At 42.3% G+C, this 244910-nt stretch overlaps 1 protein-coding gene and 1 long non-coding RNA gene across 7 annotated transcripts; one reads left to right on the forward strand and one right to left on the reverse strand.

Moving 5' to 3' along the window:
- The first annotated feature begins 4768 nt into the window (after positions 1 to 4768).
- LOC134222377 (uncharacterized) lies at positions 4769 to 5322 on the forward strand. Its single transcript, XR_009982417.1, has 3 exons — positions 4769 to 4944; positions 5016 to 5154; positions 5215 to 5322. It is a non-coding gene; the product is annotated as an uncharacterized LOC134222377 (long non-coding RNA).
- A 2911-nt stretch (positions 5323 to 8233) lies between these two features.
- Positions 8234 to 232832, reverse strand: LOC134202216 (serine/threonine-protein phosphatase 2A 56 kDa regulatory subunit epsilon isoform). Of its 6 annotated transcripts, XM_062677293.1 has the most exons (9): positions 192954 to 193069; positions 109731 to 109758; positions 108445 to 109188; positions 67119 to 67318; positions 66215 to 66409; positions 65944 to 66134; positions 30036 to 30369; positions 29730 to 29959; positions 8234 to 18620 (listed from the first exon to the last, which is right to left on the reverse strand). In XM_062677293.1, the coding sequence occupies exons 3-9, from the start codon at positions 108581 to 108583 to the stop codon at positions 18266 to 18268; spliced, it is 1644 nt and encodes a 547-aa protein (XP_062533277.1). In that variant the 5' UTR covers positions 108584 to 109188; positions 109731 to 109758; positions 192954 to 193069; the 3' UTR covers positions 8234 to 18265. The 6 variants fall into 6 exon arrangements, with proteins under 6 accessions (XP_062533277.1, XP_062533273.1, XP_062533255.1 ...); XM_062677289.1 differs by lacking the exons at positions 109731 to 109758; positions 192954 to 193069 and adding an exon at positions 232732 to 232832; XM_062677271.1 differs by lacking the exons at positions 109731 to 109758; positions 192954 to 193069 and adding an exon at positions 232440 to 232811.
- Between the last annotated feature and the right edge of the window lie 12078 nt (positions 232833 to 244910).

Raw genomic sequence — 244910 nt, forward strand, 5'->3', positions numbered from 1 at the left:
CTTCTAATTTTTTTTCTTCTGCTATATAAATGAAAAGCGAAAATGAAAGATATAACACGATATTGACGACTACAACGATCGCCTCGATTTCGAATTTTTATTTAAGAATTGAGAATCTAAATATAAGTATACATGTATGAGGTTTTGATAAACAATTTCGTCGGAGAAGTTGTCTCAGGGTTTGATGGTAAGCCGATCAGACCCATCCGGATCAGAATGCCGAAGGAAATCATCTTTACCGCGTCCAAATAATACGAGATTTGATGGTAAGCCTGGAGCCGGATCAGAATGCCGGAGGAAAACATCTTTACCATGTCAAAATAATACGGGATGAGCAGTTGAGGTTCCGGTTAAAGTAGGAAAGTTTCCCTCAATTATCCGGCGAAATCTCGCTGCAAACAATTTTAAAAGCACTATTTCAGAATGTACAGTTCTCGTAAATAAATAGTACATACCTTATAAAAATCCTGTGTGCCTTGGGAAATCAGAGGATTTGAGAAAAATATTAATGTCCAGCATTGAATTTCTGACTATGGTTGTGATGAATATTTTTGACAGAACAAACAAAACAATCTGAGTGAGTTCTCTGCTTATGATCCAGTGACGTGAAATTCACGTAAATTTTATACTTTATTTAGGTGAATTTTACTGAAATTGATTTAATAATTATGTCACATCACTTACGTTTTACGGGTATCAGGTAAAATGAGTGGTGTGAGTGAAGCTTAAAGGTTACGTGCATTTTCACGTAACGTTAACGGGTTGATTATTTTGAGTGTATAATAAAACATAATTGTTAATATTATTATTTTAATTATTGTTCAAAAATTTGAAAAATTTATGTCATTCATTAATTTATTCATTCATTCATCATTCATCTATTTACCTCACTTTGAAATTTTTAAAATGTTAAACTATAGTGAGGTAATAATTTCTATTGAAAAACCGACAATTTTAAACTAATATCATTTTTTACGCTTTTTCTGTCTAGTCTTTTGAAGTCTAGGAGTTCATTCAGAATCATCACATTTAACTCAACATTATTTTCTTTTCATAATTCTAAGTTACATTTTGTTGATAACGTTTCTCAAATCGTTAATTTGAATAATTCAGTCCCTAGTCTCTGATATGTATATGAACCATATCACGTGTCATAAGTTTTCTCTTCATACTGGGTGCAGTAAATCAATGCCTTGTTTGCGCGCGCTTCTAACCCTTCTAACCATGCGTAGTTGACATTTTAATACAAGCGAGCCCATTCATCTATATTGGTTCCCGAAATGCGAGAGAAACAAAAACAAGAGAGTAAAAAAATACAGAGCACGGTGCTACAAACAAACCGAGTGCACATGTAGCAGTATGCTGGCGGGAAAACCCGTCGCAAGTAAAACATCCGCTCCGTGCAAGACACACACGCTTAAAGTCAAGTACACATCGCATGAATAGTTTTCACACATTACGGCGACGCCTTGGCCAACTCTCACTATGAGTGAAAATTTTGTGTTAAACACGAGCAGTCGCTGTGTAATGTCTCACATGTGCATGATATGTGTAAGTGAGTTTGCCTCGAGCTGTCAAAGTCCCTTCGGGTCGCTATGATGGCGAACGAGTGCAGAATGTGAAGCAAGAAATCGTACTTTTTCGGAGGTTTTTCTTTTTGCTTTGATGGCGAAACAAAAAAATGTGCGAATACAAGCATCGCACTTTGTTTTGTTGATCGAAACGATTGGAGAAGCCTCTGAATAAGTATGGAAAAGTTGGCTTACTTTACCATCAATTTGGAAACATACAATTGAGGTTAGGTTCGATTTTCGACTGCTCTCTCGCTGTGTAAAATGAACTCACCTAAAATCATCGGCTATCGGTTACACAAAAATGAGTAACATCGTAATTACTCATAATATGAGTTGTTCCAGGAGAGGCCCGTTTTGTGTGAACGGAACACAAAAATATGTAAGTCATTTTAAGCGTGCAGCACCCAGCTCGGTTCGTTTGACCCACACGGTTCGCTCGCTAGAATCGGTCGCGACTGATCCGGATCGAGATCCGTGTCGCACGGATCTGAGCTAGTGGCGCAGCTCTCGCTTCCATGTCACAGCAATTTCGAGCTGCACGCTTAAAGTCAAGTACACATCGCATGAATAGTTTTCACACATTACGGCGACGCCTTGGCCAACTCTCACTATGAGTGAAAATTTTGTGTGAAACACGAGCAGTCGCTGTGTAATGTCTCACATGTGCATGATATGTGTAAGTGAGTTTGCCTCGAGCTGTCAAAGTCCCTTCGGGTCGCTATGATGGCGAACGAGTGCAGAATGTGAAGCAAGAAATCGTACTTTTTCGGAGGTTTTTCTTTTTGCTTTGATGGCGAAACAAAAAAAATGTGCGAATACAAGCATCGCACTTTGTTTTGTTGATCGAAACGATTGGAGAAGCCTCTGAATAAGTATGGAAAAGTTGGCTTACTTTACCATCAATTTGGAAACATACAATTGAGGTTAGGTTCGATTTTCGACTGCTCTCTCGCTGTGTAAAATGAACTCACCTAAAATCATCGGCTATCGGTTACACAAAAATGAGTAACATCGTAATTACTCATAATATGAGTTGTTCCAGGAGAGGCCCGTTTTGTGTGAACGGAACACAAAAATATGTAAGTCATTTTAAGCGTGTGGACGACGACATGAGCGGAACTGAGAGTTGTTCGGATCTTCGGATCTTTTGCTTAGTACGGTTCGTTCGCTACCGCACTACTAGGTATCTTTTGTGTGTCCGTTCGTAGCGCCGAGTATGTGGGTATGGGTTAAGAAATAGGCGGCAAGCTAGATTATTTTTGCTTGTGTGTTTCTTATTCCTCTCTGCAGCAGAAATGATTTCTGTTGCTTGGCTAGATGGTTCTGTCGCTTGGCTTGATGGTGCTTGAGGTGCAAATAATAAACGATCAGCACGTGCGCGGTACTGGAATGGAATGCTCATACAAGCTCGCTTGTGTTGTGTACCGCGAGCGTGGTATTTTCGTTTGTGCTGTACAAAATACAACAGCGCGCGTACTCGAGTGCGTACGCTCGAGGGAGTTTCTCTAGGCGCGTGTTTGACAATGATTTCATCAATTTAAAGTGAGCTGCTGAGCTGGGCTTCTTTAAAAAAGATCCATGGCTCATCAGCTCAATGTAAGGAAGCGAATCTTTGGAACAGCTCCTGAGCGGAGCGCCCATCTCTAGTTGCTACTCCGTGATCGACCAAAATAATCGCAATTGCACAGGGAACCAATGTATGGAAGCATGAGATTTACTCTCCAACCTCAATGTGCGGTCGATAAAGGCCCTGATCACGTCCTTATGGTCTATCGGGGATGGGAAGGAATTGATGATGTAATCACTCTCCCACTGCAGGCCGAGAACACATCTGTTCTCACCACGAGTTCATGCGGAATTTCATTGGAATTTGGGGGTAAGGTTTTTATGACATAGGTTCGTCTTGGTTAACGGATTGCCAATGTGGAACGAAAGGGTGGTGTATGAGTAATTCTCGCTGAGACCGGGCCACTATTTGCACGAGGTCCTTAAAAATGCCTAAATTTATATTCATTCGAAAGCTTTCGGCGAGTATATTAAGGATCCGAGTTGAATTCTTCAGAAATATGAACCCCTCGTTATTTATACACGAAATCATTTTAATGGAGCCCTCGATTTTTGTCAATTTTTGACTCACCAAAACTGTCATAACTCCAACATTTCTCAACCGATCATAGAGATCAGGGCAGCCATATTCACGGACAGAAAACTGTTAACATTGAACCAAAAAATATGATTGTTGTTTTCAAGTCGCAAAATTTTATAGAAAATACTACAAAATTTATTGTTTTAACAAGATTTGTTATGATAATATCAATAACGAAATATTATTATTTCAACAATACTTCAACAAATGAGCTTTTTGAAAAAGCTCGATCGGTTTCAATCCAAACATTAAAAAGAAACCTCAGTAGGTTTTGATGACAAAAAATAATATTAAATATGTTTCTTGAAGTCACAGCAATCTTTATTTACGTTCCCGATGCAAAAGCTGCTCGATAGTTGTAATATACTTTATGTCGAACGGTTGTACGTTGCCGAGCATAAAGGTTCCCCCAAACACACGCGTCGCGATTCTATCGCTTGGCGACTACGATTCAGTCGCCGTCGGTATGGAAGCGTAAACGGAACATTCCTGCAGCGATCCAACGATAGAATTGCGGCTACTAGATGTCGCCGTCGCGGCGATGAAATCGCGTAGGTGTGGGGCAGCCTTAATGATTAGTCATCTGTTATTGAGAGTAACATCGTTTTATCTTAAAGCACCATTATATTCCGTAAATGGACAGTTAGTAATACAAGGTCTACTATCAAAAAATAGCGAATGTTATAATTTCTTATATTTCTGTAAAAGAGCCTACCAAAATCTATATAAGAACTAGGCATATGCGAAATTCCAATATTACACAAATATTTGTATAAAACCATACAATTCTCCGACCATTCATTGCAATACCTGTATAAAAAGCTTACATTTTTTGTATAAGTATATGTCTAGTTCTTATAGAGATTTTATTAGATATTCAGAATTATAAGAAAATCTAACGTCCACTGGTTGGGGACATAATTTTATATTCGTACCAGGACATTACCGTCCGTCCTGCCTCTGAAGTCCGGGATCGTACCCAAATTTAATCATTCACTTTGATATTTAATGGTTTCGATTTGTAGCCACGTATCTGATTATATATTATATTATACATATGAAACATTTTTGCTGCCTAAAAAGAAATAAGCATTTTGAAATGTTCTGCCAGTTTTTCTTGTAAACAATTTGCGATACATTGAAGTTCCAAAACTTCTGTTCTCGCATATTTTCATAAAGAATCTGCACCGAGGATTGTGAGTAACAATGTTGCGGTCCAACAAGGTAGGTTTTGCGAGTTATTGTCCGTTTTTGAAATACTGGTTTAATCTGCTTTCGACTACTATTTTTTACAGCGGCTGATAGTTTCCCGAATATACGACGGATTTAAAAAAGAATGATAGTTTCTGCAACATGCGAGCAAAACTTCCTAACTTTTGGAAGTCTGGAGGGTCATATCATTAGTATGCATAGTTAACAAATAGAAATATTTAGGTAAGTAAATTATATACAACTAATTTCATAATTTTAATATTAAAAATAATTCTGTTTCAGATTGACAATTACGTTCTCTGCTTCGTTGGAATGCAGTTTCCGCCTAAAATGTTACTGAAATCCAGTTAAAAATAATTGTTTTAAATAAAAAACGAATAAAAATAAAAACATTGTTTTAAATTCAATGAAAATTTTCAAAAAGAAAAGCCATTCAAAACAAAAATAATGATTTTTGAAATAAACATCGATCTCTTGTTGAATCAACAATACTATTGTAATCAATCGAAGCTTTCAAAAAAGCTTTTTAAAGCTCAAGCTTTTCAAGCTTCCATACAAACAAGAATATTGGATTGTTGAAACAACAATAATTCTTATTACCGCCAAAACAATGCGAAATTCTTTTTGAATTTATGTCAACAATTATTGTTTTTAAAATAGTTTTTTCTGCGTGTTGAATTAGGTCGCAATCTTGGATTTCTTTTTGAAAACTATTTTTCCGCCTGGTTGGCAACCACCGATTTTGAATATTAATACATCGAAGGAAAGCTTAGTTTATATTGTGCATTGTGTCCAAAAATCTCAGGTGCATGTTTTTTCTATCAAAAGTTATGTACGATTTACCAATACCAAAATTCTTAAATTATTTAATACAATAACTTACTCATATCTAAATTGGACGCCAGAGATACGATCTTTTTCGCTCATATCGGACCGCTAGAACTAGTCAAGATGTAGGTAGAGGATAGAAGATGGAAACGGCATGAAAGCCCAGAGAACATGAAAAATATATGGAAAGATACAAATAAGAAGAAATGGAACGGACATGGGATTGAACCCACGACCTTCTGCGTAAAAGGCAGAAGTGGTAGCCAAGCCCGTTTACACATTTGATTTGGATGATCATAATAGGTACTAAATGGTTTTTATTTTGAACTTTTTTACAACAGGCAATACAAAAATAGTGACTTTAGTGACTATTTTCCGAAAAATAGTGACTTTAGTGACTTTTTAAGGCAAATAGTGACTTTTTAGTGACCAGACTCAAAATAGTGACCAAGTCACTAAAAAGTGACTCGCTACCAGGCCTGCATATTGCCTTCGACGTAGGGACGTTCCGATACTTCCGATATATGGAAATATCGATATTTTGGTTTCGATATTCGATATTTTTGTATCGATATTTAGCTTTCAATACATCGATCATATCGATATTTTTGCTTTCGATATCAATATATTGTATCAGAGAGTAGTAACACAAAAATAACAATTGTATTGTATTTTGTGAAGAAAAAATACCTCTTTCAAAATGGATCTGAAATGCGGTATTTTTACTGATTTAGAGGATTTTTCTCGGTAGATCGGATGGAGTAAGGTATGCGCTGTCATCACAAATAGTTTTGGCAACTCGGTGTGTTCTCATGATAAATTAGATAAGTTAACTTTAGAAACTAGGAAGAGATTTGTGGAAATGGGAGTTAAAAGTATTGGAAAACATATGAAAATTTACTTATGCCCCGAAGGAATTAAAGAGAATTTTCTGAAAATATTTCTAGGGGTTTCCTGATGACAATTTTGAATTTTTTTTTTCTGATGGAACTTTTTGCGATAATTTTGAAGAATGCCTGTGAAAATCGAGGAGAATTTCCTGAAGAAATCCAAGAGAATTCCATGTAAAACAAAAAGATAATTTCTCGTGAAAGTTTAAGAAAATTTCCTTTTTAGTTAAGAATATTTTAATGGATTTTCTTGTGAAAATTCTGAATTTTATTTAAGAATTAAATTTAAACTTTAAAAAACTTCCTTGGAAATTCTGAAGAGAGAATTTAATATTGTCAAAAATCAGAATAACCCGAGGAGAAATATAGAAAAAAATTCAACAAATTTCTCGAAACTTCAGTTGATTTTTTCTAGCGAACGGAAAATAGTGAGGTCAGTGAGGTGCCGTAAACGCCGTCTCTACCGGGTAAAACTACGACGTACGGCGCCGCCGATGATTGTTGGACTGGCACACTCTAGAAGCAGATTCGATTAAGTAAGTCATTAAGTTAAAAGTCATTTCTAATAATTATTGTAAATTGGTAATACGGTAATAAGATAGTAAATGAATAAATACATCAAATATATTTTAAATATTTCCATTTTTGAAATATCATTTGACTTTCCGATCGATATTTTCATTCCAATATATCGGTGATATCGATACTTTGATTCGATTATCGTATCGAATCAAATATCGTTATTTCGAAGTATCGGAACGTCCCTACTTCGACGGAACAAGAATTGCATTCAGACAGGTTCATCGGTGATTGGTAAGGACCTCTCGGTGCCGTGTTCTGTACGAAAAGCATGTTGACGCTTATTAAGTCGTCCTCTCAAAGAACTAGAGTCATCCGCCGATTAATGATCCGCTCGAGGATTACAACATTTGTGTTGCTCAGGAAGGCTTCGGAATCTGAACGACGATAGCCGACTGCAAGCCATCGTAGTTTTGCGTATAAGATTCATGTACACAAAACCGTAAAAAACGATTCATGGAAAATTAATTCATCATGGAAAATTATTTTTTCGCGGTTTTTACGAGTTGCCTGACCATTTGAAAAATACCGCGTAAAAAGCGACTCCGGTGTGTGGTTTCTTTGTAAACATAACGCGATTCCTTTGGGAGTCCATATACCGCTAGCCCTCTAACGCACCTGTTTTCAAGATCAGTAGTTTTTTGTTTGTTTTTTGTAACTTTATGTTCTTTCAAAATTACTGTGAGATTTCTTATACGGATTGACTTTTACCAATGGATTCATTTCGAATAGTTTTATGCGTTAAATCACACGTCACATTATTTTTCTCATTTGTTTCATATAATTTTATTCCTTATATAGTTTTTTTTTGTTTTTAATAATTATATATAATATTATTTCATTACTTTTTAAACACTTTAGTTTTACTAACATTTTATTTTTCATTATTATTTTGTTTTCTTTTTAGTATTTCCTCATTCGTGTTTCTTTTTCTTTCTCTCGGAACAAATTATTTCTTCCCGCATTTATTCATATGCTGGATTTTTGCAAGAAGTGTGTGTGTGTTTTTCTTTGATCCGTTTCTCGTTTCTTCACATCCTCCATTGTTTCATCGGTATTGTTTTCAATCAGTTTTGCTGTATCATGATCTACGCCTGTCACAACTTCTCTGATCTACACTTTTTCTTCTTTCGCGAACGTTTCGCGAATGCTCTGTGAGTTTCCCGTTTTAGGTATGCGTATGTATGTATGTGTGTGTGGGTGTTTGTATTTGAAGTTATTCATCATTCATATTTCATTCTTTCGGCTGTTTATCTGTTTTGCTTGTTTATTCTATCCTGTCGGGCGTGATTGAGATACGACATAATACAAAATAATAGTAATTCATCATTTCAATCTGCTTTCTTTCTGATTCTTACTGTCGGTTTCGCACAGTCGCGTCCGTCACAAGTCGGGTTCCTTATTTCTTACTTTATTGTTTTTTTTTTTGCTACAACATACGCGTATTCTTCTCCTTCTCTCCACAAATGGGTTTTACTATACAGATTTCAATTTGTTTTCTAGCGCTTGATTTCTGTGCTCTTTCCTCATGTCACACACCATTTGTTTCCTATTGTTTGCAATTATTCGATAAGAGGGTTTAAATTTATACAACAACGTTGGATATTTTCCACTTTTTTTTTCTGACTTGACTTCCACTAATTATTTATCTGTATTTTTAAATGATCTTGGGTTCCTAAGGAGTTCGCACATTGCTTCTCACACTTTCGTTTTTCGCATTCATTCTCTTCCGCGTGTCCGATCTGCACTCGTTCTAGTAGGTCGATATTGGTAATCGAAATAAAATTATGTCAACGATAATTCTCGGAATAGGGTCAAGTAGCGAAACAATAGAATCGAGTGGATGTGGCGCATGTAACCGATTGGGAGTTTGAGCAATTGGAAATTGCATTGCACGTTCACTAAGATCTGATTTCCATTGTTTTTTTTTTATTTCTCGGGACGGGATGACAAAACAGGGTAGCGTTTTCAAAAGTCTTGTATTAGTTTTCCAGTTGCGTACATGTGTGTCTGAGGCTTGACTTCATCCATTCTTCTGATTCATTGTTGCTTTTCGGCTTTGACTTCGACTAGGGTTGCTTGTGGATGTGCCCGTTTAGTACTACCATTTGACTGAGTGTGAATGAATGTTTGAGTTTGTTTCGGTATCTGAGTTATTCGATTTTTATTGTTTGGGATACATCGCATGCCTTTTGTATGTTTCCTATTTGTTTTGCATTATTTGTTTGGTTGTCGCATGCTCTAGGTTAGTTTCCTTTCAACTCTTTGTATTTTTTTTTGCACAATTTTCTCAATTTTTTTAAGTAGGCTAAACCTGCTTTGTTACTTACTTGCAGGACTCTTTTTTTTCTCTAGATAGTTTGAAGCACAGTTCACTGTTTAATTGTATTAGCAATAGTTGCGGCTGCCTAAGTTCTTCCACAGGTGATTTATAGCGTGTTTTCTTTGTTAAATTTTTGTTCACACTAACACAAAGTGTTTGTTTTTATTTTCGCCTAAGGTTTTTTTTTGTTCGCCTAACACTAAAAAACATAGCGCTTCTGCAAATGCGCTCGGTCGCACACATACTCACTCTCATGTTTTACCCTTAACTGTTTTGGTGGACGCACGCACTCACACACACATTACCGCAGCAACAAAGTATGATTGTGTCTGTTTGTGTGTATGAAACAATCATTCGTTAGATTTACATCGTCCGTACAACACCACCCGCACACTGATTTGATACATTTACATGTCTAAGTATTTATACTTGATGTATGATTTATATAGAACAAAGCAGGCGTGCGCGTTTAAATTAAAATAAAGAGTTTTCTCATTTTTTTGTATATGTTTGATCCTAGTTTTTCTCTTTATAATGGAACAATTATTAATTTTACTTTTTCGCGATTACACACACTTACGGTGGATAATCGAAAACGTATTGTGTTGGTATGTGTGTGTGTGTATGAAAGTGAATGTTGGTGAGCGATTGTGTGTATAGTAATATTTTAATGATATTTTCCGCCATCGAAAAAACAATTCCAAGAACACTACAATCACTTGTTTTTTTGCCATTGTTTTATTCCTAAATGTCTTACTCGCCCATGCCCGCAGCAGTCATTCATGCACCACCGCACTCACTCTTCTTCTTTTACTACCACCCTAGTTTATCATGTGTGTGTGTATTTGTGAATAGCAATGATAATAGTAATAATAATGATAATCATAATTTTAATATAACTACAACAAATACAACTTTTTTTTTCTTCTACCATCGCCTCAGCGTGACATGTAAGGGTATGTGCTTGTGGGATTTCTAATCGAAACAAAAAAAACTGCGAAAAACATTTTTTTATGACTGTGTAGTACTGTTACGTGGGTGTGTTCGTGTGTACTTTTGTGAATGCTACTGGCAATGCACTGTTCTCATTCGCTCGCGCACCCTCTTTTGTTTTGCTCTCACACAAAACGCGCTGTATGTGAGTGTGTGTATGTGTGATTGTGTAAATTTCTATTAAGTTACAATTACTATTCCACGCGATTATTTTAAATGTGTTTGAATGTACGTCCAACTCATATTTCGTCCACAATAAACTCTAGACATTTTTTCGCATTTATTGAGTTTTTTTTTGTTTTTCCTATTACAATGAAGAACTGTTGTTTTCCTTTTGTTTGCTGTTTGGAGGATTCGGATTATTTATTTTGTTTTCCTGTTTACCGAAGATTCTAATGTATTTATCAATTTGTTTGTATCTACGTGTGTGCAAATGGTCAGCTGTAAGATAGAATAGCGTTAGCTGGGAGCACTGGCGGAGCCAGAGGAAGGGCACTACTCGTCGCAAGTACGATTTAGTTCTCAAAGGCAACGTTCTTGCATCAAGTGGTGCCCCATCAAATAGCAGTGGCTCGCTCCACCAGTGGCAGTGAGATGAGACACTATAAAAAAATATTCAAAAGATATATCGAATTGATTGATATCTGATGGAAGGAGTTCGCCTTTAAGCACGGTCGCAGGTCTTAAATGATGAATAACAAAACTCGCCTAAAATAATTCCGTCTTCTCGCCTAACATGTAATAAGTAGTGACTTTTGAAATTCTGATGATGGAATGATCATATTCAAATTGGGTGATCGGGATGATCGAGAGATTAGCAGGACGAACTATGAAGCAATTATCATTAAGAGATATCAATTGGGCTTATTCTACGAGTCGAGTGACATGAGGTGAGTCGATTTTAGCAATTCTCACGTGAGGTGACCATGTTATTCAAATGGGGCTTTACGACTCTTCTCACGTCATTCGAGCAATCTCACGTCACTCCACTCGTAGAATAAGCCCAAATATCATCATATGAATGATGTGTGATTGTATCACCACATCATGTAATGTTTTCTCCTGTGACAAAAAAAACTCGATCACATTGCCCTTCGGAATTTAGAAATTTTCTTTTTCAATAGTCTTAGCTCGTCATTCTCCTTTTTTTGGCAATATTGCTTCTTATTTTTAGTGTTTTAATTTAAAGATTCGTCTGTTTGCTTAGCCCCAATGCTGGCTTGATGGCGGTCCAGGCTTTTAATATACATAGTTTAAGGGTGGGATAAGTTGTCGCATTTTCTCCTTTTTAAAAGAACGAGTAACAACGCACCAACCATACAGAAAAAAAAAAGTTTCTCTTAAGTTTCATGCACTTTTTGTTCATGTTTTGCAAATTTAAAATCCGTCTGCTGGATTGGATTTACGTTTCAATCAAATATGAAGATAATCTAATGTTCAGTCAAAACACTTCTAACCTTCAAAAGCTTGTCAATATCAATGGTTTATTATAAATTTTTTCTCCACATTATCCATTGATCTATATAATTGCTTGACACCCACGAGATTAATCAAAAAGGCGCTGACCTCTTAACGACTGTTCAGCACGTGTGCAGTCCTGGAACGCTCATGCAGGATCGCTTGCTCGTGTTCGAGTGATTCTTTCTTCAATTATCAACTCCACGTGAACATATTGGATGTAACGACTACGCAGTCTATCTCACGTCCTTAGATGGGATCTTCGAGCATCAATAGCATATGTGACATTTTTTGGTGGAAATGATATCTTTCTATGTTCTGTTCTGAATCTTCGTCTAAAAATACGTGCTTTGGATGATTATACGATGCCAATGTATCCTTTTTTGATTACAAAAAACAGTTTTTTTTTCGAAACACTTTACAAGCTAGCGGACAAATGTATAAGAAGAAGAAGATATAGGCGCATACTTCCATTAGACTGCAAAGTGTACGTATTATCATCACGATTGTGGATGATTCTTGCAAGAGTGTTGCAATCAATAAGGATGTTCCGTCTGCATACTAGACTTTCAAAGCCATGCCTGCAGCCATAGTTGGTACGAATCAGGAAGTTCACGTCGTACTGACTTTTGCGTGGAGTAAAAAGAAACATATGAACTGTAGTGCAGAGGTAGTCGAAGGAAAATTGAGTCGAATGGCCATTTGGTCGAAATTTAGTTTTCGGTAATTCATTACCGAGTTACGGTTGGAAGAGAAATTCAAGGCAGAACTAATTACTTGTTGTGTGAAAATTAAGCGAAAGATAGTATTTTTAGTGTGCAATTAACTTTTGACGAAGTGTTCAATGGACCAAATGTCCCTTTGACTAAACATTTTTTTTAGGCGAAATATTCGACCAAACGAGTTAACGTCCTTTCGACCAAACGTCATTAGACGAAATTTCATTGGACAAAATGTTTCAAAGCTAATTCATTAATGGTTGACCGAAAGCTTAATTTCGACCAAATGGGCATTCGAGCTAATGTCTATTCGTCGTAATGTCCTTTCGACCACATGCCATTCGACGACGCATCATCCGATTAAATGTATTTCGACCAAACGACACAGTCCGTATACGACCTAGAGAAAGGTATTTCGTTTGGGTTTTGGGACATTTCGTCGAATGACGTTAGGTCGAGTCACATTTCGTCAAAGTACGTTTGGTCGGAGGGAAATTTGGTCTAATGTGAATTTCAGCATAGCTTTTCATATTCTTTTCATAGATGCTTATTCTTTCCCCTAATATTTAAGCAATGAGTAACAAGTTTTGTAAATCGCATCCAAACATAATTCTTTAATTGTTAGCCGAAAACTTAATTTCGACCTAATGCCCCTTCGACGCCATGTCCTTTCGACCAATAGATCTATGATATAGATTCGTCCGCTTGATGCCTGGTTAGAAGAATGCTGCCCAACTTGCAGTTATTGCGAAGATACGACTATTGACAACCCTTAAAGGTTGAGAAAACTTTCTTCCCATGGTAGCTGTAGAGCACAGAGCTCATCAAATTTTGCTCCATCCAACTTTTATCGAATTGTTTCAATAACAAAAAGCTATATTTAGCCCCTCTTTATGGATTCATCAAAATTATATTGTGTGGAAATAGTGAAACTATTGAAAACAAACAAGAACTTATTATTTCGAACTTATCGTTTCCACACATTTCAGCTATACCAAATAACATTTGTTTTAGTATTTTTCCAAAGGTAATACTTTCCTATTGATATATTAAAAAATGGGTAAAAATTTTGTCTGTACATAGTAGAGTGGGGCGCAGTTGTATGGAAAAACGCAAACTTCGTCCGATCAAGTGAGATCAAGGTTTTTCTTAATCGTTTTGGGACCCCAATCAACTGTGCAAAATATGGGCTCGATTGGTTGCGACCTCGCATGCCGCATCGCGTTTTAAATTTACATGAAGATTAGTATGGGAAAACGTACTTTTGTACATTTTTTTTATTAGCGGCTTCAATTTATCATCAATCACGTGACTCAATACGTTAGCATATAGTCTGGAAGATGCCGAAAGACTTTGCCGAAGAAGGTACGTAGCTGGAAGGCCTACAAAAAATGTTATTACGTTTAGAAAATTTATTGTTCAAACCATATGCAAGAAATCAATGTTTCTGCCAGCACTACCGGACGACCTATGGATATCGAAGGGCAAAATCCATCTTCCTTCTTGTCGGATTTTTTTCTTTGTGAAATGATTCTGGATAGCCCCCATTAGCTCTAAAGCCCTATAAGATCAATTATTTTGAAATAACACTCAGTTAAATTATTGGTCTACGTAGTTCAGCAGTGCTGGCAGAATAAACGATTTTTTGCATATGGTTTGAACACTCAATCTTCGAAGCGCTATAACTTTTTTCGTGGACGTTCCAGCAACGTGCCTTCTTCAGCAAAGTTTTTCGGCATCCCTTAGGTTATACTTTAACGCAATGTGCCACTTGGTTTACGATGAACTGAAACCTCTACTAGAAGAAATGCAAAAATATACGTTCTCCAATACTAATTTCTATACAAACTTCAAACGCGATGCGGAAAGCGAGGAAGCAACCAATCGGTCCAAAATTCTGCACAATTTTTCAGGACCCAGAATGGCTTTAAAAAACCTTTGATTTGAAAAAATGACCATGACGCCCCACTCTAGTACATAGTCTAAGTCAGTCCAATATGAAGAAAAAATCAATCCGTTCTAAAAAGAGTACACCGAAGTCATCATAAGAATTGTTCTTGGTCTTGCAGCTGTTTTTCATCTAATAAACTTTCAAAGCCAGCCAAAGGGAAGCAAGTAAACCGCAATAAACAATCAAGCAAGATTGTGGTTGTTACAAATGTAAATCAGGATTAAAATTGGTTCGCCAAAAACGGATTCTGATGTTCAGATTGCAACATCGGGTAACAGAGAGAAGGTGACTGTTACAATCGTTTTTCAAATCTGTCTATCAACGTCCTGGTCTCAGACCTACTCGGCAAATTTGGGCAATGGGACGTACCATTTTTATTCTTCTTCAAGGTGGTTCCCCGGGTAGAGGTGAATAACAAACAAATAACATAATAATAACAAATTTTGCTATGATATCAGATTTAGTTATTCCTATGTTATTTATTAATAACATAAAATAGCATCCCAACAACAAATTTTGTTATAATAGTAAAATTAGTTATTTATATGTTATTATAAGAAGGAGCAGAACAACAAATAAAGAACAAATTTTGCAATCATAGCAAAGTTTGTTATTCATTTATCATTTGCATTTTCAACATATCAATAATAACTGATAACTGAATAACTGATTTTGATATTTTCTTTTCTTCAAATATTTTGCTATTGGTTTGTTATTATAATAGCAAAATCAGTTATTTATGAGTTATTTTCTAGAACAATGTCTGTTATTATTTTTGCTATTTTAGCAACTATATCAAACAAACTAATATCAAATTTTGCTATTCAGTTATTCATATATTAATAGTAAAATTTGATATTATTTTGCTGTTTTCTTCTACCCGGGTCATGTTAACCTCCCGGGACTTGCACCGTTGTAAAAAGTACAACACCTTCACAAATAGCACGCTTAGGGCCGATGCCCACGTAGCGTTATTCCAACGCCACGTGCACGCAGCGTTTAAATAGTGCATCGGCGTGGCGACGCTGCGTTACCGCTTTTTCCCAATGCACACTTGCGTCGTTTTTCCGCCGCGTGCACTCTGCTTCGAAAATACGCTACGTGGGCATCGAGCCTTATCGATCCCAAGAACGGCGAGACTCCGTGAATGATCCAGGATCATGCGAGTCCCGGAAGGTTGAACAAAAAACAAACAAGTTTCTAATCTTTGTACGACGACACAGGTGACCTTGACGCTAAAGGACGATGTGTAAACCAAAGCGTCCGACACATCTTTAACCCGGCATTATACACACGATTAAACATTAACTTCTCTCTCGAACTGTTTCGTTCGCCAGTGCCATATGGAGCAAGAAAGCATTCTTCACTAGGCGCTTTGAAACTGTTTTATCATGGAGCTGACTTATTCGTGGGAATGTTTAGTGCTGAAATATTTGTTTTCACCTTCATTGCTTAATTCGTCTAAGCCCTGACTAAGGATTAAAAACACTTCACAGTAAAACGAGTTTCAGTGCAAAAATCTGGGCCAGCACGGCAAGGAACTATCGAAAGATCGTGGTCTGCAGCAGTTTTTCGCTCGAAGAAATCTCTGTGAGGCGCAAGGCGACAGCGATTCTGTCGCCGTTAGTATGGAAGCGTAAATAGAACATTTCCTGCAGCGACCCAACGATAGAATCGCGGCGACCAGTTGTTGCCGTCGCGGCGATGTAATCGATTAGGTCTGGGGGAGCCTTTATTCTGATTTTGCTCGCGCATCGCAAAAATCCGAACAGAGGCAGAGTTTTAAAAAGAATTGCCTTTCCTCAAGCAACACAATTATTCTATTCTGTTTTGGTTGGATTTGGCATCTTGAGATTGCGGAAAAAGGTACCTACGCTGCAAACAACTTACAGGTGGTATCCAAGGACATGCACCCTCCGAACACGCCTGAGCTTCGCCAAATGGAAAAAAAATGGACAATCGTTGACCGGAACCTCCAAAAGTCACGAAACACAGATTTCAAGGTAAACTGGCGTTCTTGCAGAGAGGAAAGTGAGACCAAGTAGACTGTGTGAAACTTTATGAAAGACCCAGCAATTCGCATTCGCTAAAAAAAAGCTCCAGTGAGTGAAGCCCTTTTTATTTATTATTTATCTGCCAACATAGGATTTTGAAGCATCTTCCCTTGCCAGTATTGTCCTGCTTGTACAGTGCATAATAATTCGCCAATCAGGAGTTGAACATAGAATTTGTTCCGGCTGTAGTAGTGATTCACAATTGAGCCACAAGCCATTCAGGGTTCCGGTGTTCAGTTTTGAAATTAACTGGGGCATATGCTTCCTGTGCCTTCATGTACATATATCCCATATTGGATAATAATATCCATTTAAGTTTCAAATCGCACTTTCAAAAATAAAAAATCTAATAAATTGAAATGATTTGGAATTACAATAAAAATTATCTGAATCGATCCTCATAAGTGAAACGTGTTTTTACTCGTGCTATGTAGAACAATCAAAAGTACTCGAGTGTGCAACAAAAATCATGCTTAGAACGCCAGTGATCGTACTACAAGTGCCATATATGCTCTCATATGTGTGTATGTGTAATTTGTTCCAGTTTGTGTACCTTGGCCAATAGACAACTTTACTATTTATTATGGCTGCCATTTTACCTCTCAGTTCTCACGCTACCGTTGTACAAACCACCTTTTATTGTTATCATGTATTTTTTTTTTGGTAAAAAGAAGAACCTAAACGAGTTTGCGTCCATTCTATCGTTATTTGTGGTGACACTCTAGGGAGGTGTTTTTTTTTTGTTTATTAGAATTCGAAAGCAAAACTTCCATTCAATTGCTACAACATTGTTGACACTTCGGTTTCCAGTTGAGTATAATGCGTCGCCTTTGGTTCATATAATTGCTTTTACACGTGCTTCGAAAGGATCTCCATCGTTTTGTGTTGATCACCTCGTTTTTTTTTCAGTTTTGTGTGTATTAGATGTGTGTCCCTTGTTTTCTAAATGTCCATCCGCATAGTTAAATAAATTGAAAAACACTCACTTTCTCTCGTCTCTTCAAGCCATGTAACATACTTTTTCGGCTTGTTTGTATCGTCCTGTCAAAAAGGATGGCTTCGAACAGTTCGAACTTTTATTTGTAAAATTTTAGTTGTTGTTTGTCCACATTTTGTTGCCTTGCATTCGACAATATTTTCCTTTATTACAAACTATCAAACATTCTTGATTTTTTTTCCTTCACACTGTATAGGGTTCGTAAGTGTTGCGAGTTTTAACGATCAACAGAAAGGCGAAAACCGATTTTTGAGTGCGCTTGTCCGTGTGAGAATGTATTCGTGTGCATGATAAATGTGTAGTAGAGTGTAATGGTGGTGTGCGCATGAAAGAAAGAAGGCGGAGCGTAATGAGATGGGAAGCTTCTCGGCTTTTGTTTTTGGTTGGTAGAAGGAAGTAAGACACACCCTTTGGAGGGGTGAAGCAGGGCGGAGCATAGCCAGGGGCATGATGGTATGTGTGTGTATGTGTGTATATTTTCTGTGTTTCATTGTTGTGGTTAGGGAAGGGGAGGGTTTTAAAAGTAATATTATTCAGTACATCACTTGCTTAGCGGCGCTGCAGCGGTATTGTTGGTGGCGGCATTGGGAGTCGTAACGGAGGTTGACGTAGGCTGGTGACTGGTAAGCGAGCCTGGGGGCGGTGGTTGCGACGCGGCTCCCCCGGCACCGCCCAAATTGCTAGCGGATGTAACAGACGACGGCGACGAGGACGACGATGTGGATGTGGCGGAAGATAGCGCGTTGGGATTCAGCTGAGACCCGGAGCTGGTCGTTAGGGAGGAACCGCCGGGTCCGTCTGCTATCACGCCGCCGGCACCATCTGGTCGGCGGGCAACCTCGAGCTCGTTCAATCGCTTCCACAGTTCTTCCCGTTCTCGCTCCCGTTTCTTCTCTCTGGTGTTGGTTTTTTGTTTTGGTGAAGCGTGACATGAAAGAGAATGTAAAGGAAATGTAAAATTAGTTAGAGTTGAGGACCAGTTAGCAAGCGTCGTTTTGCTTACGGAACAGTGTGTGGCCTTATAATGTATGGGAGCTAATGTCTTTGTCAAGTTTCTTTCTGATTTACGATGTTCGGATATGAGTTTCATGCTATCTCGATGGGGTTTCGAAATGGTGAGTTGATATTCAGCTAAGGAACATCCAACATAGCTTCCTAACAAGTTTCAACACTCACGTTTCTACGGACCATCAGTTAAGAGTTGCGTACTGGTGGTTTAGGCTGGGCACTGTTGTCAGCTAGAGTAAGAGGGTATGACCTGAGGGTGTGCCTAGATTGTGGTGGAGTTTGACAGTGCACTCTGTTAAACTTCCAAAAAAAGCTACACGTAAGTATCCGCAAGCCAGCCTTACCGAGCCTTGCAGCCATGACCGATCGGCAGCCCCATCACGGTGGATAGGAACCTTAGAGCAGGGCTGCCCAACGTATGGCTCGCGGGCCGAATACGGCCCTTGGCTCCGTTTTGTTTGGCCCACGGCGTATAAGAAAAAAAAATACTTCATAACCGGCCCGGAAGCATTTCTCTCTTGCTCGAGAAGCTTTATAAATAAATACTGTAGGTTAATACTAATAAAAAAATAAATTTGGGCAACCACAGAGTCGAATAATGCAACACGGGCCAGTTTTGCTGTTAATGAGATTTTGGCAATACGGATAAAACGTTTCCAGGGAGGAGAACTTGTTAGGGAATGCATATCGGCTGTTGGTGATATCGTGTGCTCTAAAGAAAAAGCCTCCTTTAGTAGCATTAGTTTCTCCAGGGATTGAATCCTAAAGAGAATGAATAAGTCTCTCACTTTTTTTGCTTTTGTCCTCACTGACAGGCTAAGGCCAAAATAGGCCCACCTCGCCTTCAGTCTCTCACTTATCATCTCTGTATACTAGGGTGGCTCAAAAATCACTTTTTCAAATTTTTTGATGGGCCGCCCTCTTATTCGGTTCTATTTGATGCCCTTATGCTCTGGACAAAATTTCAGCCAAATCGGTAAACGTTTGGGCGGTGCTAAACTCGTTATATGCAAAAATGTATGCAGAAACATCCAAAAACAGTGTTCGATCAAGAATTATGATACTCATTCAGTTCTTGTAGAATTAAATGCAGAATGTAATGCTGAAAACCGCGGGAAGATTAGAGTTTATTACGCAAAGATATTAGCATTTTACTGTAGTGTTGTAGGGGTGAATTTATTTCTTTTCATTTCAAACACATAACCACATAACCTAAACATAATTATAGAATTTGCAGAGGTAAGCGATATTTCTCGGCTACTTATTCAAAAGGACGTATGTGATTTTGTAAACAAAGATTTAAACGTCGATTTGTCCAATCGGATGGCACTCCCACGCAAACCAACACCACCAACAGGTAGCCGAAGGCTTCCCCTGTCTGTCTGTGGTGATGGTTCGCGTGGGAGTGCTATCAGATTGGACAAGTCTACGTTTGAATCTTTGTTTACAAAATCACATACGTCCTTTTGAATAAGTACCCGAGATTTCATGTGCAACTAGGCGGGGATTTTCCGAACCTGCATGTTCCCTCCTTGGATGATGAAGCTACATGAAGCCTATAACTACCGTTTTTCGGTAGCGTTAGTATAAAATTTCAATTCCAGATTTCAACTTCCAAGGGTGAACTACTTTTTGCTTGATTTAACAGCGGAAATAGCAGCAATTTTTGAAAAAGGAACTAGTTTCATCATTTTCTACAAATCTAATAAATTTTATTCAAAACTAGTCGACCCGGCAGACGTTGTCCTGCGTAGTAGGCGAAAATGCGCGTTGTGGACTGCCTATGCGAAAATCCCATACGAATCTTTACTTTAGTTTTTTACAACCTACTCAACTTTACTTGTGATTTTCACATGAGGAAATATTGTATAAACCCGTCGGAAACTATAACGAATGTAACTGCTGAAGGAATGAAGAAAATCCATCCAGCCGTTTTCGAGTTATGCGGATACGAACACAGACCATTTCATTTTTATTATATAGATTTGTCAGTAACTCCAACAGTGTTTTCCCGAAGCGCAATGGCCGAATGACAGCATTTTCTGTCTAATGATAAAAACATCATTCTGCATTAAATGCAGTTCAACGCATCAAGTGCATCAACAACGCCAAGATGTCTCCTGTTTACTAGCTTATTTTGCATTCATTAAAAAAAACAATTTTGCAATATATTTCAAACCATGTAGTGGTGATGATGATGATGATGGTCCCGCCACATACCCCTACAAAGGTTTGAGCTGGACGAGTTATCTTTAAGATAATTAAATAAGATCAATGTAATCGGTTTTGCAAACAAACGATCCGATTGTATATACAGATATAAAATCCAAAATAAAATTCCATACTGTACAGCAAAAATAAATTGGTAAAATGAACTAAAGAACTACACCTAGAATTTTTGTAATCAACAGTAGTGATACATGGAGCTCATCAAAAGCTAAACTTGTGAAACCTCTCGCACAGATTTCAAAAGCTCCGCCAAACATCGCGTTCTTTTCACAAACCAATATCGCAATCTAAAACTCACATGTATCTGAACATGGATCATTAGGTTCGACAACCAAACATCAAAACTTGTGTAACCGCTCCGTCGATAACAAAAGTTTCGGAACAACCGCGAGTAAAAAATAATCTACCAGAAGGCTTACTACTTACTTACTGGTTACCTTATGTCATGTAGCTTTCACTGAAATTTCACGTAACCAGTACGTAGAAATCACGTAAAGTTCACCTGATCAAACACGTAACTACTTTCAAACTTCATGTCATTAGTACTGGAAAATCCAGTCAGATTCACCTGATAGATCACGTAACTCAACGAGGTAATGTGAAACTCTTAGGGTATATGGCTCAAACCTTAGCATATTATGCTGTGGTTGAGCATATTTATTGTTGTACATCAGCATACACCAGCATACAAAAAAAAAAAAAAAACGATAATTGCCCACAATTTCTTATTTAAGCCTTCAAAAGTGTCGAGCGAAATGGATAAAACTTTGGCTAATTTTCCCAATATTGGCTTTATTAGTGGATGCTGTTTTCAGCCCACTTGGAATAAGCGGCTGCTGATTTCAAACATACAGGAACATACGAAAGATAAAGATGGGTTGCTATTCGGTTGGTTGCAATTTTACTTACGTTGAACAAAGGCAGCATGCAAACAAAAGCAGAAAATCAAAATACCGGCTCTCGTGGAGCGATGCTCTCGAGAGATTTTTGTTCCCAAAACGTAAACAATGCATTAGGTGGGAATGCCGCAAAAAAACGCACCAACGGAGAAATTCAATTGTAAACTTTATTTTTAGACAATTACTTGCTTATTATTTTGCATGAACAGCTAGAACTCTGCCTCCTTTCTGATATTATTACGTCCAGATACATAATTACAATGATTGGATGCTTATTTTCGACCCGGCATACATTGATGTTTTTAGTTTAGTAAGCGCGTCTAACACCACTCCTCTCTATATCGATCAGCTGTTGTGAATCCTCTCAACACTCTCACGTGTTGCAACTTCCCGAGTAAAACAAAAACGCTTTTCCCATGCCATATTTCAAATCAAATACTTTTTGCAAGCGAATTATCTGAATTATAATGAAATAATTAGACTAAAAAAAACTATCCGCATGAAACGATCTTTAAAGCTCTTCGAATAGAATAAGTGATCCTGGCCTATTATATCATCGGATTATTATATGAGCAAAATGTCAATATATTCGAGTTATTTTCGTCGGGTTATCGTTAGGAATGTTTTGATTTTCGATTTTCTCCTGCTGCTATGAATCAAAATCGCATGCCGCTATTCGGCAACGGGTGCCCCCAACATTGTCCAAAAAAGTTTTGGTTAATCGTGTCGCTATGCTAATGGAAATAGTGAAATAAATACGTTAGCTAACATAGTGTTATTGTTATCCGTTCATCTGATGTGCGAAAATAGGTAAGTTCATTCAGAAAATTCCTTTATTGGGCAGAATAAAAAAATCTTGAACTGCCTGCCTGCTTAAGTCGATCAAACATGGCTGCTAAAAAACCATATCAAAGTGATTTTCCACGCAAGTTTATTGCGTTTATCAGCAGAAAAAGTGCAGGAATCTAGTGTAGTGTAACTAAAATGTGCTCGATACACTTTTCTAAAGCAGCGATGATAAATATTTCCCAGCAAAACGATATGTCATCGCTAAATGATTGATTTATGTGCGTGATGAGCCAACATTTTATCCTATGCCAACATTACCTCCGGTAACCCTATGTGAAAAGTATGGTGGATGAGAACCACATTTGTTTTCAGGTAAATATGACGTGAAGATTTTTTAGAGTGTAGTTTTTCTTATGAGCGAAAACGACCAGTAATCTTGAAGTATTGACGCTAATCATTAAAACAATCAACTTTATCATCGCGGGGGAACTCAATCATCACCAATTCCAAATGATGTTGACAGAAATGGAAGCAGAATACATAGATTTACTGGATTATTAGGAAGTTCGACTGAGCCGTGGTACCATGCTTGAGAGGTTTTTTTCATCGCCGCACTGTTTTTACAAGATAAAGGAAAACTAACGCTCGAGCTGAATGATCCTGAATGAGTGAGTGACTTAGCTTTCTAGTAGATATCATCAAATATTCTCAATTACTTGAAGCTGTCATGAAGGATCAACACATCAAACTTATTATGCAACATAAAGCTTTTGAAACAAAATAAACACTTTGGCACAGTTCCTGGTAACAGTTCCTGGTAAAAGTGAAACCTTCAACTGAAATTTTCTGGCCTCATTTTCGAGAAAACGGTAACGAAATTTTTATATTTTCAACACCGTTTACTGATGAGAATAATGTAATTGAAATGTTACAAATGGAGATGACCATCAATGCAACGATGAGTTTAAATCTGAATTTATAATAGAAGATATGTTTCTTCTCATAAGATATTTTCGCTTTTAGGAAGCACATATCTTTACGAACAGCTTTTTTCAATTTCGGTCACCGATAACGAAATCAATAATCGTCGAGTATTGCAGAGTAGCCACAATTCCATTTTTCCCATTAAATTTATAACCTACAGACAGACAAAAACAAAAAAAACATCTATCTTTGAACTCAATAAAATCGCGTTTAGTTTTTTTTCTGGAAACATGAAAAAAATAACATTACTTTGAAACCATGTAAAAAATGATGTACCGTTTTGGCTCAAATCCCGAACATGGCTCATATTCCGAACACAGGTACAAAGGATTAAGATTACCAACGAATTCATTATCCTATGGCAAAAATTACACGAATGCATTTAAAAGCGAGTCCCAACTAACATTTAATGTCAATGTAAATGTTATTTCAACTCGTCTATACGACTTCAAGCTGAATATGTGTGCTATACATATGATCAAGAACTTCTATTCAATGCTTTTACCAGCAAATCTGGCGAATCTATTCAGCTGTTTTTGACGTGTCTGCACAACTACTTAACAGCATGTTACACAGTTTTTTCTCAATCTTTACTAAACCATTTAGTAATATAATTCGCTTCAATGGCGCTTATTCAAATTTGTTAATTCGGTTAAATAAGTATTATCCAGCCACTGAATTCAATTTGATTAAATATTATTTGAGGGAGAGTAAATTTCGGGAGTTTATTCAATGTTTTTTTTTTTGTGAAAACTGAAATATCAATTTTGTTGCTACCTAGATTCGAACTCCTGATCTCCTGATTCAATGGCCGCTGCTCTGTCATCACCGTCACTTTGACATATGTAAATAACAAAATTTTCTTTGTGGATGTGCTTCTTCGCATACCCTATAGGTTGTTTTACTAACGCTATTTTCATATCCATACTGTATAAACGTTAGAAAGAGGCCTACATGTTGCTTTCAGCACATAAGCTTAAAAATTATGCTTTCAGCATTATTTCAACCATTATTCAAACATCTATCAGCATGTTCTGTTGGCTAACTTTTATCCATCATCAATCGCTGAAATTGTTTTTAGGCAACATTTTCTCGACCTGTATAGATGCTACTTTGCTGCTAATCGTTTAACAGTAGCCGTCAACAGAAATATCACTTCTAAATGGCTTGTTTTCTTACGCTATCTGCTAGCATTAATGACAGCGCTTTGTCAGTTGCTATAAGAGCAGGTGAATATCTTGGTAGCTGCATTACAGAAATCAATAGCTCATACACAGCTCCGGCAACAAAACTCAAATGTAAACATAGCGGTTTTGACGTTCCATACTGATATGCTATTAAAAGAAGCAGTAATAGGTTTACTTAAACGTTGTGTAATCTTCAAAGGTACAGAAGTTGCCTAAAAGCTTCGTTAGTTCATTTATAGCGCCATTACGCTATATTGTTAGTGCAATAACAACAGCAAAAACGTTTTCATTGTGAATGCTACTCACCGTAATATGGGAAGTTGCTAACAAGCAACTCAGTTACATACATGAGCTCTTAACCGATAAGCTTTGTTGCTAATTCAGACAGAGCTGTTTTATGACTATATGAAAGCTGCATAAACGATAAAAGATTAACTATATTCGGCACACTGACTAGCTGATTGATATTTGGGTAATAGTCGAGTTGAAGTTTAAGGGATTATTTGCGGAGGCTTTTCTTTTATTCAGCATTGGCTGCTTTTATTCAAATATTATACAGCCAAAGGCTAGAAGTTGAAGCTTTTAGCACCAAAAATGTTAGTTGGGGTGTTCGGAATATGAGTCATGTTCGGAATTTGAGCCAAAGCGATAAGTACCGATTTTTTTGTTTTTGGCCCGCCAGCAGATGTGCCGCGTCGCGCGCTTCTAGTGTTTCGTGACGCCTCTTCACTTTCGGAAATACTTTCCGAATACACTATTCGCGCTTCCTAGTGAGCTGCCGGGAAACGTTTCCAAAGAGAGACTTTTGGAGTTCCTCAGTGCGTTCGGGGAAGTGATCTCGTTGCGAGAATTAACGTGGGGTGATGATTTCGAGCTCGGTGGCATCCCGCTCGATATATGGTCGGCTCGTATGCTGATCCAGCGAAAGAATGACTCGTGAGTCACGATCGATGGACAGCAAGCGTACACTACAAGGGCCAATTCTTGCATACAGAACAAGAAACTGCTGGTTCAAAAGAGCTACGCGAACGTGACGAAATAAACTGAGCCACGAAAAGCGCCGTGCCGGAGAAGACGAACGGTGCGAAACCTCCAATCGTCAAACTTGTCGAACAACGCTCCATCGCTCTGCTTTCTCCATGCTTTCCCGAGCAACGAAGGCTGGTGAGTCTGATCGATCCGTTTGGCTAAAAAAAAACAGCAAAGCAGCTAGCTGCGGGCTCCGCGTGAACGGTGTACCATTGTTGCAAACACAAGAAGAATGCAGCTCATCGTCGTCGTCGATGCGGAAGAACCCACAGAGCTCCGAAGTGGCCTTGGTGGCTTTTGTCAGAAACATTTTCGTGTGACTCCGGATGGACAAATGGGTAAAACGTATCATTGGTACTAAGGACCCTATCTTGTGGTCCTTGGTCTATTACCCAACTGCTAACCCTACCTCCTAGTGGTGCTGGCCGTGATACGGAAGATCGGGTAACCAACCCCGGTGGGAGTTATGGTAGCATGCTAACAGAAAAGGCGGAGGCAAGGGTTGCTCCTTTTCGGGGGTGTGAATCTGATCGAGAGTCTGTTCTTCATGTTAGGAGCGGCTCACAACAGCGTCTGTTCTCCATGTCAGGGGTGTTGATCATCGTCCGAGAGCCAGCGAGGTACTCTAAGCAAAATTGTGCAGGTTTGTTGGAAGGGATCAATGGTGCGAACGTTTAGAGGTAATCATACCATCTACCACAGCTGCGACAACACACACGAGCTGGAAACACCTTTCATAGTGATGGTCGACATGCAAAGGCGCGTGATCGGATTGTGGTCAATCAATTAGCAGAGGTTCCCAAACTGTGGGTCGCGACCCACAGGGGGGTCGTTTTGGCCGCTCATTGGTGATGGTTAAAAAGCGGCCAAAACTATCCGTCATCAACAACGTTCGGAACCGACGGCCGCCGCGATACGACCTAGAGCGACTGAAGCAACGTGATGTCGCCACTGCATACACGCAGCGTTGCCGGAAGAGGGTGAGCCCGATGGGGCCCCTCTTGAGGACTGCTGGAATACAGTTAAGGGCCGATGCCCACGTAGCGTTTTTTCAAGCTGCGAGCACGCCGCGCCCGCGCAAGGTACCCCTCAACAAATGTAGTCGTGCATACGTATTATAAAGGGTGATACGGTCAAAATTTGGTCAATATCAACTTGACGTATTTCTTTCAAGTTTGCATTTAAAAAACCTGAACACCCCTCATTTTGAAGGTGTGTGTGTGTAGAATGTTGCTCCTGTTTTGATTTTGGAATTCTCGCTTAACTTTTCAAAAGGACCTAAGTAACATTTTTTTCACGAATTAATTTGAATAGCGCAGTCAACAGAACACCATGAGAGCTTTTGATTGCAGTTCTCAAATTAATTCACGAAAAAAATGTCACTTAGGCCCTTTTGAAAAGTTGAACGAGAATTCACTCTTCAGTTGTCGAAATGCCGTCCAAGCAAGAAGAGCAGCGTATCAAAATTTTGCTCGCGTATCGCGAAAATCCGAGCTACTCGCACGCAAAGTGGGCAAAATTGCTAAAAGTTGCCAAATCAACCGTTACGAATGTAATTAAAGTGTTTGGGGAACGTTTGTCGACAGCCAGGAAGTCTGGATCGGGGGGAAATCGAAAACCGCAAGCCGCTGAGACGACAAAGAGAGTTGCCGGTTGTTTCAAGCGAAACCCTAACATCTCTCTTCGAGATGCCGCAAATAAGCTGGGTGTATCATCTACAACCGTGCATCGAGCCAAAAAACGAGCCGGACTATCGACTTACAAGAAGGTAGTGACTCCAAATCGCGATGATAAACAAAATACGACGGCCAAAGCGCGATCCCGGAGGCTGTACACGACGATGCTGACGAAGTTTGACTGCGTGGTAATGGACGACGAAACCTACGTCAAAGCCGACTACAAGCAGCTTCCGGGACAGGATTTTTTTACGGCAAAAGGAATGGGAAAGGTAGCAGATATTCTCAAGCACATGAAACTGTCAAAGTTCACAAAGAAATATCTGGTTTGGCAAGCCATCTGTACCTGTGGCTTGAAAAGCAGCATTTTCATAGCTTCCGGGACTGTCAACCAAGAAATTTACGTGAAAGAGTGTTTGAATAAACGTCTGCTGCTTTTCCTGAAGAATCACGGTTGTTCCGTACTGTTTTGGCCGGATTTGGCATCTTGCCATTACGGTAAAAAGGCCATGCAGTGGTACGCCGCCAACAACGTGCAGGTGGTTCCCAAGGGCAAGAACCCTCCCAACACGCCAGAGCTCCGCCCAATTGTACTGTATTGGGCTATTGTCAAGCGAAACCTAAAGAAGACCAAAAAACTGCTAAGGACGAGCAGCAGTTCAAGGCAAACTGGCTTTCTACGGCGAAGAAGTTGGACAAGGTGGCTGTACAAAATCTGATGGCAGGGGTCAAGCGTAAGGCCCGGCAATTCGGATTTGGAAAAGCGGAAGCTTAACTGAATATTTTTCCAGAATTTTATACTAATTGAACTTGAAAAGAAATTTAATTTGATTTTTTAAATAAACGATTTCACCGATTTACACGCGTTTTCCCTTGACCAAATTTTGACCGTATCACCCTTTACGTGTGCATTACTCCATTTGATTCTGGGTACCTTGCGTGGACGCGGCGTGCACGCAGCTTATAAAACCATTACGTGGTAGACCTGTGCGCCGTTTGAAAATTTGTCGGCGGCGGCGTGATAGATTATTTTCGGCCAGAAGCGGCGTCACGCCGTTGGTAATCGGCGGCACCGGCGCGGCGGCGTGAGCTTATTTCAAGCAATAAAAAATTTCTGAAATTTTTCTACAAATTCCTCCGTTAATTCCACGAACAAGTGCTCTGAAAGCTGCTACAGGAATTCCTCCGGAAGTTCCTCCAGGAATTTCTCCGAAAGTTCCTCCAGAAATTTCTCCGGAAGTTCCTTCAGGAAATTCTCCGGAAGTTCCTACAAGAATTTTGCCGGTAATTCCATAAAAAAAATGAGGAATTCCTCCGGAAGGAAGCAAGATTGGAGGAGCAGTTCCTTGGAGTGTCAAGAGACAGGCATCCGTCGCCTTATAATCATGTGAGTCAGAATATATGGCGCTCTCGGACAAATAATTGGCAAGCAGGAGATTACAGGTGTGACAACCAATCCGTTATCTGTATCGCACAAAATGTTGAATTCAATCCTCGGACCAAACACATATCTATCCGATACCATTTCGTGAAGGACGTAATAAATCATGGCGATTTCAATACATATCTGCATTAGAGCATCCGAATTAGAGCAGACGAATCAACAAAGCCCTTGATAAAACTTTAGTATACAGAATTTAAGAAAATGATAGGTATCGTAGGTTAAGGAGTGTTGAGTTGTGTAAATCACAGTAATCTACAATTGTTCATTGTTCTTAGCAACTAGAGTTTGTTACCACTGTGTCAATAGTCTATGAAAAAGTTATTCATTCCATGTTTAGACTTCGTTCACTAAAGACGTATTTTACTTTCCACTACAAATGAAATACCTTCTACAAACAAAGGACGAGGACTGAATCAAGAAGTCCAAGTAGATCTTCTTCCGACGCAAAATCAAATAATCCATTTAGCTAAATGATACAAAACTAGTCCGTGAAAACCAATTCAGTACATAGTACTAGTGTGAACTCAATGAATACGTGCCCTATTTGTGTCTCACCAACTCCGAGCTAGATTTGCCAGGATTTGCCCATCTGTATGATTTTCCAGTCCTCGAAAGATATTTACTTCAATTTAATGAAATCCGAATGGGTGTATCTTATTCAACTACTGTAACAGTAACTACGACATTTCTGACATCACTTACACATAATTTTAAATTATTGCTATTCCAGTTTCTAACTAAAATCCATCAGTTTACTCACTTCTGTCGCTCCGCTTTGTAGCTGGCGGTTAGCTCGTCGAACAGTTTGGAGTTCATCTCCATGAACGTTTTCAGCACATTGTAGACGAGGGCCACGATCGTCTGGTTCCAGTGCTCTTTGCTAATCCGGTACAACGCCGGGAACATAATCGGCATAATGACGGCATTGTTGTCCTCAATCAGCGACATCGCGTACTCATTGTTCCAGAAGTAGAGCGCTCGCTCGGCGACCTAAAAAAGAAGACGATACAATATGACAGCCGAATGGGGCTTCTTCCCTGTTTTTCCTCTCGCTCCCGAAACTTACCTGAAAGTGCGGACTCGAGACGCACTTGGAGATCTGCCGGAACAGTGGTTCCTGGATTTTGACGAACTGTGGCGGCTCGATCACGTCCAGGATTTCCTCGATCTCGCCGAGGAACATCACCTCCTTTTGGGAGCAGGTCTTTGGCCAGAACTTGAGCAGCCCGCGCACCACCGGTTCCGTCAGCGAGGCGTCCTTCTCCAGGAACTGCACTACACAGTACGCGAGCTGGGCGTGGTACAGCGATAACACCTTCACCTTGTGTAGCGGTAGCAGCACCTTCACCAGGAATTGCTTGTGTTCCGCTTTCAACGGCAGGGCGAAGCCGTTGATTATACTAGAGAGGGGGAAAAACAAAGAAAAAGGTAAAGCGTTAGTAATCAATTATTGGACATGATGTTTAATCCTTTTCTTCCAGCGTAACTATCCATTTCGTAACTATCGAATTGTTTCAACGACAAAAAATCTTATTTTGTTCCATTTACTTATACCTATTATCATTTTTTTTTTTGCCAAATTGTAAAACTATTGAAAACAAGCATGTAACTATTGGTTTACAATTGAAAACTTTTTTTCGTTTTCACTAATTTCGGTAATGCCAAATAATTTTTGTTCTACAATTTTAATCAAAAGCAATTCCTTCCCATCGAAATCTGGAAAAAGTCGTGCGAAGGAAAGGGATAACGAGATGTATAAAGCTTGAAAGTGGGCACATGAATGTATGCCTAAAAAAACTGATATCCAGTTTGTTACCTCCATTGCACTAATCCATGTACAGAATCATAAATGCAAGGCGAAGTTTTTTGTTATCAGGCATCGGTTAGCATCAGAAGTGGACTCGTTAGAAATAGAAGTACAAGTTTTGATTGGACGCACAGCAGGATAGATGCAAAAAAAAAAAGTATAAATTAATTAGCACATTTTCTGCTATTACTACATTGTGTAGAACTTCACCCTCAACTCAAGTCTAATCGGCCATAATTAGGATACCGGAGCAATGGTAACGGCCGGCGGATCGGCTACGATTATGATGGCAAACAATGTTGCTGTATCGAGTTGAATGTGGAACCCAAGCATAATTGGTAATTGACATCGGATCAAGTTTAGATTCGAGCCCAGTAATAGATCGAATTGTGTCAGGTGAACAATAGACAATGGAATAGGAGGAGATGGGGGGAAATATCATTCGAATGCTAAACACAAAGCGTTTATTATTTCGCATGGATGGTACAATTTGGTTCAACTCAACGCCCGTTGGTCAGCAGACAATGAAAGGTTTAGCGTAGCGCAGGCAACGCCGGCTGACCTTGTCAGTCACACCTGTATGTAAGAGTGTGAAGTTGTCTGGCAATTAGCATGCGATAGGTCAGGTTGCACAGTTAGCGGTGATGATGTGATAAATACATTTTTTCGGTACTTGACTAAATAAAGACATCATCTGCTTACTTCCCAAAGAAGGGTATCTTTCGATGCATACTTTTTCAAAAATGTCTTTGGTTTTCAAAGGCAGATATTATGAGGGGGATGACAACAAAATTGTACAAATAAAACCCAGACCAAGCCCAAACTTAACGAATTTGTCAAAGCATGTGTTGGAAATTCATTATTTTACGCTTAAATTCCATTGTGTTACACCTTTGAATTGTTATATATTTTTTCTATGTGGGTGACATAATTTTAAAAAAATTGTATTGATGGTATAACCTGCTATAATCAAATCAAATCTGTTCTTTCTGGCGATTCGAGAACAAACCAGTTGTTAAGACAAGAACACAAGTGTTGAAACATTTCAATCATCAAGCTCAAGGACGAATTGTCCTTCTTTCACCGTGTAGGGAAGGAGAAGACTGTCATCGAGAGAAAAAGTAGAATTACGGATATTTCACACTGTTCAGAACTCCACGTGAGAAGCAAGTTCGGCGGACTGTATAACCTCAAAACGTTTTTAACGCGGAATAAAAAACACGAACGTCTGCTTTGACGAACATTCAATTTATTACTCAAACCGGATACGGAAATTACACAAAAATTCAAATTCAAAATATCCACTGAACTGAAATTGTTTGCTTCATGGGCAAAACAAAATAAATAAAATGCATTTTTACACTGGAAGGAAAATTCTCGACTTTTACTTTTAACATACTCCCCCCTTGGGCTCGACCCAACTTATACTTTCTCGTCACATACGTCATTGTCGGTAATTGGTAGTACAGCAATCTGCGTAGTAGGTCTGCAATACTCTCCACTCTTTGTTCGTACCGTCACAACACGGATCACTCCATCTTGTCCTGGATGAATGTTGACAATTCTTCCAAGTCGCCAACACTGCGGAGGAGTGTGCTCTTCCTTAAGCACTATCATCATTCCATTTCGGATGGGTGAGGGCGTCTTATTCCACTTGCTTCGCTTTTGTAAATCTGTCAAATAGTCGTTGCTCCACCTTCTCCAGAATGACTGCTTCCGCTTTTGAATCAATTGGTATCGAGATAGTGCATGTTCCTTCACGTTATCGTACATAGGATCAGCGACGGCTGTTAGTTCACGGCCGATTAAGGAATGACCAGGGGTCAATGCTTGGTAGTCATGCGGATCTTCAGATTGCTCACACAACGGACGGGAGTTCAAAATAGATTCAATTTGAATCAATAGCGTATTCATTTCCTCATATGTAAGGTACGTTTCATTAAGCGTGCGATAGAGATGGTGTTTTGCGCTTCTAACCCCGGCCTCCCATAATCCTCCTTGATGAGGCGCTTTGGGAGGGTTGAAGCTCCACGTTATGCCCCTTACTTGGCAGAAGTCACTCAGCTTTCTCTGCAACAATTGTGAAGTCAACATCTTAAATAGCTCCTTTAGCTGTCGATTTGCGCCAATAAAGTTTTTCCCATTATCGGAGAACAATTCGGCTACCTGTCCTCGTCTTCCCACAAAACGTTGTAGCGCAGCAAGAAAAGAATCTGTAGTCATTGACGTCACAAGCTCGATATGTATCGCCTTTGTAGACATACAAACAAATAAGGCAATGTATCCCTTGATTGGTGCTTTCATTCGTCCTTGTTTAAGCAGCACAGGTCCAGCATAATCGACTCCGGTTCTTATGAACGGATCAGCAACTGTCACTCTTGACCTTGGTAAATCACCCATGAATTGAATAGTTTCCGCAGGCTCCACTCGAAAGCATCTCACGCAACGTCTCAATACTCTACGTATCGCTCGTTTACCCCTTTCTGGCCAGACTTGTCGCCGCATGACTGCTAATAATCCATTCTGTCCTAGATGCAAATGTTCACGATGCAAAGTTTCAACAAGCATTTCCGTCAGATGATGTTTCTCAGGAATTATCATGGGATGTTTTTGTTCATACGGTAGGTCGGAGTACTGTAAACGTCCACCTACTCTTAGCACTCGGTCGTCGTCCAATCTGGGATGCAAGTTGAGAAGTCTTCCAGACACAGGTTTTCCATTCTCTATGGATTTGATCGCACTACGGTATTCAACAGCCTGGACCACCTTGATTATTGTCTTCATCGCATCTCGAAACTCCAATCTTCCCAGTTGTCCAGTGCGACGGTTTTCCATTTTAAGCCTACAATTTTTGACGAATCTTATCACATAGGCAACAACTCTTTCTAGCTTTTGGAAATTACTAAATTGAATTTTGGAAATTACAAAACACGATTTTCTTCAACAGCGAATTCAACCACTGCTTCTGCAGAACTAGCCAGAGATGTTCTCAACTCTGCTGTGGCACAAAGCAACGGAAAATTTTCACCTTCCACGGATTGCAGAAATGAAGGACCTCTCCACCACAATTCACATTCAGCTAACTTCGATGGGTACACTCCGCGAGATATTAAATCAGACGGATTCACAGTTGTCGGCACATATTTCCACACGAACTTCTTCGTTAGTTCCCGAATTTGTGATACTCGATTTCGAACAAAAACTGGTGTTTCAGCCTTCATATGATCAATCCACGTAAGCACGATTTGTGAATCTGACCATAACACTACACGATCCACTTCAATATCAATGGCCTTCAATACCTGCGACACTTGCTCCGACAATAATTTCGCTGCACATAATTCTAAACGTGGTACAGTCAACTCTGCTGGGCTTGACTCATCCGATGGTTGGCGTTTGGTTTCCTTGATCGGGGCGACTCGAGACTTTCCACACAATAAGTGAACTTCACATGTTCCATCCTCTCTGATGCTTTTCAAATAGACACAACTTCCGTAAGCCTTCATGGAGGCATCAGAGAAGCCGTGTATTTCAAAACGGCAAATTCCTCCGACGGTTACAAGTCTCGGAATCTTCATTTTACCAACGTCAGGAAGTTCATTTTTCACTTTATTCCACACATCCAATTGCTCTTGTGACAATCCGTCATCCCAGTCCAAACCGCTTCGCCACAAATCTTGCATAACCATTTTTGCAATCACAATAACGGGGGCGAGCAGTCCCAGCGGATCGAAAAGGCGAGCAATTTCTGACATTACTTGTCTCTTCGTAACTTTATTACCAGTGTCTTCGGCTCCGGTTCACTCGACTGGTTATCAACTGCCCAAAATCGCTTCAGAATGTGATTCAAGTCCATGTCCATTTCTCGAAAGGTAGCTTCTTGGAAAGAACGCACTGTGCACACTGTGACGGTTGCATCCACTGGTCCTGACACAAGCCACCCAAGAACACTTTCTTGCAACACCGGGAGATGAACGGACATTCTTATCTTATCGGATAACAATAGATCAAAGAATGCTTCTGCTCCGACCAACATGTCTATCCGCGACGGCTCGAAAAATGTCGGATCTGCCAACTGTAATTTTGATGGAATTGGCCAATTTTTCACGTTCAATCTCGTCACAGGCAGTGCACTGGTTACTTTGGGAACCACCAAATAATCCAAACAAAATTCGCTGTCAGACACTCTAGACTTCACTTTGCACTGCACTTTGAATTTCACCAGAGTCTTCATCCCATTCACGCCGGTGACAGGAACATTCACAAAGTTCTTTTTCAGTTGGAGAAGGTCTGCCAACCGTTGGGACACGAAATTTGTCATGGCCCCAGAGTCTAACAAGACACGGCATTTATGCTGTTCACCGTTCATGTCAAACACATAAACTATTGCAGTGGCCAACAACACATGTTTATGTGATGTAATGGTGTTGTTTGAAAGTGAACAATTGGCCACCGTCACATCAGCTTCGGGTTTCGCAGTTGCATTCATCGTAGAATCGGTTTCTTCACCTTTCCGCAAGGTCGGTTTCTTATTGTCCAGAGACGTCTGCTCTTCCTGATGTAGCATCATATGATGTCGTCGGGAACACTTTGGGCACTTTGCATTTGTTTTACAGTTCGAAGTGCGATGTCCTTTTTTTAGGCATGAATAGCACAGGCCTAGTTGTTTGGCTTTTTCGTATCGTTCATTCACTGCCAATGTTTTAAATGCGCTGCATTTTTCCACTCCATGCGCATCACTGCATATCGGGCATTCGTCAGATTTCTGGATCGTCACCGTGTGCGCCTTCGTTGCGACTATCTGAGTAGTGCGGAAAGGTTGGCCTTTGCTCTTCTGAGTCGACTTGTAAGATTCACAACGTTCCAAAACATGTTGTTGATTCCGCAGGACAGCAATCATATCCTTGTAAATAGGAAGCTTACCTCGTTTCACGTTCGACTCCCATATTTTTCGTGTATCCTGGTCCAGTTTCGTAGAGATTAGTGTGATCACTATGGCTTCTGATAGTTTGTCCATTTTCAGTTGATGGAATTCCAACGAACCAATACATTTTTCAACTTCGTCGACCAAACTCTTTAGCTGCTGATACGATTCGTTCGTCATCGCTTTCAGATTCAACAGCTTCATTATAGTGTCGCTTATTAAAGCAGGGAGATTTTCAAATTGCTCTGTCAAGCTCTTCCACGCACCTTCGTAATCGTTGTCCCTTATGATTTGCGGATCAATGGCTCCTTGTGCCTTACCGATTAATGCCTTGTCCAAATAATGCAATTTGGTTGCAGCAGAATCTCCCGTGCATTTGTCCGCGATATCACGGAACATCTGTTTGAATTTGAACCAATGGTCGTATCTACCATCGAAGCTAGGTAAAGCGGCTTGTTGTAGCACGATCGTTGGTGACAGCTTTAAAAACTGGTTTCCACTACTTCCACTAGATTGTGCCGAAGTTCCTGGCCCACCGGCTACGGACAACTGGTTTTGTTTCACCGTATTTTCGTGAGCGTCGATCATCTGGCACAGTGATATCCTGCTGAATTCATAGAGTTCCTCAAATTCTATGAATTTTGGTTCAAATTCATCTTTTCTAGACGGATCAGCAAGATATATTTTGTTTTGAAAATCATTATATTCTTCATAAGCTGAATCTACCGTCTTCATGTACAACCTAAGCGCATGTATGTTGAAGCGTTGATAATCATGATCAGCAGTTTCAATCGCATTCCGTATTGTGTTGATCTTCCCTCTCGTAGTTTCGCAGCATCGGCTGAGAGCTTCAATGTTGGCCGCCATTTTGTTTTCAAGCTGTGCTGCTTCCTGCTGGCTTTTCTGATGGCTGATCGACGGCACTGTTGTATTCGGCGGCGGGGTCGAATAAACTCCGTTTCCTGGGAATTTCAGCTGTTTACGGTTACCGGATCGTAGCACCATTTGCATAATGGTTTGCTACGGCGTATTACTAATTATTCACTACAGCACTTTAGATTGTTCTTTTCTTCTCGTTTCGGTCTTCTCACTCTTCAAGGTGAAAATCACTATTCAGGATTTTTCGGAGCCTGGGTGGTTCCACGTACTCCCAACTATCACTTTTCTACTGGGCCGCAGCGCAGTAAGAAATCAAATCACTTTCAACCAAAAAATGGTCGAATCAAAGTTTCGAATTTTCAAATTTAGAATCATTTCCATTTACGAACAGGAACCATTCTCGCGACGCTCCCGACCCGTAATCGATCTTCGTGCTTGCTTCTCTTATTCGGACATATCCGGCTCGAAGGACCAAATTGTTCAGAACTCCACCAGAGAAGCAAGTTCGGCGGACTGTATAACCTCAAAACGTTTTTAACGCGGAATAAAAAACACGAACGTCTGCTTTGACGAACATTCAATTTATTACTCAAACCGGATACGGAAATTACACAAAAATTCAAATTCAAAATATCCACTGAACTGAAATTGTTTGCTTCATGGGCAAAACAAAATAAATAAAATGCATGTTTACACTGGAAGGAAAATTCTCGACTTTTACTTTTAACACACACGGTGTAGTATAATCAAGTAGGGCCTTTTTCTTGGTACTTTGCATTAATTAAGGTATCCCCTATTTTTTTCTTGTGAAAATAAGCGCTATTTTGTTATTCCGTGTAAGTTTTCAATTCAAATTAAGTTCATACATCAAGCTTCTTACAAGACTTTTAAAAATTTAAAGGCTTCCGAGCCTCTTGAAAAGATGCCTTTGAGCCGTTTGGTCTGAGCCGAAAGAAAGAGGCTTGTGAGCTTCTTGAAAGAAGGCTTCCGAGCCTCTTGGAAGGAGACTGCTGAGCCCTTGAGAGGAGCTCCCAAGCCTCCTAAAAAGAGACTTTCGCGCCTCTTATAAGGAAGCTCAGAAGCATCTGGAAAGGAGGTTTCGAGCCTCTTGAAAAAAGGATCCGAGTCTCTTGGAACGAGGCCAACCTGAACCAATTCAAATAAGGCTCCCGAACCTCTTGAAAGGAGGCTCCTATGCCATTGAAGTAAGGCCTTTTGTGAGGAGGCTCCCTAGTTTCATGAAAGCAGACTTTTGAGCCTCTTAGAAGGAGGCTTCCGAGCCTCTTGGAAGGAGGCTTCCGAGCCTCTTGAAAGGAGGCTTCCGAGCCTCTTGAAAGGAGGCTTCCGAGCCTCTTGGAACGAGGCTTTCGAGCCTCTTGGAAGGAGGCTTCCGAGCCTCTTGGAAGGAGGCTTCCGAGCCTCTTGGAAGGAGGCTTCCGAGGATCTTGGAAAGAGGCTTCCGAGCCTCTTGGAAGGAGGCTTCCGAGCCTCTTGGAAGGAGGCTACCGAGCCTCTTGGAAGGAGGCTACCGAGCCTCTTGGAAGGAGGCTTCTGAGGCCTCTTGGAAGGAGGCTCTGAGCCTCTTGGAAGGAGGCTTCCGAGCCTCTTGGAAGGAGGCTTCCGTGCCTCTTGGAAGGAGGCCTCCGAGCCTCGTGGAAGGAGGCGTCCGAGCCACTTGGAAGGGGGCTTCCGAGCCTCTTGGAAGGAGGCTTCCGAGCCTCTTGGAAGGAGGCTTCCGAGCCTCTTGGAAGGAGGCTTCCGAGCCTCTTGGAAGGGGGCTTTCGAGCCTCTTGGAAGGAGGCTTTCGAGCCTCTTGGAAGGAGGCTTCCGAGCCTCTTGGAAGGAGGCTTCCGAGCCTCTTGGAAGGAGGCTTCCGAGCCTCTTGGAAGGAGGCTTCCGAGCCTCTTGGAAGGAGGCTTCTGAGCCTCTTGGAAGGAGGCTTCTGAGCCTCTTGGAAGGAGGCTTCTGAGCCTCTTGGAAGGAGGCTTCTGAGCCTCTTGGAAGGAGGCTTCTGAGCCTCTTGGAAGGAGGCTTCCTGAGCCCTCTTGGAAGGAGGCTTCCTGAGCCTCTTGGAAGGAGGCTTCCGAGCCTCTTGGAAGGAGGCTTCCGAGCCTCTTGGAAGGAGGCTTCTGAGCCTCTTGGAAGGAGGCCTGAGCCTCTTGGAAGGAGGCTTCCTGAGCCTCTTGGAAGGAGGCTTCTGAGCCTCTTGGAAGGAGGCTCTGAGCCTCTTGGAAGGAGGCTTCTGAGCCTCTTGGAAGGAGGCTCTGAGCCTCTTGGAAGGAGGCTTCTGAGCCTCTTGGAAGGAAGCTTTCAGGCCTCTTGGAAGGAGGCTTCCGAGCCTCTTGAAGGAGGCTTCCTGAGCCTCTTCTAAGGAGGCTTCTGAGCCTCTTGGAAGGAGGCTTCTGAGCCTCTTGGAAGGAGGCTTTCGAGCCTCTTGGAAGGAGGCTTCCTGAGCCTCTTGAAGGAGGCTTCCGAGCCTCTTGGAAGGAGGCCTGAGCCTCTTGGAAGGAGGCTTCCTGAGCCTCTTGGAAGGAGGCTCTGAGCCTCTTGGAAGGAGGCTTCCGAGCCTCTTGGAAGGAGGCCTGAGCCTCTTGGAAGGAGGCTTCCGAGCCTCTTGGAAGGAGGCTTCCGAGCCTCTTGGAAGGAGGCTTCCGAGCCTCTTGGAAGGAGGCTTCCGAGCCTCTTGGAAGGAGGCTTCCGAGCCTCTTTTAAATCGTTCGCCAACATGGGGTCATGAAGTCACACCACAAGAACTTTGAAGCGGAAAGAAACCGATTTTATCGCATTTTAGGGGCCGTACACTAATTACGTGCTAAAATGCTTTTTCTGGGTTTTTCAATCCCCTCCCCCATGAAAGATTTTTCCCATGCAAATCATTTTTTATTTATATGGAGCGTAAGAAAATGGCACGCAACGCCGAACTGAAACAAGTGATAGTTAAGCACACAAAACAAATTACACAGTTGTCCGAATGAATTGCATTCTCAACACTCAATAATTTGACACCATTTACTATTTACTAGACTCGTGCGCCGAATTAAATTTTATAGGCGGCGGCGTGGAATTCCTCCGGAAGTTTCCCTCGGAATTACTCCGAAAGTTCCTCCATGAATTATTCTGCAAGTTCCTCCGGTAATTACTCCGGAAGTTGCTCCAGGAATTAATCCGTAAACTTATCAAGGAAGTCCTCCGAAATCTATTTCAGAAATTCTTTCAAAAGTTACTCCGGAAGTTCCCGAATCCCTCCGGGAGTTCCTTCACGTATATCTCCAAGAATTTCTGGAAGTTCCGCCAAGAACTTTTTCGGCATATACTCCCGGAATTCCCTCCGAAAATTCCTACCGGTATTTCACCGCAAGTTACTTCGGGATTTCTACCAGAATTCTACTAGAAGTTGTTCCAGGAATTATTCCGAAAGTTCCTCTCGAAATTCTCTCAGACATTCCTCGGGGATCCAATCCGCAAAGTTTACTAGGATTTATGCCATATTTTTCGACGTAAATGCTTCCAGAAAATCTTTCGAATATTCCTCCAGAAATATCTCCAAGAATTCCGCCGAACATGAATTTAAAAGTACTCCAGAAATTCTACTCTACATGAAAATTTCTTCAAGAGAAATCTTCGAGAAATTCCTATGGAAATTCATTTGTGAATCCCTCCAGAAAATTCCGACTCTGGAATGTCTTACAGTCAGGAATTCTTCCAAAAACTCCAGGAAATTATTCTGGAAATTATTTAAGTTTTCGCCAAAAATTCTCCTGACATTTTTTGCCCATGTTTCCTTGATTTTTTTTATGATATTCAAGAAAACCCTATAGGATATTTTTCTGGAAATATCTTAAAGAATTTCCTCAGAATATCCTTCAGAAATCACCCCGGAAATTATTCTAGAAACTGTCATGTTTTTTTGCTTTTTAGTCTCCTCAAGAATTCATCCAGGAATTCTCCCAAAAAATCATCCAGGATTTCACCGGAAATTACATTAAGAATTCTTGGTGAAAGCTCCTCAGCAAATTTCTTCAAAAATTCCTTCAAAAATTCGTTTCAAAACGCTCCTGGAAATTTTTCCTTCAGAAAATATTTCTGAAGGAATTTTCATAATAAAATCATAAGAAGTTCCTGAGAGATTTCCTAGCAATTTCTGGGGCATTTCTTGGAGAAATTCCTGAATAAATTCGTGAAGAAATTTCTGGTTTCCTGTAGGAATTTTTGGATAAATATCTGAAGAAATTTCCGATGAAACTTTCGAGTGGATTTTCCAATAATCGTCATGGAGGAACTTCAGGAGAAATTTTCGAATAAATTCCTTGTTTCAATGCCTACTATCTACCTTCTCTAAAAAGACGCTGCGACGAAGGATCGACACATTTTAATCCTCCCGAGCCCAAAGAACTATTTTGGCTATGCTAATCTCGAATCCATTCGAGTGTTGAAAATAGTCGATTTTTGCGTAACGTAATTCATGGATCTTCTATTGTAAAATGTTATTATCTTCATACCTTGTCAATGCCAATGATTTGTTCATATCTTTCAATATGATAACTGACACTGGTAGTGACTTCAATACTGATTTAAAAAACCAAGAATTAGGTATATCTTTTTGGATTATTAGTAAACCAATAGTGATTAACGCCTTCATAACAATGCCATTTCGCAAGCCACGAAGCTGTATTACTTCTAACGTAATTTGACAGCATCTCGTGGCGACAGTAAACCTTCAAGCCTTGACGTCTGAATAATTAGAAGCTTCTGTCAGTTGCCGCTTACGCTTACGCTGTGTTCCTATCATCCTCATGTGTGAAAACTCTCCACGCCACCTTCACAAACACGAATCGATTTCTGTCGAGTAGCCCGTCAGTGAGTTCCATCGTCCCACCCACATCATCCAGACACAGTACCTCCGAAAATAGCGGAAGAAAAACAGCAAAATTCGCCTCAGGCACGAAGCAGTGGGTTCATGCGAGCATTTCGCCCCTTGGAGAACGACGAAACTACGCTCTCCCGTCTTGATGCTCGGTACTCAGTCTCTAGCTCAACCCGACGGAGTCCACAGTATGGAGTGCGCATGGTCAAGATTTTACATACCCATATCGACAGAAGGAACATCACAAACGCATCGTCGTTCCGTCCATGGACGGTCGGACGGGTTGGGTTTGGAACGGATGGGGAAGGCACATTGATTCACCTTCCGATAGGGAAGATTTAATTCATAAAATAAATAGACCCACCACGATGCCGACGACGACGACGTTGACGATGGAAGACGGGTCGTCGATTCAACCACCAATTGGATCCCCCATTTTCAGGACGGCTAATCTCCGCTACCGTGATCTGCCCCAACATCGGATGGCAGGTTTTCTGTGAATGGAGACATGTCAAGGTAATCATTCAAGAGTTACTGTAGCTAAAATTTGATCGAAGTCATTACCGAAGTCAGATGTTATCTGTTGCCAGAATGTTGTCAACTTACGGTAAATCTCGCTCAGCCAAAACCCACCGACCCGGATACACTGGTGCCACCGCTAGATTATACGCAGGTGAGTCATTCATATTACCGATGAATACAATTCTGATAGCTATTGATTTTGATAAGAAATTGGCTTCGGAATTTGAAACGTCCGGACGTGAATGTCGAACGAGGACAAATTTCGAACGTAGAAGCACTGCGATGAAGAAGCTGGCAGCGGTAATGATTGAGGCATAAGAATGGTTTTCTACAATGTTTTCAGTAAGAAATTGTTTGCTTGGTCTGAGAAGGACTTCCCTGAGAATAAGCTGACGAATGTAGAAAGAGAGCCAACGTGAAGCTGGTATCACGTGCACCATTAGGGACTGGTTGAAAGTTATTGAATGCCGGGTTGGCTACAATGTCAGCACAATTGTAATCAAATGAACATCATTTTCAAATGCAGAAGAATACGATATGCATTTTATATGGTTTGCTAAGGATGTAACAAGTTGGAAAGGATCAATAACAAAACAGTAGTAATAAAGCGGGCTAAAGATTAGATTTTATCGTTATCTTTTTTCGCTTGAAACAATAAATTATGTCACTGATGATTAAAACGCCATTTAGCTTATAGAAAAAATCAGTGAGACATATACTATTTCGCATCGTAACATATTCGACAGACGATTATTAGTGCCTTGTTGTAATAAGGGCAAATGCTAGTTCTCCCATAATCGTTAATAAACAAGTGAGACCAAAACAAAATTCTAGAAGCAATCCCTACCGATATGCTATGATAATGTTTTTTTTCTCTTTTAACTGTGTAAAACTAATTAGAATATGCAATTTTCATATGTTTCTAATTTATATCTGATCAATTAGGAAAAGATTCCTAAACTTCCATAGATCGATCGATTCTATCGTATGGGACTTCGAAGTCAATGAACAGATAAGAATAATCCTCCCTTTAATATTAGACTATAAGATAAGATTATTTCTTATGCCGTCTGTGGCGGTGGAAGGTGAGACAATGAATCTTTCACTTGGGTCCAATGGCACAAGATTTGGCGAAGTGGCTTGGAAGTGGCGTTCAGCAGCAATTCAAATGATCGTTCAAGAGAGATAGATATGCCAAGCAGCACCTTGCCTTAACTTCTTCGGTAGAAATGTTGGTGAATACTCAGCGCAGCGCTATATGCGGTGCTTAGTGATAGCACCCAATTTAGTGTTATAATAGATTTTTTGCAATTCCTGATCATAATATCTGGTTTACAGTTTGTCTTTGAGTGATAAAACGGCTTACTTTTCCATACCAACGAAATGGGTGCTTTAATGAACATTATGCAACTCAATTGGGTTGCATAATATTCATTATAACACTCATTTGGGGGCTATAATGAAACACCAACATCAGAACAGTAGTTACATGACTACATTTTGCTGAATTAACTTCGGTAAGTGCTCAAATAGTGTATTCTATGCGCCCCGTAATAAATTAAATAGTTTGGTGGATACGACATCAAAAATTTCCAAAGTCAAGTACATCTATCGTTTCACGGCTTATCGAACTATGCAATGTGGCTCATTGGCAAGAATGATCATGTGGAGTAAACTAGACTGTACAATTTTGGTACAGATTTATTTAATTAAAGTCCATTTTCGTCATTGCAAAAAATAGCGTGTGCAACTCGTTGCAAAACTCGATTTTTTCAGCACTCGTAGTATTTATCCATCTCGGCAAGCCTCGTTGGATAAACGTACAACTCGTGCTGAAAAAATCATCTTTTTGCAACTATTATTAACTATTATTATGCAACTTATTTGAGTTGCATAATGTTAATTAAAGCACCCATTTCATTGGTATATAAAAGTAGGCCGTTTTATCTATATATAAAATTTATATATATAATCTTCTATAAAAAAAAGCTGCATGTATCCGAAAGCAGATTCCGCCAAAGCAACCATTATTATTATTATAATCAGACTAAGGCCGGAGTGGCCTGTGCTGCACATAAAAGTCCAAAGCAACCATGTGCCGCTCAAAGGCCACAAACAAGCCCAAGTCCTGCTGTTAGGTGGAACACTAAACAGCCCACAATCAGGATGGCCAGTGAATATAGGATTTCTCCCGATGAAATTGTTAGGGTAAGAGAGGTATTTTGGACCACCAGTTCGACGATATTTTGGACCACTGAGTGCAAATTCCTCTTGGTGGTCCATAATAAGAGCCCCTGTTCAAAATACATCCTTAACCCTAGTTTGCGCTAAAATGCCAGTGCTCAGAATATGAGTCATGTTTCACTTTTAGCGAACTGTTGCAGCATAATTTGTATATGTATGAACAATTGAACTGCACAAATAAAATGCAGAAGAGTGGTTAAATTTCTTTCATAAGCAAAGGCGTTACAAATCAATCAAGCCGTTATTTATTGTTCACACTCACACATTCATGATTATCACATGTTCTATGAGTTGATTCAAAAGTATAAGATTGCTAATGTCGTTCCTGTTCGCGTGACTAACATCTAGGTTACTTCGACCTGCAGCCAAAGTACCGGTACAAGTGTTAAACCTATGAAACGAAACATGCACTACAACATGAAGCATAAAGTATTGAAGCCTATTGAAGCGTGTTGAAGCATAATTTGGCAAAACAAATTAAATGACTACAGCGCCACTAGCGTTCTAGACCTTATGCTTCTACTGTTCTATATGAAGAACGTAAAATTCTGGTTTTGACCCTTCCTTCGGAAGTGTCTATAATTTCACTTTGTATGCGTTACGCAGGCGTGTTACGCATTAATCTATTAATAAATCTCTTAAATTATGAAATCAAATGCATGGTATTTGAAACAAATTCACTTTAGTATTGAAAATATAATTATAACAAATGGTTTGATATGAAAATAGGCTTATTATTTTGAATTGTTTCAAAGAAACAATTGATTTTAATTGAGGAACAGATAGAAGTATGTACCAAAGAATCTTCTCAGAAAAGCAAAAACGTAAAAATTGAAAGGAATTTCAAAAATTTCTTCGATGGAAGCTAGATAGGAAATGTTAGCATGTTTTGAGACATTAATAGATCACTTTAATGCTTGTATGTGTACGTATGTGTGTACTGCCATATAAATCTCACTCATTTTTAAGGTATTAAACAAGATTAGTTTTACAAAATTAGGCCTCCAAAAGGCAGAATACATGCTATTTTTGAACGCTATTGAGTTTCGTTCCGATCAATGACTGATTTAATTAGTTCCGGATTAATTAATATCGAGGTCTCTGGAAATTACCAGTACAATATATGCTACCAGCGTTACGATAGTTACTAATCATGTCACAATAGCTATTCAATCGGACGAGCGCCTGATAAATATGCAGCAGGACGTACAGTGCGTTATCAATTAGTTGTGTTGTCACTCAACCCATAGCATCCGCCTTTGGGTAGGCAATAATTTTGCCACTTAACACGATCAATCGCAGTGGGAATCTGAGCAGTTTTATCTCGTTTTAAATACTAGAGTCTGGAAATATTTCCTAATGACTAAGGAAGGGTCAAAATCTCACTGTAGGTGGATTAATCTGGGTTTTTTCTTTTATTTGAGATACTTTCAACCCAGGACTGTCTCATCTCTGTAGAAGTGAGCAACGATCCAGGATCCACAAGCAAGCCATGATTACCAAACTGTTACTATGCATAGCAAATAAATAATTGTTTTTTTCATTCACTATCTGAACATCTTACAAGACAGACGTGTTCTTATTCGATCTATGGCTATATTCCTACAGGTTATGGGTCTGCTAGAGCGTTTTTTACCTAAAAACAGGGTTTCAACTTTTCGTTTTCGAGACCAAAGCAAGCGTTTCTCGGGCCAAGGGAGAATCCTTTTTCGTTGTTTAAGTTGAGGATCATCTTTCACCCATCAATCTTTCTCTACAATTAGCCTTGGACGATAAACATAAACATAAACGAAAACCTTGCCTATTAGATGAAAATCCTTTTTCGTTTCATCACTTTTACCCACTCACTCACTTTTCGCGAGAATTATCGCAGAACAATTGCAAAATTGTATGGCCGCGCCGGGATTCGAACCCAGAATAGTAACAATAATAGCCGTAGGGATGCGCTTACTCTAGCCACATCACCACGCTATCTGTATGAATTAAGTTATTTGTTCTACACTAGGATAGGATGTGCCAAGTAGTCATTAAAAATCGTACCGATTTTCTGTCACAATCGTACCGGTTGCTGATTGGTTGAAAATGACAATCGATTACTTCGATTAATGGCGGCGCGTTTTTCGAAGGGCAGCATGTTGTAAGTTTGACCGTGTTGCAAGTTTGTAAAGTTGAAATTAGGCAAAACTCGTAAATGTTTGAGTTTCAGTTTTTTGGGCCAAAATTAGTTTATATTGAACTGCAAACGCCATATAAATTTATCTAAAGGGTTGTAAAGGTTTAAAACTGTTGATTTTAAACATTACCACTCCTTCTCTGTCATTTTGGATCTCAAAGTCATATTTTCGTTAGCAAAAACTTCTCTCTGTTAGTCTTTCGTTTCTGTTACATAAATAATGGATTGATAGGAAAGAAAAACTTCAAGTTTTGATACATGATATTTGGAAGATTTTGTAGAAAATTAATTTGGATGCACTGGCGACCACCTCGTCAGAGCAACCGACTAAAAAACAACAAGGCAGTCTCAATTGAGTTGTCACATCCTATCCCAGGTTCTACATAAGCTACTACCATTTGCATTGAAGATGCCACGAAAAGACTCGAATATGAAAGAAAAAGAGCAAACCAACGTTTGGCGGCAATCGAAGTGGGCTGTTTTTCTTTCCCGAAAAGTGATTTCTCCCCCAAATTTTTCGTGAGGGAGCAACCTTTGCTCCTGAGATTAAGTGAGCGATACGAACCCTGACTAAAAAGTTTTGAAACAAATGAAAGTTTGTCTGATCAAGATTCTGTCGCAATTGGATTTGCCAGAAGAGATCGAACTGGAGAAATTCGGAATCGGAAGGAAATTATGGAAAACTGCAGTTTACAAGTAAAGAGCCTTCTGATGCGAGATGAATTATGGAAATATGTTGTCGGGATTAGCCCGTCAATGATGCTTGGAAGAATGGAAAGTAGAAGGAAGAAGGTAGAAGGAAGAAAGAATAAAAAAGTTAGATAATGGAAAAAGAGAAAAGAAGGAATGAAGAAGGAAGAAGGAAGGGTGAAGAAAGAAGAAGAAGGAAGTAGGAAGAATTACCACTCGTAAACTGAGGTAATTTTTTTTTAACTATTCGTCCAAACGGCATTCGGCTGAACGTAGCGACCGATGCCGCTCAAAATAGTGACTTTAGTGACCAAAGCTGGCAAAAAAAACAGATCAAATAGTGACTTTCAGTTGCAGAAAAAGTGACCAAATAGTGACTTTCAGTTTCAGTTGCAAGTTTTATGAGACGAAATCAAGCGTTTTTGGGTCGAATGAGAATTTTGTTTCGTAATTATTGGCGGAAACCGAGCCTGCGACGAAGAAACAAAAATTTAAAAGATTCAGGTACAACGACCCTGGGATTGAACGCTAGACATCCTGGATAATTTTTGGACTTTTAAATATTTTTTCCTCAAAATACGCAGATTTTCCAAGTTGCTGTATTCATGAACGATGGATTGCGATAGCACATGCAATATCTATAAATTGGGGAGACTTGATTCCCTCGCTATGATATCTACTCATTATATATTTTTTTTAGAGCAAGCCCTTCGTTACATCTGTCAAATCTTGCAAATCCGCCTGAGAACAATTTATGTTTTCTTGATTTTTTTCGCCTTTGAAAAAATCTGAATCGGCAGGTCTCTTGCATGACTGTATACCAATTTATAAATTGTCACGTGAAACACCTTCGATTAGCTACTGGTGAAATGTCAATAAAAGGAGCGAGTTAACAGGCTGGCAAAGTTTCAGAGCGATAATTTTTCCAAGATCCGTGTTTTCATTTCCACCAAGAACAAAGCATCATGAAAATACTTACTTTTTGCGACAAAAAGTGTCTTTAGTGACTTAAGTTTGAAAAAAGAGACTTTTTAGTGACTTGCCCAAAAAAAGTAACCAAGTCACTAAAAAGTTACCCGCTACCAGGCCTGCAAACGACCTGACACCTTATTTTTTGTACAGTAGGACGGTCAACTTGATCTGCAATTTTTTCACACCACTTCTCCATATAAGATGGTTTTCTGATTGTTTTGCACCATTTCTTAAGTTTCCCTCTGATAATTGCATAATATTTTTCATTGCGACGAAAATTTAGGCATTCTGGTGGGTCACTATTTTTTTTTTTTTTTTTCAATAACGTCATTATCATTCGGTTCATACAATTCCATTACATCTCGTCTGTAATGACAGTTTGTTAAGTCAGGCCAAAACAACACCGGACAGTCGTGTGATTGAATGAATGGCAAAAAATCGCTTCTGAAGACACTCCTCCTTGTACATTTGCCCATTTATGGTCGCTCCAGTGATGAAAACTTTAGTTTTCTTTCCACAACTGCAGATGCTTCGACATACCATCAATTTATGGGCAGTCTTGCCTGCATAGACATATTTGAATTTTCCTGAGGCATTACTCTTCCGTTTGGCAAGGTAAAACTTATGTCCCGGGAATTGAAAGTCCATTTTAATATTAATTTCATCGCCCATCAAAATACATGAATTGTATTTCGTCAGTACTTTCTCGTACAGCATTCTTGCGCGATGTTTGGCAACCAGGTTCTGTTTCAGGGTCCTATTGGGATGCTTACTGACATAATACGACTTGAAACCTTCACACCGGCAGATTACTTGAGCTTGTACGGCGCAGTGAACCTTTTCGCCATTTGCGTAACTAGCCCGAAAACCTAGGGAGGGCTATACTGCCGTTCTACGCATAATTGTCCCATGTTACCTTTGATGAAAAAATTCAAACTCGAGTCAATTTGTCCCACCAATTTAAGAATCGATTCGATCTTCAAATTTATCAAATATTTTTGGGATGTTATGAGCGTAGGCAACACTTTTCCAGGACATAAAACGAATCCCTACTTATTTAAACGGTTTCCAGCCTCTATTATCATCAGACAACAACTTATTTTTTTCAGTGGGACAAATTGACTCGAGTTTGAGATTTTTCATCAAGGGTAACATGGGACAATTATGCGTAGAAGGGCAGTATAGCCCCTTCATCTATTTTCTCTATATTGAGCTTCTTTGTTAAAATTCTCAGACATTTTTCCACCTCAATAAGCTATCTTAGTGGTAATGTGATAAATAAAATACGGTCCAACCACCTAAAGGCAAGTGTGGATCAATCATTATTCATTACTAGTTTTTTTTGTGGACGCAGTAGCGCCCGTGGCAAGTGTTTTTTTTTAAATCAAAATTTTCAACGTCTGTTGTCTGTGATTTTTTTCATCAAATGCTGTCTTTGGTTGTCTAAGGTAGTCACTGGTTTTGTTTTCTGCATCTGATAGTAAAAAAGAATTAAAGTGTCAAATATTTTATTTTTTGTGAGAATTTCCCCGCGTGCTGCGTCTGGTTGGCTAGTCACCGGACAGACAAACAAGGCTATTATATATAGTATATTTATTCAGACTAAGGCCGAAGTAGCCTGTGCGGTATATAAGAGTCTTCTCCATTCGGCTCGGTCCATGGCTAGACGTCGCCAACCACGCAGTCTACGGAGGGTCCGGAGGGTCCGCAAGTCATCTTCCACCTGATCGATCCACTTTGCCCGCTGCGCACCTCGCCTTCTTGTGCCCGTCGGATCGTTGTCGAGAACCATTTTCACCGGGTTACTGTCCGACATTCTGACTACGTGCCCGGCCCACCGCAGTCGTCCGATTTAAGCGGTGTGAACGATGGATGGTTCTCCCAGCAGCTGATGCAACTCGTGGTTCATTCGCCTCCTCACCGTACCGTCCGCCATCTGCATAGATGGTACGCAGCACTTTCCTTTCGAAAACTCCAAGTGCGCGTTGGTCCTCCACGAGCATCGTCCAGGTCTCGTGTCCGTAGAGGACTACCGGTCTAATGAGCGTTTTGTAGATTGCCAGTTTGGTACGGCGGCGAACTCTATTCGATCGGAGCGTCTTGCGGAGTCCAAAGTACGTACGATTTCTAGCCACTATGCGTCTCCGAATTTCTCTGCTAGTATCATTTTCGGCAGTCACCAGTGAGCCCAAGTACACACATTCTTCTACCACCTCGATTTCGTCACCACCGATGCAAATTCGCGGTGGGTGGCTCACATTGCCTTCTCTTGAACCTCTTCCTATCACTTTGTCTTCGACGTGTTAATGACTAGTCCGATCCGCTTAGCTTCCCTCTTCAGTTTGATGTAGGCTTCCTCCATCTTCTCAAAGTTACGTGCCATAATATCTATGTCGTCGGCGAAGCCAAATAGCTGGACGGACTTATTGAAAATTGTACCACTCGTGTTAATCCCTGCTCTTCGTATTACCCCTTCCAAAACGATGTTGAATAGCAGACACGAAAGACCATCACCTTGCCGTAACCCTCAGCGCGTTTCGAAAGGACTCGAGAATGCCCCTGAAACTCGAACTACGCACATCACCCGATCCATCGTCGCTTTGATCAACCGTGTCAGTTTATCCGGAAATCCGTGTTCGTGCATTAGCTGCCATAGCTGGTCTCAATCGATTGTATCATATGCGGCTTTGAAGTCGATGAATAAATGATGTGTGGGCACGTTGTATTCGCGACATTTCTGCAGTACTTGGCGAATGGCGAACACCTGGTCTGTGGTGGAGCGTTCGCCCATAAAACCCGCATGGTACTGCCCTACGAACTCCCTTGCAATTGGTGCTAGTCGACGGCATATCATACTCATCCATATTATCTTTTCTCAAGCACGTGCTTTCTGTTGTAGCCCACAGTGTCGAAGTGTGTTTGTTTACCAGCCGATTGATAGCTATTGCTATTGCAAAATTAATAGCTATTGCAATTGCGTCTAAGTGTAGTAGCGCTCGGTGTATGGTCGAAAGTAGATTAGTAGAAAATGATCATAGTAGCCTGAGCACGCAGAAAGTAGAAAGGAGAGCAGATATACTCGGGCAAGGACCGGGAACAGTTGTGAAAATAAAGAGCTGTATATTCGTGTGAAGTATATGAGTTTTGTGTAGTTCATTGTGATCAAATGACACCGTCTTGAAGTTCACAAGCGTTACATTCGGCTTGGCACACTGTGACGGATCGCCGTCATATTCTTATCGATAGGCAGTAGAAATTTTTCCATATTTCATGAATATTCTATCTATTTCGGAAAAAACCAAGTGTTACATTCCGCCAGGGATTCCGACGGGAATCCACAAAGGATTTTGATGAGAATCCTTTAGTGATTCCGACGGGAAGCTCCAGATATTTCAACGGGAATTCTCCAAGCACACCGAAGGGAGCCTCCAGGAATTCTGAATGCTAACCACCAGGGATTCCGACAAGAATGTTCTAGTGAGTCGGAAGGGATTGCTCAGGGATTCCAAATTCTACCGGGATGTCGACGGGAATCTTCCAGGGATTCCAACGGGAATGTTCACGGGGATTTTCCAGAGAATCCAACGGAATCTAGAATTCTCCATGAATTCCTACAGGAATACTCCGGAAATTCCGACGAAAATTTTCCAGAGATTCCGTCGGAAATCCTCCACAAATTCCAACATGAATGTACAGGAATTTCGTAGGCACTATTTCAGGGATGTAGAAGCAAATCGTCGAAGCAATTTTTACGAGGGATCCCGAAGGAAATCGTCGAATGACCCCGAATTAATCCTCCAGGGATTCCGTAAAGTATCCTCCAGCGATTCCGAAGGGAATCCTTTAGGAATGTCGAAGCAAATCTTCGAGGGATTCTGAAACACATCGTCAAGGAACTTCGAAGCAAATCTCCGAACGATTCCGAACCAAATCTTCGAATGCTTCTGATGAGAATCCTTCTCGGATGCTGATGGGAAATGTAGAGATTGTCATGCTGCCTGGCAAGCGGAAGTCTGCCGGACTGTCACTCCAGTCCGTGATGGTTGACCACATGTCTTTGACTGCTGGCAAAGTACCAAGTACCACGATTGCTTTGATTGATATTTTGGTTGCTCTCCGTTGTTGTTAATATCAAGCTTACTTTGATGCTTTCAAATCAATTAGATCACGGCATACAAAAACAAGGTACTATCGACACGTATGTAAACATCAACTTTCGTTGTAAACAATTGACGTCACTGCTATCGCTGCTCGGAACGAAGCAAGCCAACGCTCTACGGTACAATTTGGCCTTCTTTTTCACTCGTTCATAGTGCGATAGCAATCACGTCATTTTTTAACTGTCATTTTCTTAACAAGCCTACCTTGATTCTGTATACCGTGCAATTAGATATTGCCTGTTCATAATTAACAGTAGATGCATAAGTATTAGATTTCTAATGTCGCTCTTGTTCGCATGACTAACATCTAGGTCACTTTGATCTGGCAGCCAAAGTACCGGTACTACAAGTGTCAAACTAATGTTGGTAATGAAACAAAACATGCACTACAATATTATACATAACAAACCGACAAGTTAGGCTTGTGGAAGCATATTTTGGCAACATACTTTTAATGACTACAGCGCCACTAGCGTTCTAGTACTTATGTTTCTAGTGAATTAACACACGCAATTTCACAGCCACACAGGAATCTTTTTCAGAAATGAAAAACAAGCTCGTTTGTCTTCCATTCATTTGATTATGACAGGGTGAACATGGGTAATAACTCTTTTTCCTTCAATTTATTTAATAATTCATTATGCTATATGTTGAAAGTTGATACACGCAAAAATAGCTTCGTGAACTAACAAGTTCACGGTGTATTTTTTCGGGAACAACAGTCACGTTTTCTGGAACGTTCTGAAAAACGTGACTGGTGTTCCCGAATCCATGAATTAAATCACGGTATATTTTTGCTGATTCACAAATTCAGGAACGCTTTTTTGCGTATATCACTGTCAAGTAACTTTTCAAATCATAGGGGGGGAGCTATTTTTTCTAGGGAGGGCTAAGCGTCAAATGTAATGAATCCAAACAAATCCAACAACTGGTGCGCGAGGGACTTGCAACCGGTATTTCTATACGAGACTGCTGTATCCATGAAGTGTGTGAATGTTGTCTTGAAGGAAAAATGACACGACTACCTTTCCCGAAACATTCTCACTCACAGTCCACGAAGATAGCAGATTTGGTCCAAATAGACGTATGCGGGCCGATGAATACAGTATCGCCTAGAGGAGCACGGTATTTTATGGTGGTGATTGATGGCTACAGTGTATTGTTAGAAACGAAAATCAGAAGCTTTCGAACGAATTCATGATTATGCTGAAATGGTTCATACCAAATTTGGAAGATATCCTGCTGCTATGCGATCGGATTAAGGAGGAGAATACAAACCCAAACAGCTAACAGATTTTATCGAGCCAAAGGAATAACACCCCAGTTAACGACGGCTTATACGCCGCAACGAAACGGTGTTACTGAGCGGAAACATAGAGCATTGCAAGATGCATGTTGCTGGATGCAGGTTTGGGATACCGCTATTGGGTCGAAGCAATGAATACAGCAACCGATTCACAGAATTTGACAACTAGCTGATCTGATGAGCTGACATCACATGAATTATGGTATGGACAAAAACCTGATCTTCCGCGTTTACACTTGTCACATAGAGGCGATCGAAACTAGAACCTAAATCCACGAAGATGACGTTTGTGGGCTATTCGGATAACCATTAAGCATATTGACTCATCAACCCATCAAGCGACAAGATAGTTTTCAGTCGAGATGTGCGTTTATTGAAGAATGAAAACATCAGCAAGCATCAGATGAAGCATAACACTGTGATTGAAACTGAGTATGAATCTGGTGAAAAACCCCTAACTTCATCATCCGAGGAGATAGTGACACCCGTACAAAGGTCTCAACGAAGTAATCTAGGAGTACAATCGGCCAGATTTACTGAAACATCCAACATGGCGAAAAACCAGAAGCACGATTCTGAGTCAAGAAGCTATGACCAAGCTATCAGTGGTGCAGAGAGCGTTCAATGCAATGCGGCGATTGAGGAGCGGACGTCACTTAACAAAATAACAATAGGATCAAAATGGATTTTCAAACTTAAAGAAGATGAGCATGGTAACGTTGTACGCTACAAAGCCCGATTAGTAGCGCAAGGGTTCGCGAAAAAATATGGAACCGATTATGATGAAGTATTTGCCCCTGCAGTGAAGCAGATGACGTTTCGAGTATTGTCGTCGGTAGCAAGACTGCATTAGTGCATATCTCGGGTACTTATTCAAAAGGACGTATGTGATTTTGTAAACAAAGATTCAAACGTCGATTTGTCAAAATCTGATGGCACTCCCACGCAAACCAACACCACCAACAGGAAGCCGAAGGCTTCCCCTAACTGTCTGTGATGATGGTTTGCGTTGGAGTGCTATCAGATTGGATCAATCGACGTTTGAATCTTTGTTTACAAAATCACATACACCCGGTTCTTTTTTTACACGGGTGGGTTTTAGTTGATTACGATTTTCAGCGTTGATGAAACTATAAATTAACCCCATGAAAAAAATCACAAAAAATCAAAGAAAATTCAGGTGGTATTTCGAAACCTGTGAAAAATTAGGTTGACCGGGAAATTAAAGAATAGCAACCGTGTAAAAAAAATATTGGGTGTACGTCCTTTTGAATAAGTCCCCGAGATATATGCACGGAATACTGGAAGAAGACATTTACATGCGATCACCGGCGGGATCCAACGTCACGAATTGTAATCTTGTGTGTCATCTACGTCGGGGTTTGTACGGTCTGAACCTGAAGCATTCCGCACGCGTTTCGAATAGGATCAAAGAGATAAACTGATCAAGCAGATGGGATTCGAGCAATCAAATAATGATTCTTACTTGTATGTCCGGAAGACAGCATGCAAAATTTGAGCCATCATTTCGAAGTAACGTCTTTAGGTGATATGTATAAAGCATTTCTTGGGCATCGAGATACAGAGAACCAGCCATGGAGTATATTTGAAGCAGATAGCATTCCTCAAGATGCTTTCAGAACGTTTTGAAATGCAAGATGCTAAACCGTCCAAAATTCCTCTGAGTTCCGGCCACATCCTAACAAAGGAGAAAAATGAAGACAAGTTGCCAAACAACAAACAGTATGCTAGACTGATCTGATCAGAGGATTGTTGTTTGTAGCCGTTAACACACGTCCGGATATAGCGGTCGGCGTGTCTATTCTGGGACGAAAAACAAGTAAGCCTTCTCAAGCGGACTGGGTGGAAGCCAAGAGAATTCTACGTTATCTCATAAATACATTGGACAACGAGCTAGTGCTAGGTCTGGACAATTCGCAGTTGCATGTCTACGTTGATGCGGACTGGGCAGGAGATTCAAGCGACAGAAAATGTATCTCAGGATTAATATTTCGTTTCACCGGAGGATTAATAAGTTGGGGCGCAAACTTGAAAACTTGTGTCACTGAGTAGTGGAGAAGCCGAGTATGTGGCACTTACCGAATGTTGTCAAGAGTTTCGGTAGGTTCAATGCATACTAGAAGAATTCTTTGTGAAGATTCGAATGCAGGTAGTTATATACGAAGATAATCAAGGTTGTATCAAACAGTCTATTTCACCAACCATGGGACGTAGATCCAGATACATTGAAACCAAATACCATTATGTCCGGGAGTTACAGCAAAATGGAGAAATTGAACTTCGTTATTGCCCCACAGAAGAAATGGTGGCAGATATGATGACGAAGCCACTCCTAGCCATCAAGCTGAAACATTTCCGTGACACCTTTGAGAGGTCGTTCTCTGCATCTTCCTCAAGTAGGTGTCAAACTAACCATCCTTCCCCTTCATCAGCATTTGCAAGGACGTGGCCAGTACAGATTTCGACTATTGTAAAGTGCATTGCTTCCATCTAAGAGATACTGATTAGTCCCAAATCAATATCTGTGGTAACGGATGAATTTGATGCTACTCTCATGCAATAGCTTGGCTTGTATCACCTATGAATTTGTGCGAATTGCTCAATGCTAATTCTAATGGTAATGCTAATACCCAAGATTGTTGTTGAAAACGAACGTTTGCAATTTTTTTAAATACCTTTGGTAATGTTGCAAATTGGACGAGCAAAGGCGTAGGATTGCCAATCCGGAGATGGCGTGTTCGATTCTCGGTTCGGTCTAGAATGTTTTCGGGTGGGAAACATTCTCGACTCCCTGGGCATAAGTTTATCCATTGTACTTGCCACACCAGATACATACAGCAGGGGCAGCAGGGACTTTGTCCAAGGGCTTGACGACCCCTCCCCATGGCCACTGCGAGTTAGACCGGGACCATCGTCCCTAACCCCTAATCCCAAGGCGTCAAGCGACCCGTGCCGAGAGGATGCATGGCCAGGGGGGTGAAATAATAAGCTAGGCCTTTAACGGAGCCTGTGGGGTACCTGGGCACCCCCCACAGTAATTGTCCCTTACCGCGTCATGCTGGGCTCTGGCGTGGTGGACCTCTTTTCCCGAGCAACTCGTGGGATCAAAATGGAAAACCAAAACAATTCTTCAACTAGTGGTAGTAGTGTAGGCGACAACCCCTTCGCAAGAGGTGGGTTGTTCAGGTCTCCGCCTAGGAGGCCAGAGGCAATAGTCGGCAGCTCAGTGCGCAGCGTCAGCGTGGGTCACTTAACCTTCCTCTCGGCTAAAAAAACGCCGGTAGAGGTTACTGACGGCCCATGGCTTGTGGAGGCGATGAACCGCAAACGCGATGGGCTTTCGGCCTTCGAGGTGGCGACGGAACAGCTGGACGCCATCATCGACTTTGCGTCATCGAAGCATAATATCAGTAAGGACCTCAAGAGGAGCTTGCTGAAACTTCGAAAGTCGGTTACGGCAGGCTGAGAGCTCTCAGCCGCACCAGACCAGGGAAATAGAGGGGGATGACGCCTCCTGGACCCTGGTCAAGAACAAGAGGAAACCGAAGACGTCAAGGGCCGAAAAGAAGGCCCAGGCGAATGAGGGTAGCAAGAAGTCTAGGGCAGGCGCCAATCGCTCCAGGGGCGATGCCCTAGTCATCAAAACGGACGAGGCTAAGTACTCGGACGTCTTGAAGGCGATGAGGAGTGACGTCAAGCTCGGTGAACTCGGCGCCGACGTACGTCGAATAAGACGTACCCGGATGGGCGAGATGATCCTCGAGCTAAAGCGGGGCGTCTCGCAAAAGGGCGCCGCCTACAAGAAGTTGGCGGAGGAAGTCCTAGGCGAGACGGTTAAGGTGAGGGCACTCACGACGGAGGTGAATCTAAGGGTTAAAGACCTGGACGAGATCACCGAAGTCGAAGAGCTCGTCACGGCACTGCGGCGACAGTGCGAAGTGGAGGCGTCCACCGCAGCCGTTCGGCTACGGAAAGGTCCGGCAGGGACACAGGTAGCATTGGTTCGGCTACCTGCAGCGGACGCCTCCAAGGTAGTCAAGTTAGGGAGCGTCAAGGTGGGGTGGTCGGTATGCCTTGTGGGCATATATGAGCAACCCGAAGTTTGCTTCAAGTGCCTGGAACCGGGGCACAAGCAATGGGACTGCAAAGGCCCTGACAGAAGCAAGCTCTGTCGACGCTGCGGATTGGAGGGACATAAGGCACAATGCTGCACGAACCCTCCCAACTGTTTGATCTGTTCCAGCAAAGCTGCGAACAGCAAGCACCCCATGGGGGGTTCGAAGTGCCCTGCGTTTAAGCGTGCTGCAAAATCACAGTGCAGGTAACGCAGCTAAACCTGAACCACTGTGATGCAGCCCAGCAACTGCTGTGTCAGACAGTTGCTGAATGGGGGACGGATATCGCCATCATAGCAGATCCTTACCGGGTACCCGCCAGGAACGGTAATTGGGTCACCGATGGGTCTAAAATGGCGACGATACCCGAGCAGAGGAAAATAGCTCATTAATATCATATCTTGATAAGATAGCAAAATGAGATATGGACATGATTGATATAAGAGATAAAAGATCAGGCGACAATATCAATATTTTGCACTAAAATATCATGAGAAAATCATGTTATGTTATTTGTAAGAAGTGATCAATATCAAGTGCTATTGGCTTGTTCTTATCCATAGCATATTTTGATATTTAAATGATATTTCGGTGCAAATTTTTGATATTGTTGCCTGTTATTTTATCTCTTATATCAATCAAGTCCATATCATGTTATGCTGTTCATGGCTTCTGCCCGGGTATGGACAACGGGGAAATACCCAGTCCAAGAGTTGGTGTCTTCGACACACGAGGGCTTCGTCATTGCCAAAATCAACGGGGTCTTCTTCTGCAGCTGCTATGCGCCTCCTCGATGGTCGATCGAGCTATTCGGTCGAATGCTAGATTGTTTGACGGCTAACTTGATGGGGCGTAGGCCGGTGGTGATAGCGGGGGACTTCAACGATTGGGCCGTGGAATGGGAATCGGCTCCACGAATCAACGGGGGCAGATCCTGCTGGAATCACTGGCAATGTTGGATGCCCTAGCAGCACAATTTACGTTGATTTGGTTGCAATAACTCATATATGACCAAATTTGGTCATATATGAGTATCATTAACTGATTTACAACATGTGTGTTGCTCGGGTGTGGACTTGGCTAATGTCGGTACCAAAAGTACCTACAGCTGGAACGGCGCCGAGTCGATTATCGACGTTACGTTACGCCCTGGCCAAACGAGTAGTTCGAACTGGAGGGTAGATGATGGCTACACTCACAGCGACCACCTGGCGGTTCGCTACAGTATCGACTATACGACCAGCATTCAGCGGACGGAAGAAGGGGCGAGGCCTAGTCCTCGTATGTGGAAGACATCATACTTCGACGACGAGGTGTTTAAGGAAGCGCTCCGCCGCGAGCACAATACTCTCGGTCTGAGCGGCGAGCAGCTGGTAACAGTACTCTCGCGTGCATGCGATGCCACCATGCCTAGGAAAGTCCACCCTAGGAATGGGAGACCACCGGCTTACTGGTGGACTCAAGCAATTGCGAACCTGCGCCGCGCCTGCCTACGGGCAAGGAGGCGGATGCAGCGAGCACGCACAGAAGAGGAGCGTGTTGAACGACGGGTGGCGTTCGTGGCTGCTAGAGCCGCTCTGAAGACTGAGATTAGATCAAGCAAAAAAGCCTGCTTCGAGGGCCTGTGTCAAAGTGCCAACGCGAATCCATGGGGTGACGCCTATAGGGTCGTAATGGCCAAGACACGTGGGGCGATGGCCCCTACAGAGCGGTCTCCAGAGATGCTGGAGAGGATCATCGCGGGGCTCTTCCCACGTCACGACCCAAGTCCCTGGCCTCCCTTTGTGGAGCTGCCACGGGCCAGGGTGGCCGACGAGGGTGTAGGTAAGGCGCCAGGACCGGATGGTATTCCGAACCTGGCCATCAAAGCGGCCATTGCCGAGGCTCCCGAGATGTTCAGATCTGTTATGCAGAGATGCCTGGACGAGGGAGTCTTCCCTGAAGCATGGAAAAGGCAGAGCTTGGTCCTATTGCCAAAAGCGGGAAAACCACCGGGGGATCCGTCGGCATATAGACCAATATGCCTGCTTGATACGGCGGGGAAGGTGCTCGAGAAGATCATCCTCAACAGGTTGTTGATACGCACGGAGGGTGCGAATGGTCTATCGAGTAACCAGTTTGGCTTCCGAAAGGGTAAGTCGACCGTAGACGCTATCTTGTCGGTTACCAAATCCGCGGAGATAGCTATCCAGCGTAAGAGGAGGGGAGTTCGCTACTGTGCAGTAGTGACTCTCGACGTGAGGAATGCTTTCAATAGCGCCAGTTGGGCAGGTATTGCAGGTGCGCTCCTGCATCTTGGAATTCCCGAGGATCTGTACAAGGTTCTCGGAAGCTACTTCCAGAATCGAGTACTGGTATACGACACCGAGGCGAGGCGGAAGTGCGTTGACATAACCTCAGGGGTTCCGCAAGGTTCCATACTGGGTCCGGTGTTATGGAACGTCATGTACGACGGTATCTTGAGGTTGAAGTTCCCGGTGGGCGTGGCAATCGTTGGCTTCGCTGACGATATTACGCTGGAGGTCTACGGCGAATCGATCGAAGAGGTGGAATTGACTGCAGCCCACTCGATCGCAATTGTGGAGGAGTGGATGAGTTCCAGGAAGTTAGAACTGGCTCACCACAAGACTGAGGTGGTTGTTGTTAACAACCGAAAGTCGGAGCAACAAGCGGTGATAAGGGCAGGCAACTGCACGGTCACCTCTGAACGCTTCATCAAACTCTTGGGGGTAATGATCGACGATAAGCTCTCCTTTGGTAGCCACGTCAATTACGCCTGCAAGCGTGCCTCCACAGCTATAGCGGCATTGTCCCGGATGATGTCCAATAGCTCTGCGGTTTATGCCAGCAAGCGCAAGCTTCTGGCTAGCGTTGCTCTGTCCATACTGAGGAATGGGGGGCCAGCTTGGGGCGCGGCCCTGCGTATTAACTGCTACAGAACGAAGTTAGAAAGTACGTATAGGCTCATGTGCCTAAGAGTTGCGAGCGCGTACCGTACCGTGTCGCACGATGCACTTTGCGTCATCACCGGTATGATGCCTATTGACATCGTTATCGGTGAAGACATAGAGTGCTTCGAAATGCGCGGCACGAGAGGCATCCGTAGGACTGTCAGGTTGGCCTCAATGGTCAAATGGCAGCGTGCGTGGGACAGTTCCACTAAGGGTAGATGGACACATAGGTTGATACCGGAGATAGGTACGTGGGTCAAGAGGCGCCATGGGGAAATCACTTTCCACCTGACCCAGGTCCTTACAGGCCATGGTTGCTTCAGACAGTACCTACACCGGTTCGGACACTCGGCCTCGCCCGAGTGTCCGGTGTGCGTAGGTTTAGAGGAAACGGCGGAACACGTGATGTTCGTGTGCCCGCGTTTTCGCACAATGCGTGACCACATGCTTGCCACATGTGGTCTGGACACTACTCCGGACAACCTAGTCCGGAGGATGTGTAAAGATGAAGTTGGCTGGAACGCCGTTTTATCGGCTATCGTCCAAATCGTCTCGGAGCTACACAGAAGGTGGCGCGTGGACTCGAGGAATGGCTAGTTCAGGCGCAAATAAGAGGTGGTCCAAGGGTTCGGCGTCGGCTTTTTTTTATCGAACAAGTGGCCGCGTGAAGAACAACATGGTATCGTCGCTTTCGCGGCGTCGGTCAACCGGGCGGGTTCCGAGCCCGAGGACGGAAAGGGGTCCTAGTCAAGGCTGGGGCAGGCGTAGGCACCGCGTCGGCAAGTCCCTCTGTGTGCTGGCGAATAGGCCCTATCGCAGAAAGGTCAATTTGGGGTGCACGCGGCATCATCATTCTTGATACCAGTCGTGCAGAGGGAAGCAGGCGTGAAGTCGACCCTGCCCACCTTCCGAGGACATAGGGCGTGGTAAGGCCACCTGGAAAGCCGGCAATGCGCTGGCACGATACCATGGTGTTCATCTAAAAAAAGCGAGTCACGATGTTCGATGCTGCAAGGACACGCAGCTAACCTCGAGGGTGCGTTGTGCATTGGCCCCCCTTTGAAGCATTACTTTCTGGTTGTACCGAAGGGACGATGGGCTTGGCGGCAATGGAAACGGTTTAGCTGGTCGGGGATGCAGTCCTGCCTCCCTCATTGGAGGTGGCCCCTAACCCAGCACTTCCTGGTCAACCCAGGATGTCTGTTGAGCAGATTCCCCCTCCATTGTTTAGGAAGAAAAAAAAAACACCAGATACATACTCATGCAATGACGGGCATAGAAAAGCTTTCAATTAATAACTGAGGAAATGCTAATAGAATACTAAGTTGAAAAGCAGTTCCAGTTGGAATGTAGAGTCATTGAAGAAAAAAGAGTAGGCTCTAAAATAGAACGCATAGTCTACTAATTTTATCATGATGTTTGAGACTGTTGCGTTATTTTTTCAAATAAGGTATAAGTAGACTCTTAAATTCCGATTTTCCTGGTTTATTGGTCACTCTGCACGATACAAACGAACACGGAAAAAAACTCGATTTCCGGTAGAAAAAGCGACAGCACCAATATCGAGACCGTGGAGAGACAGAGCAACTGCACTACGCTAATAACGCACAAAAGTTCTATGAGAAGCTGAACCGTGGTTCATGTAAGGGCCACGTGCCACAGCCTGATATTTGTAAGCACATGAACGGGAAGCTTCTCATGGGTGGGTGTGAGGTGATACAAAGGCGATGTAGTAGACAACGGTGGTCGTATGGTAATTAGCCTGGGAGCAAGCGCACAGGACATACGTTTTCCGGCATATGATACAAACGACCGGGATCAGCTATGGCAGATAATACATGAATACGGATTTCCGGATAAACTGATACGGTTGATCAAGACGACGATGGATCGGGCAATGTGCGTAGTTCGAGTTCCAGGGGCAATCTCGAGTCCCTTTGAAACGCGCAGAGGGTTACGGCAAGGTGATGGTCTTTCGTGCCTGCTATTCAATATCGCTTTGGAGTGAGTAATATGAAAGGGCAGGGATTGACACTAGTGGTTCAATTTTCACGAAGTCCGTTCAGCTATTTGGTTTCGCCGACGACATTGATATTATGGCACGTAGCTTTGAGTGGATGGAGAAATCTAGGTGATTGAAGAATTCGTGTACTTGGGCTCACTGGTGACCGCCGAAAACGATACCAGCAGAGAAATTCGGAGACGCGTCATGGCAGGAAATTGTACGTACTTTGGACGTTCCGATCAAACAGAATTGACTATCTACTAGCCACAAAAACCTCATTGAATCGGTAATCCTTCAAATGGAACTTAAATGATGCTCGTGGAGGACTAACACGCGCTTGGAGTTTTCGTAAGGAAAGTGTTGGGTACTATGTACGGTGGGATGTAGATGGTGGACGGTACTTGGAGAAGGTGAATGAACCACAAGTTGCAACAACTTGTTGGGAGAACCGTTCATCGTTCACAACGAGAAAATCGGACCACTGACCACTGCCGGACAAATAGCCAGAATGTCGGACAGTAACCCGGTGAAAATGGTTCTCGACAACAATCCGATGATGGCGAGACGCACGGCGAGCAAGGCTGATCGGCAGATAGAAGACGATTTGCGTACGATTCGTAAAAGGCGGGGTTGGCGACGTGCAGCCATGGATCGAGCTGATTGAAGACAATTTGTATGTACTGCACAGAACACACGAAGCAATTCCAGATAAAATGTCAATCGGTACTTTTCAAAGTTCCACAAATTAGTGTAGGAATTTATAAAGATTGTCCAGAAGTTACTCTAATGTTATCGAATTGTTTTTTTGTGAAGCCTGTGCAAAGAAAACATAAAAAACGAACTACGAATTTGAATTTGCCTTTGCGGAGAATTTAATTTTTATACGAAACACAAAATCCTAAGTGTTATGAATTCCAAATTATCTAATCCAATATACAAAAGCGCTGCTAGGCGGGTGAACCCCAGATAGATATGGTCGCCAATAGCATGATTTTACCATCTCGAATAACGTTGTAGAAGACGGCTTGTTTAAAGTTTTAAAAATTATCACTTATTTTGAAACCATAATCAGCATAAACAACAACGCGGCGCTGATGAGCACCATCCACGCAATTTGCATGAAAATTGCATCTTGCTGCAATGATTTCAGCTCTAGAAATGTTATTTTTGGTCCGATTATTGATGTTGATACCTCCATCTTACATACATCTTTAAGGACGGGTAATTTCTGTAAATTCAAGTGTTTTGCAATGACTAGAAGATCTTCTTCTTATTGGCATTACATCTTCCACTGGAACATTGCCGCCTAGCAGCTTAGTATTCAGTAATCACTTCCACATTTATGAACTGCGAGGTTTCTAAGCCAAGTTACCATTTTTGCTTGTATCATGAGACTAACACGATGATACTTTTGTGTCCAGGAAAGTCGAGACAATTTCCAACCCGAAAATTTCCCAGACCTTCGGGAATTGAACCCAGCCACCTTCGGCATGCTCTTGCTTTGTAGCCGTGCGTTTGGCTACTGGACTGCAAGATAGAGAATTGAAAATAGCGTTTTTTAAGTGAAACATATTAATTTCGGGTGGAGGAGTGTTTAGCTCATTCATAAATAAATACGAGCCAGGCATTTTTATTTATTCTGTACTTTCTACCCTGATAGCATTTTTTTTATAAATACCTTTACAGGAATTTAACAAAATGTTTTTACACGGCACGCATTGAACAACATCCGAAAAGCTTCGTGACGGCAACGACCGTCATTACGGCATGTACTCGACACTGTTAAATGTTTTCTTAAAAACAACACCAACGTTCTTAGGAATCGATTATCCAGGCGTTTTGTTTACGAAACAGTTTGTGCCAGAATCGCATTTCATCCCGGGGCAGCCGATAAGGAGGTGTGTGGCTGTGTCAATACTCATCCGTATGGGAATGCGAAAGCTTCCAAGACAGAAGGATTCCTCTTGTTGATATTCTCCCCGCTCACATATTCGCTAATTCTATCAGACTATCAGACGATACTAGTGCAATATTGGCACAATGTAAACAGGAACTGTCTTCACTAATAAAAATCGTAGGGCTAACTAACAGAAGATAATAATGAGTATTATTTCTACTTATAAAAGTGATTATCACCAATACTCACGATGTAATTCCATCTTTCATGGGTTCATGCAAGTCTTCCTGTTATTTTACAGCAAGGACGAAATATCAAAACGAAAAAATTTCAAAAGGAAATGAATCCGTCTTAAGTCCAATCTTAATACCTATCTTCATAGTATTAAATTTATTAAAATGGATTCTTCTGGAAAATTTCCGCACTCCAGCTTGGCATCGTCGTCACCGAAGCCCTCTTCTATGTGTCGACGACAACGAAGACCACGATGACGACTAACGAGAGTAGAGGGTGTTTATTTTGGCCCGAACGCAACAACAAGAAAAAGTGACATTCCCATCGTCCTTGCAGAGCAATGACAACGAGAAAATCCAACAAGCTGCAGGGAAGGTAGAGACGAAGTGAGAGTTTGGTTTTCATTTTCTTGCGCCTTTCCACATCAGTTCAGTCGTACTCTGCGACGACGAAGACGTTGGTTATCAGCACGACAATACGAATGCATCAACCAGCTAGCTAGCTGTTGGCAAAGGGGCAGAGTTATTGTCGTTAAAGTGGATTTAAAAAAAATTGCCATCAAAGAACGGTTACATAAGTTCGGGAAAGCGTGTTTTTTTATTTGCTCAATGTGGCAAATGGCTCTAAACATAATACTAAAAATGTTAGATTTTTTTCAATTCGTTTAAATTTTAACTGTATTGACAATACTTGTCTTGGTCGTCGCTTCCTTGTTAATGATGAACTAACAACCGTCGCCTACGCCCCCTCTGGGTGCAGTATCTTCCATAGCAAAAAAAAGCATACAAGAATAGCACCATCAAACATTCAAGTTTTGTTTCTTCCTTTTTCGGACGTGAAGGAGCGCTACGAAAACGCTAAATAGCTCAATGTTAAATAAGCATGGATAAAGATGATTTAATACTTTAGCGGAGCGGAGCACATTCTCCACTCTCGGAGACGCGACCTTTGAAGTCGATGCTTATGGCTCTATTTATTTAATCATTTAGCAAACGAGGAAACGACTGCGCCGTCGTCAGTGCCCTCGTTGCTTACGGAAGAATCGATATTTTTGGTTGGCCTAGCGTGAAACAGTTATTGATGCCACACGTCAAATCGAGAAAAGGGGTCCCCCTATCATCCGCCGGTAATCTTTTCCGTAGACGCGCGGTTGGATAATTCAATTTGATCGATTGATATTTTCAACTTTACAACGGCTTGCGGCACTTACCTTCCCAGAATCTCAAGCAGTTCACCGACTCCGTTGAAGTGCTCCGTTTCGTATATAAAACGTAGAAATATATTATTTATCTGCTTACGAATAAAAGCACGTAATCCTAAAAATTTGCCATATATACGGTGCAATACGGTTTTCAAAAAATCACGCTCCCTTGGGTCTTCAGAATCGAACAGTTCCAGTAACTGAAATAAAGAGAGAAATAAAAAAAGAAATGTAAACACCAGAAGCATATGATACCGGGCTATTTTCCGAAAATACTAACCTGGAGCACAAACTTCTGGTCGATCACCTTTTTGCCGAAGGTCGCCTGGAAGTCAGCCGATTCTAGGAAGCGTAGGAACACCTCGTACACAAGCTGAAGATGGGGCCAGGACGCCTCCAGTGTCGGGTCGTCCTCTTCCGGATCGAAATCCGGGTTTTCACTGGGCGGGAGCGTTCGAAAAAGGTTCACAGATATCTAGAGAAAAAAAAGAAAGTGTAAATGCGAGAAGAGAGGAACAATTATGATTGATTTGCGCTTTGGGTTTGTTTGTTTCAAACTACGTATTCCTTCAATGTATTGCCTTCAGAACTAACTTGTATTTAGATTGAATTTCGACTGGATTACATTGCATTTGAACTTATTAAGAGTGAATTTGACTAGATAAGCATTTGATTTATGTTCTGTATCGGATTAAGTGAATGTGGAATTACATTTCGATTGGAATTAGATCGATTTTTCAAAAGAAAGATTGAATGTGGATTGCATGCGAAATTAATTTGCATTAGATTTGACAAGACATTGTCATTATAATATTCTGTACGATATTTACGTCTTCGACTTCTGTTTGAATTTCGTCTAAGACTCCTGTCGGGTCTTCGTCACCCATTATGGAAACTACTAATTTCACCGCAAAACTACCCGATTGTATTAATTCAATAAAGTATAGAGACTAACTGATGCGTTCAGAGGAAAGTGCATCAGAGTAAAACAAAATTTAAAGACAAAGCTAGACAAAGAAAGTTTCAAAACAAAAGCACTACTGCAATGTTATAAATAAATGTAGTTACTTCCCGTGTTGCACAGCTAAGCAATTTTCCCCCCGAATGACAACCCAGGAAAAACGTATCTGTCAAGACGCAACGGAAAAATATCCAGTCTCCACCTCCCCCAAAAGTGTACCTACCATTTTGATAATTTCTGGATAGACGTTCTCCGTCAGCACACCGCGGCCATGTGTGATGTACGCCGACAGGTCGTTCAACGCCGCCCGCTTGATTTCCTTGCCCTTGAGATCCGACAGCGGGTCCATGAAGTCGAACGAAACACAACATTGCCGCAGCTTCCGGATGAACAGCTCCTCCTGCTCTAAACTGGAACAGTCCACTGTGGAAGAGAGAGGGCGGGAGAAACAAGGGGAAATCATTAGTCATCGGTTTCGAGAGCGTCGTCGTCGTCGGATCGTGTCACTGAAGAACGGATCGAGAGATCATGATGGGTGAAGTGTGAAATAGTGTGCGCAAAAGTGCGCTCGTTAGGTCCGGCGCATAAATATTGGGATTGGAAATTCCCGACTGCGACGCTGTTCACGCTAAAAATGAACTACTCAAAATTGAGTCGAATCCGACTCATTTTCATTAAAAACGGGACAACTCAAAATTTGAGTAAAAGATACTACTTCAATAAAATGATTGCACTTAAACTAGGAGTCTGTTTGTCGTAAAATGCACTTAGATAGTTAGATAAACTTGATTCGCATCTGTCGTATTAAAAATTGATGGAAGGCCAAGTTTAACTTTCGCGAAATCATCATTTTATTGAAGTAGTATCTTTTACTCAAATTTTGAGTTGTCCCGTTTTTAATGAAAATGAGTCGGATTCGACTCAATTTTGAGTAGTTCATTTTTAGCGTGTTTACCTTATTTACAGATTTTATGAATGCTAAGGTGACTCAACCTAATGTAAGAAAAGTGGCATGGTAGAATTTTCAATTCATTTCTGTTTGTAGCACCTATAGAATACGTTTTTACGCACGACATTGGTCCTTTCATTTTTTTCTTTTTCATTTCTTTAACTGTTGCCTGGGTCTTGTTGCCTCGTTCGTAATCTCTATAACTGTGTGGCAGCAATAAATTTTAATTTCTCTTCGTACACATTTCGTGCGGAAGCAACGCAAAAATACGTCAACTCATCTGTTATGCTTGGGATTAAGATTATTGCCGATGCGTTTTACTCATTTGTGATCACAGCAAGTTGCATGCGTACTACGGTTTTCATTCAAGGTTGCATAAGTGAAAAACAGTTTGTGGACTATTCGTTACTAGTGACGTGACGCTCTTTACTGAGACGAAAAGTAGGCAACTCCAGCCTAAATAAAAAAGACTCTACAGGGGTTAGATAGAATGATCGGACTGGCAAAATTATATCAAAATTCAAATGACCAAAACTTCGTGAAGATATGTTGTCAAAACGCTATTTTAGGTCGTTTGTGTTTTTTTACAAAAGTAGAATATTGGTAGATTGAATACATGTTGTCAGAATCAGTTTACATGAGAAATGAGTAATAAAAAGTACATGAAGTGTGTAGCAAGAAGTGAGGAATGAGACATTTTACACATCTCATAAGAAATAAGACGTGAGAAATAGGAAGTGAATAGCAAAAAGTGAGAAGTGATAAGTAAGAATTGAGAAGTGAAAAGTGAGAAGTAATAACTGTGAGCGAGAAGAGGAAAGTGAGAAGCGAACAGTGAAAAATGAAAAGTGAAAAGAAAGAAGTGAGTAGTGAGAAGTAAGAAGTGAGAACTAAGAAGTGAGAAGTGAAAAGTAAGAAGTGAGAAGTGATAAATTTGAAGTGAGAAGTGACAAATTCGAAGTGAGAAGTGAGAAATGAAAAGTGAACAAAGGAGCATGAGCATGATGACCGTACAATTCGTAGTTGCTACTCCGTGATTGATCAGAACAAGCAAAATTGCACAGAGAACCAACAGATGAAGCCGGGACTAGCTTGTCATCCTCAATGTGCGTGCTCGTTTCGAGAGTTCAAAATTTTGAAGAATCAATAACGGCACCGGCCACGTCGTTACGGTCATCTGGGAGAGGAAAGAATGTGAGTGTGACATCCGTTGTTACTAGAGACCGAGTATACCTCTGCATCTCCACGGTTGTCACGGGAAGGAATTTTGTTAGTGATTAGGGATTAGAGTACCGAAACCGGTATTACCGACCAATTTTGAGTACCGAAAATACTGGTATTGAAGACGGTAAATACCAGTATTTTCGGTATTGCAAATTTTGCCGTCAGTATAAAAAATCTCGAATAGTTCGCACCTACGTATGTCAGCCTGTCATATAACTGCCTTTTTTTTTATAGAGGGATGAAGGCAAATCTGCATACAGACACCTGAAATTATCACTCAGGGAGTGGGGTTGACGCGGTTGGCAGAAGGCCAGACCGCCGGACCCACTAAACCCACCCAAGCAACAGAAGGTTACTTGAGTTACCCTCTCTTCTAATGCACAATTCCCCCGGGACTACCTTTCAGTATTACTTCTGTGGGGGAAAGCAGTACTAAAAGTACTCCTCCCAAAACGACACCTTTCACAGTGCCTCTCTTCGATGTTTTGTCATACGTCTGAGCCCTTTGGCTCCCTTATTGGTGCCAGCAAGCACACAAAAGCGTGGGCCCTTAAGCCCTTTACTTTTTTTTTCCTTGTGCCATTCAGCAACGCATCTACTTTCCGTTTTTATTTTTAGAGCCATTTAGCTCTCAACGTGCTCGCAAGCTACTCAGATAGTCCCCCGGCGGCGGATCTACCCTACTCCGACGGGGAGTCCCCCGGCGGCGGAAGCTCCCCCGATACCGACGACCCGCATTCGTGGATGGCTGTTACATTACCAACACTACACATTCACCTGGTATGCATGTTCATAGATCCGCTCAAGTCCTACGCACATTCTCACTTCAACGGGTGACCGGACGAGTGCCGAGGTCAGGCCAAAGATTCCGGGTGGAGATAGCTTCCGGTTCAGTGGTGCCCCGACGACCCGAAGCAGGTGCATTCACGCGGCACGATCTACTCAACTGGTCCCCGGCGGTGGACCTAGCCTACTCCGATTAACCGATTTCCCATGAACTGCGCCTTTCAGCTTCTTGCTTAACCGATGAGCCATTCAGCTCTCACCTTGGTCGCGGACTACTCGGATAGTCCCCGGCGGTGGATCAATCCTACTCCGACAGGGAGTTCCCCGACGTCGGAAGCTCTCCCGTAACCGACGACCCGGCTCAACAGGTAATTGGACGAGTGCCGATGTCGATCCAAAGATTCCGTGTGGAGATTATGTGGTTCAATGGTGTCCTGATGACCCGAAGCCGTTGCATTCGCACGCCACGGTCTACTCAGCTGATCCCCGGCGGTGGACCTAGCCTACTCCGATAACCGAGTTTCATTTGCCTTGAGCCATTCAGCTCTCACCTTATTCATTGAGCCATTTAGCTCCCGCCTCGGTCGCGATCGCGAACGACTCGGATAGTCCCCGACGGCGGATCTAACCTACTCCGACGAGAAGTTCCCCGAAAGCGGGAGCTCCTCCGAACCCGGCCGTTTCGCCACGTTCTGCGGCTACGCGCTCGCCGCAAGCTGAATACAGTTGCGACGCTGTCGTTCCCATCCATTATCGACATATATATTCACGACTTCCACGACTCATGGTCCGCTATCCGTAACGGCTGCCTGCTGCTGCTCTATGCGCCAACTTCGTTGCAGGATGTCGGCTATCCTGGACGTCGCTCTTGCAACCGCTCTCCACTGTTCTGGGTTCTGGCACGTTTTTATGACGATGTTATCGGTGTTGGTGTCCGTTCCGCATGCCCCCAACATCGCACTCCTCTCCGTTTCGAACCGAGGACATGTGAACAGGATGTGTTCAGCCGTTTCTGTCACGTCTGGGCATTGCGGACAGGTGGGAGAAGCCGCGTGACCAAACTTGTGTAGGTACCACTTGAAGCATCCATGGCCTGTTAAGAACTGGGTCAAGCCAAAGTTTAGCTCCCCATGAGGTCTGCTAATCCATGCCGACACACTTGGGACTAAGCGATGGGTCCACCTTCCCTTGGGCGAGTTGTCCCACAGTCTCTGCCATTTGGCTACCGTTGCTGCCTTTATATTCCTTCGAGCGTTATCGGTGCCCCTGAGGGCGTAGCACTCCTCGTCTTCCTCTACCACCAGTTTGATAGGCATCATGCCCGCGAGTACACATGCCGCTTCGCGAGATACGGTGCGATATGCGCTGATAACTCTCAGGCACATTAGCCTATGAGTACTCTCCAGCTTCCGCACGTTGCAGTTTACGCTCAACGCTGACACCCAAGCTGGTCCTCCGTATCGTAGTATTGAAACCGCCACGCTTGCCAGCAGCTTGCGCTTGCTGGAGCACACCCTAGAGTTGTTCGCCATCATCCTGGATAGTGCCGCTATCGCCGTCGACGCGCGCTGGCAGGCGTAGTCGACATGACTTTTAAAGCTCAACTTATCGTCGAGCATCACCCCCAATTGTTCCAGAGATCTCTTGGAGGTGATGTCGCAGCCGCCGACTCTAATTGTCGCCTCCTGAACCGATTTCCGATTGTTAACGACTAGCATCTCCGTTTTATGATGCGCCAACTGTAGCTTCTTGCTGCGCAACCATTCCTCCACTAGGCTGGTCGAATAGGCTGCAGTCAATTCGACCTCTTCGACGGATTCTCCGTACACGGTCATGGTTACGTCATCGGCGAATCCCACTAACTTGACTCCTGGCGGGAGCTTCAACCGCAGCACGCCATCGTACATCACGTTCCACAGCAATGGACCCAAAATTGATCCCTGTGGGACACCTGCCGTGATGGGGGCGGTAGCCAAGCCTTCGTCTGTCTCGTAGATCAATAATCGATTCTGAAAGTAGCTTCCCAGAATCTTATACAGCCCTACCGGTACTCCCAGCCGAAGCAACGAGTTCGCGATCTCCATCCAGCACGCACTGTTGAATGCATTCCGCACGTCGAGTGTTATTACTGCGCAGTAACGTATACCGCGCCGCTTGCATTCGATGGCGACCTTTGCAGTGTCAACCACCGATTTAATGGCACCCAGAGTAGACCTTCCTCTCCGAAAGCCGAATTGCTCGCTCGATAATCCTCCTACCTCCTCGACGTACGGCGACAGTCTGTTCAGGATCAACTTCTCCAGTAGCTTCCCTACCGTGTCTATAAGACAGATTGGTCTGTACGCTGAGGGGTCTCCTGGTGGCTTGCCAGGTTTCGGTAACAGGACCAAACGCTGTCTCTTCCTTATATCCGGGAATGTCCTCTCGTCCAGACACTTCTGCATGGCCAACCTAAACATGTTCGGGTTAGTCGTTATGGCTGCCTTCAATGCCATATTCGGGATCCCGTCCGGACCAGGTGCTTTACTCGGGTCGAGGGACTTTGCCACCGTCAATATCTCTTCTACCGTCACCCTCTCCAGCGCTTCATCATTTGCTACCCTCGCTGCTGGCGGCCAGTGGGTTGGGCCGTGGTGCGGGAATAGTGCCTCGATTATAGTCTTCAGCCTCGTTGGACATCGCTCGGGCGGAGCCAGTGCTCCTCTTGTTTTGGCCATCACCACCCGATAGGCGTCTCCCCATGGGTTCGAGCCGGATCGGCGTAAGCCAGGAAGGAATCAACTGGTCCTACTCCCATCTGGTTGGTTAAGCCAGACGGCTGGATTGGGACGGCGTGCCCCAAGGCCTGCCACGGTTTTACGGGACGGAAGGCAGCTGTGGCATTAGCCCACCCGCCATTTCAAGACGGTGTCACCCGGCTTTACTCAAGGAGTGGAATGACACAACTGTCAGCCCTAGATTCGTTGTATATCTCGATTTCCGCTCGTGTCCGTTGACGTTGCCGTTGTCGATGCCACTGGGTTGGGCTAGTGTGCTTTGAGCGGCGCACGGTCGCTTTGATAGGACCTGCTTACGGATACATGCAGCTTTTTGTAGAAGTTTAACAGAGCCCACTGTCAAACCCTACCACATCCTAGGCAGGTCCCCTAACTCGCAGTGGGGAGGGGTCGTCAAGCCCTTGGACATAGTCCCTGCTGCCCATATAACTGCCTGTAATCGCATATCTGTCCCATATTAATAGGGAATCCAGCAAAGATGGGTAAAATATACGGTTACATACAGTAAAGACTCGCCGTGCTGATACCAAGATACGCTGGAATAATTTGTTATTAACGCACAAACTTTTTTATGAGTTGAAGGGGCCCATTCAAAAAATTAGGAGCGATTCGAAGCTTCAATTCATATTCATCGTCATTGATGACCATTTATTGGTGGTAGGTGAAATAATGCAAGCTCTCGAACCTGTTCAGGCTGAAGTGGGATTACTCTGCCGTGAGTTCTGCCCTCTATATGAAACTGATGTGGCGCTCCAATTTATGTTTGAGCAATTATAAAATCGAGCCACAGACATTTTCAACTTTTTCGATGCTCTCAAAGTACTAAGTTGAGATTTTTTTTTTGCTTTTTTGAATGATCCGCCGCAAAGCAATTGATCATTGATTAAGCAAGCGCACGAGATCTTGAAGCGTCTAATCATTCCTGATGCGATCGTTGAAACTGAGACAACGACCGACAACAACAACCACACCTGAAGACCGCTACGAAAAAGATGCCTCTATATATGTTTTTTCTGGTTTATCGGTTAAAGTAAAGAACAACTCTTGAAGACATTTTTCGCTAATACCGGTATTTTATCGAAGTGAAGTGAGAAGGGAAAGATGAAAAGTGAAAAATGAAAAGTGAAAAATAAGAAGTGAGAAGAAAGAAATGCAGTTAAAAGCAGGCTTGACAAAACTCCTCACCTTCGCTAGAGTCAAATAAAATCATCATCATCATCAAAATGCTGCCTTCGCATCCTCACAATTGAGTGGAAGCGTAAAAAAGCAGAAGTACAAAAAAAACAGAGTGAGGAAAAGCAAAATAAAAGCACATATGAGTGAGGCGTCGGGCGAAAGAGCACTCATTGAGCCTCCGGAGCGACGCTTTGTATGTGAGAAAAATCTTGGAGGCTGCTTTGAGTGTGAGTGTAAGTAAGTGGTGCACCTAAAGGAAAAGATGAACAGATGGACTCGCTCTTGTTTTGCGACGCACAAGCTCGGGTTTAATGATGCACAATGTTGTGAGTTTTGATGCTTATTTTTGCTCCTCAAAAAAAAACTCTTGCTCTTGCTTATTTTCTACTCGACGAGGAGTTTTTGCAAGCCTGGTTAAAAGTAAGAAGAGATGAGATGTGGCAAATTCGAAGTGAGAATTGTGAAGTGAGATGAAATGAAAAGCGAGAAAAGAAAAGCAAAAAGTGGAAAGTAAATTGTGAAAAATGAGAAGTGAGAAGTAATAAGTATAAAGTGAGAAGTGAGGAAGGGAAGGGAAAAGTTTGAGAAGTGAGAAGTGAAAGGTAAAATGTGATAATAGAAAAGTGAGAAGTGAGAAGATAGAAATTCGAAGTGAGAAGTGAAAAGTTAGAAGAGTTAAGTCAGAAGTGACTGATGCGAAGTGAAGTGCACAGTGAGTCGTGAGAAGTGAAAAGTGAGAAGAATGAAGTGAGAACTGAGAAGCAATAGGATCAAGGAATGGTAAGTGAAAAATGAGGAGAAATTAGAAATCCTTTTCATCATTTTTTCTCCTTCACACTTAGTTTTTATTTCTGCAGCTCGGCAAAAATCCGCACAGCCGTGCGTCAGCAAAATAAAAAAACTCATATTCCGGCAAAAATGATGTTTGTTTGCTGTTTTTCGGCAAATTATTTGTTGATTTTCAGCAAATTTGACAGAAATCTCGGCGAAAAACAAGTTTGCTGGGGCACGGCTGTGCGAATCTCGGTAAAAGTTTACCATTTTGCAGAGATCCCGGTAAACAATTTTAAGTGTGTTCCTTCCTGCTTTCCTTGAGAAGTTAAAAATGAAAAATTTGTGAAGTGAGAACTGCGAAGTGAAAAGTGAGAAGTGAAAGGTGAAAAGTGAGAAGTGAGAAGTGCTGACTTAGAACATCTTGTTTCTCACTTCTTAATTCTTACTTTTCACTATCCATTTCGAACATCTCACTCCTTACTTCACTTGATAAGGAAATCAATTTTAACTGTTCGGCCAAATGGCATTCTGTCAAATGACCATATACCATGTTTTTACATGTTATGAAAAATGTTTGATATTTTGAATAAAAAAAAATAAACATGTCCTCTATCTCGATACCTCTCTAACTCGGAGAGTTTACTTTAATATTGTGATATGTCGGCCGACAAACTAACCTGAGATTGGACCGTTTCCGTGAAATCTGTGAAATCGGTTCTAATCAAAGTAGCCATAGTTATGCTTTGATACATAAATTCTCCCGTCGCACCCTAACAGAACCAAAGGAATCGGTTGATATTTTACAAAGTTATGGTTATTTGAATTTTGATAAAATTTTGCCTGTCCCGATCATTTTATTCAACCCCTGTGGCTAAGATGTTTACAGTCTTAAATGGCAACAAAGTCACAAGAACGACATTTGAGTTCGATTTTCATCAAATTTGGGTTGCATTTGAAAAAAATGTGGATTAAATTAGGATAGAGTTTGGATTGGATTCCAATTGCACTTTGGGTATGGATTAAATGTTGAATTGATTTGCATTGGATAAGTACTGGATTTTTATTGGACTGCTATTGGATTTACAGTTGGCATAAATTGGATTTGAATTGAATTCGAATTAGTTTTGGTTGTATATTGGATTTGAATTAGATTTGGACTGAATTTGAATCAGATTTGGATTTCATTTGGATCTGGTTTGATTTTAATCGGATTTAGATTTTATAGGGCATAGATTTGGATTGGATTAGGACTGAAATCGGATTTGATTTCGAATGGGTTTGATTTGAATTGGAATCGGATTGGATTTGAATTGGAATAGAATTATATTTGGATTGATATTGAATTTGTATTGTATTTGAAATGGATTTGAATTGAGTTTGGAGTGGATTCGGATTCAATTTGGATTGGAACCGCATTTGATTAGAATTAGATGTGGATTGGATTTAGCTTGGATCTGGATTGTATTTGGATTGAATTTGGATTGGATTTGGATTTGAATCGGATTGGATTGGGTTAAAATCGGATTGGATTTGAATTTTAATCTAATTCGATTTGGCTTAGATGTAGATTGGATTCGGGTTGGATAAGATTTGAATTGGATAAAGATTGGATTGTATACGGATTTGATTTGAACTAGGATTAGATTTTTGTGTGATTTGGATTTGATTTCGATTGGAACCGGATTCTGTTTGGATTGAATTGGATTTGGATAGCATTTGAATTCGGATTGTATTTGAATTGGAATTGGGTTGCATTAGGATTGTTTTTTGCCTTTCTCGTACAACTAAGTTGTACCGAAAGGCTATCATTCCACTCCAAATTCGAGCTTTTGATAGAAGTCCCGGAGACCCATAGTGTTATATACCATTCGACTCAGCTCGATGAACTGAACAAATGTCTGTCTGTCCGTGTGTGTGTGTGTGTGTGTGTGTGTGTGTGTGTGTGTGTGTGTGTGTGTGTGTGTGTGTGTGTGTGTGTGTGTGTGTGTGTGTGTGTGTGTGTATGTGTGTGCGTGTGTGTGTGTACAAAATGCCATAAAAAAATTTAGCCAAATTTTCACATAGAAACTCTTAACCGATTTTCTTGCAACAAGTTGCATCCGCCAGAGACTAAAACGCTGTTGATCACTATTGAATTTCATAATAATTGCAAATTGCAAAAAATAGATAATATTAAAATAGTGATGAGACATAGTCACATAGAACAATAATGTGTTATGAAAAATGCCTTGCATCTATGAATATTTTTAAAGTTTATCCATGGCTTGCTCCCATTAAGAGTTTCATCGTACTATAAAGATGCTCGTGTTGCACGCATTTAGGCGTAAGTATGCTCTTCGTTCGGTTTCATAGTACTATGAAATTGTCCGAAAGTCAAAATTCGAATATAGGAAATTCGAGAAACTTTTGACAGAGCCGTCTGTCGTCTACTAGTGTAAATTTTCTATCATAACATTAGACGGTGTAACTGTTTTGCCTTTCTTGTACATCATCGAGGTGTAAGAGTAAAGGCTACATTTATTACCTTTTTGCGCGAGAAATGTGCAAGAAAGGTTTTTTTACTGGATTTGGATTCAATTTAGATTGGATTCCGAAGGGATTTAGATTGGATTGGATTCAGATTGAACATGGATTGAATTTGTATTGGATATGGATTGATTTTAGAGTGATTGGATTTGAATTGGATTTAGATTGAATGTGAATTGGATTTTAATTGGATTTGAATTGTTCATTGATTTAGCTTACATCTAAACAGATAACACTCAATCAACAATTTGACGCCACAATTACCGGTTTGAGGTCGCATCTTTCCATCCTCGATTGCGCTTCATGCTCGCCGAATAGTCCACCTCGCTCGCTGCGCAATATGAATTGTATTTGGATTAAAATTGGATTTGAACCAGAATGGATTTGAATTTGAATCGGATTGGATTTGAATTAGAGTTTAATTGGATTTGAATTCGATTTGGAATGTATTTGTATTGAATTTCTATTAGAATCGAATTGGATTTCGAATGGAATTTTGATTGCATTAGGATTGGAATCGGAATCGGATTGGATTTTGATTGAATTTAAATTGGAATTTGATTGGAATATTTTTGGATTGCATTTGAATTGGTTTCGGATTGGATTCAGATTGAATTTAGATTGGACATGGATTGGATCGGATTTGATGTTGCTTGAATTGGATTTGGATTAGATGTTTGAATTGATTCAGGATTGGATGCGGATTTACTTTAAATTGGATTTGATTTGAATTCAACTTGGAATTGATTCAGATTGGGATCGGATTGTGTTTGGATTGGATTGGATTTGGATTTAAATTGGAATTGGATTCGGATTCGGATTTGATTTTAATTGGATAATAATTGTTGAACTTGGATTGGAATCAGATTGTGCTTTGATTGGATTGGATTGGATTTGGATTGAATTTGAAGTAGGTTTGAATTGCATTTGAATTGGAAGTGAATTGGAATTGTATTGGAGTTGGATTCGATTTAGATTAGATTTGGATGGGATTGAGATTGGATTTGGATTCGATTTAGATGGGATCGGATGTGGATGACATTTAAATTGGATGATTTGGATATGATTTGAATTGGATTTTAATTGAATTGGCATTGGATTTGGATATGGATTGGATTTGGACTGGATTGGATTTGAATTCGATTTAGATTTGATTTGAATCAGGTTTGGATGCTATTTGGATTTGAATCGGATTAAGATTGGATTGAATTGGACTTGAAGTGGATGTGGATTATTATTTGATATAAGTTGGATTTGTTATGGATTTTCATTGGTTTTGACCTGGTTTTGTATTGGATGGGTGGAAATTTGATTGATTTTAGATTACATTTAGAATTAGGTTTGGAAAGAATTAAGATTAAATTGGATTAGTTTTGATCCAAATTATGTTTGGATTAGATTTGTATTTAATTTGGATTGGATTTGATGTGATTTGGATTGGATTAGATTTTAATTGTATTTGATTTGGGTTGCATTTGGATTTAAATTGTATTGGATTTATATGGATTGAATTGGCATTGGATTTTAAATCGATTTAGTAGAGATTGGATTTTGAATTAATGAATCCAAATCGGATTGGGTTTGGATCGAACTGTAATTTGGATTGGATTTGAACAAACTTTGAATTGGATATGAGTTGGATTAGTTTTGGATTTTTTATTGGGTTGGAATTTGTTTAGGATTGGAATTGCGTTGAATTTTGATAAAATTTGTGTTGAATTTAATTGAACTTGAATTTGAATTGGAATAGGATTGTATTTGGAGTCAATCTTGTTTCAAATTGAATTTAAATAGGAATTTGATCTAATTTGGGTGTGGATAGGATTTACATTAGATTTAGATCATATTTGATATTGAAACTTAGAACCGATTATCGTATCAAATCAACGACTCAATAATTGGAACTTCAGACAATTGAACAGCCTGTTCCAAAAATTATAAGCACACTAATAAATAGTCGGCAAATTGCACTGCATGTAATGTTTCATACAAATTTCGAGAAAATATTAGGCTCTGTTTTAGGTAAAAAAAATTGGCATTATTATTGGAAAAAAACCTACTTAAGAAAGATGCAGAGAACCTCTGGTGCCACGGAAGGTTTTGGAATTGTTAGTGTGGAAGTAGGAATCGTTTTGGTAGAACGTGTAACACAGAAAGAAAGGGACGGGCCTGGAATGGAACCCATGACCTCCTGCCTCTAAGGTAAAAGCGATAGCTTTTCGCCCAGAAGTTGCAAATATGTTGCGATAGTCAGAAAACCCCGAAAAAAATGTAGAGCTGCATCTTGATAAATAGAAATAAATTAATACCATCGTGGCTTAAAAAATCAAATGACTTTGGTGTTTGGTATATCTTGGTGTTTATTCAGAATCCTTATCATAAATAAAAACCCATTAAAAAGCAAAAAAGTATGTTACAGTAATTTTTTTTCCAAGTTCGTTTATTTGGTAGGCTCAGGCGTGTGTAACACTTTACGGAGCCATATTTCTTTGTGATATATACAATCAATGTCATTTTTTCCAGTTAGTAAGAGAGGGATAGGAGCCAGCGTACTCGTGGTGACTCGAGGTTAGTTTACAATATTAAAGGATGGACGAGGCTTAGGATTCGGAATCAAGGAATTTCGGCTGCTGATCCGGGCATTTGGCGTAAGGGACGATGTGGCGTGTCGTCGTGCTCGAGGATTGGTTCTACTGGGAGCGTCTTCCGGATGGCCTGAGTAACGGAGATCTACGGAACATAGAGACAGAGACCGTACAAAAAAAAACTTTGACAGAAGAAGAAAAAAAAATTAGATTTTGATGTCAGAATCATAAATGAAACTATAAATGGCCTGCATATAGACCGCATCACGATCCCCCAAAACACCTCGAATTTCCCTGAAGGGTTGTTTACCTCGGGCCACTAGGGTATCCAATAGTCGCTCTCTGGAGGCGTCATTTTCCGAGCAGAACCAAACTACGTGATCGATGTCATCATAACCGGCTCCGCACCTACATAAGTTGCTATCGACAAGGTTTATTCTGTACAGATGTGCGTTTAGTGAATAGTGATTGGACATTAGTCTCGACATCACGCGAATGAAGCCTCGACTTAAGTCCTCACCTCTGAACCACGCTCGCCCAGAAACTTTTGGAACTATGGAAAATAGCCACCGTCCGAGTTCATTGTGTGTCCAATTCCTTTGCCAACTTTGAAGAGTACTCTGACGGACTAATGGGAAAAACTCGTTACTCGAGAATTGTCTATCATAAACCTCACCTTCCTGTGCGCCCACCTTTGCCAGCGAGTCTGCCTTCTCATTGCCGTAGATTGAGCAGTGAGATGGGACCCAAACAAAGGTAATCTTGAATGATCTTTCGACCAAAATACGCATCTGCTCTCTTATGTTTGTAAGAAAGTAAGATGCGTGCTTAACAGGTTTCATCGACCGGAGTGCCTCGATAGAACTAAGACTATCCGAGAAGATGAAATAATGGTCTACGGGCTGATTGGAAATTATCCCCAAAGCGAAGTTAATTGCTGCCAGCTCAGCAACATAAACCGAACACGGTTCCTGAAGTTTTCGGAAGGTGGTTGAAGTTACATTGAAAACACCGAAGCCAGTGGATCCGTTAATGCGAGAACCATCAGTGAAATATCTGCTGTTGCAATTGACATGTTCATATTCTTCAGAAAAATGGAGGAATAGAAATATTTCGAAGATGATCTGGTATTCCTTGAATAGCATGTTTCATGGACAGATCGTATTCAATTGAGGAACTGTCGTTGGTGAAGTGAACTCGAGGTGGATTATAACACGGAAGACAAAGATCTGAAGAAATGTAGTTGAGATAGACTCTAAGGAATCTTGAACGACAAGTTAGTTCAAGCATATTATCGAAGTTATCTAGAACAAGTGTGTTACTTGTTCCACATTTGATGAGTATTCTAAGCGAGAGCTCCCAGTAACGGTGCTTTAAAGGAGTGACTCCAGCAAGCACCTCCAGGCTCATGTTATGCGTTGAATGCATGCAGCCAAGGGCAATACGCAAACAACGATACTGAATTCGTTCCAATTTGATCAGGTGGCAATCAGCTGCTGAGAGGAAGCAGAAGGAGCCATACTCTAAAACAGAGAGAATAGTCGTTCTAGTCGAATGCACACCCGTCCCTAATAAAAGTGACAAAACTAGTTCCTCGAGGCAAAAACATAGCAGATCTTTCGTTTGTGTCTTTTAAAATAACAGTTTGTAAAACATTTTCAAACGTTATCAGCGACGCATGGTATTGGCCGGAAGGGGTTACTGTACGCCCTTTTGATTTGAATCAAAAAAATGGATCCTTCGTTCGTCTTCCGAACAACTCTTAAACAGCAAAATCTTCACCGAAAAGAATCAGCTCTCCTCACCAGGATGCACAACATATAGCACTTTGGAAGCCCCGGAGCCTCCCATTGCAGTCGAGACCTTCCAGCCAGCGCTCATCAGTCATCCTGGTCCTGCGTATGGGTCCGGTATAAGGGGCTTCCAGCCTGTGCAATCAGGCAAGTATTACTCGATTATGAACACTGCCCGCTCTGAAGACATTTCCTCCCGCAGCTCCAATATCACCGATTTGGCTCCAATTTCCCACCACCCAGGACGCATGACAGAAAGCACTTTGGAAGCCCTAGAGACCCCATCACAGTCGCGACAATGCAGCCAACGTACATCAGCCGTCCTGGTCCTGTGTTTGGGTCAGGCAGAAGTGGCTTCCAGCTCGCGTTACCAGGCAAGTACGATCTAATCAAGGACACCGCTCGCTCTGAAGACATTCCCTCAACAGCTCAACAACCGGGACGCCTGGTAATAAGCTCTTTGGAAGTTCCGGAACCTCCCATCACAGTCCTGACCATCCAGCCAGCGTTCAACAGTCGTCCTGGTCCTGTGAATGGGTCAGGTGGTAGGGCTTCCACCCTGCAGAATCTGGCAAGTACGATTTGAATGAGAACACAGCCCACCCTGAAAACATATCCCTACCCAGCAGCACTTGCATCTCCAACTCAACACGTCGCAACACCACCGAAGCTCGTCATCCACGGCGCGCAATCACCTCCCATGAAAATAATGCAACAACTTCCGCAAACGTTTTGCTGTACTACCAAAACGTTGGTGGAATCAACAGTTCACTTGCCGATTATAAGTTGGCAGTCAGCGATGGGTGTTACGACATTTATGCTTTTTCCGAAACTTGGCTCAACGAGAAAACCACATCGAATTTGTTATTTGATGCATCATACTCCGTGTACAGACAAGATCGCTCGCCGTCAAATAGCCGTAAACTCACCGGGGGCGGCGTCCTGCTAGCTGTTCGTTCAAGCTTTAAGTCCCGTAAGCTGGATCCTCCATCCGGCTTAGAAGTTGAGCAAATATGGGTCGCTATTTCTACTATCGATGCCACGCTTTACCTCTGTGTTGTTTACTTTCCGCCTGATAGAGTCAACGACGATAACTTAATTGAAAAATATCTCAACTCTCTGTACTGGATCATTTCGCAGCTGACACCAAGAGATAACATCGTTGATTTCAATTTTAGTTCGGTTTCCTGGAAACGAAATTTTTATGGTTCCCTTTTCCGGTTTCCTCTCGATCCTTTATCAGTCAAAGAGCACGAGAGTTACTTGATGCATTCAGTACTGCTGGCCTCGGACAAATGATGGACATCGAAAACGAGAACAATCGCATTCTCGATCTATGCTTCGTTAGCAATGAACTTTGTACAGATTGCACAGTTCAACAAGCCCCATCGCCGCTTGTTAAAATCAACAGACATCATGCTCCTGCCATAATAAGTTTTAATATTAGCCCTTGTCAGCATTTTCGAGACTCTTCTGAAAGCATTTTGTTTGATTTCAATAAGGCCGATTTCGTTGGCATGAATGATTTTTTATCACACGTCGACTGGGATGGCATATTTCAAGACTGTGACTGTAATTTGGCAGCATCGACTCTGTCCGGAATTATGCTCTATGCTGTTGATCAGTTTGTTCCTAAAACTAATCGGCCAGCTCCAGCCAAACCAGCTTGGTCTAATCGTTTTCTCAAAAACTCAAAGGCTCAAAGCAGACAGCTTTAAGACAACACAACAAACATCGAACAGAGTCCACAAGATCGCGATATATTGAAGCTAATACTGAATACAAGAAATATAACGATTATTTGTATAATGCTCATCAGGATGATCTGCAACGTCGCTTTAAAGCCAACCCAAAAAGTTTTTGGCGTTACGTCAACGACCAACGGAAAGAGTCCGGATTGCCTCCGACGATGACTAACGGTTTGATAGAAGCCAACTCTACCGAAAGTATTGCAGACATGTTTCGTCTACAATTTAGCAACGTTTTCAACAATGAGCAGCTCAATTCACAAGATATTACTACTGCTACAGCGAACGTTCCCTGTTTACAGAATTCCGAGCAATCGATTACTATCACCGAAGATATGGTAACTGCAGCTGGCAAGGAACTGAAATCGTCTACTGGATGTGGACCCGACAATATTCCTTCACTGGTTCTGAAGCGTTGCATTGTTTCTCTTGCATCACCGCTAACAAAAGTTTTCAATCTGTCATTGACCACAGGAGTTTTCCCAGACTGCTGGAAGCATTCGTATGTTTTTCCAGTATTCAAAAAAGGCTGTAAGCGAACTGTCTCTAATTATCGTGGTATAGCCGCGTTGAGTGCCACCTCGAAGCTGCTGGAGCTAATCGTACTTCATAAGCTAGTTCAGTGCTACGCGAATCATATTTCACCAGAACAGCATGGATTTATGCCTAAGCGCTCAACAACTACCAATTTGACTTGCTTCACCTCGTATTTGATACGCCAAATTGAAATAGGTCATCAGGTTGACGTCATCTACACGGATTTATCAGCGGCGTTTGATAAAATGAATCATGAAATTGCAGTTGCAAAGTTTGACAAACTTGGCATGAATGGTAACATGCTTATTTGGCTTCGCTCGTATCTAACCGGCCGCAGCATGTCTGTTAAAATCGGAGACCACGTTTCTTTACCGTTTTTAGTTGGGTCCGGTGTTCCTCAAGGCAGCCACCTCGGTCCATTCTTATTCCTGCTATACATGAATGATGTGCATCTTGTTTTGAAGTGTCTAAAGCTGTCATATGCCGATGATCTGAAGCTATATTTTGCGATAAAAGAGCCTGATGACGCTGCCTTTCTGCAACTACAACTGGAAACCTTTGCCGAATGGTGTCACAATAATCGAATGTCATTGAACGTCTCCAAATGTTCGATTATTTCGTTCGGACGCAAACACTCGCCCTACCATTTCGACTATGCAATTGGAGGGATACCGCTGAAGCGTGAATCAACAGTGAAAGACTTGGGAATACTCATCGATTCTAAATTAACCTTCAAGGACCACGCTTCGTATATTGTATCAAAAGCTTCATCGCAGCTAGGATTCTTGTTCCGTTTTGGAAAGCAGTTCAACGACGTATACTGTCTGAAGGCACTATATTGCTCCATTGTGCGTCCTATTTTGGAGTATTCGTCTGCCGTTTGCTCCCCATATTACCAGAATGAAATTCAACGAATCGAAGCTCTACAAAGGAAATTCATCCGCTTTGCACTGCGTCGCCTCAGGTGGAGGGACCCGCTTAATCTACCCAGTTATCCTAGTCGATGTAAGCTGATTAAACTGGATCTGCTTGAAGCGAGGCGGAACGTGGTAAAGTCTGTTTTATCGGCGATTTGTTACAAAATCATATAGATTGTTCATCTCTGCTAAGTGCGTTGAACATAAACTCCCGTTGTCGCAATCTTCGCATGCACTCATTTTTAGTATTCCCACCGCAAGAACCAACTATGGGTTACATGAACCGTTGCGTAGTATGTGCCGCTTGTTCAATACATGTTATTTTGTGTTCGATTTTAACGTGTCTAGGGAAACAAATAAGTGTAGTTTTAAACGTATTTTATGTTAGATTTATATATAGTGTAGTTCTGAAGTCATTGGGGTATAATTTTATCTGTTGGCCTAAATAAATAAATAAATAAATATAGAGTTTGATGAGGTCTTCCGGGTGAGCACCCCACCATGTTCCGGAGATAGAACGTAGAAAATTGATCCTTTTCCGGCATTTTTGTATCAAATACTCAATGTGGAGTTTCCAGGTACATTTGGAATCAAACACGACCCCAAGGTATTTAGAAGATAAAGATTGGTTGATGTCATCATTCAACAGCTTTAGTTTCAGTTGAGCGGGGTACCGCTTCTTAATAAACACAACCAACTGAGTTTTTTGCGGTGAAAACTCGATCCCTAAATGTCTGGCCCAAACAGTCAGATTATCCAGGGTACTTTGCAATGGTCCTTGCAAGACAGCTGAACATGGACCTCTTAGAGAGACCACGGCATCATCTGCAAGTTGTCTCAGCGTGCATTGTCCTTCCAAACAATTGTCAATATCTTTGACATAGAAATTATAAAGCAAGGGACTTAAACATGAACCTTGGGGAAGGCCCATGTAACTAGTTCTGGAAGTTGTCAGAGTGCCGAGTGTGAAGTTCATTTGTTTTTCTGACAACAAATTGTACAAGAAATTATTCAAAATAACGGGTAATCCATTACTGTGCAGATTGTCTGACAGTACTTCTATGGAAACTGAATCAAAAGCGCCCTTAATCTCCAAGAATACTGAAGCCAATTGCTCCTTGTGCGCAAAGGCCAGTTGTATATCTGAAGAAAGCAACGCTAGACAATCGTTTGTTCCTTTCCCTTTTCTAAATCCAAACTGAGTATTTGAAAGCAATGCATTTTCTTCGACCCAATGGTCGACTCTTGAAAGGATCATTTTCTCCAATAATTTTCTCATGCATGATAGCATGGCAATCGGTCGGTATGAATTGTGATTAGACGCTGGTTTCCCAGGCTTTTGAATAGCTATTACTTTGACCTGTCGCCATTCAGGTGGCACAATGTTGTACTCCATGAAACAGTTGTACAGGTCAAGTAATCGTCTTTTGCGATATCTGGGAGGTTTTAAGAAGATTGAATTTGATGTTATCGCATCCCGGAGCAGAGTTATTCGATGAAAGAAGAGACATAGAAAGTTCCAGCATTGTGAATGGTCCACCCAATGAACCGGGATCAGTGACTGATTCTCGAAATAGCGGTTCTGCTGGTACGGAATCTGGGCAGACCTTTTTGCGAAGTTGAATATCCATCGATTGGAGTATTCTTCACTCTCATTGGTGGAAATGCGGTTCCGCATGTTGCGAGCCGTTTTCCAAAGTGTTGTCATTGAGGTTTCTCGTGATAGTCCCTCGACAAAACGTCGCCAGTAGCTACGTTTTTTTGCCTTGAGAAGATTTTTGAGTTTTCTTTCGAGCCTCAAATACTCTTCAAAAAGCTCTGACCTTCCATGTTTACGGAAGGCCTTGAAGGCATCAGATTTCTCAGAATACAACTTAGTACATTCATCATCCCATCCAGGAGTGGCTGGTCTTCTGATGACAGATGTACTTGGAACGCGTCGTTTCTGAGCTTCTAGTGCGCTTTTTTGAATCAACTCAGTAAGGAATCGATATTCATCCAAAGGGGGAAGAGTATCAGTTGATTCAATACCAATTTTTACCGCCGATGCAAATTTTTGCCAGTCAATGTTCTTCGTGAGATCGAAAGGAACATTAACTGGCTCAGATTGTTGATAGCCACTCTTAATTGTGGTGACTATCGGCATATGGTCACTACCATGGGGATCTTGAATTACCTTCCACGTGCAATCTAATGATAGTGAATTTGAACATAAAGACAGATCAATACGGCTTTGTTGACCATTTGGTCCTATTCGAGTTACTTCACCAGTCAGTGTTCAAAATATTCAAATTGAAATCGTCACACAAATCATAGAAAATAGGCGCTCTATAATCGTCATACGTTTCGCCCCATCCAATACCATGTGCGTTCATATCACCCAATATCAATACTGGAGATGATAGGAGGGAGACTGCGCTCCAAAAATGTCGACGATTAATAGAGGCATTTGCAGGAATGTACACTGAAGCTATGCAAAGATCTTTATTCTTTACATTTATTTGGCAAGCGACGATCTCTAGGCCATTAACAGTCGGAATGGGAATTCTGTAGAAGGAGTAGCACTTTTTGATCCCCAAAAGAACGCCACCATAATGATCATCCCGATCTTGGCGAATAATATTAAAATTGTGGAAGTTGATTTCATCTTCAGAAGAAAGTCATGTTTCACAGAGTGCAAATATATCGCAATCGGAATTGCGAATCAAAAACTTGAACACGTCTAATTTATTTTTCAGACTATGACAGTTCCACTGCAGCACAGTGATTGTATCTTGCATGGCCGTATTATCCATCGAAAGATACAATTTCTGCAAGAAGGGGCCATGAAACAGTCAATTGCTTCAGATAACTTTCTACTGTTGGTATAAAGAGGTCAATGAGTGGCCTCAATGAATTCGGAATATTGAACAAATTCAAAAAACGGTCCACGAGGTCCTTAAAGGAGATCAATCCTCGCTTGGACGGAATACTTTTTCTGGAAGTGCGAATAGCATTTTTTCTTTCATTGATTCTCCTAACCGGATGCTTCTTGGAAACATCGGTTTTTGGCAATGGCGGGAAAGTTTTGCTGCAACTAGGATCTAAAGGAGCAGTGAAGACAGCTTGGATTTTAAATAATCCCCCATTACCTTCAGATTTTGGCAAGCTTTTATGGATGACTTTTGTTCTCTTACGGCGCGATCACGGGGAAGACTGTTGCTTCCTCTTTTCGGGCACGTGTACCTCCGAAGAATCATCCATATCAGCTACGTCGGAGTCCAATTCATCAGTGGCAATAGAATCGTAGTAATCACTTACTCGAACGGCAGCTGAAATAGCAGCCGTGGCGGTGGTTGTGGCGGATGTGTCTTGCGACTTAACCATTTCCGCATACGACTGCTTGGAGCGCTGTACCAACGAGCGCTTCACTTTTTGGGTGCGCTTTTTGTACACCGGGCATTCTTGCAAACCATGGGGAGGATCCATGCCACAATAAGCGCACTTTGTAGCTTGTTGTTGACAGGACTCCTCCCTATGCTTTTCAAAACATTTGCCATAACGGGGCTTGTTGTCGCAAAACTCGGCAGTGTGCCCCAACTGTTTGCAGTTGGTACAATTGAACACCCTCGGCACAAAAAGACGCACCGGAAATAACATATTTTCAATATCTACATATTTTGGGAGAATCGAACCGGCGAACGTCACCCGAAGCGAACCTGACTTAGAATACACTCTTTTACCATCTACCATGGTAGCTGAATGCAACTCCTTGCAATCCAGAATATCCACAGTAGACTCCATTGCATTCTTTAAGCGGCCTTTTCCGCAAGTACATCCTTGCAAGTCAGGCTCGCTGCGTTGATCACACCTTCGATTTCGACCTCCCGCGTGGGAACATAAACCAAATATTCAACATTGTAGGCCTTGTCTTTAGCGATTTCGTTTGCATCCTTGTATGTAGGTGCGGTTATGCGTAGTTTGTTCCGATTTACCTGATGGAAATCAGTTTTCGGAAAACGACGCGTCAAATCTCGCTTAATGCCGAGAAAATCTAGGCTTTTCACTTTCTGCCGAAAGTAAACAACCCAAGGCCCAGGAGAAGATGCATGGTAGAATCGTGTGCGACCACCATCTTTGGGAGGCCCACTGCCCTCCGCAGTCTCCGCCTCCATTATCACCTCGCAAGGTGTTGGAAGTATAGTTATTACAAGCTAAGAACTAATAACTATTAACTAATTAGAAAAAAACTAATAAAAAAACTAATTCAAACTATTCTAATCAGACCCACTCTGTGGGAGAACAATACAACAATCTTTGCCACTTATCTGCGGCTGCTGCTGTAGGTAGCAGCAGTAACAATAGCCTGCTTCACTGGCGTCGCCAGAAGCAGCTACTTCCACTCGCCGACAGTGATCGCCTTGGATCCGTAGGTAGGATACGCACCACACAATAGCACTCGCACTACCGAACACAATCCGCGATGAGACACAGCACACACGTCTGGCTCGTTCGAACTATCGGCACGGAATGATGTTACAGTAATGTCCCGGTTATATCACCCCTGGTGAACATTTGGGCTATTTTCAATTTTGAAAAAACCCAGATTAATCCACCTACAGTGAGATTATGACCCTTCCTTAATTAAGAGGAAATATTATCAGAGTCCAGTATTTAAAACGAGATAAAACTACTCAACCTCCCACGTCGATTGAAAGTGTAAATGACAAAAATAATTGCCTACCAAAAGGCGGATTCCATGGGTTGAGTGACGACAAAACGAATAATTCCGCACTGTACGTCAGGTTGCCTATCTATCAGGCGCTCGTCGGATTGAATATGTATTGTAACATGTGGTAACATGGTTGGTTAGAAACTATCGTAACGCTGGCAGCATGTATATTCGTAATTTCCAGAGACCTTGATATTAATTAATCCAGAACTAATTTAATCAGTCATTGATCTGAACGAAACTCAATAGCGTTCAATAATAATATATATTTTGCCTTATGGCTGCCTAATTTTGTAAAACTAATGATGTTTAATACCTTAAAAATGAGCGAGATTTATATGGTAGTAAATTTTGGAATTTGCACACATACGCACACATACATGCATATAAGTGGTCTATTAGAATCTCAAAACATGCTCACATTTGTTATCTAGCTTCCACTAAAGAAATTTTTGAAATCCCTTCAAATTTTTACGTTTTTGCTTTTCTGAGAAGGTTTTGTGGTACATGCTACTATCTGTTCCTCAATTAAAACCAATTGTTTCTTTGAAACAAATCCGAAAAATAAGCATATTTTCATATCATATCACTTGTTGCAATTATATTTTCAATATTAAAGTGAATTTGTTTCAATTGCCATACATTTTATTTCATAATTCAAGAGGTTTATTGATAGATTAATACATAACACGTCTGCGTAACGCATGCAAAGTGAAATTATAGACACTTCCGAAGGAAGGGTCAAAAATATAACAAGAGATCTTCTTCTTCTTCTTCTTCTTATTGGCATTACATCCCCACACTGGGACAGAGCCGCCTCGCAGCTTAGTGTTCACTAAGCACTTCCACAGTTATTAACTGCGAGGTTTCCAAGCCAGGTTACCATTTTTGCATTCGTATATCATGAGGCTAGCACGATGATACTTTTATGCCCAAGGAGAAAATTTCCAATCCGAAAATTGCCTAGACCGGGACCGGGAATCGAACCCACCCACCCTCAGCATGGTCTTGCTTTGTAGCCGCGCGTCTTACCGCACGGCCAGGGGCGTCTCGTGGACTTTAGTTACACCTGTTCTACCATGCTGATAAAAAAAATATTCATCAACCTGAGTGGTTTCGAATGAAAGTTGTGCATTTAATCTAATATTACAACCTTTTCTTGTACAACTTAACCAAATATTAGAAAGAAAAAAACAATCTAAATAGAAAGGATTTACAAAACAATAAATAGCTTATTAATCTCTTTTGCAGGGCTGTTACAAACTAGTCGAATTCCAATCCGCGAAATCCGCGACTAGCAAATTGAAAACCGCGACTGTAAAAACAAATCCGCGACAAACAAAAATATGGTTTCTTACTTATAATTACACGTTTTATAATTTTAAATTTTTCAATATTTTTGCTTTTAATCTATTGGCATATTCGTCAATAGAAAACAAAAACAAAGAACATTCAGGCAAGCAGCTTTCATTGCCAAACTACTGCTATCGGAGTGCCCGATTTGCTAGGTAAGATTCAACTTTATGCGCCTGCTAGAACACTTCGACCTAGAGCTTTGCTGTTTGAATCAGCACAAAACACCAACTATGCTGCTAACAGCTGCTTCTTCGCCATGATTCGCCGTTTTAACGAAGGTTACACTGTATTTGATTTTGACATCAGCTCATTCGAATTTCGGCAACGTCTGTTAAGATTTTATAACAACTGATCCTGTTTAGCTTTAAGTTTTCATGTAGACAACACAGTCAGATGAAATATAATACAAATAAATAAATAAATTTATGTGATATCTAAAACTGCATAGTTAACGCATAGTCATGAGCCACAGAAAATATATGTGCAGCGTTGAACTATGCCCGGAAGTAATTAAATGTTTAATGTTGCCGGGAAACCCCCCATATGAATCGATGTTGTATCATTGTATTTCTTTATAAGTAAGTTGTGCAGATGGCAGTCTGTTGTCATAGGTAAATACCAGTTAGATGCATGGCTATATTTGAATTATACTTTTTAGTACGCTATATAGTATTCTTCTAATCTCTACTATCGTTTTACAAGGGCTTGGACGCATCAATAATCCGTCAAGCTATTTATTGATCAGTCATTGCATTGTGTACTTCCATAAATCCGCGAGTTAGGAAATGATATAAGACCATTTTTTTTTAAAGCAAGCGATTCTCTACAGAACTCTGCAGAGGTCCTAGCAAAGCCTGACGAATCTGATTTAAAAGCACTCAGGCAAAATGAAACCAGAGGTGGACAGGAACGGTTCTAAGGCCTGCGAGTTTTTAAGAACTTGGATAATATTCACGATTTGAAAAATGATGTCATTATCACTACGTATAAGGTAATGGATCGGTATTGCTAAGCTTATACAACACGGCAGTCTCGACACGTTGTTCATTTCACGGAAGAGCGCCAAGCGAAGATAACATGCAGTTGACATCCCAGAAGAGGCCATAGGCTTCATAGTAGGCCGCGTACACGATGCCGTTTTGCCATCTATAGTGAGCATTACAACGTCGTATATCGTGGTATATCCTATCCATCGTAGGATTCGTTTGGAGCAGTGGTGCTCAGCATTTTGGGCGTTTTTCCCATTTATTTGCTTGTTACACAATGAAAAAGAGCTTTCTTCTAACAAGTTAGTACTTGGACGAAAGCTTTCAAATATATCTATCAGCTGAAGGTATTAAAACAAATATTGGTATTGAAATCACTCCGTACGACTTGATCAAAGTAAAATTACACTGCGGCCCGCGGGCCGCACCTTGATCGTTTCGTACGGAGTGAATTTAACACCAATATCCAGTTTATTACCATCAGCAGAAAGATATATTTGATTGAAAGCTTTAGACCAAGTGCCAATTTGTATGGTCAAAACTTATTTTTATTGTGTGAGAAGCAAATTGAGGAAAAAAAACGCCCAAAGTGCTGAGCACCACGGGCTTCGAGTCTCAAGGCTCGAGTTCAGTCAGACAGTTTGCTGCAACTGAGTAATCACGAACGAACTCTCAATGGATATAAGAACAGCGAGGAATTTTGTAGCGAAGGTAATGGAACAAAAACTAGCCTACCAAAAAGCTATTGGAATGCATTATAGTACAAAGGATGAATACTGAATGGTTTGAATGAGATGCCTGCAATAGTCATTGAGCATGGTACAAAACTAGACGCAACAGATGGTCGGGTAATTAAAAAAAACCTCGACGTTCGTTCTGAACATGGCCCCAACCATTGAAAGGCAATCTGATCCTTTCTGCTTGAGCTTGAGCTTGATTGACTGCTCGTAGTTGCTACTCCATTATGACCAGATCAGCTGTTCTTGCACAGGGAACCAACAGATGTTTGCTTGGGACTAGCACACATCTTCAATGTACAAGTACTGGTGATCTCATTTGTTAGGTAATACTGGCGCCTGCCACGTCAGAATGCAAGTCAATGTAGGGAAGGGGGAGGAAATGATGATGCAATCACTCGCCCACTGCAAGCCGAATATACCTCTGCACTTGCCACTAGTTCATGCGGAATTTGTTGGAATTTCTGGGTTAGGTTGGAGAGGCAGAGGTCCGTCTTGGTTAACGAACTGCCAATGTGATAGATAGGAGAAGGTAACTGATGGAATTTCTAATTGGATGAAGGAAACTAGCTCTATAAGTTCATTTCCAATTCTAGCAGATTAACTGTTAGAATACTCAATCTGAAGGTATAGGAATAGTAATGGAATCGTTATGGAAGTCCATTTCCAGTTCTAGCGATTGCTAGAACATGAGAAATAAAGAGAAAGATACAAAGTAGGAGAATGGAACGGGCCTGGGATTGAACCCACGACCTCCTGCGTATGAGGCAGAAGCAGTAGCCATATGACTACCAAGCCCGCTTAATTGAAAGGCAATCTGATCCTTTCTCGCAAAAAGAAAGGTCGAACAATCCACAAGGATTTTCTATTTGGGAGCTAATATTGGCGAAAATGGTCAAAATGTGGCATTCCCAACCTAGACATCAATCTTTCAGCTTCAGCAGCAAGTTAACATACCACCGGAGAACAGATATACAGAACCATATTTGCACCACCCTTAGGAAAAAAAGCTATACAAAGCGGCAGGAGCTCCACAATTCCAGTCCTCAGGGAGAAGCCGGAGCCGTCAGACCCTATCATCGCAATTTTTGTCTAGTTTATTGGTGTTCTTGTGTTTTTTTTTTCTACCAAATTTTATCCTTACAATCATTTTAATGTGACGGTCCGTCTGGTCTTCCTCTTAATTAAAATTGCTAAATCCTTCTAATTCCTTTCCGCATTGGCGTTGAACCCAAAATTATAAATTTCAAAACACCTAAATAAAGACAGCTTCGATCAGCTATCAGTTTCGTCCCGGCAGTTGCATTTGTGAATATTACTGCGTTTGATCCGACTTTATCGTCGACCTCTATGCAGCGCAAGTAATCATAATTGTAATACCGCAATTTGCAGCACAAAAGTTCTAAGCAATAAAATAAATAGCTCTCGGCATTTCGGTAATCCAGAAAAGAATATGATCGATCTGACAATTCGACAGACTTTCTATGTGTCCACTTAATTAAACCAACATCCATACGACTATTAAAAGATTATTCAAATACCATGTGTTTGGATCTCGACGGGTTGCCTATTTTGCAAACGCCCACATAAATGGCATGTTGAATTAATCCTAAAATTAAATTGAGGGAAATCGCGATTTTCGCGAGAGTGTAATTAAAAATCCGCGATTTTCGCGACAATATTTGACGGAACCGCGATTTTCGCAACTGGAAGGGTAAATCCGCGACAAATCCGCGAAATTCGCGAAAAACGCGAAAATCGCGAAATCCGCGACTGTTGTAACAGCCCTGCTTTTGTTACAAAAATGTTTTAAATTTAGATACTATTTTAAACTCTCGCAAATTATCTAAAATCTAACTTGGTAATAGTTGGCAATAACTGGATATTGCTCAGAATAGAGATCTTTCAAATCGGCTCATTCCACCATTCGGGGTACACGGGTCCCATCACCGCTAATATTTAAACTCTCACATATTTTGTTGCTATGAAAGAAATGTTATTAACCATTATTAGTACATATAATAATTATAGTACATAATTATTATATACAGTCGACTCTCTACATCTCGATGTTCTATATCTCGATATCTCTCCCTATGTCGATGATTTCCTCAGTCCCTTCAATCTACATACATTAAACTTTTCTTATACTGTGTTTTAAGTGTAATATTAGAAAATAAAATTTCGAATTAAAATATTGTGTTTATTATACAATAGAAGAAAAGTCCAACCCCGTACTGCTTACCGTTTTTAATTAAATTGCTTTTAGAATTTTTGAGAAGAGTTTTAAAAACTTCTTCGTATGGTTTCCCGTGGAGATTTTTTCGATTATCATCTTTTTGCTTCTTCTTCTTCATGCAACATCAAAGCGCCAATCATCGGAGTATGAACGAAAGTGTGCGCGGTGCGCCTTTCGGCAAAGCACAGCCCGACACTACGATCGAGTCTAACCGAAGGTGCGTCGCGTCGTTGATTGTTCTCACAGCGCGTCGAACGGGTTTGACTCCTGCGCGCATAGCAGAACTTGCATCTAAACGTGCTTGCTTCGCATGCGAAAGAGAATGATGTGAAGAAACGGAGAAAGCTGGCAACGCTCACGCTGGTTCTCTGCGCGCAGAGAACGAGTGAGCATACCAAGGAGGAAATTATTTCAAATCATTTGTCATGGCGCAAAACTTTAAATTTGACTTTTGGCAGCGCTGCTGTTGGTTCTTCATTATGGATCGTACGACTGGCAAAAGCTTTCTATGTGATGGGGTGTGGTGTGTCGGAGAAATACACATTTAGCTGCAATTTGACTGTATGCCAAGCATGTGGCGTGAACTTGATCTGCCTACGAAATATTTTGTTTCTTTAGATGTTTAGATGTTAAAATCATTGGAAATATTACGTGAAACTTTGTTTAAAAAAATTTCTGAGTAAATTATTTGCCCTAACAATTAATTGCCAAGGCCCAAGACATTAATTTCCTACTTCTGACCTAAAAATGGTTACCTGTTCCATGAACAGGTAGAACGTATGGACGAGTCGCCTCTGCGCACGGCTAAGGAGGGCCCCGATAACAAGAGATATAAACGCCGAAAACCATCGCAACAACCTCTATACTGAAGCTTTTGGTGTGCTCTATACAAGTCATGTGAACATTGCGATTCGTCCCGTTCACGTTTTGACCATGTTAAAGTGATTTTCGAGCTTTAAGGTACATAAAAACACTGTTTCCCCTAAAAGTCGTTGTTCTACAAAATCCTTGAATGTATTACAAATCATTGCTTATTTGTTGTTATTATTAATATTTTTTCCCTGGACATTTGAATAATTTAATTGCCAATTTGCGACTTACCGTTAAATTCTTAAAAATCAGAAGCTGAACATTTGTCATAAATTTGCACGTTGGGATTTTTTCAAACAAGTTATTCGAACAAAATATAAATAAAATCATATGATATTTGCAAACGACTTTCAAAATTGGTTTTTTTTTCACCATATGTCTGTATGCTTTTACCATTTAGTGCGTCGTAGTAACAAGAGAAATCAAATCTTCTTTGTTCGAACAATTTGTTTGAAGAAATCCTAACATGCAAATTTGTGAAAGTTGTTCAGTTTCTAATTTTTAAGAATTTAACGGTAAATCGCACATTGGTAATTATATTACTCAAATATCCAGGGAAAAAAGAGGAATAATAATTTAATAAATAAGTAATAAATTGTCATCAATTCAGGATTTTTTTAGAACAACGACTTCTAGGGGAAACAGTGTTTATATGCACTTAAAAGCTCGAAAATCACTTTAACATGGTCAAAACGTGAACGGAACAAATCGCAATGTTCACAAGACTTATAGAGCACACCAAAAGCTTCAGTATAGAGGTTGTTGCGATAGTTTTCGGCGTTTATATCTCTTGTTAGATTTTTTTTCAAAATTGAAAATAGCCCAAAAACACTAAATCGACTTGAGCCACCTCGAAAATTATATATAATTGAAAACGAGGTCTCGACATTTATTTTATGTTTTTTCAGAATACCTCACAGTGAATTTTGAATGACTTTAATTCTCTTTTGATTGCAATATTTTGAGTTTTTGTATCTGTTATGCTAAGTATAGTAATTAGTATAATAACCAGATAATCATATGCAATGGATTTAGTGTGAATCTTGATGACAAATTTGAAGAAACTTTTTGGAGCTGTGTTGTGCAAACATTTCAAAACCGTGAAAAATAAAAAAAAATGCAAAATCTTTAAAAAAAGCAATTTGTGCTTATAATTTCTGGAAGTCTATAATCATCATTTTTACCCAGTTTACGTATCAAGTCCAACAATTGAAATTGTTGAACAAGTAGTAAAAGGCTATGGAACCGACACCGCCATTCGCTACCGAATACGATTTTTGTTTACATTCCCTAGGGAACTGACACTTGCGGTATAATGTCAAAAGCTTAACATATTGTTGTCTGCTGATGAGTTAAACGCCTCCACCCTACGAACGAACTGGGGCTTCTCCGTGGGAGGCACAGCAAATCGCTGCCATTTGCCGATTTGAACCTTCAACCTGAACTTGATGATTTGTTTGGCTTTCCCTTGTCTCTATTCCATTATCGTCACGAACTAAAAGCGATGCCGATTTGCATTATTTATTAGCCGAGTAGCAACACAACCGACCGGACGGCAATTGCAAATGCATAAACACCAAGAATCGAATAAAGAATAATCAGTCGGGAAGTGTATCCCCCCTGTCACTGCTTTTGTCTGTCTGCGTGAAGGTTTAAACTGAAGCCCGGTTTGTTATTGTTTTTTGCTGTACTTTAAATAGCGATCATTTGTGTATGTGGGTCTTGCTGCTGCATGTCTTACAAACAGCAGCTCCAACTAACTGCACTCTGCAGTCATCGTTGTCGTGCTCTTTGTTGTCGACCGACATCCATCGCACTGTGGAGTGCTCCCCGATGTTTACACGAGCCAGACAATAACGAAGAACGGTCGGGGCTGAATTGCATTGGTTGTTCCATTTTTTTAAATAATCCAGCGACAACGAAAGAGGCGCTAATGCGCCGACAAATGATACAATGATTAACGGACGAGGTTGACGGACCCAGGAGTAGCAGAGGTGGCAGCCGATGATTGCTGTTTACATGGCATCTGATACGGAGCATACCGCCTGCTGCAATCGCGAAGCAATAATAAAACAAAACAGTCTGATGGTCACCCGACGCGATGCAATGGAGCTGGAAGCAAAACTCGCAATGCTGCTTGCTGCACTAGAGGGATAGTGGCGCCGCGACTGGTTGGGCTGTGTCTAACCTTCAGATGAAAAAGAGCAGCCGGTGAAGGTCAAGATTGTTATGAGGGCCTCAATTGTGCAATTTGGTTTGAAGTTCGGCACGGTTATAGATATGAGCACGAACGTTAGAAATTGGAGGCTAAAAAAATTGCAACCACGAAACAGAGGGTGAGTCATAATCGCAACCATGTAGGACACGTAGGATTTATTATTCAAGTCAGTTGCCGTAATGGGATCGGGCAAGGGTTTACATTAACTTCTCAATTTTAACATAACTATGACTTTTTGTCTTTCTCGTATAACAAAGTTGTACCGAAAGACTATCATTTCACTACAAAAACGAGCTTTCTATAGAAGCTTCGGAGACCCATAGTGTTATATATCAATCAACTCACTCAGGTTAAGAAGTTTCCCTTCAAAATGCTCGGAAGCCTCACTTCGAGAGGCTCGGAAGCCTCCTTTGAAGTGGCCTTCTTTCTTTTTCCTTATTCCTTCTTCCTTCTTTCTCATTTATTCTTCCTTTTTCCTTCTTTGTTATTCCTTCTTCTTTGTTCCTTCTTTCTTCTTCCTTTTCCTTGTTGTTTCTTCCTCCTTCCTTTTTCCTTCTTCTTTCTCCCCTTTTCCTTCTACCTTCTTTCTTCTATCTTTCGTTTTTTTTACGTTCTTTCTCTCGTCTTCTTTTTTCCTTCTCTCTTCTTTCTTCCTTCTTTCTCTTCTTCTTCCTTATTCCTCTTTCCTTCTTCCTTCTTTCCTTCTTCCTCTACCTTCTTCCTTCTTCCGCCGTCCTTCTTCCGTCGTTCTTCTTCCTTCTCACCTCTTCCTTACTTCTTTTTTCCCTTTTTTCTTCTTTCGTTCTACTTCTTCCTCACTTCGCACTACTCACTTCTCACTCACCAGTTCTCATTCGGCCTAATGGCTTTCGAGCCTCTAGAACAGCAGTTCTCAACCTGGGGTACATGTACCCCTGGGGGTACCTTCGTTGGCCCTAGGGGGTACATCGGACAAGAATGCGTAATGGCGCTTCTCGCAAGCACAAGCAGCTCGAAGTCACCTTTCAAGAGACTCGGAAGTTTCTATTCAAGATGTTCGGAAGCCTCTTTTTAAGTGGCTAGAAAGTCGCCTTCCAAGAGGTTAAGAAGTTTGCCTTCAAAATGCTCGGAAGCCTCACTTCAAGAGGCTCGGAAGCCTCCTTTGAAGTGGCCTTCTTTCTTTTTCCTTATTCCTTCTTCCTTCTATCTCATTTATTCTTCCTTCTTCCTTTTTCCTTCTTTGTTATTCCTTCTTCTTTGTTCCTTCTTTCTTCTTCCTTTTCCTTCTTGTTTTTTCCTCCTTCCTTTTTCCTTCTTCTTTCTCCCCTTTTCCTTCTACCTTCTTTCTTCTATCTTTCGTTTTTTTTACGTTCTTTCTCTCGTCTTCTTTTTTCCTTCTTCTTTCTTCCTTCTCTCTTCTTTCTTCCTTCTTCCTCTTATTCTTCCTTATTCCTCTTTCCTTCTTCCTTCTTTCTTCTTCCCTCTACCTTCTTCCTTCTTCCGCCGTCCTGCTTCCTTCTCACCTCTTCCTTACTTCTTTTTTCCCTTTTTTCTTCTTCCGTTCTACTTCTTCCTCACTTCGCACTACTCACTTCTCACTCACCAGTTCTCATTCGGCCTAATGGCTTTCGAGCCTCTAGAACAGCAGTTCTCAACCTGGGGTACATGTACCCCTGGGGGTACCTTCGTTGGCCCCAAGGATGTTATCGATCATTTAGTAATTTGCGTTCGATCATTTAGTAGTTTGTCAATAAATTATTCCAGAAGCTGAATTTCAAAATGTGTTGTATGGTGGACTTCTAGTGCGAAGGTTTTTCTACAACTCTGCCGAATGGTTCGTTGTTTGAATTCCACTAGTAACGGAGTTATAGCTATAGTTTCAGTAACTTAGACTAAATGATAACAAAATTCCAATCATTTAGTTAAAGTTACTACAACTAGTGCTATAACTCCGTCACTAGTGGAATTCAAACAACGAACCATTCGGCAGAGTTGTAGAAAATCCTTCCCACTAGAAGTCCACCATACAACACGTTTTGAAATTCAGCTTCTGGAATAATTTATTGACAAACTACTAAATGATCGAACGCAAATTACTAAATGATCGATAACATCCTTGGTTGGCCCTAGGGGGTACATCGGACAAGAATGCGTAATGGTGCTTCTCGCAAGCACAAGCAGCTCGAAGTCACCTTTCAAGAGACTCGGAAGTTTCTATTCAAGATGTTCGGAAGCCTCTTTTTAAGTGGCTAGAAAGTCGCCTTCCAAGAGGTTAAGAAGTTTCCCTTCAAAATGCTCGGAAGCCTCACTTCAAGAGGCTCAGAAGCCTCCTTTGAAGTGGCCTTCTTTCTTTTTCCTTATTCCTTCTTCCTTCTTTCTCATTTATTCTTCCTTCTTCCTTTTTCCTTCTTTGTTATTCCTTCTTTTTTGTTCCTTCTTTCTTCTTCCTTTTCCTTGTTGTTTCTTCCTCCTTCCTTTTTCCTTCTTCTTTCTCCCCTTTTCCTTCTACCTTCTTTCTTCTATCTTTCATTTTTTTACGTTCTTTCTCTCGTCTTCTTTTTTCCTTCTTCTTTCTTCCTTCTTCCTTCTCTCTTCTTTCTTCCTTCTTCCTCTTCTTCTTCCTTATTCCTCTTTCCTTCTTCCTTCTTTCTTCTTCCCTCTACCTTCTTCCTTCTTCCGCCGTCCTTCTTCCGTCGTCCTTCTTCCTTCTCACCTCTTCCTTACTTCTTTTTTCCCTTTTTTCTTCTTCCGTTCTACTTCTTCCTCACTTCGCACTACTCACTTCTCACTCATCAGTTCTCATTCGGCCTAATGGCCTTCGATCTAATGACCTTCGGCCCAATGACCTAGCATCGGCAACTCTGGTGCAAGATTCATTCTTTTTTCAGTTTCAGTTTCTTGTCTATTTCGACCTTCTATCCCAATTGACCTTTTGATCTTATTGTTTATTTCGACTTTTTGTCCCGTTCGATGTTTTGTCATTTTGGCTTCTTGTCCCTTAGACCTTTTGTCTTTCGACTTTTTGTTTTTCGACCTTTTGTCATTTCGACATTTTGTACCTAACCCATTGGAGCCTATCCAAGCCTATTGAAAGCCTTCCGAGCCTCTTTCAAGGAGACTCCCGGGCCTTTTGAAAGGAAGCTTCCAAACCTCTTGAAAGTAGGCTTTCGAGCCTCTTGAAGGGAGAATTCCAAGCCTCTTGAAAGGCGGCTTTCTAGCCAATTAAAAAGGCGTCTGATCCTCTTGGAAGTACGCTTCCAAACCTCATAAAAGATGAATTCCGAGCCTCTTCAAGGAAGATTTTAAGCATCTTAAAAGTAGGCTCACGAGCCTCTTGAAAGGAGAAATCCGGGACTCTTTGAAGAAGCCTTCCGAGTCTTCTGAAAGGAGTTTTACGAGCCTCTTGAAAGTAGGCTTCCACTCTTGAGGCAACTTTCGAGTCACTTAAAAGGAAGCTTCTGAGTATTTCGAAAGGATGCGTCAGAGCCTCTTGTAAGTTGGTTTCCACGCCTCTTGAAACGAGGCTTCCGAGTCTCTCGGAAGGCGGCTTTCGAGCCGTTCCTTCGAACCATTTAAAAGAGGCATTCCAAAAACACGCTTCTGAGCCTCTTAAAAGAAAGCTTTCGAGCCTCTAGAACAGCAGTTCTCAACCTGGGGTACATGTACCCCTGGGGGTACCTTCGTTGGCCCTAGGGGGTACATCGGACAAGAATGCGTAATGGCGGCTGTATTACAATTCAAATCAAAACTTATTTATAAAGTTTTGATAATTGTGCTTTTTTTTTAATTTCAAAGCTATGTTTTGTACATAATATGCATGGCGATTAGTAAACAAAAGCATATTGAATCCTGCCCTCCAAAACCAGCACAGTATATGAAGGCCTTTGCGCCACAAAATCAATAGGACAAAACGTTGAATGAGCAAATTAAAAAAAAAAACTTGAGTGCAATCTACCTATTCGAAACAACATATTGCATAATATGATAACAACATGCTCCTGACTTAAATCTAGAGTCTGAAGGTACAAAAGCCTCATTTGAGAGGCACGGAGGCTTTTTTTCGAAAAACTCAGTTGCTTCGTTGCGAGAGATTTGGAAGCATCCTTTTACGCTTCTCGCAAACTTCAACACAAGCAGCTCGAAGTCACCTTTCAAGAGATTCGGAAGTTTCTATTCAAGATGTTCGGAAGCCTCTTTATAAGTGGCTAGAAAGTCGTCTTCCAAGAGGTTAAGAAGTTTCCCTTCAAAATGCTCGGAAGTCTCACTTCAAGAGGCTCGGAAGCCTCCTTTCAAGTGGCTCGAAAGGCTCATTTCTTCCTTTTTCCTTCTTCTTTCTTCCGTTTTTCGTTCTTTCTCTCGTCTCCTTTTTTCTTTCTTCTTTCTTCCTTCTCTCTTTTTCCTACTTCCTTCTTATTTCTTCCTTCTTACTCTTCTTCTTCCTTTTTCCTTCTTATTCCTTCCCTCTACCTTATTCCTTCTTTTTTCTTCCTTCTTCCTTCTTCCATCGTCCTTCTTCCTTCTCACCTCTTCCTTACTTCTTTTTTCCCTTTTTTTTCCGTTCTACTTCTTCCTCACTTCGTACTACTCACTTCTCACTCACCAGTTCTCATTCGGCATAATGGCCTTCGATCTAAAGACCTTCGGCCCAATGACCCAGCATCGGCAACTCTGGTGCAAGATTCATTCTTTTTTCAGTTTCAGTTTCTTGTCTATTTCGAGAGACTCGGAAGTTTCTATTCAAGATGTTCGGAAGCCTCTTTTTAAGTGGCTAGAAAGTCGCCTTCCAAGAGGTTAAGAAGTTTCCCTTCAAAATGCTCGGAAGCCTCACTTCAAGAGGCTCGGAAGCCTCCTTTCAAGTGGCTCGAAAGGCTCATTTCAAGCGGGTCAAAAGGCTGCTTTCAAGAGGTTCGGAAGCTTCCTTTTAGGAAGCTCGGAATTCTTCTTTCAAGGGGCTTGGAAGCGTACTTTCAAAATGCTCAGGATCCTCCTTTCAAGTGGCTCAAAAGCTGCCTTTAAAAAGGCTCTGAAGCCTCAGGAGGCTCGGGAGCATCCCTTTAAGATACTTGGAAGCTTCCTCTCAAAACGAGCGGTGCCTACTTTCAAGAGGCTCGGAAGGGTCCTTTCCAGAGGCTCGTAAGTCTCCTTCCAAGAGGCTCTTGAGTCTCCTTTCAAGGGGTTTGAAAACTTCCCTTCGACAGACTTGGAATTCTTTTTTCAAGAGTTTTGGAAGCATACTTTCAAGAGGCTCAGAAGCATCGTTTTAAGATGCTCAGAAGCCTCCTTTTAAGAGGATTAATAGCCTTCCCTCAAGAGGATCGAAAGCTTCACTTCAAGAGGCACGAAATTCTTCTTCCAAGAGGCTTGGAAGCGTACTTTTATATGATTGGAAGCCACCCTTCAAGAGGCTCGAAAGGCGCCTTTCAAGAAATGAAAGCTTCCGTTCTAGAGGCTCGTAAGCTTCCCTTCATGAGGCACGAAAATCTTCTTCCAAGGGGCTCATAAGCCTGCTTGTAAGTGGCTCGAAAGTTGCTTTCAAGAGGCACTGCAGTCTCTCTTCAAGAGGATCGAAAGCCTCATATGAAGAGCCTCTGAAGTCCCTTTTAAAGAGCTCGAGAGCCGCATTTCAAGAGGCTCGGAAGTCTTCTTTCAAGTGGCTCGGAAGCCTCCTTTCAAGAGGCTCGGAAACCTCCTTTCAAGATGCTCGAAAGCCTCCTTTCAAGGGCTCGGAAGCCTCCTTTCAAGAGGCTCGGAAGCCTCCTTTCAAGAGGCTCGGAAGCCTCCTTTCAAGGGGCTCGGAAGCCTCGTTTCAACAGGCTCGGAAGCCTCCTTTCAAGAGGCTCGGAAACCTGCTTTCAAGGGCTCGGAAGCCTCCTTTCAAAAGGCTCGGAAGCCTCCTTTCAAGAGGCTCGGAAGCCTACTTTCAAGAGGCTCGGAAGCCTACTTTCAAGAGGCTCGGAAGCCTACTTTCAAGAGGCTCGGAAGCCTCCTTTCAAGAAGCTCGGAAGCCTCCTTTCAAGAGGCTCGGAAGCCTCCTTTCAAGACGCTTGGAAGCCTCCTTTCAAGAGGCTCGGAAGCCTCCTTTCAAGAGGCTCGGAAGCCTCCTTTCAAGAGGCTCGGAAGCCTCCTTTCAAGAGGCTCGGAAGCCTCCTTTCAAGAGACTCGGAAGCCACCTTTCAAGAGACTCGGAAGCCTCCTTTCAAGAGGCTCGGAAGCCTGCTTTCAAGAGGCTTGGAAGCCTGCTTTCAAGAGGCTCGGAAGCCTCCTTTCAAGAGGCTCGGAAGCCTGCTTTCAAGAGGCTCTGAAGCCTCCTTTCAAGAGGCTCGGAAGCCTCCTTTCAAGAGGCTCGGAAGCCTCCTTTCAAGAGGCCGGGAAGCTTCCGTGGGAGAGGTTCGGAGTTATTTTTCAAAAAAGCATGGAAGCATACTTTCAAAAAGCTCAGAAGCCTCAATTTAAGTGGCTCGAAAACCACCTTTCAAGATGCTCAAGAAGTCTTCTTGTAATAGGCTTGAAAGCCTCCCTTCAAGATGCTCGGAAGCCTCCAATAGTCAAAAAAGTTTTGCAGGAATCTTGATGTATACATTTACTTTGAATTGTTTCAGTCAACTTCATAGAGAGTCATATATCCAGTTAGTTTTCAGGTCCGTTTTTCATATATCTTATCTACGCCTTTTTCATTTATAGCAAAACAAATTAAGGGTACCTCAATTAATGCAAAAGTTCGAAGGGGTACCTCTCAAGAAAAAGGTTGAGAACCGCTGCTCTAGAAGGAAGGTTTTTAACTTTCATGCCCCTTTGAAAAGATGCTTCCGGGCCACTTGAAAGGATGCTTCTGAGCAGCTTGAAAGGAGGCATCCGCACTTCTTGAAAGAAGTCCTCAGATCCTCTCGAAAGGAATTCTCCGAGCCTCTTGAAAGGAGATTTTTGAGGTGCTTTATAAAGGATTATTGCATCTTGCACCAGAAGCAACAATTACGGTTCTAGCTTTTCGAACAGTTGGTTTATTGCCGTTTAAATCGTTGAGGAGAAATCGATTGATACAGTTACGTCCCTATGGTGCTTAGCGCAAGAAATGTGCAACCCAAGCAACCAAACAGATTGCTATTCAGCTTCTAAAGTGAACGTCAAAGTTCACAAAAAGTTCGGTGAGAGTCCTGTATAGCATGCCATTCAGCTGAACGAAGAACTTCAAGTGTACTTTACAAAATAAAATGAAAACCACAAGATGATGTACTGTTAGAATTATTTTCAATTTTTTCAATGAATATTCACTAGAACGTATATGCTGTTCTTTTTTTAGAATATGAGACTCCATGTGACGATGCGCCTACCACAAGTCCACAAGACCAACGATCACAAAAAAATGACCAAATAGTGACTTTTGTATGGAGTTTTTAACCTTGTATAGAGCTACGAGTTACATTAGCATTATTTATATATAATATAATAATTCGGTATAATTCGTAGATTGCAAACTAGTGTTTTTTTTTGAAATCCTTATCTAGATTGCTATAAGAAATCAAGAAAAGGCAAAAATAACAAAGGCATGTAAATTATACTTGTGACACATATATGATACCAATATCACTGTACAGCATAAAATCATATGTCTGTCACCCAGAATCACGCTGGTATCACGATAGCACGATGATTTCCGTACCCTGCCCTTCGACCGTTGTATTGTACGAAACAGAACATAATTTGTTGTTTTGAAATGTCAAATACGCTGTTTGGCATATGAAATGAAAACAAACATTTGCAAGCTGACTGATTCGTTTTTCTGCAATTCCGGATGATATTTTTCACAACATTAGCAAATAATTATTCGTAAGCCCGAGTTTGCTACAATTACGCTCTGAAGATGTCTTCCTATTGATTTTGCCAGTTCTTGGGTTGTTTCCGAGAAGATCTACCGTCACTTTGAGTTCTGTATCGTGTGATTTCGAACATTTTGTGCAAGTATCCCATGGGTTTTAATTGGAATGAGGTCTGGGGATTGCGAAGGATGCGGGATCTTTGATTAGCATCTACTGTTTTAGATGGGAAGAATGTTTTGTACCGTTGTTTTGGACAAATTTGAAATTGGATCTATGACCCAATTGAACGGTGCTGGCTTTATCCTTCATAATGTCCAAATGAATTGAACGAAATCACTGAAATCACTTCAAACCATAGAATAGAGTGATAAACGTCCGCAGAAATAATTGCTCTGCGGAATATTTGCTAGAACTCGCATATTTCTGCTAAAATACCTGTACGAAAAATTGGAAAAAGATGCTCTCATATCGATGAATGAACTGCTGACGCGAATCCACAATTTATTCAAAAAATGTGGGTAAATATTGTGTAATACTCATAAGAACTATGTATAGTAACAGTTTATGATTTCTATACATTTTGATGAAAAATATAGTTTTGGAAAGCGGTAGAATCAGTTTCAAAACAAGCTGTCAAATAGATACAACGGTGGAAAGAAAAGATGTGTGTCATCTTGTCACTGTACGCGTACAGCGTGATACGAAAATCATTGTGCGGAAATCATATGTCTGTCGATAGTATTACTGCTACTGGTCACGCCCATCTTCACCGTAAGGAGGAAGAAGGTGAAAGCAAGAGGCCAGCGACGTGACACTCTCATAAGTACCACGGAGTTGGATATTGAGGATGGTATTCGTTGGATCAGCCAGAAGCTAGCAATGTGGCCATGGTACCTCTTTTTAGGTAACACACCACGAGAAGGTATCTATCCGGCGTCACGAGAAACGGGTAGTGTGTTACATGTTGTTACCCGAAATTATGTTGATAATTACACCCAATACTTTTTCACACGGTTGGTATTCTTTAATTTCTCGGGTAACCATTTTCCGAAAAATAGTGACTTTAGTGACTTTTGGGTGCAAATAGTGACATTTTAGTGACTTGACTCAAAATAGTGACCAAGTCACTAAAAAGTGACTCGCTACCAGGCGTGATTGGATGCTTTGAACAGTTTGACATTTCACTTTGTTTTGTTTTTGTAACAGTGTGCCTGTTCTCAAGTTCTCACAAAGTATTATTCAGAGCTTTTTTTGGTACTTTTAAAGTGAAATAAAGTACATCAAAAATTGTTTTGTGAACTTTTGTACTGACAACAAGTTCGGTTTGTGCTATCGTGAAACACGATATTAGAGGTTCGGAACAAGTTCCAAAGTAGCGTGCTGTAAACTTTATTGTTCAGAATAACATTGATTTTTCAAGCTGATTAGAAGATCGATTATCACTTAAACCGATTTTTTTGTTAGAAGTTCGGAACAATAATTTTAGTAGCATGACGTGAACTTGAACAGATGAACTTTCAAGATCATTAAAAGTATTAATTGAGAGTTAAGTTCGTTTTATGAGCAATGGAGCTATATTCGAAGTTCGAACCAAATGTGAACTTCTTAGTTCAATCCTCAAGTGTAATCTGAACTTTTGGTTTTGGTTCCTGCTTTAATGAAGAAATAAAAAGTTAAACTGAAAGAACTAACTAAATAAATCTAAATTGATGAAGAAGAAAGGAATAAAAATTATAAGCTTCATCCAACCCGAGAACTGTCTTTCATAAAATTATTCGTTATATTCGGCCAACCGGCTTATTTGGTCGAATAGCCATACATAGCACTACGGTCCATGATACAGATTTACGCGAAAAGATGCATTTTACGCCGTTACTATTTTTTTGGAAAAAAATGTTCTACCAAGATGTTCGGAATATTAAGGCCATCATTATGGTGCCTTAAAAAATAGGGTGGCCCATTATATATAAAAAAAAACAAAAATAAATATTTTATTCTACGGAATATTGATATGTAATGTTCTACAAAGTTGAAGCGCAGCTTATTCCAACAAATTTTGCAAAAAAAAACTTTTTCTGTAGCTCTGAAGTAGGCTGATTTAGAGCAATCTACCAATCGACTCAGCTCGTCGATTTGAGGTGATGTATGTATGTGTGTGTGTGTGTACAAAAAAAATGTGAGACACACTTTTTTGTACATAGCCTCATCCGATTTGCATGCAACAGGTTGCATATGACTCGGAATCCTTCCTACTTTTTCGCTATTGGTATCGGCTTTTGCGTTCTGGAGTTATTCTCCGATTATTTCACTTTGAAAAAAAAATCAAAATGAAAAAAATAGGGACTGCAATGCATTCAAATAAATGCAAATAACTGTGAATTGATGGAAATAACTCATTCTACCTTCCTAAAGTGTAATTTTGACTTTTCTGATGTGCTTTTCTCGTTACATTTTATAATACACGAGGAAGGCACCATGCAAAAATGCAACAACAAAACATATAGTTTTGGCGTAAAATGCGTCTTTCTGCATAAAACTGTATCCTGGACCATAGTGCATAGACGTCTCAACAAACCGAATTATCTTTCATCCAACATCCGTCGACGATTTATTTGGTTTCAACTTCATTTGGTATTATTTTACTTTGGCTTCTTGAAACTCACAATGCGTTGCTGATAATCGAGCGAAGTAAAATATTAGTGAATTATGCAAGATCAAAGATAAACTTCAAACAAAATGTAACAGTAAAACATCCATACTTCGACAAAGAGTAAAATGAACTTATTTCATAAGTTTAAAATTTTATGATTTGTTCATTAAAATCTCCAGGGAAAGTTCACTACTCACCTTTTAGCGACGGCAGCTGCTGCAACTCAACATCCTGTGAACTTCGGTACCGCGATGAACCCTGAGATTTTTTGCCTTTCTTTTTGAGCGAACGTTTGGCGAACGGATCGATTCGGTCGACGAATGTTCCGGACGACATTGTCACGCTGCTGCTGTGTTGTGTTGTGTTTGTTTACTCTGTTGGTGGTGGTTGTTGTTGTTGTTGTTGCTATTTGTTGCCCGGTAGTGGCGATATAGGGATAGATACACCAGTAGTCGCCGTCTGCTGCTGTTGTTCCTGCTATATCTAGCTGATGTTTTGCTGTTGCACTAACAGTAACAAGCGACTGCTGTTCGGGCAGGTCAACTCATACACACTCATGCATACTCGCCAAACGTCGCACCGATCACCGATGGGGAACAAGCACACGCGCACTCACACTAAGCTCCACGATTGCGTGGTTTTTTGTATTTTCTTTTGTGCTAACTTTTGCTTCCTTTAAAGATAATGCAATATTTTTTACCTCTTTGATATTTTCTTTGTAATATACAATATGATAATACTTGGTAGATGCTTTTTTTCTTTCTTCGCACTCGTTTATCACTTTTACTTCTTTTTAAATTATTGTGAATGATGATTTTTGCACTAACACTAGTTTGCTGCCTTCTCTTCCCTAGACACTATAGAAACTATTTTATCGATACCATGCACTTTTCCAGTATTTTCTTTCCTTTCAATGCATCTTCTTCTACGTTTCACGCATGCTGAAAAGAAACACAAAAATAATGATACCCCGTCGATTTCACCAAAACACTGAGTTGCAAAACCCTTCAAAATCGCACTCGTTTCCTCGTCGAAAGGAGGTTGCCTCCGCCCACTTGAACCGCGCTCTCGTCAAAGCCCGCTGCTGTCAAAGCATTTCATTTTACTCCATCACCGCCAAAAAACGATGAAAATGTAAACACGACGTCAGAATATGTACGCGCGCGCGTGCGAAATTATTCACTCAACAATCAAAATATAAATACCCATAAATAGGTGCACACTCTCGCGAACCGGTACCGTTCGGTTTCGGGGCTTTCTGCGATCGAAAGCAACGAAAACTTCTTAATTCACGAGAAAATCCCCGCAAGCGCATCAATTTTCGATGCGTTGATCGCGTCGCCGCCTCCTATTTTTGCCTCCGTTTGGTGATGATAGTGGAGCGCATTCAGGAAATCACAACGATCGCGATCGACGCGTGTTCATCACAAAACGAGGTGGAGCAGCGCGCATCATCGATGGGCTCTCGATCGGTCAAGCTCACAGCACTAGCGAGGAGATGGAGCGGCCAGCTGAAACGAAAATAGAGAAGAGAGAAGATTGTTGTAAATTACATTGTGATGATGCCTTGCGAGATAAATTGGTTGGTTGGTTGGTTGCTAATTGAATGCTGGTGGTTTCTGTTGGTACATTGATTGGGGCGATTCGGTGTCAAGCGGTGGCGAGCGCAGTACCAGTGAGTGGTGTGCGGGGAAAACTGGAGCAGTTCGAGTAGTAGTCTGGCGAACTGAGCTGCGTGACGCAAAAACGGCCGCGATCGGTTTGGGTCGTTCGACGACGACAACGATCTGGTAATTGATGCTGGTCAGCTGTTGATGGATTTGCGGTGGTTGGACGCGTGGGATGGGATGTCGAGTTGCGTTTGACATCTAGGTGTGTTTTGTCATCCCGTATGGCATAATGGTTTCTACGTCGGCCAGAGAAGTGTGTTAGTGATGAATAATAGAAGGTAGATTATGTGATTTTATATGAATACAAATGATGCATTCAAATATAAATAACACTACTACTAGAAATCAGGAGTACAGTCCCTTCCCGATTTTGGCAACACGACCGGATTTTAATGTTGCCAAAATGGGGATGTTGCCAAAAACGGGAAAAAAATTTCATACAAAATTTCAATTTTTTTTTGTTTGCATGATTGAAGCTAAATTCTTAGAATATGTACTACAAAGTATGTAGAGTGTATTTAAGTGATGCAAGTGCATCATAATTGACAATTTTGCGATATTATTCATAACTCGGAGATTATAGTTCAAACAAAATTTAAACAAACTCGAGAATGGTAATCAAACGATATAGTAACTAGCCAATTTCATAGTAATAAATAATATTTGAAATTAACACAAGCGTCGGCCACGTCCTTACTAAAAATTGTGGTGATAAAAATAACGTTTCTATTGTAGTCCATTGAAGTGCTGCCTTCAATCTGACATCTCATATAAATTTTAGTCCACCAAAAATGTTTTTTTATCATAATTCACTATGTAAATCAAATAGCGATCCGACGGATACAAGATGACTAAATGTGCTACAAATTTCGAATTCTTATATAATGGATTTTGAAGGAGGCCAACTTTCTTGTGGTCGGTGTGATTAAGAGTAAAGTTCTGTGTACAATTTTTGTTGACATTATGGAAAAAATGAACGCAAGGTATAAGACATTCCATTGTTTTAGAAAATGGTAACGGAAATCTGCATTCTGCACATTAATCAAGCGTATCCAATGTAGTGTGAGTATGGGTTAACTACATTCGACTCACTCAAACCAAATCCCTTTGCACTAGTCGGTCTCCTAGCTCTCAAGCCAGGAATATTTCAGGCGGCAATAATTGATCCATGAGCACAACGTGCAACTCGAACTACGAGTGACAGTGTGGTCAATTGGAAGCTGAAAGGCCATTTGCGGCATGACACTCGATAGCAGTCAAGCTACGGATAAACTGGTGCTCGCTGCAGGTCATCGCACTTCAGTTCTCCACGCACTACTTTCATTAGTATAACTTTGAAAAGATGGAAGAATCCTACATCAGACTGAAGAGGGTAGCAAAGCAGGTCGGACTGGTCATTAACACGTTGAAGATGAAGTAGGCTCAAGAGAAAAAACCGCCATTCACCACGAGCTTGTATCAATGGCGACAAAACCAAGGTGATTGAAGAATTCATGTACTTGGGCTCACTTGACCTCCGATAACAATACCAGCAGACAAATTCGGAGACGTAACGTTGCAGAAAAGCGTACGTACTTTGGACTCCAAAAAAACACAAAAAAACACTCGAATAGAGTTCACTGTCGTACCGAACAGACTCCCTCATTAAACCGGTGAAAGTAGTCCTCCTTGGACACGAGATCTGGACGATACTTGAGGAGGACCAACGCGCACTTAGAGTAAAAATGGTTCTCTTCAACGATCCGACAGACACAATAAGACGAGGTGTGGAGCGATCAAGGTGGATTGATCAGGTGGATGACGATTTACGGATCCTTACGTAGACTGCGTGACTGGTAACGTACAGCAGTGGACGGAGACAACTGTTATGCACCGCAGAGACCACTACGGCCTTAGGCTGAATAAAACCACATGTGACACATCACTCGCCTATCGAAGCAGCTAGAATTACACCAGTGATCTCATGGGAGGTACTCCACTTCTGATCTATGGTTGATCTATTCCAATCGTAGCACCCATAGCCAATGAGTGAACTGCCTCGCTCAGATGGATGCCAAACAACGAGTAGGGGCGATCGTTGCTGTGATAAACAATGAGCAACGCCGTCTAACAAGAGAAGCCGTTGCGAGGTATCCATGTAAGCTACGATTTTTGCATTAATTTGCTCTTATACCATGAAACCAAACTATCAAACCACATCATGCGTTCTGCTTTATTCGCTCTTTTTACAAGGTGATAAGATAGTCGAGAGAAAGTATCAACGCCTCACATTCAGTGTGCTAGAATTCCAGACTCATAGAGGTCTTCATCTTTAGAATGATTGAATGGCTTCTACTATCAGCGCACCGTAACGACGCTCATTGTTGTGTTACCAAGTGATTCGCTTCACTCAATAGGTTTCCATTGGTGATCGTTGAAGATCATTAAACGGTGAATCATCGGACGTCCAACTTCAAAGATCTTAGGAACCTCATAACTTGCCCGCGCAGAGCATCAAGATGGTTTAGATTAACCCGATTTTTTCTCATGATCTGATTTTTTCAATGCCTTCTCGGGAGCCTTACGGTTACATGTTACCACACTCTTACCATTACTGTTGAACTGTTGGCAAACATGCTGAATTCAAAAGGCTCGTTATGCAATTGACACATCATGAAACTGGAAAAGCCAACAGTGTTCTGATATTAATCGCTAGACAAATTCGCGTCAATTTTAAACAATAAGACGCTTTGAAATAAAATTGTTGCTTATTATCTATACGGGGATGCAGCAGAAAGACGGAAAAATGATAAAATGACAGTTTCTCGACTGGTATCAGAAAAGAGGCACATAATGACCAAAACTACTTGATGGCTATATAGCGCATTTAGAAAATCGAATGTGCTAATCACTAGCAATTAAACCTACTGGGGCTTGCTTGCTCCTGGATCACTCATGCAGCATCGGTTGCATTATGATGTAAACAGCCGGCTTCGCTTAATAGGTGTTGTACTATGTACAGTCAGCTTTTCGACGACAAAATTAGTTAGAATACCAAAAAATACGACATCCTACGGTGGGCTGGTTAGATTAGGGTAGTGTGAATAGGGACATGGAAAACGTGAATAAAACGAGCAGAAAAGTTTCAATGGAAATTGTTTGCAATGAGCGGTAATACGAGTGGTGGTTCATTATTTCAGTGAAGTGCCCGCTATTCGTCCAGAGCCCATAATACGCATATAAACCTTAATGACATTCACTTCTGGTTTTGTTTAACCTGTTACATATTAATAAAAAGGTTTTAGCTCTAAAAAGTAATAACAAAATATTTTCGAGGTTGTTGCCAAAATCGGGAAGAAAATGTTGCCAAAAACGGGTGTTGCCAAAATCGGGGGTAGACAAAAACGGGTGTTGCCAAAATCGGGATGGGACTGTATTCAATCTAAAGCGATTGATGGATTCAGCACGTTAATTTATATTACATATTGACAAGCGGTTTTGATGATCAATCTATTTGAAACTGGGTCAAAACAAGTTGCTTTGATTTGATACTCGAAAAATCCACTTTTACGAATTTAATTTCGTTCTCGATCATCTTCATCAACATATCCGGAGACCTTTCAAAGGTACACCATTATGGATCCTGACCATTCCCAAGGGTATTCTCTTTCGTACATAGTTCCTCACAGCAGCAGAGTCCGTCCGTCGGTTCATCGGATCAATCCGAGGTTGTTCCTTCTGTACAAATAATGGAACTGTCGCTAATGTTGCTGAAGCTGCCATGGATGTCCCTCGGCCGATATCCTCGGCTTCCGAGCCTCTTGAAAGGAGGATTCCGAGCCTCTTGAAAGGAGGCTTCCGAGCCTCTTGAAAGGAGGCTTCCGAGCCTCTTGAAAGGAGGCTTCCGAGCCTCTTGAAAGGAGGCTTCCGAGCCTCTTGAAAGGAGGCTTCCGAGCCTCTTGAAAGGAGGCTTCCGAGCCTCTTGAAAGGAGGCTTCCCAGCCTCTTGAAAGGAGGCTTCCAGGCCTCTTGAAAGGAGGCTTCCAGGCCTCTTGAAAGGAGGCTTCCGAGTCTCTTGAAAGGGGGCTTCAAAGCCTTTTGAAATAAGGCTTCCAAAATTCTTGAAAGGAGGGTTCTGAGCCTCTTGAAAGGAGGCTTCCGAGCCTCTTGAAAGGAGGCTTCCGAGCCTCTTGAAAGGAGGCTTCCGAGCCTCTTGAAAGGAGGCTCCCGGGCCTCTTGAAGAGAGTCGTCCGCGCCGCTTGCCGGGAGGCTTCCAAGCCTCTTGAAAGGAGGCTTCCGAGCCTCTTGAACGGAGGCTTCCAGGCCTCTTGAAAGGAGGCTTCCGAGCCTCTTGAAAGGAGGCTTCCAGGCCTCTTGAAGGAGGCTTCGAGCCTCTTGAAGGAGGCTTGAGCCTCTTGAAGGAGGCTGGAGCCTCTTGAGGAGGCTTCGAGCCTCTTGAAAGGAGGCTTCTGAGCCTCTTGAAAGGAGGCTCTGAGGCCTCTTGAAAGGAGGCTTCCGAGCCTCTTGAAAGGAGGCTTCCGGAGCCTCTTGAAAGGAGGCTTCCGAGCCTCTTGAAAGGAGGCTTCCAGAGCCTCTTGAAATGAGGCTTCTGAGTCTCTCTTGAAAGGGGCTTCAAAGCCTTTTGAAGGGGGCTTCAAAGCCTTTTGAAATAAGGCTTCCAAAATTCTTGAAAGGAGGGTCTGAGCCTCTTGAAGGGCTTCCAGGCCTCTTGAAGGAGGCTTCGAGCCTCTTGAAGGAGGATTCAGAGCCTCTTGAAAGGAGGCTTCCAGGCCTCTTGAAAGGAGGCTTGAGCCTCTTGAAAGGAGGCTTCAGGCCTCTCGAAAGGAGGCTTCCAGGCCTCTTGAAAGGAGGCTTCGGGCCTCTTGAAAGAGGCTTCCGAGCCTCTTGAAAGAGCCTTCCTAGCCTATGGAAAGGAGGCTTCCGTGCCTCCCGAATTGAGGCTTCCGAGCCTCCCGCACGGAGGCTTCCGAGCCTCTTGAAAGGAGGCTTCCAGGCCTCTTGAAAGGAGGCTTCCGAGCCTCTTGAAAGGAGGCTTCCGGGCCTCTTGAAAGGAGGCTTCTGAGCCTCTTGAAGGAGGCTTCCGAGCCTCTTGAAAGGAGGCCTGAGCCTCTTGAAAGGAGGCTTCCGAGCCTCTTGAAAGGAGGCTTCCGAGCCTCTTGAAGGGGGGCTCCCCATCCTCTTGAAGTGAGGCTTCCGAGCATCTTGAAAGAGGCTTCCGAGCCTCTTGAAAGAGGCTTCCTAGCCTCTTGAAAGGAGGCTTCAAAGCCTTTTGAAATAAGGCTTCCAAAATTCTTGAAAGGAGGGTTCTGAGCCTCTTGAAAGGAGGCTTCCGAGCCTCTTGAAAGGAGGCTTCTGAGCCGCTTGAAAGAAGTTCCGAGCCTCTTGAGAGGAGGCTTCCGAGCCTCTTGAAAGGAGCCTTTCATGCCTCTTAAGAGGAGGCTTCCAAGCCTCTGAAAAGTAGGCTTTCGAGCCTTTTGAAAAGATGCTTCCGAGCCTCTTGAAAGGAGGCTGAGCCTCTTGAAAGGAGGCTTCTGAGCCTCTTGAAAGGAGGCTTCCAGGCCTCTTGAAAGGGAGGCTTCTGAGCCTCTTGAAAGGAGGCTTCTGAGCCTCTTGAAAGGAGGCTTCCAGGCCTCTTGAAAGGAGGCTCTGAGCCTCTTGAAAGGAGGCTTCCTGAGCCTCTTGAAAGGAGGCTCTGAGTCTCTTGAAAGGGGCTTCAAAGCCTTTTGAAATAAGGCTTCCAAAATTCTTGAAAGGAGGGTTCTGAGCCTCTTGAAAGGAGGCTTCGAGCCTCTTGAAAGGAGGCTTCCGAGCCTCTTGAAAGGAGGCTTCCTGAGCCTCTTGAAGGAGGCTTCTGAGCCTCTTGAAAGGAGGCTTCTGAGCCTCTTGAAAGGAGGCTTCCGAGCCTCTTGAAAGGAGGCTTGAGCCTCTTGAAAGGAGGCTTCCGAGGCCTCTTGAAGGAGGCTTCCAGGCCTCTTGAAGGAGGCTTCCGAGGCCTCTTGAAAGGAGGCTTCTGGAGCCTCTTGAAAGGTGGTTTCTGAGCCTCTTGAAAGGAGGCTTCCGAGCCTCTTGAAGGAGGCTTCCGAGCCTCTTGAAAGGAGGCTTCCGAGCCTCTCGAAAGGAGGCTTCCGAGCCTCTTGAAAGGAGGCTTCCGAGCCTTTTGAAAAGAGGCTTCCGAGCCTCTTGAAAGGAGGCTTCCGAGCCTCTTGAAAGGAGGCTTCCGAGCCTCTTGAAATGAGGCTTCCGAGTCTCTTGAAAGGGGGCTTCAAAGCCTTTTGAAAGGGGGCTTCAAAGCCTTTTGAAATAAGGCTTCCAAAATTCTTGAAAGGAGGGTCTGAGCCTCTTGAAAGGAGGCTTCCGAGCCTCTTGAAAGGAGGCTTCCGAGCCTCTTGAAAGGAGGCTTCCGAGCCTCTTGAAAGGAGGATTCCGAGCCTCTTGAAAGGAGGCTTCCGAGCCTCTTGAAAGGAGGCTTCCGAGCCTCTCGAAAGGAGGCTTCCGAGCCCCTTGAAAGGAGGCTTCCGAGCCTCTTGAAAGGAGGCTGAGGCCTCTTGAAAGGAGGCTTCAGGCCTCTTGAAAGAAGGCTTCCGAGCCTCTTGAAAGAAGGCTTCTAAGGCCTCTTGAAAGGAGGCTTCCGAGCCTCTTGAAAGGAGGCTTCCGAGCCTCTTGAAAGGAGGCTTCCGAGCCTCTTGAAAGGAGGCTTCCGAGCCTCTTGAAAGGAGGCTTCCGAGCCTCTTGAAAGGAGGCTTCCGAGCCTCTTGAAAGGAGGCTTCCTAGCCTCTTGAAAGGGGGCTTCAAAGCCTTTTGAAATAAGGCTTCCAAAATTCTTGAAAGGAGGGTTCTGAGCCTCTTGAAAGGAGGCTTCCGAGCCTCTTGAAAGGAGGCTTCTGAGCCGCTTGAAAGGAGGCTTCCGAGCCTCTTGAAAGGAGGCTTCCGAGCCTCTTGAAAGGAGGCTTCCGAGCCTCTTGAAAGGAGGCTTCCGAGTCTCTTGAAAGGAGGTTTCCGAGCCTCTTGAAAGGAGGCTTCCGAGCCTCTTGAAAGGAGGCTTCCGAGCCTCTTGAAAGGAGGCTGAGCCTCTTGAAAGGAGGCTTCCAGGCCTCTTGAAAGGAGGCTTCCAGGCCTCTTGAAGGAGGCTTCAGGCCTCTTGAAAGGAGGCTGAGCCTCTTGAAAGGAGGCTTCCTGAGCCTCTTGAAAGGAGGCTTGAGGCCTCTTGAAGGAGGCCTGAGCCTCTTGAAAGGAGGCTTCCAGAGCCTCTTGAAGGAGGCTTCCGAGGCCTCTTGAAAGGAGGCTTCCTGAGCCTCTTGAAAGGAGGCTTGAGCCTCTTGAAAGGAGGCTTCCAGGCCTCTTGAAAGGAGGCTTCTGAGCCTCTTGGAAGGGAGGCTTGAGCCTCTTGGAAGGAGGCTTCCAGGCCTCTTGGAAGGAGGCTTCGAGGCCTCTTGGAAGGAGGCCTGAGCCTCTTGGAAGGAGGCTCCCGAGCCTCTTGGAAGGAGGCTTCCGAGCCTCTTGGAAGGAGGCTTCCGAGCCTCTTGAAAGGAGGCTTCTAAGCCTCTTGAAAGGCAGCTTCCGAGCCTCTTGAAAGGAGGCTTCTAAGCCTCTTGAAAGGCAGCTTCCGACCCTCTTGAAACAAGACTACCAAAATTATTGAAAGGAGGATTCTGAGCCTCTTGAAAGGAGACTTCCGAACTTCTTGAAAGAAGGCTTCCGAGCCTTCCAAGCCTCTCGAAAGGAGGCTTCTAAGCCTCTTGAAGGAAGGCTTCCGACCCTCTTGAAAGGAGGCTTCCGAACCTCTTAAAAGGAGGATTCCGAGGCTCTTGAAAGGAGGATTTCGAGGCTCTTGAAAGGAGGATTCCGAGGCTCTTGAAAGGAGGCTTTCGAGCCTCTTGAAAGAAGGCTTCAAAGCCTTTTGAAAGAAGGCTTCCGTGCCTCTTGAAAGGAGGCTTCCGAGCCTCTTGAAAGGAGGCTTCCGAGCCTCTTGAAAGGAGGCTTCCGAGCCTCTTGAAAGGAGGCTCCCGAGCCTCTTGAAAGGAGGCTCCCGAGCCTCTCGAAAGGAGGCAACCGAGCCTCTTGAAAGGAGGCAACCGAGCCTCTTGAAAGGAGGCTTCGGAGCCTCTTGAAGGAGGCTTCCGAGCCTCTTGAAAGGAGGCTTCCGAGCCTCTTGAAAGGAGGCTTCCGAGCCTCTTGAAAGGAGGCTTCCGAGCCTCTAGAAAGGAGGCGTCCGGGGCTCCTGAAGGGCGGCTTCCGGGCCTTTTGATAGGAGGCTTCCGAGCCTCTTGAAAGGAAGCTTCCGAGCCTCTTGAAAGGAGGCTTCCTGAGCCTCTTGAAAGGAGGCTTCCAGGCCTCTTGAAAGGAGGCTTCCAGGCCTCTTGAAAGGAGGCTTGAGCCTCTTGAAAGGAGGCTTCCAGGCCTCTTGAAGGAGGCTCTGAGCCTCTTGAAAAAGGCTTCCGAGCCTCTTGAAAGGAGGCTTCCGAGCCTCTTGAAAGGAGGCTTCCGAGCCTCTTGAAAGGAGGCTTCCGAGCCTCTTGGAAGGAGGCTTCCGAGCCTCTTGAAAGGAGGCTTCCGAGCCTATTGAAAGGAGGCTTCCGAGCCGCTTGGAAGGAGGCTTCCGAGCTGCTTGGAAGGAGGCTTCCGAGCCTCTTGAAAGGAGGCTTCTAAGCCTCTTGAAAGGCAGCTTCCGAGCCTCTTGAAAGGAGGTTTCTAAGCCTCTTGAAAGGCAGCTTCCGACCCTCTTGAAACAAGACTACCAAAATTATTGAAAGGAGGATTCTGAGCCTCTTGAAAGGAGACTTCCGAACTTCTTGAAAGAAGGCTTCCGAGCCTTACAAGCCTCTCGAAAGGAGGCTTCCGAGCCTCTTGAAAGGAGGCTTCTAAGCCTCTCGAAAGGAGGCTTCTAAGCCTCTCGAAAGGAGGCTTCCGAGCCTCTTGAAAGGAGGCTTCTAAGCCTCTTGAAGGAAGGCTTCCGACCCTCTTGAAAGGAGGCTTCCGACCCTCTTGAAAGGAGGCTTCCGACCCTCTTGAAAGGAGGCTTCCGAACCTCTTAAAAGGAGGATTCCGAGGCTCTTGAAAGGAGGATTCCGAGGCTCTTGAAAGGAGGATTCCGAGACTCTTGAAAGGAGGCTTCCGAACCTCTTAAAAGGAGGATTCCGAGCCTCTTGAAAGGAGGCTTCCGAGCCTCTTGAAAGGAGGCTTCCGAGCCTCTTGAAAGGAGGCTTCCGAGCCTCTTGAAAAAAGGCTTCCGAGCCTCTTGAAAGGAGGCTTCCGAGCCTCTTGAAAGGAGGCTTCCGAGCCTCTTGAAAAAAGGCTTCTGAGCCTCTTGAAAGGAGGCTTCCAGGCCTCTTGAAAGGAGGCTTCCAGGCCTCTTGAAAGGAGGCTTTCGAGCCTCTTGAAAGGAGGCTTCCAGAACCTCTTGAAAGGAGGCTTCCAGGCCTCTTGAAAGGAGGCTTCCGAGCCTCTTGAAAGGAGGCTGAGCCTCTTGAAAGGAGGCTTCCAGCTCTTGAAGGAGGCTCGGAGCCTCTTGAAAGGAGGCTTCCGAGCCTCTTGAAAGGAGGCTTCCGAGCCTCTTGAAAGGAGGCTCCCGAGCCTCTTGAAAGGAGGCTTCCGAGCCTCTTGAAAGGAGGCTTCCGAGCCTCTTGAAAGGAGGCTTCCGAGCCTCTTGAAAAGAGGCTTCCGAGCCTCTTGAAAGGAGGCTTCCGAGTCTTTTGAAAGGAGGCTTCCGAGTCTCTTGAAAGGAGGCTTCCGAGCCTCTTGAAGAAAGGTTTCCAAGCTTCTTGATAGGAGGCTTCCAAGCCTTTTGATAGGAGGCTTCCAAGCCGTTTGATAGGAGGCTTCCAAGCCTCTTGAAAGCAGGCTTCCGAGCCTCTTGAAAGGAGGCCTCCAAAATTCTTGAAAGGAGGCTTCCGAGCCTCGTGTGCCATTTTGTACGTCATGTACATTAGCAATGCATCAGTATTCAGCATAGCATAGTTATGGTGCTTCAATTTTAATCTCTATTCAAATTGCTATCAGAAATCAAGATAGTTGTAGTCCCTAATTCCAATCTAGAAAAAAAATTACATAATCATTACGATTACTACTCCTTGTCACGCCCATATTCACTGTAATTTAAGAGGTAAAGGAAGTGTTGGCATGGTACTTACTTAACGAGAGGATCCCGACTCAGCCACACCCTCCTAAGTATACCGGAGTTGGATATTGAGGAAGGTATTCGTTGGGTCAGGATTAACCTGTAGCCGACAATATTGCCATGGTGCATCTTACACTCTAACATAACACGAGATGGTGTCTACCCAGCGTTACGGGTAGCAATAAATCAGTATCCAGCTGCTTCAAAAACTGGTAACTTTAGTCCAAGATGGCCAGGAACTGCCAACAAGGAAACCGGACGGAACGGTATTGACAAATAATTTACACCCAGATGAATATATTTATCCGATTACAGTACCGTCAACCGCTTCAACGAGCTTTCCTTGGAAATTCGAACGATGTTCTAGAAGGAAATGCAAACGGGAGGAAATGTAGTGGGGAATGTCAAAACGTTGAATACAACGCAAAGTGACACTTTTAACTCAAAGAGGGTCACGAAATTTGGCTCATTAACAATGTGACAGACAAGTTGGTAACGATTGTAGTAAAACATTTGCATTCTCCCTACATGGTTTGCACATTAGCAACAGCCGCCACATGTACACAGCTACGTGAAATAGCAATCCGCGCCCGGTGAGCACGCGTCCTCTATCACGACTAATTAATTATGTAAAACAGCCACCCGGCTCGGGAGTAAAGGTGCTCTTTTTATTTCACGTGTCGTCGCTCGTCGCGCCGTGCTCTGGTTGGTAATTTTTCGCGATGCGAACAGTTTTCCTTCGCGAGGACCTGGAGCGAAATGTCATTGTTCGAATAATCAACCCTCCCCGTTACGGCATTGTACGTTTGACAAATGGGACTGCACTTGTTAGCCCTGACCAACCCTACCAAAAGGCTTGGTGCGTTGTCAGAAAGCGTTTCCAGCTTCGTTTGCACTACTTTACATGATGTTGTTGTTGTTGTTGTTGTCGGAAAGTTGGAAACAATTACCTGAACCCCGAGGTTTGAGCATCGAACAAAAACATACAATCGCACACAAGGCTTGAGCTTGACTAACCGGTGGATACTGCGGTTCAAACGATTTGTTGTTGCGATATTTTTTCTCCATAAAACACACTTTGATGTGCGGTACGTAATTGAACACAAGTGCAAACAGATTCATGTGCAAGAAAAACAAAACCAATTGATCCATCGCTCAGCTGAGTAATTAAACCGAGACACCACACCAGGATTTGTTGATTGATTGGGCGCTCGAAGGCAGAAACACGAACAGCCTGCCGTGCTGCTCAATGCCATTTACTGGCCAAGTGACCATCAGACACGACTTGATTGTTTGGATCCGGGGCTTATCTACTCTATTGTGGCTGCCGCCGGAACAGGATTATGGCTTCTGTGTTTGCAAAACGAAGTTATTTACGGGGCGGATTGCAACAAACTGTTGAAATTTGGTTGGGTTCAAAATGTTTGGCCAGTAGAAGGAATCTCGACTATTCTGAATATGTAACCTCTTATGAGCTCGCAAACGAAAATGTAATTCCAGTAAGAACAACAGAACAAATAGCAGGATTTGTCACCAGTTTGCAGGCATTCTTCTCCATTTTTATTCCAGACCTGGTACAAATTATAATGTTGGAAACTTATAATCTCCTCTTGTGACCAGGCGGATCTTCCGTGATATTTTAATTACATTTTCCGACGCGTACAGGTTGAAGTACACAGAGATGGCGGCGAAGCACTTTCACCTGATTGCAGAGATAAACAAAGCTTTCCATTTGCCTAATTGGTCGTTAATTTACCTGGTTAAGCGTTTGTCAACAAACGTTTCAAGTGGCAGCCGCCACACAAACACAAACAATCAATTTAAAATTCGAACCGCGATGCACGATTTACAACTGCCAATTTTCCACATTCAATTTCATCTATTATTAGCAGTGAAATAATGTTCAACATTTGCATATATTCGTAAACAAACGCATACGCCTTATTATTCGCCCAGCACAGTGCGCTCTAATGCGGCAGCTTTGCTCCAGTTTTCTTCCACACGCGCGCTGAATTGAATTGCACGCTTTGTGAGAAGCGAATCGAATGAAGATTTCACATCATTGCTCCTGCCCCACAATTAAAATCGATTCTAGATTGAGCGGCCTCTCGCCTCGCCGGGAAGGCCACTGATCCGCCCTCCGGAACATGGCACTACTTATCGACGGGAGTTAGACAAGACAATTCTACCCATCGCCAACGTTCGATTGCATTGTAATGATGCTTGTGAATATACGCTTCTCGTTAGATGATATCTGCTCGTAAGTACCACCAATCATTGCTCTGGAATCACAAAATGGGCAGGAACCGAAACGGCAGACAAGCAGCTGGTGTGGGGTGAGTGACATGAATTGTTATCATACCACAGGAACTTATTTTCTTTTTATCTTGAGAGGAATGAATGATCCGCAAGTATGATACAATGCACAAGAGCCCACTTCAAATGGCGTTGTCATCGTCGTTGGCGCTGTCCAACAAGCAGATAACGATCGCAACTTTGTGCATGGATAGATAAGGGGGACATCGTACTAGGCGTTTGGCAACACAACGCAGGATTTGATTTGATGTAAATACTGTTGGAATGAAAGGCTTTTGTTTTGCACGTTGGAATCAGATTCAATTTTAAATCTCATATCAATGCAATCCAAATCCGAAGCAAATCCAAAACCAAACCACATTATTTATGATCAAACTACAATTTCAAAAATAGTCCAATTTAAATCCAGCCGAAATAAATTTAAATCTAATCCAGTTCCATTCCAGTTCGAACCAAGCTTTACTGCAATCCAAACCCAAACTGAACCCAAATCAAAACGATTTTTTTTTCATAAAAAATGCAATCTAAAATGCAATTTTAATGAATAAAATACAGACCTATATAGTGAATTCTTCCTTACTTGATATTGAAGGGATCGATTGAAGGGTTGAGTTGGGGAGGTATTGAGATACGGAACACATTTAAATATATTTGGCCAAATGCCGTTTGGCCGAATAGTTGAAATGTGTTTCCTTATTAAGTGAAGTGAGAAGTGAGTTGTTTGAAGTGAATAGAGAGCAGCAAGAACTGAGAAGTGAGAAATGAGATGTTCGAAATGAGTACAGAGTAGTGAGAAATGAATACTGGGAACCGGAAGTGAGTACTGAAAGTGAGAAATGAGAAGTAAGTGTTGAGACGTGAGTAGTGGGATGTGATAATTGTGATGTGAGAGGTACGATGTGAGTAGTGAGACAAATGGAAGCAAGGGGTGAGATAATAATTGAGAAGTGAGAAGCGAGATGTTGAGTTATGAGTAGTGCCATTTCGTTCGAGATGCTGCGGAGAGCAGGCAGCGGTCCCACCATCATCGGCATCGGCGGAATTCCTGCCGGAAGTTTTATTCCCACCGATGGTGTGGGTCGTGCGGTCGTCGTCGTCATCAGTAGCGCTCAGATTAAATTTTCTTGTCTGAAGTACTAACGATTGGCTACCATCAGTGAAAAGAGCTTTCAAGCCACAACTTGAGGCGAGACGAATTTTGATCAAAGTACAAATTAATCGCTTGGTGATGGCAGATAGTTTTCGTCTGTGGCAGAGTCACGAGCGCGCGTCAGAGAGAGATACGCTGCAGAAAATTATTCCCATGAATAGCAGCCGTAGCAGTCAAGTGAAATTTCCTCTCAAGATTATAGTTTTAATAGGTAGTCTGCTACTTGTTTCAGGTTTTACTTCAATCCATGCAAATACATTTTTGCAGCTTCTCCTTCTGACACGCGCTCATGATTTTAATACCGACGGCAACATTCTGCTGTTGCCAAGCGATTATAATTTGCACTTTAAACAAAATTTGTCTCGGCTAAACCTTCGCTTCCACAAAATTGTGATTCTAAGAATCGATTTATTTTCAATACCTACCCAATCACAAACTGGCTGCCACTGATGTCATCCATGCAAATAAATATTTATAGCATCTCCCTCCGACGCGCTTCTTCCTCGTGACGGAAACTTTCTGGCGTCAAAATGCAGTTAATTTGCACTTTAAAAAAAATCTTCACACAACAACCTTCCCTTGTATAAAATGATGATCCCGAATAGAACCAGTTTGTTGGTCTTGCAACAATGAACAGAACCATGCATAAAATCTTCCTCCGAAGAACTCATTCCCTCGGAAAATCTTTTCTTCCGGAAACTCCATCCAGGTATTCCTTCAAAAATTCTAGGAATTTCAAAAAAAAATAAAGGAATTTCTGAACAAATTCGTAAAGAAATAAAGAATTCCTGAAGGATTCCTCCGAAAATTCTCCAAGAAATTCCTTTAAGGTCTTAGGGCAGGGTTTTTTGTTACAAAAGCATGTGGTAGCACTCTCTGAGGGGGAAAATTGCCCAATTCAGCCCGCCAGAATGACGCTGTCAGTGTCGCCCAAATTATTTCATCATTATGCAGTTTACAATTGCTTCAGAATTTGCCGTAAACAGAGATCAAAAGAAATTGGCAACATTTGTGAAGAAATTTATCACTCATACAGTGGTTCGGCGAGAGAACAACTGCAGCGCCGACCAATCACGCAATGAGGAGATCAAAATAAACAAACTTCTGGTTTTGGAAAATGAAAAACATGAGCCGTTTCTAGAACAACATTAGGAAATATCGTGAGAGAACTTCTGAACAAGTTTTCTTCATAAGCTTTGAAAAAAAAATTGGGTAATAACACCACTGGTGTAAATAAGACAAATAATACAAATAAGACAAATAAGACAAATGAGATAAGTTCCTCCAGAAATCCCTCCAGAGGTTCCTCCAGAAATCCCTCCAGAGGTTCCTTCGGATGTTCCTCCAGGAACTCCTACGGAAGTTTCTCCAGGAACTCCTCCGGAAGTTCCTCCAGGAGTTCTTCCAAGAAGTTCTTCCAGGAGTTCTTCCAGGAAGTTCCTCCGGAAGTTCCTCCAGGAAGTTCCTCCGGAAGTTCCTCCAGGAAGTTCCTCCGGAAGTTCCTCTAGGAAGTTCCTCCGGAAGTTCCTCCAGGAAGTTCCTCCGGAAGTTCCTCCAGGAAGTTCCTCCGGAAGTTCCTCCAGGAAGTTCCTCCGGAAGTTCCTCCAGGAAGTTCCTCCGGAAGTTCCTCCAGGAAGTTCCTCCGGAAGTTCCTCCAGGAAGTTCCTCCGGAAGTTCCTCCAGGAAGTTCCTCCGGAAGTTCCTCCAGGAAGTTCCTCCGGAAGTTCCTCCAGGAAGTTCCTCCGGAAGTTCCTCCAGGAAGTTCCTCCAGGAAGTTCCTCCGGAAGTTCCTCCGGAAGTTCCTCCAGGAAGTTCCTCCGGAAGTTCCTCCGGAAGTTCCTCCGGAAGTTCCTCCAGGAAGTTCCTCCAGGAAGTTCCTCCAGGAAGTTCCTCCGGAAGTTCCTCCAGGAAGTTCCTCCGAAAGTTCCTCCAGGAAGTTCCTCCGGAAGTTCCTCCAGGAAGTTCCTCCGGAAGTTCCTCCAGGAAGTTCCTCCGGAAGTTCCTCCAGGAAGTTCCTCCGGAAGTTCCTCCAGGAAGTTCCTCCAGGAAGTTCCTCCGGAAGTTCCTCCAGGAAGTTCCTCCGGAAGTTCCTCCGGAAGTTCCTCCAGGAAGTTCCTCCGGAAGTTCCTCCAGGAAGTTCCTCCGGAAGTTCCTCCAGGAAGTTCCTCCGGAAGTTCCTCCAGGAAGTTCCTCCAGGAAGTTCCTCCGGAAGTTCTTCCAGGAAGTTCCTCCGGAAGTTCCTCCAGGAAGTTCCTCCGGAAGTTCCTCCGGAAGTTCCTCCAGGAAGTTCCTCCGGAAGTTCCTCCAGGAAGTTCCTCCGGAAGTTCCTCCAGGAAGTTCCTCCGGAAGTTCCTCCGGAAGTTCCTCCAGGAAGTTCCTCCGGAAGTTCCTCCAGGAAGTTCCTCCAGGAAGTTCCTCCGGAAGTTCCTCCAGGAAGTTCCTCCGGAAGTTCCTCCAGGAAGTTCCTCCGGAAGTTCCTCCAGGAAGTTCCTCCGGAAGTTCCTCCAGGAAGTTCCTCCGGAAGTTCCTCCAGGAAGTTCCTCCGGAAGTTCCTCCAGGAAGTTCCTCCGGAAGTTCCTCCAGGAAGTTCCTCCGGAAGTTCCTCCAGGAAGTTCCTCCGGAAGTTCCTCCAGGAAGTTCCTCCGGAAGTTCCTCCAGGAAGTTCCTCCGGAAGTTCCTCCAGGAAGTTCCTCCGGAAGTTCCTCCGGAAGTTCCTCCGGAAGTTCCTCCAGGAAGTTCCTCCAGGAAGTTCCTCCAGGAAGTTCCTCCAGGAATTTCCTCCAGGAAGTTCCTCCGGAAGTACCTCCAGAAAGATCCTCCGGAAGTTCCTCCAGAAAGTTCCTCCGGAAGTTCCTCCAGAAAGTTCCTCCGGAAGTTCCTCCAGGAAGTTCCTCCGGAAGTTCCACCAGGAAGTTCCTCCGGAAGTTCCTTCAGGAAGTTCCTCCGGAAGTTCCTCCAGAAAGTTCCTCCGGAAGTTCCTCCAGGAAGTTCCTCCGGAAGTTCCTCCAGGAAGTTCCTCCGGAAGTTCCACCAGGAAGTTCCTCCGGAAGTTTCTTCAGGAAGTTCCTCCGGAAGTTCCTCCAGAAAGTTCCTCCGGAAGTTCCTCCAGGAAGTTCCTCCGGAAGTTCCTCCAGGAAGATCCTCCGGAAGTTCCTCCAGGAAGATCCTTCAGGAAGTTTCTCCGGAAGTTCTTCCAGGAAGTTTTACCGGAAGTTCCTCCGGAGGTTCCTCTAGGAAGTTCCTCCGGAAGTTCCTCTAGGAAGTTCATCTAAGAAGTTCCTCTAGGAAGTTCCTCCGGGAATTCCTCAAGAAGTTCCTCCGGGAATTCCTCCGGGATATTCTCCGGAAGTTCCTCCGGGAATTCCTCCGGAAGTTCCTCCGAGAATTTCTCCAGGAAGTTCCTCCGAGAATTCTTCCGGAAGTTCCTCCGGGAATTCCTCCAAAAGTTCCTCCGGAAGTTCCTCCAAGAAGTTATCCTGGAAGTTCCTTCAGGAAGTTCCTCCAGAAAGTTCCTCCGGAAGTTCCTCCAGGAAATTACTCTGGAAGTTCCTCCTTAAGTTCCTCCAGGAAGTTCCTCCTTAAGTTCCTCCAGGAAGTTCCTCCGGAAGTTCCTCCAGGAAGTTCCTCCGGAAGTTCCTCAAGGAAGTTCCTCCTTAAGTTCCTCCAGAAAGTTCCTCCGGAAGTTCCTCCAGGAAGTTCCTCCGGAAGTTCCTCCAGGAAGTTCCTCCAGGAAGTTCCTCCAGAAAGTTCCTCCGGAAGTTCCTCCTTAAGTTCCTCCTTAAGTTCCTCCAGGAAGTTCCTCCGGAAGTTCCTCCAGGAAGTTCCTCCAAGAAATTCCTCCGGAAGTTCCTCCAGGAAATTCCTCCGGAAATTCCTCCAGGAAGTTCCTCCGGAAGTTCCTCCAGGAAGTTCCTCCAGGAAGTTCCTCCGGAAGTTCCTCCAGGAAGTTCCTCCGGAAGTTCCTCCAGGAAGTTCCTCCGGAAGTTCCTCCAGGAAGTTCCTCCGGAAGTTCCTCCAGGAAGTTCCTCCGGAAGTTCCTCCAGGAAGTTCCTCCGGAAGTTCCTCCAGGACGTTCCTCCAGGAAGTTCCTCCGGAAGTTCCTCCGGAAGTTCCTCCAGGAAGTTCCTCCAGGAAGTTCCTCCAGGAAGTTCCTCCAGGAAGTACCTCCAGGAAGTTCCTCCAGGTAGTACCTCCAGGAAGTTCCTCCAGGAAGTTCCTCCAGGAAGTTCCTCCGGAAGTTCCTTCAGGAAGTTCCTCCTGAAGTTCCTTCAGGAAGTTCCTCCGGAAGTTCCTCCAGGAAGTTCCTCCGGAAGTTCCTCCAGGAAGTTCCTCCGGAAGTTCCTCCAGGAAGTTCCTCCGGAAGTTCCTCCAGGAAGTTCCTCCGGAAGTTCCTCCAGGAAGTTCCTCCGGAAGTTCCTCCAGGAAGTTCCTCCGGAAGTTCCTCCAGAAAGTACTTCCAGGAAGTCTCTCCGGAAGTTCCTCCAGAGAATTCCTCCGGAAGTTCCTCCAGAAAGTTATTCCAGGAAGTTCCTCCCGGAAGTTCCTTCAGGAAGTTCCTCCAGAAAGTTCCTCCGGAAGTTCCTCCAGGAAGTTCCTCCGGAAGTTCCTCCAGGAAGTTACTCTGGAAGTTCCTCCTTAAGTTCCTCCGGAAGTTCCTCCTTAAGTTCCTCCAGGAAGTTCCTCCGGAAGTTCCTCCAGGAAGTTCCTCCTTAAGTTCCTCCAGAAAGTTCCTCCGGAAGTTCCTCCAGGAAGTTCCTCCAGAAAGTTCCTCCTTAAGTTCCTCCAGGAAGTTCCTCCGGAAGTTCCTCCGGAAGTTCCTCCAGGAAGTTCCTCCAGGAAATTCCTCCGGAAGTTCCTCCAGGAAGTTCCTCCGGAAGTTCCTCCAGGAAGTTCCTCCGGAAGTTCCTCCAGGAAGTTCCTCCAGGAAGTTCCTCGGAAGTTCCTCCAGGAAGTTCCTCGGAAGTTCCTCGGAAGTTCCTCCAGGAAGTTCCTCGGAAGTTCCTCCAGGAAGTTCCTCCGGAAGTTCCTCCAGGAAGTTCCTCCAGGAAGTTCCTCCAGGAAGTTCCTCCAGGAAGTTCCTCCAGGAAGTTCCTCCAGGAAGTTCCTCCAGGAAGTTCCTCCGGAAGTTCCTCCAGGAAGTTCCTCCGGAAGTTCCTCCAGGAAGTTCCTCCAGGAAGTTCCTCCGGAAGTTCCTCCAGGAAGTTCCTCCAGGAAGTTCCTCCGGAAGTTCCTCCAGGAAGTTCCTCCAGGAAGTTCCTCCAGGAAGTTCCTCCAGGAAGTTCCTCCAGGAAGTTCCTCCAGGAAGTTCCTCCGGAAGTTCCTCCAGGAAGTTCCTCCAGGAAGTTCCTCCAGGAAGTTCCTCCAGGAAGTTCCTCCAGGAAGTTCCTCCAGGAAGTTCCTCCAGGAAGTTCCTCCGGAAGTTCCTCCAGGAAGTTCCTCCAGGAAGTTCCTCCGGGAATTCCTCCGGAAGTTCCTCCGGAAATTCTTCCGGAAGTTCCTCCGGGAGTTCCTCCAGGAAGTTCTCCGGAAGTTCCTCCAGGAAGTTCCTCCAGGAAGTTCCTCCAGGCAGTTCCTCCGGAAGTTCCTCCAGGAAGTTCCTCCAGGAAGTTCCTCCGGAAGTTCCTCCAGGAAGTTCCTCCGGAAGTTCCTCCAGGAAGTTCCTCCGGAAGTTCCTCCAGGAAGTTCCTCCGGAAGTTCCTCCAGGAAGTTCCTCCGGAAGTTCCTCCAGGAAGTTCCTCCGGAAGTTCCTCCAGGAAGTTCTCCGGAAGTTCCTCCAGGAAGTTCCTCCAGGAAGTTCCTCCAGGAAGTTTCTCCACGAAGTTCCTCCAGAAAGTTCCTCCAGGAAGTTTCTCCAGGAAGTTCTTCCAGAAGTTCCTCCTGGAAGTTCCCCCGGAAGTTCCATCTGGAAGTTCCTCCGGAAGTTCATCCAAGAAGTTACTCCGGAAGTTCATCCAGGAAATTCTTCCAGAAATTCCTCCAGGAAGATCCTCCGGAAGTTCCTCCAGAAAGTTTATCCGGAAGTTCCTCCAGGAAGATTCTCCAGAAAGTTCCTCCAGGAAGTTCCTCCCAGAAGTTCATCCAGAAAGTTCCTCCAGGAAGTTTCTCCAGAAAGTGCATCCAGAATTACTACAGGAAGTTCCTCCAGGAAGTTTCACCAGAAGTTCTTCGAGAAATTTTTGCGGAAGTTTCTCCAGGGATTCCTCCGGAAGATCCTCCCGGAATTATTTGTCTTATTTATTATTTATCTCATCCCATTCCAAAATTTGATTTCGATTTATATATTTGGTATCTTCATGTTAACAAATACCTAGAATCACGCTTTTTCTAGTGTCACACTAGATACAAAGTTAACGGACTTTCCAACGCTCTCAGTGATCCTTTACTGCCGTACGCCACAAGAAAGTATGCTGTGGGCTCCTCTCCCGAAATGATAATTTTTGTATGGAATTTGAAAAACTTAGTTGAAGTAAAAAGACTTTCCTTCAAAATTTAATGCGGTCACATATACTTTTTATTACATCAAAATGATCGTTGGACAATTTCAAAACTTTTGTCAGTTGGGTTTTGCAAAATTCATTCTTTGTAAGTTTATTGAATATTTGCTTCAGAAATTCCTTTAGGAATTTGACTGAATTTTCGAGCGAAAAGAATCCTGAATTTCTGAAGGGTATGGGTATTAAAATTGGAATGCCTGTTTTTCAGCTTAGTATTCGATTCGCATTCCCACAGTTTTAAATTGTAAGCTTGTTTTTAATTGTAAACAAGTTCCTTTGTTTGATAATCAGAAAAGAATCGGATGAATTTCTGAATTTCAAAATGGAAATACGTCCTAAAATTCCTCAGAATTGGCAAAGGGAAATACGTCTGGAATACACATTTTACCACTGAATCTTAATCCTTTATTTTCTGTTGCTTTATTAACGTGGCACTTAGTGCCAAGCACTAATTCTCCACACAAGCACAACATAGCAGAAAGAATAACCTAACAATGTATTCATTCGATAACCAAAGAGTAATAAATGTCACATCGAATCAAATGTTAGCATTGCATGATTGAAAATTCTTGGTGCACAGTACAACTTTTTCCATTACACAAAAACCCATATCCCTTCCTCGTTGTTGACAGCGCCGACTTCGAAAAAGTGCACCAGTAACACGTAACTGATTTCGATAGGTCCGTCTTACTTTTTGAAGGAAACTTATTTGTTTCTTTGCCAGGAGGAAATAAATTCAATACATAGGTAATAATGATGCATTTTCTTCCACAGCAAGGATACAGACTAGTATAGCCTTACTAAAAACCTAGTTTTTATTTGCACAGAAACAGCAAAAGAAAGCAATCACCGGGCGATCTAGCGACGAGAAGAAAACTGAGCACTTAGAAATGGAACATTGCCTGCGCAAGGAGAAGAAAACTGATGGGGAACAAAACGGTAAACTATTTCCAACTTTAATTACCGGAAATTAAGAGCAACAGAAATTTCCGTTTGCCGGTGCTGCGCGCATTGCCTTGGAAGAGTTGCTGCTGGTCGGGTGCAACAACTCACCGTACACCCACACCCACGACACAGATGGGACGAACGACGCTAGAGTCCGAACACTCTTTCTGTTTGTTAACTGTTTTCCATTAATTATTTGTACACAGGAATTGTTTGTGTTGCATAAATTTGTGCTGCCCAGACAATGTGGAACCATTGGGTTGCTGGATGGATTCGTGGGAACTTCAATCGGGGTGGATTCTCTATCCAAATGAATTTTACTCGGGCTTATGATAGTTAAAGGAGCTTTTTGAACACGGCATTCATTTCTGAATACAACCCTAATGGTGTATGCTTAGGTTATAATCCTGAAAAGACTAAATAAGTGAAAAAAAATGCAACGAAATGATTATCATGATGTGTAGACTGAGAAACCCTGTGCTAATAGAGTTGCATCTTGACTAGGTTACGATGGTTCATCCAAGCGAAATGAAAATCAGGAACGCATTCTACCATGTGCAACAGTGGTTTCTGTATCCACTGTGCAAATTGCAATTATGCATACACACCGGAAAAGGATGGAAAACCGTTGATGCTGTTTTGGTTTGCAGCAGGGTTGACCAAAAATATTCCATGACTTATCTCTACTCACTTCAGGTTTCAGAATTTAAACTGCTTTTCAGATGATGACCTAACCAAAATGGAATACAGCGTTGCAAACAGAAATAGAGACAGATCTAGAAGATTTTTTTAATTGAAAATTTTAAACTACAGCAGCCAAAATGACAGCAACGAGAAGAACTGAACATAAACTGAGAGAACAATTGCATCACTTGATTCGGTTTCCTGGATCCCCAGATCTTTTCACAAAACTCCCAGATAATAGCATCCCAGTAGTAATTATCTCGGATCATGTTAAGAGTAGTCCAAGGCGAACAGTGGGGGCACGGATGAAAAAATTATGCACTATACAAGCTACCATCCGGAGTCCATGGCGCTGCTTCCGCCGTGCCAAGCATATCTGAAAGAAATACTCCAACAGGAAAAAGTACCATTTTGGCATATGCAACCGTCGTCGTCGTTCGTCTGTCGTACAGAACCATATTGCTGTTCCTTCTTGGGGGGAAACTCAAGCTGTTCACTAAGAAGGAATGCAGCAGCAATCAACGCCAAAATCGGGACGAGGGAACCCCGAGTTGACTGGCGGTGCCACCAAGGAGACTATAATAACTTGTGTGCCGCCGGAAGACGAAAGCATGTGCTGCTGCCCTCTTTCTCTCTCTATCTCGGTTTCTTTTGCAGCTCTTCTTACAAAGCTGGAATTTGAACCAGCAGCGGAAGTCGAGTATGCAACATGTACTTTTGCCCGAGTTGGTACAGTCGCAGAAGCACTCTGCTGCTGCCACCGCTTCTGGCGCATCCCGAGGCAAGCTGAAAGGATGAGGATATTTAAATTTTAAATTCACTGTGTCGACATTTAGTCTGATTAAATTATAATAGATAAAGGGTGGATTCAAAAGGGGAACCGTGTGGATACGCTTCCGGGAACGAGACACACGGTTATTTACAGTGCTGATAAGAGCCAAGATAAGGCTACCGAGAGTTAGCATCAAAATGTTGGGAATGCAAATGATAATTAACTTTATTTGAAATGTTGCATTACAATTTGTGTGGCAAGAGTTGGAAGTGCATGGTTCCAACTAAAACTTACATCACTTAATCACTTGAGTAGAACTTCAAAAAAGGAATGAAAACGCACACAAATACTTGCCCAATAAAGCGTGTGCTAAGTTGTTGGATAGATTCCCTTTATTACCATCAATTCATATCTACTTGCGGTCATTTGAATGCATTCAATTTAGATTTTTTTCCAAAGGGGGAACCTTTGGGACAAAACAAAGTTTTTTTTTTCAATACCTCCGGAACGCGATGACCGATCGGGCCAATAGGAAGCAACTAAACCGCATTCACATTCGGAGGATGTGTAAAGATGAAGTTGGCTGGAACGCCGTTTTATCGGCTGTCGCCCAAATCGTCTCGAAGCTACACAGAAGGTGGCGCGTGGATGGCTAGTTCAGGCGCAAATAAGAGGTGGTCCAAGGGATCGGAGTCGGCTTCATGGGTCATACTGGTGGTCATGCTCTGTGGTCGAACTCGATCCTTTTATCGAACAAGTGGCGAAGAACAACATGGTATCGTAGCTTTCGCGGCGTCGGTCAACAGGGCGGGTTCCGAGCCCGAGGACGGAAAGGGGTACTCGTCAAGGCTGGGGCAGGCGTAGGCACCGCGTCGGAAAGTCCCTCTGTGTGTTGGCGAATAGGCCCTATCGCAAAGAAGTCAATTTGGGGTGTTCTGGCACGATACCATACTTCTAAAAAAAGTGAGTCACGATGTTCGGTGCTGCAAGGACACGCAGCTAACGTCAAGGGTGCGTTGTGCACTGGCCCCCCTTTGAAGCATTACTTTCTGGTTGTACCGAAGGGACTATGGGCTTGGCGGCAATGGAAACGGTTTAGCGGGTCGGGGATGCAGTCCTGCCTCCCTCGGTGATCCCTAACCCCGCACTTCCTGGTCAACCCAGGATGTCTGTTGAGCAGATTCCCCCTCCCTCCATTGATTAGGAAGAAAAAAAAAACACACACACACACACACATTTGGAGCAGTATAACCGGATGCTGGACTCACTCACGGAGAAGCTGATCGGCCGAAAACCAGTGATCATCGGAGGCGATTTCAATGCTTGGGCAGTGGATTGGTGAAGCAGACTGACTAACGCCAGAGGTTACAGTTTTCTGGAGGCGCTGGCTAAGCTGGAAGTAAAATTGGGCAACGAAGGTACCGTTAGTACATTCCGCAGAGATGGCAGGGAGTCCATCATCGATGTCACGTTCTGCAGTCCGTCGATGGCGAGGAACTGGAGAGTTTGTGAAGAATATACCCATAGCGATCACCAGGCGATCCGATATAGTGTTGGAACGCGAACGCCGACGGTACGACGGGAGATAAGGTCTAGTTGGCGAAGATGGAAGACGAAGGACTTCGATAAGGATCTTTTTATCGAAGCACTTCGAGCGGACAGCGACGCTACCAACCTTGACGCAAACTAGCTAACGGAAACGCTGGCGAGGGCTTGCGATGCGACGATGCCGAGGAAATTGGAGCCAACGAATAGCCGGCGGCCAAGTTACTGGTGGAACGAAAATCTTGCCAACCTTCGCGCTGCCTGTCTCAGAGCTAGGAGATACGTTCAGAGGGCACGGTCTGAAATGGTCAGAGAGGAGCGGAAGATAGTTTTCCGTGAAGCTAGAGCGGCTTTCAAACGGGCGATCCAAATCAGCAAGTCTAACTGCTTCAAGGAATTGTACCGGGAAGCTGACGCTGATCCTTGGGGTAATGTTTATCGAGTTGTGACAAAGAAGATCAGGGGTCCAGCGACGCCAGCCGAAATGTGTCCGCAGCATGGTTCTACGACGTGGCCGCGTACGCCGTACGAAGATGAAGACCTAGTAACCGCTGCAGGTATGCAAGTCACCAATGACGAGCTATTATCAGTGGCGAAAGGTTCGAAGATGAAAAAAGCTCCGGGTCCAGATGGAATTCCAAACATGGCTCTAAAAACTGCGATTCTGGCGTTTCCAGATTTGTTCAAGATGGTGCTGCAGAAATGCCTAGCAGATGGTAACTTTCCGGATTGGTGGAAGATACAGAAACTAGTGCTGCTGCCGAAACTAGGGAAACCGCCGGGGAATCTAGCATCGTATAGGCCCATATGTCTGCTGGATACACTGGGGAAGCTTCTGGAAAGAGTTATCCTTAATAGGCTTACACAGTTCACGGAGGGTGAGACTGGCTTATCGGAAAAACAGTTCGGATTCCGCAAAGGCAGATCGACTGTGGATGCAATCAGGACAGTCATTGAAGATCCAGAGAGGGCGTCCAAGAAGAAGAGGAGCGGCAATCGGTTCTGCGCGGTAGTGACGATTGACGTCAAAAACGCGTTCAACAGTGCCAGCTGGGAGGCCATCGCCGCAGCGCTGCATGGAATGCGAATCCCCGACTTCCTGTGTAAGATCCTTAGGAGCTACTTCCTGAACCGGATTCTGGTTTACGACACGAACTCGGGGAAGAAGTCGATCAAGGTTACGGTTCCACAAGGGTCCATACTAGGCCCGACGTTATTGAATGTGATGTACGACGGGGTGCTGATGCTGAAGTTGCCCAAAGGTGTAAATATTTACGGATTCGCGGATGATGTCGTCCTAACGATAACCGGTAAGTCACTGGAGGAGGTGGAAATAATGGTGGCGGAAGCGACCGACGCAGTAGAAACCTGGATGAATTGAGTCAAGCTGCAGCTGGCTCATCACAAAACGGAAGTTATGATGGTCAGCAACTGCAAAGTAATCCAGCGGATGCAGATTACCATCGGAGGGCACAACATCCCGTCGGTGCGGACTCTGAGACATCTAGGTGTGATGATTGATGACCGGTTGAACTTCAACACCCACGTGGACGATTCCTGTGAAAAGGCGGCTCAAATGATCAGTGCGTTAGCAAGGATCATGCCGAACGTCGGCGGTCCGAAAGGCAGCAGTAGGCGTCTTCTTGCGTTAATATCATCCTCGATACTAAGGTACGGAGTTCCAGCCTGGGGAGCTGCGCTCAACACGAAACGTAACCGGAGAAAGCTGAATAGCGTGTTTCGTCTAATGGCCATTCGAGTCGCGAGTGCGTACCGAACTATTTCGTCGGAGGCAGTTTGCGTTATCGCAGGGATGATTCAAGTCTGCATAACCCTAGCAGAGGTCATCGAGTGCTACCAACGGAGGGATACCAGGAATGTGAGGAAGGCGGTGAGACTGGACTCTATGGTGAAGTGGCAGCAGGAGTGGGACAATGCGGATAATGGAAGGTGGACCCATCGGCTCATCCCCAGTGTGTCGACGTGGGTGAACAGGGAGCATGGTGAGGTGAACTTTTACTTCACACAGTTCCTTTCCGGACATGGCTGTTTCCGTCACTATCTGCATCGGTGTGGCCATGCGTCATCGCCATTCTGCCCGGCGTGAATCAACGTAGAGGAGACTCCAGAGCACGTGATATTCGACTGCCCGAGGTTTGCGGAGGCACGTAGAAGAATGCCTGCCATAAGGGCGGACAACATCCGGACCGACCTCGGCACTCGAAACTCAAACCTGCTGAAGAAAGAAGAAGGAAGTGCTTCGGGTATGTAGGGCACCGCCAGTGCGGACGTCAACCACCACCGGAACTGTCGGACCACCTCTGCAACCCGAAGACGAAGTCAGCGCAATGCGCGAAAGCGTCCCCTGCGATAGCCGCCGGTAGTTGGGGCACCATCAGTGCGGAAGTTTCCTTCACCGGAACTGGTGGACCACCCTCGACGCCGGTGGAAGTCAGGAGGATTCGAGTGAGGAAGTTTGTGGCACAACCGCCGAGGGATCGAGACAACGTAGCAGTGGATCTCAGCAAGCCAGTCGGCGAACTAGCCTAAATAAGCTAGGGGCCGGAATTTTAAAAGAAGTGCATGAGCACAGCCCACCACCCCTCCTCCCTTCAAGGTAGTCGCAGCATCCCGTGGTCCCGGGGGGATCGAGTCAAGGAGGATAAGGGACCCGGTTTATCTGGGAGGCACATTTTTAGCAGGTCGGGAGGAGCCCATCCCTGTTCGCCTTCGAGCATAGTGTGGATGCTCGAGGTGTCTGTCGCGCAGATTTTTGATGGCCTTTAACCCTGGTAAAAAAAACACACATACACACACACACACACACACACACACACACACACACAGGGACTTTGTCCAAGGGCTTGACGACCCCTCCCCATGGCCACTGTGAGTTAGACCGGGATCATCGTCCCTAACCCCTAATCCCAAGGCGTCAAGCGACCCGTGCCGAGGGGATGCATGGCCAGGGGGCTGAAATAATAAGCTAGGCCTTTAACGGAGCCTGTGGGGTACCAGGGCACCCTCCACAGTAATTGTCCCTTACCGCGTCATGCTGGGCTCTGGCGTGGTGGACCTCTTTTCCCGAGCAACTCGTGGGACCAAAATGGAAAACCAAATCAATCCTTCAATTAGTGGTAATAGTGTAGGCGACAACCCCTTCGCAAGAGGTGGGTTGTTCAGGTCTCGGCTTAGGAGGCCAGAGGAATAGCCGGCAGCTCAGTGCGCAGCGCCAGCGTGGGTCACTCAACCTTCCTCTCGGCTAGAAAAACGCCGGTAGGGGTTATTGACGGCCCATGGCTTGTGGAGGCGATGAGCCGCAAAGGCGATGGGCTTTCGGCCTTCGAGGTGGCGACGGAACAGCTGGACGCCATCATCGACTTTGCGTCATCGAAGCATAATATCAGCAAGGACCTCAAGAGGAGCTTGCTGAAACTTCGAAAGTCGATGCTGGACGCCAAGCTGGAGAGGGCGGTCCGGACGGCCAAGTGTAAACCCGTGAAATCGGTGGAGCCGAGGCCTACCCAGACTGAGGCCCAAGGATTCGCGGACTCGGGCAAGGTCGAATCGACCGAAGGCGTTCCAGCAAAGACGGTGGTGCCAAAGTCTACCCAGACTGAGGCTCAAGTATTTGCGGGTACGTCGGGGGTGACTACTCCAACGGAGCAGACACAAAAACGGGGGAGACAGTCTCCAGGGGATGAGCTCCTGGGGCCGCTCCAAAACGCGGAGGGTTACTACCCCGAACAAGGGTAGTGGGGCTGGAAGCTGAACCCCGGTCAGGTACCTCCAAAACTGGGGATGAAGGACCTGGAAAGGTCCGTCCACTCAGGAAAGACGGTGGTAAGGGTTACGGCAGGCTGAAAGTTCTCAGCCGCACCAGACCAGGGAATAGAGGGGATGACGCCTCCTGGACCCTGGTCAAGAACAAGAGGAAACCGAAGACGTCAAGGGCCGAAAAGAAGGCCCAGGCGAACGAGGGTAGCAAGAAGTTTAGGGTAGGCGCCAATCGCTCCAGGGGCGATGCCCTAGTCATCACGGCGGACGAGGCTAAGTACTCGGATGTTTTGAAGGCGATGAGGAGTGACGTCAAGCTCGGTGAACTCGGCGCCGACGTACGTCGAATAAGACGTACCCGGATGGGCGAGATGATACTCGAGCTGAAGCGGGGCGTCTCGCAAAAGGGCGCCGCCTACAAGAAGTTGGCGGAGGAGGTCCTAGGCGAGACGGTCAAGGTGAGGGCACTCACGACGGAAGTGAATTTAAGGGTTAAAGACCTGGACGAGATCACTGAAGTCGAAGAGCTCGTCACGGCACTGCGGCGACAGTGTGAAGTGGAGACGCCCACCGCAGCCGTTCGGCTACGGAAAGGTCCGGCATGGACGCAGGTAGCATTGGTTCGGCTATCTGCAGCGGACGCCTCCAAGGTAGTCAAGTTAGGGAGCGTCAAGGTGGGATGGTCGGTATGCCCTGTGCGCATATACGAGCAACCCGAAGTTTGCTTCAAGTGCCTGGAACCGGGGCACAAGCAATGGGACTACAAAGGCCTTGACAGAAGCAATCTCTGCCGACGCTGCGGATTGAAGGGACATAAGGCAAAATGCTGCACGAACCCTCCCAATTGTTTGATTTGTTCCAGCAAAGCTGTGAACAGCAAGCACCCCATGGGGGGTTCGATGTGCCCGGCGTTTAAGCGTGCTGCAAAATCAAAGTGCAGGTAACGCAGCTGGCTTGCTCGGCCTCGCCCGAGTGTTTGGTGTGCGCAGGTTTAGAGGAAACGGCGGAACACGTGTTGTTCGTGTGCTCACGTTTTCGCGCAATGCGTGACCACATGCTTGCCACATGTGGTCTGGACACTACCCCGGACAACCTAGTTCGGAGGATGTGTAAAAATGAAGTTGGCTGGAACGCCGTTTTATCGGCTATCGTCCAAATCGTCTCGGAGCTACACAGAAGGTGGCGCGTGGACTCAAGGATGGCTAGTTCAGGCGCAAATAAGAGGTGGTCCAAGGGATCGGAGTCGGCTTCATGGGTCATACCGGTGGTCATGCTCTGTGGTCGAACTCGATCCTTTTATCGAACAAGTGGCTGCGCCAAGAACAACATGGTATCGTCGCTTTCGCGGCGTCGGTCAACCGGGCGGGTTCCGAGCCCGAGGACGGAAAGGGGTCCTGGTCAAGGCTAGGGCAGGCGTAGGCACCGCGTTGGCAAGTCCCTCTGTGTGCTGGCGAATAGGCCCTATCGCAGAAAGGTCAATTTGGGGTGCATGCGGCATCATCATTCTTGATACCAGTCGTGCAGAGGGAAGTAGGCGCGAAGTCGACCCTACCCACCTTCCGAGGACATAGGGCGTGGTAAGGCCACCTGGAAAGCCGGCAACGCGCTGGCACGATACCATGGTGTTCTTCTAAAAAAGCGAGTCATTTCTGGTTGTACCGAAGGGACTATGGGCTTGGCGGCAATGGAAACGGTTTAGCGGGTCGGGGATGTAGTCCTGCCTCCCTCGTTTACTGTTGGAGGTGCTCCCTAACCCCGCACTTCCTGGAAAACCCAGGATGTCTGTTGAGCAGATTCCCCCTCCATTGCTTAGGAAGAAAAAAAAAGACATCACCTCAATTTGTTGCACTGAGTTGATCGGTATATAACACTATGGGTTTCCGTTCCTTCTATAAAAAGTTTGTGGAGCGAACATGTAGCCTTTACGTATACTTTGTTTACGAGAAAGGCAAAAATTGTTCAATTTTCCAAAGAAAATTCATCCAAAATTCCAAAATTTATTCAATTTTCTAGAGGAAATTCATTCGATTATCCGAAGGAAGATCATGTGTACTTGTATACTTAAATTGAATGTATACTTAAATTGATATGAAACTATTTCTGTTGTCCTTGTACGAACAAAATATCACAAGTAAGTCGAAAAGCCGCTTGGTGCGGTTTGGCTGAACCCCGACCATTTATCCGAATCGCTAAGGGAAATTCATTAAAATTTTCAAAGAAATTCCAGAAAATATTCTGAATTTATGAAAGAAACTCATCCGAACAGCCAAGAATTTTTAAAGGACACTCATCTCGATTTCCAAATAAAACTTATCCAACAAAAATTTGTTCAAATTAAAAAGAAAATGAAATATTAAAAGAACTGTCAAAGAAAACTCATCCATACTTTAAAACGAAATTTATTCGAACTTACAAAGAAAACTCAACCGAACTTTTGGTTTTTGTGATTTATGCTAGCACACTTACACTCGTTAACTAAGATATAAAAAAATACCATTTGACTGGTTTCGAGCGCGATGTTTCTCATCAGGACTAAGTCCAACTCATTCGAACTTTCAAATGTAACTCATCAAAATTATCAACGCAAAATCATACGATTGTCCAAAAGAAGTTCTTACGAATTACTGGAAGAAATTTATCTAATATTCCAAAGGAAATTTATCTTGGTCACATAATGAGATTCATCCATATTTACAAAAGAAATTCATCCGAATTTCCAAAAGAAAGTCGTCCGGACGTATACGAGAAAGGCAGAAAGGAAATTCATTCAAATTTCCAAAGTAAATTCATCAAAACTTCCAAAGACAAATAATTTGAATTTCAAATAAAAATCATCCGAATTTCGGAAAGGAATTCATCTGAAAAAAACTTTCATCGAATTTTAAAAAAATCGATCTACAATCCAAAAAAAAATCATCCAAATTTTCATCTGACTTTTCACAGTAAATTTGTTCAAATTTCCAGAGAAAATTTACTTGAATTTCCATTGAAATTTCCGAACTTTCACAGGAAAATAATCTAAACATCTAAAAGAAATTTATCCAAGTGAAATTCATTCCAATTACAAAAAAAATATCCGAAATTTTTAAAAGATATTCATCCGAATTTTCGAAGGAAATTCATCAGAACTTTCAAAGAAAATTCATTCGAATTTAAAAAAAAAACTTAACTTCCTAAACTTATCCACATTTCCTAAAAATAGCCATCCGAATTTTCTCGGAAAATTCATACGGATTTTCCAAAGATATTCATTCAAATTTGTTACCGTTACGTAACTATTGCTAATTTAAATAATAAAAATATAAAAAAAAGTGTTAAATTTGTTAGTTTGTTAATTGTAATATCTATTCTAAATGTTAGTAAAATTATTAGTTAAAATTGTTACGTTAATATTGTTGATATAATTAATTTAAAAATCACTCATAAGCTAAAAAAAGAACAAAATTTGTTAAACACAATACATTTACACTGAACACAACTAGACGTTACATATGAAAATAATGAGCCAAAGGGAATAAAAAGTATTGCCACACTGGATACGACGACTACGGTATAAGAAAGGAAAAGGGAATAGGAGGTATGAGCTACTGGGTTGCATTTAGCTAAAGTCTTTTCTGATCTAGAGCGCCAAGTGAGAAGGTAGAAAAGTTTTTAAAAGTTATCCGTTACCCACCAAGCACAGTCTAAAGCTTATAGCTCAAGTATCATCCCATATCGGGGATTTTACCTATTATTTGGAATCAGGTATGCTATAAATTGAGGCCGAAATTAGCAATCAAACCCCAGTAGCCAATTTCATACCTAACCCCTAACCCTACTACCAGGACCCGTTAACGTTCGCCTGAGAAGTACTGGTGAGACCGCTCCCCCCCGGAAGGCCTTTTATAATCGTGGATCACCCGAAAGTCCAGGGAGAGACTCCGAGGACATTGTTGGGACCGCACCGTCGATTCCGTCCAGACAATCGACGTCAAAAGGGAACAATCGGGTAATTCACCCGTTTTCGTCGCCTGTAGGGCATTCTGAGCTGCCGTCGAATTATCCATTAGATCAGTGGCCCGTTCCCCTAATAAACTGCTCCGGGATCCCGAAGAGCTCCAGCATCGGCCGGCCGCAACTACACGCCACACAGACACACACACACAACCGTAAGTCGAAAAGAATATATATAAAAAAGAACAAGAACGTGTTTTACTTGTGTCCTTGACCAGCCCTGTAAGCCGACCCTAAGAATCCCATGCCCTGGGCCAGGTCCTTCCGACCCGCTCAGTAAGAAATTTTCACAGAAAATATATCACAATTTCTAAAAGAAACTCATCCAAATTTTCAAAGAAAATTCATTCGAATTATTAAAAATTTCAGTAGGAAATTAATTCCAATTTTCAAAGAGGGTATTCCATCCGAAATTCAACGAAAAATTCATTCAAACAAAACTCAAACGAAATTCATTCGAATCATCAAAGGAAATGTCAGAATTTTTGTTTGTTTGACAGTGTAAGAGAATATCCTTATTCCATTTTTTTTTATTTCCAAACCAAATTCGACCGGCTACGGGAATCCATGGGGTCTCCAGTAGCCTCATAAGCAAAGGCGTAGGATTGCCAATCCGGAGATGGCGAGTTCGATTCTCGGTCCGGTGTAGGATGTTTTCGGGTGGGAAACTTTCTCGTCTCCATGGGTATAGGGATCCTATACTTGCCACACAAGATACATACTCATGCAATGGCGGGTAAAGAAAAGCTTTCAATTAATAACTGAGGAAATGCTGATAGAACTAAGTTGAAAAGCATTCCAAGTTCTAGTTGGATTTTAGAGGAATTGAAGAAAATGAAGAAGAAGAACGGGAATCCATGCAATTTTCCAACAGAAAAACATCCGAATTTCCAAGAGAAAATAATTTGAATTTCTAAGAGAAATTCATAAGGGGAACATTCATCCGAATTTCGAGGTTTCAAGGAAAATGTATCCAAATTTTGAAGGGAAATTTTTGCATAATTCTTAGGAAAAAGTCATCCGAATTTTTAAGGGAAATTTATCCGATTACAATTGAGACATCAGGTAACGAAAGAATATCTATTTTTGCGAGACAAACATACGAATAAATTAGTTACTAAGTGGACAAACAGACTTAATGTTTCACTAACTTTCGAAACAAAATGCCCGTAAATATTTCCATAATCTTGTGGTTGCACTTTTTGTGTGAAAATGTTCAACAGCTTACTGAAACTGAAACGGTTCCTAAATTAGTGTAATCGTGTAATCACTGATTAAGGAGAGTTATTATGCATTTTTCTATATTTTATGGAAGAAAATTGTTGTGTGCAATCTATAGCCTGCGAAATGTTGAAGGAAGATGGCTTATGGTAAAGGCGTAAGTGCTTCAGTAATTGCTTCAGCAGGAGAAGCAAGGCTAAGAATGTAGCAAAAATGTCGAACATACCCGATATAATGGTTGTGAATAGTGATCCAACTGATACCAGAAGATCATTTTATCCAAACTCCAGAACAGTTTAAGGAACCTAGCCTAGCGGTAAGATGCGCGGCTCTAAAGCAAGACCATGCTGAGGGTGACTGGGCTCGATTCCCGGTGCCGGTCTAGGCAATTTTCGTTTGGAAATTATCTCGACTTCCCTGGACATAAAAGTATCATCGTGTTAGCCTCATGATATACGAATGTAAAAATGGTAACTTGGCTTAAAAAACTGCAGAAGTGCTGAATGAACACTAAGCAGCGAAACGGCAATGTCCCTCCAGAGGGGGGTGTAATACCAATAATAATAATAATAATGGAGTTACGCTCAAGAAGAATACTACCCATGCGATTCCCGAGGAGGGAGCCCCTACTGGAGCTGGTCATGGAACGGGGGACAGAGCGAGCGGCCAGCGGCTAGAGGAAGGAGAGGTGCAACAGCGACCCTCTAGTCATCGGGCTCAGCCCGTGCCGACAAGGCAAAACAGAAACGGCAGCAGAAGAAATCACCAAGGCAATGCTGCACCTGCTGATGTTGCTGTGGTTGATCGACGTCAATCACTCACGTTAGCGGGCCGCCGACGGCAACGGATCATGTGGACAAGGGAGATGAATCAGTACGTGATCCGTTGCTAATACGTTTGCACCAGGATGGAGACGGATATGTCCGGCAGACCGGCGATGCTGGAGATGTTCAATGAGAGGTTACCTCGGTTTGCACCCCAGCTTGACCAGAACAAGTTGTACACACGCCAGAGAGCTATTATGTCACATAATATGCTGACTCCAGATAACGTAGAGTACATCAAGCGGGAAGTGCAGAGGGAATTGGGAGAGGAGGAGGAGGCAAGATCGAGCGATACGTCGAGAAGGAGTTCTGTTGGGTTGGATGCATCAATCGCAAGTAACCGTCGCGATTCGATTGCACCCGCCGCTCCAGGACCAACAGTGGAATTGCAACGACAGCAATTGAAGGACGAACTAGCTAATCATATGGGCACAGCAGTTACACAGTTCCGTGGGACAGACCCCATGTCCCGACACCGGATACCCAAGTTGCAGTACTCCTATCGGTTGACGAGTACAGTAAGCATCCTTAACCAGGATATTCTGCCACAGTACTTGGAAACTGTGGAGAACCTTGAGGAGCTGCAACTTATCGTGTATTCGGCTGCAGTGGCTGTTGTTAGAACGTTGGGATTGCGAACGCGCCCACAAGGTGAGAGTGATAGACGCACACGCCCCAAAGCACAAAAACCCGCGTGGATGCGACGTCTGGAGACCCGCATCGCCACACTGCGGTCAAAGGTTGGTCGATTAACACAGTACAAGTAGGGGAATCGATCAACCAGGCTAGTTCGGAATGTTGCTGAAATTGTGAAACCCAGAGAACTCCGTGACGTGATCTCTCCGAGGCGAACATAACTGATCCTCGACACCCATGTACAGCGGTTGAGTGCTCTTGCTAAACGATTGCGATGTTATGGAGAATGTTCGAAGAGGAAGAAGCAAAATCGAATGTTCAACATCAACGGAAGGGAGTTCTACAACCACATCCGAAACGATAAAACCGACTTCGGCGAGGGCCTTCCGGAGATTGGAGAAGTCACGCAGTTTTGGTCCAGTCTATGGGAGAACCCCGTCATACACAACGGCGATGGGGTGTGGATGGCAGAAGAAGAGCAATATTGTGGTGGAATTGGAGACATGACCGCTATCAACGTGGAATCTATGACAAAAGGTCGAAAGCCATAAGGTCGAAAGGACAAAAGGTCGAAAGACAAAAGGTCGAAAGGACAAAAGGTCGAAAAGACAAAACGTCGAAAGGGACAGAAGGCCGAAAAGACAAAACGTCAAAAGAACAAAACGTCGAAAGGACAAAAGGTCGAAAGGTACAAAATGTCGAAAAGGACAAGAGGTCGTAAAAGACAAAAGGTCGAAAGGGACAAAAGGTCGAAAAGGACAAAACATCGAAAGTGATAAAATTTCGACCAAGAACATGTTGATAACAAGTTGGGTGTTTGTGCTATGCATTTAATTTCAAGCAGAAATAATAACACACTCATCTCATTAATCAAAGTTGAAGAATGAGCCATTTTCAAAGAAGGAGAAATTACTATTTACTTACTTGTTGATTTTGGAAATGAATAAAACTTGTATTGCGTGGAACAAAGTTGTCCTATACAGTTGGTAAAAAATTGCGCTTTTTTCACTATTTTTAACAATTAAATAAAATGCATTTAATGAGTGCAAATAATAGATGAATATCAAGGTTTTCTGAATGTCACTTCGATCTGTCAAAATAGGGCATTGATGTATTTAATGTGCGGCGTGCGCCGCTTTGACAGATCGATATGATATCAAGAAAACCCAAACATCCATCTATCAGTTGAACTCACTGAATGAATTTTAATTAATTGTTAAACATTGTGTAATTTTGATCTTATTAATCTTTTGTTTCTTTCTTCCTTTTCCCCTTTCGGCCTTTTGTCCTTTTGACCTTTTGTCCTTTCGACCTTTTGTCCCGTTCGACTTTTTGTCTTTCGACCTTTTGTCTCTTTCGACCTTTTGTCCCTTTCGACCTTTTGTCCCTTTCGACCTTTTGTCCTTTTCGACTATTTGTCCCTTCGACCTTTTGTCTTTCGACGTTCTGTCTTTCGACTTTTTGTCCTTTCGACCTTATGACTTTCGACCTTTTGTCCCTAACCCATCAACGTGACCGCCCAAGACATACGTGAGGCTACCCGGTGAGGCTGCAAGGATCAGGTCATCATTGATGCAGTCGTTGTTGGGCAGGCCACCCACAATCTAATCTAATCTAATCTAATCTAATCTCATACTTGCGTAGCCTATACTTGAGAGCATCCTGGAAAATGACGGTTTCTATATTCCGTCATTTTTCTTTTCTTACGGCCAGGCCAACTACGCAGTATGTGCCGCAGAAATGATTCCGGAATATAAGCAACTTTGGAATAATTGAGTATCCGAAGTACTCTCATATCCCGGAATCGAGGGGAAAGGAAGAAAGCGTGGACCTCCCGTACCAAACGCTTTCATATAATGATGGTATATATACATAAATTATTAAGATTTTCGTTGGGAGCAAGGCTGTAGAAAAGTTATAGAGTGCTCCTTTCAGTTGATGATGTCTTATAGTCGTGTGGTCCAGAATTTCGCTTGCTGTAATCGAGAAATTAAATTTTAAAATAATATACTTCAAAAAGGTAGATAAATATTATAAAAAGGACATCTTTCAAGGAAGTTGAATAATATGCATTTATTATGATTATGTAAGCAAGTGTTGTTACCACTTGAGCTCCTTCGTAGATGAATCGGGTACATACATACGCCGTCGAGCAACACCCGTTACTTACTCTTACGCACGCACTCTCACTTACTCACTAACACCCACACATGCAAACGCATAGACTAAGTAAACCATACATGCACACATCTGTTTTAAGGTTTGTGGTATAATCATTTTGTTTTATTAATTTTGCCCATGTATTTCATTAGCTTCAAACTTTATTTCATTCGTATTCCGTTAATTATGATGCGTCACATTGGGACTCCTCGCTATCGGAGGCCTCCGGAAAATCAAACAGCTTATACACTTCTTTGCGTAATGCGGTTTTGTTTTGTACCAGCTCTTCGTAATCCTGCCTGCTCTTCCCAAACGATGCTAAATCCTTATCTAAAGATTGGTGCCAAGTATCACAGGGTCTGCACTTTCGTTTTGGACCATCAAATTCGCAATTGAAAGCCACATGTAGGAGATGATTTTCCTTTCTTCGCATGATATGGCATGATATGGCCATATGGCGACATTATTCTGTGAATCCGAATTTTTTTGATGATAGTGCGATTCAGTAGTAATGTTCTGGTGGATGTGCTCTTCTTATGCGCTGAGGCCTCCAACCATTCCCTTACTATTTTCCTCTCGAAACGGCGGAGCGATTTTCGATTTTGTGATGTCAGAGACATTGCGTTGAGTCCAAACGATACTGTTGGAATAATCACCCATAAATCTTTCTGACTATATCCCAAGGTGGCTTATTTTTTTGGAGAAATGGTAGAATGACCTTACTCACTCTCGTTGCCTTCAAGCACCTTTGTCGAATGGTTTCGGATTGTTGGGCAGGCCACCCACAAGCAAAGAAACTTGAGCATGGCGTATATCGACTATAAAAAGGCATACGACTCAGTACCTCACTCGTACCTTCTTAAGATACTGCAGTTGTATAAGATAGACGGTAACGTCATATAATATCGCCAGGCTAATGCAGCACGCTAAGGGGATGTGGAGTACATCCCTACAAATTACCGATGGAGAAAAGGTGTTACGGTCCAGGACTCTCAGCATCAGGAGGGGCATCTTCCAAGGCGATACCTTTAGTCCTCTATGGTTTTTCCTTGCCATGAACCCTCTTAGCAGGGCACTCAACCAACACAACCATGGCTATCATTTGAAGAGTGGGGAGAGGAGTACAAACATTACCCACACCTTATTTATGGACGACTTGAAGCTGTTTGCGGAATCTGTGGAGAAGCTGCACCAATTTCTGCGGCTTGTAACGGTATTCAGCAACGACATCCGGATGGAGTTTGGTATCGATAAACGTCGATCCATACATCTACACCGGGGTAACCTGGTGGATGCCGACAGTTTCCGCGTCAACGAACAGGATCAGATTCGAAACATGGTTGAAGGCGAAACGTACAAGTTCCTAGGTTTCCTGCAACTGAAAGGAATTCGCCATACGACGATCAAGAAAGAGCTGCAGGAAAAGTTCTTGCATCGTGTCAACGGTATTTTGAAGAGCCTCTTGTCGGCCGGCACCAAGGTGAAGGCGATAAACATGTTTGCTGTGCCCTTGTTGACATACAGTTTCGGGGTGGTGAAGTGGACCAAGACTGACTTGGAGGCGTTAGAACGAGCAGTACGAGTGGCGTTCACTAAGCATCGCATGCGCCATCCAAAATCGTCCATTGAGAGAGTCACCCTGCCACGTACAGTAGGAGGAAGAGGCGTCACCGATATACAAACACTGTGTGTTTCCCAGATCCAGCAGTTGCGAAGATACTTCGTGGAAAGCCAGAACCGCCACGAAATCTATCGCGCTGTGTGTGAAGCTGACAACGGGTTCAGTGCACTGCATCTGGCGCAGGAGGACTATCAGCTGAATTGCGACATCAAATCTGTCGACGAGATGATCGTATCGTGGAAGCAGGAGTTGCATGAGACTGGAGCAACAACTGGAGCTGGAATATATCGACAATGCGGTGTCGAATACGTGGCTGGTGCGGAGTGAACTCTTCTCGGAAACAGAAGGATTCATGGTAGCCATCCAGGACCGGGTAATTGCGACGAAGAACTATCGGCACTATATATTGCACGAAAACGTGGAGGACCGCTGCAGGAAGTGCAATTCAGTAGGAGAGACGATCGAACATATCGTGTCCGGGTGTTCAGCCTTAGCTGATTCAGCCTATCTCGGTCGTCATAACGAAGTAGCCAAGATTGTGCACCAACAGCTTGCTTTAAAGCACAACTTGGTTAACCAGTTTGTCGCCTACTACAAATATGTGCCTGTCCCGGTTCTGGAAAATAGTTTCGTGAAGCTGTACTGGGATCGCGAGATCATAACGGATGTCCTCATTCGTGCCAATCGGCCCGATATTGTGGTCTACGACAAAAGGATGAACCGGGTAACCCTCATCGACATTGCTGTACTGCTAGACCATAATGTCCAAAGAACATTCTCCACCAAGATAACGAAGTACCACGACTTGGCGGAGGAGTTGAAGCAGATGTGGCACCTGGAGGACGTGCGTATAATTCCGATTGTTATCTCAGCAACCGGAATCGTTCCGAAATCTCTTCTGAGATCCTTAGGAGAGCTGGAACTATCTCATAAGCTCCATAGCATCCAAAAGACAGTGGTTCTTAGAACTTGCAGCATCGTAAGAAGATTCCTGAACCACCATAACTAATACATCCGGTGCAAACGATTATTATAGGATTTTAGGATAGGATAGGAAACTCTATAATAATAATAATAATAATAATAATAATAATAATAATAATAAATAGGTGGGAGCTCAGGTGAAATACCCTGGGCGTCCATGAAAAACCACCATTTCGAGTAGGTGGGAGCTGAAGGCCCAATTCCTAAGCACCAATGAAAAACCACCCTCGGGCGAGCACTGGCGCTTGAACCTAGCTATTTAGCACTGTAAAGAATTAAATAACTTTACAGAACCCGTAGCTTCCGGGAATGAAAGCACACCCAAATATGGAGTTACGCTCAAGAACAATACCACCCATGCGATTGCCCGAGGAGGGAGCCCCTACTGGAGCTGGTCCTGGAACGGGGGACAGAGCGAGCGGCCAGCGGCTAGAGGAAGGAGAGGTGCAACAGCGACCCTCTAGTCATCGGGCTCAGCCCGTGCCGACAAGGCAAAACAGAAACGGCAGCAGAAGAAATCACCAAGGCAATGCTGCACCTGCTGATGTTGCTGTGGTTGATCGACGTCAATCACTCACGTTAGCGGGCCGCCGACGGCAACGGATCATGTGGACAACTACGTTTGCACCAGGATGGAGACGGATATGTCCGGCAGACCGGCGATGCTGGAGATGTTCAATGAGAGGTTCCCTCGGTTTGCACCCCAGCTTGACCAGAACAAGTTGTACACACGCCAGAGAGCTATTATGTCACATAATATGCTGACTCCAGAAGACGTAGAGTACATCAAGCGGACAGTGCAGCGGGAACTAACGAGGAAGAGGAAGCAAGATAGAGCGATACGTCGAGAAGGAGCTCTGTTGGGTTGAATGCATCAATCGCAAGTAACCGTCGCGATTCGATTGCACCCGCCGCTCCAGGACCAACAGTGGAATTGCAACGACAGCAATTAAAGGACGAACTAGCTAATCATATGGGCACAGCAGTTACACAGTTCCGTGGGACAGACCCCATGTCCCGACACCGGATACCCAAGTTGCAGTACTCCTATCGGTTGACGAGTACAGTAAGCATCCTTAACCAGGATATTTTGCCACAGTACTTGGAAACCGTGGAGAACCTTGAGGAGCTGCAATTTATCGTGTATTCGGCTGCAGTGGCTGTTGTAAGAACGTTGGGATTGCGAACGCGCCCACAAGGTGAGAGTGATGGACGCGCACGCCCCAAAGCACGAAAACCCGCGTGGATGCGACGTCTGGAGACCCGCATCGCCACACTGCGGTCAAAGGTTGGTCGATTAACACAGTACAAGAAGGGGAATCGATCAACCAGGCTAGTTCGGAATGTTGCTGAGATTGTGAAACCCACAGAACTCCGTGATCTCACCGAGGCGAACATAACTGAGATCCTCGACACCCATGTACAGCGGTTGAGTGCTCTTGCTAAGCGACTGCGACGTTATGGAGAATGTTCGAAGAGGAAGGAGCAAAATCGAATGTTCAACATCAACGAAAGGGAGTTCTACAACCACATCCGAAACGACAAAGCCGACTTTGGCGAGGGCCTTCCGGAGATTGGAGAAGTCACGCAGTTTTGGTCCAATCTATGGGAGAACCCCGTCATACACAACGGCGACGGGGTGTGGATGGCAGAAGAAGAGCAATATTGTGGTGGAATTGGAGACATGACCGCTATCAACGTGACCGCCCAAGACATACGTGAGGCTACTCGGTATACCAGGAATTGGGCTGCACCAGGACCCGATTTTGTGCATAATTTCTGGTATAAAAACTCACAACGGTCCATGGGCGGATGGCGGAATGCTTCAACACGGTACTAGATAACCCCAGGCAGCTACCGGAACTCATCACTAGGGGTGTCACTTATCTTCTGCCGAAGGATCGGAACACTTTGAACCCAGCCAAGTACAGACCAATAACGTGCCTTTCGAGTCTGTACAAAGTGCTGTCATCGGTAATAATAGCGAGGAGGGTGCAGAACCATTGCGACGTCAACAACCTGATGACCGAGGAACAAAAGGTTGTCGACGTAACACACGAGGCTGCAAGGATCAGGTCATCATTGGTGCAGTCGTTGTTGGGCAGGCCACCCACAAGCAAAGAAACCTGAGCATGGCGTATATCGACTATAAAAGGCATACGACTCAGTACCTCACTCGTACCTTCTTAAGGTACTGCAGTTGTATAAGATAGACGGTAACGTCATCAGGCTAATGCAGCACGCTATGGGGATGTGGAGCACATCCCTACACATTACCGACGGAGAAAAGGTGTTACGGTCCAGGACTCTCAGCATCAGGAGGGGCATATTCCAAGGCGATACCTTTAGTCCTCTATGGTTTTGCCTTGCCATGAACCCTCTTAGCAGAGCACTCAACCAACACAACTATGGCTATCATTTGAAGAGTGGGGAAAGGAGTACAAACATTACCCACACCTTCTTTATGGACGACTTGAAGCTGTTTGCGGAATCTGTGGAGAAGCTGCATCAATTTCTGCGGCTTGTAACGGTATTCAGCAACGACATCCGGATGGAGTTTGGTATCGATAAATGTCGATCCATACATCTACACCAGGGTCACCTGGTGGATGCCGACAGTTTCCGCGTCAACGAACAGGAGGAGATTCGAAACATGGTTGAAGGCGAAACGTACAAGTTCCTAGGTTTCCTGCAACTGAAAGGAATTCGCCATACGACGATCAAGAAAGAGCTGCAGGAAAAGTTCTTGCATCGTGTCAACGGTATTTTGAAGAGCCTCTTGTCGGCCGGCAACAAGGTGAAGGCGATAAACACGTTTGCTGTGCCCTTGTTGACATACAGTTTCGGGGTGGTGAAGTGGACCAAGACTGACTTGGAGGCGTTAGAACGAGCAGTACGAGTGGCGTTCACTAAGCATCGCATGCGTCATCCAAAATCGTCCATTGAGAGAGTCACCCTGCCACGTACAGTAGGAGGAAGAGGCGTCACCGATATACAAACACTATGTGTTTCTCAGATCCAGCAGTTGCGAAGATACTTCGTGGAAAGCCAGAACCGCCACGAAATCTATCGCGCTGTGTGTGAAGCTGACCACGGATTCAGTGCCCTGCATCTGGCGCAGGAGGACTATCAGCTGAATTGCGACATCAAATCTGTCGACGAGATGATCGCATCGTGGAAGCAGAAGGAGTTACATGGGACGCACCCCCATCAACTGGAGCTGGAATATATCGACAAAGCGGCGTCGAATACGTGGCTGGTGCGGGGTGAACTCTTCTCGGAAACAGAAGGATTCATGGTAGCCATCCAGGACCGGGTAATTGCGACGAAGAACTATCGGCACTATATATTGCACGAAAACGTGGAGGACCGCTGCAGGAAGTGCAATTCAGTAGGAGAGACGATCGAACATATCGTGTCCGGGTGTTCAGCCTTAGCTGATTCAGCCTATCTCGGTCGTCATAACGAAGTAGCCAAGATTGTGCACCAACAGCTTGCTTTAAAGCACAACTTGGTTAACCAGTTTGTCGCCTACTACAAATATGTGCCTGTCCCGGTTCTGGAAAATAGTTTCGTGAAGCTGTACTGGGATCGCGAGATCATAACGGATGTCCTCATTCGTGCCAATCGGCCCGATATTGTGGTCTACGACAAAAGGATGAAGCGGGTAACCCTCATCGACATTGCTGTACCGCTAGACCATAATGTCCAAACAACATTCTCCAACAAGATAACAAAGTACCACGACTTGGCGGAGGAGTTGAAGCAGATGTGGCACCTGGAGGACGTGCGTATAATTCCGGTTGTTATCTCAGCTACCGGAATCGTCCCGAAATCTCTTCTGAGATCCTTAGGAGAGCTGGAACTATCTCATAACCTCCATAGCATCCAAAAGACAGTGGTTCTTGGAACTTGCAGCATCGTAAGAAGATTCCTGAACCACCATAACTAATACATCCGGTGCAAACGTTTATTATAGGATTTTAAGTCAACCGGCGAATGAGATCCACAGAGCCTAATCCCCTTTGGCATTCAGATTGCCCGGGGTAGGTGAAAATTCCCAGCACGCTTGCTGAGGAAGTGCCAAAACTCTATAATAATAATAATAAGAACGTCTGATTTGGATATACCTGAGTAGAAAATCATACACGTGGGGTCTAGGGTGTTGTATTGACATGACTGGCTCCAGTCAGATTCGTATTGAGCGCAGTTGATCTGGTAAACTAATTGATTTGAATTCCAGAACAATTTGGATGACCTAGAACATCTGGTTCGGATAGAACTGAGTTGCAAAATATACGCGGAGGGTTATGTATGACATGACTGGTTGCTGTCAGCTTTGTGTTCGGGCGTAGTTGACCTGGTACACCTATTGATCCAAACTCCAGAACAGTTTGGAGAACCTGGAACATCTGATTTGGATCTAACCGAGCTGCAAATTATTCACGTGAGCAATAGGAACTATCATGGACATGGCGGGTTGACACAGGTTTCCGTAGTTTTGAGCTTCAAAATTTGCATATCAACTCTCATCTTTATAGAAACCACTTGGGAGTCACCAATACCAGAATAGTGTTATAAGACTGTTTTAAAACCTGTAAATGTTGCTCATACTGAAGCATATCATGTAAATCAAAATTTACTGTTGAATATCGACAAATAATGTGCTATTGAAAATCACCAACGTACATATAACAAATCAAATATTTGAGCCTGAAATGCACCAATTTTGAACTGTAAATTTGGAGCTACGTCATTTAACTGAAGCGCATAATATATAGACTACAGAGTACGTTAACATACCCACTAATCTGGTCTGCCCCATACTTCGCTTAAATAAACCATGTGACACTCTTACATGTTTTCGATCCATTCAATGAGTAGTGACATCCCCAATATCCACGTGAAAAGAAACCTGTGCGTTCCTCTGTTACAACTCCCATGACGATGGCTGTAGTTATTCTCCGAGAACATCCGTACGTCGTTGCAGATGACTATCTGGTCGAAAAATTGATACGACCGACACCTTTAGGATTAATGGTGCAGAACGCCTTTTTCTACAGGGCATTCACCCGCTCAAAATGTCCAGAACTGGACTTCTCAGTGGTACCATTCCGCGTTCACACATGTCGGTGTCTTTTGAAGAATAGAGCACGATAGGAGAATATTGTTGAAATCATTTCTTTTTCGTGATAGATGGAGCAAACTAATTGGTAGAGTGATATTTCCATTGTGAAAACCTGTTAAATGTGAGCATAAGCTACCGATTAAGCCGCACCCTAATTGATAGGAAGAAAAACGCAACCGAAAATAATGAACGAACGGTTAATACCCTCCCCACTGTGGATGCTTTCAAATACGAGTAAAATACAAACCTGCCCCTAATTGAGCTTGCTTTAAAAAAAGGCACGTGACTTTTGTCGACGCACCGTCCGGTTTCCGGTCCAAAAATCCCACCACGAACCGTGACGACGACGACGACGACGACGACGATGGGGCGGTCTTTGGTCGATGAATCGGCTAAATGCCAGCGAAGGTTTTCTGCTGGTCGTGGTTTTTCGGGATTGTAAATAATCCAATTGAAGAAGACTGAACTGAAGAGAGAGAGAGAAGGAAAAAGTAGCGGTAACGCGCGACTCAACGGCTCGGCAGGTTGGCTTGATCTTAGCTTTGAATGAAAACCTAACAAGACTGGGACAAATTTCGCGAGTAAGCCAAGCTTAGTACAGATTTAGCAGCACCCATATTGCGACATTGTCCGCGGCATTTTTGGCATAAACAAATGCTTTGAAAAAAGCCTACGAACTGAACATTTTTTCCCGATTGTTTTCAAACGGACGGAAAAAAGAATGAGAAATATTCCTTTGAAGTGCACTATTTTTAGTAAGCGCTGTAGCAACTCGAACATCTATGGTTTCAGATCGACAGTGAAATGGTTTAGCACCATAGCAATCTGTAAGTATCTTTCATTGTTTCTGATGCCATTTTGAAACGTTACACGAGAATTCAACCTAAACACTGTGTAAATATTCGACGTGACATTCTTACGTGCCGCGATGGTGGCGGAAGACCCGGGCGCCCTGCGCTGCCACGGCCCGTGACGTTAGAAAGGCCATTCAATCATGTTCCACTGGTGGTATGTAATAAATCTTCCCTCGCAGTGTACTGCCATCGGTGCGGCGCGGCCGCATCGTATCGTGTAGTCGTGCACGTGACATTGAAACCCCGCCGACCGAAATACAGTACGGCGAAGACAGTGCGAAAAGGTGCAGAAAATCTCTCAAGTCGAGTGGCGTATGTGCCTTTGCATCTACTAAACTAAAGCATGTCGTCATCCATGGTGTCCCTCACGAAGTCAACGCGCGCACAGGACAGGAGGAAAGTAGCAAAGTGGGTAGGCAGCTAGCTCGATTGCAGTCAAGCATCACCGTAGGAGGTGGTGCACGATGCCGATTTTCTGAACTCCTCAAACAGTCGAGTCGAACAGATGCTTGTTGGCTGTTCTCTAGTGTCGCTGTCGCTGCGTAGTGGAGAAGATGCACAAGAATGGCGATCGTAACTAACGCCTCCGAATTCCAGAATTTTAAACAAGCATTTTAAAAAAAAAAAAAAATGTTATTCGAGTTCTCCTAATCCGTAATCGGTCGGTGTAAACAATAATTTGTACAACTAGTTGCAAAAAGATATGTTTTTCAATACGGTGTGTACGTTTATCCAATTAAGCTTACCGATGATCATTAATATTTAAAAAAAACATACTCTCAGCGAACTGCACTATCGGAATTTTCGACTAATTATTTCTACAAAAGCCCTTCTTAACCATCGGTGGGCATGCGGTCTACATATGGAGTCTCGATTTCGACGACCGTGGTTCAAACCAAGTCTGCCGCACTTTATCTTTTTCTTAAATTGATATATTTTTTTATGAGGCAACATGCTAAAATCCAGACCAAGAGGATTGATCCTCTTATAATCAGTTGAATTTCAAATATACATCCGATTCTATTTTTACGCAGTTTATTTACACGGTTTTTAAAACTCGATTTTTTATTCTCCGCTTCTTGCATAGCTGTTTTATGTTCCAGCATTACATTATCTACTTCGAAAATCCACTTGAATATGATTTCAACCACTTTCTTGGTACCCATTTCCCACTAGGCATGTTTGACATAATTTTTCTGAATCAGATCAACCTACATACGGCGCGGCGGCGACAGCGTCACCAGCGCGCGGACGTGTGGGTTTCGGCATTGGGTGTGGCAAATAGTTTGCATCGATCGTGCAGTTACCACACGGTAGTGTTGTTGTCGCCGCGACGATGCGATGATGATGGTCGTTCATTTGGTTAACCTGCCGCTCGCTAACTTGATGGTGGTGATGGCACTCCCAAAACGCATTTGGAAGCGCGAGAGGTGACCAACCAAACAGAGTCGATTATTTTTGGGTGTAAATCAAATTATTTTTAAATGTTGTATGCCCCGCTAGCGAGTCATGCTTGGCGTTACCCGCCAGCCATTGCCACCACCACGCCATTGCTCGACGTGTTCGTATTCCGAAGGGAACACATCTCCACGCTTGGCTTGAGACAGGCAACAATCGGGGTGCAGGTTTCACATTGGCCCCCTTTTTAGGCCAGCTACTAGAATGTTCCGGCGAAGTGAAGTAATTGACGCCAAATTGTGGCTTACTGATTTTTCATATTTGCCATCAGTTGAAAATTTTGCCATTCACATCAACAGGCCAGTTCGAAGCAGATTATGACGAAACAGTAGCAGTGAGTGTATCTTTATGTGGCGGTTTTCTATTTGTTTCTGGTTCGAAGACCAAGCATCATCATCACCCGCCACCTGTGGTTTCTTACGTTAGCGTTCACTGCCGCCGGTGGAGGTCAAATTAGGCGAAAATATTTATGCTATGCTGGGGCGATGTGAATCACCACGAACGCGTTTGAATTTTATAATTTCTAATTACTTTTATCCCGGGTAAGTTTGAAAAGCTCACCTGAATAGAAATGAACCATTCACCGAATCGATATATTATATAAATTATTCTGTTTCTTTTAGTGAATTTGTGGAATGATAATTATTATTAACAGCACTTTTATGATTAAATGATATAGATGAAAAATGTTAAACTATTTATTATTAATTTTTGATCATACACCGTAATCTGAGCTGCAAATCCAGTCAGTCCCTTGTAACTAAGCAGACACGAACAAACGTTCAATGGAAATAAGAACAGTGAGGTACTTTAAAGCACAGGTAATGGAACAGAAATGTTAGGAACTGAACAAAACTACCCAACCAAGAAATTATTATAATTATTGATTGCACAGAGGACGGGGTACCAAATGGACCTCTCTATCACTTAACCAATGAAAAGGGCAGAGTTGACAATAGCGAGCGTACCTATGTGCGATCAGTTATCAGTTCCGTCCTGGCAGATGCAGGGGATATCACTGTGTTTTTAAAGATTTTTGTGGTCGATGGTCGACCTTCTTTGCAGCAGATAAGGTTTTGTACCCTTAATCGTAATTACAACTTTGAGAATTTTCGCCACAAAAGTTCTATGAAAAAATCTTGCAATGATGCCTTTCTCATTCCCTCGAAAGTGTTGAGAAGCATATAGGAAAAGTCTAAAATCATACTAATAGGTGGATAGGTATTATTTTTTACATTTGGTTATATTCAATGTTAAATTTCCTACCGAACGCAGCTTATTTCTAGCAAATCTGATGAGCATAAGTGCTAAAAAGTGATTTTTCCTATACAGGTTTTAAAATTAGTTTTTTGCCCATAACTTTTGAACGATTAGGCCGATTTTCAATAGGAAACAATGAGACAAAACTAAATTCCCTTCGAATGTAACTTATCGCGAGCAAATCGCTTAGGGTCAAGTATCCGAAAAATGAAAGAGTTTGTTGCACGATTTTGCGTATTAAAAACCCAATTTAATGCCCCTTGTGATGATACTGCCTTTCTCGCATTTAGCCAAGACATTAGACACCAACCTTGTAAGATTCATTACACCCTTTTCATTATATGGTCATTATATGGCAATGGTCGATTGTTATCACATTCAATAGTAATCAACTAGGATTTGCTTCCTCGATTTGCCTCGAAGCAACTTATTTCGAGAAAATCGGTTAAGCATTACTATAAGAAAAGTAGGCTAATGTTTGTGCACACACAAAAATGAAGGGACATGATAGCCTTTCGGAATAATTTCGTTGTACGAGAAAGACAATAATTATATTTTGGCCATAACTTCTGAGCCCATAATATAGCCCAGTCAATTGTCAATAGGAAACAATGGAAACAACAGGATTCCGCGTCGATTATAACTTGCTGCGAGCGAATCAGTTAAGGATAAGATAAGCTGGGGGCTGCGGACTGACGATTCTGATTTTCAAGATACTTTGCTTGAAACCCGCAAATTTTCTCTCAGTTTTTAATGTACAATATGTTTATCTTGGCATAAATAATTGTACCGATTGTAAAATAAGTTCATACCGTTCCCTTACATTGAATCCCTCGATAGATTTGAAACTGCACCAGAAAAATGAGGTTTGTTAGAAATAAACTACAATTAGTATGAGTTGACTTACACGTGTACTCTCTCGGCTGCGGACAGAATGCTCACAAACACTCTCGAAGCGATGGATATGTTTAGACAGCTTAATACTTTTCGTGATTCGAAAATTCTCCACTGGTCCACTGGGTGTTGTGTCCTATCCGTTGTCTCATGCTAGGTGTTAAGTGTTCAGTCTGTACGACCTCTGGTCGAAGACGGTGTTGCTGTCTTTACTATGGGTTTAAGTTAAGGAAACATAAGCTATTTGGGACAATATTTGAAATAATTGCGATTTTAGCGACGGAAAGAGAAATCCGCGACAGAACCGTGAAATTCGCGACTGTTGTAACAGCCCTGTATTCGTTTTTGTGCGGTCAGTGAGCTAATTAATCCTTGCGCGATCAATCGTGTTTCGTTCTGGACGTAAAACATTTTAGAGATCCGAGTGATTTTGATGTGTTTTGGGCGATCGCCTAATTAGTTAGTACGCGATCGATCGTGTTTCGTATAACAGAAGGCGCATTTTATTGTGCTTTGAACAGCATTGTTCTGCTTTGTGCGGCCCAGGGGGAGAAGGCGGAGCACTGGATCCCTACCCCGACATGTGCGACATCTGAATTTGGTTCTTAAATGTAAACAACAGTGTTAATTCTCTACCATCTTTTTGTTATGGCGAGGCAATTTTTATGCACACTTTTGTTTTCGATATTTGATCAAAATCAAACACTCAATCATGCAGCAATATAACGATGTTGTATGCTTGAGATACCTGCTTGATTATAGAAACTCGAAAAAGAATTTATTTGCAGTAACTAACCGAATATAAATGACACATTCCAGCGTAACGCGACACCATGAGGAGCCGACTTTCAGCGAGAAATTAGGTCTGCATTCGAAAATTAGCCTCGGGGACATATGATTAAACAGGTGTAAAATTATCCTCACTAAATTTCCTTTCTGATAGAATATTCATTTTGAGATTTTTCGCTTTGAATATGATAAATATGCGCTGCATTTCGTAACGCGACACCATCGCTGAATTGCACTTTTTCGCATTTTGAAATGCAAGTGCGTTTTTCAGCTCTGGTATACGGTTTGGAGTCTCGATTTATTCTAAGCATTTCTCGTATACATCAACAGAAATGAGGCTGTGATATAAAATCGCAGGAAAAAACGGAAATTATAATAAAAATAACTGAATTGATATGAACACCGCCGCGTTACGCTGATTGACAAACAGTCTCCTGCAAATGGTGTCGCGTTACGCAAACGTGTTTATCGTTGATAGAATACGTAATTTCAGCCGATTTCGATGCGACATGTTTTATTCGACACAGAATATTATCACATTATCTATCGTTGAATGTAGTTCGAGTTGGTGGTTACGATCTGGAGTTTCAGTTAGAGTTTGAGGAACTAACCGGCACAAATACAGAACTGAATCAATTCCATTCGTATCACATATTCAGTTTTAGAAACAAATTAAATGGTAATGGGTTTTCCTATTTTTATATTAGTCACACCCAAGTTCAAGTATGACCCGGATCGGTTTTTAAGTACGTGGTCAGACGATCGATCCCCCTAGAAGTGAGTTGTTTTACACTGAAAAGTTCTATTTTGCCTTTTTTCTACGTTAACCATTTTGAAAGGTGATGATGGCCCAAGAAGCTCAGCAACGTTGAAAAGGAATATTTCTGTCGTTTTTTATTCTACGTTTCTACTGGAACGTTGTCTGTTTTCAACTTTCTATTTATTTCCGAAAAGATTGGAATACGTCTCATGTTTCAACCCATGTTTATCACAAGAACGTATGCGTCGTGCCCTGAGTGCACTACTTTTAACAACATTTTCAATCTTTACGCTATCATCAACACTACTCAGAAAATAAATACTCAATTTTGAAAATAGTGTTTATATCTTGGTGTAAAATAATTGTCTTATTATTCTATATTCATTCAGGTTAAAGCGAAGTTCATTAGGATGCCTAACATAATATGTCTTTAGTACGAACCAGCCCAATGCTGGTTCATCTCGATTAACATAAAATGGAATTTTTTTTCAATTTATCACTCAGCAACTCACTGTTAACCTTTTTGATATGCCCTTATTCTTGCATTGGTTTGGTGAAGTTTTTTGCCTGACGATATTCATTATATTTTCGACTACCGGTGACCAACACTCTTAAATTATTTCACCGATATTGACTGTGAAAATCTCTGTTCTTAAGTTCTTAAGATGAAATATCGACTAAATTGACGTAGGTTCACGTATGTTCTTCTTTGAGCGGTGACGTACTCGGCTGTGACGATCTTAATCAAAGAATAAAAAATGCCGAGCTAGTGAGAGCGAACGAAAGGAAAATTAACTAAAATATTAAAAATCATCAAATTAAATGGAGAAAAGAAAACACGAGTCTTTCGGTTCCTCAGAGCTAAAAATATATTTAAAAATTAAGATAAAACTTGTATTAAAAAAACATAACTGCGGCTCCGTAACGCTTCACGTCAGATGAGTCTTTCAAATAAACGAACCATTGAAAAAAATATAATCATACTTGGCATCCACAAACAAGTTTGACGGTTCGTGACATGGTAGAAGGAAACCGTGTTCGTCAGAAAACTGTTAGTTACGTTTACTCATATGAGTGGCATGGTGATATTGCGTGGAAAAGAGAGAGGATTAAAAAAGCCTCACATTTTATTCGAAAAAAAAAACTCAGTTTCACGTGACTTATTACCGGACGACCCCAAAGGGGTCACCAAACACCAAACATTTGTAATTTCCCACCACTCCGTAACATTTTTGTATGGTAACCTATTTTTTGTAGTGTGGAGAGTTACCAAATGACACACCCCTTTACACCCCCAATTTTGTTACGCTATTCATGTACAAGCCCTAAATTAGTTTAAAGAAACCATTGTGATACTGTACCAATAAACCGAAAGCATTTTATCCCTTATTACAGAAGCACATGGGCTGCAAAATGGTGGGTTGACATCAAGGAAGGAGCGCCCAACAGAGCTCTGGTCCCCACAAGTCCCTATCTCACGCTTCCACGGGTCGTCCGATGACAAAAGACCGCCAGCTAAGGGTTGTGTACTTAGCTGGTAGTGCAGCCTGGGCACTGTTGTCCTTCTGACATCAGCTAGAGTGAGAAGGTACGCCTCGAGCGTCTGTTCACCAGGAGGTGCGGCTCAAACAGCGTCTGCCTGGTACCCAGCGGCTGATTAACGAAATGCTGTATCGCGTCAGCTATACCTAAGGTGGCAGCCCCATCATCGCGATGTAGGTAACGCGACCCCGGTAAGGTAGCTTACTGAAGCCTCTCATATACCACGAAAAATGGAGATAGAAGAAAAAGAGAACGTTATTTTTGGCAACCGACCCGGCAACGAAATAAGGACTATGATTGGAAACTCGGTACCTGGAATGTCAGGACCTTAAATGAACCTGGACGAGTGAGCCTTCTGGCTCGTGAACTGCAGAATGTTGGAGTGAACGTGGCTGCTATTCAAGAAGTCCGATGGCCTAGATCCGGAGAACGTGAATTCCGAGCCGTGGACCACACGACCAATACTGCATTCAAGTATAACATCTATCACAGCGGCGGTGAAAAAGCAGAGCATGGAGTTGGTTTCGTAGTGATGGGCAAGCAGATGAAGCGAGTGATGCGGTGGAAACCCATTAGCGAACGAATCTGTGTGTTGAGGATACGGGGCAAATTCTTCAATTACAGCCTAATCAACGTGTACGCACCGACAAACGATAAATCCGACGACGTGAAGGACACGTTTTATGAATGTCTTGATAAAGCCTATGGAGAGTGCCCAAAGCATGACGTGAAAATTGTTATCGGAGACGCTAACGCTCAGGTCGGTAGAGAGGACTTTTTCCGTCCCATAATCGGTAGGGAGAGCCTTCACTCCGCTACCAATGACAACGGCCTACGGCTAGTAAATTTTGCTGCTGCCAGAGGGATGGCCATCAGTAGCACCTACTTTGCACGAAAGAAATAAAGAATATCCGAAAGCACACCTGGAGACACCCAAATGGTGAAACTTGCAACCAGATAGACCATGTTCTGGTGGATGTGTGCCATTTCTCGGATGTTATCGATGTGCGGACATTCAGAGGTCCGAACATTGACTCTGATCATTACCTCGTTGTCAGTAAAATTCGATCACGGTTGTCAACTGTATCGAACGAAAGATCACAGCGAACGATGCGTTACAATATCCAGCGATTGTCGGCGGAAGGAGTATCGGCTGAGTACCGCCAGAAGCTCGACGAACGGATAAGTGCAATCAACGTTAGCGACAACATCAACGATCTATGGCAGTCGATCCATGGAGCGGTGAGCACAACAGCACGAGAAGTGGTAGGCACTGCACAGAGGCGACCCAGGACGGTTCGATGTGGAGTGTCAGAGAGTGACAAACGAGAAGAACGTTGCCAGAAGCCGGATGTTGGTGTCGGGTACCCGATCGAATAGAGATCGGTACAAGGAAGCAAGAGCATCCGAAAAACGAACCCACCGCAGGAAGAAAAAAGAGTACGAAGAACAAGTTATTAGTGAGGCACAGGAAAAAATGGAGCTGAACGATATGCGGAGGTTTTATGAGTCTGTTAATGGCGTGCGGAGAAAGACAGCGCCATCTCCCGTCATGTGCAACGACCAACAAGGGAATAACAAGGGACAAATAAAACTGAAGTGGCTGCCAGGTGGAAGCAACACTTCGAGACTTTGTTGAATGGAGGAAGTGACGGTGCATCAGAGAACAGAATAAATATTAGCGACGATGGACAAGCTGTGGAATCACCTACACTAGATGAGGTTAAAAAAGCTGTCAAAGAGCTGAAAAACAATAAGGCTGCGGGGAAGGACCAGCTCCAGGACCAGGACCAGGGCTGCGAAATGGTGAGTTGACATCCGGCAAAGGGGCGCCTAACATAGCTCTGGTCCTCACAAGTTCCAATACTCACGCTTCCACGGGTCTTCCGATGACAATTGACCGCCAGCTAAGGGTTGCGTACAGCCTGCGTACAGTGCAGCCTGGGCACTGTTGTCCTTCTGACATCAGCTAGAGTGAGAGGGTGCGTACTGTGGGGTCTGCCTAGGATGTGGTGGGGTTCGACAGTGGGCTCTGTTGAACTTCTATAAAAAGCTGCATGTGTCCCCAAGCAGGCCCTATCAAAGCGACCGTGTGCCGCTCAAAGCGCACTAGCCTAGTCCTGGTGTTGGGTGGGACTTTAAACAAATTTGACCCGACTGATCGAGCGTCTGTCCACCAAGGAGGTGCGGCTCCAACAGCGTCTGTTCTGGCATCCAGCGGCTGAGTATGAAATGCTATTCCCCGGAAGCTATACCTAAGATGGCAGCCCCATCCCGGTGGATAGGGAACCTTGGGCCAACAACCTACTGTTCCCGAAACATCAATTTGTTCGAGAATCCGATAATGAAAGAATACGGACTGATTTTACGGCGACGACTCTTAGCGCGAAACAACGGACACGAATAGGAACATGGAACGTTTTAACCCTAGCCCAGCAGGGTAATTGGCACAACTTGCCAATGAGGCACGCCGCACGAAGCTTGAGATCCTGGGACTGAGTGAAGTCCGTTGGCCAAACTTTAGAGAACACAGAATCCCATATGGAATAATTCTGCTATACTCTGGTTTACGAGGTGAAAACGCTCCCGGCATTGCGGAGTTGGTTCCCTACTAAGCGCCCAGCAGACTCTGCGCTAATAAAGTGGGAACCTATAAGTGAAAGGATAATCGTTGCCAGATTTAGAACACGGGTCCGAAACCTTACTATAATCCAATGTTATGCGCCAACCGATGCTGCCGATCTGCAAGACAAAGAGAACTTCTACAGTCAACTCAATGCCGTCGTAGATAGAATTCCGAAGGGTGATATCAAGATCTGTTTGGGCGACTTCAATGCGAAGATCGGATCCGACAACTCGAACCATGAGCGCATTATGGGACGCCATGGTCTCGGAGAAATGAGCGAAAACGGAGAGCTGTTCGCAGAATTTTGTGGTAATAACGACATGGTGATCGGGGATCGCTCTTCCCTCATCGACCGGTTCACAAGGTCACGTGGGTCTCCCGTGACGGCTTTACAGAAAATCAAATCGACCACATCTGCATCAGCCGAAAATGGAAACGGAGCCTTCTTGATGTACGGAATAAACGTAGTGCCGATATCGCGTCTGATCATCACCTCCTCATCGGCGAAATACGCCTGCGCATTGCGCGGATTCGTCGGCAGGAGGAAAGAGTTGGACGACGATTCAACACACGCCGACTGGAAGATGCCACGGTGAAACGGTCCTTCGTTGAAGAACTGGAGACGCGTGCTGCAGATATTCCGGAAGGTGGCAGCGTGGAAGACCAATGGACCGCCATCAAGAATGCCTTCATCGCCACCAGCGAGAACAATCTGGGCGAACTACGCACCCAGAGAAAACAATGGATCACCGATGAGACCTGGAGGAAGATAGAGGAGCGAAGAGAAGCCAAAGCCGCGATAGAGCGATCGAAAACCAGAGGAGCCAAAGTCTTAGCCCGTCAACGATACACGGCTCTTGAGAAGGAAGTAAAACGCTCATGTCGACGGGACAAGCGAGCGTGGGCAGACTCTCTGGCCGACGAAGGAGAGAGAGCCGCCGCAACCGGGGACATTCGCCTCCTCTACGATATCTCACGACGCTTAAGCGGGCGAAGATGAATGCAACGATGCCTGTGAAAGACGCGAATGATCAGTTATTGACCGACCCAACTGACCAGCTGAAACGCTGGTTCGAGCACTTCGAACAACTTTTTCAAGCGCCAACCAGGCCATCACCACCTCGGCATGATCTGCCTAGGATCCGACGTATAACACGTGTCAATACCGAAGCTCCATCACTGCTAGAGATTCAAACAGCCATCCAAAGCATGAAATCGAATAAAGCCCCAGGGGTCGACCGCATATCAGCCGAGATGCTCAAAGCTGACCCCATGACATCCGCTCAACTACTGCATCGTTTATTTCGTAATATCTGGGACACCGCAACTTTCCCGGTCGACTGGATGCAAGGTATCTTAGTGAAGGTGCCCAAAAAGGGTGACCTGACTGTATGCGATAACTGGCGAGGCATTATGTTGCTGTGTACCGTTCTCAAAGTTCTGTGCAAAATTATCCTAGCCCGGATTCAGGAGAAGATCGATGCGACTCTCCGGCGGCAGCAAGCCGGATTCCGTGCCGGAAGATCCTGTGTAGACCATATTGTCACGCTCCGTATCATTTTGGAGCAGGTCAACGAGTTCCAAGAGTCCCTTTACTTGGTATTCATTGACTACGAAAAAGCTTTCGACCGTCTCAATCACGAGAATATGTGGGGCGCCCTGAGACGCAAGGGGGTTCCTGAGAAAATCATCGGCCTCATCGAAGCACAGTACGAGGCCTTTTCGTGTAGAGTGCTGCACAATGGGGTCCTGTCCGACCCTATCCGGGTCGTAGCTGGTGTGAGGCAAGGATGTATTCTATCACCGTTACTGTTCCTCATCGTAATCGATGAGATTCTGGTAGATGCGATTGACCGTGAACCAAACCGCGGGCTGTTATGGCAGCCTATAACCATGGAGCACCTAAACGACTTCGAATTGGCGGATGACGTTGCACTCCTCGCGCAACGGCGCTCTGATATGCAGAGTAAGCTCAACGACCTTGCCGATCGCTCCTCCTCGGCAGGTTTAGTCATCAACGTCAACAAAACCAAATCGTTGGATGTAAACACGGTGACTCCTTCCAGTTTCACAGTAGCCGGGCAACCAGTGGAGAATGTTGAAAGCTTCCAATATCTTGGTAGCCAAATGGCGTCAGACGGCGGTACCAAGATCGACATAGGCGCACGGATCAAGAAAGCAAGGGCTGCCTTTGCGAGTTTAAGAAATATCTGGAAAACAGGCAGATAAGTGAACGCACCAAAATACGAATTTTCAACTCTAACGTGAAATCTGTGCTGTTATACGCTAGCGAAACATGGTGTGTATCAGTGGAGAACACTCAACGGCTGCAGGTGTTCATTAACAGATGCCTGCGGTATATAATTCGGGCCTGGTGGCCTCACAACTGGATCTCAAACAACGAGCTCCATCGTCGTTGTCACCAGAGGCCGATAACAACAGAAATTCGGGATCGGAAGTGGGGCTGGGTCGGCCACACTCTACGTAGGGGCGGAAACGAAATCTGTAAGCAAGCATTAGACTGGAACCCAGCGGGACATCGCAGCAGAGGCAGACCCAGAGGCTCATGACGGCGAAGCCTCAATAAAGAAATAAAAGAAGTCGACCGAAATCTAACCTGGCAACAGGTTAAAGCGATAGCCGGGCATCGCTCAGGATGGAGATCTTTCAAGTCGGCCCTTTGCACCACCGGAGGTGTACAGGATCCATAAGTAAGTAAGTAAGAAGGACCAGCTCCCGGCTGAACTTCTCAAACATGGCAGTGAGCAGCTTTACGAAGTTCTGCACCATATTATGTCGAACATATGGGACGAGGGACGAGGAAATGCCTGCTAGCTGGTTGGACGGCCTCATTTGCCCTCTCTTTAAGAAAGGGCACCGACTGGAGTGCGCCAATTACCGAGGAATAACCCTCCTTAATTCGGCGTACAAAATTATGTCCCGTATTCTGTTCAACAGATTGAGACCGCTTGAAGAGTCCTTCGTCGGCGAATACCAAGCAGGTTTTCGTGAGGGCCAGGGTTCATAATGCTCACTCAATCTCAGGAGCACATGATTTTCCCTCACGAAAGTTTTCGGGGAGAAATCGCTTTTCGGGAAAGAAAAACAGCCTGGAGAGTGATAACAATTTTTCGCTCACTTTGATTGCCGCTAAACGTTGGTTTGCTCTTTTTCTTTCATATTCGAGTCTTTTCGTGGCATCATCAATGCTAATGGTAGTAGCTTATGTGGAACAAATAACCTAACGCTTTCATACAGATAGCGTGGTGGTGTGGCTAAAGTAAGCGCATCCCCACAGCTATTATTGCTACTATTCTGGGTTCGAATCCCGGCGCAGCCATACAATTTTGTAATTATTCTGCAATAATTCTCGCGAAAAGTGAGTGAGAAGTGAAAGTAATGAAACGAAAAAGGATTTTCATCTAATAGGAAAGATTTTCGTTCATCTTCCAATGCTAATTCTAGAGAAAAGATTGATGGGTGAAAGATGATCCTCAACGTAAACAACGAAACAAGATTTTCCCTTGGCCCGAAAAACGCTTGCTTTGGTATCATTGAAACGAAAAGTCGAAACCCTGGTGAGGGCCGATCAACGACGGATCAAATGTTTACCCTGAGACAAATCCTTGATAAATTCCGGGAGTACAACTTGCAGACACATCATCTGTTTATTGATTTCAAGGCGGCGTACGATTCAGTGAAACGGAATGAATTATGGCAAATTATGCTTGAACATGGTTTGGTGACCCTAAAAAAACTGATTAATTTCCAATATTGCGCCTTTCGAATCACTAACAATGACTCTTTACGCTACAGATGCAGAAACTACAATTTTCGATGTTTCAAACAGATTGCTGCAACTTATGTATGATAATATTCAGTCATCATCCTTCGATTGTGCTGCTTGGGTCGCTACTGACGCCATCGTTTGGTCCGCACTCCGTGCCCCTCACCATGAATTCTCGAGCAGATATGACGCGCGAGCGCGAAACACGGATGAGAGAGAGAGAGAGAAATAAAATGATGGGCCAAAGAACTCACAACTTATATCATTCTGAGGTCCGTGTTGTTGGGAATGCATGGAAGGGATAATCGTTGATTCTGATTTTTTTACTGGGTATAACAAGAATTGAAATTTTCAAAAGTTCTTGTAAATAGTCTTGATTTTCAATAAATCTAAAATATATCGAAAGATAGAGGCGCTATTAACGTTCAAAATCTTACATGATTTCGTGACGGTCCCCAAATTTAGATTCTGACCCAGACGTTGTCCAACTAAAATTTTGAGTGTTCCCTTTCATGACGGAAAATGTGTTAAATATCCGTGAGGATAAAAGTAGAGGCAGCGATACAATTTTACTCAGTCACTGAGTAGATCAAAGTTAGAGTGTAGATACCATTGAATAACTAATGAATGACCGTTACTATTCGTATTGAACAGTTTCGCATATTAGAACGCATACTCGAAAACAAATATTGTTAGGAGAAATATGATTACTATTCTTGTTTTCCGTCTCATAGCTCCCATATTCCAAAGCCGAAAGAATGAAAAATTATGTGATCTTTTATTTTTTTTGCCTAGCTAGATAGTTATAACATACCGCTGTGAAGAAAATCCAGATCGTAGTGCTGCGTTAGTGGTTATCAAATTGTTATCTTACCTGTAAAAGGGAAAAAGAGAAGAATAGATTAAAATTCGCACTGATGTGAGTATTGTCGTTGATTTCGATTCCGATCATACATACACGGAACAAATCGCCCTGTAAACCACTATTGTAACTGGCACACCAATTATGATTTATAATACGACGTTTGAGGATGAATTTAATTCAAGATATGGAGGTTGCAGCAGCACTACAAAGAGCACCTGAATGGCGATGTAGCAGACAAGGGTGGTATGGTGATGAACCTTGGAAGTACACGCGTACAGGACATACATTTTCCAGACTCAGGTTTCCATGAAATTCAAAAGAAGGAGAACAACAACTACGAACAGAGCTAGTAAACACGGTGGCGAGGCACTAATGATTAGGGCGCTGCATTGGGTAATTACCAAGATTTGGAAGGCGGAAGTTCTGTCGAAGAAATGGATGGAAGATGTCGAAGTACGAGAGGATAGCTTCTCCGCGGCAGTCACCCAAGAATCACATTTCTGGCTTGGTTACAGCAACCCAGGCTTCGGAATTCTCACTTATATGAATAAAAACCTAGGATCAATCCCTTTAGTGGAGTGCGATTTTTCATGTTCCCCTGTGAGGAAGTATTCTCACACAACATTTTTATCCGGATAGAATGACGGATGATAAGTTCGTGAGCGCCGGCTCGCCGGATAATTTAATTTTGATCCACAAAATTTCCCCTCTCGTCGCTTCTCCAGATAAATTTTACAAGCATATTCACAAAAATTAAAGAGAGTAATTTGGGTGAGTAAAGAGAAAAACTGCTGTATTGAAACTTCTACTCATCGTGGCGCATCGCCACATTCAACCAGTTTGGAGAGGCAAAGTAAGCAGCATTTTATTTTCGCGAAACATGGGAGGAGGAATTACACCCACCACCGCTTGTGCTGGGGTTTATCGCACTGTAATTTATCTGGATAAAATGGATGGTGCAGCGATCTGTTGTCGCGTGAGTGAGTGAGAAAGCAACCCGATTCGGACAGTGATCATTCGGCTTATAAACCCCCACCCCTTCTCTCCAGGTTAGTACCTAATCGATGATAGTGCCCTCCCCCATACATTATACACCTCCTTCTCCTTTATTCCTCACTACAAAAAGTTTACCCCACCCCGTTTATCACCCCTCCCCCTACCCCTTGAAGGTCGCACCTACATCTGTCGAACGAACCGAATTTAAGTTCTTCTTCGGATTTTGCTGTTTTCAATTTGATTGTGATTTTTTGGTCGCTTTGTTCGGAAAAGAAGAAAGACCCCTTCTGGGTCTAAAGGATGTCAGCAAATTCTAGTAATTCGTAGTAGTCAGGGTCGTAAGAGAATCAATTGTAATCGCCCGGGCTCGATTATGCCTACCTATATGGGCTTACCCCGGAGAGCTGATGGTGCTTCGGTTTCGGTGAACCGTCGGAAACCCAAGCCTCGCTAAGGCTTTCTGGATTGAAAAGTCGGTCAAGTAATTCCTGGACAAGGACAGCCCTATTGTTCTTACCGTCGGAACGACCTTAAGACTGGAATACATCCACTTCGGTGTTTTGCCCTACCCATCCGTACTACCTATTTCAGTTGCAATGCTTCAACTATTGGGCCTTTGATGATACCATTGCAATACCATTTCAAAGTCAACCATGACATATAAGGGAACTGCTACCGATAGCTGATGATAGGAAATGCTATATGAAGAAGTTCTGCAGAGAATGTAACAGTAAGCAACACGGAATTGGTCACCGTTCCTACCCCTTTTATTAGGATGAAAACGAAGTGCAGAGAATCAATACCGATTACAATTGTAGAGTAGCTTAACCAACCTATTCTCCGACCCGAAAAATCCCAATAGTGCCCCAAAAGCCAAGCATTTGACAATACTACTGGCTCCCTTGAGTCAACGCCTAATTCGGGTAGTCGTGGTGCCTTAGGACCAGGAGCCAGATACTCCAACCGGAACCTTTGGGTCGACTTCAACACCCGATGAAAGTCGCAGATGAAGAAGTAAAGTGTGATGCCATGGATAGTCGGAACCCAGGCATCCCTGGGATACCTGAAACGAATTAATAGACCTAACAGAATCTATGCATCACGGGCTGTGTCCCCAGATATCGTTGCGTGCAAAGGCGTAGAATTGCCAATCCGAAGACGGCGAGTTCGATTCTCGGTCCGGTCTAGGTCTAGGTAAGAAACATTCTTTACTCCCTGGGCATAGTGGATCCATTGTACTTGCCACACAAGATATGTACATACTAATGCATTGGCGGGCATAGAAAGCATTCAATTAATAACTGTGTAAATGATAATGGAACACTAAGTTGAAAAGCAGGCTAAGTTCCGGTTAGAATGTAGAGCCATAGAAAAAGTAGAAGAAGAAGTACCAGAAGTACCACGGGCAGACTACTCCTAGTTAAGCTGCGTACTCGCTAGTTAAGCTGGCATAGATGCCACCTAAACTCGACCCCTACAGGCACTTCCGCCGATAGCAGCACATAAAGGCCAGTCAGATTTTCGTGGAATCTTTTGACTCTGCTGACCTAGTCCAGCTCAATAACCTTCTTCAACGGCCATTTCCTGTCGGTATGATTCTCCTGTCAATGCTTGTCATTCCATTCTCCCCTTACTCAAGTGGGAGTCCGACCTTTTTCAAAGCAACAATTTTCCAATAATGGTCACTGCCCGTGTCTTCCATCCTAACAACTCCCGGAGCCCTATGACCATCACCTTCAAAGCACTCTGCAGAACAGCATTCTGTCAACACTATCCGAATTCGCCCAGGAAGTCTTGATAGCTGCTTGATCGTCTATTAGATAAACCAGCCGACGTAAAGCTCTGCGTTGGTTATCAGACGAAACGCGTCGGGTGGCGCCTCCGATTCATTAGCAGACTTCCTGCCAGTCATCTAATGAAGACGCACTTTTATTGAAGCGTAATCCGCTGCATGTGCCGTCCTTCAATAGGATTTTGCATGACCGACTGTAAATGCGTACACGCTCACGTTTGTCGTTGGAGACATCAACTATCAGAACCGTTCATAAAGTTGGGAAACATCTCAACTGCAATCGTAAAAAATGCCGGGCGTCTGCAGCGCCAATCTTCGTCCGCTAAAGTCGACTGCCGTACCTGGGATAACTTAATCAAAACGCTTTCTAAGCCTCACATGACCAGCAACAGGAGTATTTGGCTACGGGTTGAGCAAGCAATTATAAACAGAAGGCTTCTGTACGTTCTCTTCCAACAGCTCCGTTTGAATCGCTTCCGGTCTCCTCCTTTGGCGAGTGTGGATCCACATGCACTTCGTAGCTTAGTTGGTTAAAGCACCAGTCTAGCGTACTGTAGGGTCATGGGTTCGAGTCCCAGACGAAAATGTCGTATAACCAAACATATGGCCGAAAACGTTGTTTGGCTAAACAGATCATAGGGTTGTGAATTTCGTTTTCCAAACAAGTCATATGGCCGAACATGTCGTTGTGACCGAGAAAAACATTAAACCAAGCCGGTCGTTTGACAGAATAGACCATTTCAGATTAGGCCGAAGATGTTCGGTAAAAAAAAAACATTTGGACGTTTAATTCCTTATTTCTTGTTTTTAGACAACTTGTTGAGACGTCTCACTTCTCACATTTCATTGTAACTTCTCACAGTGGAAATTAAGAAGTGAGAAGTGAAGTAGAGAAATAAGGAAATATAAGGAAAAAGAAGATAGACGTATCACTTCTCATTGTGACATTTCCTCCATAAGGAATGAGATGTTCATTTTTTTTTTCTTCATTTATTTAGTTTACATCTAAGCAGATAACACTGAATCAACAATTTGATGACACAATACACGGTTCGAGGCCGCATCTCTCCATCCTCGAATACGCCCCACGCTCGCCAAGTCGTTTTGCATCTGGTCTGCCCATCTCGCTCGCTGCGCTCCACGCCGTTTCGTACCTGCCGGATCGGATTCGAACACCATTTTCGCCGGGTCGCTGTCCGGCATTCTTGCAACATGTCCTGCCCATCGTACCCTTCGCGCTTTAGCTACTTTCTGGATACTGGGTTCGCCGTAGAGTTGGGCGAGCTCGTGGTTCATTCTTCGCCGCCACACACCGTCTTCTTGCACACCGCCAAAGATGGTCCTGAGCACCCGTCTCTCGAATACTCCGAGTGCTTGCAAGTCCTCCTCGAGCATTGTCCATGTTTCATGTCCGTAGAGGACAAAAGGTCTTATTAGCGTCTTGTACATGACACATTTGGTGCGGTGGCGAAACTATTTCGACCGCAGTTTCTTCTGGAGCCCGTAGTAGGCCCGACTTCCACAGATGATGCGCCTTCGTATTTCACGACTAACGTTATTGTCAGCCGTTAGCAAGGATCCGAGGTAGACGAATTCCTCGACCACCTCGAAGCTATCCCCGTCTATCGTAACACTGCTTCCCAGGCGGGCCCTGTCGCGTTCGGTTCCGTCCACAAGCATGTACTTTGTCTTTGACGCATTCACCACCAGTCCAACTTTTGTTGCTTCACGTTTCAAGCGGGTGTACAGTTCTGCCACCTTTGCAAATGTTCGGCCGATAATGTCCATGTCATCGAGATAATCGTGTAGGTACGAGTAGGTACGAGACGGCGTGAAGCGCCGCGAGCGAGGTGGGCAGACCAGGTGCAAAACGACTTGGCGGGCGTGGGGCGTATTCGAGGATGGAGAGATGCGGTCTCGAACCGTGTATTGTGGCGTCAAATTGTTGATTCAGTGTTATCTGTTTAGATGTAGACTAAATAAGTGAAATGAACAAATTGTTAGTTCTTCAAGCTGACTAAGTAAAATCCAGAAGTTTGTTCTAGAAAACCCGAAAAAAAACACCAAATTATTTTGAATCATTAAGCAAAGTGACCACATAACGGTAACACTGGAAGATTATGACACCGGTATGCCATGTTCCTGAAACAAACAAAATCGCAATTAATCTGTACTCCAATAACAAATTATATAAAAGTCGCACCCAAAAATTGTTTTTGTGCAATTTTGTCGATTACAGAAAATTTATCAAATTTCCATACTAATGCATATCACAAACAGTTTGAAATTTGATATTTTTTTTGTAATCGACAAAAATTGCAATTGTTTGTGACAAATTCAAACGGTCCATTTCTCACATGCCTACTTTTGTCGATTGTTACAAATATGCCATCATAGGCAGTTACCCTAAGTTCATTATCGATTATCGCGATGGTTTACAATTTTTGCATTTAGCCGAGACAAACATAAAAACATTAGACAACTTTTCGTATACTAATCCTTAACCGATTTTCTCGCAACAAGTTTTATTCGACAGGGGACAAAGCCTTGTTGGTCACTATTGAATTTGATAACGATCGGTCATTGCATCTAAAAGATATGAAGAAAATGGTACATCGGACCATATAAACCCCATATAAGGTTGGTGCCTTAACTAGATGCGAGAAAGGCACCACCAACGTTAGGTGGATTAATCTGGATTTTAAATAAGTTTCAATTGCAATGGCCGATCCAAATTGCTCAGTTTGTCAAGCGGAATCGATTGTCTACAAGCCTTTTTTAAAAAGATCGTTTTTGGGGTGTAGTAATAGCTCTTTGGTACAACTTCGGAATGAAAACATGCGAAGCATAAATCTGCAATTTATTGAATATATTCATGCCATATTTTCCTATTTTGAGCGAAAGCCGTTTTGGCGTTTTCAAATGATACGCGAGAAAGACACTTCGGTTAGTAATTCGATTGCCACACTGTAAATAAAGACATAGGCACTACTTCACCACAACTATCAAATAAAGCCGCAAAGCAGCGGCAATAATAATTTTCTCCGATTTTCACCTCGCATCTTTTTGCTTTTGCCCATGCGTGACTCCATATCAGTAGATTAAAAATGAACTCACTATTCGACGCCTTTCCATAAACATAGGTTTCCCATTTTAATCATGGGGCAATAAAGCAACCGGGTAGATAATTCAGTTCCATTATGTCTAAATTCTCAACAATGGCTACACACAGTCCAACCCCAGATTCGTGGGATCGCTCGCAGTAACTAATCAATCAAAGCGATAACAACTGCCCTAACTAATGAAAAAAGAACCTCGGACCCGGTGTGCGGATCGATTCGGCCGGCAACACTCGCACACACGCCGAACCAGTCAGGGAACGCACAACAGCTGGGATCGGCGGCTGGTAGTTTATTGCATACCAACACGAACTAATTGTAATTTGAAAACAATTAGCCCCGGATGACCCTGATGGCATTCGACACCCATCTATCGTCGGTTGGTTCGCCTTCCTTCCTCGTCGTCGCGGAATTCAATTGTATTGTGCGTACCAACATGTATCAGGGGTTCATGTGTGCTTGATTTAGACCAGACTGACGCCTCCGCAGCGCAGCGCGCACCAACACCGAGAAACGAGACGGTAATTAATTAAACCCATTAGCATCCGCGAAGTTCAACCCGTGATGGGAGAGTTGATCATCGCTGGCTGCGTTCTAAAATGCCCAATCGTGTGCTGATGGCTACGATGTCAACTGAGCGAGACAACAAATAACTGACTAATCCGCCTAGACTGCCTTCCTAGTCCGTATAACTCATGTTTCGGAAAAAAATGTCCAATTGGTAGGTAATTGTTTACTCCAAATAAATGAATTATTGCTTCGGTGCAATTTACGGATCATTTTGTGCGAATTAGTGGAGAATTTGGAACAGGGCTTTCCTTAGTTGATACTGCTGTTGTTTTCAGATTCGAAAAAAATACGTTTATTTTTTTTACAAACACATTTGTTGTGGAATTCAAATGAAGGTAACTGTCTTCTCAATAGGATAGTTGGATACTTACATGCATACAAATAAATATAGATAATACATCAACTCGTTGTGCTGAGTCGATTATCATACAATTCTTTTTGAAATGAACACACAGCCTTTCACGTAATGTGTATGTGGTGTATACGAAACACAAAAAATCAAAGTAAATTGAATCAAAACAGTAAATATTTTCATTAGAACATGACCGCAGTTCAAAGCTTCACTTTAAAATATATTAACATAACAGTGGAAGCGTTACGCAACCAGCAACGAACTCGGCGAGGCCAGGGAGGGAGCAGAAATGTATAGAAAAAAAATTGTACACACAGCCTGTGTTCTTACACAATTGGGGATCAAATTTCGATGCCGTCGTCATCGTCGACAACGTTTCCAACCCTAAAAATAGCGACACTATAAAGCGATGAAAGCTATAACCCGCGACAAAAATAGCGGCTCCGGCGTCTGGCCCCGGCACTGTTAAAACACTCGATCCGTTTGTTCGATTGTTGTTGTTTTGAAAGCATCAACCGGCTGTGAGGTGTCATGCTTTTAATACGGCACCGTCCGACCGTCCGTCCGCCGCACAATCGATGGGAGCCAAGATCTCAACATGGTGAATCGGGAAACCGTTCGGTTTGGTGCGATTGAATTGCACCGTCCCGCTATCTGCTTTCGATTCTTGCTTTTAATTGCCGAAAACAAATCTACGATGAAAGTATGAAAAATTCGTTTCCAGTTCGCTCCAATGGTGTACAATCTCACTGCGGCAATGATAATGGGACGCTCGCGTGGATTGACTGAACAAAACAACATTTTATACGATTGAAATCTTATAAATAAATAGAACTGCCAAATAAATCTGACAAACAATTTGTTCATAGTTTTACCTACTATTTGTATTTCAAAAAACTTTTGTTCGACACGTATTGAGAAAGCGATTTGGAAGTTGACCTCCTAATTGTCCGAATCCCATCGATAAAATTACGGAAATGGATCAAAGGTGACAAAGACGCAGAAGGATTTTTTCCAAATGATGACACTCCTGATAAATTGAAGCTGCTGATTTCGATAAGGAATGTGAGTCGCGGGCGGTCTTCACGAGACCCGCTGATTAAAAGCACAGATTACAATTCAGTATTACAATCAGACGAGCTCGGTGATCTAGTGGCTACCGCTTCTGCCGTATAAGCAGGAGGTCGTGGGTTCAATTCCAGGCTTGTCCTTTTCCTACCTTGTATTTCTATCTTAGTTCTTTTTGTATTTCACATTCTACCAAAACAATTCCTACTGTTATAACCTTCCACACTAACAAATCCAAAACCTCCCGTAGCACCAATAAGAGGTCGTAGAGTTCTCTGCATCTTTCTTAAGTAGGTGTTCAGCTAACCATCCTTCCCCTTCCTCAGCAATCGCAAGGACGTGCCCAGGACAGATCTCGACTATTGGAGAGCTCATTGCTTCCATCTAAGACAGCGATTCTCAACCTTTTTCTTGAGAGATACCCCTTCGAACTTTTGCATTAATAGAGGTACCCCCTCTTGAAAGTAGGCTTCCAAGCCTCTTGAAAGATTAATTCCGAGCCCTTTGAAAAGAGACCTCCGAGCCTTCAGAATCTCTTGAAAGTAGGCTTCCACGCCTCTTGTTGAGAGGCTTTGCATATTGAATGGATGCTTTAAAGCCTCTTGAAAGTACGCCTCTGAGCTTCTTGAAAAGTGGGTCCCGATCCTCTTGAAAAGAGCTTTTCGAGCCTTTTGAAAGGAACCTTTCGAGCCGCTTGAAAGGAGTCTTGCGAGTTTTTTGAAAGGAGGCTTTCGAGCCTCTTAAAAGTAGGCTTCAGGGTATCTTAAAAGGAGGTTTACGAGCCACTTGAAAGCAGGCTTCTGAGTCTTTGTGAAGAGCTTTCTGAGCCTTTTGAAAAGAACCTTCCGGATATCTTAAAAGGAGCCTTTTGAGTTTTTTAAAAGAAGGCTTTCGAACCTCTTGAAAGGAGGCTTTCAGGCCTCTTAATACGAGGTTTCCGGGCTTCTTGAAAGCAGGCCTCCGAGTCTCGATAAAAGGCTTCTGAATCTCCTGTAGAGAGGTTTCCTAGACTCTTGAAAGGAGCTTTCCGAGCCTTTTGAAAGGAACCTTCCGAGCCTCTTAAAAGAAGGCTTCCGACCCTCTTAAAAGAAGGCTTCCGACCCTCTTAAAAGAAGGCCTCCAAGCCTCTTGAAAGTTGGTGTCCGGGACTCTTGAAAGAAGGCTTCCAGGCCTCTTGAAAGGAGGCTTCCGAGCCTCTTGAGAGGAGACTTCCAGGCCTCTTGAAAGGAGGCTTCCAGGCCTCTTGAAAGGAGGCTTCCAGGCCTCTTGAAAGGAGGCTTCCAGGCCTCTTGAAAGGAGGCTTCCAGGCCTCTTGAAAGGAGGCTTCCAGGCCTCTTGAAAGGAGGCTTCCAGGCATCTTGAAAGGATGCTTCCAGGCCTCTTGAAAGGATGCTTCCAGGCCTCTTGAAAGAAGATTTTCAACCTTCGAACCTTTTGAAAAAGGCTTCTGAACAACTTGAAAGGAGCCCTCCGAGCCTCTTGTAAGGACTTCGTGCTGCATGGAAGAAATCTGTGCTGGTTGTGGAGGACAGGATTCTATTGGATTCACTAATCGCCAGCCATATTATGTACAAAACACAGGTTTGAAATAAAAAACAAATACAAAAATATCAAAACTTTATCAATTCATTTTGATTGGAATTGTAATTCTTCCGCCATTACGAATTTTTGTTCGAGGTACCCCCTGGGGCCAGCGAAGGTACCCCCAGTGGTACATGTACCCCAGGTTGAGAACCGCTGATCTAAGAGATAGTGATTAGTCCCAAATCAATATCTGTGGTAAAGGATGAAAGTGATGCTACTCTCATACAATAGTCCAGGCTTGTACCACCTACGAATTTGTGCGAAATGCTCAATGCTCTAATGCTAGATTACAATTCAGTATTACAATTATTATTATTTATTCAGACTAAGGCCGAAGTGGCCTGTGCGGTATATAAGAGTCTTCTCCATTCGGCTCGGTCCATGGCTACACGTCGCCAACCACGCAGTCTACGGAGGGTCCGCAAGTCATCTTCCACCTGATCGATCCACCTTGCCCGCTGCGCACCTCGCCTTCTTGTGCCCGTCGGATCGTTGTCGAGAACCATTTTCACCGGGTTACTGTCCGACATTCTGGCTACGTGCCCGGCCCATCGCAGTCGTCCGATTTTCGCGGTGTGAACGATGGATGGTTCTCCCAACAGCTGATGCAATTCGTGGTTCATTCGCCTCCTCCACGTACCGTCCGCCATCTGCACCCCACCATAGATGGTACGCAGCACTTTCCTTTCGAAAACTCCAAGTGCGCGTTGGTCCTCCACGAGCATCGTCCAGGTCTCGTGTCCGTAGAGAACTACCGGTCTAATTAGCGTTTTGTAGATTGTCAGTTTGGTACGGCGGCGAACTCTATTCGATCGGAGCGTCTTGCGAATTCAAAGTACGTACGATTTCCAGCCACTATGCGTCTCCGAATTTCTCTGCTGGTGTCATTTTCGGCAGTCACCAGTGAGCCCAAGTACACAAATTCTTCTACCACCTCGATTTCGTCACCACCGATGCAAACTCGCGGTGGGTGGCTCACATTGTCTTCTCTTGAACCTCTTCCTATCATGTACTTCGTCTTCGACGTGTTGATGACTAGTCCGATCCGCTTAGCTTCCCTCTTCAGTCTGATGTAGGCTTCCTCCATCTTCTCAAAGTTACGTGCCATAATATCTATGTCGTCGGCGAAACCAAATAGCTGGACGGACTTATTGAAAATTGTACCACTCGTGTTAATCCCTGCTCTTCGTATTACACCTTCCAAAGCGATGTTGAATAGCATACACGAAAGACCATCACCTTGCCGTAACCCTCTGCGGGTTTCGAAGGGACTCGAGAATGCCCCTGAAACTCGAACTACGCACATCACCCGATCCATCGTCGCTTTGATCAACCGTGTCAGTTTATCCGGAAAACCGTGTTCGTGCATTAGCTGCCATAGCTGGTCCCGATCGATTGTATCATATGCGGCTTTGAAGTCGATGAATAGATGATGTGTGGGCACGTTGTATTCGCGGCATTTCTGCAGTACTTGGCGAATGGCAAACACCTGGTCCGTGGTGGAGCGTTCGCCCATAAAACCCGCCTGGTACTGCCCCACGAACTCCCTTGCAGTTGGTGCTAGTCGGCGGCATAAAATTTGGGATAGTACCTTATTCAGTATTACAATCAGTCTTGCAAAATGTCGTGACCATCACCAGATGATCCGAAATGAAAACAAAAACCACCACGCTTTCAAACGATGTTTTTTACTGACAATCATTGCAAGCGCATCGTGACATGTAGAAGCTGACGCGTGAGTACCTTAGGTACTCAACACTTAGGTAAGCGTGACACCCAGACTGACAACCACGAGCTGAGAGCCGTAAAGAGCATCAGGTCGGTCAGCTGTCAAAAGTGCAGGTAAGCACCGTTATTGATTGATTTTGTTGTCGTTTGATTGGAATGACGTCGTTTTTTAATAAATTGGTAAATCAATATTTAAATTAACTAAGTTTTTCCAAATTTGATCTGAACTATTTTTTTGAAAAGAGTCAAACTTTTTTTTGCTGATTTTTTCAAATTGATATAATCGAAAAACGACGCATCCTACAAAAAAGTGTTGTGTGGGTGATTTTCGCAAAATCAATCAAAGTTTCCAATAATAATATTGGAGACAATCCAAATTGAGCCCAACACTGAAAAAAAAAACAATTTTAAAAAAAGTGCCCAACTTGCGATGTATGGACGATTGGTAGGGAACATCTCCTATCTCGAGACAAAATTTCGTTTCGGGGGCATTTTTTTTGCAAATTGACTTAATTTTTAAAACTGATTTTTTTAGTGTAGGGTTTAATTTAGAGTTTTCCGAATATTTTTATTGACTGATTTTGCAATAGTCACCCATACAACACTTTTTTGTAGGATGCGTCGTTTTCCGATTATAGCCATTTGAAAAAAACAGCAAAAAAAAAATTGGCCTTTTTCAAAAGATAGTCTGAATCAAATTTGAAAAAAAAACTAAGTATTCACTTTGCTTTCAGCACCTTTCAAAACATTGACCAAAAAATCTACAAAAAGTCAACATGAACAAAAAGTTCTATTTTGGCTTCATGCATTTTTATTACATTTTATGATAAAACAAGAAGCCATCAAATCCCGCTAGATGGATTATTCCATTCCATCCACCGCAGAAAAAAAGCAACACGAAGAGAGTGTAATAGCTGAAGCGCAGGAAACCATGGATAGAAACGATATGCGGAGGTTTTACGCAACTGTCAATGGTGCGCGGCATAAAACTGCGCCAGTACCCGCCATGTGCATTTACCGAGAGGGGAATTCGATGACACTCAAGACTATGGTGGCAGCCAGGTGGAAGGAGCACTTCGAAGATTTGTTGAACGGTGAAAATGAAGGTGTATTAAGGAGCAGGATGGACATAGTCGGCGACGGTCAAGCTAGACGGCACATACTAGAAAGTCCCAATTACAGCCTTCTGAACTCGGCGTACAAAATCCTGTCGCGTATCCTGTTTAACAGACTGAGACCGCTTGAGGAGTCCTTCGTCGGCGAATACCAGACAGGTTTTCGTGAGGGCCGATCAACGACGGATCAGGGGTGGCATTGCGCATCTCGATTCGAACGAAATTCTATCGAGTCGAACATGTTCAGCATTACGGCTTTCGATTCGATCTCTATTAACATTATTGAACATTTAAGGGTTAAGATATATATTCAACCAAATGAAGATTTCTTGCGTTCTGACTAATAAACTTCGTTGGAAATTTACAGAATATAACTTAACTTCGTCACAGGACCATCTTATGAATTAATCCCGGAACGGTTATTCCGGAAACAGGTTCCCGTGGGGCCTTAAGTGGCCACAAAATTGTTCTGAAGAAACCCTGGCAATATGGGTATCAAAATTCATGAAATTGTTTCGGAAGCATGATCTGATAAGTATTTGGACCATTGGATGGTTTGACAACGGACCGGTCATCCTGGAACAGGTTCCCGTGGGGCCTAAAGTGGCCATAAACTCATTTTGAAGGAACCCTGGCAATGTGGGTATCAAAATTCATGAAATTGTTTCGGAAGCATGATCTGATAAGTAATTGGACCACTGGATGGTTTGACAACGGACCGGTCGTCCTGGAACAGGTTCCCGTGGGGCCTAAAGTGGCCATAAACTCATTTTGAAGGAACCCTGGCAATGTGGGTATCAAAATTCATGAAATTGTTTCGGAAGCATGATCTGATAAGTAATTGGACCATTGGATGGTTTGACAACGGACCGGTCATCATGGAACAGGTTCCCGTGGGGCCTAAAGTGGCCATAAACTCATTTTGAAGGAACCCTGGCAATGTGGGTATCAAAATTCATGAAATTGTTTCAGAAGCATGATCTGATAAGTAATTGGACCATTGGATGGTTTGACTACGGACCGGTCATCCTGGAATAGGTTCCCGTGGGGCTTAAAGTGGCCATAAACTCATTTTGAAGGAACCCTGGCAATATGGGTATCAAATTTCATGAAATTGTTTCGGAAGCATGGTTTGATAAGTAATTGGACCATTGGATGGTTTGACAACGGACCGGTCATCATGGAACAGGTTCCCGTGGGGCCTAAAGTGGACACAAACTCATTCTGAAGAAACCCTGACAATATGGGTTTAAAAATTCATGAAATTGTTTCGGAAGCATAATCTGATAAGTAATTGGACCATTGGATGTTTTGACAATGGATGGGTATCAAAATTCATGAAATTGTCTCGGAAGCATGATCTTTTGGGTTATTAGGCTATAAGATGGTTTGACAATGGACCGGTCATTCTCAAACAGGTTTCCGAGGGGACCCTCATTTAGAAGAAACACTTGCTATCATCTTTTTCCGTTATTTCTTGTCAAAAAGACTTAAAAATTCTTGACAGGTACTCAGAAATGATTTATAATGAACCACAGGCGCTGTAAGTATCATTGGTGTTTGCTGAATAATTTACAAAAATAAAAAAACGACTAAAATTTTCAAAAATGTTTTGTGGTGACAATATGGGTCAAAAACGTGACAAAAGCGGGACGTGATAAAGTCGGGTCGAAAATGTGATAAAGTCGGAGGTAGATAAAATCGGGGAGTGACAAAATCGGGTCAACACTGTGTAACTTTTCTCATTTCACTTTTCACTTTTTACTTACCACTTCTCACTGCTCACTTCTCATTCGACCCAATAACCATTCGGCCTAACAGCCATTCAGCCAACATCAGTCCCATCTTCTTGGAAAAACATGTTTCCGAAAATATTCCAAGAATTTTGATGCCAGGGTGTCTTTTAAATGTGGGTGTCAGGGTGTCTTTTGTGGCCACTAAAGACCTTTCGGGAACTTGTTTTAGGATGACTGTTCTGGTAGATATCCATCCTATGGTTTCAACTTTATGGATAACATATTTCCGAAACAATTCCAAGAGTTTTGATACCCATATTGCCAGGGTTTATATTAAATGAGTTTTTGGCCCCTACGAGCCCTCCGGGAACCTGTTCCAGAATGACCGTTCCGGTTCATATCCATCCTATGGTCTCAACTACATGAATAACATGTTTCCGGAAAAATTCCAAGAATTTAGACACCCATATTGCCAGGGTTTATACTAAATAAGTTTTTGGCCACTACTGGCATTCCGGGAACTTGTTCCAGAATAACCGTTCCGGTTCATATCCATCCTATGATCTCAACTACATGGAAAACATGTTTCCGGAACAATTCCAAGAATATTGATACCCATATTGCCAGGGTTTATTCTAAATGAGTTTTTGGTTACTACGGGCCCTCCGGGAACCTGTTCCAGAATGACCGTTCCTGTTCATATCCATCCTATGGCCTCAACTACATGGAAAACATGTTTCCGGAACAATTCCAAGAATTTTGATACCCATATTGCTAGGGTTTATTCTAAATGAATGTTTGGCCCCTACGGACCCTCCGGGAACCTGTTCCAGAATGGCCGTTCCGGTTCATATCCATCCTATGGTCTCAACTGCATGGAAATTATGTTTCCGGAACAATTCCAAGAATTTTGATACCCATATTGCTAGGGTTTATTCTAAATGAGTTTTTGGCCACTACGGGCCCTCCGGGAACCTGTTCCAGAATGACCGTTTCGGTTCATATCCATCCTATGGTTTCAACTATATGAATAACATGTTCCCGAAACAATTTCAAGAATTTTGATACCCATATTGCCAGGAATGAATTTGCGGCCACTATAGGGCCCACGGGAACCTATTCCGGGATGTCCGTTCCGAGTCCATATGATCACTTGGTCCTAATACGTTGGGAAGTCATAATCCTCGAATTTTCTGCAAAACTGGTAACTCAGGATATAAGAAATCATCATTTGTATTCTATAAGATCAACTTCTCTATTTTTGAGACATGGTCTAGCAAATCCGGAACTCCGGTAACCAGGTAATCCGGATCGGTCCTATGTGACATGGATCGAATAGAGGATGAATTTCTTAATCCATAGCAAACGGAATCGTCCAAATCGGTTGAAAACTGACGAAGTTATGGTCATACCAAAACGTGGGTACCCGGGTACCCTGTCGGTACGTTACGGGGTAAAAATATTCAGAAGCCCCTCCCCAAGCCCCCCCTTACTGGCTTATCATTTTCATACCACCCAAACCTTAATTTTACCGAGTTTGAAGATGTCACGGAGTTTCAATTTCCTGCGATGTTTAGAACCCTAAAAAAATTTCACTTGAAAACGAAAAAGGTACCCGGGTACCCTGTCGGTAACAAAAGGGTTAAACTGCTGTTAAGGCCTGATCTAAACAGTTCTTATAAAAAGTCTCTTTCAATATTGTTCGGAGTATTCAGTGTGAGTGGTATTGTTTCGAAGTAGTTTTCTCATCAATAGCGTTTAAGTGATGTCCCTTTCAAACAAAAGAAGCTTTAAAAGTTTGTTCAAAATCTTAATTTTCAATCGCGAGTCAGTGTTAATACAATTATGTTGATGTGTATATGGTATAGGAATTGCGATACATCTCGGTAAATTTGAATTGCTGACTATATTTCAAATAAACACCTTTCATGAAAACGTATTTTGAAACTAAAATATCGTATTACAATTTGATGAATATCAATAATCGTCCAAAGTTTTGAAAATTTTCTAGTGAAAGCAGTCGAAACTGAATCGTAAAGCCAAAATGGGCCACAGTTCAGAACCGTTCACCAAACAATCTTAAAAAATTTGAGCCTGCTATTTTAACAACTACATATTTTGAAGAATCATGTTCCAAGAAAACGCCTGATACTATCTTTGTGGACTTATGACGGCCTTGCATAGCATCATCATTGTCTCGGAACTAGATTCAGTCAGTAAAAATTTCAAACCATTTCGTGAGCTTCCATTGGATGATGGGCTTAAAAAGACATTGATTGATCCTCCTCACGACCTTAGGTGGTCAAACTATTAGTCATGTAGATAAAAGGATAGTGGATGAAAGGATCATATGGTCTATTCTTTTTTTTTATTAGCTTTATTAAGGAGACTTGCAGCCCCAGGCTGGCTCGCCTCCGGATGGTCTATTCTCATGCACATAGGTGGCTAAGGTCTCAGTTAAACGTGACTCTATCTCTTGTTTTACCGTCTAGCGCTGATCATGAGTTCATTCCCTATCGATCATTTACTGTGTTACAAGGTAGTCAACTAATTTTATTTGTCTTTCAGAATACACTTAGTCACGTCTCCTATGTCCTTCAATCTTTCTTTACATTGAAGTATGTATTATTTTTTCCTAACCCGAAAAATGAAGAGCGAAACAGGTTTGTTTATACGTTGATCCATGCAGTGAAAGTAAGAGTAAAATAACAAAGATTACTGAGAAGAAATAACGGATACAATCACCATATATAATGAAAAATTAGTAAATCTACAGTATCTACTTTCAATACTTACTGTATACTGAACTATGAACTACAATTGGTGCAATGGATGATCGTTTGCTTCCCAGTCTTTTGTGTTAGTATAAGACTGGTACTAGACCCTGCCGGAACCTCCGCAGCATATACTCAAGAAGATGTTGTTAGATCATGCGACACCTTCTCTAAGTATTTGCAAGGAGGTATGATATATCAAGTGTTTAATTATTTTCTATATATTGGCAAAAAAATACTCGACGCGTTTCTGTTAAATTGAAATGTTACCGGGTTTAAAGTACGTACTTCAGTACTGCTTAATAGTGTAACCGTACTCGGATGCAATTAAATTCATCTCGTTTTCGTCTAACGGTAATGTGTTGAGTACTAATAATACTAGCAATGTGTACTATAAAAGAACAACTTATTTCACAGTTTTAACAATATGCAGACACTTGACTTATCAACGTTGACCCCATCATCCATGGACAGGGAAGAAGAATTCATGATGGAATTCTTGTAAAAACATCCAAAAGTGTTGCTGACCAATTTCAACAGTTTCTGAAAGATTTCTTGATAAAAAATTGTGAAGGAGTTTCTGGTTTGAATTTTGAAATTCTTTCAGTGTAACTTCGTATGGATTATCTAGTAACTTTCTGCAGAAATTCCCTAAATTCCTGAATAACATATTATAACTTCTCAGAAACCCCTCCGGAAGTTCTCCCAGAAAATTTCTTCAAAAATTCCTCCAGGAACTTCTCCGGAAATCCACTCATAAACACTTTTACATCGGGAACTTCGGGAAATTCGCATCGCAATTCGCAATTCATTCGAAAATTCTCCCAGTAATTTCCCTGGAAATTCAGCACCAGAAATTCCCACAAATCCTCGGGAAATCCCTCGTAAATTTCCTCAGATATTCCGCCGAAAAGTCCTTCAGGAGCTCCACCGAAAATCTCCCAAGAAATTATTCCAGGAACTGTTCCATAAATACCTCTGAAAATTACCCCGGAAGTTTTATGTAGATCTGTCAACGAATTCAACCGGAAATTTCTTAAGGATTTCTCGAAACCCCATCCAGGACTTCCGTCGAACAAATTTTACGAGAAATTCCTCGGGAATTTTTTAGTGAAACTCCTACGGAAATTCTACTAGGACGTCTTTCGGAAATTCCTCCACGAACTCCCTCATAAAGCTGAAAGAAAAAGTTTGGCAGTTTCTCTCCAAGAATTCTTACGAAAAACTGTCCAGGAATTACCTCATGAACCTTTTCAGAAACTCTCTTAAAATGCACCAGAAATTTCCCGCGTACCTCTCGAGGAACTTCCTCAGAAATCTCCCAAGAACTTCCCATTAACTGCCCGGCAACACCAAACACAAATCCATAATTCCCGGCTCTACCACCCAATACTTCATAAGAAATTCTGTCAAAAACCTCTCAACAATTTTTATGATCATTCCTACAGAAACACCTGATTCAGATTTTTTTCCAGAACAATTTTATGGAACGAAGGAATCTCTCGAAAAACTTGCGAAGGTATTCCGGAAATCTCAGAAGAATCCTTGGTCCCTGGATGAATTCCAGGAGGTAATCCAGATGAGGCTGCCTAATGACTTCCCGGATGAGTTACCAAAAAATAAAATCCGGGAGAAACACCTGAACCTTTTAGAAGTAAGAGAAATTATCAAAGGGTTTATTTTTTTTTAATTATCGTTTACATATTTGAGAGGCTCATTTGCCGTGAAGCGCTACGGAGCCGAAATAGTGTTTTCTAAATACAGTTTTTCATGACTCTTATACAATAATGTTAGTGTTGGGGAATCGAAAGACTCGCGGTTTGCTCGAGTTTCTTCATCTTCTTCATTGCCATTACATCCCTCACTGGGACAGAGCCGCCTCGCAGCTTAGTGTTCATTAAGCACTTCCACAGTTATTAACTGCGAGGTTTCTAAGCCAGGTAACCATTTTTGCATTCGTATATCGTGAGGCTGTTGACATTCTTGGTGATATTTTACATCTGTAACGGGACAAACAAACTTTTTCTTGGGAGACAACAACGAGAGGAAGACATACAAAAGGGATTGACGACAGACATTGAAATGGAAAACAAGAGGAAGGGATTCGTAATGGGGTTCGACAGACAAGGGGATGGGTGGACTATGATTACAGTTTAACAACACTTTGCTAAGAAGCTTTGTTTGTTTTCCTCGGACACGGAGATGTTCAGTTAGCGCAGATCTGGAGCCACGATGCTCCTAGTCACATTTTTTTCGTATTTTTTGCCAGAATACGTATTTTTGGACGAAGATTCAGAATATATCTCATTTTGGCCAAAAATGTTACATATGCTCAAATAAAAAGTTCAAATGTAGTTATAGGACATTAGATCACACATGGTTCGAATGAAGTCTCGTCCCATATTCAATTTTTTGAATCATGGACGCTTCGACACCTGCGAGCGAATTGGATACAGCCGTCTACCCAACTCCCCATTTATCCATTTCTGATCCAGCTGATCAAGTTTTCCTGACGAACTAATGTGAAAAATTCATCGAAGGTGATTTCCGATCGTAAATATCCCCTTCGATAGTGCCCATCTTAGCCAAACAGCCCGCTTTCTCATTACCCGGGATCGAGTAATGAGAAGGGACCCAAGCCGTGGTGGTTGTGAATGACCGTTTTGATAGAGCACTCAAAGCTTTCCGTTTCCCGTTTAGAAGATACACTGAGTGCGTAACCGGTTTCATTGACGGAACAGCCTCCAAGGAACTAAAACTGTCGGTGAAGATGAAAAAGATCGAGACGAGCCAGCCTAGGGCTGAAAGTCTGGCTAATAAAGACAAACAAAAATATGAAAAAGTGGTCAGGAGGTAGAGATGCGATTTGCTCGAGAAAATAGTGAATAGCTGCTAGCTCAGCAGTATACACAGAACTAGGCTCTTTCAGCGTGCAGTGTGGCCCAATATTTACTCACCAAAATTAAACCGAAGAACGGATTTTTTTTTAATTTTCAGGAAATGAAAAACTTTTCATAAATTATGATTTAGAATATTTGTTTTGTTCAGTTTCATCACCTATCCCGAAAGCGCGCACCTTGCTCTTCACTCCACCTATCAAATTTTTTACAATCGATTTTCTCAATGTTTTTGTTGTTTTTACCCAAATTTTCTTCAACTTCAGCTGTTTTTTAATAATTTTGGTATGTTTGTAAAGTTTCGTCTACACAATTGCTCAGAATTTTTTAATTGGACGAAGTTCCGGCGAATTTGATGGGTCATATCTTTTGGCACAAATTTAACTCCGTTAGCTCGGTACAACTCCAACACGTTTCGAGCGTAGTTGCAGGACGCCAGATCAGGCCAAAACAGAGTTAGTGCTTTGTGTTTTCATATGACTGGCAAAAAATGCTTCTTGAGGCTCTCTTCGGTGTAAATCGTTCCGTTTATTGTTCCGGAAGTAATGAAGGGAGCGCTTACTTCACCACATCCGCAAATCGCCTGCCTTTGTTTTTTGATTTTGATTTTAATAACTTCTTCGTTCGGACATCCACCGGAACTTCGAACGAAGCTTGACAGCGAAATATTCTTGCCCAGAAAGTAGACGGAAGTCAGCCTTGAAGTACACTACTAAAAATCCACACATATTTATTGGCAAAAATCCATAGACTTAACTTATGATGTATATCAGCGCACACATAACCATTCTCCACGCAAACTACTAATAAAATATATATCCAAATAAACTTTATGTGTGGTCTCGAATCAGCAATTATTTAATTTATGTGTGGTTCTATATCGATTATATTAGGGTGGAGCTATTGCAAAATTTTATAACGGCGACACATATATCTTATATGGATATTTTTGGCAGTGTAGGTTTCATCATCCATGCCAATGCAACACGATTTGGTGAACAACTTCGTGTAAAGTTTCCGGGTGGTGCGGGTTCTTGCAGTGGTGTTTTGCTTTTCCTTCCGGTTTAAGGCTTTTTGCACCTTGTAAATATGTAACCTATCACGCTTCTTAGTTTTCTATACAAAACCAACCGACACCCTGAACTTGTTAGCGGCATCTCGAATGGACATGTTTTGAAACTTCTTGAGCTTTTGGGACGCCTCTGGATTTTGATTGTAGATGCACAAAAAATTGTCCCTGGCAATTTCATGTTTCGACGACATGATTGTGGTTCACTGTATGAAAAACTATGAAACTCTGCAGATGTTAACAATACACTATGGATAAGATTTGCTCAAATTCAAGTTTTTACTCATACGGTTCAAAAGTTACAGAAAGTTTTCGGTGTGCCATTTTTATCGAATACACCCTTTAATTTTGGGTAATTGGCATATATGCTTACGTAAAAATATGCATTTCAGATTAGGGTTCCATTCTTGTTAATAGAAATTTAGAAAAAAGAGACTAATTGAAAAACTGCTCTTGTTTAAAAGTGTGCGAAAACCCTTACTTCTTCAGCAATGTTTTCATAGGAATCGGCGGCGTAGACAATATTCATTCGGCAACACGCAGATTCATTTCTGAAGACGGCGGTGGCGTTTCAAAATCACTGGCGGTCTGGCATGGGTCTTATTTTGAGCAAGGATTATGCTAACTTTTTTCAGCGAGTGCTTTCATGCCTGGCATCGGCGACTTCATCATATATATTGCGATGAAGTGCAAAAAAACCTCAAGGTTTTAGCCATGGCGTACACGTGAAAGGATGCACCTGTAAGACCATTTGTTAAGCGAATTCCAAAGTAATTCTAATGCTGGTAAATTCGATGATAGTGATAATAATAAATGATAAAAAAAAACGCAGAATGACGCAAAACAATACGAGCACTATAATCCGGAGATCCAAAAGAATAAATTAAGGGAAACTACCCTTGGCTGGTACGTTGAGTCAGGAGAAGCTGAGATTTTCAGCAATAAAGAAAGGCCACGGGAAATAAACTTAATTCGATGGATTGCAAAGAAACACGGCCACACGAAACCTGGCATTAAATGGATCTTCAAGGTAAAATACGACAAGGATAGCAACATCATTCGGCAAGGTTTCAGCCAGAACTATGGAGCCGATGATGAAGTGTTTTCTCCAGATGTCCGGTAAACAACTTTCTATACTCTGATGTCTGTTGTGACCGCAAACAAATGGTGGTCAAGTAATATGATGTGTAGACGGTGTTTCTGTATGGCAACCTTGAGGATGTTCTGCATCACGTATGGAGAACAAGGTTTCCCGCCGTCATAAAGTGCTGGAACAAGCTGGATATTGTTGTAGCAAACCATGAAAGTTTTTGAAATCATCAGCCTTGATTATATTCAGTGGAATTAAAAACCCTAAATGCCTCTGATAATGTATTTAAAATTCTGGCAACATTGTTTTACATTCCTTTCTAAATCACATCCTGAGATTACAGAATTGGTGACCTGCTTAATTGTTTACCCAGGTGATAATTCACTAATGATATCCCGAATAATTAAAATAGTGGGAAATCGCCCAGCGCCGGACACTTCACAAAACGACACTTGCAGAGCTCCTTCCACAATGTTATGTAGTACAAAAGGAAGCTTCTTTACCTTCATGGCATATCAGAATTGCTAAGGCATCAGAAAGCCACAGAAATAAGCAGAAACAAAAATTGAAGATTGCATTGAAAAAGGTGGGAATTTAAAGTAGGCTGTAAGAAATGTAGCTCGAGGATCAAATAAGCTCTATTAACATATTTTTTCACATATTTTTATATCTACAACTTAAAGCAAATGATCAAATATAGTATGTATGAATCATGAATGATCATATTTCGTGTATTTGATATACATGTAAACATAATCCAGATAGTTAGAGAATATTTTGATACATGGCTTATATGTCCGGTACTAGGGAATCTTTCCCTACATTAAGCTGCTTAAGCTTTTCAAACGATGTTTATTTAATTAAACTCTGATAAGCAAATTTAAGAGTCGGATGAAGTCAAACATTGTTTGTTTCATCTCAGTCTTGAAATTTCAGGAATGATAAACAATATTCAGAACTGATAATCAAATCAATCAACTATTTGCAACAGTCATAAGACACTTTGTATTTGCCGTGAAGGTCACATTCCTGTCTCACATGGATTCTCATTCTCCCGAATGTGCGAACTCGATTCCAAAAAGCAGTAAATAAATTCAAAACACGAACCATCATCTACCTCAAAGCAAGAAATTGTACTACCACTAGAACTCTTTGGCGACAACGGATAACTGGAATCGAATTAGTCTTTTCTTGCAACCAAAATAAACCTAAAACATACCAAACGTGCGTCGCATACGTACAAGTACCGTATCGTGGGTTGTCACGTAAACCCACCCAGATTGGAACCAAAACCTCGAAAAAGAAATAAAAATCACTCCGATCGGAAAGTGCAGGGAAAAAAATCAATCTCCCGTAAGCCTGAAGCGATTCCGTACTCCGTAGCGGGGTGTCGGTATTAGTGAAGTCCGTTTGACGTTTACCGTTCCTTCGCCACAAAATCAACACCAGTCCGAAAACTTGAACGTCAAGAAAACGCAAACCGAGTACTTACGAGAGTACAACAGCGCAAGAGAAGAGGACACATTGGAACGGAACGTAGCAATGTTTACCTGCGACCAGCGTACTATCAATAATAATGATGAATGAAGTGAGATACCGGTGCACAGCCGGATTCGTTCCACAGATACTCTCGTACGGTTCAATATGCTACGGAAAACTCTACACAGGTTTGTTAGACTGTATCCGTGCAGCGAACTGTCATCTCTTCTGCTGTGGGTTTGCCTTTACGCACACTGCCCCAATCTAGTCTTGACCGAAGGCTGAGAATACCTCTTTTTTAATGAGATGCCTCATCGCACAGACTAAAAAGATGGAAAGAACACTACACTCGGAAGAAAATCTGACAGATGCAAGACATCACGGGAAAAATGGCACAACCCAAGACGTTTTCAAGTGCTTCGAGACGTCACCCTTCACAAAACTCCCTTTACAATTGGGGAAATCTCACCTCTGCTTCACATAGAGGCCGTATTTGTGAGCCCAAATTAGGACCAGTCCCGTTCCGTGGCTTCTTCTCACTCAATCCAGATAAATATTAAAAAGTCACGGTGCTCCACAATTGCATCACTCGAATTACTGGCACATCACTGGCCCACCTTGATAAAGCAGCTTCGTAAACTTTTCAGCTAGGCAGGAACCTTTTCAAGCATACTTTCACGTTTATTTACTTCGTTTTTTCTCAAGGAAGGCAAGATTGATTCCACTTTGACCACGTTATGGTCCGTGTTTCGATCGATTACCTCACGATCCGATCCAGAAAACTAAACGATTCACAGCACCCGTACGACGGCAACTATGCCAGGACAACCGTAACCGTGCCTGGCTAAAATAGGCCGGATCCCGTAGCCACAAAATCCGGATTTGACCGTTCGACCGACCGACCGACCGATAGACCGAGAAAAGACCGTCCTTTTTTTTGCGATACTCTTGCACACAAACTTACACAGAGTCGCAGAAGCGAAGAGTCTCACCACCGCCGAGACTGGCGAGCTTCGTCGACTTGTCTCTCAGGGCGCAACGGACCTATACTTCGTGGTCGATCCGTTCGTTCGTTCGTTCATTGGTATTGAGATACGGTGTAAAAGTCGGTACGTAACCGACCGACGACTCCCATCAATGAGAAATAACTCACGTGTGAAAGGCGGAGAGTTCCCCTGTTGGGTGTCGGAATGAACTTTCGCTCTGTTGCTTTCCTTACTGTTTGGGATAGTTGTGATCAACACTGGCACCGGAGGTTTAGAACAGAGCTTGCGATATGTGGATTATTGGGTTGATGGCAAGGAGCGTTGGCTTATAGTGATCCAGTAGAGCAGAGTTAAACATTGAAATTTAGACGGGGCCAATTGTGACTTAATAGCCCATTAAATTCAACTTGTTGCCCACAAATCAGATAACGCTAAGTGAAAAAATATTTCGCAATGTCTAGAAAACACACATACCAATTTCATCATAGGGAAGCCGATGTGTTTGCAACGTTTAGATTCCTTATTTTTTCATTTAAAACTTTTAAATTTGTTTCAGTCAATGTGCTAAGAAATTTCCAATTCAATATTTTTTATTATCATTGAAGAAATTGTTTATGATTTGAAAAAAAAATTAATTTCAAATAAATTTGAAAATACAATTTGAGAATTGAGAAGTGAGAAGTAATTAGTATGAAGTGATGATTGAGAATGAGAAGTTAGAATTGTAGAGCAAGAACCGAGAAACAAGAAATGACATGAGAGAAATGAAAAGTATGAGGTGAGAAGCGAGACAAGTGAGAAATAAGAAACGAAACACGAGAACAGAGAAGCAGGAAATGAGAGGTGATCAGCGAGAAGCGAATTGTGTGGAAATTGAGAAGCAAAACGCAATGAGTGGGAAATGTGATGTAAGAAGTCAGAAGTGAAAAGTAAAAAACATAACGTGAAATGTGAGAATTGACAAATGAGATGTGAGAAATCAGAAGTACAAAGTGAAAACCAGAAGTAAAAAGGAAGAAGTTAAGAGTGAGAAATAAGATGTAAATTTAACAGAAAAGTGGAAAATCAGACGTAATTTGAAGAGAAAAGCAAGGAGAAAGAATCGAGACTCGAGAAGTGAAAAGTAAAAAGTAAAATGTGAAAATTGAGAAGTGAGAAACGAGACGAAAAAAGTGGAGAATAAGGTTTGTAGTGTGTAAGAAGTAAGGAGTGTAAAGTGAAATGTGTGTGTCCTTGAAGTGAAATGCAAAACGCGATGAGTGAGAAATGTCAGAATTGATAAATGCGAAGTGAAAAGTGAGAAATGAGAAAAAATGAAATTGAAAAAAAACCCTGATTAATCCACCTAGCGGTGTTGGTGCCTTTCTCGTGCAAAAAAAAAAATACTGAAAAATATGAGTGAGTGTTTTTAGCGTGTATTGCGCATATAAAATAGTATTTAGGCCATAACTTCTGATCCCATAGTCCAATCTGGCCAATTTTCAATAGCAAACAATGGGACAGGATTCTCAGTCGAATGGAATTTGTTGAGAGTAATTCGGCCAATGCTAAGTTCCAAAAAGTGTGTCTACAAAATTTTGTATACATACACACATACACACACACATACATACATACACACAAACAGACATCACCTCAATTCGTCGAGCTGAGTCGATTGGTATATAACACTATGGGTCTCCGAGCCTTCTGTCAAAAGTTTGGTTTTGGAGTGATCATATAGCCTTTACGTATACTTAGTATACGAGAAAGGCAAAAATGAGAAGAAAGGATTGAGAATTAATTCTCGAGAATTGAGAAACTAGATGTGTGAAGTGAGTAGCATAAAGTGGGTTGTAATAATTGAGAAGGAAGAAACGAGAAAAGGAAATTGAGAATCAAAATTGAGAAGTAAGGAGCATGTAATGAGAAGCAAGAAGTGAAATATGATAATTGGGAAGTGCGTAATAAGGGGTGAGAAGTGAAAGATTTGATAAGGAATAAATAAAGAGTGAGAAATGAGATGAGAGATAAGAAAGGTGAAGCATGAGAAGAGACTCAAGAAGTTAGAAATGAGATGTGGAAAGTGAGAAGCAAGAAGTAAAATGTGAGAATTTAAACGCGAGACGAGAGAAGTAAGAAATGAGAGGTGAAAAGCGAGGAGCATAAAGTGAGAAGTAAAAATTGAAATTTGAAAAAGCGGTGAGAAATAAGAAGTAAGAGAAGTGAAGTGAGAAATAAGAAATGACACGAGAGAAGAGAGAATTAAAGAGCGTAATGCTAGAAGCGAGAAGAGAGGAATGAGAAGCGAGATGTGAGTATTGAAAAATGAGATGTGAAATGTGAGAAGCAAAAAAAATTGAGCGAGAAGTGATAAGGGAGAAGTGAAGAATTAGAAGCGAGAAGTGATAAATGATATACAAGAAGAAAAACTAAGAGTGCAAAACGTGAGGTGAGAAATGAAACAAGAAAAGTGAAAAATAAGGAAAAGAGAAGTGAAAAACCAAACGTGAAATGTGAGAATTGATAAATCAGATGTGAGAAATGGAAAGAGTAAAGTGGGAAGAAGTGACATTTGAGAAGTAAAAACCCGGATCAATCCACCCAGCGTTAGTGGTGCCATTCTCGCGCATTATAAAACAGAGATATTAACACATAAGAGAATAAATCGAATTGACCTTTCCCGTCAAACATTTTTATTCGCTCAATCGATTCTTTATTTCATTTAAGGTCAACTTCCCAAAGCACCCATATTTATTGACGCCTCTAAGAACGTTTTCACCTCTGCTCTATTTTTGGTCTAATTTTATAACAGTTTTAAAAATATAGACCGCCAAAATTAGAGCAAATTTTGGTCATTTACCGGCGATGTATTAAATTTGATGTTTTTGTTTTGATGCGGTCAGGAAAAAAACAAAATAAAAACAAATTGGGGTGAATAGGTTTCTACGGATCCGTCTTGAAATTCCTTGAAATTCTCTTGGAATTCCGCCAGAAAACTCTTGAAGTTCTTCCAGCAAATCATCATTTATTACCTTCAGCACATTTTCGTGGCGTTCTTGCTGGATTTTCTATTCGCAAATCGTTCCGGATCTATCCCAAAAAAATCCACCAGAAAACCTTCATGAAGTTTCTTTAGAAAAGCATCTCGCAGTTTTTCAGGTCATTCTCCTGTAGTTCCTCCAGCCAATCCTCCTGTAGTTCCATTAGCAAATTCTCCTGGAGTTCCTCTAGCAAATCCTCCTGGAGCTTTTATGCCAAATCCTCCCGGAGTTTCTCCACCTAGTGCTCCTAGAGTTCCTCCACCAAATACTTCTGGATTTCCTCCTCCAATTCCTCCTGGAGCTCTTCTAGCAGATTCTCCAGAAGTTCCAACAGAAAACCTTGCTGGAGTTCCTCCAGCGTATTCACCTTACACCTTACAATTCCGACGAAATCAATTAACAATTACGACAGTAATCCTTCAGGGATTCCGACGAGAGTACTTTAGGGATTCCGACGGGAATCCTTTTTAAATGGCTAATTGAATTCTTCAGGGATTCCGACGAGAACCGTTCAGGGATTCCGACGGAAATCCTGTTGGGATGTAGACATGAATCCTTTAAGGATTCCGACGGTAATCCGACTGGAATTCTTTAGATATTTCATCAGGAATACTTTATTGATACCGACTGGAATCCTTTCGAGATTCCGACGGAAATCGTTTAGGGATTTAGACGGATATCTTTTCGAGATTACAAACCGGATATTAGGGATTCCAATAGGAATTCTTCAAAGATTTCGACGGGAATCTTTTAGGAATTCCGATTGTAACCCTTTAAGGACTCCGACGGGAAACCTTTTGGGGATTCCAACGAGAAAACTTAATGGATGCGAATCTTTGAGGTATTCTGACAGGAATCGTTTAGAAATTCTGACGGGAATCCTTTAGCGATTTCGACGGGAATCTCTAAGGAACTCTATAGGAAACTCGACAGGAAACCTTTGAGCATTCTGACTGGATTTTTTTAGGGATCCGACTACATGAGTTGTTTTGGAATTTCTTAATGACGATTTCTTGCAGAAACTGAGGGCGATACTTAAGGACACCAGGAGGATTGTTTGGAATCCCTGAATGATTCTCGTCGGAATCGCTAATGGATTCCCGTCGGAATCTTTACTGGTTTCCAGTCGGAATCGCTAATGCATTTCCTTCGGAATCGTTTATTAATTCCCGTCAGAATCACTATTAGGTTCCCGTCGGATTTACTAATAGATCACTAATATTTAGTATCCCGTTGGAATATCCAATGGATTCCCGTCGGAATCCGTAAAACAGTCCACTGACGGATGAAGGAGCAGGGTAGTCGAGGTCTCGGTCGGAGTGGTCACAACATGCCCACGTTAGTCTCTGGGTCGTAATAGGGAAATTTCATTCTCACCTAGTATGGATCACCACGTTTTCATACAATTTAGTCGGAACCGATCGTTGTTGTACAGGAGTCTGTATGAGCTCATAATTGTTATTGGGAAAGGTGGCTGGACCTTGGCGATTCGCAGCTCCACGGCCTCTAAACATCGGATGATACTAAACGCTTTTCTGGAGGCAACGGTAGAGGTTCACCTTCTTGGATATTCGGCTCTCCGAACATGTGGACACTGGCGACATTCCATCTGGTACTATTCGGCGATAAAGATATCTTGGTCGATCTTATACTTGCCTCGTGACCCGGATCCGAGAACCTCCGCTGTAGAATATAACGGAACGAACGGGTCGTAATCTTTGTAGTCCTTGACGGTGTAACATGTTTGTCGCCTTTGCTTCCATTGATGGAACTGCGTTGGTTGTCATAGAAGCGGATCGGAACACTTCTTGCACCAAATCTCGTGAATTGTCTTCGAATTCACCGAAAAAGATGTGTTGCCGTAAGAAATTCGTATCACTTTGCCTGCATCCTTCTCGTACCAGAACTCCAACGTGAAGAAAATCCAAGAAACAAACTTTTTGACAGTCTCAAAATCAAAATAAACAACATTCTTCGTTGTTTTATCTGTTTTGGTAAATTTGGAACAGACTGCGGTTTCTGGTCTAAAACTCGGAAAAAATTAAACAAAAAAGTATGACAGTTTCAATTTTTTGAAACGAAACTGTTCGAAAAATGAATTTAGGCCGCCCGGTGAAAATGAGAAATTTAGATTTGGTCCATTTAACTGTCAAAATTTGGAATAGACCGTCACCGGTGAAAACGTCCTAACGATGTCTTCCCTTCAATAGATGTTCCTTCCTGTGATATTTGCGGAGAAGAAGTAAACACGATCTCCATATTGTGAAGATCTCATACAAATCTTCTTCTTCTCCTTTTGATTGGCATTACATCCCCCACTAGAATGTAAGTCAACGTAAGGAAGGGGAAGGAAATGATGATACAATCACTCGGCCACCGCAAGCTGAATATACCTCTGCACTTGCCAATTTGTTGGAATTTTTAGGTTAGGTTCGAGGAGCAGATAGAAGAAACCAACTGAATGAATTTCTTATTTCATTTCCAATTGTAGCAGTTACTAGCGGGCTTGGTAGTCATATGGCTACTGCTTCTGCCTCATACGCAGGAGGTCGTGGGTTCAATCCCAAATCCGTTCCATTCTCCTACTTTGTATGTTTCTCTTTATTTCTCATGTTCTAGCGTTCGCTAGAACTGGAAATGGACTTCCATACCGTTTCCATTACTATTCCTATACCTTCAACTTGAGTATTCTAACAGTAATCTGCTAGAATTGGAAATGAACTATAGAGCCTGTTTCCTACATCCAATTAGAAATTCCATCAGTTACCTTCTCCTATCTATCACATTGGCAGCTCGTTAACTAAGACGGACCTCTGCCTCTCCAACCTAACCCAGAAATTCCAACAAATTCCGCATGAATCATCATTTCCTCCCCCTTCCCTACTTTGACTTGCATTCTGACGTGGCAGGCGCCAGTATGACCTAACAAATGAGATCACCAGTACTTGTACATTGAAGATGTGTGCTAGTCCCAAGCAAACATCTGTTGGTTCCCTGTGCAAGAAAAGCTGATCTGGTCATAATGGAGTAGCAACTACGAGCAGTCAATCAAGCTCAAGCTCATTTCCAATTGTAGCAGCTACTACCAGAATAGTCAAGTTGAAGGTCGTATAACATCGAAAAGGAAACGGTGTGGAAATCCATTTCTATTTCTTGCGATTGCTATATCATGAGAAATATAAAGAAAGATGCAAAGCGGGAGAATGGAACGGACCTGGGATTGAACCCACGAACTCCTGCATATGAGGTACAAGCAGTAGCCATATGACTACTAAGCCCGTTCGTGTTACCATTTTTTCATTCGTACATCATGAGGTTAAAACGATTATGCTTTTATGCCCAACCCGAAAATTTCCAAGACCGAATCGGTGATAGAATCCATCCACCTTCAGCATGGTCTTGCTTTGTATACCCAAGCATCATACCACACGGCTAAGGAAGGCCGCTCTCCTACTAATATTTCTACCTTATTTCCAACTGATTACACCCAGTATTTTTGACGTAAACTACGTTTAAGGGGAAGACTCGAATACAGGGTGTGAAACAAAAATTTAAAAATTGGGGACCGTCACGAAATCATGTAAGATTTGTAACATTAATATGTGCTTTATCTTTCAATGGATTTTTAAGATTTATATATCAATCGATTCGCAAACTCTCCACCAATTTGCCAGTAGTATGGAAACTTTTGATTACCAACGCTAAACTCTTGATTTTGTTTAGTTTTTTCATGCATCACGCATCACCTATACAGCGTGTTACAATCCTTGGTAATTGCCTACTTTTAGGGTATTTTTTTTTATTCGTATATTTATTTGGCAGGCACTCTGTGTTCTTAACCGCTACTGTGCCGTGATCTACTGTGGTACTCTGCTGTACAGAGTCCACACATAATCTATTTTTAGATGACCATAAATCGTTATTGTTGTCGATGCCAGTCCATATCATCATGAGTCCATTGTGTTCATTTGTCCATGTGGTGAGAATCCAGTGATCGTTGCTTTGTTCGGTTGCCATTAATCGGAGAACGTTGGAGGAATACCTCCGAGAAGAACAGGTCTGTCAGTCGTCATCAGGCAGCCGTGTCGGTGAGGCGCGTTCCCCAAAACGCCACCGTACGGACTGCGCTTCTGGCGACTGACAAGGGTTTGGTGGAGGGGCTGGGAATCGAACCCATGACCATTCGCTTATGAGGCGAACGTGTAGCCAACTACGCTACGGGACCCCCTTCTTTTAGGGTATTATCAATTATTGAACTGAGTTGTATGAATGGGGTTGTCTAGCTGCTACACAGTGGAGTACCTACTCACTCACAAAGTGGGAGGGGCTGCTAAAACTGGGTAGTAGTGTCGATGGGCTGGTTCCTACTCTTCTATATAGGAATGATTTGTTCAGTGTACTATTTGGTTTTACGCAGTTTACGTCGAGCGGTCGTATCTTGTATACAACCCCAAGTTTTTTTTATATGGTTGGTATTCTCATATTTCCCGGTTAACCTGATTTTTTACAGCTTTTCAAATACCACCTGAATTTTCTTTGATTTTTCGTGATATTTTTCATGGGGTTAACCCATAGTTTAACGTAATCAACTAAAACCCACCCGTGTAAAAAAAGAACTGGGTGTATGTTATTGATCAAGTTATTGATCTTCATAAACATTAAAACACTTAAACTTGTGATTGACCAATCTAAGTCAGCCATTCAGTTGTTTCATTGTGCAATTTCACTTATTCTGGTCAATCACTGAGTAGCAGCCATGGATTTACCAATCACAACAACTGAGGTTTTGTCAACCCTATACATACAGAACGGCTTCGCATCCCCAATGTTTGAACACTCTTCACCTACAATCTCATCTTCGACCAAACCCGAAACCACCACACAATAAGAGTATGCAGTCATTATGCAACAATTCCTTTGGCTGTTCAATAAATAAACAAATACATTTCGCCTCCCCCTCCCGGATCCGAAAACTCTCCAAGCTAAATATGTAAATAAAAATCAAAATGGCGGAACAATGCAAACGCTCCTATATACCAACTGACGACATCGTCGTTCCACCGCACACCAACCACATGATTCCCATTTTCCCCGTTCTCAGCGCACGGATGGACGGCGGATCCAAGCTGCCGACCGACCGAGCCAAACACCGAGAGAACGAACGTGAGTGGCCAATTTGCGTAATATTTACCACCACACAACACTGATTCTCGCAGCGTACGGCGAAACAAGACCGAAGGCTTTGACATTGCCGTTTTCGCTGTTATCGTCCCGTGTGGTGGTGTTGTTGTTGTTGGACGGCGCGGCGGCGAAATCCGCGGTTCACTCAGTATGAAAAATACTCGCGCGATGGTGAGTGGCGATTTGTTGACACTTCCATGGAGGGGTACATATGGACGCAAAAAAAAAATGCGAAGAACAACACCGAACTCTACACATTGTAGCAGAGCAGCACACGCATTTTTTTTGTCTTGTTCATGCAAAACGAGCGGTCGTGGGAAATAGCATCCGTTTCGCTGCGAATTTACAGCGTCGAGGAATCAATGAAAGATCGATACGATACGCACCCGTCAGTGTGTGGTAAGCGAGAATAGCGTAGGTGTTGGGGCTATCGCTCGTACATTTGATGACCCTTTCACGGACGGGTGGAATAAGAGTTGTTTGTCACTGAAACAACGACACTAGTGTATGTAATTAATTACAACATATATCACGCTTAACATTTGAAGAGCCCGAGATAAAATGTGGTCATTGAACTAAGTCGGCTCTAAAATATTTAGCAAATATTCGTCAATCAAAAATCAGCAATAAAATTAGAGAGTGTTGATAGCTGTTTGCTTTAGCTTTAAACCACGCTTCGACGACATGAACTCTCAAGTAGGAAGGGAGGAAATGTATAGGCCGATCATCGGTACAGATAATCTGCATACCGTATCGAACGACAACGGCCAACGATGCACACACTTTGCAGCCTCCCGCGGAATGGTAGTCCGAAGCACTTCCTTCCCCCGCAAGAATATCCGCAAGGCCTCGTGGAAATCACCTAATTAAGAAACGGAAAACCAAATCGACCACATTCTAATCGACGGTAAGTTCTTCTCCGACATCACGAGCGTCTACATTACACGAGCGCAGTGCGAATATTGAATCCGATCACTACCTCGTTGAAGTATGCCTGCTTCTACTCTCGACGGCGCATCATTAAAAAACTCTCGACGGCGCATCATCTGTGGAAGTCAAGTCTAGTACGGGCTCCAGAAGAAACTGCGGTCAAAAAAGATTCGCCACCGCACCAAATGTGTCATGTACAAGACGCTAATAAGACCGGTTGTTTTCTACGGACATGAAACATGGACAATGCTCGAGGAGTACTTGCAAGCACTCGGAGTATTCGAGAGACGGTGCTTAAGACCACCTTTAGAGGTGTGCAAGAAGACGGTGTGTGGCAGCGAAGAATGAACCACGAGCTCGCCCAGCTCTACGGCGAACCCAGTATCCAGAAGGTAACTAAAGCCGGAAGGGTACGATGGGCAAGGACATGTTGCAAGAATGCCGGACAGCAACCATGCAAAGATGGTGTTCGCTTCCGATCCGGCAGGTACGAGACGGCGTAGAGCGCAGCGAGCGGGATGGGCAGACCAGGTGCAAAATGACTTGGCAAGTGTGGGGCGCATTCGAAGATGGAGAGATGCGGCTAAACAGTGTTATCTGTTTAGATGTAGACTAAATAAATGAATGGACATTATTGAAGAAGAAACAGCTTGTTTACAATAGTTTGATGGGCTTTCATGAAATAAAAATCCATGAAAATGTTGCGGAATTACTTTCATGGTTCATATTTTTTATGAAAGCGGGAGAGAGTAATATGAAAATCTCAGTACTGGCCTGGAGGAACTTCCTTGCTGAAGAAATTAGCAAAATCCTTTAGGATTTCTTGAAATAATTTCCGAAGAAATATCTTTAAAAAAAATCAAAGGAGTTTCCGAAGGAATTTAAAAAAAAAACCAGAGGATTTCTCAAAGAAATTTATTGCTAAAGAAATTTTCGAAGAGGTTCCGAAAAAAACGAAGGAATATCAATTTGCAAAGGAATTTCCGTAGCAATTAATACTGCAGAATTATTTTAGTAAACAAAGGGATTTCCAAAGAATCTCGTGAATGAATATTGGGGGAATGTGCAAAGGAATTCTGGGAGAAGTTCAAGAAAGTTGGAAATTTCTTCAGGAGTTTCATCGCAAATTCATTCAGGAATTCCTCCTTCAATTATTTTAATAATTCGTAAATTTCTTAGAAAGAATTTCTCAAAGAATTGTTGAAGGAATTCCCGATGTAAGTGCGTAAATGTAAATCCGCGATTTTCGCGAAAGGATTCCAAGGAACCGCGAAGCGTGAATATCGCTACTGGAAGATATAAGCCGCAACAAATCTGCGAAAAACGCGAGAATCGCGAAATCCGCCACTGTTGTAACAGCCCTGTATATTTAAATAAAAAAAATCCAAAAAGAGCAGCCTAACAATGTTTTATGCAAATGCAGAGCTGTTACAAAATGAGCAAATTTCAATCAGCGAAATCCGTGACTATCAAAATTAAATCCGCGACTGCAAAACAAAACCGCGACAAACAAAAATGAGTACTTAAAAACACATCAAAATAAAACTACGCCCGAAGTAAAAACAGCAACTTGATTTTTTTTTCTACGCACCAATAATGTACTGAATAATAACGTAGAACTAGGATCCTTGCATTCCTAATAGCCCAGTCAACTACAGGCTTCTTCACAGTTAATTGAAGGGTTTGTATCTAGTATCTAGTGTGAAAAAACTGTTAGCGACTCCGATGGCTTCCGCTTGGATTTTACACACTCGAACTTACATTGATGCGTTTTGTTGTACCTAAGACCACAATTTGGTTAAAGAAGCATACTTTCTTGTGCGTTACGTCATATTATGTTCTTTGCCATCATTTTACAAAATCTTGAAGAGCTGTAATTAAAAACTCGTTGACTAGATAGAAACTCAGCGGAACGGATTGTTTTGTAACTCGACCTTTCTTAACTGATTCTGAAAAGAAATCCTTATTTTTTTCCCAACAAAGCTTGAAGAACTCTCTGACAAAAGGATACACGGGCGAACAAAAATGACTGTAAGGTCTGCGAATTGTCTAACAAATCGGTCGAGTGCTGTCGACGATGAGAAGAATCACTGCGCATATTGGAGTTGAACGATTCTGCACATGCAGGAGTTGTACGACTCTGCTCCTTACGAACAAACAAGTATTGAGTTGGAAGGATTGCATCGTCTAATTTGTAATCAACCGTGATGTCCGATAGAGTCTGAATTTCTGTAATGTGCTCAGGCATGTGCAAACGAAAAAACGAGAAATCTTGAATCGCGAAATGGCAGAAACTTTTTTTCCTTATTTATTAACGTGATTTTTAGAGTTTATAAGTTCTTCACTCGTTAATTGTACCAAGACCTGGAGCACTTAATAACTTACTACTAATACTTCCAAATCTGAGTAAAAAAAAGTTAATGAGTAAAATGAGGCAACATTGATAAAGTATTGCCATTCTAGGAAACATAGTACGATGAAATCCAGAAATAGGGTATCCAATCAATGGTTTGAACCAAATGGCAGGTATCAGATGAGCATGGAATCAATATTCGAGCAACGCCCAACAATATACTCTTTGTCATCAACAGAGTTTGTTACTGACAAACGCACCTAGCGACAAACCCTCACCCGAACCCGCGCACACTATGACAAGAATCATTTGCCTTGCATGCTCTGATGTCCGAAAATACGATTCTAATTTTGTAATCATTGTTCGATTCTCAAATATCTCCATAAAAGCAGAAACTATGATAGCATACATAAACCCGAAATTTGCTCTGGAAATAATGTAAAATACCGAGATGAAAAGTTAGCAACAAGATTGTCTTCTTTTTTGTTGCTGACAAATTTTTTTTAATCTTTGTCATTATTATCTCCGTCAAAAACAAAGCTTTGACGTTGGTTCTCTTTTGTCGCTTGTTTCGCATGCGCATTCCAAAAAAAATTGATTCCCTGCAGATGAGTCGTCAAAACAAAGTTGATTTATTTCATTATAGAGACATGTTACAACTGCAAACTCTAGTTTATATGGAAGTTTAGTTCATTATCTTTCTAAAAACATCCTGGGTTCACATATGTATGCTTCGTTTCATTGAGGAAACTCAATAATTACATAACGTTGATTCGTAACATGGTTTGTACCACTTGCAGCAGCTCCTAAATATAATACTTACTAATTACATGCATGAAACGCTTAGGAAACCCATGGAAAAGCAAATTTGTTTTACTATTCATCTTCTCGCATTAGATTAGTAACTCGAAACGGGTGGAAATTGTCTAAATTATCGATATGAAAACTGCGATTTTTTCTTATCAGAAATGTAAACAAAATGAATCATTTGTTTGAAAAACTGCATAAGTCCATTTTACACAATTTCGAGAAAACAACAAAAAACTGTTTTTGAACAAATTGGCACCGAACCTTTCGATTTCTTCGATACAGATCAATAGTTTTTGGCAAAACTGAACAACCTGGTGCACTTCCAGTGCAAAAACTGTAAGCAGTACTCCATAATTGCTCTTCCATGTCCGTGGACATATGTAGTTTCTCAAACAAAAGAAAACAATTTCATACATTCCTGAACAAATTTTTTTTTTTCGTATTTTTTGCCAGAATACGTATTTTTGGAAGACGATTCAGAATATATAAAAATCTCATTTTAGCCAAAAATGTTACATATGCAGTTTCTCAAACAAACGGTTCAAATGCTCCAGCTACGCGCATGCAGCGCTCCTAGCGGACAGCAGCAGAACATGACTGCATTTTCAAGTTCAAACCACGATACATTTTAGTTCAAACCATGATCAGTTTTTACCTTGCATAAATGTTACTATTTCAATTATACAAAACAGTTTCTCAATTGTACGATGAGGTCAATCTATTACAGATGAAAATAGCTTTCTTTTGATATATTAACCTCACTCCTGTGTCATAAAATGCGTTTTTACGAACTTTTTGAAATTATGCCACTGGTGGGGGGAATTTAGCGCAAATTCAGGTCGTTTTTGTTTCGCTCCATTTTACTACTTAAACAGTATGTTTGGTTCATTTCCGGCCAATGAAATGGTAATTTTGACTGATTTCATAATGGTTCAAACCATGATACCATGAACCAAAGATATCTTAACGCTGGCTGGTGGTCAGCACCCCAGCTGACCTTGTTGAAGTTTGTAGGTAATGTTGTAAGGGACTTAGAAACGAGTTCAGTGCGAGATTTCTCTTGTTTCGGACAGCAGAACGATGGCGCGATCGGACGAAATATTGTGTTCTGCTTTGCGCGGCCGGTAATAAAAATCAGTTCAGTGCGAGATTTCTCTTGTTTCGGACAGCAGAACGATGGCGCGATCGGACGAAATATTGTGTTCTGCTTTGCGCGGCCGGTAATAAAAATCAGTTCAGTGCGAGATTTCTCTTGTTTCGGACAGCAGAACGATGGCGCGATCGGACGAAATATTGTGTTCTGCATTGCGCGCCCGGTAGGCCGGTAGTTAGTTTGTACTACTTTTCGCGCCCGATTCATGGCTAGGTAAAATCACTGTGTATAAAGAATGACACGGTCGTATCGCTTATCGGAGTGAATCCAGATCCAACGATGCCTACCAATTAACTGATATCCTTCCTGTGGTTTTGTGGAGACGCAGAGGTAAACACGGTCTTCAAATAGCAAAACCACCTACTAATATTCCTTCCTTCTTCCTAACTGACTACAAGGACGTGGCCGGCGCCGTTATTGATCATTTGAATTTTAGAGTCACTGAAACTTGCACACTGAGAATGCTTGAACAATCCCAGTCAATCATTCAGTTGATTCTTTGTGCAATTTCACTGATTCTGGTCAATCACGGAGTAGCAACACACTTAAAATAAATCGCCGACTTCGGTAAAATTTTACCGAAATCTCAACCGCTGAACTGTTCGGTAAATTATTTTACTGATTTTCGGTGATTTTGACAGTTGAGCAATGGAAAAAATTACAAAAAATCTGTAAATTAATTTACCGAACAGTTCAGCGGTTGAGATTTCGGTAAAATTTACCGAATACTGTAAAATGAGCTTAGTGTGAACCATAGATATGTGTAGTCAGTCAAAGCTAAAAAGCTAAACGCTAAAAATGTTGTAAGGGACTTAGAAACTTAGATAAGTTCCCGGGCTCCCTGATCACTGGGGAATCACCTTTGGGAAACCAAGCAATGCTCAAAAGCCTTATGTTGTGGGAACTTACTGACGAGATCGGTCTCATAATGCCCGTAAGGCAATTTAGGTTACGTTTGTTTGTATAAGCCCACATCTTTTAAAATCTTTTAAAAAACAAAGGGCACTTTTAGGATTTGATGAATTGTGAATGCTAGAAATTTATAAAATCTAGCCGTTGACAATTGTTACTAAATTCCAATCATATTATTTGTTTATATTTTTCTGATAACTAGTAAAATCAAAGATTGATTCAAATACCGCCATCGGGGGTGACGATGGATTAAGAATGAGTCATTGCTGTTACTGACAGCCAAGTGGTCGATTACAAAATCGTTCAAAAAGGACTCTTACAAATAATTTGATTTCTATCTACTAAAATATTCTAAGTTGTTGAAACAGTGACCTATTCTCAACCCCATTTGACGCATTGTACCCACGATTACTGTATCAAAATGATCGTAGAATTTGAGTTTTATCCAAAAATAATGAGTTTATGGACTTCAACATAAATTATTTCATCTCTACGTGGTTAATTAAAAAATAGCACATTGCAGCCTTTAGGATAAAATGCCCCATAGTGGACCCCCTAGTAGCGGAATTTTGCTCTTCCTGTCATTAGCCTTAGAAATTTTCAACATATTTATTTAGCAACAACTGCCAACTGGTGAAACTTACGCACCCCAATGACATACTATACGGCATACATTATAAATGGAATGCTCTAAATCTAACACAAAATACTCTTAAATCTATTCTTATTAGTTATACGAGGAACATGAAAATCAAACACTTCGTAACACCTATTAAACACGCGACACATGCCTTTGATTGGCTCATTGATTCCGTAGTTAGTTCTAGAAGCACGAATGTAGGGGTAGTAGGGCAATATGAACATACGGGGCAATATGAGCCACCCTCATTTTGAGCTTATTGACAAGTTTTAGCATGTAAAAAGTTATATGATCTTTAAGAGGATGCTACACATATGCATCACCGTAAAAACCGCATTAAAATTCAATTCAAACATGAAAATACACTTGAAAATGTAAATTTTCGCTCCATAGGCAAAATTATTATAAGATTTGAAGTTTATAAATAAGGTTTTGACACAAAACTGATTAAAATACAGGTCAAAAATACACCACAATCAAAAGATATATTAAAATTGAATATTGTACACACATGTTTGTATTGATACAAATCTGAATTTATCATAAAACTTTTTTTTCCCAAAACCAGTCTCTATGGGGCAATATGGGCATACCTGCACAGAGCAAGATATCAGGCCTTAAAATACGAACAAGTTCAAATTTCAGTAGTCAAATACAAGAATATTATCATATATGTAAGATTCATTACGGAAAAATTACAACAGCGCATTACTGTGATTGAAACAGAAAAAATGACCATTGGCCAATTGAAATGTGGCTGTTCAAACGGTGAAGAGTGGCAAATCGGTTCAGTCGGTTTTTTAATTTTATTTGGTATGGAATACTCACAACTGTTGTAGGAATATCATATTCTTCCATATTACGATACTTTTTTCGCCTAAATAAACGTTTTGGATGGGTGGCTCATACTGCCCCAAATAGTGGCTCATATTGCCCCGTATAGTCGGGAACACACATTGAAATCAATACATTTTCAAAAGTGCATTCCAACAATTTCCAAACGCATTTTTCGTCATTCATCGACGTTATATGAAAGGTAACATTCTCTAGTATAAGTTAACTACATTTGAACGATGTTTTTGCCTTTCTCGTATACTAAGTATACGGTAAAGGCTATATGATCGCTCCAAAAACAAACTTTTTATAGAAGGCCCGGAGACCCATAGTGTTATATACCAATCGACTCAGTTCGACGAATCGAGGTGATGTCTGTGTGTGTGTGTGTGTGTATGTGTGTGTGTGTGTGTGTGTGTGTGTGCGCAAAACTACTCAACAAAATGTCACTCATTTTTCGGGCACTTATCCTCAACCGATTTGCTCGCAACAAGTTGCATTCGACGCAGAATCTTGTCCCATTGTTTCCTATTTGAAATTGGCCAGATCGAACTATGGGATCGAGAGTTATGGCCAAAATACAAATTCATTTGAAAAAATCGCGTAAAAAATGTCACTCATTTTTCGGACACTTATCCTCAACCGATTTGCTCGCAACAAGTTGCATTCGACGCAGAATCCTGTCCCATTGATTCCTATTTGAAATTGGCCAGATCGGACTATGGGATCAAAGTGATGGCCAAAACACAAAATCATACGAAAAAATCGTGTAAAAATGTCACTCATTTTTCGGCACTTATCCTCAACTGATTTGCTCGCAAATAAGTTGCATTCGACGCAGAATCCTGTCCCATTATTTCCTATTTGAAATTGGCCAGATCGAACTATGGGGTCGAAAGTTATGGCCAAAATACAAAATCCTACGAAAAATCGCGTAAAAATGTCACTCATTTTCGGGCACTTATCCTCAACCGATTTGCTCGCAATAAGTTGCATTCGACGCAGAATCTTGTCCCATTGATTCCTATTTGAAATTGGCCAGATCGGACTATGGGGTCGAAAATTATGGCCAAAATACAAAATCATACGAAAAATCGCGTAAAAAATGTCACTCATTTTTCGGGCTTTTATCCTCAACCGATTTGCTCGCAACAAGTTGCATTCGACGCAGAATCCTGTCCCATTATTTCCTTTTGAATATTGGCCAGATCGGACTATGGGGTCGAAAGTTATGGCCAAAATACAAAATCCTACGAAAAATCGCGTAAAAATGTCACTCATTTTTCGGGCACTTATCCTCAACTGATTTGCCCGCAACAAGTTGCATTCGACGCAGAATCCTGTCCCATTGATTCCTATTTGAAATTGGACAGATCGGACTATGGGATAAAAAGTTATGGCCAAAACACAAAATCATACGGAGAAATCGTGTAAAAAATGTCACTCATTTTTCGGGCACTTATCCTCAACCGATTTGCTCGCAACAAGTTGCATTCGACGCAGAATCCTGTCCCATTGTTTGCTATTGAAAATTGGACAGGTCGGACTATGGGATCGGAAGTTATGACCAAAATACCTTTTTTCATAAAAATCAAAAAAATGTCACCTATTTTTCGGACACCTAACCTTAATCGATTCACACGCAACAAGTTGCATTCGACGCAGAATCCTGTCCCATTATTTTCTATTTGAAATTGGCCAGATCGGACTATGGGATCGAGAGTTATGGCCAAAATACAAATTCATACGAAAAAATCGCGTAAGAAATGTCACTCATTTTCGGGCACTTATCCTCAACTGATTTGCTCGCAACAAGTTGCATTCGACGCAGAATCTTGTCCCATTGATTCCTATTTGAAATTGGTAAGATCGGACTATGGGATCAAAAGTTATGGCCAAAACACAAAATCATACGAAAAATCGTGTAAAAAATGTCACTCATTTTTCGGGCACTTATCCTCAACTGATTTGCTCGCAACAAGTTGCATTCGACGCAGAATCCTGTCCCATTGTTTCCTATTTGAAATTGGCCAGATCGGACTATGGGATCGAAAGTTATGGTCAAAATACAAATTCATACAAAAAATCGCGTAAAAACGTCACTCATTTTCGGACACTTATCCTCAACTGATTTGCTCGCAAACAAGTTGCATTCGACGCAGAATCCTGTCCCATTATTTCCTGTTTGAAATAGGCCAAATCGGACTATGGGATCGAGAGTTATGGCCAAAATACAAATTCATACGAAAATATTGCGTAAGAAATGTCACTCATTTTTCAGGCACTTATTCTCAACCGATTTGCTCGCAACAAATTGCATTCGACGCAAAATCCTTTCCCATTATTTCCTATTGAAAATTGGACAGGTCGGACTATGGGATCGGAAGTTATGACCAAAATACCTTGTCACCTATTTTTCGGACACCTAACCTTAATCGATTCACACGCAACAAGTTGCATTCGACGCAGAATCCTGTCCCATTGTTTCCTATTGAAAATTGGCCAGATCGGACTATGGGATCGGAAGTTATGGCCGAAACACCATTTTAGCCTTTTATACGAAAAGGCTGTATGTTCGCTCAAAAACCAAACTTTTACAGAAGGCCTGGAGACCCATAGTGTTATATACCAATCGATTCAGCTCGACGAACTGAGATGATGTCTCTGTCTCTCCCACTTCATACGGGAGTTTGGCGGAAAAACGGTCATGAGATTCATATCATAACAAATATTGCCCTCCGCTCGCGTGATGGGAATGACATTTTCGTTTTCTTTTGTGTAGTCGGAGCTTCAGTTCAACTAACATCCAAAAAGTGATATCCTTAAAATATATGACTGGGTGAAATAAAACAGGGTTATGTACGTCAAAAAGATTGGAAAAGGAAACAAAAATGTCGAAATTCTTATTAGCATATTGTAGATCAAGCTGAAAACCGAACCGAGGTCCCGCGAAATCGCATTTCCGGATGTTGCAACTGCATCGCGAGTAGTGCGCAACTGTGCCATAGTCAGGCACCACTCGCGATGCAGTTGCGACATCCGGAAATGGACAAAATATGATTTTCGGTTTTCAACTGGATCTACAATATCTTGCCATAAATAATCTGATTTTCATAGAACGGACAAAGAAATTTGTCTTTTTACTCCTAGCCACTAGCTCATCATTTTCAAGCACACACATTTTACGAAGGTCGAGAAAGGCATCATCACCGCTAGGTGGATTAATCTGGGTTTTTGAGCTTTTCAGCGCTTTTCGGAACGATTTCCTTAGGTGGCCCATATTTCCCCGATCACCCCTACAAGAATGAGTGTGAGCGAAGATTACGATTTCGTATGTTTACTTCGATCTTTTCTAGCAGATCTGGACAATCAATATGGCCTTGAAGCAAATCTCCAATAAAACAGGCTTTTGCAACATTACGCCTAGCATTAAGTGTTTCCAAGTTTATAAGCATGCAACGGTTCTCATATCTTGGTAAATTATAGGAATCTTGCCAATTGAGAAATCGGAGTGCAAAGCGGATGAACTTGCGCTGAATTGATTCGATCCGTTGAGTATCATTTTGATAATATGGTGCCCAGACTGCTGAAGAATATTTCAATATAGGACGGACTAATGAACAGTACAATGCAAAGCGAGAGATAAACCCTAGTTGTGATAAGGCTTTGGACACAACATACGATATACACCCGATTCTTTTTTTACACGGATTATTTTCACACGGATTTTTTTTACACGGCTTTTTTTACACGGATTCTCGAAATAACACGGATTTTTTTTGCACGGTTTCTCGAAATAGCACGGATTTTTTTTTACACGGTTTCTCGAAATAACACGGATTATTTTTACACGGATTTATTTTTACACGGAACGCATCCCCCATATTAACAAAGAGCCAATGACTTTTTTTACACATTTTTTGCACGGCTTTTTTTACACGGTTTCTTGAAATAACACGGATTTTTTTTGCACGGATTCTCCAAATAACACGGATTATTTTTACACGGTTTCTCGAAATAACACGGATTATTTTTACACGGATTTTTTTCACACGGCACGCATCCCCCGTGTAAAAAAAGAATCGGGTGTATAATGCAGAGGCGTCGCGTCCGCATGTGCAACCTGTGCACTGCACATGTTGCAATTTTATCCCCAACATTTAAACTCTAGATAGATTTCTTGTCCTTCTAATCCAAGCATGTATTTGAATTATGTGCATTTGAAAGATGTTTCATGCAAATTTTACTGTTAGATACATAAACGGAAAATATGCATGTTTTTTTTATAGGCGGCATGTGATGTGAGGCAACCAAATGCTGCGATGGGGACGCGTTATAGTTTTCTCTACGATACCGAAGCGACCCACCGACACCACATGTTGTATCAACACGGAACTTTCAGCCGAGAACGCTTTGTCATGCATCATACACGCATTATTTTGTATGTGTGGATCATCTGCTCTAACCGCAATCGGCGATGTATAGGTAGTCAAAGCGTTCCTCGCAGGCAGTGCACGGTTTGGTGCCTATCGAGAACCGCTTCAAACAGCGCATGCGCGATTTGGTGAAGAGAGAGCAATCGGAACAAAATCGAAAGAGAAGAGTGAAGCGCGAGCATTTCTGCTTCCTCAAAGCGTTCCATGACGAAAGTTTCGCTTTGTATAAGCAACGCGAAGCAAAAGCGCTTTTGATATTTTTTGATGTTAAATAGGATGGCCCGGTTACACATCCACTAATCCTGACGACAATGTACTGTCCGATAATACTAACGCGACATTAGCTCAATTTAAACAGAAATTGTCATCTGCTAATAAGCGCAATAAAACCTGTTTACAAATACGCCTATTATATTAGACATTGAAGTATCCTACAATATTAACATATTGTAAACACTAAACAGACATTTCATCTTCTGATGAAAATCTATATTGTCGCAGAATTAGCGAATATGCAACATTTTTAAAGAAATTTATTTTTAAAGGTTTTTTTTCGAGAAATTCAATATATTTAGTTAGGGAGGGGGTAAGTCAAATGTCAATGGTCCACACGAATTTATGAAATTTTTTATGAGCAAATTTCCATGCTGATGGACGGAAAACTTCTCGACATCTGTTCAGTCCAGAATATTGATCAAAGATATAAATTGTAAATAGAATAATTATTAATTGAGAAGAGTAAGGTCTATGAACTTCATTGTTCTCTTTATTGTACAGATTTTATTTTTCTGATATGACATGTTAATTACAAATTATTATTAGAGCCTTTGCATGATTGATATATTTATTTTATTATTATTTTATTATTTTACGAATAACTCAAATTAGAATTGAAAGTGCCAGCTTAATAATTTCCGAATAGATATATTGCTTATTTGACACATTGGAAACGATTCTGATGATAGTAATTTTTAAATTTACTTAAATCACATTGAAGCTTAGTTAAGTTTGAGTTAATTCAGAAAATAAGAAGTAGCTAAGAACCACTTAGATGCAACAAAAAAAGCAAACATATTGAGAAACGCGCTGGAAAATTATTTGTTTATCATTTCAGGTCCCTTTTATGAGTTTTTCTCGAAATATTAAAATAGTGCACAGGTTGAAGAATTGATCACGCGACGCCTCTGGTATAATGTTTAAAAGTCAATTTGCAGTCTAACATAATGCCTAAATCTGTTACAGTCGTTTAACGTTTGATGCTTCTTCTTCTTCTTATTGGCATTACATCCCCACACTGGGACAGAGCCGCCTCGCAGCTAAGTGTTCATTAAGCACTTCCACAGTTATTAACTGCGAGGTTTTCTAAGCCAGGTTACCATTTTTGCATTCGTATATCATGAGGCTAACACGATGATACTTTTATGCCCAAGGGAAGTCGAGACAATTTCCAATCCGAAAATTGCCTAGACCGACACCGGGAATCGAACCCATCCACCCTCAGCATGGTCTTGCTTTGTAGCCGCGCGTCTTACCGCACGGCTAAGGAGGACCCTGTATATTTAAATAAAAAAAACGCCAACAATAGCAGCCTAGCAATGTTTTATGCAAATGCAGGGCTGTTACAAACTGAGTAAATTTCAATCCGCGAAATTCGTGACTATCAAAAAGGAATCCGCGACAGCAAAAACAAAACCATGACAAACAAAAATGAGTACTTAAAAGCACATCAAAATAAAACTACGCCCGAAATAAAAATTGAAATTTTGTTTTCTACGCAATAATGTACTGCATGATAACGTAGAACTAGGATCCTTGCATTCCTAATATCCCAATCAACTACAGGCTTCTTGACAGTTAATTTGAGGGTTTGTATCTAGTATCTAGTGTGAAACAACTGTTAGCCACTCCGAACTAATGATCGCTTGGAATTTACACACTCGAACTGTCATCGATGCGATTTGTAGTATTGCGGATCTCTTTAAAATTTTCCATTTTGCGGATTCCGCAAAGTTCTACCGCAGCTATCAAAGTTCTACCGCCAGCATGCACATCTTCAATACACTGAAACAAAAACGTGGTAATTGGCGTTGTCATCGTAAAATGCCATGCTAAATAACAGAGAAAAGTATGAAGTGACAGCTGCGGTAGTTTGAAAATTGAATCGGAAAAAGGAAAATTTCTCTGGAACAGCAATACCTAAGTAGATTGTTCAGATCAGATGGCGTTTAGTCACACGTCCATCACAATTTGGTTAAGGTCACTCCTCACGGAAACGGAGTGGTGTGCGAAAACGCGAGCACTTTGAAACTTGGATTCCATTAGTGGCCTTAATGAAGCATACTTTCTTGTGCTGGTCATATTATTCCGTTCTTTACCCTCATTTTACAAAATCCTGAAGAGCTGTAATTAAAAATTCGTTGACTAATATGAAACTCAGGGGAGCGAATTATTTTGTAACTCGACCCTTCTTAACTGATTCTGAAAAGAAATTCTTCACTTTTTTGGTTATTTTTGATGCAATTGAGGTTAGGGATGGATAAACAGTGTTGATTATGTGCTTTTAGAAGTTTTTGCTACTCGAAATACCACAAACCTGCGAAATGGGAATTAAAATTGGGATGCATTTTTTTTTCAAACGGCATTTTCTCAATGTTTGCGTTATTGATGTAAGCCCTTTTCACATGTTAAGCGAGATATCACATAGATAGAAAGCTTTTGCCAGTCGTACGATTCATAATGAAGAACCTGAAGCGCTGCCAGAAGTCAAATTTAAAGCTTTGCACCATGACAAATTTTTTGAAATAATTCCCTCCTTAGTACGCTCACTCGTTCTCCGCGCGCGCGGAGAACCAGCGTAAGCGTTGCCAGCTTACTTCGTTTCCTCACATCGCATGCGAAGCAGATACGTTTAGATCAAGGAGTCTTAGTAAAGTCTAGCTCATTGCGTTTAGATGCAAGTTCTGCTATGGTGCGTAGCGCAGGAGGAGTCCAACCCGTTCGACACGCTCCGAGAACAATCAACGACGCGACGTAGACTCTGTCAGAGTGTCGGGCTTTGCCGAAAGGCACACCGCGCACGTTTTCGTTCATACTTCGATGATTGGGAACGGTTTGTTTTTCTTTTTTCTCCTGATAAATATGCATCAAACACAATTCAGCATCAAGAACAATATTAAATTAATGTTTGAGTTTTTAGAAGAGACGTCAAATAATTTTTTTTACGAACAAATAAAAACCCTTAAACATAGAGAAAAAGGTGTAGTTTTCACTAAATTTGAAAAATTAAATAACTGGAAAACATTTCAGCTTCTAAATGTAACTCATTGGTCGTCACAATCTGGGTTCGCATCAAATGATGATACTAATAATGGTTAATAAAATTTCTTTCATAACAGAAAATATGTGAGAATTTAAGGGTCTGTCTCATTTGGAAAATTAAACTTAAAAGTGAGAGTTTGAAAATTATAAAATCATCCAACAAAATATAGCCCGGCTTTTTGTTTTTGCTCTGCCCGTACTCGCGAACAAAGCAAGCGCCAGAAAAATGCAGGCAGTAGGTTCGCGCGAGTGTGGCATTTTTGGTAGACCCAATTACACTCTTTTCTTACTCGTGAAGCGAGTATTTCCACCACTGACCAAAGTCCACGAGACGCCCCTGAGCCGAAATGTACGCACTAATAATTGACGCAGGACATGTTCGGAAGACTGGATTGTTGATTCCGGAGCTAGTTCTCATATAACGTGAAGTCGTAAAATCTTTGATGAAATGGTTCCCGCGACCGGAAACGTTGAACTAGCTGGTGGACGGAATCTTACAGTTGAGGGATCTGGCAGCGGAGTTATCAAGTATCAAGTACCGATGAGAATGATAACTTAAACACGATACGTTTGAATGGAGTACTCTACATGTCAAAGTTAACCGCAAATCTGTTGTCGGTTCCTGTTCACACTACAAGAACAGCTGAATTGAAATTCAAGGAAACGCTGTAGGTTTATACCGCGTTAAGCAATGTAGTGATCACGCTTGTGCCTCCAACAGTGAAGTTCATCGAGGAGACTGTCAACAACGGCGTTTTGGGCATCGTGATGCCGAAGCTTTATCTGAGATTTTGCGGAAAAGCCTTGTCAACGGAATGAATCTATGGATGTTATTCACTCTGACGTATATGGACCGTTGGAAGTTAACTCAGTGAGTGGGGAAGGCTACATCCTTACACTCGTAGATAATTACAGCCGATACTGCACGATTTTCCTGTTGGAGTGTAAGTCTGAAGTACCAAGCAAAATAATATAATTTTTGGCATACGTGAAAACACAATTTGGACGGTACCCCAAGCGGATCAGATCCGACCGTGGAGACGATTACTCAAGCAAGCGGTTGATGACATATTACGAGAGAAAGGGATTCATGCTGGACATTCACCGTAGCAAAATGGAGTAGCGGAAAGACGGAACAGATGTATTACAGAAATGTGTCGTTGTATGTTAATTGATTCCAAATATCCAACACGGTACTGGCCAGAAGCAGCAAATACAGCGGTATATCTGCAGAACCTTTTACCAACCAGAACGATCTCTGATGTCACTCCACGAGGCTTGCTGGTGGTGGGGTAAGAAACCTGACGTTAAGTATCTCAGAGTTTTTGGGTATAAAGCTTTTGTTCACATCCCTAAAGAAAAACGACGGAAGTTGGATGAGAAGTCGAGGCAAATGACATTTGTTGGGCATTCAAGCAACCACAAAGCGAACCGGTTCGTCGATGATGCCACAAATCAACTGGTGATCAGCCGTAATGCAAGATTCGTTGAAGAAGAACACATCCTAGCTAGTGAAGATGTTTCGATACTGGAGGAAACTGTCGAAAATGCGTTACAACCGTTGCTACCTTTGAAACAACTGCCGACGATACAAGACTTCAAGCAATTTGGGGAAAAGCATCGAATCACAAACCTACGACGAAGCTTGTTCTAGTGATGATAGTAAATGGTGGAAATCAGATGGATGCAGAGTTCATGTCACTAATGCAGAATTCAACATGGGAATACACAACGTAATACCTGCAGGCAAGAAGGCCATCGGATGCTGGTGGTTGTTTAAGCGCAAGCTGGATGAATGTGGCCGAATTTCTCGATACAAGGCAAGATTAGTTGTTCAAGGCTTCATACAGAAGTTTGGCATCAACTGTGACCAAGTTTTTGCTTCAGTTGCAAGGCATACTACTTTGCGGATGCTGCTTACTGTTGCTGCTCGTCGAAAATTATTGGTAAAGCACGTGGATTTCAAAAATGCATATCTCAATGGTGTACTATCTGAAGACGTCTCCATGAAGCAACGTAAAGGATATGAGACAGGCAATTCTGATACAGTTTGCCATCTGAATCGCAGTTTATATGGCTGGGTACGTTTGGAACAAAACCATTGATAAGTTTTTCAAACGGCTCGGCTTTGTTCTATCAAATTCCGATGCCTGTTTATAAATTGCCGATGAAAATCAGCAAACGTTTGTACTACTATCAGTACTGGAAAAGGTCGTGATCGTCGGCAATCGTGAAAGGATGTTTTAATAGATATATGCGAAGAATAGTGGCTAGTGGATAAATAAATCATGTTCATTTAATTCACCGAGGTGAAAGTGTCAATAAACACAAAAATAAAGCAGATATGGTACACTTTCATGCCCGGCCAGGGAAATTTTTTTTTTTTAGATTTTTGTATCATGCCATTCATGCTTCGTGTTTCTATAGATATTGAAAGGGACAGATATGTAAACATCGCGTGATATTTTTTATAGAACATGAGAAATTGCAGTACTGGTTGCAATACTCCTCAATTCTGTACTCTATATGCGAAGTCAGCATTTCGCATTTTGATAAACTTCATTCGTGGAGAAAAAGATCATAGTTGACATGAATAAAAAAAACCTCACGATTTTCACAACTCATTTGGCACTTCTTTGCTGCATATTTCCCAAACTTTATGTATTGCTACCAGATTCACATTTTATTTGGTTGATAATAATAGTAGGTACATTTTTTTTTCATTTTGCACTTTTTTACAAACGGCATTGCAAAAATAGTGATTTTAGAGACCATTTTCCAAAAAATTGTAATTTTAGTGACTTTTGTATGCAAATAGTGACTTTCTAGTGACTAGACTCAAAATAGTGACCAAGTCACTAAAATGTGACTCGCTACCAGGCCTGCCGTTTACTTTAGGTACCCAACTGTCCAGGGGCAGAGAATCGAGGCAGCCTTGTAGCGGAAAGGCAGTACCCCAGAAATGTCGATTGCAAAATTCCAATCATCCCGTTCGCCCTTCAGTATGCCTTCTTGCTCGTGTAATCTAGGAGTACGATCTTCAGCGTTCACTCCATCCAGCAGGTTATCATCTTCGCCGTACCGGCTCCAGATAGTGGATGATGGCACACACGAATTCGGCGCCACCTAACCACGGATGTTCTCACGTTGGCGTCGTCGTCGTCGGTCAACGATGGAAGGCGTGTTGGTGTGCTGGTGGTGAGGTGCCACACCAGAAAGTAACATCCGCCGTGCATAGACAGACAGGTTGCGCCTTGAACGGAACTCAGATGCTAATTTACGATCGCGAAACGAATGGGTGTGAGTGTGCGTATTTTTGCGCTACTCTCGCTCGAAGGCAAATCTCTACACCAGGGATGCCAGACGTGAAGAATAGACTTCATTTTGAAGACAATTTTGATTTTGTTTTTAAGAAAAATAAAATTATTTTTTAAATAATTGGACGGATTTAAATAATTGGGACCCCTCTGAGGATTCGTTTGATATCCCGTCCGGGATTCGTTTTAATCCCCTCCCGAGATTTGTTTAGAATGCCTTTCGGGTTTTGTTCCGAATCCCTTCCAGGATTCGTTTGGAATTCCGTCCAAGACTCGTTTAAAACTTTTCCCGGAATTCGTTTAGAATCTTTTCGGAATTTGATCGGAATCCCTCCCAGGATTTGTGTGATATCCCGTTCGGGATTCTTTTGAAATCCCTTCCGGGATTAGTTTAGAATCCCTTCCAGGATTCGTTTAGAATCCCTTCCGGGATTCGTTTAGAATCCCTTCCGGGATTCGTTTAGAATCCCTTCCGGGAATCGTGTAGAATCCCTTCCGAGATTCATTTAGAATCCCTTCCAAGATTCGTTTGGAATCCCTTCCGGCATTCGTTTAGAATTCCTTCCGGGATCGTTTAGAATCCTTCCGGTAATCATTTAGAATCCCTTCAAGATTCGTTTAGAATCCCTTCCGGGAATCGTTTAGAATTCCTTCCGGCATTCGTTTAGAATCCCTTCCGGGATTCGTTTAGAATCCTTCAAGATTCGTTTAGAATCCTTCCGAGATTCGTTTAGAATCCTTCCGGGATTCGTTTAGAATCCTTCCGGTAATCGTTTAGAATCCTTCCAGATTCGTTTAGAATCCCTTCCGGGATTCGTTTAGAATCCCTTCCGGGATTCGTTTAGAATCCCTTCCGGGATTCGTTTAGAATCCCTTCCGGGATTCGTTTAGAATCCCTTCCGGGTTTTGTTTAGAATCCCTTTCGAGATTTGTTTGGAATCCCTTCAAAACTTTGTTTAGATTTTCGTTCAAGATTCGTTTGATATGTTCGTCCGGGGTTTGTTTGAAATCCCTTTCGGGATTCGTTTCGAATCCCTTCCGAGATTTGTTTGGAATTCCTTTCAAGATTCGTTTGGAATTTCATCAAGATTCGTTTGGAATTCTTTCCGGAATTAGTTTTGAATCCTTTCCGAAATTTGTTTGGGACCCCTTCCAGCATTCGTTTGGTATTCCGTCAGGGATTCGTTTCGAATCCCTTCCGGTATTTGTTTGGAATCCCTTCCACGATTCGTTCGAAATTCTTCCAGGAATTCGTTTAGAATCTTTTCGGAATTTGATCGGAATCCCTCCCAGGATTTGTGTGATATCCCTTCCAGGATTCGTTTATATTCCCCTCCGGAATTCGTTTAGAATCCCTTCCGGGATTCGTTTAGAATCCCTTCCGGCATTCGTTTAGAATCCCTTCCGGCATTCGTTTAGAATCCCTTCCGGCATTCGTTTAGAATCCCTTCCGGCATTCGTTTAGAATCCCTTCCGGCATTCGTTTAGAATCCCTTCCGGGATTGGTTAAGAATCCCTTCCGGGATTCGTTTAGATTCCCCTCCGGGATTCGTTTAGAATCCCTTCCGAGATTCGTTTAGTATCCCTTCCGGGATTCGTTTAGAATCCCTTCCAGGATTCGTTTAGAATCCCTTCCGACATTCGTTTAGAATCCCTTCCGACATTCGTTTAGAATCCCTTCCGACATTCGTTCAGAATCCCTTCCGGCATTCGTTTAGAATCCCTTCCGGGATTCGTTTAGAATCTCTTCCGGGATTCGTTTAGAATCTCTTCCGGGATTCATTTAGAATCCCTTGCGAGATTCGTTTAGGATTCCTTCCGGCATTCGTTTAGAATCCCTTCCGACATTCGTTTAGAATCCCTTCCGACATTCGTTTAGAATCCCTTCCGGCATTCGTTTAGAATCCCTTCCGGAATTCGTTTAGAATCCCTTCCGGGATTCGTTTAGAATCCCTTCCGGGATTCGTTTAGAATCCCTTCCGGAATGCGTTTAGAATCTCTTTCGGGATTCGTTTAGAATCCCTTCAGTTCGTTTAGAATCCTTCCGGGATTCGTTTAGAATCCCTTCCAAGATTCGTTTAGAATCCCTTCCGGCATTCGTTTAGAATCCCTTCCGGGATTCGTTTAGAATCCCTTCCGGGATTCGTTTAGAATCCCTTCCGGGAATCGTTTAGAATCCCTTCCGGGAATCGTTTAGAATCCCTTCCGGGAATCGTTTAGAATCCCTTCCGGCATTCGTTTAGAATCCCTTCCGGCATTCGTTTAGAATCCCTTCCGGGATTCGTTTAGAATCCCTTCCGGGATTAGTTTAGAATCCCTTCCGGGATTCGTTTAGAATCCCTTCCGGGATTCGTTTAGAATCCCTTCCGGGATTCGTTTAGATTCCCCTCCGTGATTCGTTTAGAATCCCTTCCGGCATTCGTTTAGAATCCCTTCCGGGAATCGTTTAGAATCCCTTCCAAAAATCGTTTAGAATCCCTTCCTAAAATCGTTTAGAATCCCTTCCGGGATTCGTTTAGAATCCCTTCCGGGATTCGTTTAGAATCCCTTCCGGGATTCGTTTAGAATCCCTTCCGGGATTCGTTTAGAATCCCTTCCGGGTTTTGTTTGGAATCCCTTCCGGGATTCGTTTAGAATCCCTTCCGGCATTCGTTTAGAATCCCTTCCGGCATTCGTTTAGAATCCCTTCCGGGATTGGTTAAGAATCCCTTCTTGGATTCGTTTAGAATCCCTTCCGGGATTCGTTTAAAATCCCTTCCGGGATTCGTTTAGAATCCCTTCCGGGATTCGTTTAGAATCCCTTCCGGGATTCGTTTAGAATCCCTTCCGAGATTCGTTTAGAATCCCTTCCGAGATTCGTTTAGAATCCCTTCCGGGATTCGTTTAGAATCCTTCCGGGATTCGTTTAGAATCCTTCCGGGATTCGTTTAGAATCCTTCCGGGATTCGTTTAGAATCCTTCGGGTTTTGTTTAGAATTCCTTCCGGGATTCGTTTAGAATCCTTCCGGCATTCGTTCAGAATCTCTTCCGGGATTCGTTTGGGATCCTTCCGGGATTCGTTTAGAATCCTTCCGGGATTCGTTTAGAATCCTTCCGGTAATCGTTTAGAATCCCTTCCAAGATTCGTTTAGAATCCCTTCGGGAATCGTTCAGAATCCCTTCCGGCATTCGTTTAGAATCCTTCCGGCATTCGTTTAGAATACCTTCCGGCATTCGTTTAGAATCCTTCCGGCATTCGTTTAGAATCCTTCCGGGATTCGTTTAGAATCCTTCCGGCATTCGTTTAGAATCCCTTCCGGTAATCGTTTAGAATCCTTCCAAGATTCGTTTAGAATCCTTCCGAGATTCGTTTAGAATCCCTTCTGGGTTTTGTTTAGAATCCGTTCCAGGATTAGTTTAGAAACCTTCCGGGATTCGTTTAAATTCCTTCCGGGTTTCTTCTAGAATTCCTTCCGGGATTCGTTTAGAATCCCTTCGGGTTTCTTTTGGAATTCCTTCCGGGATTCGTTTAGAATCCCTTCCGGGATTCGTTTAGAATCCTTCCAGATTCGTTTAGAATCCCTTCCGGCATTCGTTTAGAATCCTTCGAGATTCGTTTGAATCCTTCCGGGATTCGTTTAGAATCCTTCCGAGATTCGTTTAGAATCCTTCCGGATTCGTTTAGAATCCTTCAAGATTCGTTTAGGAATACCTTCCGGCATTCGTTTAGAATACCTTCCGGCATTCGTTTAGAATCCTTCCGGCATTCGTTTAGAATCCTTCGAGATTCGTTTAGAATCCCTTCCGGGATTCGTTTAGAATCCTTCCGAGATTCGTTTAGAATCCTTCCGGGATTCGTTTAGAATCCTTCAAGATTCGTTTAGAATCCTTCCGGCATTCGTTTAGAATCCTTCCGGATTCGTTTAGAATCCTTCCGGGATTCGTTTAGAATCCCTTCCGGTAATCGTTTAGAATCCCTTCCGGTAATCGTTTAGAATCCCTTCCGGGAATCGTTTAGAATCCCTTCCGGCATTCGTTTAGAATCCCTCCCGGCATTCGTTTAGCATCCCTTCCGGGATTCGTTTAGAATCCCTTCCGGGATTCGTTTAGAATCCCTTCCGGGATTCGTTTAGAATCCCTTCCGAGATTCGTTTAGAATCCTTCCGAGATTCGTTTAGAATCCTTCCGTGATTCGTTTAGAATCCTTCCGGCATTCGTTTAGAATCCTTCCGAGATTCGTTTAGAATCCCTTCCGGTAATCGTTTAGAATCCTTCCAAGATTCGTTTAGAATCCTTCCGAATCGTTTAGAATCCTTCCGGGAATCGTTTAGAATCATATCCGGGATTAGTTTAGAATCCCTTCCGGGATTCGTTTAGAATCCTTCCCGGGATTCGTTTAGAATCCCTTCCGGGATTCGTTTAGAATCCCTTCCGGGATTCGTTTAGAATCCCTTCCGGGATTCGTTTAGAATCCCTTCCGGGATTCGTTTAGAATCCCTTCCGGGATTCGTTTAGAATCCCTTCCGGGATTCGTTTAGAATCCCTTCCGGGATTCGTTTAGAATCTCTTCCGGGATTCGTTTAGAATCCCTTCCGGGATTGGTTAAGAATCCCTTCCGGGATTCGTTTAGAATCCCTTCCGGGATTCGTTTAGAATCCCTTCCGGGATTCGTTTAGAATCCCTTCCGGGATTCGTTTAGAATCCCTTCCGGGATTCGTTTAGAATCCCTTCCGGGATTCGTTTAGAATCCCTTCCGGGTTTTGTTTGGAATCCCTTCCGGCATTCGTTTAGAATCCCTTCCGGCATTCGTTTAGAATCTCTTCCGGTAATCGTTTAGAATCCCTTCCGGGATTCGTTTAGAATCCCTTCCGGGATTCGTTTAGAATCCCTTCCGGTAATCGTTTAGAATCCCTTCCAAGATTCGTTTAGAATCCCTTCCGGGAATCGTTTAGAATCCCTTCCGGCATTCGTTTAGAATCCCTTCCGGCATTCGTTTAGAATCCCTTCCGGCATTCGTTTAGAATCCCTTCCGGCATTCGTTTAGAATCCCTTCCGGGATTCGTTTAGAATCCCTTCCGGCATTCGTTTAGAATCCCTTCCGGGAATCGTTTAGAATCCCTTCCAAGATTCGTTTAGAATCCCTTCCGAGATTCGTTTAGAATCCCTTCTGGGTTTTGTTTAGAATCCGTTCCAGGATTAGTTTAGAAACCCTTCCGGGATTCGTTTAGAATCCCTTCCGGGTTTCTTTTGGAATTCCTTCCGGGATTCGTTTAGAATCCCTTCCGGGTTTCTTTTGGAATCCCTTCCGGGATTCGTTTAGAATCCCTTCCGGGATTCGTTTAGAATCCCTTCCGGGATTCGTATAGAATCCCTTCCGGCATTCGTTTAGAATCCCTTCCGGCATTCGTTTAGAATCCCTTCCGGGATTCGTTTAGATTCCCTTCCGGGATTCGTTCAGAATCCCTTCCGGGATTCGTTTAGAATCCCTTCCAAGATTCGTTTAGAATCCTTCCGGGAATCGTATAGAATCCCTTCCGGGATTCGTTTAGAATCCCTTCCGGGCATCGTTTAGAATTCCCTTCGGGATTCGTTTAGAATCCTTCCGGTAATCGTTTAGAATCCCTTCCGGTAATCGTTTAGAATCCCTTCCAAGATTCGTTTAGAATCCCTTCCGGTAATCGTTTAGAATCCCTTCCGGCATTCGTTTAGAATCCCTTCCGTGATTCGTTTAGAATCCCTTCCGGCATTCGTTTAGAATCCCTTCCGGGATTCGTTTAGAATCCCTTCCGGGATTCGTTTAGAATCCCTTCCGGTAATCTTTTAGAATCCCTTCCGGTAATCGTTTAGAATCCCTTCCAAGATTCGTTTAGAATCCCTTCCGGGATTCGTTTAGAATCCCTTCCGGAATTCGTTTAGAATCCCTTCCGGGATTCGTTTAGAATCCCTTCCGGGATTCGTTTAGAATCCCTTCCGGAATGCGTTTAGAATCTCTTTCGGGATTCGTTTAGAATCCCTTCCGGGATTCGTTTAGAATCTCTTCCGGGATTCGTTTAGAATCTCTTCTGGGATTCGTTTAGAATCCCTTCCGGGATTCGTTTAGAATTTCTTCCGGGATTCGTTTAGAATCTCTTCCGGGATTCGTTTAGAATCTCTTCTGGGATTCGTTTAGAATCCCTTCCGAGATTCATTTAGAATCCCTTCCGGGATTCATTTAGAATCCCTTGCGAGATTCGTTTAGGATTCCTTCCGGCATTCGTTTAGAATCCCTTCCGACATTCGTTTAGAATCCCTTCCGACATTCGTTTAGAATCCTTCAGGATTCGTTTAGAATCCTCCGGAGTTCGTTTAGAATCCCTTCCGGGATTCGTTTAGAATCCCTTCCGGGTTTTGTTTAGAATTCCTTCCGGGATTCGTTTAGAATCCCTTCCGGTAATCGTTTAGAATCCCTTCCGAGATTCGTTTAGAATCCCTTCTGGGTTTTGTTTAGAATTCGTTCCAGGATTCGTTTAGAATCCCTTCCGGGATTCGTTTAGAATCCCTTCCGGGATTCGTTTAGAATCCCTTCCGGGATTCGTTTAGAATCCCTTCCGGGATTCGTTTAGAATCCCTTCCGGGATTCGTTTAGAATCCCTTCCGGGATTCGTTTAGAATCCCTTCCGAGATTCGTTTAGAATCCCTTCCGGGATTCGTTTAGAATTCCTTCCGGAATTCGTTTAGAATCCTTCCGGGATTCGTTTAGAATCCTTCCGGTAATCGTTTAGAATCCCTTCCAAGATTCGTTTAGAATCCCTTCCGGGAATCGTTTAGAATCCTTCCGGGATTCGTTTAGAATCCTTCAGGATTCGTTTAGAATCCTTCCGATTCGTTTAGAATCCCTTCAGGATTCGTTTAGAATCCTTCAGGATTCGTTTAGAATCCTTCCGTTCGTTGAGAATCCTTCCGGGATTCGTTTGGGATCCCTTCCGGGATTCGTTTAGAATCCTTCCGGGTTTTGTTTGGAATCCCTTCCAGGATTCGTTTAGAATCCCTTCCGGGATTCGTTTAGAATCCCTTCCGGGTTTTGTTTGGAATCCCTTCCGGGATTCGTTTAGATTCCCTTCCGGGATTCGTTTAGATTCCCTTCCGGGATTCGTTTAGGATCCCTTCCGGGATTCGTTTGAAATCCCTTCCGGGATTCGTTTAGAATCCCTTCCGGTAATCGTTTAGAATCCTTCCAAGATTCGTTTAGAATCCCTTCCGGGAATCGTTCAGAATCCTTCCGGCATTCGTTTAGAATCCCTTCCGGCATTCGTTTAGAATACCTTCCGGCATTCGTTTCAGAATCCTTCCGGCATTCGTTTAGAATCCTTCCGGTAATCGTTTAGAATCCCTTCCAAGATTCGTTTAGAATCCCTTCCGAGATTCGTTTAGAACCCTTCTGGGTTTTGATTAGAATCCGTTCCAGGATTAGTTTAGAAACCCTTCCAGGATTCGTTTAGAATTCCTTCCAGGTTTCTTCTAGAATTCCTTCCGGGATTCGTTTAGAATCCTTCCGGGTTTCTTTTGAATTCCTTCCGATTCGTTTAGAATCCCTTCGAGATCGTTTAGAATCCTTCCGAGATTCGTTTAAAATCCCTTCCGGGATTCGTTTAGAATCCCTTCCGAGATTCGTTTAGAATCCCTTCCGAGATTCGTTTAGAATCCCTTCCAAGATTCGTTTAGAATCCCTTCCGGCCTTCGTTTAGAATCCCTTCCGGGATTCGTTTAGAATCCTTCCGGGATTCGTTTAGAATCCTTCCGGGATTCGTTTAGAATCCTTCCGGGATTCGTTTAGAATCCTTCCGGGATTCGTTTAGAATCCTTCCGGGATTCGTTTAGAATCCTTCCGGGATTCGTTTAGAATCCCTTCCGGTAATCGTTTAGAATCCCTTCCAAGATTCGTTTAGAATCCCTTCCGGTAATCGTTTAGAATCCCTTCCGGCATTCGTTTAGAATCCCTGCCGTGATTCGTTTAGAATCCCTTCCGGCATTCGTTTAGAATCCCTTCCGGGATTCGTTTAGAATCCTTCCGGGATTCGTTTAGAATCCTTCCGGTAATCTTTTAGAATCCTTCCGGTAATCGTTTGAATCCTTCCAAGATTCGTTTAGAATCCTTCCTGAATCGTTTAGAATCCTTCGGGATTCGTTTAGAATTCCTTCCGGGATTCGTTTAGAATCCTTCCGGGATTCGTTGAGAATCCCTTCCGGGATCTCGTTTAGGATCTCTTCCGATTCGTTTGAATCCTTCCGGGATTCGTTTAGAATCCTTCCGGGATTCGTTTAGAATCCCTTCCGATTCGTTTAAAATCCTTCCGGGATTCGTTTAGAATCCCTTCTGGGATTCGTTTAGAATCCCTTCCGGGATTTGGTTTAGAATCCTTCCGGGATTCGTTTAGAATCCTTCCGGGATTCGTTTAGAATCCTTCCGGGATCGTTTAGAATCCTTCCGGTTTCGTTTAGAATCCCTTCCGGATTCGTTTAGAATCCTTCCGGGATTCGTTTAGAATCCTTCCGGGATTCGTTTAGAATCCTTCCGGGATTCGTTTAGAATCCTTCCGGGTTTTGTTTAGGAATTCCTTCCGGGATTCGTTTAGAATCCTTCCGGCATTCGTTTAGAATCCTTCCGGTAATCGTTTAGAATCCTTCCGAGATTCGTTTAGAATCCCTTCTGGGATTCGTTTAGAATCCTTCCGGGATTCGTTTAGAATCCTTCCGGGATTCGTTTAGAATCCTTCCGGGATTCGTTTAGAATCCTTCCGGGATTCGTTTAGAATCCTTCCGGGATTCGTTTAGAATCCTTCCGGGATTCGTTTAGAATCCTTCCGGGATTCGTTTAGAATCCTTCCGGGATTCGTTTAGAATCCTTCCGGGATTCGTTTAGAATCCTTCCGGGATTCGTTTAGAATCCCTTCCGAGATTCGTTTAGAATCCCTTCCGGTAATCGTTTAGAATCCCTTCCAAGATTCGTTTAGAATCCCTTCCGGAATCGTTTAGAATCCTTCCGGGATTCGTTTAGAATCCTTCCGGGATTCGTTTAGAATCCTTCCGGGATTCGTTTAGAATCCTTCCGGGATTCGTTTAGAATCCCTTCCGGGGTTCGTTGAGAATCCTTTCCGGGATTCGTTAAGGATCCCTTCCGGGATTCGTTAAGGATCCCTTCCGGGATTCGTTTAGAATCCTTCCGGGATTCGTTTAGAATCCTTCCGGGTTTTGTTTAGAATTCCTTCCGGGATTCGTTTAGAATCCTTCCGGCATTCGTTTAGAATCTCTTCCGGGATTCGTTCAGAAATCCTCCCGGGATTCGTTTAGAATTCCTCCCGAGATTCGTTTAGATTCCCTACCGGGATTAGTTTAGAATCCCTTCCGAGATTCGTTTAAAATCCCTTCCGGGATTCGTTTAGAATCCCTCCCGGTATTCGTTTAGAATCCCTTCCGGGATTCGTTTAGAATCCTTCCGGGATTCGTTTAGAATCCTTCCGGGATTCGTTTAGAATCCTTCCGGGATTCGTTTAGAATCCTTCCGGGATTCGTTTAGAATCCTTCCGGGATTCGTTTAGAATCCTTCCGGGATTCGTTTTCGAATCCTTTCAGGATTCGTTCAGAATTCTTCCGAGATTCGTTTAGAATCCCTTCTGGGTTTGTTTAGAATCCGTTCCAGGATTGGTTTGAAACCCTTCCGGGATTCGTTTAGAATCCTTCCGGGTTTCTTTTGGAATTCCTTCCGGGATTCGTTTAGAATCCCTTCCGGGATTCGTTTAGAATCCCTTCCGAGATTCGTTTAGAATCCCTTCCGGCATTCGTTTAGAATCCCTTCCGAGATTCGTTTAGAATCCCTTCCGGCATTCGTTTAGAATCCCTTCCGAGATTCGTTTAGAATCCCTTCCGAGATTCGTTTAGAATCCCTTCCGGGATTCGTTTAGAATCCTTTCCGGGAATTGTTTAGAGTCCTTTCCGGGAATCGTTTGGAATCCCTCCTGGGATATATTTTGGGATAGCTCTCAGGATTCGTTAGAAATCCCTCCTAGAATCTGCCATCCAGGATTCGTTTTGGAATTTCTTCTGGAATTCGCCTTGATTCGTTTGGAATACCGTCCAAGAAGGGGCCCTCCTTAGCCGTGTGGTCAGACGCGCGGCTACAAAGCAAGACCATGCTGAGGGTGGCTGGGTTCGATTTCCGGTGCCGGTCTAGGCAATTTTCGGATTGGAAATTGTATCGACTTCCCTGGGCATAAAAGTATCATCGTGCTAGCCTGCTAGCAAAAATGGTAACCTGGCTTAGAAACCTCGCAGTTAATAACTGTGGAAGTGCTTAATGAACACTAAGCTGCGAGGCGGCTCTGTCCTAGTGTGGGGATGTAATGCCAATAAGAAGAAGAAGAAGAAGAAGAAGAAGAAGAACCGCCCAAGAATCCCTCCCGGAATTTGTTTAAAATCTCTCTTTGGATTCGTTTGAAATTGATTCCAGGGTTTGCTAGACATTCCGTCCGGAATTTATCCTTTCCAAGGATAGTTTGGAATTCCGGGATCCAACTAAATTCCTCTCCAGGATTCGACGAAAATCTCTTCCGGAATTCAATGGGAATTCCGTCAGGGGTTCGCTCGGATTCTTTCTCCGAATTCCAGGATTCTTTTGGAAACCCGCCCGGAACTCGTTTGGAATCCCTTCCAAGATTCGTTTGGATTTCTTCCGTTATTCGATTTAAAGCTCCTCCAACTTCCAAGATTCAAATGGAACCTTGTAAAGATAATTAAATTCCACTCAGAACTTTATGTTTAGTTTTGTCGGAATTCGATTCGGATTTTTTCCAGGATTTGTAGTCAATTGAATGTAATTCCAGACGAATTATTTTGGTAATTGATCAAGCCATTTTTAGTTATATAAACATCAAGCTTCTGAAATGCAATTGCACTCCCAAATTTCATCAAGTCAGGGAAATATCGAGTCGATATAGGTACACAATATGTGAATAACAAAAAGTAATAAAGAAGTCAAAAACGGCTTGAACATAGATCTTGACAATCTTTTGAAGAACCAGATCCGAAAAAAATAGGAAGTTAAATTTATTTTACATGGTGGGGCAAATTGAATGGCTAAATGTTTTTCAATTGCTAATCGTTAAGTTATTTTGAAATGTGAAATATTATAAAGATCATTATAATATTGATTCAACCTGGCATCCCTGTCTACATTTCTATGTTTCTTTCTGTCCGTACAATCTGTCACTCGACATCCTTACCAAACATTATTTTGCCGTCTTTTGTTTAACCAACCATTCAAACTAAAATCGCAAATATCTATAAAAAATAATCTAAACTCACCTTCGATTCAATATTCGACCCTCTCACCGCTTAATCCTCTAGGAGAGAGCAAAACTATTGGTCCAAGTTTGCAGCTAAATCCAATTTTCACCACCCCGTACCGATCGCGGAGAAAATATTGATTCCGACACACAAGCACACAAGATAGGGAGGAACTCACTCGCGCGAGACGGTCACCGAAAGATACCTATATTTATCGATAAAAAAAATATGACTGGCTTCTAAAGATACACGTCCCGTCCGAAGGCAACCTCCTTCGCACTTCCGGTCTCGGCCCCCTTTCGTTTGCTTCTCACCGTCGTAACAGTAGTCGCTGCGGCCACAATCGATGATGCTCTACAGCCGGTGGAAACTGCCGGCGGAGTGCCGATCCCACCCAGATTCCGAGAATATCTGCACCGCGGGTCAGTTCCGTACCGTCAGGCCGTGTTCCAGCAGTAATGACACGGTGCGAAAAAAAAGAAACTCGCCCCGAGAGCAATTTTCTTCCGCTACTTTGGCTGCAGCCACTTCTTCTTCCTTCTGTGGCCGCTACGGCTAGTAGTTGTAGTCGACAGTGAGCTCCACTTTTTTTTTTCTTTTCTTCCTTTGCAGTCGTCGTCACCGTTTTTCTTCACCTTTTCAGCATCCTTGTATTACTCTTACTGGGAATCGGATCCCAAATTTCTCGCACTCCGGCGGAACCTAACCGAAAAGGATTCTTGCACAACCGCGGGTCCACCTAGCAAGGTAACGGCACTTCCAACCTTTTTCGCTGCTCACTCATCCGACACTGTCATCACTCTCGCGGATCCCGCAGAAGAAAAATCTATCCGCCGCGGCACCCCGACATTCGATTGCAACTTGAGCAGAAGGGAATCGCCTTTTCGACCGTAGCTACTTTCCCCACTTTGTCTGCGGAAAATTCGCACCAACAACCGCGATCGAACACCAAACTAGTGAGAAATTTTCGCACGTCGAATTTTACTGTAACTGGTTCGCGTTGCTTTTTTTCCGCTCGGCTTGCGTAAAAATTTTCTTTTCCCAAAGATCACTCACGAAAAAATATCAGCACACCGCGCACTGCTCTGTCGAATCGACACCTCGCAAGAAGAATCTGCTCGCTTCTTTTGCACTGGCATTTTTTTTTCTCTCGGCCGCACGATATCCTCAGTTCGGCACTGGTTAGTGTGACAGTTTCGGGAAAGGTCTCTTTCGCACCCGTTGACAAGCGGGTCAAAAAGTGTCAACGCAAAATTTTAAACTGCTTGTTTTTCACTCACTCCTTCAGAATTTCTGTTGTTCCATTCTGTGCGGTTGGTAGCAATGATGCAAGATGGCAGCCCCAACTGCATACACGAATAACATTCGAAAAAGACCTCAACCCGAAAAGTTTGCATCCCTCGTAATTCACAGACAATCAAACTTAGCTCTACCCTCTATTTACCAACTCAATAGGTCATTGCGCGCGGCAAACCTAACCTCACTATTTTGACAGGTACTGGTCCTGTTATTTACGTTTCGGACTTAGAATTTTTTTGATCCAAATTAATTCTGCATATTTCACGAGTTGGGACATTCCGTACATTCCGCATTCAAATATTGGTAATTATCGATAAGCTATAGGTAATTAACGATCAGAAAATCAAATAATGATAGAAGTATCTCAAAATTAAAATAAAGTCGTCTGTAAACAACAGGACCAGTACCTGTCAAAAGTCGTGTGTGACGTCACTGTGCAATGGAGTATACCAAATTTTTAAAACGTTTGCTTTTGTAAAGAAAGCCGCATAATATAGAGCTATCAGTTTAATCTTTTGCACGCGCACGGAAAGGATATTTTCATACGGAAACGCTTCGGAAGCGTTCCGATGGAAACCCTATTCCGTCTGTGCGCGTGCAAGAGAAAGATGATAAACGTCAGATAGCCTTATGGACCATACGTATGTATTTTTCCTTCATTGACATTAGACTCGCATTTAGATCCCCTATCCTCGCCAGCAAAAGATGGTCCGGACAGCGACAACAGCGACAATGTTTATCTTGTAACTATTATGCATCTCGAGATAAAATAGAATACTGCGGTTCTGCTTGTTGCTTCTCAAGCAGACCCCACACGAGTTATACCCAAGTAACCGTAAGCATTAATACACAGCATTTTGATGGCTTTTTATTGGCATTTAGGCAGCTTAAAAACTTGATAATAGCATTGTTTAAGCATACATGCCTTATACAAGCATTGCTACACTGAGGAAAAAATCCATATCAAGTTTATGTGTGAGCGATATAGATTTTTGCAATAGCTTCCATCTAATGCATTTTATGTGTAAGCCTTATAGAAAATGTATAAGTGAGCACACATATAATTTATGTATGCTTACCAACTGGGTGCTGCGGATAGAGCCGCTTTTCTGCGCTCAAGCGAGCAGAGGGATATTTTGAAATCACCTATGAACAAAATTATTTTGCAGTTACTTTGACAAACATTTCCGCTCTTCGAATTTCTCTTTCCACGTGCATGAGGGCGACAAATGCGCTAGACTCTACATGACTTTACGATTGCTATACATTCATGCTCCAATCAGCTGCTGAATCTCGTGAAATTTCGTAACGAGTGCTTTTAGTTGCATTCACCTAATTTTCCACTCGAAATATAATGTGAGAATATTTGTTACAAAGAATAAAACTCAAACAAAGTTTATTTTTATTTTTTCCCAAAATAATAACAATATTCACAATGTTAGATCAGAAACGAACATAACCACAATCTTCAATGTTTGGCTGCGGCACAATAGAAAATTTTGGCTTCAGTTTGACAACCAAATCGATTCTATCCGCACCACCCAGCTTACCAATTAGCTTTATTGTTTTTTGTTGATAAAATTGAATGGATTTGATTCATTAAATTTTTCTTAATTCATTTGAAATCACAATATAAATATATTGGTATTCGTAAATGAAAAATAACATTGACGAATATAATAGTATTCGTCAATGAAAATAATAAAACGAACTTTCCCAACAAACAACGACAAGCTACAAATAAGCATCTAAGTTGAATTGTTTATTTGTAATCTTCATAGCTGAATAAAATGGATGCTGAATAATTCGCTAGACAGATTTCATCTCAGCATTTGATCCAACTAATATTCGACTTGGCCTATTTATTTGTTTACCACCTTTATTTGAGGTCGAACTAACGTTTGAAACAACATTTCAGCACATTTCATCACCTTTACCGAATCTATCGCACAGTGGAAGAAAACATTATAAAACATAATAGTTCATGCTTTTTCCGTTTGAAAGAAAATCGCGAAGGCTCGAATTGATGATATTTGGATAGGAAAATAATAATTCATTTTCAAGACATTGTTGGAATCATTGTCAAGAACACTCATGCCATTTATATTAGTGGGGCAATACATAATTGTTTCGTGATACATAATTGATTCCTGATCTATAAAGCTGTAGGAGATTACAACGAACAAAATTTCTGGAGCAATGAAGAAAATTTATGCAGTTGTTGTAAAGTTGTGGAAACGAACACAAACAAATTCATAAAAATCGACCATATTGGATGTCTGTTACAGATTCTACACTGAGCTGAATTCATCTAAATTTTATGTGCATATATATTTTTGCAATCATGCAAATAATATTTATTAGTTCTGCACAAAGCAGAAATTATTTGTATACATTTAATTTTATGTACATTCATACAACATATATGATCCTTCCAATATATTTTATGCGGCTGCAGATAAAAATCAAATGCCTTTTTATTATCTAGATGGATTCTGTTATTGATTTTTGTTTCCCGTAAATAAAAAACAAAGAAGCTTTTTACTCATGTTGGATTTATTAGTGAATTGAAATAAGTTTAAACATAAAATCGTAGAATGCAGAAAAACACCTGGTTTGATGCCAGCACAATTGCAACATCGATCGTATCGAATTTCGGTCACCAAAACTGTGTAACAAAATAATATTTTCCACATGTTGGCCACTGTATCTTATCTTCATCTAAATTGCTAAATTCATCCGAGAAACATTCTGATGCGGAAATTCTCTTTTGAAGCACTTCATGGTGAAGCTGTATGGATGCTGTTGTTGTGAGGACGTTGGGCGTCTAAACTGGAACTGGAAGAGGATGCGCATACGAAGCGTTGAAAATGTCGAACCCGGTTCGCCGTTCGAATGGCGTTTGCTCGTTTTTTAAGACGATCCTGAATTTCATCCAACATTTTGTAACTTGTGTTCATTGGATACAAGTTCTTCAGTACTTACACTTCTGTGTAGAAATTCGATGCAGAAAATGAAGGATTGATCAGGTATTATTAATTATTAATAATGAAATTATTCGCTTACCTCGCTTTGTCCACGGATTAGCCGTTTTTTCCGAGCCGTCTCCAGGCAACCATTTTGATATTTGGAAAAATTAGCTTTCCATTGTGCGCATTTATATTTTATGTACCGGTAATAATATTTATCAGCTATCAGTCGCTGCACATAAAATTCATTGTCAGATCTATAGTATAAATAAACCACCATATTGTATGAATTTAGTTCTTAAATATCAATGTTCACTAATCAAATTCAAATGCTATATAATATGGAGCTAAAGGCGAATCGTTTCTATATGATTACAGCACATACAAAATAATGGAGATTTGATCTCAGTGTATGTACTAGTTTTTTTTTTCTATATGTAAATAAATGTTGATATGTTGATGGCACAATCATTTCGCAACCGGTTATTCAGAGATTCCGAGCAAGGTTGAACATAAATTCATTAAATTTTCATAAACCCCATCATTGGAGACGAATTTTATTTTATCGTTTTGACATTATTTTCTTTATTTTTCCCAGTGTAGAATGATTATGACTCTGAACAATGGTTGAAATAAAATCTTGTCCAGTTATTAACAAACGGTTTGACAGATTGACTTGTTGATTAAGAGTCCAATTATGATTCATATTCAGCACATGATTATTTGTTTTGTCTGAGTAGTTGTGGACACAGCATATGTCAAAAAGGATGATTCAAAGTCTATAGCATCGACTCGTAAAAAGCTGGATATGCCCTCTTTCAGTCAATATATTTACTCATACCCCTCTCAATCCCTACAGGCTACTGTATTTTGTTTGAGTCTATGCTAAATAACAATTTGTGTGGTGAAATTGAAAATAATATCAATCAGATTTACTACATTTATGGTAAAATTAAGCGATTCGTCCCTTCAGTTGAAAAACGTCGGTACTGTTCTTAATTTTACCATAAAATTGTAATATCTACTACAAAGTTTTTATCAGTGTATGCATGAACCGGTTCATACATAATTTCTCAGATTCTAAGAGAAATTGCTAGTATTCTAAAATATAAGTTTAATTTTATTTCCTTAAAATCAGTTACATTTCATTTTTGCAATATATCCTTACTCCTGGCCATCAAGGCCACACAACGTAAAGACACAGGACCGAAAAACACTGCGGCATCGGCATAAGTAGGGATACCTGAAAATTTCCTGGTCTTCTAAACTTCGGACGATGAGGTACGTTCTGGACCGGAAGACCTAACTGAAAATCCAGAAATTCTCGTTCTGTGTGCCACTTGAGGATTCCACCCATAGCTGTTTTGCTTTACACCTTCACCGGATGGTCAGAGCCGAAAAGTGCCACTTCAAAACGGCGACAAATGCAGCCTGGAATAATGCAATACGTTCTCAGTTAATGTTCTCGCTCGACGAAAATACGGCTCCGGATCGACAACAGCAGCATCGAGCAGGGAGCAAAACAACCTGACAAATAAGTTTCAATTTACTTACTCAAATATGATTGATAAAATGTAGTAAGATAATTAAATATCTAATGATTATTCTGCAGAAAATACACCTGCAGGGTACAGATTTTATTTATACTTTATTTACATCTGACTGTCATTCAAGGCAGTTGTTTTTATGTACTTTCACGGTACATATAATTCTGCCTCGGATGAAGCGATGTGTATAAACCAACATGAATTCCCGTTCGAAATAACCCTAACAACTACCTAACCGCTCTAAGCGAAACATAACTAACTTTAGCCTCACGTGAATCTAATACTAAGGATGTTGTATCGGTTTGAAAATGATTGTCGTTTACTCCTAAATGGGTGAAAAAATACTTAGGAGACAAGTTTGAGCCCATCACAAAGTAAAGTGTTTTTTTTACATTAAATATTATAGTTTTAATTTGATTTGAGTTAGTCAAGTTTAATTTTACGACCATTTACGGCCGTTAACAACATGGGGGTGCTAGTATACGCAAAAGTAAGTATGCACTTTGTTTTTCGCTTCGATTTTCATTCCTCACGTTCGATATAATTTGTTTCAGCATGCAGGAGCACGGGATCACAGTTCACCACGGATCCAATTGCTGCATTTTCTGCAAAAACTCAGCAGGGTAACACAAGGGCGAGCACAAGGGTTTCCGAGTAAAAATTCAGAAAAGACGACATGGCATCCCAGAAAAAATGACAAAATTCCAAGATACGCCGCCTTTTTCAGCTTGGAAAATATTGTGTCGTTCTTTATGAAATATATATAATGTAATAATAATTATATCGTCGGTGCTTATATGGTTTATAAATAAACTTATTTATTGTGTTCATATTGTTTCATTTGCTCTTTTATTTTAAAATAGACCTTTCCCGTCCGACCAAACACCTATGTTTTCTATTTTTCCCTGAAACGTCTTTGGGTTTAGATTACATTGGGCATAAAATAAGCTGTTTATATGAAATTATTTTCTTACAAATTTATCAAAAATTAACATCGTCTGTTTTATGTGAATATTGCTGTCAGACGATGGTGATCCCATGAGATTTAGCATATTTGGCAACACTTAACAGTGGTGAGAACATTGTAAAATTACTTTTCTGGCAACTCTGTGTCATGTTTATTTACAATTGAAATGTCTGTCATCGACAAGCATATACCCATTTGCGCAGTTCGGATCTGGTTCGGATGGAATGTGTTCGTTTTGGTGGAACCAAAAAGCAAGCTGAGCAGCAACAGAAGTTGAGGACGCGATGAAAACTTATAGGTGCTTCGAAGGTGCTACTGCTGGCGCATACGAAGATACGTACCCAGAAGTTGAGGTATGATGTTCCTGCTTTAGTTCCGAAAAGCCGGTGGATATTTTGTTTAAATCGGTTTGGACATTGCTTTCGGAAAATATACACGTAGTATGGCACCGCCGTCGGTCCAGGGGTTAAACGGTGCAAAACCTGCGTAGAGTGGCTCATCTATGAAATCGCTGTGCAGTATCGGGGTTCAGTTTGTGCTGCTACAATATTCCTGCTGCAGGTTTTCTCATTCCGATTGGTGGTCTCTTTATCGACCTAGATGGGCTTTGCGTTAATCAGTGCAGTCATTGTGCACGGCATATGCTGGCTAAAACATACTTGTCCGGAATCCAGTACTGTCCATCGCGGCTCCAGCAGATTTATTGATCGATTATCACACAATATGTCATGTGGGTGATCAACTGCGGTTTTTTAACGGCTTGATTCTATACAAGTATTATACGGGACGATTATAGCGTATTATTCCTGCCAAACAAAAACGGAATCTTAATTTTGAACGAAAAGTACCTGTTTCTTCTGTTGGGCGGAACATTTGCGGAGTTTACGTTTTGTGCGCATATACACTGCATAGTCATAGTCTCAAGCATAATTGGCAAGCATATTTGAAGACCTTCTCGCTGCCCTGGCGGTCATTAGAAGTATCCAACGATCCATTTAAATAATAGAATTATTACGGATTCATATCTTAAGGGAAAAACGAACAGGGAAATGTCTGTGACATAACCGCTAAGTGGACGTAGGACTTGACTTGACCATGCCTTGAAGATACATATGTCCAAATTTTTCACATCAGCTATTTTTGATAATAATCGGCGTTGCATACCATTCCTTGGCAAAATCTTTCTCATCAAACCGACACAGAAATCAAATCTACCTCGAACAAGAATCATCAAAACAATTCAGGAAGTATCTGTCCGGTCACGGAATATTAGCCTCGACAGTAGCAACCTTCCCACTGAAGGACTGCTGAAATAAGCACAAGTTGGCTCAGCAGGGGATGTAGGGCCGCCTAATCCGTGCGATAGCGACTGAAGGAGAACATTATTTTAACTCTTAGAGCCTTGAAAAGGCTGTTTGCTTCTCAAGTCCAAAAAGTAAGATAACGATCTTTTCAAATAACGCAAACTTCTAGTGGTGGTATAAAAGACTGAATGCTCTGCGAGCGAATGCACTTTCTTTTTTTATACCTCATTTTGAATCTTCTCTGCTTCCCAATTGGTGAGCCAATCAGCCAGTGTCTTGTATCCTGCTTCTTTGTCAGCCAAAGCGTCATCATCATCAACGCGTTCGAGAAGGACTTCTTCTTTTTTACGCTTGTTGCTCGCTGCTGGCGTCTATTTCTAACCGGGTTTGGTTTGGTTTGGTTCTTTATTATAGACCTTTTAACCGTATTGATTATTCGGGTCCGTTAAAAAAGAAAGGAGGAATACAGAGTTAATAATTCATTTTATCATTGTCACTGCTTTCTTTGCTTGCTGCATTGGCTGTTTCTCGATTGGCTTCGTCATGGTGATCCAGAATTGCGTCCTAACTATAATGATAATGAGTGTGGTCCGTTGGTATGCTGGTGTAAACTTCTAGCGTTTGGGTAATGGTGATAATCTGGTCTTCATTCACGGTTGTTTATTTTGGTTCGTTGATGTGGATACAGTGGTTAGTATGGAGTTCTCTATAAAGCTGGTGTGGCAGGTTTGCTTAGAGCAATTTCAGCAATTTTGCATCTTTTAAGAAGTTGATGGTTTTTTCTAACGTTCTGGCGTCGTCTCCTAGTAAAACGTGGAGTGAGGATCCAAGTTGGTGTTTTTGTCTTTCTTGTTCGTAGAGTCGGCAATCTATCAGAATGTGTTCAACTGTGATCCTGGTGCCGCAAGAAGCACACATAGGTGGATCTTCTTTCTTTGCTAAGTGACCGTGCGTGAGTTTAGTGTGCCCAATTCTTAGCCTTGTGATTACTCTACCGATGAATCTGTCGCTATTGTAGGAAGAAGGCCATTCAAAAGGTATGTTTTTGATCTGCCTTAGTTTACTGGTGTTGTTGTGCCATGTATTGCACCATGCAGTTGTTATGCGTGCACTTGTTAGTCGTTTGAAATCTTCGAGTGGGGTCTTTATATCGATGGGAGTATTTCGAGATGCTCCTTGTTTGGCTAGCAGATCCGCTTTCTCATTTCCAGTTATATTTACATGAGCTGGTACCCAGCATAGCGTTGTGCTTCCATGCTTCTCTTGTAACATATTTGTGATTTTAGCTATCCATGGATGATGCGTGTTCTTATTTGCTACGGCCTCTATAACACTTCTTGAATCGCTGAATATGACGTTCAGTCCTATATTGCAGTAGTCTAAAGCTGTTATAATGGCAAATGCTTCCGCGCTGAAAATTGATAGGTGTGAGGGTAGACATATGGATGTGTTTATGTTGTTGGAGTGAATTCCGCATCCGACGCCTTGTGTTGTTTTTGATCCATCTGTGTATATGTGGTTGTGGTGTTGATATTCAGTGTTACAGAGTTCCTTAAATTGAATTTGTTTAGCTTTCGGCGGGAGTTTGTCAGGAATACCTGTGTTAACTAATTTTGGCTGTTCTTTCCAGGCTAGCAGGTTTGAAGGATTTTCACTCTCAATTTCAATGTATGGTATGTAGTATTTGGTCATCATATTTCTTGTTTCTTCTACGATATGAAGCTCTGGAGTTAAAATTCCTCTGGCTAGCTGTCTTGTTGTATAGTTGATGATTTTTTCAGTCGTTATGAGATGCAGTGGGAGGAGACCACTTTCTGAAAGAATACTGTCTATAGGACTGGAGTGGAAGGCGCCGGTAGCAAGGCGAATTCCTTGGTGATATAGGGGTTCCATTTTGCATACGTTGTTTTTTTAGCACGCGTTGTTATAGTAGCTCCGTATAATAATTTTGGTAAAATAATCATTTGTAGAATATGTAGGAGGCATTTTCTATCAGCCCCGAAACTGGTATTGCTGAGACATCTCATTATATTAAGTCGTTTTTGACCTCGTCTCGTGTCGTTTTAATGTGAAGATTATAGTTGAAATTTTGTCGATACAAACACCTAGTAACTTTTGATGATTAGTGAGTGGAATTTCTTCGTTATTCAGAGTTGGGCTGGGTTGATTGTTTACTTTCCTTCTTCTTCCCGTATGCATCACAGCTGATTTTGGGCTGATATTTCAAAACCAGTAGCGTCGATCCAGTTTTGTATGGAGTCTAGGATTTTTTGGACTTTTGCGCGAGTCCATTTGGCTGATTTAGAGATAACTGCTATTGTTATGTCGTCTGCGTACATTTTTATGAATGTATCCTTTGGTAGAAAGTCTCTTACGCTGTCAACGGCGAGTAGGAAACGGCCAGTACTGATCCTTGTGGAACGCCGTTCATTTGAGTTTTGATATCTGATAGTTGATCTTCGTATCTCACTTGAAATTCTCTGCGTTCTAAAAAAAGTTTGCAGAATCTTGCCATATTACCGGATATCCCTGCTTTTGCTAGCTTTTGCAGGATTAGACGTCGCCAGGTTCTATCATATGCTTTGGATAAGTCCAAGAATATGATTTCTGCATGTTTTTTATTGTATATGCAATCTTTTCCGAAGTTATCGATGAAAGTGAGAACGTCTGTTGTCTGGTGTCCTTTTCGAAATCCATATTGTGAATTTCCAAATATTTTGATTGATTCTAGATGTTCCATCAGACGTTTGTTTACCATTCGCTCAAATAATTTGAGTATGCAACTCGATAGACATATTGGTCTGAGATTCTTTGCTGTGTTTGGACATTTTCCTGGCTTTGGTATTGGTATAAGAATCGATTTTCTCCATGATTCTGGAAAGATACCACAGGTCCATACGTTGTTGAATGCCGCGAGCAAAATCTTTTGATGTAAAATGGCAATTGTTTTAACATTGCGTTGTGTATTTCGTCCGGGCCTGGTGAAGTACCTGTAAGTTTACCCAGCTGCACGAGAAGCTCATTCATCGAGTATGGTATGCATAGGCTTGAATTCTGGTTGCTTTTGAAGTGAATTGGATTTTCTCTTCTTTCTGTTTTTCTGTATGAATTTTGCGGAGTATGTTTCATCGGAAGATTCTTTGTAAAAGTGGTCAGCTATGTGGTTTGCGATGTCAAGCGGCTTCGAAAGAACTTTATTGTCCGCAGCAATAGCCCATGTTCTTGATGGTGAGCCTTTCTTGGATATTGATCGGATGCGGTTCCAAATCTCTTTAGTTGGTGTGTTTTCGTTGATCGACGAGGCAAATCTTTCCCAAGTTTTCCGTTTTTCATCTTTAATGATTTTTTTGCATTCATTTCTGGCCAGTATAAATTCGTCATGAATTAATTGGTATGTTGGATCATCTGGTTTAATTTTTTGCTTCTTCCTTAAGGCTTTTCTCCTCTTCTTAACCGCGTCTGCAACGGTTGAGTTCCACCAGGGTACTGACTTTGGGTGGGCCTTCGTAGATGATTTGGGTATAGATTTAGAGGCTGCTGTTTGTATCGCTTCTGTTATTTGTTCTATAGAGTAGTTTGTGTTTGGAAGAATGAGTTTCTCAATTTCAGCTTCATAAGTGCTCCAGTCAGCATTTTCAATTTTCCATCTAGCTGTGCGATTTCTGGTTTGTTTTTCGGTACCTATGATGATTGGAAAATGATCACTACCGTGCAGGTCGTTTGCTGTTGTCCAATTTAGTTTGTCGGCTATTTCGGTGGAGCAAATGGTAAGATCAATGCACGAAGTTGGGTTCGTGTTATTGTTATAGTTTGCTGAATGTATGAAAGTAGGGGTTTCATCATTCAAGATTGTTAGATTTCGATCGTTTACTGTAGATTCGACAATTTTTCCTCTGGCATCATCTTTTCCTGATCCCCATCGATTGTGGTGGGCATTGAAGTCACCAGATAGTATGAAAGGTTTAGGTAGTGTGTCCAAAATAGTTTCCAATTCCTTTTTGTTGATTTGCTGGCTAGGTGAAAGATATATGCTACATACAGTCATCTTTCGCGGTATATTGACCTCCACTGCTACCGCTTCAAGAGTTGTGTTTAGTTGCACTGTTTTGTAATTGATCCCTGACTTGACTGCAATAGCTACTCCGCCTTGACCGGACGGTCGGTGGCGGTGTATTATTCATACCCAGTGAGGTGTATGTTTCGTGTTGGGTTTGTTCGGGTTTCCTGTAGCGTAATGATGTTTGGATTATATTTGCTGATTAATAACAAAGATCTTCAAATTGGCTTCCGATTCCGTTGCAGTTCCACTGCAGTACTTCTGTTATTAGTGATTCATCGTGTAGGTTATATTTATTTGGGGTCATTTGGCAATGATGTGGGGAAAATTACTTTATGAGGATTCACAATCGGAGTCCGGGAGCACTGTGCGTGTATTTTCATGTGAATTACCTTGGCTATCTTTATAGTTCCTTGTGTTAGGTCTCGTTGTGCTATTAGCACATATCTCTGCATCGTGTTGATCTGGTCTATTCTTTTTTCTTGTTGGGGATTGCTCGGTTGAATTTTGTTTTGGAACTTGTTCTCGAATGTGCCTATGTTTCTGAGATTCCTTTTTCTGCTTTTGAGAGCACTCTGTTTCAACTTGCTTCAACAGCGATTCGTATTCTTGCTCGGCCCGTTTCCGAGCTGCTTTCTCTTCAGTGTAAAGCTTGTAACATTTCTCAAATTTTAGTTCCAGAGCATGAAATTTTTCGTGGATTTTTTTTGTTTCGTCCTCCCTTATCTTTTCTCTTTTAATGCTGTCTTCTAGTGTATCTGCCAGGTTTTTGATTCGATCATCTCGCATTTTGATGTCTTGCTGGTGTTTTTCTTCTAGGCTTTTCGTTATGGCTTCAACAAAGTTCTGTTTTTTATTGTCAATGACAATTTTCCGTGCTTCTTCGAACGAAATTTTCCGGTCTACTTTAACTTTGATTATGTTCGTTTCGTCGATCCATTGAGGGCATTTATTGCTTGTTGAGCAATGGTCGCTCGTATTGCAGTTGACACATTTTCTGTTTTTCGCAATTGTTGTCGTGGTATGCCTCGCCGCACCTGAAACAGATTTGTTCGGCGGTACATGAAACGGCAATGTGACCGAATTTCAAGC

The sequence above is a fragment of the Armigeres subalbatus genome, chromosome 1 (assembly GCF_024139115.2).
Source record: "Armigeres subalbatus isolate Guangzhou_Male chromosome 1, GZ_Asu_2, whole genome shotgun sequence".
In the NCBI taxonomy this organism is placed as follows: Eukaryota; Metazoa; Arthropoda; class Insecta; order Diptera; family Culicidae; genus Armigeres; species Armigeres subalbatus.

Bases quoted from the DNA above. Each gene is read 5' to 3' on its own strand.
- LOC134202216 (XM_062677289.1), bottom strand. From the start codon at position 108,583: ATGTCGTCCGGAACATTCGTCGACCGAATCGATCCGTTCGCCAAACGT. The intron at 67,319-108,444 runs GTGAGTAGTGAA...TCTCTTCCACAG, and splicing joins GCAGCTGCCGTCGCTAAAAG to TGGACTGTTCCAGTTTAGAG. The intron at 18,621-29,729 runs GTGAGTAAACTG...AACCAACACCAG, and splicing joins TACAAAGCGGAGCGACAGAA to AGAGAAGAAACGGGAGCGAG.